This window comes from Patiria miniata, unplaced genomic scaffold (assembly GCF_015706575.1).
Source record: "Patiria miniata isolate m_02_andy unplaced genomic scaffold, ASM1570657v1 HiC_scaffold_3, whole genome shotgun sequence".
In the NCBI taxonomy this organism is placed as follows: Eukaryota; Metazoa; Echinodermata; class Asteroidea; order Valvatida; family Asterinidae; genus Patiria; species Patiria miniata.
The window spans coordinates 44,324,956-44,556,018 of NW_024037069.1; the positions used below are offsets into that span (position 1 = coordinate 44,324,956).

Consider the following 231,063-nt stretch of genomic DNA (forward strand, 5'->3'; position numbering starts at 1 on the left):
GTTACTATTCAAAACAAGGTTGAAAAAAGGAACGTCTGGGGACGAGGTTGCTCCATGACATGCTTAGCAGTGATGAGTAAAATTTGGAGGAAAGGTTGACTGGACGGTACGTGGACATAATGACTTCATTTGGTCGAACTACGATGACAAAAAGAGGGCGCTTTACTCTATTGCCAATTTCTGGTAACAAATACCCCGGTATTTTTGGGGCATGTTTGGTGCATTTTCTTTTCATTTAAAAATGCTTTCAAATTTGGTACACACTTTTTCGGGTCAATTTCAACAGTCCAATTAAACAACCTTTGGTATCCAGTATGCCCAGTAGAGGGCGCTAAACCTACTTTGGGGGCAAAGTTATCATTTTCGTCTTTTTGTCCCAATATTTGAACTGTTCTTAAACAAACACAGCACTAATCAAATAATGTTGGTGATTTTTAAATTCTTTGTTTGTTTTAATGCAAGAACTGCCAAAAGAGTACTCGAAAAAATATTGTGCAGAAAGATGAAAATAATGGCAATGGTTCCATAAACTATAGTTGGGCCGGTCCAATTATAGTTTGGGCTGTCCCAACTGGGACAGAATAGTTGAGATCTCAACTATAGTTGGAATGAAACGTAGCAGGGGGTCTCATGTTCATTGTAATTGCACATGACTGGAGAGCCATTGACCATGCATGATAATGGGACGTTTATTGAGAGAAATTATTTCCGCTGCTCATTTATCCTGACTGTTTACAACAGTTGACCTATTTCCTGACTGGAGTCCGCGGGTAGTTTTTTTTTTTCCTTTCTATTTTGTCTTTTCAGAAAATACAGGGAATATAGGGAATATACATCATTTGCTTTTGCTGTAATTTTCAGAAATGGATGGAATTGGGGGGTTGGAAATATAAAGCAAATATAGTTACACTGACTTTTTGGAGGTTTTGGGTTCGAGAATGCTATAAAAACCAAGAAAAACGATCATTTTCCTGTAGTCTGGTTCCCTGACTCCATATAAGAAGAAACAAAGCAGTTTACATACATTGGGGAATTGTAAGGTCAGGGAACCAGTCTAGCTGGCTCGTACCCGTTCATAGGTGTGTAATCGATTGCAAACAAGTGCAATGGTCAATTGGGTCCAGTATTTGAAAAAAAAGCCAGTTGTTTCCAACGCTGATCGGCCGATCAGCGTTGGAAATTGATACAAAAATACCACTTTTCTTGAAAATGACAGTATACCAGGTGCCATAATTTTACAAGATGCTTTAGACTGTCATTTACCAAAATCCTATTCAGGTATTTCGCAAAAACTTGGTAGTTTTATTTTTCGATGTTTGCAAATGTTGTATATTCCCTTTAACCCTCCGACGCAGAAAGCACATTTACTAACACGCTTACAGTAAGGGGTCCCTCCGGGGACCCAGATATTTAGCGCCTTGGTTTGAGGCTACACAACACAGTATCTATATGTATACAATCTCGACATGTCTGTAGACTATAAATAAGGAGGTCATTGACAGGAAACAGATGTTGTATACATAGTCTGTGGTCAAGTCGTGCACTTGGCTACCCGCAAGTAACTTTGTTTTGTGCACGTGTATATGGGCAGCCCAGGTTGTCAGGCTCAGATATGCCTGACCCGGGGTCACACACTAAAGGTGACTGCATATATCCGTAGTGGGTGTCTCTGGCTAGGATTAGATGGAAGATCACCAGAATTGGTTGGAAAATTATTAGAGTTACCGACAGCGAAGAGAAGTCGACGGGGAAAGACAGCAACGACGGCCACCCAAGCAACCAGCCCAGGTACGAGCACACCGATTGACGCCTCGGCACAATCGACTCATCAGCCACTGGCAGATGGATCACAGCAACCAAGCCAGCCAAGCGCCAGCGTTGGACAGCAATACCAGCAGCAGGCACCAACCCTTCAGCAGCCACTACAAATACAGCCCGGAGGTCTTACCGCACCGGGGGTCGTGTACTCATCGGCTCCGCAAACAGCTCAGCAGCAGGAGTACGGTCAGGCATCGGGAGTGGCTATATGCCACAGAGACCGGGTGAGCTCCAAACGTCTTCTGTAAACCCCGTCCCTATAACTACCCCGGCCCCACTAAGTTCTCCGGCCGCATCCTTCCCTTCCCACGTTCCGAGTCCAACCGCCCTATTAAGCGCAATACCTGCCGTAACAGAGCCCCTAAAGTCTCAAGCGGCGGCTGTGCTGGGGACTTCTCCCTATCACCCCAAGGTGAAATACTTGGGGCATCTGTACCACAAAAAGTCAAGGAAAAAATCTGGAAGGGAGAATACGTAAACCTCAGTACACTAGTACAAAAAAACCAGGGGTAACAGAGTCCGGCCCAGCGTTAGGCGAGCTTACACTAGTCCAAGTTGGCCAACAATTAAAGATTAAATCAGCCACACCGACAAAAAAAAACAAAATTTACTCTTTAGAAGTATGGACCAATGTGTTTTTCGTGTATGCAACTATTTACCTGCAAACTAACGCAGGGTGCGCACAAGAAATACTGAAGTACTGCCATTCTATTCGCTCAGCAGCGGCGCGATACTCCGGATATGGGTGGCGAGAGTACGATATTGAATTCAGATCGAAGCATGTAGGGCAGAGCAAGCCATGGGCAGATATCGATGGGGAACTATGGTTAATCCATGTAGTAGGGGGCGGCCATTGCGATCTACGGGCAGTAGCTCAACGGAGCAACCGTTCCAGGGAAGAAAACGCTAGGACGGGCCGTTTCATCCCGCTTAACCGCGCACAGGTTCCTTTCGCGCAAACAATACCATGCAGCCAGGCGGAAACCAGCCCGGTGCCGGTATCTGCTATGAAGCCAACTTTGGCACCGGGAAATGCACCAGGCCCAACTGCTGGTTCAGTCACAAATGCATTGCATGTGGAGCAACTGACCATGGGAAAGTCACATGTCTAAAACCTGACTCCACTACCGGTAGTCGCGAGTAGTTATGGAGGTGGGGGTACTAGACTGGGCGGAGGAAAAGGTAGGGCAGCTTCCGCTATATCCATATGTGTGGCATATTGTTTACTCACGTAACTGGGATGACCCCCCCCCCCCCCCCAAACACTTCCTCGTAAAAAAAAAAAAAAAAAAAACCCAACAAAACGAAACAAAACGAAACAAAACAAAAACCAAAAAACGATGCAAGAAGACTTTCGGCGCCAAGGGAAGTCACGAGATATCAGACGGCGGGATATCCCTTAGTGAAATACAAACAACGGGCAGGTGGCGCAGCGACGCTTTTAGTTATACATCCGCAAATAAAGCATGCTACAAAGAAAGCAAAACTGGCTAAAAAAAATCTTGTGTTTTCCTTCCAGCTAATTGCAGAGGAAATGTGTGGGTGGTCGGCGACAGTCTCGTTCGGAGAGCAAATGAGAGAGCCAGCTCCACAGGAAAGCAGAATTTGGGACTGTCTCAATCAGTAGTGACATGGATGGGAAAAGGCGGAGCAACTCTCCAGGACTTTCTGAGCAAACTCCAACGACGAACGCGTCGTAGTTTGCCCCCAGATACGATTATAACTCACCTAGGGTCGAACGACTTGGGTAAATGGCCTGCCAAAGAATGCCGCCAAGCGATCGAAACAGCTCAGATCCTCAAAAGAGGATATATATCTCACTTGGCCGGCAATATTACCCAGGTTGTTTTTATAATGGATATGAGCGTTGTACGTCACAAGTAAAAATAGAGAATATTCGCAAATCGTTGAATAGGTGCGCCCAAAGAAAAGTACTGCGGCTTGATGAAACCTACATGTACACTGCAAAAATATTGGGTAAATAAATACCCACCGATGGGCGAATAGTGCACGTTCAACTGTGGGACAAAATTGTCTATACATATTGCGTTGTTTATATTTTACCTAACGAATCATTTCCCCAATATTTTTACTGTGTATATGAATATGAGCATTTGTCGGGGAAGATGGGGGTGGGGGAATGCAACCACGCCATGACATGTGGAGTACTGTGGCCTCGTGGTTAAGGGCACTGATTCGTGGTCTGCGGGTAAAGATGCAGGTTGTGGGTTCGAGTCCTGGCGGGGTCATGGTGCGTGTGCCCTTGGGCAAGGCACTTTGTCACTCATTGCTTCTCTTCACCCAGGAGTAAATGGGTACCTGTGAAGGCAGAGATGGTTATTGTGATTGCATTAGCTTCCTTGCGCCTAACAGGCTGCATCGAGCTGTATACTCCCCAGGGAGCTGAAATGGTATTTGGAATGTTTCATGTGCCCAATTAGCAGGGGTAATAATGATGTAAGGCCTTGAGCACTAGTCATGGTGGATACGTGCGCTTTATAAATATCCACTATTATTATTATTAGTATTATTATTGACATCACCGGGTATCAAATTACAAGTGTTCAATGATAACAGTTGACAAATACTTTCAACCATAACTCTTGCTATGCATGCAATGAAGTACCGTGTTCATTTTTTGTGGTGTGGTTGATATCGCCTTGGTAGAATGCTTGATCCTGAGCAAGAAGCCGTTTGATCTTTACTTCCGATTTTCTCGAACGTGCAATGTGAAATAAATATACCGTAATAACTTAAGGTAGCATTTTACTACCATTATACTGATTGAGTAAAATGTTTAATACAGGGCGAGTCAAAAAAAGCAGAACCCAAACCCCCAAAATTATATTACATATTTAAAAAAAAAAAATATGTAGCACGACAAATAATAATGACTGGAAGTCAATTTCATAAGCTACTTTTAGATGAAAAAAATACTGAAATTGCTAACCGTAAAACCTGTTTCGTCAAAACAAAACAAAATATTGTGTATTCTGACTGTTTGGGACAACGAAGAAAATGACACAGACTAGTTGTTTCAACAACTATCAACAACTGTAGTACACAGTCTCTTTAGTAACAGCCCTAGGTAGGCAAACAATTATATGCTTTATAAAATCCTTTTTTTTAAGTCGTGCCTTCAAAAGGACTTTATTGAATATTTTTAACGTTTACACTGAGGTTTTATGTGACGACGATTCTTGAAATCGTTTTGGACGAAACAGGTTTTAGGGTGATTGTGTTTAAAATGGTGATATATTTTGAACGGGTTAAGCAGTTTCAGTAAGTTATTCATCCAAAAGTACCTTATGAAATTATTTTTAAATATGAAATAAGATTTTGGGGGTTTGGGTTCCGCTTTTTTTTTACTCACTTTTTTTTTACTCACCCTGTAAGAATTGCCAATCACAAAAATGACATGATAACGTTATAGTCTAAAAAAGCGTCCTCTAGCAGGATACTTTAAATATGTTTCTATTTTTACTGAAAAACCATTGGATGAAATATTACAATATGGGCACTATCGAATTTCTCAGAAAACCTCACATTATTTGGCGAGGATTACGTCATCAGGCCTCAGGCTATTGGCCGTTACGGTGACAAAACCATCAAAATTATCAAAATTCACGCCTTACCAAAAAGTAATCCTACAAAATTAAGATTTTATAATAATAATGCTTTGTATTTTTTTTATGCAAGAACTGTCAAAAAAAGTTCTCCAGAAAAGATAAAAATAATGGTGGTGATATTTCCGGGATTCCCAACATGCATTGTTGTTGTTCTTATATTAATTTTAGTCTGAAATGGACAGTTCAAAAGTTTGGGTCAACATAATTTGGTTTTGACTTATATGCATCATTCCATGTTTTATATTAAAATAGTTCTGTTTTCTCGATTTCTCATGTTTTTAGAAAAGTTAAGTCCAAAACGCCATAGCGTACACGCATGTGCGGATGTCGTTAGGAATAAAAATTCGCGGTCGGTTCACATTGTTCTTCCATCCTTATTTCTATATGCAATTTTCGAAACCATCCCATCAAAATTCTTTTGACCCACAAAGTTACCGTAAGAGGGCGGTATACCCAATTTTTAGGACAAATCATCATGTTCGTGATTTTGTCCCCATTTTTTTTTTATTCCACAAGAACTATAAAAGAGTACCCCCAAATAAAAGAATCATGAATATTAGATGCAGCCACATTGGACTCCTATAGCATGCATTGTAAGTGGTCATGCGACCGTAAATTGTAGTCTAGAGTAAATACTTGATGGTTTTGATCAAAACAATACCAAAGAGGCCAAATCTTATGATTACTTGTGTTCGCTTAGTCGTTCCCATGGTAACCAATGACATCTTACAAATTCGTTTTTCGTATCAAGAGTTAGCAAGCGTCACCAAATTTCATGCCGATGGGAAAATCGTTCTTGAGCTATTTCGAAACTTATATAGGGGATGGAAACATGTGAGCCCTGGTCGTGATAGGGTTAAACTTGATTCCTGACTTTGTGTCGGGTTTGATGTTCAATCAAAGTTTCAGGTTCATGGTATGAATTGTTTTGAAGAAAAGAGGCTCAGAATTATGCAACTGCCGAAATTGACAACAACCACCCTACCGCACAACGAAAGTCGCATCAGGCAAAAAAAGAAGTCCCCATTACGGCCTTCTTGTTATTACATTACCGGTCGGTTTTTGTTTATTACGGGTAGAAAGTACATTGCGGGTCAATTGTTATTACATTACCGGTCGGCATTACATTTCGGGTCGATTATTACTTTACGGGTCGTAACATAAAAGACCAAAAAATAAAAGCTCAAGCCAAGCCTTAAAGACTTTCGCTCAGCCTTGTCCCAACTAAGGTAGTACTTAGAATTCTTCGCGCGATCAATAACCTCACAATTTTGGGAGATTTGAACATCGTCACATTAAACAGACCTCTATTTGAATAGACCTCTAATTTGTTTTTACACTATCGAGCGCCATTATACAATTTTGGGCGGCCAGCAATTTGCATTAACTTCAATGAAAAGGAAGGTGGCTATCAGTGTCCATGTCCAACAAGTGAGGACGCTAGCTAAGACTCGCTGCCTGTGCTAATTTCCTAGAGGTAAACATATAAAACAAGCTACGTCCTTGAAATGAATTGGCCTTTTTTAAATAAGGAACTTACAGCAATTCAGCCAGTTCTGGACCTCTTCGATGTCCCCACTATGAAGGAAGGTGTCACGGTATTCCACCTTGAATGGTCTGATTGGTGTATGACTTGACATCCCACCCAACCACACCTTGGTGCAGAGGCATGGGTCTCGTACAGGAATCACCCATCGGTACTTGAAATCTGAGTCTGCATCCGGCTCCTGCATGATTGTGCAATCCATCCCTGAAAAAGAAGGCAAACGGTTTAGCATGTTGAAGCATCTGTTCTCTTTTGCTCCTGCGATCTCTATTTCTTACGCGTAGAAGTGCGGAAGCTAGTAGGGCCACAAATATTTAAAACAATTCAAAATTGGTATGTTATACAGCGCGCGGTGAGTTAGCCTACTCCCGATGCCCCCGACACGATGAGAATTTCATCGCGGCGAGTTAGTATCTCTCGAGACAGTAACTCATCGCGGCGACATACCAATTTGGAAAAAAGAAACCATTGCTTGTGGCCTAGGCCCTCTACGTTTCTGTAAAATTCTTGCTCATTTGAGAAAGTTTTGGACGTCAAATATCGTCCGGTTTGAATAACGCCCATATATTAGTTGTATATGCCCGTCCCCCCCCCCCAATCAACATCAATTTTGCAGCAGCCGGGTGACCAAAACAGAAATCTTGCTACCTTCTAGCCCTAAGTGGTCCGTTAGTAAATTTGTTGTCACCCATCGCCCCGTCCCCCATCCACTGATCTCCGTGTAAAATACCTGCATAGCTCTTTGGCCATTCTGCGTAGCGACTATACAAATGAAGCTACGCACTGGTTCCCGTAGTCTGAGTATCACCCGTTATCCACGGAGCCAATTCCTGTATAACGTCTGATATGTCCAGAGACTCTAGACATGCAGATAAATGCAAGCCGCGCGCCAGCCAATCGGAGTCGACTTTATTAAACCGTGACGTCATTTCATTCCTAAATCACGACTAAATGGTTTGATTGGTAAATTCGAATGCAGTGTTTTGTAATACAACATGATAAACAGGACTCGTTTATACTACGCTGCATCGGAAGTCCTGTTTATTACGTCACGATTTAATATGTTTTGTTTGCTGCCCCCAACGACGACTTTTACACAAATTGCACGTTCGGGTCGAAACAGGACCTGAAAAACAGCTCTCAAAAAGTACCCTTTGTACTCATTTCATGACAGACACAATAGTCGTTTTTATTTCATCACACCTTAGGCTACATGTACCCCAAAAATGATGGAAATGTCTTCGAGCATTCCACAACCTCTTTAAACTCGGACTGTGCAATCGGACTGTGCAGTAGATCTATTGTGCAGTAGATGTTTTGTTCAAAATATTCATCTGTAATATTGACAGCGACAGAAACATTCATTGAAGCAGAGCTATTATCAGCCTGTTTTTTTTCTCGCCCACTCACCACTGCCTTCTATAAACAAGATGGTAATAATCGACAATTACTTTGACTGACGATGTCAAGGTATTAGATATATGCACTCTCCTCTGCAGCACATCCTCTAGATGTTCATCTAATTACTCTACACCGATAATTACTGCGGCATGCAGGTCATTATAATTTTCATGTCAAGACGGAATAAGTATGACTGTGGTACCTCCTTTAATTGGTGTTTAATGTGGTTGCTTTAAATCAAGTCAAAGGACAGGTACCAAGTTCCTGGGCATTTAATTTGATGAAAATCTATCTTGGAACAAACATATAGAAATCCTTTCAGGTTAGATTTCAAAGACCATTGGCGTGATAAATCGATTGAAGTTCATCTTACCAAGTACTATTCTTTTAACACCTGATAATTCATGTGTTCTTTCATATTTAAATTACGATATTCGTATATGGGGTGGCCCAACTTCAAATTGTAATCAAATGTTTTTATTACAGAAGAAAGCTGCCAGAATAATTACAAAATCCTCTTTCTTTAAACATAGAAATTCAATGACCTGTGTTACTTTGACTTCGTTAAATCTATGTTTAATTTAAACATGAATTACTTCCAGTCAATTTCAATAATATGTTTACTTTGTCTTCATCAGTACATTCACATGAAAATCGTAGGGCATCAAAGGGTAATTTCTGCATCAACTACAATCGTACCTCTGTATCAAAAGTAAACTGACATTAAATGGTATACTCAAGAGGCTTGCGTTTCTTTGTTAATCTGACTTTGGTTGGGGTATGGATGCTATTTTTGACAAGAAACTTTACAATTATTTTATTTCATTTGGAAACGGAAATCAGATATGAGGGTTTATAAGTTTCTTAAAAAAAGAAGTGCAAACAAAATGCTAAAGCAATTAATTTCGGTTGAATGGCGAGTTTATGGTGTTTTTTATAAAGTTTTGTCTATGTTCATTTTTAAATATTTGTTTCTTATTCTAACCTTAACCAAAATAAATTACTTTCATAAGAATGAAAATCGTTTATCTTTAATCCGCAAAATACAATAGAAGTAAATTACCATTGTTTTTTCCGTATGTTTTGCATGATTATTTAAGGATGGATTCTCTTCGTAGTAGGGGAGAGTGGGTAATTTTAGGCAAGCAGACTTGACATTAGCTTATTTACCCCTGACTTCACCTATCTATATTACAAAAAAAAACGTTGTGCCGGGCAAGGATGGCCAATGTTAAATAAATAACAACGTACACGCCAGGCTCCCATTAACGAAAGGACGATAAATTAGACATGATATTATATATATTATATAATGGCTATTAGTACAGACGAATGAGCCATTTGTGGATCTGCTATATTTTTTGACGACCTTGAACCAATCTTGCTTCATTGCAAAATTGTTGCCGAAATAATAATTACCGGCAATGGGGTAATAGGGAGAATTTCCCATAGACTTGTGCACAAAAAAATTCCGATTTAAATGTGCCCTAACCCAATAGTCACTTGTCCTTTTTCCACGAATTTCGGTATTTTTACTAATTAGACCACGAGCAACAAATATAACCTAATTTCAACAGCAAAATATTTTGCCTCTAAAGGGGGGCTGCGCCAATAGGGAGACACCTAGGTGTCTCCCTAATAGTACATTTGTAGGAATATATTTTATCATATGCACAAACAATTGTGAATACATAAAATGGGGATTTCTCTTTGGAAATACCCCACATTTTATTCCTCACTTCCAAAAATTATAATTTGGTTTCCCTTAAAAATTCACTTATAGAAATTTCTTGGCCTATAACGTTACTGATATAATTTCGCTTGACCAATTGTGGGCGTACAAGCCTTCTCTCACTTCATTCTGAAGATATTTTGGTGAAAATTAAGTAGTTGTGTTTGTTCGGGAAAATGGGGATGACTTCCTCCTTCCCAATTAGCTGAGTCTCCAGCTAATTGCGGAGACTCGGCCCCTTGTGTCCCCTGAGAAAGAGCTATCAAACGTGAGTGGCCACTTCGGGATGACGCCTCAGCAAATGCCACATTCGCACATGAACCTGCAGTTTTGGTACTCATGATATGTTTCAGGTTTCTCAGAGGGTGGTTTAGAGTTATTTTATTGTAGTACTTGAACAATGAATGCACATAACATTGACTCGTGTCTTTCCAAGCGATACAAAAGCAACGCCGTCTGTCTCCTCCCATTAACTCATGTCTGTTTACTGTTAAATTAAAAAGAAATTCCGTACATAATTTCTCTGGTTTAGAAGAATTTCATTAAACTACCAAAAGTCCTCTTTTTTGCCATCCAATTAGAAAAAAGTTTTGTAGATCTATAAGGTGACGACTTTACACATCAAGTGAAAATGTATCCGTCCACGCTCCCGTGAGTCAACATAGCAAACAACATTAAATTATGAAAAAAGAACATATACAAATCACTGATGACTCTACAAATTTGAATACATTTCAATGTTACCTTTAACTTCTTCAGCGAGGCAGGCAAGGCTTAAGAGTACGGCAGTAAACGCCAACGTCGCCATGTCAGAGGAGTCTCCTGTTATCTACACTGGCAGTACTCAGGATGTTAACCGCTATAGTCCAATCAATCTGATTGCTTCTGTCTGGAGGTAAAACACGCATCGACCAAAAGTCGCTGGGGTTTGTTTCCATGCCAACTGGTTGTCAATAAACCGACAATGCGGTGTCGTTTTGCTAATGCAATGAGGTTTTTTTGGCCCTGTGATGTCTAATGGACAATAACAAAAGGAACACATTTTCAAAACTAGTCTGGTTACCAGACCAAAAGATTCTGACTGTTTCTGACAAAATCTAGGTCAGGTAGCTGCCAAGGCCAAAATCGACTCTGTGTGTTTCCGAAAAATGTCTGAAGTTTACCGAACGCATTTTAATTACACTCTCGGATAGTTCGGGTTTTACTGAGAATAAGGCCAAAAAAAAAAATAAGTCGGTCTCTGGTCAGCGCGCGCGTCGATTTTAATCATGCGCGTCGATCTTTTTTTTCTCCAAAATGTTCCGCGGTAGCTCCAACAGCGCCCTCTATTTCCGCACCTCCTCAATTTTTTTTACCAAAGAGCACCAAGGAATGGGAAATTGCACCAAGGCAAATGATCGAAAGCACCAAGGCAAATTATGGAGGACACCAATGTACATGAGGACACCAAAAAAGCAAAATAGACCCACCTTGTCTGTTCAATCCAAGCTTGAAAAAAAAAAAAGCAAAAAAAAAAAAAAAAACCCGCGTGGCCGCGTCAATTCCGGAACTTTGGTCTGACCAGAGACCGAATATTTTTTTTTTTGGCCTAAAATAGGTTTTTTATTTACCAATACAAATACCAGCAATACGTGTAAAAAATGGGGGAAGAAGGCTTAGTTCATATGTTTATTAATCGCATTTAAAAAATTTCAAAGCCAGGTGTATTACCCAATATCCAAATAAACGTCTATTTAGAATTATGACTGATGCCTAGGGGTGTTCCAAAAATCAGCTCCGTCTCCATTTAAGCTTCGCCTGCTTTTTGGATCCCTTACTTTGAAGATTCCGGCTCATTATAAGTCAATGTTTTCCTACAGAAATATCAAACCGTATGATATGAAGCCAGTGACTTTTGTTCATTTCGTCGGAACATTAGAGGCCTAAATATTTCCGAGGTCAGGGATTAAGTCGAAACGGAACCGAAGTTTGAAAAGGGCCATCATGTTAATGTTTGGCCGTGGCGGCTACCTGACCTAACGTTTTGTCAACAAGGTCAGAATCTTTGGTCAAAACGACTTTAAAAGAATAAAGTAAATGGTAGTAGTCAAAATCTTTGCTTAGATTAATCCATTTATTACGACTCAGTGCAAATAGTACGCCAGTTATTGAGGCACTAAACCTTTTGACATTTTGCATTGCATCCTGGCTATGATGACAAACAATCAATGCAGTTTATGCACAGTAAGTGAATGTAAACTTTTTGTCAGAAGTCGTTGCTGTTGCTTCTTCTATTGGATCTCAATTTCTTTTTATGCCAACTTGGTTTATGCTTTTATTATTTAATTTCATGTCTTTACTATGCTTTCAGTTTTTCCTCCATTTTCCGATATTATGTGAAATATACAATAATACTGTTACCGCACTAATCGCTGATAGTGAATTTTTATAATTGGCTTTTCCGCACAGTTACAGTCGCTGGGGTTTGTTTCCATGCCAACTGGTTGTCAATAAACCGACAATGCGGTGTCGTTTTGCTAATGCAATGAGGGTTTTTTGGCCCCGTGATGTCTAATGGACAATAACAAAAGGAACACATTTTCAAAACTAGTCTGGTTACCAGACCAAAAGATTCTGACTGTTTCTGACAAAATCTAGGTCAGGTAGCTGCCAAGGCCCAAAATCGACTCTGTGCGTTTCCGAAAAATGTCTGAAGTTTACCGAACGCATTTTAATTACACTCTCGGATAGTTCGGGTATTACTGAGAATAAAATAGGTTTTTATTTACCAATACAATACCAGCAATACGTGTAAAAAATGGGGGAAGAAGGCTTAGTTCATATGTTTATTAATCGCATTTAAAAAATTTCAAAGCCAGATGTATTACCCAATATCCAAATAAAAGTCTATTTAGAATTATGACTGATGCCTAGGGGTGTTCCAAAAATCAGCTTCGTCTCCATTTAAGCTTCGCCTGATTTTTAGATCCCTTACATAAGTCAATGTTTTCCTACAGAAATATCAAACTATGAAGCCAGTGATTTTTGTTCATTTCGTCGAAACATAATAGAGGCCTTAATATTTCCGAGGTCAGGGATAAAGTCGAAACGGAACCGAAGTTTGAAAAGGGCCATCATGTTAATGTTTGGCCGTGGAGGCTACCTGACCTAACGTTTTGTCAACAAGGTCAGAATCTTTGGTCAAAACGACTTTAAAAGAATAAAGTAAATGGTAGTAGTCAAAATCTTTGCTTTTGCTTAAGCCAACTTGGTTTATGCTTTTATTATTTAATTTAATTTCTTTACTATGCTTTCAGTTTTTCCTCCTTTTCCCGATATTATGTGAAATATACAATAATACTGTTACCACACTAATCGCTGATAGTGAATATTTATAATTGGCTTTTCCGCACAGTTACAGAAAAAGCCTTTTTTTTGTAAAAGATTTTTTCTTCTTTAATTGGCTTTTCCGCATAGCTGAGGAAAAGCCTTTGTTTTGTCCTGATTTTGTTCTTTCTTGTTCCTCTCCTTTTTGTTCCATCCAAAATTCCAAAGATGTTTATATGATTCCGGGATGTGTTACAGACGAAAATTGAGGTGACGTCATCATATGATTTTATATTGATTTTTGACACTTTGAAGTTCATTGCCGTACCTCACTAACGCAACATAGTTAATTCAAAATTCTATCTGCAATAGATTTCGTTAGGTCATAGCTGTATATATATATTTAGACATATAAGGGTAGGTTTGGGGTGCAATTATGTTGTTACGCCAAATTAAAAAATGCTGTTCAATGAAGAAAGTCATTTCTTTTGAAGCAACAATTACTCAAAATCTAAGTAGGGTTCATAAAAACCTCATTCGTTGAAAATATAAAAAGCTAGCTCAGTGGCTACTATACATTTTGAGAAAACAGAAAAAATTTGCAATCTTTTTTTGGTCTCGTAAATGGAAAACATTGCTACCGCACGTAAAGGACACACTTTTTAAAACCACCTTCATACCATGGAAAGGGTTTGAAGACACAAGACTAAAACCAATAAAAAGGGTTTGCAAGGTCTGTAAAACAAATATAATCAATGCATCTACCACACATGTACTTGATTAAAGGCATATAGGATCTTGTGGATTATCAGAACATTTTGTTTGTTTCCGATAATCAGTGGATATTATGATTTCGAGATAACAGTGGGGAAAAATGCACAACCTTTTGATTACAAAACACGATTTCGGAAATAGCACTCTTTATTCCAAACTTTTATTCCTACATTTGTTGAGTTCTTCTAGCTCACAGAAAGCCAGACGGAATAATTTCACAGGGTGTTTGAGCACCGGTATGTTACTGTAAGGTCACTTTCGGGATAAATGCTAATAGGCCTATGCCTTTACTATTATAGTTGACCCCCCCCCCCCTTCTATCTCGTTTTCACTGTTTGCCTGTTTGTTCTTCAGCTTTCGGATAAACTCTAGTAACAATTGAGATTATGTAAGAGTAATGGGATCCCTTTGTCGTAATCAAAGTGCGGAGTCAGGCGATGAACGTTTGAGTTTTTGTGTTAGCAACTTGCTCTTTCACGGAGAATGCGTATACGGTAAGCCTCAGTGCCAAACTTATTTTTCAATTTCAATATTTCATTTGTAGTTTTCAACCTGCTTGAAGACTGACACTGCTGCATCCGTTTTTCCACTATGATCCGTCAAGGTATATCATCTATCGGTATCAGTGTTGCCACTGAACATTAAATCTATTTAGAATTTGTTTCGAACTTTAGTTACACAATTAGCAAGTACGATAAGTCAGGAGGATGGACACCAACTGAAGAAACTGACATTATTATGTACATAACCGTGTTTTTCGTCCATCTATTTCGTCTTCTTTCCAGTCTTGCGTGGATGCCCATTACCATCGACGCTGTTCAGATTCATGGTGAATGGGCAAATCTTCCTATTATTATTTCCTTTGGTAACTGAAATTCCTATATCTGCAGATCCCCTCAAATCGACCAAGTTGACGTTTGCATGCCGAGATCATTATGGATATGTACATCACCTTTGAAGAGTGTAGGTTGATTATTAATCTTCCCCGGCGAATCAAGGCCTTGTCGAAATTTAAGGCATATAGGATCATTGGTTTCCAACGTATTTTGTTCGTTTCCAATAATAACACCACTCAAAATCCAAAGACGACCCAACAATCTTGAACAATTTGTCAATTAATGATTTCAGATATTGAATTGCTAGCTGGACCTAAACCAGGTCTGGGCCCAATTTAAAAGATCCGATAAGTATAAAAGTATTCTAGGCATGGTAAACACTTACTCAGCACTGACATGTCAGTGAACCCTGCCAGGAACATGGTGTTTGTGCCCCGTTGGGCAAGACATACTTAACTGCCATTGCCTCTCTCCACCCAGGAGTATGAATGGGTACCTGTGAGGGCAGAGAACCGAATGTGGGCTGACGGATTTCGACTGCCGCGTGGTCTCGTGACCTGATGAACGTGATTATAAAGGTTGCGCAGGCCAGTAAATCGGTCCGAAATTGCCTACGCCGGCCAAATCACGATTTGCATGCCCACAAATTCTTCAAAATTTGAGCATATTGTGGGCCATGAGCTTGAGGGTTTATAAAAAAAAGATGGATGGAAGCTGTGCACAGGACTGTGAGCTTGTGTTTGTGTGAAATTTGGATGACATTGGGACCATAAAAACTCTCTATTTTGCAATTGGAATGTAGGCACTGTTTTTCAAAATGGCGATGGGCTTCTGGACAGTTTTAAGGGGTAATCATCTTTGGGTGGACATTTCTTCTTAAAGTTATCAGATTTCCCAAAAGAAAATCCAAAAAAGAAAGAACGATGATGTAATAAGCTTTAATTTGATGTGTGTCTCGAATACCTTAAAGAGTTGTGAGTGCTTTCCCGAATTTTTGAAGTGGGAGCATTTATCATTGGGGTCTATGGCAGTTTATTTACCTGTCTTTAACCATTTTGTAAAGCGCTTCCATTACAATAAATTATTTTATTAATTTTTAGTACCTGCACGCAAAGTGCATGGCTTGAGATAAATTCTTGGTTCTAAGCGGATTTCATTACATGATTTTGCTAAACACAATTTTCTGCCAAGCCGTTCAATGAAAATGCTGTTTCCTTCGACAGACCAGCAGATGTGGGCCAAGTCAGTGCCCCCACCAGACGCCCCGACGATGTACAGCGAGTATCTACCCCCAGGGATGGACCGAGTTGTAGCTGAGCTCAGGGACTTTGAGGTTAGAGAAGATGATGTGTGGGTGGTGACCTATCCAAAGGCAGGTAGGGGGCAAAATAGGATTAATATACAAATAGTGTGAGGTGTTGGGTGGATAGTTGATATAGTTCTGTGTGGTATTGGAAGTTGACGAACTAGTTTTCGAGGTGAGGAAAGTATTTTGCCAACTTCTAATTTCTCGCTTCTATCGATTATCTACTACCCTCAATTACCTTATTATTATATAAGTTTTAGTTTATCATTGTGTTTGCACGTTCAGAAGCCATGGGAAACGTAACGTAATATAAACCAGCCCGTAAAGTGAAATTCGTCCTATCGTGTGTGTATGCTACCTGTGCAATAGTTCCACGAATGTTGTTAAAACGCATGTGTAGACGTTGTTGGGGCATGCGTTTTATAGTTGGTACATATATTAAATATTGACTAGCATTTGATTGTGAAAGGACTTCTTTAACTGTCGTTTACAAATGTATGAGGCGTAGAAACATCCGATGCTTGATTGCGGCTGCATAAGACTTATATATTATTATTCGTTTCCATTTGACACTAAAGTTTTTAGAAAACTTGACTTATTACCTTCATATTAAGACCACTGAAATAGTTACACCGTGTCAGTCCTTTGTACTACGATGACCCCGTAATGAGCTAACTACGGCCAACTGTGTACACCAGATGTATGAAAAATAGGCCTAGTCATTCTGAAACAGTGGCAGACTTTTTAGACGTTGATGGTAGCAAATGGACCGGTCCCTTTCAATTGTTACTTCATGTTTAAGCTAAAGTGCGCATGCTCAATATGACGCAAACAATGGATAAGGACCGATGTGTTTACTGCTACCAACGTCTCAAAAGTCTCCCATTAAATAAAATTTTGTGGGATTTGAGACCAGCTTGCCAGGCTTGCCTTGTTTCCCCTTTCTTTGATATTGCTTATATATGTATATAGGTACAACCTGGGCACAGGAAATCATGTCTTGCGTGATGCATGATGGGGATTTGGAGGCCGTCAACAAGAGGCACACTTCTTTCCGTGTCTCCTTTCTTGAGCTGAGTTTGTCTGAGTTGGTACGTAAGGTCAAAAACGTAAGTAGTGGATGGGATCAAGTAAAAAGTAAAGTACAGTTTAGTAAAAAGTTTAAACAAAAATGTAGAGGTATATCTTCTGAACGACTCCCGCGTTTGACAGTAAAGGTCACATGAGACTTCTTAATCATTTTATTCTCTGCAGGTTCCTGAGACCCACCGACTTGCTGCAAAGATCCCATCAACTCGAGTTCTCAAGTCCCATCTCCCGGGCCCCTTACTGCCTCCTCAGATATGGCAGAAGAAACCTAAGATTGTCTACGTCCTGCGAAACCCCAAAGATGTGGTAGTGTCCTACTTCCACTTCCGGAAGTTGGTTGTGCCGACTAAGGCAATGCAGGCTGAAACGTTTGACGAGTTTCTTCAGAAAATGTTCACGGGCAAAGGTAAATTGGCTGTCTAGTTTTCAAATCCAATTAAGCATAAAACAGATAACCAACGGAGAGCAACAGACAGGAAAGCTTTCCTTTTAAAAATCTTTAGAAATATCCAAAGAAAGCACCCGGACAAAAGGAATTTCTGATACAAGAAAAGGTGGCAAAAGAAAGATCTCTACCTTTTCAGATAGTACTTATTGTTTTACCCCTCACAGGCGTGTCCTTTGGACTTTGGTGGAAACATTACCTGTACTTCTGGGAGAAGAGACACGAGGAGAACATTCTTATACTTCGATTCGAAGACATGAAACGGGTAAGTAAACAATCCGTGCCAGGTTGGGAAAAAGAGGATGAAAACAATTGAAGACTCGTGAAATGGCAAATCTGCTAACTCCAACAACGCAAGACTCTTGCAAGGGCGGATCCAGGGGGGGGGGGGGGCCAAAGGGGGCCATGCCCCCCCCCAAAAAAACGAAATCATTTTTTTTTTTTTTATGTGACATCGCAATAACGGCAGGCAATGAGTACACCACCATCTTTTCGTCAAAAAAAAACATTGGTTAAAGTGGTCAGAAATTGCCTCAGATCGCACCACAGAGCATCTAGAATCCAAAAAAATTTCGGGGCCCTTAAGCGGGCCCCGAACCCCACGCCGTAATTTTTTGGACCCACTTTTTGACATCGCAATAAAGGCAGGCAATGAGTACACCACCATCTTTTCCTCAAAAAAAAAACATTGGTTAAAGTGGTCAGAAATTGCCTCAGATCGCACCACAGAGCATCTAGAATCCAAAAAATTTTCGGGGCCCTTAAGCGGGCCCCGAACCCCACGCCGTAATTTTTTGGACCCACTTTTTGACATCGCAATAAAGGCAGGCAATGAGTACACCACCATCTTTTCCTCAAAAAAAAAACATTGGTTAAAGTGGTCAGAAATTGCCTCAGATCGCACCACAGAGCATCTAGAATCCAAAATTTTTTCGGGCCCTTAAGCGGGCCCCGAACCCCACGCCGTAATTTTTTTGACCCACTTTTGGGGGGGACCAAAATTTTTTTGGCCCCCCCCCCAAAATTGTGTTCTGGATCCGCCCTTGGACTCTTGTTGGAAGTTTCTAGTAGGAAGCGACAGAAATGACAAAAGGGTTACTTTGAAATTGATAACCGCAACAATCAATACACAAAGGATACTTTATGACGGTGACAAGAATACAATTACGACGATGAATCAACGACAATATTCAAACTTCCGGGGGCACAGGGGATGTAATTATATTTTTTAAGGGGCTAATAAAGGCAAATAAGGAAGTGCCTTTTTCATTTCAAGATTTCAAATGGAGAACCGGGGGTAGGGAGGACGAACATCGGGGGGGGGGGGGGGACACCAGATATACCGAGTAAACCGTTTCCCCTGGTATAAAAAAAATATTTTTATTCTCAATCAGGATCTCCGGGGTAACGTGGAGAAGATCAGCCGTTTTCTGGGCAAGGATTTTCCCGCAGAGACGCTGAATGCAATCACGGAACACTGCACCTTCGCTAACATGAAGACAAACCTCATGGCCAACAACAACGCCGTGTTTGAGAAGCGGGAAATACCAGAAGGAATGTCATTCATGAGAAAGGGTAAGTTCGGATCGTTTAACGTTGATTTTCCATTTTCGAAAAAACAAATGAGGAAAAAATTATCTGATGTAGACACAGCTGCTTTGAAACCGTTCTATAGCCTCAACCAAAATGTGGGAATATCTGCAGAATTTCAGCATTTCATTATTACATTCTCAATTCGTTTTTTTATTTTCCATCTTTTTTTTTTTAACTACAGACGATTTTTTTTTTAAACTTGTCTCATTATTTGCAGGTAAAGTGGGGGACTGGAAATCTCATTTCACCGTGGCCCAGAACGAGGCCATGGACGCCGAGATCAAAGAGAGGCTCAAAGGTTCAGGATTGACGTTTGAGTATGATTAGCCAATCAGGACATCAGTTATAATCGATTAGTTTGTATTCAGATTATCGGTTTCTGATTCTTGAGATCTTGGAATTACAGCATGCGTACTATATTTGGTAGTTTTTATTTTTTTTTAGCAGTGTGAAGTTTTGATTAAAGGAACGAGGCTCCACTTATTTACATAAGTTACAATACTTAAACAATTATTAGTTACAGTGTTCACAATAAGTGTTTAAAGGAAGAAAATATATGTTAATGATTGTTCTTTATGTAGCAGAACCCATGAAATTATTCGAGCTTCGGCCGAAATTGAAAATATGGTCGCCTTTCCTTTCGTTTTTGGCCTAAATGAAAAAAAGTCAAGAAAAACAGAGGGGATTCAAGTTAATGACATGTGATCGATGACATGTGATTAATGACATGTTAATGAGATGGGTTCTAAACATATTGGACCAGAGTGACGCTTGCTCCCTTCACTCTGATTCGATCCCGTAATGGGAAGTGACGGATTTACATCGTGTACTTGGTGATTTTATTTCCAACGTGTACTACGTGTTTTCATCGTGAAATAGTACCTCCATTCCTCCTCAACAAACCCCCTTTCCATTTTGCTTATTTTCATATTCAGTACTGCAATTAGGCATGATTTTTTTGATGGTCAAAATTATGACAAGACAACTCTGAGCAAATATTACGTGTTTGTCGATCTCTGAACACCTAAATCAAACTCTTATTTAAAGGCATGGCCAGGCACCTGTGTATTCCGAAATCCAACATGCAAATGGTCCAGTGCCAGGGTGAGAGAGCAGCTGGTGGACACGTACTGCTTAACCCATTTGGGAACGAGGAGGGCATTGCTAGCTGTTTGATAGACAAACCGGGAACCAGACTATCCATGTGCCAGTACGGGCCTATTGTCCTTTCCGTAATCTCCCCTGGACGTTGACCGGGAAGATAAAAGCAAATGAATGTATCTGCTGTGAACTTTAGGTCAGGTTCAAAGTTCCCGAACGAATGATGACAAGAATTTTCCAACGGGTTGTTTTTATTTGTAACAAAAACGACTGGTTCCATAGAATTCTGTCAGATTGGCTGAATCCACTATTACTTGCGGGAACTGCCAGGTTTAAGATTCAGCAGGTGAGTGTAATCGTCGCTTACATCTAATCATCTACAAGTCCTCGGTGACTTTTGCTTATTGACAGATTCAACATTCCTCCCTCTGATACGCACACTAATGCCACTGGTAGAATTTAAGAATCGTCTAAAAGTGCGCTCCTGTGAATGCCTCGTCTCGGAGGCACAATTGTTTACAAAATAACCGTTGCTTTGTCAAGTTGTCTCCGTAAACCGACTTCAATATTATATATTATCTGTGTATGCCATTCCAAACGTTTAGGGTACGAAGTGTGTATGTATTTGTTCCTGTTACCTTATTTTTTTTCATCTGTTGGGTAGGTAGTTTGCTCTTCATAATCAATCTTGGGGATTACTGCATTAAAATCTGCATTAGAATTTTAAGACCATTAATGTAAGAAAAAGTGTACCCCAATTTGATAAAAAAATGAACCATGTAGTGACATTGTTATACCTACCAGCCTTGCATTATATTGGCTTTTATCATCACTCCCTTTTTTCAGGTGTGCTCATTCGCCACCTGCATCTGTATCGTCCGAGCAACTGTGCGATATTAGACAGTGCAGGATGGTTCGCCATGGCCACGCCCACCACGCCCGGCATCATCACGGTGGTCACCACCACCACCATCCCCATCACGGTGGTATAACTCACCACCATGGCCCCGTCGCTCATCATCACCACCACGCAGCTCACCATCATCACCGAAATGTTCACCACCACCACCCTACAGTGGTGTCCACTGCCGTGCCTGTGGGGGCGGTCACCAGGGGTCCCAGTTCAGCGGCTGGAGGAGGCTACATCACGTTTGCTACTTTCTTGATTTGTTGTGGCACCGGATGTATAATGGCTGGAGTCGTTTTAGTTGTCTTGTTCGACTTCCCGTCTAATGAGTATGCTATTATCGGAATATGCCTCATCTCAGTGGGCGTAATAATGATATTTGCATTCGCAATAGTGTGCAAGAAGGGAAAATCAGCGCAACGAGAAGCTGGCATGGCGCTCCAGCAGAGTGGAGCAGTGAACACGATGATTTACGGTGTTCAGCCACAACATCCAGGAGCATTCGGTCAGCCTGGAGCGCCACCAATAGTGCAGCCGGCATCTGTGACACCGATAGTCTACGGACCACATGGAGAAGTCAGCTACTACCCTGCTACTAAAACGGGAATACCTTCTCAGCCGTACGGAAACACAGAGCCCAGGACTACACAGTAAGTAGTATTACTGATATGTTAAATTGACATCACTCCCTAGTTAAAGAAGTCCTCAGTAATCAAGTGTACATTATAACCTAAGGTAAAACTAGACGAATAATGAAGGCCAAATACTTTCAATTAGTCCTAACTTCTGTACTGGTCTGTCAGTCTGGTTTCTCTAGTTTTGCAAGGATGCATTAACATATATAATACATGTGATGCTTAGCGGCTAGTATGACCAATAGTTGTTAAAAGGGAATTTTTTGAAAAATTTCTACATTTGAGATTTCTGACAATGTATGGTCATCTTTCTTGTAGTGATTCCGAGGACTTTGTCGTGATGTCTGATGGCCATCAAGTAGAACCGACTGCACCTGTCGATTCCCCACCAAGTTATGATGACGTCATCAGCAAAGACACGCCCACCGAGGACTAGACACATGAACAATGGATACTGATCCTCATAGTACCCAAACCTGCAGCTAAGTTTAATTATGATATGTTGATTTTGACTTCAAAGTTCATGCACGCAGAGTTGAATTAGTTCAGGATAGCCAGGTAAGTTTGAACTATTAGACGAGTGATTACAGACGTCTCTTTACCAAGTTTTAGGGAAGAGGGTGAGGGGGGGGGGGAAATATTTCGGAAATACCACGAGGGGTAAAACTGTAACCTTATCCTTTTCTGGAGCCGCAGCTTTTAAACCTGGAGCGGGCTTGTCGTAAGGTGGCAGCATTCGCGGTGGCTTTGTTTGAGACTGCAACCCGCCTTTCTGACAAGATGAATCTACAACTTAGAATCATTCACCCGATTTTGTTTCTCGGCTAAAAATTGCCTATTTTAATATCCTCCAGCTCCTCTTGAGATCACCATACTAATCGTGAAAAAGTTTGAATAAAGAAAAAGAAGAGCACAAGTTGTCTTCTTAAACGTAAACAGCGCCACCTACTGTCAAATGGCCTGGTGTCTCCTGCTAGTTTTCATATTCCCAATGTCGGAAAAGTTGGAGGATTTGTTCTATTTCGTTCATTTGTCATCGACTCAAATGTACACTCTCATTGTCACACCACCATATTCCTCTATTCTGTTGTATCTGATGCTGACTACAGTTTGGTTCTAAATGCAATATATAATACAAGTCGAGCGGATTCAGTCCTCAGTCGGAAGTGGCAACTAGCGTACTAACAGAGTTTTGGTATTTTCATGGGAAGTGCTAAGCACAAATATTTGCTTAGCACCAAAAAAGTCTGGCTTATAAAAGCAGGTTACCAGCCAAAATGTGATTTTCATGCTAAGCAAACAACAGCTGAGTACTAATCACGAGCAATATACATTACGTGGAGTTTTGGCTGGTAACTTGCTTTTATTAGCCAGACGTTTTTGTGCTAAGCACATTTTTTTGCTGAGCAGCGCCTTGAAATTGGCCCCAAGTCACAGATCAAAATTACCAAAAATTCGTTTGAGGCAACATGTATAAATGACGACATTAAGATGGCCGCCCGTATGTCCCATTTGTGTATCCGTATTCCATGTTCATTTGTCATTGTGACGTATTTTCCCTTAATTAACAGTCTTACTAGCTGATGTGCATGCTTAGATTGGCCTCTAGAGAGTCGTCTGCTCTGAACAAGAAATATACAGGATCCCTTTGAGGATTTTTGGTCAGTGACGTCATCAAACTGGCGGCCACTTTGATGTATAGAGGCGTCGCATTCCGTTTCCCCCACTTTCTTATGCAGTCTTGTCAAACTTTAAACAATTAAAACTTCAAAATAATTATTAATTATATCCACGCTGATTGGGGGGGGGGGGGGGTCAATGGTATATGTACAAAATATTCAAATTCTAATACCCCATAATCATTCAATAAAGAGTGTGTACTTGTTAGGCAACGTTTTTGTGATAAGTCAAAGAAATACAATTATTACACCTTTGTATGATGTGCGTTTAGGTGGGATGTAAGAGGTCACATTTCAACTGAAACAAAAAAAGAAAAATAAACGCAATTTTAAATGTAATTTTCAATGAAAGTATTGTAAAAAAAGTTGTTTTGTTAATAACAAAATCCGAAAATGTAATTTGAGAGAAAGTATTACATAAATATATAATAATAAGAAATAATAATAATGATTTTAAAATACACGTAATACGATGAGCACATCCGGGCTTTACTTCGATAGACTAGAATGGTGTGATTATTGAGGGATAACTGCTTTAGCTTAAATTAAGCCAAAATATTGCCAATATAGATTGTATTATATGTAACTCGGAAAGACGGTTGATAAAGATTGTATTATATGTTATTGGGGAGAGTAGATATATATTATTTGGGGCAAAATAAGATTAATATACAAATATTGTATGGTGAGTTGGGTGGATAGTTGATATATAGTGGAGCTGCTAAGCGAATAATCGTGCACTTTGTGGTAAAAGCATGAAATTTGGCATGTGGGGTCAAAATGGGCTAAAAATCATTTTAAGATCGGGACCCATCCTGGATCTTGCCCATTTTGGGGGCGGAGCTTGATTTTTCAAAAAAGGGGGTGCAAACAATACAAACTCATGAAAACTGTATTTAACATCAAATTTCCTTGGTTTTTTACGCTTTGAAATAAACTTAAACATGAAATAAGACATTCTAGCATTCTAACACCTGTTAATTTTCCACCCATTTTGTGGGCGTGGTCTAATTGGTAAAAGAGGCGGTATATATTAGCAGTTTGGTTCTAATATGGAAAACATCATTCAGTTTGGTGGTAAAATTCTGAAAATTGGCATGTCCAATTGAAATGGGCGAACATAATGTTTAGAGGTGAACGCATCTTGGATCTTGCCCATTTGGGGGGGCGGAGCTTGATTTTTCAAAAAGGGGAGTGCAAAAAAAGAAAACTCAGAAAACTGTATTTTACATTCACTTTGTTTCTCATGCTTTGAAACAAAGTGGATGTAAATTCTAACATTCTAACGTGTTATTTTCACCCTTTTGCGGGCGTGGCCTAAATGTGTAAAGAGGCGGTACATTGGAGCAGCTTGATTCAAACGAGGGAAAATCATCATTTTTGCTGGTAAAAACACAACTTTTCCATCGGTTAACTATGTTTACCATACACTGTAAAGATAAGTTTAAACGGTTGCAAGACTAATTGTTGCCCTTTAGGGGTGGAGCTACATTTTAAAGTAGGCGGCTATAAAAAAAAATCATATCTAAATTGTTATGATTGTCTACAAGTAACTTACACAGGGTGAGTCAAAAAAAGGAAACCCAAATGGCAGGACAAATTTTTTTAATGAAGTTCTGCATGTAGCACTATCAAAATCATATGAACTTCAAATTTGGTTTGTGTATTTTTCTTGGTAAAATCCTAAGAAGCCTATTGCATTTGGGGCCGAAAGGTCAAGGGTCAAGGTCACAGTGGCTGAAACAATAGAAATTTTGTCAGCGCGATAACTTGAGAAATACTTTACATATGAACTTCAAATTTGGTTTGTGGATTGTCCTTGGCAATCCTAAGAAGCCTATTGCATTTTGGGCTAAAAGGTCAAGGGTCAAGGTCACAGTGGCTTAAACAACAGAAATGTTGTCATCGTGATAACTTGAGATATAATTTACATATGAACTTCAAATTTGGTTTGTAGATTGTCCTTGCAATCCAAAGAAGCCTATTGCATTTGAGGCCAAAAAGTCAAGGGTCAAGGTCACAGTGGCTAAAACAAAAGAAATTTTGTCAGCGCGATAACTTGAGAAATACTTTACATGTGAACTTCAAATTTGGTTTGTGGATCGTTCTTGGTCAAGGGTCAAGGTCACAGTGGCTAAAACAATAGAAATCTTGTATTTATTCTGAGATCATAGGGATTAGGAATTAATTCATATAAAACCTACACGAACGTGTTTGCTTAATTTTCATTCATACAGATGCTAGTAAATGCTTCAAAATTGGAAGTAAAAGCAAATGCCATGTTTTATTCATACGAACATGGTATCATTTGTACTTTATGAACTTTGTTAATATTAATTTTTCGCGATTAACATATAATAAATGCTGTAGCTTTTGCGCAGAATTATTTGCTTTATAATTTCAAGGTTGCCCCAACCCAGCCTTGTGAATGACAAGTGCATATTTGAAATCTGAAGCATTTACTCCTTTATATTCATACGAAACGTACAGATGGGAGTAATGCAAATGCCAGTTTGTATTCATACGAACTACCGTATGGTATAATTTTTACTTTTTCGCGATTAAAGGGAATATACAACATTTGCAAACATCGAAAAATAAAACTACCAAGTTTTTGCGAATTACCTTAATAGGATGTTGGTGAATGACAGTCTAAAGCATCCTGTAAAATTATGGCACCTGGTATACTGTCATTTTCAAGAAAAGTGGTATTTTTGTATCAATTTCCAACGCTGATCGGCCGATCAGCGTTGGAAACAACTGGCTTTTTTTTCAAATACTGGCCCCAATTGACCATTGCACTTGTTTGCAATCGATTACAAACCTATGAACGGGTACGAGCCAGCTAGACTGGTTCCCTGACCTTACAATTCCCCAATGTATGTAAACTGCTCTGTTTCTTCTTATATGGAGTCAGGGAACCAGACTACAGGAAAATGATCGTTTTTCTTGGTTTTTATAGCATTTTCGATCCCAAAACCTCCAAAAAGTCAGTGTAACTATATTTGCTTTATATTTCCAACCCCCTAATTCCATCCATTTCTGAAAATTACAGCAAAAGCAAATGATGTATATTCCCTTTAACATTAATAAATGCAGTAATTTTTGCGCAGAATTATGTGCTTTTATATTTTCAAGGTAGCCCCAACCCAACCTTGAAATATGACTAGTAAATATTTAAAATTTGTAGCATTTACTCCTTTTTATTCATAAGAAACGCAGTAAACGCTTATAGTGTAGCAAAAGCTTAAAGGTAAAAGTAATTATTTTCAGAATTTAGCAAACGGTTTTTAGTAAAAGTGTTTGCTTAATTTTCATTCATACAGATGCGAGTAAATGCTTCGAAAGTGGTAGAAAAAGCAAATGCCACGCTTTATTCATACAAACATATGGTATCATTTGTACTTTATGAACTTTAATAAATGCAGTAGTTTTTGCGCAGAAGTATTTTACTTTATAATTTCAAGGTTGCCCCAAACCAGCCTTGTAAATGACAAGTGCATATTTAAAATCTGAAGCATTTACTCCTTTATATTCATACGAAACGAAGTAAACGATAAATAAAAAATTTTCTGGTAATGAAACCAAGGATCCTCAAAAGTGCATGCCCCAGGCACTGTAGCTCGCAAACCCCGAAAAAAAAACGTAGAGAGAAGACAATGAGAAGAAATTACAGTTTTAGAGGTGGGAGGAAAACCCCAGAAGAATAGTCTGGGGAAAACCCACGGAATCAGGTAGGTACTGAAAACCCAATCCACATGTAGACCATGGGTGCCGATGCACAGCGCATTGTGCACGTAAACGGCATTGCGTTCGTCGCGTTTGATGCGCTTTTTTGTATCTGTCCTCCAGCACGTGACCCTCCCCGGTGCCGCTTTCCGTTTCGGTTACGATAGTTTTATTTTCTGCAAACTTATAAACATGTAAAGCTTTACATTTTGCAGGCCATTTACTCAAGAGCAAATGGTTTTTAGTAAAAGTGTTTGCTTAATTTTCATTCATACAGATGCGAGTAAATGCTTCGAAAGTGGTAGAAAAAGCAAATGCCATGCTTTATTCATACAAACATATGGTATCATTTGTACTTTATGAACTTTAATAAATGCAGTAGTTTTTGCGCAGAATTATTTTGCTTTATAATTTCAAGGTTGCCCCAACCCAGCCTTGTAAATGGCAAGTGCATATTTAAAATCTGAAGCATTTACTCCTTTTTATTCATACGAAACGAAGAAAACGATTATTAGGCCAAAAAAGGCTCTGGTTTCTGGTATGCGCGCGCGTCGCCATAGCCATGCGCGTCGGCAATGTAAGATGATGTCTTTCAATGTAAGATAATGTCTCAAACCACCAAACTCACTGGTTTGACTGGAATCCTGCTGCTGCACAATTTTAACGTGTTATTTCTCATAAAGTTATTTCTCATGTCTAAGTTTATTTCAAGCATGAAGAACAAAGGAAAATGGATGCTAAATACAGTTTTTCTGAGTTTTTTTATTTTTTGCACTCCCCTTTTTGAAAAATCAAGCTCCGCCCCCAAAATTGTGCAAGATCCAAGATGTGTTCACCTCTTAAAATTATTTTCAGCCCATTTTAACTGGCCAATTTTCAGGATTTTACTACCAAACCAAATAATGTTTTCAATATTAGAACCAAACTGCTAATATATACCGCCTCTTTTGTACATTTAGGCCACGCCCACAAAATGGGTGGAAATTAACTGGTGTTCGAATGCTAGAATGTTGTATTTTATGTTTAAGTTTATTTCAAATCATAGAAAAACAAGGAAAATGGATGTTAAATACGATTTTTATGAGTTTGTATTGTTTGCACCCCCTTTAAAAAAAAAAATCAAGCTCCGCCCCCAAAATGGGCAAGATCCAGGATGGGTCCCGATCTCAAAATGAATTCTAGCCCATTTGGACCCAACCTGCCAAATTTCATGCTTTTACCACAAAGTGCACGATTTGGGCCAAAAATGGACCTAAGCAGCTCCACTAATAGTCTAGTTCCGTGTGGTATTGGAAGTTGGCAAACTAGTTTTTGAGGCGAGGAAAGTATTCTGCCAAATTCCAATTACTCGCTTCGATCGATTATCTACAACCCTCAATTACCTTATTATTATTATATGAGTTTTAGTTTATCATTGTATTCTTCAGTTGCCAATTTTTGTTTGCTCTTTCAGAAGCCATGGGAAACGTAATGCAATATAAACCAGCCTGTAAAGTGAAATTCGTCCTATCGTGTGTGTATGCTACCTGTGCAATAGTTCCACGAATGTTGCTTAAAACGCATGCGCAGACGTTAAATATATTAAATATCGACTAGCATTTGATTGTGAAAGGACTTCTTTAACCGTCGTTTACAAATGTATGAGGCATAGAAACATCCGATGCTTGATTGCGGCTGCATAAGACCTATACATTATAATTCGTTTCCATTTGACACTAAAGTTTTCAGAAAACTTGACTTATTACCTTCATGTTAAGACCGCTGATGTACAATAGTTACATCGTGTCAGTCCTTTGTACTAGGATGACCCCGTAATGAGCTACAATCCCGGCCAAAATGGTTGGGACACTTGGAAATAACCGGTCAATGTTGTTCTCTCCAGCTAATATGGAGCACACACCGCGCAATGAGAGACAACATTGACAGGGGGCCGGGGGGGGGGGGGGGTTGGAGGCCCAGCGACATTTAGCCAGGATTGTAGCTACGGCCAACTGTGTACACCAGATGTATGAAAAATCTCCAGTGAATAGGCCTTGTTATTCTGAAACAATGGCAGACTTTTTAGACGATTGTTCTTTATGTAGCAGAAACCATGAAATTATCCGAGCTTCGGCCGAAATTGAAAATATGGTCGCCTTTCCTTTCGTTTTTGGCCTAAATGAAAAAAAAAACAGTCAAGAAAAACATAGGGGATTCAAGTTAATGACATGTGATCGATGACATGTGATTAATGACATGTTAATGAGATGGGTTCTAAACATATTGGACCAGAGTGACGCTTGCTCCCTTCATTCTGATTCGACCCCGTAATGGGAAGTGACGGATTTACATCTTGTACTTGGTGATTGTATTTCCAACGTGTACTACGTGTTTTCATCGTGAATAACTACCTCTATTCCTACTCAAGAAAGCCCCTTTCCATTTTGCTTATTTTCATATTTACTGCAATTAGGCATGATTTTTTTGATGGTCAAAATTATGACAAGACAACTCTAAACAAAAACTGTTTGTAGATCTCTGGAGACCTAAAACAAACTCTTATTTAAAGGCATGGCCAGGCACCAGTGTATTCAGTGCCAGGGTGAGAGAGCAGCTGGTGGACGCGTACTCCTTAACCCATTTGGGAACGAGGAGGGCATTGCTAGCTGTTTGATAAACAACGATGAGCCAACGTCACATGCATTGATATGTTGGACTTTGACCTGGGCGATTATCTGCTAATGAGACAAACCGGGAACCAGACTATCTATGTGCCAGTATGGGCCTATTGCCTTTTCCATAATCTCCCCTGGACGTTGACCGGGCAGATATTAAAAGCAAATGAAGTTATCTGCTGTGAACTTTAGGTCAAGTTCAAAGTTCCCGAACGAATGATGACAAGAATTTTCCAACGGGTTGTTTTTATTTGTAACAAAAAAACGACTGGTTCCATACAATTCTGTCTGATTGGCTGAATCCACTATTGCTTGCGGGAACTGCCAGGTTTAAGATTTAGCAGGTGAGTGTAATCGTCACTTACATCTAATCATCTACAAGTCCTCGGTGACTATTGCTTATTGACAGATTCAACATTCCCCCCTCTGATACGCACACTGATGCCACTGGTAGAATTTAAGAATCGTCTAAAAGTGCGCTCCTGTGAATGCCTCGTCTCGGAGGCACAATTGTTTACAAAATAACCGTTGCTTTGTCAAGTTGTCTCCGTAAACCGACTTCAATAATATATATTATCTGTGTACGAAGGTACGAAGTGTGTATGTACTTGTTCCTGTTACCTAATTTTTTGTTCATCCGTTGGGTAGGTAGTTTGCTCTTCATAATCAATCTTGGGGATTACTGCATTAAAATCTGCATTAGAATTTTAAGACCATTATTAAATGTCAGAAAAAGTGGACCCCAATTTTAAAAAAAATGAACCATGTAGTGACATTGTTACCTACCAGCCTTGCATTATATTGGCTTTAATCATCACTCCCTTTTGTACAGGTGTGTTCATTCGCCACCTGCGTCTGTATCGTCCGAGCCACTGTGCGATATTAGACAGTGCCCATTACGATCCGATCTGAGTCGTCGAGGACATAAAGGATGGTTCGCCATGGCCACGCCCACCACGCCCGGCATCATCACGGTGGTCATCATCATCACCATCACGGTGGTATAACTCACCACCATGGCCTCGCCGCTCATCATCACCACCACGCAGCTCACCATCATCACCGAAATGTTCACCACCACCACCCTACAGTGGTGTCCACTGCCGTGCCTGTGGGGGCGGTCGCCGGGGGTCCCAGTTCAGCGGCTGGAGGAGGCTACATCATGTGTGCTATCTTCTTGGTGTGTTTTGGCTTTATATTTATAATGGTAGGAGCCATGTTTGTTGCCATTTTCGATTTCTCGTCTGTCTTTGCTATTTCGGGAATATGCCTCATCCCAGTGGGCGTAATAATGATAATTGCATTCGCAATACTGTGCAAGAAGGGAAAATCAGCGCAACGAGAAGCTGCCATGGCGCTCCAGCAAACTGGAGCAGTGACCACGATGATTTACGGTGTTCAGCCACAACATCCAGTAGCATTCGGTCAGCCAGGAGCGCCACCAATAGTGCAGCCGGCACCTGTGACACCGATAGTCTACGGACCACATGGAGAAGTCAGCTACTACCCTGCTACTCAAACAGGAATACCTACTCAGCCGTACGGAAACACAGAGCCCAGGACTACACAGTAAGTAGTATTACTGATATGTTTAAATTGACATCATTCCCTAGTTAAAGAAGTCCTCAGTAATCAAGTGTACATTATAACCTAATGTAAAACTAGACGACTAATGAAGGCCAAATACTTTCCATTAGTCCTAACTTCTGTACTGGTTTGTCAGTCTGGTTTCTCTAGTTTTGCAAGGATGCATTAACATATATAATACATGTGATGCTTAGCGGCTAGTATTAGCTAATAGTTGTTAAAAGGCAATTTTTTGAAAAGTATCCACATTTGAGATTTCTGACAATGTATGGTCTTCTTTCTTGTAGTGATTCCGAGGACTTTGTCGTGATGTCTGATGGCCATCAAGTAGAACCGACTGCACCTGTCGATTCCCCACCAAGTTATGATGACGTCATCAGCAAAGACACGCCCACCGATGACTAGACACATGAACAATGGACACTGATCCTCGTAGTACCCAAACCTGCAGCTAAGTTAAATTATGATATGTTGACTTTGACTTCAAAGTTCATGCACACAGAGTTGAATTAGTCCAGGATAGCCAGGTAATTTTGGACTATCAGACGAGTGATTACAGACGTCTCTTTACCAAGTTTTAGGGAAGAGGGGTGAGAGGGGGGCAATATTTCGGAAATACCATGAGGGGTAATACTGTAACCTTATCCTTTTCTAGAACCGCAGCTTTTAAACCTGGAGCGGGCTTGTCATAAGGTGGCAGTATTCGCGGTGGCTTTGTTTGAGACTGCAACCCGCCTTTCTGACAAGAGGAATGTACAACGTAGGATCATTCACCCGATTTTGTTTCTCGGCTAAAAATTGCCTATTGTAATATCCTGGGGCTCCTCTCGGGATCACCATACTAATCGTGAAAAAGTTTGAATAAAGAAAAAGAAGAGCACAAGTTGTCCTCTTAAACGTAAACAGCGCCACCTATTGTCAAATGGCCTGCTGTCTCCTGCTAGTTTTCAAATGCCCAAATGTCGGAAAAGTTGGAGGATTTTGTTCTATTTCGTCCATTTGTCATCGACTCAAATGTACACTCTCATTATCACACCCCCATATTCCTCTATTCTGTTGTATCTGATGCCGACTACAGTTTGGTTCTAAATGCAATGTATAATACAAGGTGAGCGGATTCAGTCCTCAGTCGGAAGTGGCAACTCGCGTTCTAACAACGTTTTGGTATTTTCATGGGAAGTGCTAAGCACAAAATTTACTATGCACCAAAAAAGTCTGGCTTATAAAAGCAGGTTACCAGCCAAAATGTGATTTTCATGCTAAGCAAACAACAGCTGAGTACTAATCACGAGCAATATACATTACGTGGAGTTTTGGCTGGTAACTTGCTTTTATTAGCCAGACGTTTTTGTGCTAAGCACATTTTTTTGCTGAGCAGCGTCTTGAAATTGGCCCCAAGTCACAGATCAAAATTACCAAAAATTCGTTTGAGGCAACATGTATAAATGACGACATTAAGATGGCCGCCCGTATGTCCCATTTGTGTATTTGTATTCAACGTTCACTTGTCACTGTGACGTATTTTCCCCCAATAAACAGTCTTACTAGCTGATGTGCATACTTAGATTGGCCTCTAGAGAGTCGTCTGCTTTGAACAAGAAATGTACAGGATCCCATTGAGGAATTTTGGTCAGTGACGTCATCAAACTGGCGGCCACTTTGATGTATAGAGGCATCGCATTCCGTTCCCCCCATTTTCGTTATGCAGTCTTGTCAAATTTTAAACAAACTTCAAATTCATTATTAATTATATCCACGCTGATGGGGGGGGGGGGGGGGTTCAATGGTATATGTACAAAATATTCACATTCTAATTAATACCCCATAATCATTCAATAAAGAGTGTGCACTTGTTAGGCAACGTTTTTGTGATAAGTCAAAGAAATACAATTATTACACCTTATTATTACACCTTGGTGGGATGTAAGAGGTCACATTTCAATTGAAACAAAGAAAGAAAAATAAACACAAATTTAAATTTAATTTTAAATGAAATTATTGTAAAAAAATTGTCTTGTTTATAAAAAAATCCGAAAATGTAATTTGAGAGAAAGTTTTACATAAATATATAATAATAATAAATAATGATAATGATTCTCAAATACACGTAATACGGTGAGCACATCCGGGCTTTACTTCGATAGACTAGAATGGCGTGATTATTGAGGGATAACTGCTTTAGCTTAAATTAAGCCAAAATATTGCCAGTATAGATTGTATTATATGTAATTCGGAAAGATATTGTTAATAAAGATTGTATTATATGTTATTGGGGAGAGTAGATATATATTATTTGGAATCCTGTAGGATTATTTCTTCTCAAACTCAATTATTTGGTCGTCCTTTTAAAATAAAATAAATTAACGGAAGTTGAGATTATCGAATATCACTGACGATGTTAACAACGCTTTTAGACAATAATGCAGAATAAAATAAAGAAATCTTTACAACCATCAGTAAAATAGAACTCTAAACATATTTTGATATTTTTCAAACTGTACAGAATGATATCAGGTACAATAAATAAGACTTAATATGTAAATATTTCACAGCTATCTGTGCTGACTTTTCCCTCTTAAAATGTGGCGTTTTGATATCAGATGTCTCACCGGGTACTGACTGATCTGACACTTTGTTGATCTTGTATTTTGACTTTTCAAATTGTTTAGATCTCTTGGGGACAAGGAAATCTACAAATTACGTTTCATGAAAAGTACGTCGTCGAACATATTTCTCAAATTATCAGCGTCTCACTGACCTGACTGATTCGCGTGCGGTGTTTGTCTGAGTTAATTACATGCAATACATGTGCACCAGTGGGGCGAGTAGCACAAGAACAGCAACGCGATCGAATTATTTTCTAAGAGTAGTGTGAAGGTTTCATCAAAGTAACGTGGTTTATCTAAGCTCCACTCATTAATGTTAAAATTTACAAAATAAGTTACAATGTTCACATTAAGTGTTTAAAGGAAGACGAATTATCGGAAATAGTACAAATATTTTTTTATTTCCAGAAAACCACGAAAAATATGGCCGCCTTTCCTTTCGTTTTGGCCGAATTAAATGAAAAGAAAAGTCAAGAAAAACAGATTAATGGCATGAGATTGTCTCAACCTGAACTCACAGAGATGACGCTTGCTCCCTTCATTCTGATTCGAGGTAAGGATTTATATCATGTACTTGGTGATTTTATTTCCAGCGTGTACTACGTGTTTTAACGTTCATCGTGAATTACTACCTCCATTCCTCGATCCTCAAGAACAACACCCTATCCTTTTCCGTTTTCTTATTTTAATAAAGCCTTTTGGATGGTCAACACGATAACACGACAACTCTGAATATACAAATCACGCGTTTATCGATCTGTGGACAGCTAACATTTTTTTTTAAAGAGAAGGCCAGGCACAAGGGTATTCCGTACCCAATTCTAATGTGCATCATTTTTGAACATGCAAATGAAGCAGTGCCATGGTGAGAAAGCAGCTGGCGGACGCGTACTGCTTAACCCATTTGGGAACGAGGAGGGCATTTCTTTCTGGTTGATAAATATCGATGAGTTAACGTCACATTTGCATGCGGTGGACCTTTATATGGATAACTCTTTGCTAATACGGTACGATCCGGGAACTAGACTGACTATATACCAGTACGGGCCTGTTGCATTTTCCATAATCTCTCTCGGACGTTGACCGGGCAGAAAAAAAAACAAATGAAGGCGGTTGCTGCGAACTTCAGATCAAGTTCAAAGTTCCCGTACGAATGATGACAACAATTTTCCAACGGGTTGCTTTTGTACGAACGACTGGCCCAATATTTGTAAAAATTATTCGCCTAAATACTGTCTGATTGGCAGAGTCCACTTCGGGAACTGCTAGGATTCAGCAGGTGAGTACAATCATCGCTTATATTTAATAATCTACAAGGACTTGGTGACTTTTGATTATTGAATTGATTCAACATTCGGCCATCTACAATATTCCAACACTATTAAATTCAACTGGTAGAATTAAGCATCGTCTAAAAGTGCACTCCTGTACTTTCATCGTCTCGGAGGCACATCGTGTACAAAATAATCGTTGCTTTGTCAAGTTGTCTCCGTAAACCGACTTCAATAATTTATATTATCTGTGTATGTCATTACAAACGCTTAGGGTACTAAAGTGTGAATGTATTTGTCCCTGTTAACTTGGCACCTTGTAATTTGCATTCAAATATATTTTTCATCCGTTTGGTAGGCTCGGTATTTTGCTATTCATTATCACTCTTGAGGATGACTGTATTAAAATCTGCATAGAATTGATAGACTATTAATGTCAGATGTAGCAGGGAGGGGAAAAAAAGTGGACCCCGATTTTATAAAATGATAGTGACATTGTTATTTACCAGCCTTGCATTACAGTGGCTGTAATTATCACTCCATTTATGTGCAGGTGTTTTCATTCGCCACCTGCATCTAAATCTATACAGCGCACATAACGATCAGGTCTGAGTCGACGATAGCATAGAGGATGGTTCGCCATGACCACGCCCACCACGCCCGGCATCATCATGGTGGTCACCACCACCACCATCACCCTCACGGTGGTATAACTCACCACCATGGCCCCGCTGCTCACCATTGCAACCACGCAGCTCACCATCATCACCGAAATATTCACCACCACCAACCTACAGTGGTGTCCACTGCCGTGCCTGTGGGGGCTGTCGCCAGGGATCCCAGTCCAGAAGCAGCGACTGGATCCGGACGAGGTTACATTGTGTGTGCTGTCATCTTGATTTGCTTTGGCATCGCATTTATATTTGTAGGAGCCTCTTTGGTTTCATTTTTACACGTATCTTCTACTTTTCTTATCTTGGGAATAAGCTTCATCCCAGTGGGCGTAAAAATGATCATTGTCTTCGCAATATTATGCAAGAAGGGACGATCTGCCCAACGACGAGCGTTCCAGCAGACTGGAGGAGTTACCACAACGATGTACGGTGCTCAGCCGCAACATCCAGGAGCACTTAGTCAGCCTGGGGCGCCACCAATAGTGCAGCCGGCACCTGTGACACCGATAGTCTACGGACCATCGGGAGAAGTCAGCTACTACCCTGGTACTCAAAGGTATTACTGTTATGTTTACTTTACATCATTTCCTAGTTAAAGAACTCCTCTGCGATCAACTGTACATTAGACCTATTCCTATAAATGTAAAACCAGACGACTACTTTCCATTAGTCCTAACTGCTGTACTGGTCTGACAATCTGTCTTCTCTATGTTTTGCAAAGGTTGGATGTACATACATAATACATGTATACCTTATGCGTAGCAGCCATCTTAAAGGGAATTTTGTGGTTATTTTAATTCAGCAACAATGAATTTAAAAAAGGTTCGTAAATGCAGATCCCAACAAAGCCATTGTCCTTTAAGATGGCTGCTACTCTAAGGTGTTTTTAGTAGGAGACGAAAAGACACGATGTGACTTTATTGTAACGCCGAATTCAAAACAATGGCATTCTTTAAATTTTAAAGTGTACCTACAACCGTCATGGTGAAAAAAGTTACAAGATCATGCGATAAAGAATAACCTCTGTTAACGAAAAGCCGTGATTTACTAGCCATAACTGTTCAAACTAAAGTACCTTGGCAACACTAATTCCCCGTCTCTGATTGTCTATAACATTGCCAAAGTAGACTTGAGCCAAAACAATTGGCGCAGCACATTTGAGATTTCTGACAATGTGTGGTTATCTTACTTATAGTGACTCCGAGGACGTTGTCGTGATGTCTGATAACCATCGAGTACAATCGACTGCATCTGTCGATTCCCCACCAAAATATGATGACGTCATCGGCAAAAACACGCCCACCGATGACTAGACAGGTGAACAATGGTCACTGATCCTCGTACCCAAACGTGCAGCTAAATGCAGACACAGAGTTGAGGGTCCAATTTAGTCCAGGATAGCCAAGTGATTTTGAATAAGGCGAATAATCACAGGCCATTTACCAAGTTTTATGGGGGTATCAACAACATTTCGGAAATACTTCGAGAGGTACTAGTGTACTGTAACTCAATCCTTTTCTGGGGCGGCAGCTTTTAAACCTGGAGCAGGCTTGACGTTGGGTGGCAGTATTCCCGGTGGCTTTGCTTGAGACTACAACACGCTTTTCTGACAAGAGGAAAGTGAAACGTAGGATCATCCACCCGTTATTGTTTTTAAGCTAAAAGTTGCCTATTGTAATATCCTTATGCTCCTCTCGAGTAATCCATGCTAACTGTGAAAAAAGTTCGATTTAAAAAACAACGAAGAGGTGTTTCTGGCCTCCTGTATAAACTCCCACGTGGAGTATTTAGGAGAAGAACCAACCAAGAACCAACCAAGAACTTCAGCCACATATAGCAGACAATTCAAACAGCGCCACCTATTGTCAAATGACCTGGTGTTTCATGCTAGTTTTCAATTTTCCAATGTCGGAAAAGTTGCTGAATTTGATATGTGACCTGGTCGGGGTCTGTACTCCCCCCCAAAAAAAAAAAACTAGCTGGTAGTACGCTGGTTGCCACTTCCAAAAATTGCCTATTGTAATATCCTTATGCTCCTCTCGAGTAAGCCATGCTAACTGTGAAAAAAGTTCGATTTAAAAAACAACGAAAAGGTGTTTCTGGCCTCCTGTATAAACTCCCACGTGGAGTATTTAGGAGAAGAACCAACCAAGAACCAACCAAGAACTTCAGCCACATATAGCAGACAATTCAAACAGCGCCACCTATTGTCAAATGACCTGGTGTTTCATGCTAGTTTTCAATTTCCCAATGTCGGAAAAGTTGCTAATTTTGATCTTTGACCTGGTCGGGGTCCATACTCCCCCCCCAAAAAAAAAAACTAGCTGGTAGTACGCTGGTTGCCACTTCCGATTGAGGACTCAATTCGCTCGCCTAATATTGCATTTAGAACCAAACTGTAGACTGCATCAGCCTACAGCCAGTCATTCAAATGGACGGGGCCAGAGCAACGTAGGACGGTGGCAATAAGAGTGTACTTTTCAGTCGATGACAAGTGGATGATATAGAATAAATCAATTTTTCCTGAGCCCACAAATAAACACAATTTTAAAGTAAATTTTTCAAAGGAAATATTGTACACCAAAGTTGTCTCGAATAGAACAAAATCCCAAATTGTGAGATGAGAGAAAAAGTTGTATGTATAATAATAATAAATAACAATAATAATGATTCTTAAATACATGCAGTACCGTGAGTATTAACCCTGTTAGTATAGTTTTTCACCGAACATATCTGGGTTTTATTTCGTTTGACTAGATTGACGTGATTATTGATGAGGGGTTACTGTTTTAACTTTTAATAAAGCTGATATATTATTGATATAGATTGTATTCTATGTAATTCGGGAAGATATTGTCGATATAGTTGTATTGTATGTAATTCGGGAGAGTAGGTATGTAACATTTGGATTCCTGTAGGAAGTATTACTTCTCAAACTCAATTACTTGGTCGTCCTTTTACAATAAAATAAATTAACGGCAGTTGGGGTTATCTAATATCAAACGATGACAACAACGCTTTTAGAAAACAGTAGTGCAGAATAAATGAAGTAAACTTGACAACCATCAGGAAAATCAAACTCTTAACATATTTTGTCATATTTGGAAATGTACAGAATGATATCAGGTACAATAAAACAGACTTAATATGTAAATATTTCACAGATATCTGTACTGACTTTCTCCTCTTAGATTTGACCTTTCTAATTCAAATGTCTCACTAGGTAATGACTGATCTGACCCTTCGTCCATCCTGTGATTTGACTCTTCAAATGTATCAGACCTCTTAGGGACAACAATGCAATCTTCAAATTACATTTTGACAAAAGTACGTCGTGGAGCATATTTATCAAACGCAGGGTGTCCGCTCATGAGTCCGATGCCTCATAGGTCCGACGCCTCAAAAGTACGAAATTTCGGACTTTTGAGTTATCGGACCTATGAGGCGTCGGACTTATGATACGGCCCCAAACGAATCTCAGCACCTCAATGACCTGACTGATTTTGCGTGCTTTGTTTTCATGCGTTAATTACATGTACAGTGAAACGCCGCTATAACGAACATCGCAGGATCCACAGAAATTGTTCGTAACAACGATTGTTCGGTATAGCGATTTGTACAGACATGTACCAGCTTGTGGTTTTTCACACATTAGTGGCGCCCTCTTTTGACCACTGTTCTAGTGAAGTGGCATTTACGAACCGCGCGCTGATTCGCCAGACTTGCTCATCCATCTTTTCAATCCCGAAACAAAACTTCACCCTGTATGCCCTGGTAGTTACCGAAAGACGACTTTTAGCATAAGCGCCATTGCTGAAATGATCTTACTTTTGTTTTTTTAAATTGAGTTACAATGACCCTATGACTCATCGTAACTTACGAGGTGTTGCCATGGAATTTACGATGCGTTCAACCCTTCGTAAATTTCTTGAGATCGTTTTTAAAAGTCATCTTAAGTTACGATGGGTTATCCATTAATATATAACATAAGATACGATCGATCGTAGCGTTTCGTGAAACCGACCCTGGTCTTCCAAAAATGGCCGCCGAAACACGACCGTTGTATGCTTACAAACAACGCGCGCTATATCAAGATTTGACGTGCTTATTGTTCACGTACACAATATTATGATGTTCTAAAACCAAGTTTCCGCCGTGATTATAATTTCCAAACGTCGCAAAAAGAGAACTGTGGCATTCAAAAAGTAAACCACAACGTTTGAAACACTGTGAACTGAAGGGACAAAAGGTGAACAAGGTAAACCACGAGGAATACGAAAGTGAATCACAATGTTTGAGAACAAACGTAAGACAGCATGTTGTCCTTTATAGAACACCGACCGGTCTTGGCTTCAAATGACTTCCTACTGCGGTTCGCTGGAAGGTCAGCGTACCTTTAGCTGCGCTTACTGCTTACGATCTCTGAAACTAGACGAAGGTTCTGCATCAATTCGCGTGCTTAGCAGCGCTATGCAATTGGGCACAGAAGTTGTCTCATTAAAGATATAGTCCATCATTTGTAATTTGTGCATTTTGTTCGTTTGAAGCAACAAAAGTGTTCAAAATCTAATGAAGGATACTAAACAACTAACCTGATTAAGTTTCAGCTAAGCTTCAGCTGTATATTCCGAGAAAAACAGCATTCCAGGATCTTAATTTCAAATCAAAACTTAATGAATCATGTTTTGAATTGTTTTGAATTGCAGCTTTACGCGACGTCAAGCACTGATCTGACGAATTATAGCAACCGCGCGCGCGTGTGCGTCGTGCCAATACTTGCGCCTGCGACACGAACTTCGTATATCGCGGTCTGAAGGTACCTTAACCCTAAAGGGGCCGGGGGAGGGGCGGAATCCGCCCCCCCCTCAACATTTTCCGCGATAGCTTCTAAAAAATTTTTTTTCGCGAACCGAGCTGTTATGACTTTTTAGCCTCGAGCTTTGCGCATCTTTTGATACCAAAAACATAAAAATCGGACCACGGGTTGGCACGTAGCGAAAAATTTTCCGGCGCTACGCGCCGTAAAAACTGAATTTTCGCATATACGTCGTGTACACCGAGCAGAATTGCCATTCATACATATGAATAATTAATTAGCCATAATTCCAAAACCCTTTGACCTACAGTCATGAAATTTCTTGGGCATGTTTAGGAAGAGTTGCTCTATGCATGTGTTGAGTTTCAAAATTTTTCGTCACTCGATGGCCGAGATCTTAGGGGGGGGGGCGGAATCCGCCCCCCCCCCCCGGCTGAGAGATGGTCAAAATAACCCGGCCCCTTTAGGGTTAACTTGGGAAGTTCTACACAAACTATACCTTGTTCGGAAGCTTGTGATAAGGCCAACAAGCTGGCAAAAGGACAGGTCTCAACATTCAGTAGTTGCGGAGACAATTTAAGATATAGCGCATCAATCCCAGTAGTACCCCTATGTGCAGTCAGTCTAACAGCAATGCCCGCAAGCGCCCGCGATACGAACTTCGTACATCGCGGTCTGAAGGTACCTTAACCTTTGAAAGTTCTACACAAACTATACATTGTTCGGAAGCTTGTGATGAGGCGAACAAGCTGGCAAAAGGACAGTTCTTGAAACCCAGTAGTTGCGGAGAAAAGTCAAGATATAGCGCATCAATGCCCGTAGTACCCCTATGTGCAGTCAGTCTAACAACAATGCCTGAAAAGAGTTTAACCTCATCAATAACGCCTCGTGTCCGTTACAACTCGAAAGGCTAGTGGTTCTTGGAACACAAAATTATTGAGGTATGGGCTTACTTTTTGTGGAAGGAATAATGCAGTTTTGCTGGCATCTTTCTTGTAGTTTTCAAACGATGAATTGGGATTGCAAGAAATATTGATGAAAACCTGGAAAGTTTGATTGAACTTTTTAAAGATGTCTAAATAGAATCAGGCTGATATAATGTGAGGAAGCCCTGCTTCCTAAGTGAGTGAATTGCGTTATATGCAGTAAGCCTTTTGACCATTTTTTTTCATGATGTGCAAACTGTTGAGTAGTGCAAAAACATTGTGTCCGGAAATAGGTTTGAAACTCAGACGTAATCATCGTCCACGATGTTCATATTCAGACTACCTTAGTGTCTCTTGAAAAATATTACACAAACGCGTTCCGACTCTCGCCCTAGCCTGGACGGCACTTAATAGACCCCGATTGCTTATTGTTATAAGCAAAAGAGTATCGATGCCTTCCATGTTTCGATTCTGCACAATACTATCTTGCAATAATTTAACAATCGATTATATTTGACCGATTTTTAAGCAAAGAGACAAGTTGTTTTTCACATGACTATATTGAGGGCGGAATTCCTTTCTGTGACTAAGATAATGATCCCTATAACTATCATAAGTTGGAAAATATAGTATTGTTTATAGAACTTTTTCAAAAAAGTTATGTCTTCATTAAGGTATTTTACACTTTTTAATACTTAGGCCTAATTGGGTTTTTTTGAGGGGCGTTACTGACTTTTGCTTTCGAGGTTGGGTCTGTGAATTTGACCCTTTTTTTTTAATAAATAATGATTTATTTTATTAAGTGTACATGTATATATATTTGCAAAAATTGTTTCTTAATACTAAAACTAATTGTAGTAATTATCAATCATCACTCATCAAAAGTATATATTTAATCGGTGATTCATGAAATAAAGTGTAATTAATACTGTTCATAATTATGATTTTAAAAGAATGCAAACAACTTGATTTGATAAGGCAAAGTTAAACTTTTTGAGCAATCTGTTTTAATGTCATCATTTGCGTCGTGAATTTACATATTTGTACAACCTTTTTTTATCAATAACAATTGCAAATTTCACAAATTGTACACGATTTAAGACATGGAAAATAAATATACAATGTACATATTTTATAGACGATTTCCTAGTACTGTGCTTCATAATGAACAAGTGCAAAAGATATGCTATACTAAAATCAAAACTATACAAAAATGGTATCCCTTTTATTATGGGGTGTGAAGTGTGAGATTTGCGAGTGGTATTAACGGAGGAAAGATAATACTCTAAAATTACTAAAAACAAATCACTGAAGATTACAGGGTCCTCGATTACAGCAAGCCGTCCTCGGTTGAATACCCTGTACAGTGAGAAGCTGCATTAAGTCCTCGATAAATACCACGAACATACAGTCGGACTTTGCGATTTTGTTTCGAGGACAAGGAATTATTTCGTTCTGTTCATACTCCCAGAGACTTATAAGTGTACAAGCAATGACTATTCTCAAAAAAAATCTCCGTTTGAGGACAACTTTGAATCTGTTGTTGTCTTGCAGCTGTCCTCGGACTGTATGTAGTACACGTGTACATTGTAAAAAATGTTGGGTAAAACACTGTTGGGAAATATATTTTTACCCAATATTGGTTTGAAATTACCTCATTTGGGTAAAAGTTGTCCAACTATTGAAAAGAATTTGCCCAAGAGTTTATCCTGTTGATATGTTAACCAACGTTGGTCTACATATCAACCCATATTTCCCAACGTTTTTTACAGATACAAAGTCGTATGTGTTGGAGGGGCCGTGTCCATAGGCAGAGAACTTATCAAGATGTATTTGTATACCTTAATTCTTCAGATAGTGTTCAGCAAATTAACCTACCAAGTAATTTTGGCATATACGAGTTGTGTTGTATTTAGACTAACATATTTGCATCTGTACACGCGATTTTATGTACACAGCAATGAAATTCATTTCTTACAAACTTTCTCCTCTTTTTCATAAAAAACCCAAGATGTACAAAATATGAGCCTCATATTTAGACCAGATAAAGACAAAATTCACCCGACTTAACCACAACAAATCCAAAACTAAACTAAAGTTCGAAATTAATCATGTGTTTTTGAAAATCTCTTTCAGATACTTCCAGATTGGAAGTTAGTTTGAGTTTGAGGATTGTAAAGCCAAGGTACTATTAACTAAAACATTGAGTTCTGTACAAATGATGTGCTGTTAGTTTTCTGCACTGTGTACGATTTTGAAGGAAAAAATATTCTCGGAAATATTGTCTGCCAATACATCCAACTTCGTTATAGTTACTCTTGGTCATTTTATGATAGAAAAAAAGTCTTCTTGAGTTGATAAACATGATAAAATCTTAAATACACTGAGCAATAAATATTACAGAAAACATTTGTATGGAGCTGCTTTGCTGTCAATTTTGCTTACTACTTTTTTTTAGCAAGTAAAAAATATAAACTGGAAACTATTCAATTTTTACAGAGCATAATTTCACCGAGATATTAAAATCCATGTGCTTCGCGCTGCAGGCTTTACATATCTTTACAAGGCAATGTGCATTGTTAAAAGTTGAACAGACCAAGTGCATCAGATGTCACATCTGAGGAGAGGTCATTGTTTCTCGTTGACACGCATGAATATGGACGCGCTGTGATTTAAATGACAAAGGCTTTACCCAGTGAGGGCGCACCGTGCAAGAGGTCTATGATATCCACTCGTCGCATTTGAGTTGCTCACAATCTGACATCCACTTGTACTTCAAAGACTGCCCATTAAAACCTATACGTGTGGCTCTGTGGTTTGGGACGATCAAGTGCAGAGATGGAAGTGGAGTAGATAGGCTCTGCTCGAAGCGGTGTTGCCTCATCTTGCAGCGGAGATGTGTTATAATAGCCATCATCTTCAGCAATACCAGCGTAAGCATCACTGTTGTTGTTGACATTGTACGGTCGCTGTCCCAGCAGCACCACGCCGTTACTCTTCCCTGTCTTGTCCTCCTTGTTCCCGTTGACCTCAGCGTGTCCGTTCTGGTAGCCCGGGCCGTATGGAATGGTGTCCAGCTCCCGTTCCATCTCCGGCGTCACGGTCAGGAACACCCCGGAGTCGCTGGAAGCCGGCGAGGAGAGTTTTGTAGGCGAGGATCGCTTGGTGATTTCTAAAGAGTCTGGATTGCCAGTTTTGGATTTGCTGCTGCTACGGCTGAAGAACAACTTGGACTTGTTAGGCTTCTGCTGCGCCTGCGCGTTGACCTCTTCGTTGGAGATCTGACGTAAGGCATTGACAGTCTGTTTACGCGCAGGATTGGCTCTGATTGGTCGATCCAAGTTCTCCTTGGCTGCTTTCTGAAAACAAAATTATCATATATGCGGTCATCAACTACAATGAGAAAAATCAGTCCCAGATATATACTGCTCATCTCGTCTTTTTAGTGGTTTAAACAATATGAATTTTAACACCACACGAAGAAGTTTCTGAGATATGTTATAAAATGTCATCTCACCTCAAGGGCGGATCCAGAACACAATTTGGGGGGGGGGGGCCAACAAAAATTTGGGTCCCCCAAAAAAGTGGGCCAAAAAAATTACGGCGTCGGGTTCGGGGCCCGCTTAAGGGCCCCGAAAAATTTTTGGATTCTAGATGCTCTGTGGTGCGATCTGAGGCAATTTCTGACCACTTTAACCAATGTTTTTTTGAGGAAAAGATGGTTGTGTACTCATTGCCTGCCTTTATTGCGATGTCACATAAAAAAAAAAAAAAATTGGTTTCGTTTTTTTTGGGGGGGGGGGGGCCATGGCCCCCTTTGGCCCCCCCCCCTGGATCCGCCCCTGTCTCACCTTATACTCGAAGGCGAAGTTGATGAAAATCTTGAAGAAATCACTGGGTTCCATTTCTTTGTGTTTAACGCCGAATAATGCACACATGTGTTTATACGTGTCCTCGGTGATCTTAAACCGCTCGGAAAGCTCATAGACCTTGTCAGAAGATGCTTTGTAGAACTCCTGATGGGTGAAAAGCGTTTCAAAAATCAAAGCAGTTATTTGAGTGTTATTATAAACACATAATGTACAATAACTATGAATATCCTTGCTCAAAACATGAAGGGTCAAGAATAAAAAAAGAGCAGTTTTCAATCACAAAAAACACGCATCATATGATGGATACGTGATCAAATTTTGATGGATGCTTCAAATAGGCTGAATAATTCAGTTCGGTATTTCAAATGTTCATGTGCACTACAAGATTTGACAATTTTCCTTAGGGGATATTCACGAAAAATCATAGTTTTGTAAGCACAAAAATCTAAACAAGTATGGACAGCTGATACGTGTTTTCGTTAGCCCAACCTTTGTGTGTCCCCTTAGACCTGTGTGCACTTATCTGCTGCGTTTCTCCGAAGTAAAAATCGTCCAATCTTGTTATGCACATGCGCAGTTGGAATATCGACTTGGCTTTATTATATCATTCAACTGTCAACCAACTGAATTTTCTGAAAGCGTTCCCCTTGGCACAAAAGAAGTGGCATGCCATATGATTGCACTTAGTGAGAGCCTGTCCAATCAAATTGCACTGCACGTAGCAACCAATGATATAGAAGCTCTACGCCTGTTGCCCGTCCTCATTCAATGAGATCAGGTCTCAGTCTATGTTTAAAAGAACCATTCGCCAATAGGCGGGTTTTATTTAACTTTGTCTCTGGCTCGGTCTGCGGTTTACAGCTCCATTGCCAAGGACAATACCAAAACCCAGAGATGAGGCCGCGGTTTGATGAACGACCTATAATGATTGCATTCTTACATCAATGATAGCGTTGTTTTGCTGACGATCTCTCTCCGACTTGGCCAGTTCTAGACCCTTCCGTAGCCCGTGGATATCCATGGTCAGAGACTCCAATGATGCTTAATGAGAAAATAGAAATCGGTGGATACGTTACCACTGATCAAGACATGTACTTGATAACTTCTGTGATCAACTAATTTAAAAAAACACCGTATAAAACAACTAACAAAATTATCCTGTAAATTTATGGGGATCAAGAGAATGTGCTGCATTATAGGCTTTTTCTTCAAATAATGTTATCCGAAATATTATTCAACTTTATCTGTTGAATGACTTTTGATTGAGTCAGATTATTGGGGATGGTGGATTAAACGTCGCAGTCGTTTCAAACAAGAAAGAAATAAATCATCGAAACTGTATCCAAAAAAAAAATCATCTAACACTCTTATCACAAGAGTGAAATTTACTCTAACTGGCTGAAACTAGAGATGAGACACTTAGAGTTAAGTTTATTTCACCGAATGTATTGAACTTTCATTCAAGAAATTGTTGCTTTCCAATTTCATAATCTAACATTTTTTCACTCTAAATCGTCTGATCTCTACTTAATGCAACAGGCTGAAATTCAATTTTTGGAAGTGAAGGGGTTATATCCATTTAGGAGTGACTTACAGGTTTTGACCCGATCAAGCTGGAGGTCATCATACCAATTATGGACCTCAGGGTAACATCGCCGGACGGTCTCGGCAAGGTAATTCAAAAAATTGTGAGATCTGTCTGCGGCTTTGACAAAGGTCATCTAAAGGCAGGAAAAACACAATATCACCAATTGATTAGCATGAGCAGGATATTCTTAAGACGATGTTTAGTTATTTAACACTGCGAAGATACATTAGATTTTTTTCTTTTCAAAGTTTATATATAAGAATACTGATTTATAGAGCGCCGAATTGCCAAAGGATGCAAGGCGCTTTAATGAAAAGGAAAGAGAAGACAAAGAATTAGAGGACAACAAGCTACGATTTGGGGGGAAGATGGATCTTGAGATACTTTTTGAAGGATAAAACACTAGGAAGAGGGGAAAACTTGTAACAGGCCTTCAACATTGATCAAAAGATCCGAATCACAATAAGTATCATATAGTTGTAACAAAAAGTTGCTTTAAGTTCCTTCAAGTTCCTTCTTTGGTAGTTTTCAAGAAAAAAATTAAGGCTCATGATGAGTTTTTAACTACAGCACAAAATATTGCACTATTCAGCTCTCTCTATATTATCAGAGTCCTAATGCAACTGTTAACCTTTGGATAATGAAGGCAATGAGTATAGGCCGAAGTCCACAATCAATTAATCCTACGCATTTAACAAAAGGAGGACATTGGAAGCTAGATGTTAAATGATTTCAAGGAATTCAATTAAAGTGTAAAGAATGAATGGTAGCGGCCATTAACGACAATCAACTTACGTTATCCAACGTCTCCAATCTAAATCCGCTTGCTGTGCCTCGTCTACTGCTATTCATGTAGTTACCAAACGCCAAAATGATCTTTGGGAAAAAAAATAAACTCGTTCAGATTGGTGTAAGGTTTCAAAAGCAAGACTTACCGGTATGAATGCAACTTAACGACATAATTGCAAAAATAACCGTATTTTAAAGCACAATTGTATTCCTTTTACATGTACATGGGGCGGAGACGAGCCATGTATATCGACACGCTGCGACGGGACGTTGGTCTCAGTGACACAGGGGAGTTGAGGGCCATAATGCTGGAGAGGGATGAGTGGAGGGCCGCGATCAAGTCCCGAGTTGGTGTAGGCTAGGCTGCACCCTCGCATCGCATCGCATTACATGTACATTAAGGTGTTGATGCACCTATAAGGGAGACTTCGGTTAGCTCACAACCGACGATGAATGTTGCCTTTTTGCAACTTTTGCGTTTTGCAGAATGGTTCTTTGAACAAAATCCCTCTTACCTCGAACAACTTTTTCAGTTTCTTGCTTTTCATGATGCTCTCCGATGCTCTGACGATTTCTATCATGTCCTAAATTCAAAACAGGGTCATGAAACAAAGCAAACAATTAACCTTCAATTGATGATGTACGAAATAAACAGTTTATGAGGACAGATCTTGTAATGAAATGAACGTGATGACTTCAGTAAAACAAACATGGTTGTGCTTCAACAATGTTGTCTATATGCCCACATCCTCGATATACAGATTGCATGCAATAATGGTACGCAATGCTCCTCTATATAAAATCTTACCGGTTGCAGTGAGACAATGAGTTCCTTGTATATCCCCATGAAGGCCATCAGACGCAGCTTGGACTCATACCGATCAACTCGAGCCATCTACGGCGACAAAAACACACAAATTACGATAATTTTGGTCACCTTGATCATCACAAAACGAAAAAGTATCAATTTCGTAACAATATCTTGAAAATGGGCTAAAACGGTCGGACGTAATCTACTAAGGAGTCTCAACAAAGAATTTCATTATATTCTCTAAAATTGCAGTATAAAGTCCATCACGTGTTCTTTCATTAGAAAATAAGAAAGTCCAGTCACAAGTCAACAGGGGCCCGGTGAACAACAAGAACAGTATGCGTTTGTTAGGGTTTATTTGAATAGCTTGGGACTTGTAAGGACTTGTGATGGACTTGACTACCACAATGGTATAAAGTGTGCTTTTCAAGGAAATATTTATTTTTTGTACCTGAAACATGAACTGTTCGGCCTCTCCCATTCCCTCGTAATCATCTGCGTGCTTGGCAAGAGACTTCAACTACAAGACAAGGAGTTAGTGCAGAATAAATCTTAAAGCTGTTTATTTCAATCGTCCAAGAAAGATAACTTGTATTCAATCCATACCACAATTTGCTTAATTCAAATAACGAACAATTTCTGAGCCCACCCTTCCCCTGGATAAGGAACAATGTGACGGCATTTTTTTTAAAAAGATTCAGTTCGGCAGTGTAGTCCGGCAATGACTCATCATGAGTCAAAATCAACTTTATTTTGCCCGATTCTCTAAAATCTCACAAACAATTTAGAGACCTACCTCTTCCTTTGTTGGCAGAAATCTCAGAAGCAGCTCAGCGAATTCGCCGGCTACCAGGCTGGTGTCGCACATATCTATGGCATCTTTGATTTCCTTCGTTGGTAACCCGATTCTTCTCTTTGTGATCACTGAATGAGAAATTGAAATAATGACCCTTGAAACAGTCGTTGAGTTAAAGTGATAGAAAACATGAAACAGCTGTCGATTACATGACTAAATATCAATTTTATCATGTGATTAGTCATAAAACACGTACTAATTTATACATTATTACATTTATCTTCTTCTTACCTAAATTTCTGGCTCTGTTTGTTTCAATAACGGTGATCTTCTCAGCTAGTCTCTCTTGCAGCCGTCTTACTCTCTCCATGGCAAGCGTGTTGTACTTGGCCTCCCGTAGGCGGAAGTTGCGCTCAAAATCGGTAAAGTCTAGCTCTGTTAGTACTCGTTCGTCGTCTATGTTCTGTTGATGATTATACAAACAATTACTGTTCAGAATCAAACAATAACAGTGGAAGTAAAACACTGGTCTTTACGCCCTATTTCTCCATTAACAACTTTGTTGGAGCGTCGAATACATAGTGTTCTACTGTACTTTTGAACTACTTTTTTTATCAGATTCCTTAATTTTTATTCAGTGTCTTCTTTCACGACTTGGCCTCTTTAACGGAGTATCAATTTGCAACTTCAGATATAAATGAATTGATTCTCCGATTGTGATAATTACAAAATCACGATCGCTTTTTGATTGTAGTGACTAGTTTACAGACTAGTTTTCATCACATACTTTTTTTTTACCAAAGATTCGTCAAGGTCTCCATTGAAAATTTATGTACACATTTGAGAAAAAATACTGAGCTTTACAATCGAAATGCCGATTTTGTTTCCATAAGTCAGAATAAAACCTCAAGCCTTATAATCTGTTAATGCGTATTGGAATTATACCAAATTTTTAAGTTGACCTTATTGTTCCATTATGAATCAGAACATTATTGTATTCCGTCAAACATACTTTGAATATTGTGTTGCTGACTGGATGAAGCGTCACCCAATTCAACATGGGCAGTGGTGCAGTGGAAATGATTCTTCTTTTTCTTCTGGAGTCTGAAAGATAAACGAAAAAAATGATAATCGTAACTTCTAGACTTTACAATTTTGTCTCAAAGCAGATACCCCTGTTCCATAAATTTCATGTCTAAAGTGAGACATTTTTCCTGTACCTTTTATCTCTGAACTGTGTAAATAGCCGCTCAAGTATCATTAAGTTGACCTCAAATTTATCGAATGACCCAAATGCAAACAACAAACTTGGGCAAGTTCCAGTTTTCTGTAGTCCCATTGTGTTATGTATGTACCATAAACTGGGACAATGCAACAATGAATTATCTTTTTTAAATCCTTTTTTGATGATCGTTGGATAACCTGTCTACAAAACAAACCTCTTCCACGCGCTTAATGTATAAGGAGAGCGCTTCTATTCAAGTGTATACGAATAAGTCTCAAAATACTGTTTGTCTCCAATTTTAATAACAATTTTGTTCACACTGAAAAACGGTGCGAAGGCTCAACATTAGAAAACGGTGGACAATTCAATTAATTTTAACTTTTGTAATGATACCCCGTTACTTAGATTCACTAATATGACTTTCACAAAGATTCCCACCTGTTTGTCCGAACATTGGAGGAGCAGGCGGTGGGGTGGGTAGGCCGGGTGCGGGTGGAGCAGGTGCGGCAGGGATGGACGAGGATTTGTCGGCGAGCGGTAGATGGAGAGCTGGATCCTTTGGAGTCTTTGATGAAACGGCAGAGGTTTGACCACCGCCTGCAAAACAACCATTCAAGAAATGATGCTGAGTCAGTATTCATATCATGTGTCTCTTGAATTAGAAAATTAAGTGTAGCGTTTGAGGAAAAAAACTGACTGGAACAGGATTCGGAACAGCGTTCACGCGGTGCTCTACCAACTGAGCTATCCGGTCCACTGTTTACGGTTGTACATTTTGTCATTCTCCTCAGGGGATGGAGCGACACTAGTCAGAAGACACATACACAAGATAAATTAAAAATTTCGAAGCTGAAGATGATCATCTTGAGATCATCCTCCAACGAACTTTTAGCTCCATTGGAATTTAGGTCCTGTCTTTGCCTGTTAAAGAAAGCTATCTCTATGCCCACTCCTTCACTAAAATAAACACTATTAAGATCAGTCCTTGGGATTTACTAAAATGTCTGTATTCCTGATACAAATGTCGTTATTCTTTTATATGTCTAATTTAATTTGATTGCTGATATTTTATTGTTAATGATATATATGTCTTTTGTTTTGTTTTAATCAAAACTCTTTTACTGTTTAATTATTTCTTATTTAAAATGAAGCAGGGCCCTTATGGAAAGCAGTTTTTTAACTGATAAGGCCACCCTGTATAAATAAGACAGCAAATAAATTTAAAACAACGATACTCGGATAATTGGAATAGTAGCACAAAAACTGGATACAATTTTAAATTGCGCGTATTATTCTACGCAAATTCAAACAAATACGAGAGACTCAAAGATTATAGTAGTTGACACCAAGGGCGGATCCAGGGGGGGCCAAAGGGGGCCATGCCCCCCCCCCCCAAAACGAAACCAATTTTTTTTTTTTTATTGTGACATCGCAATAAAGGCAGGCAATGAGTACACCACCATCTTTTCCTCAAAAAAACATTGGTTAAAGTGGTCAGAAATTGCCTCAGATCGCACCACAGAGCATCTAGAATCCAAAAAAATTTCGGGGCCCTTAAGCGGGCCCCGAACCCCACGCCGTAATTGTTTGACCCACCTTTTTGGGGGACCAAAATTTTTTGGGGCCCCTCCCAAAATTGTGTTCTGGATCCGCCCTTGGTTGACACTATATCGGTTCTATATCCGTCGGTTCAATATAATCGGCCTTGTGGTGACTTGTTCTGTCATAGCTAAGTACCAGTAATCAAAATTCACCTGTTGTCGTCTTGACTTTGGTCTCTGTGGTCCCTCCCGTTCTCTTCGCTGCAGGAGACCGGAGCCCTCCGTTCAGTTCAGTCGTTGATGACACCGGCGTCACGCTCCCCGTACTAGGAGCCTCGGAGGAATCTTGGCTGCTTAGGGACGGTTCCGACTGCTCCAAGTCTAAGGGCTTCATGAGGAGCTGGTAAGATTTGAGTTGAGTCTCTAGGTCTTGCCCTGTCTGTTGTCGGTAGACTTTCTGTTGATGGAGTCAAAGTAGGCATTCAAATTTATCATTAGTTTGGCGGTTAAGTCATTGTCAAATGATTTAGTACTTCCTCAGAACAATAACCCCGGAATGTTGAAATGAAACCATTTGAACTTCCGCTATTCAACCGAATCACATCAGCTTTGTTCCTGCCACCTTTCAAAATCTAACAATTATTCAAAAGGAAAAATTCTTCAAAAAAAAAAAATTCAACTGCTAGAACAAAGAGTTTTTCTAAATCTCTAATTACAAACAAACATTTAGTTCAAATAATTAGGGTTGACGCTTTCGCCAATTTTAACCTGCATGAAGCGGTTGCTTTTGTATCGATTTAATAGAAACAGATCATAAATGTTTCAAAGTTTTGCAACAAACTTGAATGGCGGAACCACTAAAAGATATAAATAAGAAAACAGTCTTGCAAAAATTTAACAAACATCTGAGTTTTACAACTTAAAAAAATATCGTCTCCGATTCTAGGTTATGTTGATGTCTTCATCTCACCCTAATGTGTTCCAGCGTGTCTTGAAGTTCCACTACTCTCTCACGATATTCCTGTGACTTCCCGTCCACCTGAAATTTAAAAAATGACATATGAATAAACAAAGATTCGATACAGACCTATGTACAAGACTAGACGAATAAAAATGTATCTAGCTTTTGCATTCTGAACCAATTTGTACATTAACTGCAGATACAATCAAATGTTCTACCGCAGGATATCAATTGATGCTCTTACCTCTTGTAATTTTTGTTGCAGTTCAGTCTTGCTGCCTGCGAATTCCTGAAAAAAGTTCCATCAAATGAAGAATGAAAAGAAACATTTTCATTGCTTAATGAGTAGTAGTAATTGAATATGTATCGAAAAACATCATTCCTTCAAAAATTATTCGAAAAAATTAACAAAAATATTTAAAACGCTAAAAAGTATATTATGATTGGCATACCCTGATCTTTTCCTGCTGCAGGTCGACCTATAAAAGAAAAAAATAGGAAAAGTATTAATATGTTATACTGAGCTTTAGTATCTGGTAGTCTGTAGTTGCACGGATGCAATCCAGCAAGATAAAATTCACGAAATGGTGTTTTGGAGAATTCACTGGAGTACATTTCTAAAGCTACTCACATTTGTAATAATGTCCATGCAGTAACAAGGGCATTTTCATATTAAAGGAAGTGTTGTAGTGCTTTTAATTGAGAGGTATTGAGCAACAATGATCAAAGCCAAGTTAATTAAGTCATTCATGTAGTTAAAAATGATAACGTCGGTCAACATTTGACAGAGACTTGACTGACTTGGTAACAGCTTCACCTACCTCCTGTCTGAGCAGGTCATTTCGCTCTTGTATTTCCGCCAGGTTGTCTTGGAGACCCTGTATGCTAATGAAGTGATCATGCCACTGATCCAGCTCAGCTTTGATTGTTGGAGGGAGGTTGCCATGGAATGACTTAAAAAGAAAAAAAATAATAATAAAATATTAAAACATTACCAAAAACTATTTGCAGAGTATTTCGAAAGGTCGGGTGGTCACCAAAACTATGTTATCGACAGAAAACATCAATTAATGCTTTGAGATACGAATAATAATATTATTGCGCAGAAATCGTTTACAAAAAATCGACTTTTAATATTCCCTTAAAAATGGTCAGAGAAACGATATCACGACTCATATAAGTTCTTTGCTAATACACGTATCAAATATTTTGCTTCAGTTAGGCTATACTCGGCGCGAAAGCGAACACGATTTTGTGACGTAATGGGGAGTATTCGCGCTGCGAATTCGTGAGAGTTCAACATATTTCAACTCGGGCGAATTTCGCAGCGAATGTTTCATGACGTCAAATTCGCATTCGCATGAAGTATGAAACGGCCTTTATACATGCAACCAGGTTTTGGAGTATTTCTGATGCATTATTTTGGCAACTCGTGGAGTTGTTACCTTTTCCAGTTCGATGGCATCGAACTCAGCTAGTTCCAACTCATACTGCAGGTAAACTCGCCGGTTGAGATTTCGGGTGGTGTTCAGTAGCGTGTTGATGAACTTCAGACATACCACCTGGAAAGAGAACAGCCAGTTGTTAAACTCTCTGACATTCGTGTGCCAAATAAACCACTCTCTGAGTCAACAAAAGTATAGCACACATCAAAGACGGCAGCATAGACGAAAAACATTGTCACATTTATGTGTACCAAATGGTACATCGTACCTATTAGTTTAAGCTGTGCGTTCCAGATATGTTGCAAGATTAAGGCAACGGGTGAAGCATTACGTATTTAAGTCAGACTCCGGTGTCATAAAAGACAACTCAGATTGATTTAGGTATCCATAGTCCTTTGACTTACCACAAGATCCGTGCGTGACCTCTCCACAGCCAACATCTGTGACAATGCGTGGAATCGAACCTTCTCCTTTATCTTGACTCGCAGGAAGTTGAAGACGTTGAGTACTCTGTCGTGGCCGTCTCTCGCCTCGCAGGCATAAGTTAAAATCTAATGAGAACAGGGAGACATAACGGGGAAAAGATGCTTACAAAACTGACGAACGGTCATTTAACTTGGATGCAAATTTGCTTTCACACTTTGTGACGTCATTGTGAGGTCATGGGTTTATTGAAAGTAAAATGATGAAATTCATTCGAATGAAGACAGCGTACTATATAATAAAGCTTCCCATAATTTGCTGTCATTTCTGGTTTCTAAGTGGTTAAATTTTACTGTCAAATATTGAGCTTTTTGTACCATGTGTTAGAGTGAAGCTTTTGTGGTGACGAATGGAAGTGACCAGCTCAATACGATTGCAGTTAATGTTGTGGTCTTATCAAAATGAATTTTAAACATGTACAAAGTTGATTAAAATTTAAAAATTTTCTTCTTATGGTGAGCATATATAATTGTGGGGCACTGATTATACATTTTTAAATCCGTGATTTATAATTTTTGAATTTTTAATTAATTTTTGAGATTTTAATATTTTGTTATGAATCTTTTATTGGGGTTAAAAAAAATCTGGTAAGAGGTTGAGAGCCGTTTATAGTAGATTAAATACCTTGAAGGCATTGATCCTCGATGCTAACGATCTGCTGATGATACAGAACGATATTGTCTCTAAAATGTCTGCACCCGTGGTGATAACTTGTCTTCCTCTCTGTATAAAGAGAAATAGAAAAAGAAATTTGCCATTAACAGTTTAAATCCAATATTAGATTGCAACATTCGAACATCAACCTGATGATAAGAATCATAATGTCACTAATAAAAAAATTGCCGAAGCTATAAGGAAGAGGCAAAATGTGTTACAAAGTCAATACGTTACCTCATTGGATGCTAGGCATTTCAGACAGAAGAGTGCATCAGACTCATCAACCTGTCAATGCAAAGAAAACAATCAATTTATCAACAAAAAGGGTTCCCTTTGTATCTTCACGATCTATCGTTGACAACTTAAAAAAATAGCAATACAAAGTATTCCAGCGATTCAATAGATTATGCTTGTAGGTCTTTAATTAAAATATGCTGGGTTTCTTTTCACAACTATAGGCACATCTCCTTTGCTGGTTTGCGATTGTTCAAAATCGTTTCAGCTGGCCACCATTGATAAAGGGTGAGTAACAAGAAACCCAAATGGCAAGACTAATTCTTAAATGAAGTTCTTCATGTAGTACATTCAAAATCTATATGAAATCCCAATAATTAGCTTTCTTTTACTACAGGAATCACTCAAATCACTCATGTACCTTTCAAGCTGAAGAAAGAACATACACTTTTTTGTGATGACAGAACTTCAAAAAAAGTGTTTGTGTGAAATCCCGTAACTTGAACAGTTAAAGTGAGTTGAATGATTCTTGTGTTACATAGAGCCTATTAATTGGGCTTTCATATCGTAGATTTCGAAAGTGCTACATGCAAAACTTCATAAAAAAAATGGTCCTGCTAATTGGGTTTCCTTTTTTTTTTTACTCACCCTGTATTTAAAAAAGGTGAAATATTGACAGCAATTCCCATTTTTTAAACAATATCCGCCATGTTGTTTCAACTGAGTAGATGCAAGACTTTCGTGTGATTCTCGGTATCATAATTTTCTTTGGCACTTTTATGACTGACGAACCTGCTCTCTCTTGACAGTATCGAAGTACTTCTGTTTCTTCTGAAGTGTTGCCTGTTTCTCAGCCGACGTGGTGTTGGCTATTCGTTGTTTCTCAATCAGCAGGTTCTGCGTGTCGCGCACGAAGCGGCAGAGTACCTCAGGACCATTCAGTTGATCCGAAACGAACTCTTTTATGAATCTAAATTGGGATTAGAAGGGGGACTCATTACGTCTTTCAGTGAACAAATAAACGAAATGGCTCATGACTGTCTTTGTAGAAGGGCACAATTGTCATTCTAAATACAGATACAAAGCCACAATTACTTGAATTTTGCAATGACAAAGGGCAAAGGAAACCCTGTTAAATTTGTATACTGAGAATTTTTTCAGCCACATTATTCGAAACCTCATAATAAATAATTTGATTTATTTGTAAATAACAAATGAAAAATATAGGTAAAGATTAACGAAACTGAAGAGAGATATTCTTAAGTGGGAAACGTTAAACAAGATATTACATTCTTTGTATTGAAACTGATGCTACGCTTAATGCTTCGGTCCCCAAAATTCAAGGCAACTTCCACACACACACAAAGTTTGTCAAGTTCTATCCGCTGATTACAAACAACACTGCGCCTATACCAGGAAATATTTTCAAAGAAATCGCATAGGATTTGGACAGAATGGTTTGTGCCTCAATGGAAAACGCTGTCGTGACAGTAGTTGATAGCCAGAGCAGTAGCCAGCGAACAGGAATGTTATTGTATTGATATATAAATATCTACATGGACAAAGTATTCTTTGAATAAAGCACTCTGGTGGCACGCTTCAGAGTCAGCCGAATGTGATCAACAAACACACAAGCCTGTTCACCCCTACTGACTTTAGGTTTGCGAGACAACAAAAGTTACTGCAATATCATTCAGCAATAACACATTTTATCACGTACGTTTTGTGTCACCTTTGCTCGCGTTATTATGGTCTAGGCGATTGTGTAGCTACAGGCCCCTCTTTCGTTTTAGTTCTTAGAGTAAGTTTATCATTCCAAAAGTTCTCTGCAACCTTACACAGACTTCTTTCAATTCAAATGAACAACGTTTGTTGTATGGAACTAGAAAAGCATCTTAAATAAAATGCGATTTCTTACGCATTATTCAGTTGATGCCCTGCCAGTCAATGTTGTTTTGTGTATTCCCGGTGCATCGCCATATTATATTGTAAGGTTTTGTCATCTTCATCGTGGTTTCCATCGTGGTTTCCGACATTCTTGATGGCTTTAAACATCGTTAACTTGTTGGGCGAGTCCAACATCCTTAAGAGGATTTTCGTTCTTAAGGGACGGTGACCGGAATTACTCAATGACCTATAGGCCTATACAATGTACCTATCTTTACTAATGGTATCATGACACCACGACAATTTGTATTGTATACTATTGTATATAATAGCAATAAACCAAATCAAACAAATCACTATCATTACCAGAATGGTTCCCATCTTCTCGTTACAATCATACACATAAACACAATCCCCAGATCATCTCAAACCCGACTTGTTTAATGTTTGGTTACGGTGTTCGTCTCATGTGTCGTGGTAAGTGGGTTCGAACCCTTACGGGGAACACGGTGTTTGTGTTCTTGGGCAAGACACTTTACTACAATTGCCTCTCTCCACCCATGAGTACAAATGGATACCTGTAAAGGTAGAGACCAGAATCCGCTGATCTCAAACTGCTGCAAAATGACCTCATGATCAGGGGTAATATTGTGAAGGGCTTTGAGACCTTTGGTATACAGCACTTTTATAAGCACCACATTATTATTAAATATTTTTTATAAACATTCAGTTTTGTACAATGGCTTGCGAGAAAAGTTCCTTTCTCGGTTGGGACTCGAACCCACAATATCTTGCTTACTAGAGCAGTGGTCTTACCACTCGACCATCGAACTGGATGAACTGTATCTGATATAGGATGAAATATCTCCCCACGCATATCCCATTCTACGTAGTTCCAACATCCTCGTCACTAAACTCACAATCATCACAACAATCACAATCAACATCACCACCTATCACTCCGTCAGATGATGACTAATTTGCTTTACTCACTCTGCATTATACGTCTGCAGATCCTCCTTAAGATCCTCCAGTATTGTCCTCGTAGGCAGCAGATCCTTGATCAGTTTCTTGGGAACCTTCTTGAGACTGTGGACGTTGGGGTTCATGTGAGCTCGAAGCTGGTCGATGTAGTATTTAGGATCATGGAGGGAGGGCATGGAGGGCTGGAACATTAAGGGGGAAACGAAAATGTTGATTTGGGAAATGCAAACTCATTGCAAACCAAATTGCTTGAGTTTTAAAATCAAGTACTTTGAATCTTTTCAACTTCGGGGTTGCCAGACAAAATAACCAACGATTACCGAAATACCGACATAACAATTAAAGGAAAGTAACGTTATTTGAAGGCTTGTAAGCATTTCAAAGAAAACGATTTCATTAAGTTTTGGAATCAGTCTTAATTGCGCTCATTTCTTCCATTTCTTAATTCATTTCCGTCATTAATTTCAATTCCGTTTTGAATTACTTTAAGCACGTAGAAACATTGGTAAAAACATGGAAAAGCACCCAGCAATTTAACGAAAACATTCTTTCTCAAGGTGAAGATGGGGCTGGTACCAAATACCCTGTAAAATTAAGCCGCCTGAAATGCTATCTTTCGGAAGAAAACAATAATTAAAGATGGTTTTAAAAAAGTGTGCCCGAGGGCAATTTGTTTAAAAATGTTTTAACAACGGAATCCAGAAACGAGAACAAAACAAAGTGTGCAATAATTTCTCTGTTTTTTTTCTCCAAAATGTTTAGTAGCCACTGAGCTAAAGCTTGCACATTCGCCCCCGACTTTAGATTTTGAGCAATTTTGTTGCTTCAAAAGGAGAAAAACACATAAAGCAAATGAGTCTTGGTTCCTTTAAATTATCTACAAGACACCCAAGAACGACTTCGCATAATTTGTTTTCCTACATGGTATTTATCGATGATGGATATTATTCAGGAGAAGAGCTCATTTTGTGTACACACTCGCTGAGTTATTTTTGCGTCAGTACTTTCGATGAACCATATGTACATGTACACATCATGCAAGTGGCCCATATGTATCTAGTCTGAAATGAATTGACGGATGATTGCACTTTTTAGTGATAACCACTCTGCTTAACACGCACTAAAGCTTCTTCCCAAGGACAATCTAGTTGAGGCTTGTCCTAAACTTTACCAAGTCGTTCCTCATTAAATGTAACAATGCATGCAGTTGATCCTCGGGCCTTGAACTGAAACAAGGCTATTTTCTGTATCGTCGTATATATTTTGTACTTCATGCAGCAAACATCCACGTGATAGTTTCGTGTCACCGTAAAACGGGCAGAATTTATGATATTAGTAATAAAAAAAACGACATACACATATATTTCCAAGTTATTGTATAGGTGTATAAACAGATATTTGCATTTCTTCCATCAGATCGCTGGGAATCATTTTATCACAATTTTATATTAATATTTTACCCAAAACATTGCAATGACCTTTGAAACAAACGATACAGGACACATTAAAACACACACAAAAATTCATATGTTTTGGTATCAGAGGATGCACACGTATATTTTAGGGACTTTTAAATGCGTCATTTATTTTAGTATTATCTCAACCTACCCTTACTTGTTAGCAGATCCCACATAAATCACTTACACTCAAGTTAGCTAGTGTAATAGCGCACAACATGGAATCTGGTTTTTTTTTTCAGGTTCTCTTTTAAACTGGAAAGAGAAAGGTTGAGCCAGTTTTGGTGACCTGCATTTGGTCTCAGATACTACATCATGCTTATTGGGTGCATTCATCATTTATTTACTTTTTTATCGTTTCCATCTACGTCAAAATGCGACACTTGAATTGCTTTTTTTAAGCGCAAAAACACAAAAATTAATTACCTTTCAAAATTGTGCATGTTTTAGCCTAAGTAGTAGTTGAATATACAGTTACGCATCTCACTGAATACCGCAATAATCTTGTACCAGGAAGTGTAATCACAGACTGGGTTTGTATCAACGAAAGTCGACTGTCATATGAATCTTGCGTATTGAATCGATATGGAGAGCCTGATGTATATATGTTATTATGGTTGGGTTCAATATGCAGTTGGAATCGAAAAGATTACGTTAAATATTTTGGTACAACAATTTCTTGGGAATTAACGGTAAATATATATTTACTCAATATCTGTTACTTATATTCCTGCTATAATTTACAGAAATAACGATTGAACCATTTAATGTGACGTCCATGACGTCACCAAGTTACGTAAAAATATATCTAATTGAAAGCGTTCTCAATTGTAAAGGCAAATGACGCTTTGTTTCGTCTTTTCCAGATTTTGTAACGTGTATTTAAAACTTGAAAAGAACAGTCGGTTCCACATTAACTTAAGTAAGTGCATTACCTAAACCTGCACACGATTCATACTTTTACTTGTGCCTCATCGACAGCATTTATCTACGAAATAGTTTCCCTGGCAACGTTAACCCTCTCAAACAGTTACTGATCAAAATGCAGGGATCATGTACCATGATGTGTGAAAATTAATGATATGTGAATCTAGCTGCACTCATTCTTATAGCCTACATAAATGTACACTCCTTCCACCTATGGTCACAGAACCTCAATGTACAAAATTGTACACTCTCATTCACTACACAGTACATTCTTTGAATGTACATGTACATCGGCAGTATATAACATCAGTTTAACCATTTCGCTGAGATTGAATGTGGAACTTACCTGTTCACAAATCATCCTCCACTTGTCGTCCGGATCCATAGATTCCATTCTCTGTACCTGCTCCGCCTCTAACGGCATGGCGTTCTAAGACGAAAGATAAACATTAAACATTCAGGGGACTGTCAATCCACGGATTACATCTGTATCACGGTTTGTAACATCACACTCGTATTCGCAGAAATCTAATCACATGTCCACAATCCGGGTTTGTCATGTGATATTACTCTTAACTCTTGTTCGATATCCGTACCAGCATAAGTTATTCCACACAGTGAAACTCCTTGACAAGCTAACGACCTCGCGATAAATGTCAAAAATATCATAAAACTCAAAACGGGCATTAAGAATCACCTCGAGTCTGTATTTTTCTCGACAACACAACCATATCCTCGTAGTTCACAACACCGCCATTCATTCGTGAATTGGTATAGTTATGCTAATCGGCCACCAGGGTCGTCTGGCCTTTGTGTTTTTCCAGCCGTCCGTGTCACGACGAACTTGAACAATGGGCCGTAACTCGGAATCGGTACAGCTGGCGGCCGGTCGTCCATTGGGCAAATTGTACATGTGGGTGTGGAACCGCCTGTATTTGTACACGCACCAGAATGCATAAAGCGTGGAGGTGTTTCCTTTCATCGATTGTTGTCAATAAAACCCAGGGAAAAAATGTGTTCGTTGGTGCAAAAAGTGGTGGAAAAACACTGAAAGTTTGGCAAAATCCTTGAAAAGGCAACAAGGGATTGTGATGAAAAGACTCCCACGGCTTCGCATTGTTGGCTTTCTATGCCTGTGTCAAAAACACGTGGGTTAAAAAAACTCGGACGGTGATACGTGTGTGTATTGTTATTGGTAGATTTATGATTAATAATATGCTTTATGTACGAGTACAAGCAGGAGTTCAAGCAGGTGAACACGCATGCGCACTCGAGCTGGTATCGCAATCTGGGGATGACGTTTGAGCAGTTACGCCTTTAACAAGGTTTTCAGAGGTCAGTTCAAGAATGAAATTAGGTTTGAGGACAGTGATTGGAACAGTGATGGAATTGAATATTGTATGCAATTCAATTATTCCACTTGTTAACAAGTCAACGAAATCCATGCATTTTCCCAACATCACAAGTGACGTCATCTCAGTTCTTTGATACGAGAATCCCCATCACGAGGCTCTTTTCTCTCCACCTTTCCCACTTAAAGATGAAGAATAATATGTATCTTTAAGTTTCAAATTGTTAAATGAAAAAAGGACCAACTTTAAACACGATTATCTCGAATGTGATATACTAAATTCGCCTCTTCGTGAAAACGGTGATGAATATATCCCCCGCACACCCAAAAGACACAATAATAATAATAATTTTAAAAAATAGCTAAAAGAAGTTTAAACATTAAAAACAAATTAATTATAAACAAATATATCAATCATTCATATCAAGCCCTAACATTGTTTTCCTTTTTCTGGTGAAACGCGTTCTACCTCTTATGCAACTGATCGTACCCGTGCTCCTGTGAAGTTTCTTTTATCTTTGAAGGATTTACTTATTGATTTATTATGTACAAATGCCAGGACTAAAAGTCCAAAGACATTGCCTCCATTCAATGCATGTACAGTGGGAATTACATGGGAATATATCACGGGCTAAATTTGGAACGTCTTATTTATAGTTTGATTAAAAGTCCCCTTCTTCTAGCGTAAGCCCCGCCCGTTTTTCAACCCCCGTTATATGTGAATGTCTATACAAACCAATCTGAAAAGAGACAAATCAAACTTACCAGGAGAATTCGAAACTTTCTCTCAATGATACGCTTGGATGGTTTCAGTTCTGTAAACAACAAAATTGAAAGCAAAACCTTTTTGTAATTATGCAAATATTTATCTTTATTCACAGAAGACTTGGTATTTTCTTTGGTTCATTAATTTCTTCAAATAATTCAACGAAAAATCAACATTTCTGTTATATTTAAGGTTATAATTTTAAGTGAAGCTACACGCACGTAACTATGTGTGTAATACAGCGCAGATGAAGGGGAAAATACAGAACACAACTATTATTTGTCACTGAAATTGTGGACGGTTAGAAACTTAAAAAGAATGCTTGAAGGAAAACAGAAGACGCCTAGACATACAAGATCAGCTTGCATTTGATGTGATCTAATTGTTATTTGTATACTAAGGTATTTGCACTCCTTGCACTCAAATAAAGATATAAAAACAAAACTTCCATCACATCCAGAAGTGGATGTGATTTTTCAAACTCTGTACTAAAGTGGCACTCCGCTCTTCAAAGCACAACAAATTACAGCGGGTTAATATTAACCAATCGCTTTCTATACAACCTCGACGTTCTCTTGATAAACCGATGATTTGTGGACTGAATTTGACAACAAACGCAGAGTTTTGAGCAACATAATATTAGAAGCTGTACGCAGACCAGCCGGACCCTATATTAGCATGACTTTGAAAATGCAAGAAAGGCATTTAAACTCGAGGGCTGTTAAATATGCATAAACAAAAAAAGTCAAGTTACAAACCTAAGCGAGTTTCAAGTTGAGCACCAGTATTTATATTCCTGGACACGATTTCAATTACCCTTTTATTCAAAACAGTTGCAAGCGCAACACAGGTATTCATGCAAAAGTGCGAGCTATGGTTTCCAAGGAATACGAAGGTGAAATCCAATAATCACCACTGAAGATGGAATGTCATTCTCTAGTGGTTTCCGCAGGCAAATTTGCCGAAATTACCCAAATACGATTTGAAAGGCTTCCAACATAATCGAATGATTAGGGTATCGTTTTAACCACTACACTTGCAAGCTGTCATCAGAAAATTAGATTTTATAACTTCAGCAAGCTACAATTTAGTTGGACATTTTAATGGCATATTGGAACCCACCGTCCGTTATGCAGTATAACACAATAAAATCCTTTCATTTCAAGAATCACAGAGAACAGAATGTGTTTTTTATTCTTTTTTGGTTGGGGACATTTATCATACTCTGTAGCTTACAGTATTTCACCTGCGGTAGTTTTCGTAAATAGTACTTGTTGAACACAAAAAATGGAAGAATGGAGCGCATCGAATGAGACTGCTAAATACACAGTTTCGTCTGTAGCAAAGAGTTACATGTACACACATGTATAATACTTAGCAAATCGGATTAGTAGCTGCAGTAGGTGTGACGTTAAGCAAGGATTAGCGAACTCACTATTTCCAACAGTGTGACGTGAACATAAAAGCTCAGAAAGGGAACCAACTGTACCTGCCCACCTCCCCCCCCCCGATAGTTTCACACCAGCCATCTCCCATTCACAAAGCCCTCTTACTTACTATTTTGCCTTGTGCTGGATGACCCTACGAATCTATCTCCCCGACTCATCTCATCTGACCAATACTGTCCCCCTCCTGGATCGGGTGCCATGACGTCATCATATTCTCCTTCAACCCCATACGATCTGCCACTACTGGATCCATCTTCTCGTTCTTGTCTTGTGGACGGATTCCTGTCATGGTCGTAGGTTCCAACGTTACTGTAGGTTGACTCAGAGCTTGGACTTGGTACGGAATCGTAGCTATGACTTGCCGACATTGCTGCCGTCTCTCCCTGCGTCTGTGCCCCTCCGGTCGGTACAGATCCCCGCTCCACGCTCAAACTCAAACCGGACGATGAGCCTCCCAGCTTGGTCTTCGACAATTTGCCCGATTTCTTCACTTTTGCCATACTGGATATGACATACCACAAAATTCAGTTTGACAATAATTCCACACACTAGACTTCCCTTACTTCACTTTCTAAACGAAACCTGCGCTGGTTCTTTATTTAATGCAAAAGCAACTTCGATACACTGACAACACTATCCAATATGTCGGTCTGTATTTCCGGCTTCTTACTTATACGTCATCCGCTTGCAACGCTGCCGCTAGGGTTAATCCGCGCTCTGCGAGTCACCTCGAGTAGAAATAAGCTCCCACAACAAGGAAGCAAATGACATCAGAACATTTGAAAGGATAAATCTCTCCTACCGAATTTCTTTTCAAATAAATTTACGACGTCATGTTGTACCGCCCTCTTACTTCTCAGAAATCCAGCCGCTGAAATGTACTTCGTGTGATACGCACCAACAGCGAGTACATGGATGGTTATGAACCGAGCAGACAGCAATGCTTCTTGGCGTATACACGATGGCTTGAGATAAGATGCTAATAAACATCCCCGCGGAGACAACTACTCAAAGAGACTGCTCCTTGATGTCCGATGATGCATCAATCAGGCAGGGAGCAGAAGACGATTTTTTTTCAGGGGACGAGATCACATCTTAAAGTGTCGTAATTTGCCGTGACTCCGACGAGCAATATCCCCTAAAGTTGATGCTATGCGCTGGATCTGGCTCCCGGTTCGCATGGGGCAGTTGGACCGCACATATGCTTAAACGATAGATATAACAATGAGGCGTAGGACAAATAATTCTCACATACATCAACAAAATATAAATTACTCTCGTAGTTGCTGCCAATTGTTGTTTACTGAAACCAATGATGTACAAGTCGAGGATTATGTCTGTGGTTATCCGTGATGAGATTCACCTTGACAAACACCGAAATTATATCCCGAACAGATGAATTAGAATCTCAGAAAAACACGAAGTCGATCGCAGAATCCCATAGGTACGGTAGGTAGTGCAACTAGCTCCAGAAAACATAAGCAACTAACGATGAATCGCTCTGTTGTACGTGCGGAGTGTGTACCGAAACAGCAGCTCTAAAACACCAACGGAGCGCTGCATCAAAGGCGTGCCGTCAGAGTGGCCAAAGTCCACCGTATTATCTGATAGCATTCTCTGGTTGTCAGACAGGTAGTTTGTAGTAACTGGGACCGTTGCATGGCAGTAGGGTTTACCCAAGGAAGGGTGTGGTTATGGCTGGTACATTTACTCGTCAAGTGCTCCTGGTTTTATTGGCGCCGTCGATCATTGCGAGCCTAGGCAACAGGTGTTATCTTACCGATTGACTGACCCATTTTTCGGGCCTATCAGGACAAACTATCATCCCACTGGAATATTCCTATAATACCATCGTTGCCTGGACGGAAGTTGTTTGAAGCAGTCTTCCCAACTTTTGAAGTGTCATTTCTTCCATTGCACAAGTTTAGGCACGTGCACTTTTAATCCAAAGAAGTGACCAAATCTTTAACAGGAATTGAACTAATCACCTAGTACCTGTGACCGTCATGTCTGTCGATTACCGATATGCAATGCAGCCACCCTATAGCATTCTGTCTCATTTATATTCCTTCCAAAGTGTATAGTGAGTATCGATACCTAAAAACCACCTATACTGCAATGGATGAAAAGATGTAGCAAAAGTAGTTCAGTTTGCTGAAAGTCGGCATCACGTGACCACAAAGCAAATTTTGTAAACAAAATGTACTCCGGCCTTGTCCATGGATGCATAATACGAATTTACTGCGTACGAGGTTAAAAATGATGTAGACAATACACAAAACCATGGATGTACCCGGTTATTTTTTTACTCCCAAAGTCAGCCTGCCGTAGCGTAAACAAAAACAACATTTGGCTCAATATTTATCTTAACGAGGCCAAATTAACATCAGTGAGTCCCCGCATCATTTAAATATCAAAGTACGGACGTTGCTCAGCCAGATAGCATTATCTTTTAGTTAAACACAGACATGGTCTGCAGTTTTCATAACTAGGTCAGCATGAGTCATATCAGTGCGGTTTAGCGGTTAGTTTATCGTTCACATCATTCGCAATAAGTCTATTATTTTGCCAAATACTATATGGACCATGCGTTTAAAACCCTAACCTCTGGGCCCTCTTGGCTACTAACCATCCGCAATCCTGCAAAATCCTCCAATTGCTACCATGTAAATATTGAATTCAACCTCAATCCTCCAAAATCATCCATTATTTCTTAAATTCTTGAGTAGAGGAGTGACCATTGTCACAATTCTTCAAAATCAATGTTAAATCAACTCAAATCCCCAGCAATCAATATTAATGGGTTGAGGCACTACCGACGACATTCAGTTGCAGTGCGGATGATATCGAGCATAATGCAGGGCTCAATTATACATGACGGAACATAAACAATACATGGTACAGCCTATACGAACTCGAATGCATCCTCTAAATCACCCGACATTTTTTGTGCCATTCAGCCTCAAAACTCCTCCTCCCAAATCCTCCAAAACCTCCAGGAGGACTTTGGAGGATTGAAGAGGGTTGGGGTTGAGGAAGTTTTCAAACTCCAAATATTGTCAAGCTTGTTTTAATTCAGTATCAATAAAATACAAAAGAGAGTTTGGTGGGTTGACCGATGACTTTTGGAAGAGATTCTCACCCGAAGAAGATCACCTTAAAACGAATGATATTACTGGAAACGTAGCATTTCTGAAAAACAGGGCCCTCCACAATAAGGCTAAATAGCGCCACTTTCGGACCCAATAGACCTAAGACATAATGACGTCACGCATTGTTTACATGTGCGCTTTCCTCTGGGACCCAGGTGGAGACGCCAGCCGATCGTCCCACTTGGCTCCCATAGGACAGCGCACAGGTAAACAAAGCGTGACGTCATTATGTCTCAGGTCTACTACATACGAAATGCTCAGATTTGGGAAGCCCCGAGGTCCTGGCCAGAGATGCAGTGCCATATGTCTTCAATCCCCCAATTCCTTGGCTAAAATAAAATAACTTGAATGTATAACAGTAATTATTCATGATTTGTGGCCTATTTACTTGATACCTGCAGGTTATCCCCAATCGATGCGCAAATCGTCCCACAATACAATGCGGCATATCGATACTTTCAATGTTAACTTCCGCGTTCTATCAGTGAAATAGTCTATAACCGCTCATTTTATGGTTGCCCTTTGCCCCATAATAATATGCAAATTAACACCACCCAATGTATTATTACAAACTCAGACAAACGTAAGATAACACATCAGTAGATAATGGGCTGCCATTGTGCGACAAGTGCATTATCTCAATTTATCCCATCAGTATGGTAAATCGGGGTATTAGTTATTAAAACAACAGTCATGTAAAACTTGAAAACACAGAACTAAACTGTTTCCGTTGTTGATAATTCGTCAAGAACAGGAAGGTATTAATGCTGTTCACCACACACGCAGTGGTTTTGTTTTTGCACTGTTAAATTTATAAAACCAAAAATTTCTGTTTCGTATAATTTATTTTCTACTTTATTGATATAACATAATTAGGAAATTGATATCAATAATCAGAAATGTTCAAGCAAAATGAAATGTTTTCTTTTTTATATTGGTTTTAGTACCACCTGCCAAATGTATCAGCTCAGACAAGCAATATCGTCTGTCAGCTACAATAGAAGGCTGCAATATCTGCCCCAAGTCTTTTCCGATGTCTTAGACATATGAAAGCTTTTCGAAAAAAGACGTCTGCAATCAGGCACGTTTCCTAAACATCTCAAAGACATCTTAGGACGGCAATGTATCGATTTTACTTCATCTTATCCACGCCAACGGACACTTTCTTCCGCTCCGTCAGTTTACCAAAGACCTTGGCATTTGCTTTTGAATTCAGTCTTCATGCGAGGTTAAGGAAAGACAGAACGAGCCCGAGGGAAAGAAATTAAACAAACAAGCCGTCAATAAGACCAGGACATTCTCGCAGGCACAGAGATGAAACATCAATTGTACACTGCAAGAAAAGACTGCCTTTTTTAAAGCCAATATCTTAAGTTTAATTTAATAAAACTTCTTCTTTTATTTCTGAAGATCGAATTTGCAAAGACGATGCAATACGGTATTACCTTGGTTTATCACAACGCCATGAGAAATGTTAGGTATTTTGGTCTCAGAGGAATAGACGTGAAAATTTGAAAAGTGAGGGGGGGGGGGGGTTGACACCACATTACACTAGGGAGCGCTCTTCAGGATGTGGATGTATATCAATATGTATACTCGCGCTTACATGAAAACGGCGCATGTTAGCGCCTTGGTACTTTGTTTATCCACTTATCAGTGCTATTGAATACATTGTTATTGTTGGGACGTTCGAAAAATACCTCGAAATCCACATTTGTTTCTCATCACGAAAAAGTATGGGGTGGGATGATGCAACAGCCCACCCCCACCCCCTGGTCGACAAGTTATACAACCCCCATCCCCCGGGATTTACGCCCTGCTATTCCTTGTACCTATCTGACTGACTGACTGGCTGACTGACTGTCACTTGTGAATTAGACCTTGGCCCTATATTTGACTCCGATCGATAACTACCTACACACCCAGACAGCAAACCGGTAATCGTCATGGTTAAAAAACAATTGACGTTGAAGTTTTACACTGCTGGATCAGCCAAAATAATTTCCCAGCAACAACCCATCAAAACCCTGACCCTGACACTATAGTATCGGTTGATCGACCAAGTAGTTTCATGCATAATTTATGCATGAACAAAGCTGAAAAGCCTTCAAATCTCTCAGTATGGACTAAACAAAACAGTCAACGTTAGGGGCAACATGCAAAAAGAACAAAGTAATCCTTTTGTTAAGTTTAAAAATAGCAAAATTTGATTACCTAGCCGTACTGCGATCACTTTATTGAATTATATGAATCTTGGTCCCGTGATGAATTGTTTGCAGAATGTTTGATTTAGTGCAGTCGAGTCGACATGCTAAAAATTGCTTTCTATGGAACACGCACAGACTGTCGGACCTTTGACGGGCACGCTTGATATAATCATAAATTATTCAAATTTGTTTCATCTCCTTGTGCCGCATACGTTTATTATCGTTGGTCTCCGAATTGAAAGCAGATGTGCAACATTAAAAAAATAACATGTTCCACCCACCTTAGCCGTTACACAGTAAATTATAAAGGTGAATTTACTGTTGGGAAGAGTGTTCACACTATAAGCGAAGTGTAATACATGTACATGTATATGCATATACACAGGAGAAATTACGAATAAAACCACATTAAGATTTCTTTCAAAAGCCTGTAAGTGCAGCACACTACCCGTAAGCTATTCTTATACTATTGATTTATCACATTCTCTGTAAGCACTGTAAGCAGACATTTATGCTGTCTTAATGTTGCAATTTGAATTGCATAGGCCCTAGAGAGAATTGTAATATCTAACTCAGTAATTAAATTTTACATGGTCACTTGATAGTTATAATCATATTACGATATACGAATACAACATGCCATAATGGAGTTATGAACGCTGCACGAGCACGTAAGCATATAGGCCCTACTTGACATTTTCCCTGCTTCAACACTGAATAATTGACAACACATCCCGGGTTCTTGTACGTACCCTTGAGGCAATCTTCACCTTTCCCGTGCATTTGAAATCCTCCTCACACTTCAGTCTATATATTCCCATTAGTATCTCAAAATGGAGATTTCCAGCTGTAAAAATTACATCCCATATACACCGGACGACAATACATCATATTGACTTGTTCTGTACGATATGAATTGACTCGCATATAGCACACACTGACACAGGTGTTTTACTTTAATTTGCGCATGCGCTTTATTCAGAAAAAAAAAAATATATGTAACGTCAACAAGGCACCGATTTGCAAGTTAATTGATTTTTTTCTGCTGGCAGTTGATGAAAAAATTCTATGTGGCAACTCCGCGTAGACTAGTAAACAGGCGCGATGTAGATCGAGATCTTGAACATTTCAAATGCACTGGTTCACATACGGGACTGGGCGTCGCCAGGATTTTTTCCAGGGGGGGCCAAAGCTAATTTTTCCCAAAAATTCCTTAACATTTTCCTTATATTCTCAATTTATCATTTTTTTCAGAGCGTGAGCAGGGGAGCATTTGCCCTACCCCCCCCCCCATCAAATTAACAGCAATATGGCTTTTTTTTCAGGGGGGACAAGTGCCCCCTCCCCCCCCCCCCGCGACGCCAATGCCTACGGAGTGGGTGGGTTGTGGTCTAAACCGCCGCCACCTGGGGCCGGAAATAGGACAACCATGCAGAAACATATAGCACGTACTTGCTAACTACCCCCCCCCCTCTATCCCCCACCCCCCCCCACCCCCCACCCCCACCCCACCCCCACCCCAACCCCACCCCAAACCGGCTAACACCTTCGCTTGAGTCAAACCTGGTTCAAAACTATGGATCTGCCCCTGAAATTACTTCACCTTCAAAAAAGTTCACTTGCCAGGTGCTGCACCGTTTGACATTACAGACGGTTCCTTATGTTGCTACAACATTGGCAGGTATAACTCTAGAAAAGCACATTAATAATTAGGCGACTGCAATTCAAGCTTACTTGAAAACTTCGAGTACGTCAAATTTGCCGCTAAACGAAGCAAATAACAGTCACAAGATGAAATATAATGTTATTGGATTTTCTAATTTACTAGTAAGGAACAATGATGTAATATAAAGATACCCTTAAAATAGACTCATTTGTGGTGGTTGGTTTCAATTTACATATTAAAATTTAAATCAATTAAACCGAGAACACATTGTCTTCATCCAACACTACGAAGACTAATGTTACCCCAAAACCCTCATTTTATTTGTGTCTCATGATTTCACAATGTGTGTTGTCGAATAAAATTAATACAACCAATTTCACGAAGAAAAGGTTTTAAAAAAGAAATCAAAATAGCCAATGACGATTTTCAGCATGCGCCTATAATAACAATCATCACCAATGCGCTGCCAGCGTTATTAGACTGGCGCCTTGGTCACTAACCACTTTTTAACACACACGGAGAAGCCAGGTCCCAGTCCCAGATGCAGAGCTCAAAACAGCAGTCCATCTGCCTGAGGTGATGGTTGGTTTGACGCACGAAGCGCATACATGAATAACCAGGCACTCATAATACATTTTATTTCTATGAAACCTGTACGTTTGTGCATGCAAATTTGATATCCTGAAAACTTGCCAAGCCTTTATGTTTACGAGGTATATTTCCCAAAGGTTCTAGATCTGAACACAGTATCCCAAGAATAGGGCTTGTTAATAATGGAAACTGTACTTCTCAAGAAACCTAAATCGAAGTTGGAGTTTTGAGGCTCTCTCAAACAGAAAGAAAATGAGATATTGATTTATTGTTGCTGCGGACTACAAGATGTAATTGATATAAAAAGCGCGCGGTGGCACTAATTTCAATAAAATCAAATTAGCCTAATTGTCCTAATGCATAGCACATATAAACAATACATGATCAAATTGTTTATATTGTGTGTAAATTATGGTACACTTTACCTTGTAATTTATTTGGATAATATATTATGTTTGTTGAAAGTGTGAAATTTTCTTTGCTACCCAATGAAAGAAGGCATGGAAAATCACAATGGGATTTCTTTATGCGGCAACACGTTGGTCCTCTGCTTGACACGCAGACAGATACACGTACGTTTTGATGACACAACATTTCGTGGAAAAAGTTGAATGTATATGCTCTACCTAATTAAAATGTAATTATATACCGTTAATGCAACAGAAATATCGCAATGCAATCGTGAGTCGTGCGTTCTCACGGGCGAAAAAACTGACCGAAATTATACGAAATACAAATCACTAATATGACATCGTTTGCATGTGCTCTGCATGTGTCTCACTAATTATCACACAATGTTCATGTACAAAGGCTGAAATGGACCCCAGCATGGAAATAACGAACAGCTGCGTCCGTGCATTGATGAAATCCGGGACAAAGAATCTATTTATATCATTGATCATGATAATTGGCTGCTTGATGTCATTTTGGTTTAAACAATTCCTGGCAATACAAACTGCCCTCTACCGGCCAATTTGAGAAATTCCGCCCAAAATGATGGGCTGGCAGCTAGGTCGTTGATTTAATCCAAGAGTTAATGTGCTTTGAGAATTTACACATACGGAAGGCTTCTTGGCAACATTTTGTTTTACTGAATTTCAAAATCAAAATTTATAAACAGTAAGTTCTTTTTGCTTTTAGTTCTTGAACAGACACAAATGGACCACAAATGGTGGCCTTATGAACATTTCCCGTCGTTTTGACATATTTGGGCTCGAAAGATAACATATTCAAACACACGTTTTCAACATCAAAGTTGGGCGAATTCAATCAAGAAAATAATCTTCAGATCTAATCTTTACTTCGACAACATCAATCACGTTTTAATTTCCCCCTTGTCACATTCTCGTATGAAAAGGAAATCAGCTCTTCAATCACGCGTGGCAACCTATTCTAATCTTTCACTCATCACACTGAGCTCTAATTCATCTTGACTGCTCAGACAAATTAGACATGCCAGATACGTATACACTAGGCCTATCGCAGTAAGCTGTTTTAATAGGGAAACGCTCCTGCTACTTTGAGGATATGTCCATAAGGCCGGGCAAAACAATGTGTGTTTATACGGTTCCATGAATTATGTGGAAAAATTATTTTTTTTATAACTTTTCGGTGTTTGTCTATCTGTCTTTTTTTCTACTTACTTTACGGTACCTTTAATGGTGTATTGATTAATCATGATTAACCTGTTAAATTTTTCAATTAACCAATGACTCAAGAAACTTATGGTACTTACAGATTTTTCTTATTTTCAACATTGTTGACGCATGGGGCAATAGAGGTTTGAGGTTGGGCATTTGACCCAATAAAATCCAGGTAGGTCAAGTACGCAAACATAACACGTACATCCATACAAGACTTGTGTATTAGCCTGCAATTGGGGACCCCCTATTGTCCCTCTTTTGTTTGTACTCTTAACTTTTTAGGAAGACCTCCCAAACGCTTTGTACACATCGTCAAATTGGGGCCTTTGGGAATAGGGGACCAGTATTGTCCTCTATAGTGTGAAACACCGTGAGTGTGCACTTCGCATTGATGCAGCGAACTGAGCGAAGAGAATCGATAATACACGTCTTAACTAAACTTAACTAGTCAAACAATAAGGAATTTACGCCCAGTGATACAGAGTAACATAATGCACGTGTCAATATGATGTGTAGTCCAACAAAAGTTGGACTCTCAATACTGTGTACTATGGGAGTTCCAAAACTTAAGTGCAGTATAAGAAAGAGACTGACACATGAAAAAACAACCAGTCAAAAACACATTACTATACTGCATCAATCCACTGCGTCAAAACAAACATCTGGCACCTCGTCTCTATTTCTACACATTCTCCCCACAGTCACGATGTCATGCCACCAGACTACTTAAGGGTCAATCTTTTCAAAAAGTTAGACATTTACCAGTTCTAGTCTTAATTGGGCTTCATATTGAAATAACCTGGCTTCATTCTCAGATGCAGAATGATAAAGAAAAGCCTTTAATAAAAATTGGACTGAGACCTCAAACTTGGCTGGTGAAATACTGAGGACCTTGTCTTTGCCTAATTTCGTCAGCTATAAAGTCTCATACAGAGTATTGAGAGTACCACATTTTCGGACTACTATAAAGTGTGAGTAAAATTGGTCTGACTTCGTTTGCATGTTTTTCTGCACTTAAGCCTTAAGGCGGCTGTATAAAATGTAACATTATAATTTTGAACGTAGCCTCCCCTTAAAACATAGGCGTAGCAAGGGGGGGGGGGGTATTTACCCCCCCCCCCCCCCAATATTTTGTAAAGACTGCCCTTTTCCTTTTTCCATTCAAATACCCTTTTTTTAACGGGCTTAACCCCCCTCCCCCAATAATTTGTAAAGAGTGCCCTTTTTTTACGAAGTGCCCTTTTTCTGAACAAGTGCCATTTCCCCAAAACGAAGTGGTGCCCTTTTTTGTGGCATCTGCAGTTTTGGGTGCCTTTTCAGAATTTCGCACATGTATCGCTCTGAAAAGCACCATATATTGCCCCTTTGTGTGCATTATTGTCGGTTTTGAACAGCGCCCCATCGACAGATGGTACCAGCCCCCCCCCCTCGACCCCACCCCTCACCCCGCTTTTTGATTTGACGTAGGCCAAGTGTCCGGAGAAAAAAAACCTGGAATTCACAACGGATGTGCAAGTGCCCTTTTCAAAAAAAAAATACCCCCCATAAAAATGACCGTGCTACGCCCCTGTAAAACAATACATGTACGTACATTGTCCCTACTGTATACATGTATCCAAATGCAGGATAATTACATGAGGATTCAGTTACTGTTCTCACCTTGATATGGACAGCTGACACGGGGGCATCCTCCACACAAGAAACGTTCATATATCTCGTGTTCGCTGATCCACCGTATGGACAGATAGCAATATCATATACAGGCAGGCAGACTCCTTGTGTATGATCTCCGAGCAAAATATGTCACAAAATGGCACCTTTACAGTGGCAGTTCCTATAAGAACACACTGCTAACTGAAGTCTTCGCGATCGACCGAAAATACTAATGCAGATTTGACATCTTTACATTCGCAGAACTGATGTTCCTTGCTCTATGATTGAACGTGCAGCCTTTTAACAGATCTTGTCGACGTGACTCACAACTGAAGGCAAACAGCGTAACAATCAGGGGACACGACCTCTCACAATGAGAATAGAATACGAGGCGGGGGTTTCCTGACTAACACAAAAGAACGTTTAAGTCCTTCGACAAATATACCGATTATCATTGAGTTAGGCCCCGTGTCGTCGCGCGTGAAGAAATAGGATTATGTAATGATCCCGAGTTGACAAAACCGTACTGGCCTTGGTAATAAAGAAATCATGGGGCGTGATAATAATTCGGTTTTCCAACCATCCATTACCAAACCAAGACCTAAAAATGTTAAGAAACGTTTATATTTAAATGCTTTATGCGTTGCAGGTAACTTGGAGGCTGTTCTTTGTTTTGATGTGTAACAATGGATTCGCAATAGGATCGATCGTGCCTATCCAAGCATGAACTATACGTTACAAAACCATTGCCCTCTGACTCCACCTAAACGTATAGGGTTTATATCTTCCAATGCAAATATGAAGCTTGTTTGTAGACTGTCCTCTTATATCATCTGTGAGATGTAGGCCATAATTGTAAAATAAAATTAGGTTTATGAAATTATTTTTGCAGATTTATATTTTTAAAGAGTTTACCACTTAATTTATTTATAGACATGCATTTCAAGCATTTCATCAAATTTAAAATGAAGTACCTTTATAAGGTATTATTGATATACAACGCAGACATGTTGATAATTTATTATGATCCCTCTTTTTTCAGAGGTGACGACCTTTTCAAAGTTTCAACGTCGCACTGTAAACATATTTTAAGACCCCCCCCCCCCCTCATTTGCATTTAAGTGTGGTTTTGGTGGAAGGAAATGGAAGTAATATTTTTTGTAGTAAACTTCACGACTGGAAAAAAAAGACGAGACGACACGATTTTTCGTTCTGGCATGATTTATTTGTCATTCATTGTCAATTCTAATTTTTCATTAACAGCATAAACCAGCTTGATGTCAGAGTATCGTTTCATTCTGTGCTAGGTATCAGCGTTTTACAGCTCCATGATGTCATAAAAGAATGTAATAAATATCCCGGCAGGACCGATATCTAGGCAACAGTAAATTTCTGATAGTAATGACAAACACCTTAATTCTATGATAAAACAAAAGCACATATGCTGCATTGGAAGAAGCATGTGTACACGTACATTCAAACAGACCTGAATCAAAGTTAAGTTGAGGTTTCAAAGTTGTGTTGAATAAAAATAACAGTATTTTCATGATTTGTCTTCACACTGCCTACCTACATATATACATGAGGCAACAGGTTGCGAAATAAAATAACTGATGTTACTACAATTCAAACTGTAAAATCAAGGTACTTGCGCTCATCAATAATACATAATTGATCTTTGGTTTTCCAAGTTAAAAGAGTAAAAAGAATTAGGAAATATTTCAAGTTAATGAAATAGAAGGAAGAAAAATTAGTGCATGTCATGTTTGGGCTGGAATTAAGACCAGAACTCCGGACAAGAGAAACGTGACGTCATTGTGGATGTCAAATTCAACCTCGTATTGGAGCTCGAACGCTAAGTTAACGAGGTTGTTGGGACACCTACAAAAACTAACACTTGAACACACGGAGTGCTGGTCTTAACCCTTGCCCCTATACGATGTGCGAAAAATCATACGAAAATCGAACGATTCAGGACTGTTGTGATTGAGTGAAAAATATTTGTTTGTGTTTAATTTTATGGATTCTTTCGATTTGATGTTTAGAATTCTGTTATCATTTTCTTGCTCACCCATGGACGTGAAAAAGGAACTTAGAATCAAAGTAAACTTTTTGTTTGCAAACGCTTTTAAGATCAAGTTAAATGCCTCTTTGTTTTCAACAATCTTTGATGCAAATAAAATTATGCATAATAACACAAGTACTCGTAAAGCAAATCTTAAATTGATTATTTGCTTTCAAGCTTTTTAGGCCACTTCTTTTTAGACCATTATTTGTTTTTTTATTAAAGCCATCTTTGTTACCTGTTAATGGAATAATAAGTTGTCAAAAATCGCACAGAAAAAGTAAACGTTGGTAGTATTTTTGCTGATCGGTTCAATGAGCAGATTGTTTTCAATTTTGTTTTTCAATGTTACCAAAGGATGTTACAACTGAACCGAATGACCAAACTGAGAATTGCAGAACAACAATCACTGTCTGGTGACTACTTGTACTCAAGTGGCCTCAGTGATTTCTCAATGTCATGCTTCTGGAAACTAGACAAAATGGCTCCACCATGATAAAGTTCTCTGGTCTGTAAGGGCCAAGTCAAACAAAGCAATTCTCATCGGCAATTAAGAGGTAACTAAATGCACAGTAAGACAAAGCAAACTCTGGGAGGAGTGGAGAACATTAACTGACTAACAATTTATGGAGATACCTCAGACTATTAAAGGGAATGCAATGATTACTGTCTTGCGTGGAACAATTTGCCGTGAATTGCGTCGCGTGACATGGCCCTAAACGGCCGCATTCGAATCGGTTGTTTTAGACTACGACACTACGGTTTGCATGCTCCCAGCTTTCCACTAATCATAATACTGCTTTGTAATCGTAGTCAAAAACATCCGATTTGAATGCGGCCGATCTCTTTCTGTGCGATTCTGGATTTCATAAACTAACAAAGATGGCGACGAAGATTAGAAGGAGAGGGTGAAGAAGTAGGAATAGGAGACGGGCTGGAAGGCTGCTGCTCAACCTTCATCATCTCCGCGATGAGATGGCAACGAAGATTAGGAGGAGGAGAGGAGGAGAGAGGAGGAATAGGAGTCGAGCTGGAAGGCTTCTCCTCAGCCTGCATCATCTCCGCGATGAGATGGCAACGGAGATTAGGAGAAGGAGAGGTTGAGGAAGGAGGAATGGGAGTCGGGCTGGAAGGCTGCTGCTGCTCAGCCTGCATCATCTCCGTGATGAGATCGCCTAGTTTCCCCGAGACGGCCTCAAGTGTTGGGCGAGCATCGGGACTTCGTCTCATGCAGGACTCGCCTAGCAGACGGAGACCGTGGAGGGAGTTTGCACCACCGGCTACAGAATGCACGAAGAGATGGCCAAGGCTGTAGATGTCAGTCTTCTCATTGTAAGCGTCTCTGCTTTCCAGAATCTCGGGCGCACACTGGAAATGAATGTTTGATGAGAGAGTAAAATTACTTTAGCCTACGCAGACTGTAATAATTCATTGTTCTCCGTCACTTCATGTTTATTTGGTTAAGCTGGACTTTGTCATCCTTACAAAATTATCAATTTTTGTTTTATAATTGAGTAAAGAACATTTTAATCTCATCATTTTTAAACGTTGGGCAAGGGGAGAGAAAGCACAAAAGATGCAAAAGGGAACACAGATCAAAAACAAAAATATGGATTAAAATTGAAAGATAACGGCACATACATGGTTTTAATTGTCTAGGTTTTGTTCGTACATGTTTGCTATATTTATAGACCCTCCTCTGTTCCTCGTCATCCAGGATCGCGACTGGGCCTGGATTTGATATCTGCGAGGCGAGTCCCAGGTCGATGATCTTGCCACACCAAGCCACCTCAGAGCCTGGTGGATTGGGACACACCATGGCATTATTCCAGTGTAGGTCGTTATGAAGCCAGCCAGCAGCGTGTAAAGCCTTGAGTCCCTCCGTGACATCACGGCAGACGTGCAGCCACTCTAACGCGTATAAGAGATCGTAGTCGTTCCGCGCCTTGCTGAAGTTGAAAGCCATGTTACTGTCCACACCGCCCACAAGCTCTTGGGCGTAAGAACAGTAATCGATGACTCCTACAAATCTGGGGAAGTAGGGGCAGTTCATCACCGCATGCATGGCTGCCACCTCGTACTGTAAGTCAGAGAAGTTTTTAACCAGCACCTTGACAGCAAGGGGAGTGTTGTCTTCTATATTACGCATCAGTAGGACTCCACCACAAGAACCCGACCCAAGTGCCACTTCCTTTCCGTTGTCAGACATAATGAACTCCAACTCGCTGGGATCGATTGAGGGATAGGCTGTGAGTTCTGGTAGTCCTTCCTGAGGATCCTGCGTTGCTTGGGAGTTCTCAGAAGAAGCATTGGCTGTGCCGGGTGTGGAGTCAGATATTGCCGCATCTTTCCAAGCGGAACTCGTCGAGATTTTCGGTCGTGGCGAATGGTGATTTTCTCCCGATGATGCTTTATTGGCAATGGATGAAGAAGATTCTGCATCTCTCTCAGAAGCGGCCTCTTGAGGACTTGAGGTGTCCTTCTTAGCCTGTGATGCTTTACTTAATGAATCATTGGAAGGTGACTTCTTCGAGATGTAAGGTTGGTTGTCACATGAGGATGCCCTGTTGGCAACATCCCTTGGTTTACTTTCTGCAGATATCATCTCAGAGAGCTTTGAAATGGAAGACTCTGGACGTCCAGCTGGCGTTGCCTCTTGTTGATCCGAGTCGCTTATTTTAGTTCTTTCTCCGGGTTTCTCCAAAGCTGTGGCGGAATGTTTCTTTGAAGTTATGGATGAAGAAGATTCCGAATATATTGGAGATACGAACGTCACGAAGGCATCTTCTATAGTCTGCAGTTCTTTGTCCTGTCTGTTATTTAAAGTTTTCCTGGCAGAATTTACTGGAGAGGCTAATTGCAAACTCAAACTCTCAACGCTCGACTCTTCATCCTCCGTCGATAAGGAGGTCATTTGGTTCAATTGGCGCATTATGTCTTTTGCTTTCGCGGCGTTGGCTTGAATTTCCTGGAGAAAAACACACACAAAAATGAAGATGTTTCAAAATTGAGATAATGCCAAAGCTTATTTCGACCATTATTGAAATAAACTCAGACTCCGGCATTTCTTAAATTCGTAGATATTGTAAAATTTCGTAATGTCTCACGAGAGCCTCCTCTCTTGTGTAAGGTGTCTTGGAGTTGGAAGCAAGTTGCATTTGTCGCATCTTATCCCTGCGAGCAACACAACTCAGCACAACATCCACCCAACGATCCAAGTCATCTGGAGATGAGCTTTGCAGAGCAATTGCCGGGTTCATCTTGAGCTGCATAAAAAAATCCTAAAACTATAACGGATGCTTTCTAACATGCACGAGTATAATAAGCTGTACCTTAAAGACAATGTATGATTTATATGGTATCAATTAAGCATTATAAAAGATTCAATCGGTCAAACTTATCTCTGAAGATGTTTAAAATTATGGTGATGTACAATTTGTATCATACTCACAGCGAGTCGCTGTTCATGCAGAGGTGGGAATCTTTTATACTTTTGTATGTTTTTGCCTGACACTGGCTCTTCGTCATCCGGGTCAACATCCACCGTAGATGGCGCTCCATTTGCTTCTGCACTTGATGTTGACTCTGACTGCTGTGGATTAACAGTGATACTTTCAATATTCCTAAATATTCGTCAGGATAATAATTATTACAAGTATACTTGGCATTGAAACAAGCGATAAAAAAATAATAAATATCGTGAAATACCTTCTTTTAAATTCTGAACTTCATGTAGACGTATTGTAAGTTGTTTTTTTTTGAAAATTCATGAACATCATATGTTTTCTAACTAACAATTCTTACATCGTTCATAGATGACACTAAGGAGCTTTTTCCATCATCATTGTCAATATTCGTCCCTGCTCCTAGTTTCCTTGACGAAGAGGAATATTTGGACGTGGAGGAGACAGAGAGATGAGATGGAGACACAGACTTTGAGATCAATTCCAAACCACCACCTTGGTCTCCACCTTGTCTCCCCTCCTTGTGAGGTGGTGATGATATCACAGATAAGGTTTCCATGGGGATGGAGGTAGTGACGTCGGTTTCATTGGGAGGGCAAGGTTCCAAGATGGACCTTTCATTCTCAGATGCCATATCTCCATCTTGTACGATTGCCGATTCTAGCTTGTCTTGTGAGATTGTAGAACTTTGGAGTAAGATGGAGAGACCACTTCTTGATGTTGGAGATGCAGATCCTTGTTCTGATGGTGATCCTTCATCATCGCATGTTTCGTCTACACTTCTCTCCAAGGCCTCCGTCTTCTCGGAGATTGCAGATGGACTGGTTACGGCAGAGAAAGGGACTTCGATTGAAGTAGATGGTTTCTCACCATCGCGGATTCTGTTTTTATCCATCAACATTTGGTCATGATCCTGTGATGACGTTGCAGAAGAGGTTGGTGTTATTGGTGAAGATGGTGTTTCATTTCTTGAAGGGGATTTCGGTCCTGGTCTTGAATTAGATCCTTCAGAATCTAATGCTCCGTTGCCATCTTCAGCGACTTCAGCCTGTAGCCTCTGCGATGAACAAATGATGGAATTGGTGGGAGATTCACCATCTGTTGCGGAGGAGCAGTGAGATACAGGCTTCAAGATGGATTCTATATCATTTTGTACTTCATCATTGTCTTCTTGATCCTGAACCTGAAGATATGAAGGGCGAGTCGTGAAATCACAGGACGCATCATTCCCATTGGTAAGTGGAGACTGCAAGGCAGGCTGCGACACCAAGATGGACCTTTCATTCTCAGATGCCATGTCTCCATCTTGTACGATTGCCGACTCTAATTTCTCTTGTGAGATTGTAAAACTTTGACCTAAGATGGAGAAACCACTTCTTGATGTTGAAGATGCAGATGCTTGTTTTGATGGTGATCCTTCATCATCGCATATTTCGTCTACACTTCTCTCCAAGGCCTCCATCTTCTCGGAGAGTGCAGATGGACTGGGTACGGCTACAAATGGGACTTCGATTGAAGTAGATGGTTTCCTATCATCACTGTCTCTGTTTTCATTCGTCAACATTTGGTCATGATCCTGTGATGACGTTGCAGAAGAGGTTGGTGTTATTGGTGAAGATGGTGCATCATTTACTGAAGGGGATGTCGGTCCTGGTCTCAAATTAGAACCTTCAAGATATAATGCTTTGTCGTCATCTTCAACGACTTCAGCCTGTAGCCTCTGCGATGAACAAATGAGGGAGTTGGTGGGAAATTCATCATCTGTTGCGGCGGAGCAGAGAGATACAGGCTTCAAGATGGATTCTATATCATTTTGTACTTCATCATCGTCTTCTTGTTCCTGAACCTGAAGATCTGAAGAGCACGTCGTGAAATCACAGGACGCATCCTTCCCGTTGGTAGGTGAACACTGCAAGACAGGCTGCGACACTGAGTTGTCATCGGGTGTCACGTTTTCATCTTCTCTGTCTTGCAGTGGGGATGACTGCGACGCTGAGCTGATTTCAGAAGGTTTGCCATTTCCTCTTGAGATCGACGTCAGAGGATCTGGATTAGGGATTGCTACTTCCTTGTCTGATGTTATCTTATCCTCCATCGTTGTTCCTTGCCAGTCAGATGGATATGAAGGCAAGACGCACACCGAGGAATTGCGAAAGGAAGCATCCCTAGGAGTTAAAGCTGGGAGTGACCTGTCATTGTCATTGACGATGATGCTCGTAACCTTCTCCTGCTGCTGTGATGAGATGGGATTATCATTACTCGGAGCAGGGGGTGAGCTTGACTGGAGATGACCCCGGTCACATTGAGGTGCTTCTGGGATCGAGAGGGGCTGGTTGATGTAGACTGGTCTTGTTGCCATGGCAGCACTGCCGTGCCGACGATGCATCTTTCCAGTTGATGCTGGTGAGAATAATACAATACTCTGTTAGCAGAACAAACTGAATGTGTAACAAGGAACACTTGTCTTTGTTAAAATGTGATTATTTTTTTTTGGAATTATTCAGGGTGATGTATGCTCACAAGGGGTTTTTATTTGGAAGTCAGAAGTCCAAGGAAATGAATTTACAAATTATGCAGCTGTCCTAGATGAATTAAGGAATGATTGTGTCGGCAATGAAGGTTGTCAGATAGATATAATTACCATTTCCTCCAAATCCCTTCGCTTCTCGATTCTTTATCAGAGCACTGGTGTAGTGGCTCTGGGCACCTGGATCACTGTGGTCTTTTTTCAGTGATCTAGGTCGATTGACATGACCTAGGTCACTGTGGTCTTCTTTCAGTGACCTAGGTCGGCCCACTTGACCTTCCGATTGCCCTTGTGGTGTAATGAAAGGCTGAACGGTGGTCTTGGTCCCGCGACTCGGAGGAGCAAAGAGAGATAGAAGTCTCGTTTTCCACGGTCGCTTGGGCCTACGGAAAGAAACGTATATAGGTGGCGGCCATTTTGTATAATGGATGCATCAAGGTAATTCTTCGATTGCACTATTCTGTGCTCTTTCTGTTGGTTGTTAATATCGAAAAGACATATATAACCACGACCATTCTACTTGTTTGTATCTGTTTTCCCGTTTCGTTTATCCCTTGATTGAGCTTCAAGTCTAATAAGAAACTACTTCCAGGAAAAAGAAAGATGCTAACGAGACTGGTTATCGAACAAGCAACCACCTCACTAACTGAATGACTGGTCTAATTTCATCCCACCGACATATTCTAGACAGTCAGCCCACCTGACTAACAGAAAAAAATTCCAGGAAACACACAGGAGGGGGAGAGTTAATCAAGGGCACAGTGCCTCAGATAGATCGTAATTCCTCCTGGACAACACCCATATCTAATCTTGTGGAGATAAAATGGGTTGCGGGGACCTATGTTCACTTTTGTTTAAAAACGACCGACATTTTTGACGAAAGTGTGCCAATTCTATGCCAACGAACTGGAAGTATACAAATATAGTAGGCGATAACAGTCTCCGTTCGGGGCTGTAATCCATGCTTTGGATAGGCCTACTTCTTTCTCTGCTATAGAACATTCCCTCACATAGCGATGATGGCACTCACCTTGATTTTGGTGGGACAAGTGCCTGTCCTACGACGACAGATGGCGGCCTGCCAATGTCGTCTTCTGGGGGACTCAAACTCGTCCTGTCGCTGCTGATGTTCGCCAGCTTACGGGACTGCCCGGCTCCGTCCAAGTTGCCTGATCTCTGGGTGGTGTTAGAGATTTGCGATGAGGCAATGAACAAGGAGGAGTGGGCCGAGTCAACTGGGGCGCTGGGGCGGGGCGGGCGTGCTTCTGATGCCAACGAGGGACCGTCGATGTTCAGAGGTCGAACCTTGTTGCGTTCAAAAAGACTCCGAAGGGGGAAACGCCTCCTGTTGAGGGGAAATGAAAATGGAATTGTTTGCTGCAAAACTGCGTGTCCAACACATTCTCGTGGTGGATTTCAGGTATTTTGTGATTTAAATATATATCTTAGAGATTCTTCTGCGTCCCTGGTTGCAGATAGGCTATTCTGTTATAATGAGAAAACGTCTGGTATTTGTCTTTTACTTTAATGGAAACATTTTTTTAATGGGTAGAAAGTATTGAAGTACAAGTGTAAAATTTCACTCCAATATCTATTTGTTCAAGATAAATGGACAACTGTATGCTTTGTGGAAGTCAGGAATTGACATATAACAGGCCTAATAATGGTGCAGTATTATGAGTCTTTGAGAAAATGTTTCGCATTTTCAGGTTGACTTCATTTTGCATTTTCAGCTGACATGATTTTTGGGTGAATTATTTCTTATAATGATTCTATTTCTAACTTTTAGGTTTCATTAATTAATTTTAATTGGATTTGAAATTTTTTGCAAAGTGCTCTGGGTTTTTTTTCTTTATCTTTGTTTTAATTGCAGGAGAAAGGACGGTGGGGAGTGGTGTCATTTTATTTTTATTTGTTTATTCTCTTTTTAGCTGCCCTTTTTTAAATTAGCCTGCTGATTTGAAAAAAAAACTCACCTAGTTCGGGGGCCTTGTAAAGGTGGCTTGAGATTCCGCTCATCCTTAGCGGAATCAATCTGGCGAGGGACATATCCACTTGGGGACACCCGCTGGAAGCCAGTCATGGGCTGACCGGCATTCCGTGATCTTGGGTGGGTGTCAGCTCCCCGTGGATGCCCGCTCCCGTCACGAGCCGAGTGCGGACACCGTCCGCCTCGGACGGTGGCAGAACCGTAGGGACCGTAGGTGCCGTAGTGCTGCCCGCCGTCTGCCGTCGAGGGATCCGAGTCACACGCCTTTCTGAATGATCAATAAAACAATATTATACATAACAGGACCGGGTCTATATAGCTTTCAGTAAACGGAGGATTGATATGAAGGTAGAGGGATGGAGTGTACACGTGCTAGGGCGTCTCGACGGCGGATTCGGGGGGGGGGGGGTTAACGGTCCCCCCCCCCCCCAAAAAAAGAAAATTACGAACCCATTTTTTTTTTCTGAAAGTGACGTCGCAAAAAAAGCAGCCACTGGGTAAACAACCATCTTTTGCGAAAAGAAATTGGTTAAAAGTGGTCAGAAATTTCCTCAGATCGCAAAACAGGGCATCTTAAATCCAAGAAAAAAATATGCGGGCCCTTAAAGGGGTCCCGAACTCCACGCCGTAATTTTTGTAATTAAAATTATGCAGGAACAACATTGTTTTGTTTGCCCCCCTCCAAACACAAATGTACTCTGGATCCGCCCTTGGACGTCCTGACATCCGGGGCTTGGTCCTGGGATTTTTTTCTTCTATCTACGATGCTTTCTCCTGCGTTCTAAGGCAATTTGAGAATATATTTACGAACTTTAGCATTCCATGTATTATTCTGGGCCCAGTTTCATAACATAATACACTCAGCGGCTGAAGAGGCTTGCGAATCCCCCTAGATCCGCTACTGAATAATGTCGCAATCACCTTGTGTTACTTTGAAGACATATTTTCACTGCAATGCATTCCAGTTATTTTGTTTCATACATCTTTGTTTTTGGAGCGATTTGGAATAAAATTAAATTTTCACTGCAATGCATAAAACTTATTTTTTTTCATTAACTTTGTTTGAGCTTATTGGAATTTAATTGAAGCAGACAGACAGGTTTTTTATGAGTTCGACTTTGTTTACGTTAAAAGCGACATCTTATATTAATGATGGGTTTGCATTCCACATTCCCGGATTTTCAGGAGAACAGTGTTGGTCTGGTTCCTGTTGGCTGCCATCAGATGAAAATATTGTCCTCAATCATTTGGGGGGAAATGGGCGAATGCATGAAGCATTCTTGCAAACGCACATGCTGACAAAACTCTGCTCTATATCTCATTCAAAGTTCGATCAGCGCCTTGATGGGTGTTAAATAATCTTACTGAATTTATTGTGCTATACAAAAGTTAATAGAAAACACAAAACACCTCAAATGAAAGAAATTATAGGCCCCTTGAGGACTAAACGTATCGTATTATTTTACAATAGGCTATACTTAAAAAAAATGTATCAATTAAAGACAATGAGATTGTGAAACTGACGAACTTTCCGGGATCTTTTCTAAGCAAATTAAGCTCGAACGCCTAAACAAGGGTCGCGCTCAATAGGCCTACGCATTATGCCTTCATTGTTGAAGGATGTGCGGACATGGCGTATGACGCATTACTCTATTTACACGCTCTAAACGTCTGCCAAAAACTTAAGAAAGTACAAATTTTATATTTTTAAATAAAATTTACTTACTTGTAACTTTCTGAAAAGGCCGCTGCGTACGCACTTGAGTAGTTGTACATCCTGAATCGCTATATTCTCCGAAAACACTGTTCACTGATCGAAACACAAACACAAACTAACATAATGTTACCAAGGCGCGACAGAAGTCGCCGATAAAGTTCCAAGTTTGCGCGCGCGTCATTGTGACGTCACACTGAAAACCGGGATTTGGATCAGTGATTTGGATCTGAATGCCACGTGAAGCGGGTAGTGCGCGTGTCCGGTTTAATTTTTTTGGCAAAGTGCCAGCAAGTCGTGATGTTGGAAATTTTGCTCCCGATCCTCGATGTCCTTGCAGCGCGATTTTATTTCATGCTTCGCCTTTATTTTGATTGAGCAATTAAACCCTACCGTAATAATAAAGCTTAGCAATTCTACTGCCCCCCCCAAAAAAAAAATAGTCATTACGTTTCCGAGATCAGATGGCAGAAGAATATCTGGCCCTGCTAATTAGCTGTTTCACGACCAAAATTAACCTCTCTAAAAGAGTGTTCACGTTGTGTTGTGATACCATGATAATCCGGGTATCCCGAGTATAGGCCTACCTTTAATTTGATAGGCTATCTCAACTGAAGATAGAGTGCTATCTATCTCCACGTGTAATCCCCCGACCGCCCGTGACTCAGTCCTCGGAGAACACCCCCAGAATAGGGTGAAAACGCTTTTGTAGCTCTACGGCCTAAAGAAAGTCATTGAGTTTGTTTTCATAGATATTTTCAAGTTGTCTTTTAATAGCGAAGATATATTGGCTAGCTATATTAGAATGATGTCAAAAACGTACTCGTAACAAACGTGGTCAGAAAAGGTAATTTCTTCCAGCTTCCACTTATCGATCTGTTTATTATGATGATTACCCCCCCCCCCTACATTTGAGAACGCCTCGTAATAAGTCAGAAACTGTGCACTCTTTGCGGATGATACACTCCTCTATCAGCCAATTCTCTCACCCCAAGATGAACTCGCCCTCCAGTTGGACCTGACTGCACTTGAACAATGGAGTAATCTCAATGGTATGCAGCTGAATATCAAGAAAACCAAGGTCATGCACATATCCAGATCCCGGAAACCAGCAGTTCTTCCAAGTTACATTCTTCACGGACAATCGCTCAATGTTACACCTACATTCAAATATCTTGGGGTAATCATCAACGATTCACTGAACTGGAACGATCACGTCGATGCCACTGTCTCAAAGGCCAATAAGACATTAGGCTTTATCTGGCATATTGCGGGTGGTGCTTCGACCAAGGCCTTGACATCCCTCTATCGTTCACTTGTTTTGCCCGTACTGGAATACGGGTTGCCAGCTTGGTCCCCATACACAGCATCCAATGCAGCCAAACTTGAGAGAGTGCAGAGAAGGGCAAGTAGAATGTGCCTCAAACAGCCCAAAGGTGCAATGTCATATGAGGACAGATTGCATGCTTTGAATTGGATGACTCTAGATACACGTAGACAGAAGCACATAGTTTCCTTCACAGTTAAAGTCCTGTTTAACTTAGTTGACTGCCAATCAGTGAAGGCCAACACAGTAGTGAACACTCGTCACCAGGATTGTCTCACATTTAGTCACCACTATGCTAGAACTCAAACCCTGAAAAACACACCTAGTCATGTCTTCCCCCGAATCTGGAGTAGTTTGCCATCGCATGTAAGGGACTCTCTATTAATTGATTCATTCACACTGTTTAACACCCGATTATCCGCCCATTATTATGAGTGTTAAAACCTTGAGCTGGAAATAGGCCCCCCCCCCCAAGTGTTTAACTCTTTTGATCTACTTTAATCTTTTTAAAGTAATTTCATGTGTATATTTTTCCACTGTAAACTGCCATCATTCTTTTATTTCATTGTTATTTTATTTTATTTTATTTTATTTTATATTATTTTCCTCTTTTGTGGTTAAGTTTGTTTATTTATTCATTTATTTATGTCTGAAATAATGTTGGTTTTCAGGCCTATTTTTCCGGTTGCTTATCATTTATTATTACTTGTATTTATTTTGTTATTGATACTTTTGTTGTTGCTTTTCTTGTTCATTGGATGGATATTTTTTTGACGTAGTTTTTCTCGCATGTCAACTGTATTTTTTACTTTTCTCTATCAGGTTTTTATTGCTTATTATTATTATTTATTTTTATTTCATTTTAAATTATTTTGTTTACTGTATCAATCTTTCGTTCTGTGTTTTTATGTTGTTGTGTGGTTGTTGTTGTCTTGTCTTGTCTTGTTTGTTTGTTTGTTTTTTGTTTTGTTTTGTCTTGTCTTGTTTTGTTTCGTTTTGTCTTGTCTTGTCTTGTCTCTTTGACTTGTCTCTTGTCTTGACTTGTTTTGTTACATTTTGTTTAGTCTTATCCTGTCTTGTTTTGTTTCTTAGTTTGTTGGGGTGTTTGTTAGTTTTGTTTTGGCTTGTTTGTCTGTTTTTCCCCAGTCTTGTATAATCTGCAGTTGTTAGGTTTTTATGCCAGCTATTCTTGCCTTGAGAAAACTGTAATCTTTTAAATCTATTTATCTTTTTAAGTATTATTTTTAAGGCGGTCTTATTTTTCATTGAATTTTATACCTAATTTTTAATATATTTTGTATGTTACATGTACCATTCAAGTTAGGATTGACAGGCTTTCGAGTCACAGTGTTTTATTATACTTTTGTCAATCCTGGCCAGCTTGGATTGGATTGTTTTTGTTTAGTTTTGTATACTTTTGTGAATTGCTTGTTGTACCTTGTAATTTGGCCGAATAAATAATAATAATAATAATAAAGTGTGCCAAATTGCTATCTAACTTTGGGCCAATGCGGAAAAAATAATGCGCACCTGTTTGTGTCATATCGCCCTCAAGTGGGAAAGTTCTGAAAAGTTTCCCCGTGTCGCTGGTGCCGCTTCAATCGTTGTGTAAACCGATTTATAACTTTGCGGCGGCGGATACCAATACCAATCAGAACTTGCCGTGCAAAGTTTTGGTGAAGTTCGTTTTAAGAAGATGTCACCGACAGAAATAATTTACGTTTTCGTGTTGTTATCCTCGGTTGGTTTCGGACAAGTGATCAAATATGTCAAGAGTCCGATCCAGAAGCAGTTGATCTCAACCTGTGTGGGTGTTGTGATGGTGGTCGGGCTGTGTGGTTGGCAGACGTACCATTCAGTTTTATCGGTAGCTGTGACGGTAGCCATCATACGAGGAATTGGTGCCAACAGGTGGGCGCGGCCATGTCAGATACTGAGATAGGGTAGAAAGCCCCGAAAGAATGTTGTATGCTGACGATACTTCTGTGGTTGTGCACAAAGTCTGTGGAGAGTTGAGTGCATTCTCAAGTTATTTTCTAACGTCGTTACAACAAAATTAAAAATGTTTCTCACAGAGTCCCCCAAATTATGTCTTTTCAACATGTTTGCACAGTGCCAATAAAAATGACTGACCTTCGTATCACGTACATGACGTACTCAGCTTGCAACATTCTTTCTCGCTAATTAATTTGTGAAATGTTATTAATTGTTACATTGAAACGGTTAACATTCAATCAAAAATAAAAAGGACAACACTATCAATTGCAAAAACACCACTGCGAATCTAGACTACATGTATATATAGTCGTGTTCCCTAACGTGGTAATCCTTACTTTTAGGACACCTCTATTTTTTACGAGTTCTGTTCAAAACTGACTTTTGCAGATGTCTGTCCAGTACCAAAGTGACTTTTGCAGGCTAAAGCAGTCTTTAGAAGTCAAGAAGGTGTCATTGCCAATTGTTCAGATGTGCCAAGAAGTATCAGAATGTCAATTTTGAGTGTCATTTAGTCAACTGTTTTGGTGAGTCTTTCCCTTCCTATATAGGAACGGGGTCCTAAAAGTAAGGATTACCCCTAACGTGGCGGGCACACTTCGAAGCTTACCCAACTTTCCTCGTGTAGTGTTGCCAAACCTCTTTGTTGACAAACCTCAAATTCATGCAGTAAAATACTGGTACTTTTACCTTATTAATGCTTGCTATTTAACCTCCGTGAACAATTTCGGTTTCATAAAATTTAAGCCGAAATTAAAAAACGGTGGCGTCCGGAAATTGGGCACAAATTGGCGGAGTGTTCCCTAACGTGGCGCACTTAAATAAATCTCGGAAAATTCCAAATTAACATTTAAGAATTTCTGTAAACTTGATTAATTCTGATAAATCATCATTATTTCTACTTACATACCCAGCCAGATGTTTGTCAGAAAATTATTTTCTTATTTTTCGGGGCATTTTCAAAGGTTCCACTTTGCACTTGAAAATAAAATCGGAAAATCACGCCAAAATAATTTTTTCTTTTAACTTTGTAGCGGGTAAATAAACTCGCAATTTATGAACGGGAGTGTTTAGAACTTGATGAAATTTCACTTTCTGTGAAATTTCAGTTAAAACTTTTGCTCTAGCTAGGCGCTACAGGCGAAAAATCAAAGTGCGCCACGTTAGGGGCCGCGCCACGTTAGGGTACATCAACAATAGGCCTAATCACATTTTGCTCATCCAACCAGAGTGTTTTGTTAGCTGGTTTACGTTGGACTTGGAACAGTCCTATAGGCCTACTTTATGTTCTTAATCAAATCCTACTTTTTATCGAAGCAAATTACATTTATTATTAACATGTAGTGATCCATGGATTCAGAGGTGTTTTTTTCATGGAAATAAGGTCAGAGAACCATTTCATTGGTAGTCTGGTTCCTACTCCTAGCCCCATAAATGTGGCCAATTTACTGGATACCTCCGTATCTGGTTCCAAGAGCCAAAGATCCTAATGTTGAATATTGTCAGGGAACCTGATGGTCGACTGCCGTAACGATAGCCTCGGTGTAATTCTTTGTATTTATTGTTTTTGTCAACAGGAAGTGTCACCTATGGAGCTTTGCGTTCAACTTTACCTACCTTCTCCTCTTCAGGCTTGGTTATCTGATTGGTTTGTCAGTGCCAACAGGTTTCTCTAATGTTGTACAGTTGCTTCTGACTCTACGGGTACGTCAATGCCCAAACATGGTACAATCGAGTCTATCACAACTTCACAAGTGCATCGTCAGTAATCAAAAGTCTCACGGCCACAAGTTAATCACAAGTCCATTCACAAATCCAGTCACAAGTTAAAGGGGAAGGGGAAAACAGTGACATTTTGTCGCAGTTCATTTGAAGAGTACTGTACGGTGATTTGGCTTAGTTTAGATAAGTTATGATTGACTTGTGATGGAATAATGAGGACTTTTTGTGGAGTTGAGTTAGCATTTATTTCAACAGTGATTTTCATACCATCTTAATGTTTAACTTGACGAATAGTTGGTTTGAATTTAGGATTTAAATTAAGAGAGGAGAGGTAACAAAAATAAAAGCTACTTTGGTTCCAGGTTTTGATTTACAACTATTTCTTTTTGGGTTTATTAAAAATGTTAAAAACAGTTTCCGAAAAAAATTTGTGAGAATTTTAGAAAAGTATCTGTGAATCTTGGAATCCAATAAAGAGACTTTTCAGGCAATGTGGACTGGAGTTTGCATCAATAAAATGTTGGTAGGCTGGACCTTTTAGCCATGTTAGTCTTCCCCATCCTGAGAGAAAGCTAAAGGTCATACAATGGCACAACATTGAGAACATTAATTTGACATTTATCAATTAACTTTTCAACAACATTTGGTGCAATGAGAATTTATCTTATCGTTTCCAGCTTGTGGGTATCTCGTTTGAGATCAAGGATTCCTACACAGCCAAAGCAAGAGCTAGAGATGCAAGTATCAACCATAATCAGCAGAATGGAAAACCTCGCTACGAAGCTATCATTCAGGAACCGAGTATCGCTGATATCTGTCACTATAGCTACTGCTATATTGGACTGTTTTCAGGTACTTCACTCTTCAGTGTAAGGGGGGTGTGTGGCCTAGTGGTTAGGGTTTGTGACTCATGATCAGAGGATCAGGGGTTCGAATCCAGCTGCTGGTCATATGTTGTGTCCATGGGCAAGCCACTTCACCCCCACTTGCCTCTCTCCACCCAGGAGTGTAAATGGGTACTGACATTAGCTGGGGAGTAACCTGCGATGGACTGGCATCCCATCCAGGGGGAATAGAAATATTCTCAGTTGTTTCATGCCAAGGAAACCAGAGATAAATGCCAGCCTGATGGGCTTTATTCATTGCTCGTTACAGACTTTACGACTTTTCACCCTTCAGTGATTATAAGGGCCCGAAAACACAAGAACTGAAATACCCATACAGAGGCTGAAAATTTGGGTCACACCTCACATGCTACATTTATTGACCATATCCCGTATTTGTTCAAAACCTAAATGAACTTTCTCTGTCAAAGTTAGGGGGTATTTAAGCACTGAGTCTATTTTGTGTAACATCAAAATTGATAAAAATGTTTTTAAGAGTCTGTTATACTTTTTGACATTCCGTTTTAGTTAATTATATTGAAAAATGCACTTTTTAGACAATTATAATTTGCTGTGCTTTACTGGACAACTGAGGGCCCGCCCTGTTGCTGTGATGTCATTTCAGGAAGACACTGTTCAGTTTTGGGGTTTTCTGTTCCAATTGTGATCCCAAAAATGTGCTCATTGAAAACATTTGTGAGAAAAGTTTGCTTATTGGCTTACTGCCAAAATTTACAACAGTAAATTATCAAAATTTCTGGAAATCACACATTTGCATTATCGTAAAAACCAAAAAGGCACCAAAATATCCTTAAAAATGGCAAAATGAAAATTGAAAATAAGGTCAAATGGGACATATTTTCAAGGATTGCACAAAAAAAATCACATTGTATGGGCCCTTTAGGGTCTATTAATGCCGCAAAACTATAAGTTTTTCACTGTATGAATGTTTTTGTGGTTTTCCTGTGTTGGATTTTGACAGGTCCATACTACACCTACAAGACATACAGTGACATGCTTCACTGTAAGAACTCCCATTCTATTCCCACCACGTGGCCCATTATTGAGAAACTCAAGATGCTGGTTCCTCTCGGTGCTGCTTACGTGGCTCTGTCTTTCTTCAAGTGCTCATCCGCGCCGTTCTTTCTGTCCGAGGAGTTCTATTCACACGGGTATTTTCAAAGGTAAAAAAAAAGACTGTGAGTATTTCTGCCGGCAACATCTTGAAACATTACTTTTTCCTACGTGGAAAGTGCCTTGTTCAGAGTCTTGACCCGTTCCTGATTGCTATGCTGTCGAGTCCACCACAAGTTATCCGTTCTCAAGTCACAAGCTATTGAAATCAACTGTGATATAAACGTGGTGCGCAAGTACCCCCTCAACAGTTACAACGAGAGAGTTGGGGAAGACCAATGCTACAGAAACTTAAACGCATATGAGCAATTCCAGCATTCTACAAGGAAGGTGTAATGTCTGTGACGGAGCCAATTAACCATGATATCTAATTAGTGATCTAGACAAGTGATCCGAAACTCCTAGTCTGTGATCTCCTTCACAATTACTAGGTGATGAATACATCCAATGTGGGAAAACAAAATACATGTAATGTCTTTGATTGAGCTCATAAAAGCTCTGTCGTGGACATGTAGCATTGGAATTACCCACATATCTTCGTGCGAAGACACAATCAGTTTCAGAACAAAATTGTTAGTGCGTACTTTGTGCCGTACACATGCGAACCAGTACACTAATGCGGTGTGCCTCTCCAAGTGGAGTTCTTAAATTGGTAAAAAAAAATGACACTTACATTACTGTGTCAAAAAAAAGATATTTACATTACTGTGGTAACAAAAATACATTTTTTTTACTGTGTCATTACTGTGTCATTGTTAATCCTGCTACTTGCGACTAAACATGCAGTGGACTCACCTATACTGAAACATCGTCTTACAAAGTAGGAAGATTGGGGGTAATACCATGTGGAAAGTAATCGCTCCTCAGGACGGGCAGAGCACACTGCCCAAAACGTCAAGTTCTACACTCAACCAACCGGTTCTTTTCAGAACCATACTTCTTCCAAGAATAGACTACTTTCCACATGGTGTTACCCGCAATCTTTCTACTTTATCTCATCAGCCATGCAAAGCTTCAAGTCATATCCTCTAACAATTCATCCGTTTCACTTAGAATTTTGTTTCCATTTTTGCTCCCTCCAACCCCCATCCCTCCAGGATCTATTTTACAGTAGTGCTAGTGACTGCCTATCGCCTGCGCATGTACGCTGCATGGCTGTTAGCAGAGTGCGTTTGTATCTCGGCAACATTAGGAGCTTATCCTGTGTCGACCAAGCCTAAGGTTGGCCTGGGACCTAGTGTGGAACCTGCGGAAGACAGCAAGTAAGAACAGCAACATTTTACCGATAATTCTTTCTTTAGATAAATTCAATATTGGGCTTTGCCCTTCACCAACAGTATACTCAGTGTTGTCCTGGGTGATTATGAGAAAAAAAATCACTCGGGTTGGACTCAAACCCATGACCTCCTGCGTACTAGCGCAGACGTCTTACCACTCGACCACCGAGTTTCGCCGGGGTCGGGTGGCTGGTTTGAATCTGAAATATTGAATTTACATCATCCCAAGGCAAGTTCCGTCTTGCAGTGAAATTCTGTGTTAATTTGATCTTGTCTCAGTGAACATGCTTATATTCAAAGCTCGAAAACAAAGTTCAAATCTGAATATATTGCAGTCTTTATGTTTTGAATTTTATGTTCAGATGTTAGATTATAAACAGATTTTACTGGACCTTTCCACAGATCGAGCTCTGAGCCAGTCGAATACAACTACACGACCATTCAGAATATTGACTGGTACCATTGCGAGAGCACGACTGATTTCCGTAGTGCCATGCGCTACTGGAACATGACAGTCCAATGGTGGTTGAAGAACTACGTGTATATTCGATTTCCATACAGATCCTGGAGGTAAGCATGATGATCAAATTTTCAATGTGGATTGGCCACTGCAGATAACTATTGTGCAAATTAACCCGACCTGAAACCAAAACTGACTTGACCGGAAACCGAATTCGGGTCGTGCGGGTCAGGTCGGGTCGGTTTGTCCATCATTTCAGTCGGGTCGGTTTCGGTTTTGCGTTTGCAATTTTCAGGTTGGGTCGGTTCGGTTAAGCCATCTTGTGAAAAACCCGAAATAAACCGAAAACAACTGAAACGGTTTGGAAATTCATTGGGTGTGGTACTATTGCAGAGTTGCTGTGCCCGGTACGACTGACGTCAGCCGACCGCCCAAATGTGCATGTAGTTTGCGGTCTACCATGCAGTCTATAATGTGGAGGCCCATCAGTGCTAAAAGTTAAGGCACAAAAAGCGGTTACAGTTGCCCAAGCCAGATATTTGTGGTTTTTCGGGTCTGGTCGGTTTGGGGTCGATTCGGGTCAGTTTTTGCTTGAATTTTTGTCGGGTCGGGTTGGGTTGGATTAGGAGCGTATGTTTCGGGTTGCTTTGGCCTGATCAACCCGACCCGATGCACAACGCTACTGCAGATGCAGCCTAGATGGCAAATTCAACAATCCGTATTTTGTAGTGAACCTTCTTTTTACATTATGTGAAAATACAAAAAGTAAATATTGTAATTTAGTTTGAACAGTTATCAATTTTAGTCTTGGAACTAAAAGCAAGAATTGATAGTGTTGTATCTTAAAGGGTACAACTCCAAAGATAATATGAGAGGATCATATTTTAAACCTTCCTTCTGTCATTTATCCCCCAGTACCTTCGTCACATTCCTGGTCAGCGGTTACTGGCACGGCATCCACCCAGGCTATTTCCTGTGCTTCCTGACCACGCCCATGATCCTCATCGCGGAGGACAGCATGCGTGTCTTCCGACGTGGCGACGCCATCTTCTGGTATGACAAGGTGGGATGGGTCATGAAGTGTTACACATTCCAATATGTCCACATGGGATTCCAATTGTTAGGGTTCTGGGCTACCATGCGCCACTGGGCATCCACGTACTTCCTGGGGCATGCTCTGACTGGATTCTTTCTAGTAGTGTCCATCATTTTCAGGCCACGGAGAACCGAGAAGAAAGTCGAGTGAGAAATGAACTTTTTTTTTTTTTCAAAAAACATATTCTGCTCTCTCACTTTTAACCATAGAGCTATATTAAATTACTAGAGTGCTAGCTCCTCTTCCCCCGACATTCTCAATTCTTGTGTTTGTGGTACAAAATAAAATCAAACTAAATGGATTTCGGATAATGCACTCTGCGACCCGACAAACCCCTTGTCTTAGCGATAAGTGTTACCCAGTACTGGGTTCTTTAACGTGCATTACCCGACACACGGGACCCACGGCTTTACGTCCCATCCGAAGGACGAAGCAATAATGGTAAAGTGCCTTGCTCAAGAGCACAAGCACCATGTTCCCCGTCAGGATTCGAACCCCACGACACACAAGTCGAACACTGTAACCATTGGACCACAGCACTCCACAGTAAATGCTGCATTGACCCCCCCTTTTCAAGACCAATGTTTAGTCATGAAAGGGAATTATCAACTCGTGCTCTGGCAAACCTTTCCACAAATCAGGAAGACTAACATTTACATTTTTCAGGGATTAAATTGGCATGTCCTTAATTTTGCTGCGAAGTGTTTTTTTGGCTGAAGATTTAGCTTTTTGTATAAATTTTGTACCGAATGTGAGGCTTACACTATTACAGTATTGTACTTATTAAATTCACAGTAATCCAAATTTATGATACCAATTTAAGATAAGTGACTGTTCAACTGTAGTGGACTCCATCAATTTGCAGGTGGAATTTTGTACGATATGCAAGTTTTAACACGATTTTGCCAGTGTACTTAAGACACATACCATTGCTTAAGTATGACTCCAAACTTCTGTAAAGAAGGTAGATCTCGATCTATTATTGATCTTCATGGGCTCTCCAACAAATTTTGATTTTTTTTTGTCCTAATGAATTTTGAATTTGTATATTTTATTTTAATGAAAAAAACGGGTGTATTATTTCCTTTAACTTCAACGTGGCATTTTTTGGATTGCGTTTTCAACTCTTCGGTGAATATTTTTGTACTTAGTTTAGTAGAAAGTAGCAATAACAATAAAATCTATTTAGGGTGAAACTTGAAAGTAGTTTTTGTAGTAAGAAAAATATCAGTACTGGTGGTGATCCTTACTGAGTGACCTGACTTATTGCATATGTTTTTAGCATTTCCAAATTGTGTGTGTCAACTCATATAGCAACATTGATATTTGTTTTTGATTGAGTGCAGCTGCTGCAGCATCAACAGTTAGAATGAAATAATATATTTTAATTATTTTTTTTTCTTTCTTAATTCTCTACCTCTTTTTTCTTTTATGTAGTATTGAATATATATTGCTTTATAAGAAACAAACTTTTTCCTTCTTTTTTTGCTGTGTGTATTTTTTTACTTTGACGATCCTTAGAGAGAGATTCTATTTTTTCATCGCAAAACTTTTCTTTAATAAAGTTTCTGACGAAAACACATATTTTATGTTGTCTTTTTTTCCCAAGATATGTTTTGTTTGCCATGTGCGTCGATCGGCGCCTGAAAATATTTTTATTTATTTTTTGGTGACCATAGCTAGCCCTCTTGTGCTAAATTGCAATGCCGCCCTCTATCGACAAGTTTAACAAAACACCGGTACACAAAACGCCGGTACACAAAACGTCCGTGAATCCTGGTCCCAAAAACATCTCTGATTTCCCACTTAAAACGATGTCGCCGACAGAGTACATCTACCTGTGCATGTTACTGATATCTCTGGGACTAGGACACGTCGTGAAACATTCCAGAAATGCTCTACAGAAGCAATTGTTGAGCACATTTGTCGGTGTGTCGATGGTGATTGGTTTATGTGGATGGCAGGCCTACCATTCATTGTTCACTACAGTGGTGGCGAGTGTTATTGTGTCGTTCATTGACCCCAGGTAAAGTCAGCTCTTTATCTTGGCCTACATGTAGTTGATTTGCTGTATATCCTATGAATGGACCAGGAAGTGTTGTAGTAAAAAATTCATTTGAAATCACTCCTTGTGTCTTTTAGAAAGCAGGGTTTTTGTTTGTTTGGTTTTTACTGAAAATGGACAACACTAATTAACACTTACATTATGTATAAACAGCACTTTTTTTTCTCCTGATTGGTAGGGTTTTATGTGTTAATTGCAAGTATTCTGTGTTTGTGCATGTTAAATTTGTCCCTTTTTAATACATGTTCCTCCCACATTGCCATTTTTATAGCTTTGTTCCCCTCCAGATGGCGGAATTTTCCCTTTTTACCTTGCCAGGCCCTTTCAGGGTTTCTCCCCTGTTCCTACGCCTGAGTTCTAGCTAAAACAATCAAAGTAAGAAAATATGGGCCTAGGGCCCTACATGTATATTACCAAACAAAAAAATGTTAAAAAACATGTTAAAGCTTCCATAAAAATAGCCATAGAGTGACATAAATAAAAGGAATGTAATAGGCCTACTCTACTGTTTGGCATTTTACGTGAAGGCTATACATGTATGTACTAAAAATCAGTTGAAAAAAAGTTCCCCTTCTCTGTTTTGTCAGTCATTTAACAAGATTAACAAGATTTTTCAACATTGCATCATAATTTTTTTCTATTTGATCTGTCGTTGTTTAGTGTTTAGTTTTTAAAACTAAAACATATTTCATGCCTGGCCCAAATAAATAAACAATTGCTGAATATTTTCCACTATAGGCCAACTACTAGTACTAGATTTCTAACTTTGAAAAAAAATTGCACATTTTATTGATGTTATTTTTTATCATAACTTTATTTTTTTCTTTCGATTGTTCAGGTGAAAGACAAAATTTACATTTGATTTACACTCTAAATTCCCAAATCAATTTCTGAATGTTTTTTTTAATTCATACATGTTGTAGGAAGTGTCACATTTGGAGTTTTGCCTTCTGTTTTTCCTACCTGACATTTTTCCGAGCCGGACATTTCTTTGGTCTGGCAGCTCCAACAGCCTTTTCCAATGTAGTGCAACTCCTCCTAACACTGAAGGTAAGCTGTGCAAGTCTAAGTAGTTTGAGTGTGCATTTTTGTTTCAAGAAAGTTAGTTTTCATATGAATGCTTAACAGTCAAACATTTCTTTGACTTTCCCTGACAGGCTTACATGCATATTGTATACAGACCAGTAAAAAACAGTCAGATCACATTCTTGTAAACACTGTGAGTAGTCAAATTCCAACAACAGACAAAAGAGGTAAACATATAAATCACCTTGAATTTTGTGAAGAAAAAATTCATTAACTGAAGGTAAGTGGATTTTTTTTTTGATTTCTCATTCAAAAGTTAATGCCTTTCTTACAGGGTATATTGCTAAGAAAATAGCAATTGAAGAAAGAATGAATTTTTCGAGGTGAAATTCGAAAATTACACGGGGAACGCATCACTAAAAAAAAATTCTAAATCAAAGAGGAATTTGAGACTGTTGAATAGTCTGTCTTTAAAAATGTTGGCAATGTGCTACTCTAGTTTTTTGCTTCAAAGTTTATTACTTTAATTAATGAAGTGCTTTTTGTTTTTAATTTGAGTTATGATGACTTTTCTGATCTCCTCAGCTAGTTGGTGTTGCTTTTGAGGTGCATGATTCCCACGAGATTGAGACCAAACAAAAAAATGCTACATCCGACCAACAAATCCAAGGTTCTGCCAAGTCCAGATACGTGGCCGTTATACAAAAGCCTGGAGTACTGGATGTCTTTCAGTATGCATTCTGCTTCATTGGAATCATTACGGGTACGTTGTATTTCTTTAGGGGTGTGCCCGACCGCAAAATGAAAAAGTTGGTTTTTTTTCAATGTAAGATGATGTCTCAAAACCGCCAAACTCACTGGTTTGACTGGATTCCTGCTGCTGCACAATTTTAACATGTTTTTAGGTGGGGTTACGATTGAGTATAAGCTTTATGTGGCCTCTCTAGACTCCCATATACTTTGCACTAAATTTAGTCTGGTACCATTTACAGTCATCAGCCGATAATTTATTTGAAGAAAAAAAAAAGTAAAAAAAAATTTAAAAAAAAGCGCGTTGCCGCACCACTAATGGGGCAAGCTCCATACCAGAAACCGGAGACTTTTTTTTGGCCTTAATCAATTTTTTTTTTCCTACGCCACCTGCAGGTCCGTACTACAAGTACAAGACCTACTATGACATGATACACTGTGAGAACTCTCAGGATATCCCGAGTATAGAGCCGATGGTGGACCGGCTAAAGACACTGGTACCCGTCGGTTTACTGTTCCTCATCATGTCACATTATCTGTCCATCGATTACGCCAAATCCGATGAGTTTTACACACATGGGTATTGGTACAGGTAAGACAAGTTATCTTTGGTTACGGTGTTTGAAGTTGAGTTGAGTTCCAGGAAATAATGGCAAATATTTAGATCTAGAATCCATAAAGCTTGTGAAGTTTCCTGAACAACTCTCAGAAACACTCACCATACGGTGCTTTAAACGTTGGTCAACCCATTAGCCCTCAAAGCGCCCACAACCGCCCTGCCATTTACTCCTGAAACTGCCCCAAATTCTGAAATTGCCTCAGTACTCTTATTGATTCAAAGATTTAGTTTTGCCTTAGGTTGCTTACTTTGTGGCATGGATCATATTCCAGTAACATCAAACGTCTTCTGTAAGTCATGTTGTCTCCAGCACTGGAGGAGAAGCTGTATAGTTTGTGAAAGTCACACCTTTTCTTTATTTCTCTTGTTTGTAGGACTCTGTACATGATACCCATGTTCATGTTGTTCCGGCTGCGCATGTACTCGGCCTGGATTCTGTCTGAGTGCGTCTGCATGTCAGCAACGTTAGGAGCTTATCCTGTCTCTCTCAAACCGAAGGTGGGGCTGGGACCAAGTGTCAACCCAGATGAGATAAACAGGTGAGGAGAAAATACAATGGGTTAAGTCACTCAAAAGAACTGCAAAGACATTTGCTTGTCAATTATTTCCCCTGTTCATCAGGCTATGAGACCATTTTTGTGCAGCAGCTCAAGATCAGCACAATCTGGTCGCTACCCTCACAGGTACCCATTTATACTCCTGGGTGGAGAGAAGCAAGTGTAGTAAAGTGTCTTGCCCAAGAACACCAGCGTCATGCTCCCAGTCAGGGTTCGAACCCATACCGTGGCACATGAGTAGAACAGCTAACCATTGGACCACGATGCTCCACAGTTTGCCTTGTTTTGGCATTATACTCTTGGGTGTATGGGCTTGAAATTGATCAGGCCAAAAAAAAATACTTCTGCTTCCGATTACATGCCTTTCAAAAATAGGGTCGGTCAGTCAGAATTTTTGTGCCAATTTTTTTTATGCTGATTGAATGGGGTATTCAATTATATGTGAAGTTTTAGCCTGAACTATTTTCATTGCACTACGAAAGCTATACAAAAAAATGGCCACAAATAGTGAATAAAACCTACCTTAATTACTGTCAATATTTTTACGTTCAATAATTCTTAAAAAATAATGGCAATTTTACAATGTCGAATTCAACAAAATGACGGTGCACCGCGCGGCCTGCCATGCATATGCCATGCTGGCGCTAGCGCATAGCCAACAAGAATTTTTTTATTTATTCAATCATTAATTTTTTTTGGGGGGGGGGAATTGCCGAAAACATTTTTAGGGTTGCGGCCTAAAAATAGGGTCGGTCAGGTAACTGGAAGCAAAAGTATTTTTTTGGGGCCTCAGTATAGCCTTGGTGGTTGAGTGCTTCAGCCATGTGTACTTGTAAGTCGGCAGTTGTCAGTTCGACTCCCACTTTAGCAAGCCTGAGGTCAAAGCTAACACAATTTGTCATAACTTAAGTTTTGTAGATCTATACATTTTATTCATATCTAAACCAAGAAGTGCGTTTTCTTTCATTTCAAACTTAACCACTTGCTGATATTACTAAGTGAATAATTCTATTTTACTTAAGAACAGACAAAATTAGTTACAAAGTTAGCAACCTCCAACAGAGTTTGCAACCTCTGAAATGAAGCCTTGGTGCTCTACCAATCGAGTTGACCTGCCATATTCCCTTCAATTTGTTCTTGTTCTGTTAAGCATCATTGGCAAAATTAGAACTGATCCCTATTAATTTGACTTATTCCTTCCCCCTCCCCCTAAGTTCTGACAAGCAAGTGGAGTATAACTACGAGACCATTCATAACATAGACTGGTACCAATGTGACTTCACCCCTACCTTCCGCGACGGCATGCGCAACTGGAACATGTCTGTACAGTGGTGGCTCAAAAACTACGTTTTCTTTCGTTTTCCTGTTAAAGCATGGAGGTAAGATTAAAACAAATTGATCTCCTAATTTCAGGAATGTTGAGATTTTTCACTAGGAATAATTGAAGCATATACTACAATTGACCTTCATTTATTTAATAATTTGTTGGCCTTGCGCTAAACATTTTTGTATTAGTATTGAATGACTTCTTGTTATTACTATTCTAGCACTTCGGTCACGATGCTGGTCAGCTCCTACTGGCACGGCATCCATCCCGGATACTTCCTCAGTTTCCTGACGGTGCCCATCGTCCTGGTCGCCGAGGATGCGATGATGCGTGCTTTCCGCACCGACGCCAACGCTCACTGGTACGATAAACTCAACTGGTTCTTCCGCATGCGAGCGTTTGAGTATCTGGCCATGGGGTTCCTACTGCTAGGGTTCTGGTCAACAATGCGATACTGGGCGTCAACATTGTTCATCGTCCACGTGGTAACATTTGTGTTCATAGCTATAGGGTATGCTTTTAAACCAAAGAAACAGAACGTTAAAAGGGAATAAGGTTTGGTTGAAATATCCAAGTGTGAGCACATGTGACTTGTTCATGTATTTTAAAATAACAGTAGGTATAATTTTTGCTCCAAAATTAAATGAAAAAGTGATACGGTTTCAGGAGTGACAAGTGTGTCGTTGCTGAGGCCTGTAAGAAGTGATGGTGATGAGGTTGTGATGAATGATTTTGATCAGAATAACAACCCTGAATGAATTTTAAAATTCAGAATGCTTGGTTGCCGATACAGATATGAAAAGCCCACCTAGGCTTCTGAGATATATTTCCTCTTTAAAAAAAATTGATAGAAAATGAAGTAGAGAAATTATGATATCACCACATGGTTGCCTGTATACATATAAGTAGCTAATAAACAGTATTAGTTATCCCACGGGTGTGAGTGGAACATCGAATAATGTAGTGCGTCTTGGTCCCATATGCCACGCGACAGAAGGCCAAGTGGCTTATGGGAGACTGATGCACTAAATTTTCCATGTTTCCTGAGTGCGCGTGGGACAACAAATTTATCTTCAAGTAAACTTGAACATAGTTTGAACGCACATGCTGGACACAAACTTTTCAGCGGTAATCCGATTACGTGTGCGTCCAGCGAAGCGCGTGCATCTGACGAGCGCGATACGCGAGGTGCTATATGGACTGTGGTGTATGGGATAATATACCACGGATTGTTGCCATGGATCGACCAATCAGAATCGAGGATTCAAGTTTGCTTGAAGATAAGTGGTTTTTTTCTGGTGCTTTAAACAAGTACACATTTAGGTGCTCTGTAGTATACATGTACATGTATATACTTGTTGCAGGTTTCTGGAAAGGGTATAGAAGTGTCTCAATGAGAATTGTGTTGGTCTGTTAGATCAGTGCACAAATTGGAATCACAGCTGAAAAAAAAAAATGTTGGACAAAGCATAAATGCATTTACAGTTAAAAATAATAACTTGTTCTGTATGGCCATGTTATTAGCGTCATTCATGTCAGTGTGCTACTTTGTTTTAAGAGACTGCTCTACCAGAAGCTGATGCAATGAAATGTTATCATACTCAGAAAAGCTAATTTATTTTTAATGATTTTAAACTGTAACTAGAAATTAGTATGGCACTTTGCAATTTTTAGATCTCAAGTTTTCAAAAAAAACACAGGTTGCCCTGGTTACTTTAACAATTTTATTATTCCAATTCCATGGAAAGACTTTTGTTTCAGGATCAGACGTTGTTTGGTTCTTGGTAATTCCACCAATAGATTTTATATTTAGAGGTGTAAATTGAAAATGTAGCATTAACCTTTTGGTCACTGTAGCACCCAAAACTGCCTGAGCACCATGTTTTTATTGAATCTTCAGTGAATAAACACAATGTAATACAATGTAATACAATGTAATACAATGTAGTACAGGTTGTAATGAGTTAAAGTATCTATCAATGGAATTTGAACAATACAAGTGTTAACATAACCAGGAAAACCTATATGATCGCGTAAGACAAGTAACCATGTTCTCTGTTGTTTGTGAGCACCTTGCCGATTTTACCTAACTGCCTACCTCTGTGCTGCCAGTAATTCATTAGGGGAAAAAAAGAATCCGTCATTCCAATCGTACCTTGACAACTGAAAAGTTCAACTTTCATCTATAAATTGTTTGCTATTGTATTTATTGAAATTGTATTGCCCACACATCTGGGACATTCTATAAATGTAGGATCCAAAGTGTGACATTTTTGACATAACTGTTACCACATGGTACTTCGTAATTGACCATTCAAGTATCATTAAGAATGACTTCAAAGGATGTATTTGTTGGGTAGGTAGTTTGCTACTCATAATCACTCTTATATGACCACTGCATTAAGGAGTGCATCAGAATTATAGAATCATAGATGGTCAGATGTAACAGGGACAGGAAAATGTATAGAATGACCCATTAATAATGTATTTCCCTTCATTCATATTCAAAGGTGGAAAGATTGCATCATATTGAATGCAGCTTACATGTACATGTATGTAATATTGAATCTGTATGATTGATAGAACGTGGAGCGGTGCTACCACAACCAAGTATTCTTGCATTGGAAAGACGTGGAATTGTTTACAATGTGTTCAGAATTTTATTCTCTAATTGCAATAGCCTATTATTCTATTCTTTTGTGTGCTAGAAATTACTCTTGCCTTAATTGCTCAAATGTTATCAAATTTTCGTAATAAAAGGACATTTTAAGCAACATGATGCCATAACTCTATAATCAAGCCAAATTTTAGCATTCTAAAATCGAAGCAGACTGTAATAAAAGTAATTCAAATTAGTGCATATTTAATTATTTCATGTTTTATCTTAACTATTTATGATGGCAAAATTTTATCTGATGTAGATAAATTCCAGGTCAATCCTGAAAATATGCTTTTTGAAATAGGCTGCAAAAAAATCAGGCACGCAACTTTTCCTTGGATCCACTGATTTCCTCGATTTTTACTTCTCATTAATGCCATTACAAATTGAAAAACACTGTCAAAGTCTTGTGTGGTTTGGAGTTTCCTGGTGTTTTTTCTAAATTACCAGTTGCTTGCCTGACAAACTAGTTGTTTTATGCTACTTGTGTGCCATTTTTTTTCATAATGTCAACCCAAAGTTTCTTTTAAATTGAGAATGGATTCTTTTGATTACAGATTGCTGCACTGTTAGAATAAATTGTGATACACGTAGATGTCTTAAAAATGAAACACCGAGTTTCTGTTTTGTCATTCGGGAAGTGTCCAGCATCATCATGACCAGTAATATCACTCCAGTTTTTTGGTTGTAAATTTGAACCTGGATGCATATTAAAAGGGATATTCACCCATGACAGAAGGGTGAGATTTGAAAAGTGTTCAGCGTAACATTCAGGATCACATTTTGCAATTTCCCTGCGGAATTTAAACTTTTAAACCTGGAATCGCATTGGATTCCTAGTAAATCAAAAATAACTGTTGACTTTTTCCCCCACATTAAAGGTAATATGCATTTGAAAACATCAAAACACAAAACTACCAAATTATTGGCATCTTGTGAAATCATCCTGTGTGCTGTCATTTCCAAGAAAAGTTAAATTTGTGTATCAATTTAAAAAAAAATCCTAAGTTTTTCAATGCTGCCCCCAGTTTACCAAACTTATTACAATAGTCCATATTTTGGACGGTGCAAGCCAGTCAATCTGATTCCTTGACAATTCCCCAAAGTCTATAAATTGCTGTGTTTTGTCTGAAGAAGGGTCAGGCAACCAACTACCAGAACAACATTTTTCTTGGATTTTCCAGCATCTATGAACACAAATCTTTAAACAGATCAGTGTAACAAAATTTGCTGTAAAATACCCCCAAAAAGTGGCAAATCAAAAAGTGGCAAATCCATCCATTTCTGAAAATTACAGCAAAAGCAACTGATGTATTACCTTTGAAATATGTTGTGCCATTTTACAAATCCGGGTTTTACTCCAGCTTTTGACTTTGTCCTTTGCCAAGGAACCACTTGCAGGGCAAATACTCAAACTAATGTTCTCTTTTTTATAACAGGATTTGGGAAGCCAAAATTGAGCCAAAGTTTCAGAAATGGTAACATGGTTGTTAGCCATGTGTAGTGCGAGTATCTACGGAGAAATAATTAACAATGAACATCACTCAACATGTCATATAAATCTTTCTGTTTATTTACGCCATTCATTAAAGATGAATTTGCACCGCCCTGATATGTTTATTTACAAATTAAAATTAACAATTATACCCAAAATCGTTGATTTAAAGCATCAGTATTAAAATAACTTTTAAACAATTCATTGGGATCACTGTACTACAGTACAAAGTACTGATGAAGGAGTGATCTTTTTGTACATAATTTCGTTGAAAGGAATTTTCTTTACTTCATCAAAAGTTTGCATTCCTCTAGCACACTTTCTATCAAATCTGCAAGGTCTACAAAATTCCAATGAGCAAAAATTAGGCTTCTAGCTAGCATCAATAGCTTTTCAAAATGTGAAATGTAGAAATGTATACCATAATCAGACAAATACGTGTTAGGCCAAAAAAAAAAATAAGTCGGTCTCTGGTCAGCGCGCGCGTCGATTTTAATCATGCGCGTCGATCTTTTTTTTTCCCAAAATGTTCCGCGGTAGCTCCAACAGCGCCCTCTATTTCTGCACCTCCTCAATTTTTTTTTACCAAAGAGCACCAAGGAATGGGAAATTGCACCAAGGCAAATAATCGAGGGCACCAAGGCAAATTATGGAGGACACCAATGTACATGAGGACACCAAAAAAGCCAAATAGTACCCCACCTTGTCTGTACAATCCAAGCTTGACTTTGGTCTGACCAGAGACCGAATATTTTTTTTTTTTTTGGCCTTATTGCAATTTTCAAATTCTTCCCTCTCCTTAACATTCACACTTTGGACAATGTTATCTATTGAGTGAAAAAGCTTTCAGCAGAAGGGACATTGAGGCATTCTGGAAAAATGAGACGGAACTGGGCACCGGCCATTGTTAAAAAAAAAAGCAAAAAAAAACCCAACGAATACAGGTAATTGGTTTTTTTCCCTCAGATTTATTGATATTTGTATTCTTTGTTCACATAAAGAATTAGTATGGAAATCCTGGAATAAAAGTGTTTCTAAGGAAAAACAATTGCACCTTTCATTTTCACAAGACTACAAAACCCAAAACTTTAAAGGCCTTTTTCTCTATATTTTCAAAAAAAAATTACATGTCATTAAATGCGAATTTTAACAACAGCCATAACTTGTCAACGGAATGTCCGATTGAAGTGCAACAAACGGTATTGTAAGGAAATCTTCACGTCTTTCCTGATACATGTACATATACCCGCAAACCATCATTTCGACCTCTGCCTAGCTGTCTCATTTTGCTAGAACGCCTCACATTTAAGTAATGTTTATTGGTCTCAAAGGGTCACCATAGTGGCTTCTTTGTGCCCTCATTGACTGACTCACTGACCGACTGTCACTTCTGAGCTGGGCAGTGCTATTGTATAGGATTACTCCGTAATGTCTATGACAGGCTAAATCCGGCCCATTGTGTAGACCAGATGCATGAACTACAACTGAATAGCCATTCAGAATCAATTGAATAGAATGTTGTGTTCTCTGTGAACAGCTTATTTTACTAAGTGGCATTGTCTTACTAAGCTTACAATTGCTTAAAGGGAATGTACATCATTGGCTGTTGCTGACATTTTTAGAAATGAACTATTTGAGGGGTTAGTATGATAGATCAAATATTGCTACATTGACATGTTTGAAGTTTTGTGTTTGAAAATGCTGGAAAAACCAAGAAAAACAAAAATGTTCAAGTAGTCTGGTTCCCTGACTCCACTAAAGATGAAATGGATCAATTTACAGATGCCGGAAAATTGTAAGGTAAGGGAACCAGTCTAGCTGGCCTGCACCCGTTCATGAACATGTAACCAATGGCAAACAAAATTTGGACTGAAAAAAAGAGGTAAATTTGGAGCAGAAGTTGAAAAATAGTTCAGTTTTTCCAACAGTGGTCGGCCGACCACCATTGGAAATGTATACAAAATACCATTTTCTTGAAAATGACTTCACACCAGGTGCCATAATTTTACAGGATGCTTTAGACTGTCATTTACCAACATCCTAGTAAGGTATTTCGTAAAAACTTTGTAGTTTTATTTTTTGATGTTTGCAAATGTTGTATATTCCCTTTAAACACAAACTAAATTTCTAGAAGAGGCTGATAAAAATTTCAACCTAAAAACGAACACGTCTTTTGTAATTATCTGCAACTAGCTACACAATTTTACAATCTGGCACGTGCAAGGATTGAAACCAAAAAATGTAAGCGCTTAATCACTGCAAACTAAACTCGAGAAAACAGGACACAAAATGATTGCTAGCACTCGTAAACATTAATTAATGAAAACAAAATATGCACCATGACACTGTTGGTGTATTCAAAAATCATAAAGTGGCTCAATCAAAATCACATTCATTTACAGTACTCCATATAAAATCCATATATATACTATTTTCTAAGTCCTTTTTGGGGGGCATAATTCTGCATTTTTAGTATCTCCCACACCCCCCCAAAAAAATTAAAATTGCCATCATGCTCTGCATTGTTACACATATATCTGTCAAACGTAAACTTTCTGTTGGAACTGAAGTATCGCTATTGGTTTGGTTGTGATAAGTATGGGCGATTACATGAAGGTTTGCGTAAGGTGGCTGGAAAAAATTCCATCACAGTGCTCTAAAGCCTACAACTATTGTTATTTTTGTCTCTTCCGCACTGTAATTTGGTCTGCCCCCGTCCCCCCCCCCCCCCCCCCGCACCTTCCAAAAAAAAAATACCTATTCACGAATCACTGATGTTCCAATGATGTCATGAGTTTCATAATTGTGACCCACTCCACAAAAAGGAAATCAAGTCACGCTGTGCATTATCGTTACTCAACGTTGAGAGGTTGAACATTTCGTCAAAATTACATTTTCATTTTTTGTCATGAATGACATCTTTAATACCTAAAGTTTCAGGTTTCATTCACAGAAATGTTGATTTCGATGAATAAAGTGGGGGAAAAAACAACAATTTTTAGTGCATCGTGCCCAAATCTACAACAGAGCCAGCTATTTCAAAGCCTGTTTTCTCAGTTGTGTAATTCAAACTCCAAGGAAGTAATTAATATGCAAATACGTCGTATCTCCAGAATGGGAGGGGCTATGGAGCTCTATTATATACCAAATAAAAGCTTACGTTGTGGGCTTTCGAACCATGTATGAAACTCAATTTCATAATACCCTTTTTTGTTGAGCGGGTCACAATTATGTAAGTATTCCCTTCATACTCGGAAAAAAATTTTGTCAATGAATCCATCTATAAAATTTAAATAAAACTGCATCTCACTTAAAACAATAGGTCATAACATGTTAATATACAATGTGTAAAAAAAGAATTTGAAAACTTAATTTCTTCCCAATTTTTTTTTTTCAAAGAAAATTTGGTGTTATCCTCAATTCTGCAAACAGAATAAGAACTGATGAATTTTAACAAATTTGGGAAAATGTAAAAATTTGAATAATGGTGGGTCGTCTTCACATGTGTTGCAACATAGCAGGGACCACATGACACACTGCTGGGTCACTGGAAGAAGATGGTGTAGAAATTCCCACACGGTGAGTAGTACAGCGAGATGTAGAAGGCAAAGTCGCAAAAGATGCTGGGAATGAGAGGCCACATGACCACCGAGACGAGAATGAATAACATAGTGTTGGCTGGCTTCTTGATCGTTGGAATCAGTACTCTGAAGAAACGATACAAAGCAATGGATCGTAATGAAGATGTTCCTGACCAAATACAGTAATGGCCCAACTATAGTTGGCACAGCCCCAACTAAAGCTTGGACAGTCCTAACTATAGTCTGGCCAGTCCCAAAAAATAGTTGGGGCAATCCAAACTATAGCTGGGACAATGCTGAAGTTGGGGTGTAATAAAACTAACAAATCCAAAACTTTTGTCAAATTTCGAAAGTTTCTTGTACCGTTTTACATCTTAGAAAAAACACAGCAATGAGATTTCAGACTTAGAAATTGGTGATGTTTTACCATTCCTTTTGAAGGATTTAGTATAAAATTCCAGTCATAGAGATCAATAGTCTAACCAAGAATCTTTATAAAAAGTGGAATCATATCTGGAATACTCTCAAGTAAAAATTGAAGTCTAATAAGTTCCTCAAAGCTAAAGTTCAATTATGCAGTGTCCTCAGTCTTAATATTCACGTTCCATGTTCATTGCTCACATTTCTAAGTTTCCATGTTTCAAGATTCAAACTTTTTTGGTCAAGTTGCAAGTTTTGTTTAATATCAAAGCTCAAAAACCAAAATTTGCTTTGGTCAAGCCTTGTTTGTAATGCACGGTCCCAGTTTTTTTGCCGAGTCGCAAGTTTATTGAGTCAAATCCCAAGTATTTGTTGAAAATTAGTAAACTCTTACTTCAATCCATGTTTCAAGACCTTCCTGACCGTCTTAGCTTCAATCATCGTCAGGAATACACAGTTGGCGAGGATGAAGATCACCGGCATAAAATTGACGTCGATCCACGCCCAGGACAGCTCAGCCATCAAATAGTACGGCAAGAAGATAAACTTGGGGATGAACTCCGCCCACTGATCCCATTCAATGGTGTCATTCTGTGGGAGAAAACAATCCCAAAGACTGTTTGATGACGTATGTGTGGCTGTTATACACTCAATTTTTTTAAAAATCAAACCGGCTTTTTACTACTCGACATGCCGTGAAACCCTCTTTTAAAAGACGACCGGAATATTGTTAGCTTATATTTGGGTTTTTGCCCGAGCTGGTACAAGAGTTTCAGCCCTCTCTCTTACATCAAGATTTACTCCTCTTGGGGGAGTTTATTACTGGATGTATGGCCATCACCAGCAGGAAGCAACTAGTATCACTTGATAAGATGGAATTTTTGCGTCGGGGTGATGCAAATCAATTAAGGCAAAAACCTAATTTGATTTAGTATTGCTTGACTGACTAACTAGTTAGGATTGCCTAGAAATCCTTTTTGAGTGGCCTAAGCGCACACAGATTTTCAATAAATACAATATCCCGTATAATTTTTGTTTACGTTCAGTAGTGAAACCATCTTTTGTTTTTTGATCGTGAAAATCCTGTATTGAGGGTCTGTGCATATATCCATATACGTGCAGTGTTTATGCATGGTGTATGTGTGTTCTCAGAGAAAATGAACTGGCCACCTGTGGTATGGTCAATTGCCTGAAGAGATTAACCAGATAATGTTACAGTGGGCTGTGTAAAAGATAAATCCTGAAATACTGGTACGAAAAAGACCTGGCTTTTAAAAGGCAAAATCACCTCATTAAAGAGGTGACAATGGTTTCATGGAGCTTTTGCAAACATTCCAAAGTTGTATGAAACACTCAACATCTTTAATATTTGTGATGTACCAAGCTGGATTTGAGAGAACATGTCCTGATACATGTCCTGACATATACATACTATGCATGTATATCTACAGATTGATGTGAATTGTACAAGGGGCCAAACACTGTATAAAACATAAATGTATTATAGAGAATTCAATAAAAAAAAAAACACTTTTTACAGTTCACTCCAACTCCACAAAAACCAAAACAGAAACGGCCGTTATCTGAAGGTTTATGATCGCTAATGTGGACTTACATAATTCTTTGGTAACTGCATTCCCTCCACGATATCTTCCGATTGACTTCCCGGACAGGTGATGTGTATGAATGGCAAGAAGATATCCTCGTAGTAAAAGATGTACATGGAGGAGATGGTGATGCGGGGAAACTCCTTGACGACAAAGAGGAGGAACGTGGCTAACCCTCTATGTAAGGACTGGCAAAAAAGAAGAGACGTGAATATGCAGAAGAGATGTGAATATGCATGATCATAAATAACCACTGATGAAGGCGTGGACTCTAGTACCCTTTCCCCAATGGTTACAAACAGAGAGTTGGGGGAGACCACTGGATGGGACATTTGAGTGGATTGGCTACGACGCCCGGCGCTTGCGTAGAGCGACCATGGGTTTGTACACATTCAGAATCAAATTTGTCATGCGTACTTCGCGACACTTCGAAACATTTGCGCACTTCGCGACATTTGCGCACTTTGCGACATTTGCGCACTTGGTGACATATGCGCACTTCGCGACATATGGCTGTGAAATCAGTATTCCCACGCAGTGTGGTCCCTCCCATGTAGACATAATAATAATGAACATATAGTCTTCACGAGCGGTGAACCTTACTTTTTTCAGTGTGGGGAAATTTCTAATTTTCTAGTCAGCATTTGTGGGTGGGGTGGGGTTGGGGAGGGGGGGGGGGGTTTGTTGGGGCGAAGGTCTACCCCTAGGTATGAGACCACTGTGAAGGTTACCTTATATTCCCAAAGGTCTCTTGGTGGTTTGGCGCCCCGTTCCTTGACCCTCTCCAAGGCTGCTAGTATCGCTCGCCTGTGTAAGACGTTCTTGATGTTAAACGGTTCATCTTCCAGTTGAGATTCCTCCGTTAATCCCATCAGTAAATTACCATCTGACAGAAGAAAAGAGTTGACTTGTAAAGAGGTGACCTATTAATCCATTTCTTGTTCACAAACTGTGATGACGCAAGGCGATTCAGCCAGCGTTGGAAAGTGGGTGTAATATACCCTCGTTCTGTGAAATCAGAATTCAGTATAATTGATTCTGAGACGCACAACAAAACTTCTGATTTTCTTACGTGAAGGGTTTGATATGTGCTGTGTGAAAGGTTGTCTGTACAGAAGAGACGACGAATCTTGAAAAGGAGTGCAGTGGAGCATAACAGATGGCCCACCTGCTCGTCAGGGTAACACTGTCAAGAATTTGAAAGGGCAGAGCATACTGGACACAGGATTAATTTGAAGGATTTTACACTGTGTCCTACATTGTCGAAGCAAAATTTGAAGTGTTACAAACTATTCAAGGCTTGTAGATCTAATCCTGTCTCAGTCATCATCTTGGGGGTGGCGGTACGGCAGTCTCTTCGTAGCAGGTCTCAGGCTTCTTGAGTAGGACACACGTTGCTGTCTTGTTTCTAGGGAGACCACGTCCAGCTAGCCGTGGGTGACATCAAGTTACTAGCTATTCAAGAGAACTGTTACAAAAGCATTCCTTTGTCATTGTTCACCCCTTACTTGTGATGGACTTGTGATGGACTTGTGAAAGGACTTGTGAAGGACTACACCACTGCTAGAGATGGGGGAAGGGTGCCTCACAAAATGGAGTTTAGGATGGCGCTCCTGCCTTGAAGTACACGTAATCTGGACCTGTGTGTAATTTCCTGAAATGAAACCAATGATTCCTGCAAAGGATGCTTACATGACACGGTAGCTAGGAGGTCTGAATGTATCTGTACTGTCGACCTGAGGAGAGAAAGATAATGAAGAAATGATGTTTTAGTATGAGGTGTAAGATAGGTCCAGAAGTATATTTGAGGAGGAAAAGGCTGGATCAAGCTGAAAGGAGATTTGAACCTTGGATGTGGATATACATGTAGTAAGTTCAGGGAGATGATGAAGATGATGATGATGATGAAAACGTTATGCGTTGCAGGTATCGCAGAGGGTTTGAATGCACAAGTTTCATCATGCCTATTCACACAATACAAAACTATTGCCCTCTGCCTCCCCCTTAACGCACAAAGTCTATGTGCAAAGCAAAGCGAGGAATGCACCAATATTCCAACTGGCCAAGCATGTCCCCTGCAGTATAAAGTATGCAAAACTATTGACTAATCCTTCAAACTCAACGTTTGGTTTTGCAGTATTGGAAAAGATTCAGGACCAATTCTTCATTGCAAAAGTTCCTCCCAAGAGATACAATGAGAGCGTTAGGAAGGACTCTTCCATTCATTATCCCATTTATACAACATCTGAATAAATCCCCGTCATCTGATTGGTGGATCGTTGATCACATTCATCCCAACGCATAACGCGCGCAGCGCACAGCGCATAGTGCAATGGAAGTTCTATTGCACGGTGAATAGAACTTCCATTGCACTGGTTTCAGTACTGTGACACGAATCTATTTCACTAAATGCGGACGTTTCGCCGTTTGTTCTCCTAACAGAAGATGAAATACATGTAGCAGAACTTGTAGGTGATGCTGACGCTGCTAACACAAAGAAGCAAATAAAATACGCTGCCAAACGATTAGACGAATTTGCAAAACATACAGGAACATCTTTTGAAGCACTGTACTGATTCACAACTGAAAAACGTCTTGTCCCGATTTTACTCAGGACTGAGAAGAGAAAACGCGGCACACTATATCAGACGACGAGGATTTATTCAGGTGTTGAGGATTTATTCATAATGAATGTTTCACATTCGTGCAATGGTAAGAATAATTTCCTTCAATGACAGATGAAATGTTCCATTCCACTCGGCTTCGCCTCGTGAAATGGAACATCTCATGAAAAGAGACATCCAGAGACATCCTGAAGCAGTGCGGAGGATTTCAAGTATAATATAGGCTTAAATTTATGCACGGCCGAGCATAAAAAACACAAGATCCGGCCTAAGACCTTGATACAGTGCATCCTCTGTAATCAGCCACACAATTCTGCAGATAGCCTCAATCCTGCAAAATTTTCCATTTGGCAAAGAGGATTTTGAAGGATTTGGGAAGGTTAGGGTTAAGCATAAGCACAGCCAGGTACAGCTTAAGACCTTGACACAATGCATCCTCCAAAAATCAACCGTAACTTAACAAGCATAGAGCCTCAATGCTCCAACATCCTCTAAAAGTGCCTGGTTGATTTTGGAGGACTGAGGAGGGTTAGTGTTAAACCTTTCATTTTCATTTGCCCACTTTGCTACTCACTGATACTATGTTCCAGGAACTGTTGACTGTACTGGTTCCCAGCCCAGCTTCCGAGCTCTTGTAGCCAATCCGACACCTCTTCAGATTTCCATGTACTCAGAGGCTTATAGACCAACATGTTGCTGTCCCCGCTACCCCAGTTGAGTAGCAACTGGACCACCTGTGGTGCAAAGTCAATCAACGCTTAAAAGCAATTTATACAAAGGCACAATTCCCATTTTGTCACTTTGGTTGAGTTTTGGTCAGCGTCACCAGTCACTTTTTAAATTGTATTCATGAAAACCAAAGACAGTCCAAAACTCTTATCTTTTAATACCCTGGAAGAGCAATACTATGCACTTCATTTTTCCAGTGGGCACAACACTATTCTTCCTTATCAGAATTTTGTTTTTAAATTTAAAGTAAAAATGGTATTGTTTAATAAAGAATATATGTGACATCAGGTGCATGGGTCTGTGTGTCATACATTTTACTCTGTGCTTCCAACACACCACTCAATTCCTTGAGATGACACAATGATTTTATCCAGCATACTCACAAACATAACTCCCGGCAGTTAGTACGCCCATCATCGTTACTACTCCCATCACAAACCCAATGATCTGATCCAGTCTACTTGCCCCCCCCCCCCCCCTGCTCTCACACCCCCCCCCCTCACACACACACCCATGTGTATTTGCCTGCAATCGGAGACCCCCTATTGTCCCTCTTTTGTTTGTACTATAACTTTTTAGGAAGACCTCCCATATGTTTTTTACACGATCGTGAATTGGGGACCTTCGGGAATTGGGGACCCTATTGTCCTCTATTGTTCAACGTCCCGTATTGAATGCAGAAACAAACTCATACCGTTCCTCCCCCTACAAACACATGCAGTCGTGTTATCCTCTACTTATGAGGACCTCCCATTGTTCCCTTCTTTTGATCCTATTGTTCCTACTTCAACTTGCTCTCAACATCTCCCTTAAAGCCCGAGTCCATCATTTGCAGCTATCAAAAAAAGTAACCGGCGTAATTATTGTTGAAAAACATACTGGTTGAAAGATAGTATGGGGACTAAACTCCCTGTGAAATTATCCTTTCTGGCAAGCTCTCATTTTGAAGAAATCAACGAAAGAAGGCATTTCCAACGGTGCTTCTTAAGAAGCACCGTAGGAAAATTTAAATTAGTTGTTCGTTTTGTTATTCGGCGCAGCGCGCACAAGCATTGGAACGACGCACAGGCGCGCGCGGTTGCTATAATTCATTGGATCAGTGCGCAACATCGCGTAAAGCTGCAATTCAAAACAATTCGAAACATGATTTAGCAACTTTTGATTTTAAATTGAGATCCTACAATGCTGTTTTTCTCGGAATATGAAGCTGAAGCTGAGCTGAAACTTCATCAAGTAAGTTGTTCAGTATCCTTCATTAGATTTTGTACACTTTTGTTGCTTCAAACGAACAAAATGCACTAATTACAAATGATGGACTATAGCTTTAAGGTTTGTACAGGAAAACCTCCCGAGGACTTGGCTCAGGTCCTCGAAGTTATTGTTATCACAAATCCCCCATTGCCCCAAGTCCTCAGTCGTAAAGGATAACAAGACCAAAGCCTTACACATCCATATACTTGCGGGGAAAACCTTTGTTTCCCTTTTGTTCTCCTTTGTTACTATTGAACTATTGAACTCCATATCGTTTACCTTACAGGGCAGACAGATTCCTAAAGACTGACTTTTGTGGGGTCTAGTGTCCCTCCGCTCCTGTTACTCTCAGGGTTTTGTACCCCACAAGGAACCATGTGTAACATGTACACCACAACCCAAACACCCCACACACACCCATCTTTGTAAACACCGGCAATCGTGAACCCCCTATCGTCCCTAATCCTCATTCCTTTGTTTGTACTCTCACTTTTTAGCAACAGCTCTCATTGGGTTTGTACACGAATTTCAATCTTGGACTATCGGTCAATCATGGACGTATTGTTTGTGCCCTAACCCTTTTGTCCTAGGTCCACGATTGCTGGTGTTTATATACTCACACCAAACAGACCCTTGTGATGAGACATTGATTTGTCGCAAGCATATACTCACAAACACAACTCCTAACGTTGTTAGTACTCCCCAGACAAACCCTCGCGGCGCCCTATTACCAGCAGCCATTCCTTTCGTCTGTGTCTTCTCGAGTTCTTGCCCAAACTGTTCAAACTCCTCCAAGATGCTAGCGCTGGTCGGTGTTTGTAACGTAGCAGCTCGTGCCTCTAACTGGGGGGTGCAAAGTTTCTCCATCGTGTTCCTGAAATTGTGAAATTGAACAGCAGAGAGATGTTAGGAATGTCTTGAAACACTGAATATACTGGTGCTACAATTAAATGTAGAAAATATTGCCTAATAAACAAATTCATAATAATAACCCTAACTCCATACTTAGTTTTAAAATCCATCACTGACTCTGCTTTACATAATGCTTCAGGACGAAATTCCTTGAAATCCACCACTGGTGCTGGTGGATTTTGATTGACTTGGTACACATGACTAACCTGCCAAAATCCCCCCAAATGAGAGGATGGATTTGGATGGAGTTGGTAAGGTTAGGGTTAAGGAAAAACCAACCAAGAACCAGTCAAAAGTGGGTAACAGCAGGTACAAGTACATGTATGACTAAATAAGTCTAGCTGGCAACTTTTTAAAATCACTACTACATGTATGTCTGTGCTTGATGAAATTTGCTTCAGCAGTTTTCATGAATTGGTATTATGCGTTTTCGAATGATTTAATGTTCAATTTAGGAACTTGGATTTGATTCCACTGTAAAATATTCAAATATATTTGATCACTGCCTCTGAGATATAGAATCTTTTGATAAATATTGTTTAAATACATCCTTTTTAAGTAGCCAACTAGCTGCAAATTAGGGCTAATATTCATTCATCACAGAGGATCAAAAACCATGCATGTGAAGTGGCTGTCCACAGAAATGAGGCATTTGACAAACAATAGTGCACCGAAGTATTCTGGCGTATTCTGGTTCACGCGCATAGCTTAAGTATATAATATGTTGAGATTAAAGCGCTAAACCAGTGCGTGAACAAGAACAAAGACACTTCAGTACTCTATCAATCCACTCAACTTACATGCATGAATAAAATAACATCACAGATGTGTTTCATTATCTACATGAAACGACACACATTTTTTTTATGTTCTATGCGGTAAAATGTTATGTGGATATTTGAAGGGTGATCAAATATTCAGATATTCGGTATGTTCCGCTCAGCCCTATCATGTATAAAGACTGTTATCCTTTTATATTTACAATTTGAAAAGTTTTCCAAGGTGAAAAAATCAAAATAGTTCTGTAAAGTGAAGACGTAAAATTATTTGTGATGCCTCATGGCAAATTAATGATACAAGACAACCACATCTTGACCTCTAGATTTTGACCAATCAGCGGGCACTTTCTATATCGGGTCTTCGGTCATTCATCGTTGTCGCGTGGATAAAAAAGCATATAGACACAGCAACAAAATAATTACAAAGGCTGCGGTCACGCGTTCTTTATTATGTTACACAACAAGCGCCCAGCTGTTGTATTACAAAACACTGCATTCAAATTGACCAATCAAACCATTTAGTCCTGATTTGGGAATGAAATGACGTCACGATTTAGTAACTTAGTCGACTCCGATTGGCTGAGGCGTGAGATCGCATCAATCTGCATGCTTTGACATATCAGACGTTATACAGGAGATTTGGCTCCGTGAATAACGGGTGATATTCAGACTAGGCAAAACCAGGGTATTCCCGGAACCAGGTAAATAATTTCAATTGAACCACACTTTCTACACACAGCTAATAAAATAATTATTGACATTATACAAACCTGAGGATGATGTTCACATGTGGGAATCCTGTCCACGGATGTCTACATTCAGGGCACGTTGTTCGTTTCTGCGTCTTCCACCATCTTGCCAGACACAGCCGGCAGAAGCTGTGCCCACAGTTCAGAGTAGTCGGCTGGACCATGATCTCATAGCAACACCCGCAGGTGAAAGTCGATTCCGACATAGGCGACAGGTGTTCGGAAGACATTGTCAAGTCCTCTGATTGGCTGACGTGGTTGCCATAGTTACCAGGCCTAAGATTCAGTTCACCTTCAGGATTATCCACGTCCATTGGAGATACTACTATCTTATGACACAAATAAAAATCAACATGTTAATGGTGTAGCTACTTTAATTGTCCACCAGGCCTCATGGGACAAATTTGGGAAGGGGATTTCTTGGAGATTTTTTTTTTAGGGGGGGGGGGGGGAGGGGGGGGAAGGGGGGGAAGGGGGGAGGGGGGCGGAGCGGGGAAGGGGGGAAAGAGGGGAGCAGAACCTCAGGCCCCAAGCGGGGAAGAAAAGCCTTCTGCCCCTGTATCCAAATTATAAATACACATTTTAATTACAATTTCCAAGTAATTTTCAACACAATTTCGGTCTTGAATGTGAAATTATAAGACTTTTTTTGTCTAGGAATATCAAACTTAATTTTCCTGTGGCAACTACGTAGAGTACCCATACATGTAACTGTAAGTTGCATTGTACAGTACTCTGGTACTAGGCCTAAATAAGTGTGTTTTCAACATTACGAACACATTCTCGTAAAAGTAGGTCCGGTACTTCTGTCTTCTTATTCTTTATGATGAGGCTTGCGGTTTTTGCCGAAGTCAATTGAGCGTGATATACAATGTAGGATGGGTTGCCCTATTATCGCGGTACTTATCACGTTTCTCGTTCGGAATAGAGATTGCCCACTAACCTTCCTGAATTGTCCTGTCTTGTGTGTAGTATAACTCTTCCTTTTTAAATTAATATAAAAAAATCCGACGGTGGTGTGGTTTATTCCGTGTACGATGCCTGTGAAAATAGACATGCGCGGCGTGTGCGAACGGAGGTGGACTCCCTATTATCGCGGTATGTGGGAAGTGGTTTTTATAATGATCCCAACTTTTTTGTTCATAGTTAATGTTTGACCAAAACATCCCCTGAATAAAGTCTGATATTTTCCCTGTAACCTTCAAGTTGATTAAAGACTATATTTCTGCAGGATGATTTCTTAAGACCCTGCCCTTCCCCCGAAAGGAGAACACAAATCCCTGAGGCAAGTCTACTGATCGGCGATTGAGGGCGCCATTCACTTTACACGGTGTGCCGTTTTATTTTCGCTAACGCGCGGTGCTTATTTTGATCCCGTAAAAGTTGTTACGATTTCGCGCTGCAAATATCGTCGTTCGACTTCATTTTACATTTGCAGCTGAAGAATGGGAACCAGGCAATGGAACTTTCATGAACAGAGCGCAATTAAAGATTTATGTTAAAATATAAGCGGTACCTTTTAGCAGACATGGTGAGGGAAAATTTTGCAAGTTTTGGAAAACGTTAATATTTATTAAAATCGTTAAAAGTCCCGAAAGACACAACATTTTTTAATCGTCCTTTTTAAACACCTCGGTAGAAAATCCTTGATGACTGGTGAACCGGATAAAAATCGCCACTTAAAGGAGTTTTGACACTGTAAAAAGAGAAATTTCCCATGCCGCGATAATAGGGATGCCGCGATAATAGGGAGTCCGACTATATACTATAGGCCGTCTGATATTGATAAGGTTTGTGCACAAAACCCCCGGCACTTGGGGTTATAATAGCCCAAAGCTAGACAGTATCACAAGAGTCCTGTTTGCAGGGTGGCGGGTACGAGCGATCAGCGAAGTCTAACGTCATGCCGGCCGCGCCACTTGCCAGTCATGCCAGTACAACTACTTTTGTACGGTGACGTCGGTGTTGCGGAGTGGACAATGACACCGTCATACCAGTGTCAGTCGACGGGGCGACGGCTTTCTCACAGAAAAAAACCCAAACAGTTGAGATATAAAATTATCTGGCGATACTTTACAACACCTTTTAACTGTATAGATTTAGACTTACTTCGTAACAAGGTGCTTCAACTTTGACTTTCATCCGTCATAATGTCCGTAATATTGGACAAGTTAGCTCCTGCGACGTCAATCGTGATCGATCATGGGACGGACATCGCTGGTTACTCTGTCTGCAATCCTTCTGCATTTCATTTTGCGGGTACCATTGTCCATTCATTCGGGATGTGGATAAAATCCCACTCACGAACGGTTGAAATTCTGAAACAGTCGTGAATTTAGCACCGCCTCTTCACCCAAACTCCGCCCACCCCCTCGTTTCCCCGAGATGAGCCGCGCATTATTAGCTGATGAAGGAAGCAAAGCTGAAGCAAAATTTCATCAATTTTGTAAAATTCTTGAAAATTAAAACAAGAAGTTCACAAATTAAGTGGAGTGGAAACTTTTACCACTCCACTTTATTCTCCGAGTTATTTTTCGAGTTGCATCCCTGAAAATAGATTATTTTCGTAAATTGCTGTGTTTTAGTATAGCAATACGAACAGACATCGACCGGAAAAAAATCGGCCAGTGTTTAGTTATCGAATTTTAACTTTACAATTTCGAATTGATGGCTGCCAGACAATAATTCCCGTTCTCGAGGCTAGGGGTAGCATGGTTCCCGCCCACTGATCTCTATTTAAAGACTGGATAGCGGATATGCATACAACATTCACACAGTAGACTTTGCATATTGACCAATTCGCCCCCGGTCTCACGAAGATGGCCGCGTATAATACGAACGTTCTACGCGTAAATACGCGCGCGTTGTATCAACAGTTGACGCGCATTTTGGTCACGTACACAGAGTATGATGTTCTAAAAGGAACACATTTCCGTAGTGATTATTATTTCAAAAACGCCGAAAAAGTGATTTGCGGCATTATAAAAGTAACCACTACGTTAGAAAAATTGTAGTAAACCTTGGTCAGTTGGTCAGTGGTGGTGGCCAAAATATAAGTCAAGTGAGCCGCGACGTTACAAAAGAAATCAAGCTGTCTATAAAGACGGCAACTTGTCCTTCTAAGATCACCAGCCGGTCTCACCAATATGGCGTCAAATTCGTACATTGTGCGGCTCTTTATTAGCTATCCAGTCTTTATATAGAGATCAGTGTTCCCGCCCCACAATCAGTATCGATAGTGTACGGACCGTACCGTGTAGCATGAATTTAGGTTTTATGAAATACGGACTCATTGGTGGTATTGCGCATGCTTATGCATAGATAATTAGGAGAGGGACTGGTCACGTGAAAGGGTTTAACCAATAAAAGGGAAAAAGAGTCCGATTTTCATACGAGTCTGATTTTCATATGACACCGGGACTGAGCCAGTCTGCTCGCAAAAGCGGTTTTGTTTGAACCCCCCCCCCCCAATTAAAACACACAAGTTGAAAATGTATACTAAGGCCAAACAAAAGTCTCCAGTTTCTGGTATGCGCGTGCGTCGCCGTATCCATGCGCGTCGGCAAAATGAAAACTTTTTTTTTTCAATGCAAGATGATGTCTCAAAACTGCCAAACTGGTTTGACTGGAATCCTGCTGGTGAACATTTTTAACGTGTTTTTTTAGATGGGGTTACGATCGAGTATAAGCTTTATGTGGCCTCTCTGGACTCCCATATATTTTACACTAAATTTAGTCGGGCACCATTTGTAATCATCGGCCGACATTTGAAGAAAAAAAAGTACCCCCCCCCCAAAAAAAAAAGCCGCGTCGCCGGCGCCGCACCACTTTTGGGGCAAGCTCCATACCAGAAACTGGAGACTTTTTTTGGTCTAACAGAGAAAACATCGAATTTGGTGAAGAGCATTTGTTGAAGGACAACTTTAATCTTGATTCTATTGTGTTGAAAAGATAAATTACATGTATCATAGTGTAACAAAACTGAAGAGTTGGACAAAATTACAAGCAGCCGGAAAAGTGTTACAAAAAGCAACTAAAACGGGTAAAAACTTGAAAGTAATATCAATATTTCAATCAGAGGCATAGCTCATGCATGATAGCGGGGGATCGGGTCATCGGGAGGGTGGGGTAGACAGGTAACGGGGCGCCCAGTGCTCAGGGCCAGCCGCGCGCGCCCTGCCGCAGCGGCGCCGGCTGTATGCACGGGAGAACGGGGAGGGGATTTGGGCCCGCCCGCGCGCGCCACTACATGTCGACAGGTATACATGTATGAATAAAGGGCGTGGCCAGGATTTTTTTTCATCTGGGGCCCTGGCGGGCACCAGCATTTTCGGGAGCACCAAAGGCGGATCAATAAATATGCAGGTGCCCGACTGGCCATTCCAGCCGGCTGCTGAGTATGTATGCTACATATCACTCGAAAAACGTGGGGGTGGTGGAGGCCGGTGGGGGGGGGGGGGGGATTTGTGTCATGCCTCCCCTGAAGTTCGCTTTCCCAATTGCCCACCTCTACCTCTAGAACTATAGAAGTACCCCTCCTCGGGCGTGCAGTGGCGTAAATCTGTGATGGCGAGTGGGGGATGGGGGTGACCAAAATCTCACTAATTGCCCGTCCGTGGAAATTCGAAAAGCGGGGGCCGGGGGGGGGGGGGATAACATTACTACTGGGGCGCTGTTCATGATACAGATGTACATTATGTATACTCCCGTTTGCACTTACATCAAAATGGCGTATTTTAAGCCTTTGTACTTTTTTCCTCCATTTTTCAGTGCTAGATACATTTTGGTTGTTGCGAAGTTAAAAAAAATACCTCGAAATCTGTATTTTTTGGTTTTTCATCACGAAAAGTTGGGGGATGATTCAATAGCCCATCCCCCCTGGTCAAAAAGAGAGCGGGTATATACCCCCCCCCCCCCCCCCCCCCCCCCCCACGGATTTACACCCCTGCGAGTGTGTAATGCATGGTGCGAAGTTGCGATTGAGTAAAACTAAATTTGAAAATGTAAACCAGTTTTCACAGGAAAATAAATTAATCACACACAATGCACATCAACTCCCGCAGCTATTCTTAATTGGGTGGTATGTAGCAATTTGCGCTCTAGCTCTGTTCACGATCGGGTATCATTCGCAATCAGTACAACTACAATCATTACATGTGTCAGCGGCGGCGGGGAAGTCCGCACTTCAAAATTAATGTGCAATCAAAAACCGATGGTGGATTGGCTCTAGCACTCGCAAGTATTGGTGATATTCGCTATAATTATGGAAGTTACAAAGAAGAGTACGTCGAGTTACTTCTTATTATCAACACTTTTTGTAAAGCTTTATTGTTCTCCAGAGTGTGAAGGAAAGTGATATGTAGACACCTCGCGTGCCACTTGACTGCGGCCTGTGGCAGTGCTATAGCTGCTGCAGTGCAGTGGTGGACTGATGAGGATTGAGGTGCAGTGACGTGACTGTGATTGCATTCTTTGCTCTACATGCTCTATGGATGTAGTAATGTTACTGAATACAAAATAGTGACGTGTCTTGACATGCTTGAACATGTTGAAGTTGTATCCTCGATCGATGTACATGATGTACAGCTTTTAATTATGGAAAAGAGGGTTGCATTCTTGCAACCTTAATTACGCCACTTTTTTCTTCATATTATATCATCTCAAAATAGGGTCATTCAATTGCAAAAATGATGATAAGACATCAATCTGGGGCTGAGAAACATTTCCAATTATGTTAAGAAATACTAAGTAAAGAAGAGTCCGAGAACTAAAGTCTTGCAGTGATTTCATCTATTGACACAAATAAGGCTGACATAGTACACTGGTTCTCAGAGTGCACTCACAGCAAAATAGTGTTAGGAAGTACATTTCCGGTCACGGCTAAATATCCACCTCCTTTAGGCCTACTACCATGTTCATGTTAAAATTGGTTTAAAATTACATATTACTGTCATTAGCCTATGACTGAGGATCTTTCTGTGCATCGCCATGCATGCACTGCAACAAGTCATCACCCCTCTGACAAAGCAGTAGCTGATTTTTTCTTACTGACAAATGTCTTTCTCTATTCTGTCTTTCCTGTTCTTTTTCTGCAGACTTCAAGGAAGTCTTGAAGACGCTGCCTAAGATTCTCCAGAGTGCATCGTTCATTGCTATCGACGGGGAATTTACTGGCTTGCATCACAACGTCAAACCGTCTTCATATGACACACCTGAGGAGAGATATGATAAGCTCAGACAGGTCTGACCATTGAAAAATAATCATGAATCCTAGCCATGCTAGCCCCATAATGATAGTTTAATAATGATACCTCAGAATGGTGTAATCCGTTGCCTTTGGACTGTGAGTTATTCTGCTGAGGGTTATTAGGTTCACAGAAGGCAGGAAAAACAGACTTGTCACGACCTAAAGCAATTTTCATTTCTACAAATAACGGATTCCTATTCCAATTTTAAGTTTAAAAAAAATCCAATTTGTCGCAACCCATTTGATTTCAGAGCAGAGGTATGCCGCTGAAGCGTGCCCTTTTTACATTTCTTTTTTCCTTAACCAGGACCTTTAGATTTTTTTGGTTTTTTTTTCTCAAAATTTCTCAGCAGGTTTTCAAGGTTTTTAAACTTAATCGAATAATTTTGGCCTTTTTTGCTTCCAGGGTTCCATGGATTTCTTGCTGGTACAGTTTGGCATGTGTGTCTTCAAGTATGAGAGAGAGAATTCGAGGTAATGCTGCATGTTTTTGCTTACCAATAAATTGTTATTTCTGCTTGTTGATTCTTGACATATCTGTTTGAATTCATTTGTCTCTTGCAATTGTTATTTGAAAGTAGAATATTTTAAAATCTCCACTTACAAAAATGAATTATTTTGTCACAGATTTGGTGACAAATGCTCTTAACAGTATGTAATATTATTGGAATGTTGCCATGCTTATTTATTTCTTCATTTTTTCAGGTATCTTGTGCATCCGTTTAACTTCTATGTGTTTCCAAGGCCCATGACAAACTCCAGGAAACCAGACCACAGATTCCTGTGCCAGGTATATGTAACCAATGTTGTGTGTTTTAATCAATGTTTCTGATCCACCGTAAATTTTTAATGAGCTTTTAATGTACTATTATGACTTTTCATGCGATTAATTTTGTAAAGCGCATTGAGATTTTCTTTTGATGTTATGTGCTATATAAGAATGCATTATTATTATTATTATTATCATTAGGATTTTAAAATTTTTCACAAGTTGTATTAGGAAGGCTCACTCTATTTCAGCGTTTATTGGTTAAATCTTTTGTTACACTGTTTTCAGAAATTATGTTTAACGTCTTACCTGTGACATTATCAGTTTTAGGCAACCAACTTCAAAACTGGTTTAAATATTTTTTATTCAAATTCAATGTTTAGTACTTCTCTGAAAATCCTTGTTCTCCTCTACAGAAATAAAGTGGCAAAAACCTGAATGCTTCAAAATGATACAAAATTCAAACCCATTGTTTTTTTTTTATTTAACCCGTTGTTATTTGTTGGTGATTTCCCCAGAGTTCTAGCATAGATTTCCTGGCCTCGTTTGGTTTTGACTTCAACAAAGTCTTCAGAGATGGTAAGTGCTGTCAAAAAGAAAGGAAGAAACCATCAGTTTTTAGAATTGGGACTAAGAACCACAGTTTCCATCAGAAAGGTTGGCATTTTAAATGTAGGGTAGATCATTTGTCATTTGTGAATTTTTTTTCATTTGAAGCAACAAAAGTGCTTAAAATGGAAAGACAGGTGCTTAACAACTAACCTGATGAAGTTTTAGCTCAGTGAATGCTGAATATTCCGAGAAAACAATATTCTAGAATTTTGGTTTCAATTCAAAACTTGCTGAGTCGTATTTCAAAAGTTGCACATTCACAGATTCGCTGCATTACAGACCAGCTACTGACAAAAATCTCCAAAAATGCGTCACTTGATGCATCTTTGGAAATGGCCTTGTTTTATTGTTTTCTTTAAAATGAGACCATGCCAAAAAGACTAATTTCGCAAGAAGTTTAGTGCCATTACTATATTTAAACCAAGTCATTTTTTGAACAATAATTTCACCAGTTACTTTACTTTTTGGGTAGCTGCAAATGATGTGCTCTACCTTTGACAGCTGAGTCCACACAATTGCAGTCTACATTTTAAACCTAGTGATGACACATTGTTGTGGATGTCTTGCCAGGAATACCGTACCTGACGAGCATAGAGAAGGACGCCCTCAAGGAGCATATCAAGGAGAAGCACGCCTTCTTTCAGCAGGAGTCGTCAGCATCGCAGCCGAGCCCCGGCTTCCTATCGCCGGCTGCCAAGAAACCCGTCGAAATTCCACCAGAACAGAAAGAGTTTGTCGAAGGAGTGTGGTAAGACACAAGGAATGAATGTAGTCATTGGATATGTGCTTGGACGATAGAGGGCGGTGTTTGATTTCCGCACAATAGTCATGCAAGGTCGGATTGGTGACAGGCATCTACTACCATGTGTGGCAGACTTGAACCCTGTTCATGAATCACATGTAGTGCACACTAATCCGATATTGAAAACGCAGTTGCATTTTGTCGGCCACTACTGGGACACATGCCTGAACACCCATTGCAGGTGCATTCTGTAACGCTCTGAAAATATCACTAGAGGCAAGTGCGTTAATTGTACGAAATACCAATGCAAGCTTTGGAACGTCCCAGTAATGGTGGAAAACCTCCCAAGTTATCATAAAAAATAACAGCAACTCGGATTGGCTTACATCACCCCATTTGAATTATGAATACACACATCCACCACTGATGACCTTTGACATTTGAACTTTGACATTTGAACCCAATTCCAAATACTCTCTTTTTGTCATCTTCAGTAAGCAAGTTGATGAGTTTGTGAAGAATGACAAGGAACAGACACTCAACCTGGACCCTTGCACTGGGTAGGAAGAATTTACATATTCATGAATAGCTATGAATATTCATAAACACCAATAAATTGCTACAACAACCGTTTGTTAGTGATTGTTTTGCTAAATTGTTTAGAGAAAGCAAGTTAGATGCTACAACATATAGCGGATTCCCGCAATCTTGGTGCGGTTTTTTTGGGGGGAGGGCCTTTTTCTTACATGATTTTCAGGTATATTTGCAAGTTAAGCAGATGTATTTCAAACTCACTCGTGCATTAATTGCTCCATGAAACTGGTTTTTCAAATCATGTAAAAATAATTGAATCACGAACTTCAGTCTCAAAAATCCAAAAGGTGACACCTGGGAACTTTGCAGAAAGGTGCAGACGGAGGTTTTCTAACTTTTCGAATTCAGCTGAACCTAACTTTCACATTTTATCCTTCTCTATCTGTGTTAGTTATCACCATTTGTTGTTGTTTGTCTCCAACTAGATTCCAGAGGAAGTTGACATTCCAGACAGTCAAAGCCAGGTGAGATTACTTGAAAAGATTTCAGGAGTTATCTGAAAATAAGCATCTAATTCCAAACATCTAAATTCAAATTGTTATAAACAGCACGGTGTAAAACCTGTTTGAAGTGTCAAAAAAGGAATCAGAAAAAAAAAAAACGTTTCAGCGCTAACTCTGCAAAGATGATCTCTTTCAGACATGAATCTGGGCTGATGCTGACAACAAAGGCCGGTGAAAAGGTACAAAACTTTAAATTATCAAATTGATAACTATTTCTTCTTAAAAAAATTGGAGTGGTATCAAGCAGTAGCAGCAGAACAAAAGCATTTTGGGAAGCAGACGGCAAGTGATTATTTACCTGGATAAGTGTGGCTATCTATGATGATAAATTCATGCTAGCACCAAATTGGGCACTGTGTCTAGTAGTGCTATGGGTTGGCTATGGTAGTCGTCATCTTGAAAAGCGTGTGATAAATCTGAAACTGCTATCAACATTGTACTGGTTTCTTCAAACATAGAATACGCATGCGCGGTTGTGACTAGTATCTACTGAGTTAAACATCCTTCACTAGCTTTTGAGTGCTGCTAGTTATCAGAAAATCACATAATAAAGAGTTACTGTAGAAAAAAAATTGAGGAAGGTTTAAAGTGGCTATACATTATGAAACATCTCAGGGTGAACGCTACATCGAGGTTACCAAGGCAACAGAGGAAGATAAAAAGTTGATGATGCAGAAGAGGCTTCAGGCAGAACTGGTGAGTTGGAACCAAAATAATCAAATATACTTTTATGAAGTTTTTAAATAAACCAGGAATTTTTAACATTTTGTTTGATGCTTTCCCCAGAGCTTTGGTATTCTCTCAGAAAATACAAATTCTGTTAAATTAATATATCACTTACTATCCTTGACCTCTCCTCACCTTTGACCTAGGATGAGGTGGATGATGCAGCAGGCTTCTCACAGGTCATTGACCTTATCTCCAGCACCGGCAAGCCAGTCATAGCTCACAATATGATGCTGGACGTCATGCACGTCTTGCAACAGTTCAGCTGTCCTTTGCCAGAGGTAAGAATTGAACGCGGAATTACAATACAAACAGGAATTGGCATTTCTAGAGGTTTCTTCCAAATTATGTAGTCTAAGCTACCCGGGTGAAAATCATCACAAGGTCTCCAATGTGAACGTACCCAAGGCATACCAGTTACACTTATACCGGTTTGCACATGGGACGGCAGTGTAACCGGGTAGAGCCTCTAAACCCTGGTCCCTACCAGGACTGAAGTTTACCCCTGTTGAACGCCAGACTGACGCCCTTTTCAGTTCTTTTTTGTGTGAGAAAGGGTTGACAAAATCTCGAGGTCTGACCTAGGTACAACGTGGAGATTTCAGTTAGTGTGAAAGGGCATATTAGATTGGATTCCCAAGGGAAGACTTCATAATGACCCTGAAGCGAGAAAATTAAAAATTCCTTCAACTACGCATAATTAAAAAGGGTTAGAAATTAGCGCTAGCCAGCTAGCCAAATGCTTTTTTGCTTTTTAAGTTCTCATCACATCTTCTCGTTCTCTTCATTTTCATTAGGATCTCAGTGAGTTTAAAGAGTTGGTGGGTTGCGTCTTTCCCAAACTGATTGACACAAAGGTCATGGCAGGAACGCAGCCCTTTAAGGTAGGTCTCTCTCCTTATTTAGTCATTATCGCTTATTTTTGATTTGTGTGTGGATTACGTGCAAAAACAGTAGGGGGCGACGTAGGACCTCACACAGAGAAAGTTGCAACCAGAGACATCTGGATAAAATGTAGGCCTGAAATTTGTCTGAATTTTCTGACCATAAATTTGAACGCAATTTGTGGGCATCAGACGCGGAAGAGGACTGCTGCATGACATGCGTTATTCACAATCACATGGTCATTCACATAACATGACGGTTATAGGACGCAGTGTATTGTGGTCAGAAACACACACTGTAAAAGCATTGGTTCGTCAGGTCTAGTTTTTTTTAAGAAGTCCTTGGTTGCAACGTGAGGGGTACCAGCTGTGGATGCCATGTTTGGTCCAAGAATGGAAAAATCCCAATTAAGCCATATGTCACAGTCTCTTCTGTCTTGGATACCTATTTTATTTTATTTCATTTATTTTTTTTGGGGGGGGGCAAGATTGTATTTTTTTCCAAAAGGGGAAGGGGATTAAGTATATAGTATCGTGCGCTATTTCCACATTGTAATATTAAACTAAAAGGTATATGTAGCTGATGGCTTGCGAGGGAGATACGCAACGTTTTTATTTATTTCCTGAAATTTTAAGACAAAAAGGTGTCTTTAATCCTCCGATTAAAAAAAAAAAAAAAAAATTATTTATTTAAATTTAAATTTTTTTTGGGGGGGGGGGGGGGGAGGGGGCGGCGGCATAGCCCCCGTTGGCCTCCCTGGATCTACCAATGTGGATTACTATCCCAATTTAGATCTAATGATTATCTGTCAAGTAGAAAACAGAATAAGAAGACTTGCCCTTTTTTAATAGAATTCTACTTGGATGCAAAGTCGGTAGTTTTGTATTATCATTTTTTTTTATTAATTTACTCAAATTCTGAATTTTTTTCAATTCTCACTTGGTCTGATTCTGAATCGGTCCAATTCTGAGTTGGACCAGGTCACAGAGGACTAATCCAAGATTTTTGATTTGCTTGCTATCGTTTAGGAGCGTATTCCCATGACGGGTTTGACAGAGCTGGAGAAAACACTGAAGTGCGACCCATTCACAAAACCAACCTTCGGTAAGAACTGTTTTGATTCCTTCCTTGGAAGCGTTGTTGGATAGTTTGGACAGATTTGTTTTTAGTAAAGGTAGAGTAGATCGTTTTTCATTCGTGCATTTGTTTCGTTTGCAGCAACAAAAGTGCTCAAAATCTAACTTGTGATTGACTGCTGAACTTGTGATGGACTGTTGCTCTGAATTCATAGTTGTAACTCTTGTCTTTGTTTCATTGCAGTGACGGCCCCCGGTTACCCCACGTACTGTTCAAGCAACGACCAATCACACGAGGCCGGCTATGATGCATTCATCACTGGTTCTTGCTTCGCTACCATGGCTAACTATCTAGGCACCTTCTTGGATCCCCCTAGGGGGCGTGTCTCGCCTACCTGCAACCTCATCGAGCCTTTCCACAACAAGTGAGTGCTGTCCATGTTAATTCCTGAACGAATTGAATCCCTGAAAGAATTGCCTTAGTAGATCCTTGCAGATCTTGCAGATCCTATTTTTTTTCATAGAAAATGATCTTCTCACTTTCCCATATATTGTGTCGTAAAATTCAATTAATTTTTTAAGTGTTACAGATCCTGCAGATGCTAAAATATGGGAATAAATATGTGCTTGGCCGATTTCAAACACGTACGTGTAAACCAGCTAGTGGAACGTGGACAATGGCCCGAGCCACGACCAGTGTCCTAGCCGGTTATAAACGTACTTGTTTAATACCCGCCAAGCACATATTTATTCCCATCCATAAATACCTTTTTGGCAAAAAGTCAAAACAAGTCAAAAATTCACAATTTTCCAATGATTTTTGGTTCAACATTCTTGACCCTATGTTTTGTGAGACACCCCTCTGGCCATGTCTATGGTACGTGCCTCGCGCGTGTAGTGCTCAAAATGTCCTTTTATGGAGATTGGTGCGCAGCACGTACTTGTGCGATGTGGCGCAGAATGCAGCGGTGCAGGAATAAAGTGTTTAAAACCAGCCGGTGTTTTATCAGTTTGTGGTATGTGCCTCGCACGTGTAGTGCTCAAAATGTCCTTTTATGGAGATTGGTGCGCAGCACGTACTTGTGCGATGTGGCGCAGAATGCAGCGGTGCAGGAGTAAAGTGTTAAAAACCAGCCGGTGTTTTATCAGTGGTGTAAAACCACCCACGTGACTGGCTCTCGTCCAAACAGGAATGGGTAAACTGTCTTAGGTATTTATGAATGTCATGAATGTTGAATAAAACTAGCTATATGCATTATCATAATACATACAGCTAGTTTAAGTCAACATTGATAATTATTGACGTTTTGTTTTAGATTTAAAAATTCAATCTGTTTTTTTTTTTTCTTTTTTTCTCTTGCAGAATGTGTCTGTTCCGAGTCCAAGATCTGCCTTACTTGAACCTGAGTGGACCAGATTGTAAGAATCAATATACATCTCTCAACATTGCTTTTATTTTCTGTATAAAACGCAAGGGGAACAAAAAGTGGATGTGAATCAATTATACATAAGTCATCAATGGGCTATTTTTCCTGTATTGAACTAGTCCAGAAGCAATTTTGATATACAAGGTGTATATCAAAGTTGTGCAAGCAGATATCCTTTGCATTGCTTTGCATGAACGGATTTCCATGGCATTTTTACTGAATGTACACAGGAGTATAATTAATATGCTCCATCGAGATGAAATATTCATGTTAAGTAGTTTTTGAGAAATTAAAGGATATCTGCTTCAGAGATGAAACTTTTTTTGATTTTAGTCGTAATCAGATGTTATTCTACTTTTCCACTGAAATTTCAGATTTTTTAACAATCCCCAGTCCCACAAAAATGATTATTTAATGATTTTTTCACAAACTGTTTTTTTTCCCATTATTAGTTCAAAAAAAAGTCCACGAAAAATCAATGAAAATGGCATGTAAACATTTTCACAAGTGCAGTAGTTTAATCTCTTTTACCAGTCGTGAATGGAGTGATTCTATGGTAAAAAAACACACCTAGGCCAACGCTGATCAGATCCTTGTTTGGCTTGAGAAATGTTAAATACTGACCTATGACATGGACAAAATTCACTGGGTCCCACATTGATGCGCTGCACTGCACTGCGCGACGCTGTGTCAGCTCGGACCCAAGGTCCAATGTCAGACTTTTTTGCCCAGGCCAGTTTCATCTCTGGCCAAGTTCGGGCAAGGACCATTAGTCGACTAGTGGTTGATTTGTGACGTACCTTACGCCTGCGCACTAATAGCAACATGCAAACGTCTCTAGTCAAACGCTGGTCAAAATGTCATTGTAAAACTTCTGGATCCTGGCTCTCTGCTAGCGTTATGAATGCGCGAGGCTATTGGTTACCAGCGAAGCAACCAACCCCAGTAGGCTGGTTCCAAATAGTCGACTAGCGTAGTCAACCACCGTCGACTAGACAGAATTCGGGCAAACGTTAGTTAACCATTGGTCAACTATAGTCCTTGCGCGAACTTGGCCTCTGCTTCTTGCAGAGACACACCCTGTACATATATCTTGTCTTTGGAACTGTAATTTCATTGGTCTACAATGGCCACGTGTCCATTCTATAAAAAATAACTGTGAGTTTTTCTTTAATTTAATACCACAGTGATTCCACCCAGAGACCACGTGTTTCATCTGACTTTCCCAGCCGAGTGGAGATCACATGACATCCAGCACCTCTTCAGTACCTTTGGACAGGTGTTTGTCAACTGGATCGACCAATCATCAGCCTTTGTGTGTCTGACCAATAGGGAAGAAGCGTCTGAGGGTAAGTATCGACCAATCAGATGATTGCTTAGTTGAGTTTGTATTTGAGAAGGATTCTGCAGCGTTTAAACGTCAGGCCATTTCTCTTCAATACTATTTGTTTATTTCACGTTATTATTGTCGGTAACTGGTTATTTTCAAAGAAACCACAAGGAAACTGACTAGGTACAATCCATTGACAATATGGGAGACTGAATCTCATTTAACACATCGGTGCCCACTTTTGTCCTGTTTTTTTTTCTCTTTTATTCTGCCCAAAAACTCGTTGAGAGAAAGAGATGAGTTCTCTACAGCATCGATTCAGAAACAGGCGTTTTCAATTCTGGTGATCTTGTTTCATTATTTACAAAAAAAGTAACATATTTAGGGGAGTTTTTGGAAAGGAGGCAAGGCCCCAAACAGCTTAATTGGTCTAAATTGGGGATGGGGGTAAAATTGGCATTGGCTCCCTCAGGCTCCCTCAGGGCCCCCGCCCCCCCTCCAGGCTCCCTCAGGCTCCCCCCCCCCCCCCCCCGGCTCCCTCAGGGCCCCCCCAAGGCTCCCTCAGGCCCCCCCCCCCCGGCTCCCTCAGGCCCCCCCCCCCCCCCCGGCTCCCTCAGGCCCCCCCCCCCCCCCGGCTCCCTCAGGGCCCCCCCCCCAGGCCCCCCCCCCCCCCCCCCCCCCCTCCCTCAGGGCCCCCCAACCCAGTTCCCTCAGTCCCCTGGCTGTTTGGATGAACCGGCTATATGCACATCCAATATTTAGCTATTTAAATTGTATCATACATTGGTTGCCACTCGACAACCCTTCAATCACAGTCATAGACAAATTCTTAGGAATTGTCTGGAGTCACTTATGTTTTGTTTTTTTTAACAACTTCCTGCTTTGATATCACGTGCCTTGTTATGCAAGGACTTGCTCATTCCTAATCTATTTTTGTAAAAGCTTTGCCCAATGCCTTCGAATGAATCATTGAAAAAAATAAGCTAGTTGACTGGACAAAGTCAGTTATTTAAAAGTGGTAGAGTTGACTGCAGTACGAGCAGGAAGATATCAGGGGTTCAAGTCCCACCAAAGTGACAGAGATGAGAGTAGTGAGGAGTTTTGCTCATTACCAGGCTTTTTCAGGATTTTTCCCATTTTCAGAAGTTTGAAAGAATCCCATTTTTCCTGATTTCAGGATAAAAAAGCTCCCTTTTGAAATCTAGAATTCCTGAGGGTTTACCTTAAAGGTGGTTTTATGGTATTTTTATCTATAAAAATTTAGATAGAACAGAAGATATGGGTATTTAACAGGGTGCCTTTAGTTAAATGCAAACATATATCATAGACCCTACATTACTTTGGGGGCCCTCGCGATAGGGGACCCTCAAAAACTCTGTGGATTTTTTTTTTTGATTTTCCAATCTGTCCATTGAAATATATGTAAATATGGGATGGTTTTATTTTCACATGTCTCACAAGCTGACAGATAACACAGAATATCCTGTCGTGATAATTGAATTTTGTGGCCCACTTTTTTTTTCATGTCCCTGTTACATCTGACATCTCTGATTTTATAATTCTGATGCACTCCTTAATGCAGTCGTCCTCCGAGAGTGGTCATGAATAGCAAACTACCTACCCAACAAATAAAAAATCATTTGAAGTCATTATTAATGATCCTCGAATGTTAAATGACAGAGTATCAAGGTAACAGGGACAGCAAAAATTTCACACTTTGCACCTTACATTTATAGAATAACCCATGTGCAGATGACAATGTGCTACATGTGTAGCTTTTATAATCACTTCGCGCCGGGATTATGTTGACATTGACCGGACCCATGGCGCGGGATTGTTTTTGACGAACCTTGATGTCAGACGGGTTCAGGCCATCATCTGCGGGTAGCACACCCTGATATTTCCAGCCTCGCTCGCTGAGAGCGGGTCGCAGAAAGACATTTCCTGCCTCGCCCGTTGCGTGTTTAACCGTCATCCGTTCCAAATACTGCAAAACCTTTGCGTGAACACACGTCATCCGACGTGAACTGGTTAAGTCAAAAGTAAATATATGTGATCCTTTTTCAATTAGTTTAGTTTAATATAATATTGGAATACATTCAGATAATGAAAAGAGTAATCAATGTCGTTCCATCTTGATATAAAAAGGATTATAAAATATATATTTGTTTAATTTATATATTACCTTCTCTCAAAGTCAAACAATTTTATTATACAGTATATTTGAACACACACACACACATTTAGGCTATTACACAAGTTGTCTAAATTGAACTTGAACGTACATGTATATATAAAAAAAATAAAAACAGTAATCAGAACTGATGCAGTACTGGTTGGCAAAAGGTTTAAAAAAGGAGATATAATAAAGGCTTTCCAGTACTTTTCCTACTTTTCCCAGTTTTTTCCCCTAGCTCCTACATGTATACTACTGTTCCTACTTTTTTTCTTGAAATTCCTACTTTTTCCTACTTTTTTGTCCCACAACTCTGAAAATGAAATCTCATTAAAATAGTTTGCATAACAGTGTTTCACACTGTCATATGTAAATCACACAATGAAGGGCTTGGGCGCAGGAGTACTGCAACTGTACTTCCAAGAGCTTAGTTGAGGATGGAGCACAAGTGTTGTGAGTACAGAACATGCCAAATGAGGCTTATGATGCTGTGGACATGGGTGAGCATCAATGAAAACTGCTCCTGAAAGCCAGCCAAAATCCTACTTTTATCCTGATTTGGTCCTCTAAAGTCCTTTGTCCAGTTTTGATCCTACTGTTCGTCTACTTTTTCACCTGGTTCTACTTGAAAGCCTGTATAATATTCAAATACTTTGAAGGAAATTTAATAAAAACGCTGCAACCTAAAGCTTTCTTTGCATTGTTGTCTGCATACAATGCATGATCATACATGTACATGTAGGGAGGGAATGCAGGGGACTTTTTTTAGCGTAAAATCCCTACTCGGCGGCTGAAGTAGTACTTCCGGGAATTCTATTTTTAGCTCCTGATTTAGATAATGCTGGGTGCCCAAGTCCACAGATTTGTATGATTCAAACATTTGGGTTCTTTTATTGACTTGGGACCTGGGCGTATTGTGTAAACACTTTGAATCAATAATGTTGGTGTCTGGGGGAAGTGTTTACGTCCGTTATTGTCACGCAAACCTTGGAATTTACTGTGATACTTTACGAGACTGTAAACCTGTCGCTTCATGTCACGATTTATAAACCCCAAACCAACATTGCACAGGATAATTGTAATCATAAAAAAGTCTTTAAAGAGGATGACCTTTTGATAATAATAATAATAAAATAATAATACAGCATTTAGGCCTATAAAGTGCAATATGAATCACAGATTCCTTAAAGCGCTTAACAATCAGAGATGCCACTTTTCAGGTTTTAACCTGAATTCGGGTGGTTTTGTTGTTTGTTTTTTTTCAAAAAAATTGGCAAATTAAAAGTGCTGGATTTGGTCTGGAACATCCAGAAAGCACATTTTTGAAAGGGGGTAAGGGTAGTTTCAAGTTGTTTAGTAGTGTTTCAGGCTTTTTATTGATATATTGGTGGTATCTCTGAACAATAGAATGAGAAACAATAGAAATACATGTAATCCCATTTTAAAAACCCCACTTGATATGTGCCCCACATTGACATTCTAGCTGACACCAAACGTTTTCACATTTTCCATAAAAAAAAATGCGTTGGCTATTTTCTAAGCTTTGTCACAATCGCCCCAAACTTTCCAACTGCTGGTGTTATACATGTATGTGTCCCGTAGCCTGGTAATTAGGCCTGTAACTGTTTCCTCAATAGGATTGTAATATTCAAATATGTAAATAAACTGAATATTCAAATATTTGGTCATCAGCCAAATATCCTAATAGCTTTTTTTATTCTTTTTTTTTCTGATTCAGTTACATGTATACGAAAAATATGAGGGGTCTCAAGGAGAGGATGGAAAACATCCAAAATGTTCTTTAATTGTACAAGTTGGGTGGTTTTATTGTTTGTCCAATGCCACACTTTTGTTGAAAGCCACTTTCGCTCATGGTTTGAGGGCTTCCATGAGGAGTATTAGCTCAAATTTCATCTTTATAATTTGTCGAAAAAATATCAGCCTTGATCAGCTACCTCATTAATTTTTTTCTCATAACCCTGTTTGTCAATTTCCAACAATCGCAGGCACACGCAAATCCCAATACCCAATCGTTAAATTTGATTGGTGCATTTCGAGTATTCGATAAGTCCAACTTAGAATAATCAAATTCTAAATTATTTGCAAATGAAGAGCCCTATTCCACAACTTTATATATCTTCCAGCTAATGGTAAGAAACATACTCCCCTTGCCCAGGCTATTCTTTGTTGCCTTTTTGTACACCTTGACCTTTGATCTTTGCAGTTTACTCCAGCTCCAGCTACGATAACTTGCTTAAACATTCGCTCAGTAATCTGTAAATGTAAAACAGAGGTTCATCGCAGTGGATATTTCACTTTTGAGAAAACAGTTAAAAACCATGCACAACCTTTTGAAGATGAAACACGACTTCGTCAATAGAACTGTTTATTCCAAGCATCAATTGGCTGATCATTTGAAATCACCTACATTTCTTGATTTCTTCTAAGTGACAGCAAGTCAGATGGAATAATGTCACAGGGTGCTTAGTACAAATATGATTATTAATCCAAGTAAGCTTTTTGATAATAATTTGGTAGGTTAATACTTTTGGACGAATGAAAATGATCCTTCATGTTTATGTCTTTAATTAGATTTCACTACTTATTAATTCAAGGGAATCACATGTGTAATTTAACATCAACGACAACAGATGCGTGCTAAAAATAGTCTCAGTGATCCGACTTCTTGATTGGGTTTTCCCGCTGGGTAGCCCCGCATGCGAACACTTCATGATGGAAACGTTTTGGCAGAGACCCAAATCTCGCCGCCCACTTCCGAGAAATGGAAAGGATAAGTCGAGCATTAGTCAGCCTGTTTGTACCAAGATATCGTGCATTATTATCGGGTCTTGTTACAAAAGGTAGATTAGTTTTTCTTTGACTGGGAATCAGGGGGACTTCCAACTTAGGCTAACCCTTTTATGATGGCCACACTTTTCTCAGTGCCGGCTCTTTGCTTTTCCTTAAAGTAACGTAGGAACATACAAATGTAAATTTGAATTACCCGGAATCGTACAACTGATTTAATGACAGAAACCTTGCTCAAAGTGAAGATAGGACTGCAGGGGCGGATCAAGGAATTTTTGCGGGCGGGGGGGGGGGGGGTCATCAGCAAAAAAGTCTGAAATATACGCAGGTTTTCTTCTCCAGACACTTGGCCTCCGAAAATCAAAGGGGGGGGGGGGGGGCGGGGGGTCTCGCACCCATACTTTAATAAGGGCGCAGTTCAAATTCGACGATTATTAACACTGTATTACAGAATAGTGTACATATACTCCCTAACAAGCTGGCTCTGTCCGTATTTTGTGCACAGGCGGACATTATTACCGTTATTATTATTTCTTGGGTTGTCGGGGGGGGGGGGGGGGAGGGGCTGGTACCAAATACCCTGTGAAATTATTCCGCCTGAAATGATATCATTCGAAAGAAAAACAAAATTGAGGGTCGTCTAAGAAAACGTGCACACTTTTTTACATGTGTTAGCAAAGGAATCCAGTTATGAGACAAAAATTGTGCATGCATATGTTTTCTGTTTCTAATACAATGTAATGTACAGTAGCCTCTGAACTGTAAGAATTATGCACATTTTTAAGATTGTGAGAAATTTTGTTGATTCAAATGAAAAAAATGCGAAAAAAGTAAATGATCATATGAACCCTTATGGAAGACAATTGTTAAAGGCTCAAGTAGTAAGCACGCACTCCGGGCTCCTTTGACCAATAGTGTTACCAAGGAACACTCGCGTCTTGTCTTTATGAACATGGAATGAGTGCGAACGTGGAGCTACCTCAAATATGGCTTCTCATTTTGTTCACTGGATTAGTCTATATTGGTACATTTATAATATCTTTTAAAAGCTGACTCCTTAAGTTGTACATGTATGATAAAATTAAAAACCTTCCACTAAAGCTATCATGTGTTGCTGAAAGTAGATCCAAGATCTGTAATACATGCACACAATCTTCAGTAAATTGACATTAAACTAAATGTGGTTCGAATCGAGAGTAAATCAAAGTATGTAGTTTGGCTTTGATGAATAAAGACTCTGACATCTTTGATGCATTTTTAATTTTTTTATTGCATTGTTACAGTTATGAAGACAATTGAACGGGCACCAGAGTACACTCTGAAGACATACAAAGAATACCGGAGGGCATTAAACAATGCAACACCGGAGCAGCCCATGGACGTGGCGCAACCCAGCACACTGGGCGACCACGCTATCAGCAAGACCACGGCAACAAAATCACCATTCCGTGTTCCCCGGAGCTTGAAGCGACCTCATGATGCGTCCGAGGTCAGAGGTGAAGATGCCGAGGTCGCAGAACTGACTGCTGTTGGAGGAAAGAAACGCAAACCAATGGATCCCAAGTAAGTAGGAATACGTGGTCCCAATTTCAGGCACTGATGAAAAGAAGAAAATAACCTCTAAGCAAAATACTAAGCAAAAATCAACTGATGAGAACCACTCACAACTGAGCAATATACAGTGTACTTGGCCAGGCAAGCTGTTTTAGCTTAGCTAACGGGTTTCCCGAGGCCTGGAAAAAAAATGGAAAAGTCATTCAATTTTATTTTCAATTTCCAGCCCTGAAAAAGTCATGGAAATTTGTAAAAATTACAAAAGTCATAGAATGATCATGGAATATTGTGCGAGGACCACTTTATTGTAATATTTAAACATTGTATATTCAAAATTTAGCATCGGAAATCAGATTTTTAAATTTCAGTAATACAAGAAAGAAACAAATTTCGGTAATTAATTCCAGCATTTTGGTTCCGAAAGACATTAAATTACTTTGTTTTGTAGTTTTTCTGTTTCTGTTAAGCACTTTTCACAGAACTAGTTTTACAGTTTTAATCTGCATTTTGATGAACTAAGTCCTGGATTTTCATAATTTGGTCGAGGAAAATTAATGGAATTTTGTTCTCCTAAAGTTGCAGGAACCCTGAGCCAATATTTCCTCTGCTTAGCATATCTCTTTGCATACAAGCATGCAACTTTACCTCGGATCAGCTGATTTCGTTTTTCACTTCACACCTATGCCATTAAAAATTGAAAAGCACTGTATACAGTCTTGACAAGCTTAGGAAGTCCTAATGTTTTGGCTACTTTCCTGCTGTATGCCTGGCTTAGCAGCGCCAAGAAAGTTACTTGTGTTTGCAATGTAAAGGAGCTGCTGAAAATGACTTTTTTTTTCCTAACCGAATGTTCGTCCGTTTCAAAGTAAGCAGCAGTCACAAAGCAAAGAGCACATTAAATTCAGGGGAAGACTTTTTTAGACAGTCATGTAGTCATGACAGTCTTCTACATGCATAAGCATTTATATGTCTCATCCATAAACAAAAATTGAGATACATATAAGTGTAATATTTCCGCTACTTTAATTACAACGTCATTAAAAAAATATTAGTCCCTGATTCCAATCGCCTGCTCCAAAATTTATTTCCCCCCACTAAAAAGTCAATGAAAAGTCAGTAAAAAGTATATTTGTTGATTTTCTTTTTGTAGCGCTCCAGTTTTTGTTTCACGAAGAAGCGTTTCTCCCGTTGACAGCACTTCACCAGATAACCAACAGCCACCCCACACAGATGTTCCTGACAAGGACCCTCAGGATAACCTGCAGACAGATGCACCTAAAGATGAGGCAGACAGCAGCACTACAAGTGAAATAAAAGGTAAAAAGGGTATAGACTCCTTGCACAAGTACCCCCTCAAGAGTACCAAAAGGGAGAGTTGGGGAGCCCACTGGGAGGGACAGTGGAATACATTGCTGATAACACCTTAAGCTGAACAATAGACACTATGGGTTTGTGAAGATTTGGAATAAACTTAATCCTGTGTAATTCATGCAGTACATGCATGAACACGCAGTCGTGTTTTACTATACTCCCGAGGACAATGCTTTGTGTTTTCCTTTGTCTCTGTAATATAACCCTCTCCCATAGAATAAGCACACAAACCTAGCATAGAGGACCGTTTTGAACAAAAGACCCAGTTCCCGAGGAATTTTCCATTTGGTATATAGCACAGCTCTAGCCCCTCCCGTTCTGGAGATATGACGTATTCGCACATTATTTACTTCCTTGGAGTTCAAATTGCACAACTGAGAAAACAGGCTTTGAAATAGCTGGCTTTGTTGTAGAACATTAGAATGATGCACACAAAATGGTTGTTTTTCCACTTTGTTCATCAAAATCAACATTTCTGTGAAAGAAACCTGAAACTGTACGCATTAAAGACGTCATTCATGACATAAAATTTAAGTTACATTTTGACGAAATTTTCACCCTCTCAACATTGAGCGGGCCATTACACAATAATGCTCAGCGCGACTTAATACCCTTTTTTGTAGAGCCGGTCACATATTTTAAGCATTGTATTACAGTGGGCATCACTTGACAGAAGGCAATGAAGTTTCAATGTTACATTTTTGGAAGCACAAGTTTTTGTTTCCCTGTGGATATCATGGCTATTATTTGGGGAAAAACTCTGAATGCTTTTGGCTGGACTATTCCCAGTTAATACCCTTCAAAAAATGAGGTCTTAATGGGTTAAATGTTGATCATGTACATGCTGTTGATGGATAAGAAATGAAATAATGCTCGCCAGAATATTTCTAAACGTTTCAATGTTATTTTTGCATCAAGAGAGAACTGTTAGATCAATGCTTAACAGAAATGAACTTCTGCTTACATGTATCAATTCAATTAAATCAAAAGGAAAATTCCCTTTGTTTGTGTTTCACTTTTGCAGGAAGTGCCAAAGAGGGTGATGAGAGCAAGAAGTTATTTGAAGAACCAGACACCTGGTAGATGACGAGGCAGACTGGATGCAACCAGATTGAACTAGAAGGAACCAGATTGAACCAGATAACAACCAGACACCTGGTAGTTGATGAGGCAGGCTGGATGCAACCAGACTTAACTAGAAGGAACCAGATTGAACCAGATCCCAGACTTATACAAGTTTATTAAAATAAACAGACGCGTCTCAGTCAGACTGATTCAGCACTGAACTAAGGATGGGACTTTACGTTTAATTTTGTAAAAATGTGTAGCAAATCTGTTAAGCAATGTTTAAACGTTTAGCCACTTCACAAAGGCTGCCGCCATCGAGCATGTTAGTGTACATGAATATACAGGTAGGTGCACAACAAATGAAGGGCATCATCGACCCCGATCTACACGAAAACATTTCCATAATGGGCTCTCCTTTTGCTTTGGAAATAAAATAGGTTAAATGGCATCCTTTATTGTTTTGTGAAATGCATGTATTACTTCAAAGGCAGATAGCGTAAACGTGTGTCACTTTTTATAATGTGGGTTTCATTTCAATGTTTTTGGAAAATTTGTAAACAGATTTAGAATTAATATCGTTAAAACATTTAAAAGTGTAAACGTCACATCCTTACACAGAACCTGACAGAGCGAGTCCAAAAAAGCGGAACCCAAAGCCAAACAAATATATTTCATATTTAAAAAGATATATAGCACCAAAAATAATAACGACTGGAAAGCCAATTTCATAAACTACTTTTAGATGGAAAACAAAATTCAATTGCTCAATCCGTTCAAATTATATCGTCATTTAAACGAAGAGACCCTAAAATCAGTTTTGTCCAAAAAAGCAATTTATTATGTGTTCTGAGTTCTGACTGTTTGGAACAACAAACAAAATGACACAGAATACTTGTTTAAACAGTTGTAGTATACAATATCTTTATTAACAACCCTGCTTTGCCTAACGATATATTTATAAAATCCACCTTTGTTTTTAAGACGGGCCTTCAAAAGGACTTTGTTGAATATTTTCAACTTTTAAACTGAGGTTTCATCGCTGGTGATGTTTCAAGACAATTGTAACAACAATTCTTGAAATCTAATTTTTGGACAAAACAGAGGGTCGTTTCATTTAAATGGTGATATAATTTGAACGAATTTAGCAATTGAAGTAATTTTTTATCTAAAAGTAGTTTATTAAATTGGCTGACCAGGCATAATTATTTTTGGTGCTAGATAATTTTTTTAATATGAAATATATTTCTTTGTGTTTGGGTTCCGCTTTTTTGACTCACCCTGTAGTTTGAACCAGAACTAAAATAAGCCTGTTTGGAACAGTTTAAAACTGTTTCAATCTGATTGAAACAGCAGTGAATTATAGACCGAACCAGATGGCACCATATTGTACATAACAAGGCTTGCATTGAATCAAGTATAACAAGAATGTGTCAGTTTCAATGGAATTGAAACAGCACCGAACCAGATAGAACCAGATTGAACAAGAACAGGCTGGATAAAATCCGAATAGAGTTGTTCCAATCAGATTGGAGCAGCACTTTTATTAAGAGTAAAGCTGTAGCCAGTTTGAACAGTCCTACCAGATAACACTGGCTTGAACCGGACTGAGCCAGTTTGAACTAGAAGCATCAGCTGTGTGACTTCCCTTTTGTATAAATCTTTTGCACCAGACAAGATAGAATGGATGGAGTAAAATTCTTTACTTTTGGTATTTTCCTAGGTTTGCAGCATTGCTAATATTGCTACAGGGTTTGTCAAAAAAAGCGGAACCCAAACCCCAAATAATATATTTCATATTACAAAAATATGTATCACCAAAAATAATAATAACTGGAAAGCCAATTTCAAAAGCTACTTTTAGATGAAAAAAAATGAATGGAATTTCTCGATCCGTTGAAAGAATATCGCCATTTAAACGCAATGACCCTAAAACCTGTTTCATCCCCCCCCCCCAAAAAAAAGCAATTTATTGTGTGTTTTTACTGTTTGGAACAACAAAGAAAATGACAGAATACTTGTTGCATCAACTGTCGACAACTGTAGTACACAATGTCTTTATTAACAACTCTGGTTAGGCAAACAATATAGTTAATAAAATCCACTTTTTTTAAAAGACGGGCCTTCAAAAGGACTTTGTTGAATATTTTTAACTTTTAGACCGAGGTTTTATCGCTGGTGATTTTTTAGACCAATGTGGCCGGCGATGATTCTTGAAATCGCACTTTTGGACGAGACAGGTTTAAAGTTCATTGTGTTTAATGGTGATATTCTTTGAATGGATTGAGCAATTCAATTCGGAAATTGGTTTTTCAGTCACTATTATTTTTGGTGCTACATTTTTTTCAAATATGAAAAATAATTTGGGGGGTTTGGGGTTTTTTTGGACTCACCCTGTAGCTTTGTGACTTCGTGTGTGATCCCTGGCTACATAGAATTGTATGGGCTTATGGCTTTTGACTAGCGCCCTTTCAACAAAACCACAAACATAGGGGTGGATGGCTCAGTTGGTAGAGCACCGGAACGGCAATCCGGAGGTCGCAGGTTCAAACCCATCTCCAGTCAGTTCGTTTATGTACACTTAGATAGATTTGTAAGTTTAGCATCAGGGTCTTACCCCCTATTTACAAGATTGTGGTGGCTAACTTGTACACATTTCACATAGTTGCTCAATCAAAATGTTTGGCTTTTTCGTCACACATTTATTTGTGAACCATTGGAGAAGCAATTTTAATACGATTTTGCACACCCCTAGGGAGTTAGGGCGTCACGCATTGCCTCTTGTTGGCTGCATTATGCGCATGCTCAACTTGTGGTCATCATTAATATGCAAACTGTATGCAATAACGCCAGCGCGCTGAAAGTTTGAGCTTCAAGATGGTTCTCCTTTGCGGGAATTTTGCTACAAAACTCAGTGATCACTTTGTCCTGAAAATCATATTCCTGTCAAGTTTTTACTAATACACATAATCTTCTCAGTGTACATGTACATCACAACCACTCAAGTCAGATGATGATCTTTCTACTGTGTTTCTGTAAACCACCCACTGTAAACTGGGAACTTTCAACCGAAGTGCATTTATCTCTGCTTCTGAAACTCGGTTAATAAATCAATCAAATCGGAATGAGAGATATTGTCTTAGATAACAGTCTTTCATCCAAGGGATAATATTATGTACTTAAGAGGAGAGATTTGATTCAGATGCATAATTCTCTTTCCGTGAATTTTGGCTTCGGTCAAAGCTTTTACATTTCGGCTAAAAGGTTGACAGTCCTCTTTATAGCAATCTCCCGTCAAGCAACGGATTCCCTTGACTCTGAAATAGATGCATTCAGTTGCTTCAAAATGTTGGATTTTACGAAATGAGCTGCTTAACGACGACGCTGCCCACACAAAATCAAAGATCTTCTAAAAAGGACGTTCGCCTTGATATGGTCAGTATTTCAGAGCGCCTCCATGCGACGATAGTATCCCCTTTTCGCCTCCGATCCTGCGCTCACGTTTAATTATACGGGTTGTATAGTTCCATGGATTTTCTAATGAAATTCCCTACCCTGAAATGAACCCACTGATTGGGGAAACACTTGCTCAATGTGAAGACAAGACAAGCGCTATACAGGGTGAGTCAAAAAAAGCGAAACCCAAATGTCGGGACTATTGTTTTAGTGAAGTTTTGCAAGTAGCACTTTGAAATCTAGGATACTTTGAAAGCCCAATTCATGTACTTTTCAAGTTACGGAATTTTAATCACAACCACCGTTTTAAAGTTCTGTCCACGGATCACAAAAAAGTGTGCGTTCTTTCAGCAAAACCCTACGTGATTTGTTTTCGTTTTGCTGAAAGAACACTTACCTTCTTGTGATCCGAGGACAGAACTTTAAAATGGTGGTTGTGTTTAAAATTCCGTCACTTGAAAAGTACATGAGTGATTTTAATGATTGCAGTACTAAACGAAAACCTATGAATTAGGCTTTTGTATTCTAGACTTTGAAAGGGCTACATGCAGGACGTCACTAAAACAATGGTCCCGACATTTGGGTTTCGCTTTTATTGACTCACCCTGTATAGGCATACCCTGTGAAATTACTCCGAGTAAATTGGTACACATATGGTATTTATCCTCATACATAATGAGGCTGCACTTTCAAGGAAGGATGGTATCTTTGGGAAAAAAATGAGATATGAAGGTGATTTTATACTTTTTTTTCTTCAAATAATTTGACGAAATTCGTTAAACACTGAGAAGATTAACCATCAACTGGAACCTCTTCGTCACGTACACTATCCCCTGAATGAGAATCATGTTAAAGTGCTGATTTAGGGATTATGCATGAGAGGGTGCAACTTCAGAAATGAAACGGCAAATTTCGAATCAGAAACGCTAGAAACGGAATTCCCCTGAAGTATTGCCGGACCAAAAATGTTAAAGTGTGCATAGATAGTTCCTCTGTATTCTCAAATTGTATAGTATGTACTGCACTGGGCTTAAACTCCATCATATAGCTGTTATCCGCCACGGGTTAAGATATTGAATAATTTTATTGCTTCAAAAAATGCTAAGCAAATTCTTCTTATGCATGCCTTTTAAGAAAGTGACGTGTAAAGGCCCTCATTTCTGTAGCAAGCCTATACGATCGACTATGCTGTGCGTATAGTGCCAAAAAGTGTAGCCCCGCCCTCCTCAATACTAACTATAATCGTAGTGCTTTATTTGGTCAATGTGGGCGGGGCATACATATTATTGATTCCTGATTGGTTCGTGCATTTTATTCGCTGTGTATTATTTATTGAAGGGAAAAATTGGGCTAACTTTTAAAATACACAATATAACGGTGTAATGTGTTTTGTGTTCATAACTTGGTCACTTTGTAATCCGATCCATAAATAAACTTTAAGAGCCCCTCATTTTATAATATAATGTAAGTGAAAGTAAAAGGCCACTTGACACTCTTTGAAATAGACCTTATATGTTGCAGGTATCTCGGTGGTGTTCTTTGTTTTAGTTAACAGTAAATGCACAAACAGGTTTACTCACACCACTCCAAGCCATACAAAACGATTGCTATCTAACTCCGCCTCTAAAGAATAAGGCCTACAACGGTTTCAGAAACAAAGCAAATGCTTTAAACTTTAATTACAGGAGTCATAAATGAAAGTCAAGTATGTGGAAATTGCAGTAAAAGAACAGTTTACACGTGATTTAAATGTATTTAGTGGATAATTGGGGTGCATACCGCTTAATAATAGCTAACGATGAAATTTATAATATATAAATTCTAACCATGCAGACCGTACGTTCAATGGAACACTTACTATGTATTATTTTCTACCAACTTTCCAACAAGTAATTGACCGTTGTTAAAACTAATATATACCTCGCCATCTAAAAACCTTTGATTATTTCATTTTTTCTCTGTATTTTACAGTTGATGTGTTTTTCAGAAACAAATTCACAACACAAATTCGTAGGAGCGTTCTTTCCAGCTTGTACCGTGTTGTATGTTTGTGTGCGCATTTGGGATTTCACAGGGCATTACGACAGAGAATCCCCGAGTTCGCAATGTCCCCATAAAAGCCCACCTCCGCATACAGGTAGGTAGACGGACAATGGGACTAGCTGGTCAACAGGCGAGTAGAGTGCAGCACCTGCTGTCTGCTTATATTATACACCGAAATAAGGGTGTTGTCAAGTTGACGAGAGCATAATCAATTTCATGTCGCGATTGGAAAATAAATTCTCGGAAAGTTGAAGGTAATGGACACTATTTGCAAACATTCAAAAAAGAAATTGTCAAAATATCATGAAACATCCTACTTGATTGTAAGTTAATGATAATATATAATAAATGCCGCCTAGTACGATGTCAGTCTCGAGGAAAGAGGAGTTTATATACCATCAATTTTTTTTCGCGATCGATGGTTAGGACCAAACCATCACGCCCTCAACGGAAGCCTTGCTTCGTGTCGAGAAAAATGAAGATGCACTTTCACAGTTTTCTCAAAAAGTATATCTAGTGAGTTAAAATTGGGCAAGTTAGTTTTTTTTTAACAACCTGCCTCAGTATGTACATCATTAATTCCAAATGAATACCTATTATTTTTTTGGGGGGGAAGGGTGTATTATTGACCAGTTTTCGAGGGAACAGTCAAGTTACGGTTCAATTTGGGAGTACTAGAATAGCCGGCACAACGCGTTCCCATCTGTGAAAGTGTGCAGCGAGCATTAAAAATGCCCAAATTGGTCTACAAGCCTTCTTACCTCATCGTCAGTTTTCCTGATTTTCGAAGGTTTTGTACTGCTTCATTTAATTGATGATAATTCACCATTTTTCTGTTGAGTGATCCACCGAATTTCAGCAGTGAAGCAATTAACTCTGGTGTTTCTGGCATGTGTTTCGTCTTATAAACTCGATGATAAGCATGGATTCCAGTTGTCTTCCTGATGGAGTTTGGTCATAGCCTGAGAACGGGATTGTGCTGGCCAGTATGATGATATGGACCTACATACTGAGCCCCAGGACAACCTCGTTCCCAAACCAGAATAGAGTATCCGCCAAGAATGGCCAATGGCAGCTCGGCTTCAAAAGAATCTGACCAATAGAATCTCACCGCGTGTTCGTTATTCACAAAGTGATCAGAAAGGACCAATCGGATATCAACACCCGACTGACCATAGGCAGTTAATCAACTCCTTCGCCATCAGTATATGGAGAACTATGCAACCATCATCAAATTCTAAAAATAGAGAAATTCTGGGAAGTTAAATCTCCACAGGAAAAGGGCAAATGTAGCAAGTGAACCGAAGACGGATATCCTGGGTCGAAGTCATGAGAAAATTGATGATTTATATCCCGTGCCATTACCAGCGATGGAAAGTTCGTTTGCAAAAAAGGATTCATAGTTGTTTTTAATGCTTTCACTGTTGTTGACAATGATCGAAAAACTCTCTACCACAATTTAAGCTCGTTCATAGAAATATTAACAAACGCCACCATTTTGGGAGGTCATTTTGAATTATGCGAACATAGGACAATCTTGTTTTATTGCAGGAAAAGCTGTTCGCTTAAGAAATGCAGATTTAAATGGTCAGGAGACACCCCCCCCCAAAAAGTTGAAGCACTCGACGAACTTTTTAAGAATATTTTGAAAATTAAAAAGAAATGACACTGATAAGCACCACCATGCGGAATACTCAGCACTGGCAATATCCATTGATGTTACTCTTTCTTCATGTTAAAGCCGATTTACTTTTTTTGCACTTTGACCCGGTCAAATGAACAATCATCAACGATTATAAAGAATAAGTTGATTCGGAAGTCAAGCGAATAATAAAAGCTATTTGATTACGGTACTTCATCAACATGAAATATGAGACGGTTCCCTTACCTGATGTGTCAACTAACCTGTGGCATTCGTGTTCAATGTCCTTCCATATTGAACTGTAGTTAAATTTCTTCATCGAGTATTTACAAAGGAAAACCCATATGGGCCTACCTAAGCGCTGACAATTCATGGTTTCTGTTCAGAAGGCTATTTCTGAGCACTTTTTTGTACTAAAACGATTCTCCGGTAGTCATTTTTTGTACCAATTAATTTCTGGTGCAACATAAAAAGTCGTATCTAAGTAAAATCTTATCGTTTTACTGTAGCCTATCCAATACTGCAGCTATGCAAATATTATGATGCGGGTACGATTATTATGTGCAAAAGCAGAAAATGTAAATAAATGCTCTTTATTATTAAAATGGCATCAAAATAGAAAATAGTGACGATCGACTTGGTGTTTTTTTTTCGGAATCTATGCCACCGGGACAACATGTTACAAATTATGAGTACAGCGAAAATAGGTACGAAGTGCCAAACGTACTTTAACAGCACTAACAACACGATATGTTTAATAATCTTTTATAGTTACGTATTTCAATAATGTCAATTTAAAAAGAGAGAAAAACACGGAGCCCCTTGAAATCTTATATAGCTTTTGTCATAAATACAAGCCTGAGATTAAGCAACCTCCTTTATCGAAAATACTTGGCATTTATTCCAAAATAATGATTCCAGAGAGCAGGTATCTTCGAACCAGTTATGCTTCACATAAAAAACCGAAAGTTGATATAGGGCTTTCCAAGCAAAATACTTGAAAATCATAATCACCCCTCCACAATAACCATCATCTATATCAATATCACCAGCATCGCCACGATACCATCAACACCCTCTCCAAACATCACCGTTAATTTGCATTCATCACTAAATTCTAACTGATCGCCATCTCTTGTACTTCCAAAGAGTGAAACTTCAACCCATCACCAACTGGAAAAAAATGGACCCGACGATCTACAGTGACAGCTTGCATGCTAGATTGGATGAGTTTCTGAAGGAAAATGACATTCACTGAACGTCTACAGAAAGAGTGTCTTCTCACTCTGCTTGGAAACACCACAATGTTGCACCTATTGCAAAAAAACTGACCTGGTCGAAGACACGAACGTTGTATTTGCTTTGTTCACATTTTCATTGACCATTTAAAATTGTTGTCGACTTTGGTGCAGTGGGTCCGTTCCTTGAGTGACGTGTTCCTGTTAATATTGATGTGCTTTTTGTGCTCAGTTATGTCAGCAGAGGCTGAAAAACAGCAGATGAATCAACGTAAATTTCACACATGTTGCATCATCACCGTTTTGCTAAGATCCATGCATTCCCACCAAGAAGAAATCCAATGATACATCATGTTGTCTTCTATTGCCTCCATGATAGGCGTGGTCGGATACACCCAGAGCTGGGCGGAAGTTGCAAAAATAAGTACGATTTGGGTACACAGAGATGATGTTATATATTTAAGAGGCCCTTTTTTGAGAGTTTGTACCATTTTTTCGTTATCCATCAGCCAAAGATCACGACGCGTGTCTGTCGTGGTAGTTGCAATTTCACACTATAGGGTCCAGTATATCCGTGAAAGCAGACATCCACAAAATGGCCCAGTTTACAATCATCGTTATACAAGGAGATCTAAAAATATCTCCAAAGTGATCCTAACTCCCAAAAACTATTTTGCCACTGTTCTTGGAGTTAATCTAAAATACCATGAACGTTAACTCTCGCGGCGATGTCACCTCCATTGACCATGCATTCCCGATTCTACTAACCCCACCAATGTCATTGCATTTTCCCGACGAACGTTCAGCGTTTATATTATGAGGAATAATTATCGTAGTCGGTTTATTTTTCGGTTTAAGCTTGTTCCGCATGACACGCCCCATTGACCTTTGACACCAGCTATTTATCGCCTCTGAGCATGCACAAAGTGAAAGAGATTTCTTCCTGACCTTTAGTCAGCTGTAATAAATGTTTGAACTTCTGTTTCCATGTCACAATGTAACTATGCCTTAAAATTGACATGATATAGTAGAATAGAGTGCATCAGGTGAAAAATGTGATCTGAAGTTGAACATCTTTTCTTAGGGGGTGGGTTGGGAGGGGAATTCTGGCAAAGGGAGAGGGGCTATAACTGCAGATGGTATATACAAAGCCAATTCACAAACCTATAGTACGATGAATATGTGTAGTCTTTTTTTAGTGATTTTATGCTGAAAGAAACCACTTGTATGTGCAATCCTGCATGTTGCAAGCTTTCGTGCAATCGCGTATTTTTTTGACACCCCCCCCAAAAAAAAAGGAATCTCAAGGAAAGTGTCCTCCTTATTAGGCTGGACTTCATTATACAGGGTATGGTTTGTTCCATTTCATGATAATTCGGTCATTTTTATTCTTCGTTTGTTACCACCCACTTAATGAACTTTTTGGGGGATAGTGGGTTATTTTTGTGGGTTTTTTTTTAACAAACATTGGGCACATTGTTAAATTTAAATCGTTGTCGAAACACTTGCCCATAATAACGCAATCGTGGCCACCATAGTTTACGAGAAACATCTAGTTGTATGTAAGAACTCACCGACTGTGGCGTACTCCCAATCTCCAATTTATAGTAACTGTGGATACACGGCCAAAAAACATGTCGGCAAAATAATATTTCCCGTTCTGATTTCGTGGCTGTTTCTCGTTAAAGTTATTAATATACGAAACCTGATGCGAAGCATTGCAACACATCACTTACCGCATATCGCCTTTCCTAAACACCCTTTTCAGCATAAAGCACGTGGTGCCTTGCCGTACTAAAATCGCACCTACAAATATTTTATTTCACGGAACCAGGATTTTTTCTGATTGTCGAGGACACACTTTCCACGTATAAACATTCGTTGAACTACAGCACCGAGAGTTTTTCCAGGGCGGAAGTCAGTTTTTTAGGAACTAATATCTTTGTCAGGCCATAATTGCTAGCCAGTTCAACCGAATTTTATGTAAGTAAATGGCCTTTAGTGAACTACTGAGCCAGATGAATGAACCAGGTGCAACATTAACATACTCGACAATCAAATGACTACCATTCCTAACAAACTGTAAGGCGAAGTTTCACTGATATCGAATTTTGGCGTTGACATATTCGATTTCCTGAGTTTTACATTGTGTAGGCTCGGCCAAAGAGTACTTATAGTTAAGAACAACTTACACGCCAAAAGCATGCTGGAGCACGTGTGCTTAATTGTGTTAATACCAATACGAACATTCTGTTCCGCCCTCTTCTGTCGCTAAGTCGTGCGCACATTTCCCGCCAAAGTTTTCCCGCCCTTTGCTGCTTATCCAATCATGTCTCTATCGCCTGCTCCATTCCTTCTCCTTCTTGTATCTAGTCTGGATCTATCTTTCTTCAAGTCATTTCCGTGTCGGGACATGCGCCCATACTCAGTACAAACCCAGATCACTAAACCGTACGCAATGTTCACGCCATCCAGATTCTCAGAATGCTCAGGTTTTTCCTAGGGATACAATTGTAACTCGAAACCCCCAACCTGCAGGTCCAGTCATTGTTTGGCTTTATAGGACACCGTAGCTGTTTGCCCGATCACGGACATGATTTACATGTTTGTTTGTTTTTTATTCCCACGGCTGCAGCTAGCTGCAGAGAGACTACATGTATTCCTTTGAGTTTATGAATGACGTCGTCTGGTTCCGGCCTCACTACGTGATGCCGCGAGGCAAGCGCGGAATGGTACGACTTCCCGGATGCCAAGCTTATTACATCGTTCACTCTCTGAACTTCGGAAGGGGGGGGGGGGGGGGGGGGGGGTTCAGATCGAAATTGAAAGTGACGTTATCAGGAAACTATGCGGCACACGTGGATACGGTGAATACACCTTATTATTGGTACGGTTGTGTTCCACTCTAATTTCACAATGCAAGTTTATGCTCATATTTCTGAGCCTTCGGTATAATAGTTGGTTGTTTATGTGCTGTAATTAAAGTGGACTCCAACATTGTGAGCTCGGGGGAAAATGAGATCTTTCTTCATTGAAGCCGACCGAGGGACAGACGATCTGGGAGTAACGCACGGAAAAAGAAAATAGGGACCAAAATGGTAGGCCTACTCGTATATACGAGATAGACCATACGTATGCGGCTCGGAAAAGATGCTTGTTAAATCACAATTTTCTACGGTTATTTCATCTGGCACACTATTGGCAATGTGCATTTCACATCAAGATGTTACGATGTGCATGTATGTCATTTTGGTGAAATTACCACAAAAATGGTGAATACCAGCTATAGTTTTCAGAGCCGCATACGTATCCCGTATATACCCACACCAAATAAAGGTCTATATAATTTATGCTCAGCTCAATGCACTAATTTGCCTTTACAGTCGGTCGTGCTCTCATTCGACGCATTGGTTATAATGAATTTGAGGATTGGAAATCCTCAACTTAATACATTTAGTATAAGCGATGGGTCGAAGGAACCATTTAGCCCCATCCCCAAAAGGTGACACGTTAAACGGAATTTAATCATAAGCGACAGAATTCATGAGGATTCCAACAATACTTCGGGACATTCCTACATTTCCCCACCGGCGTCGGGCACAAGAACATGAATATAAACTTTCGTACCTCGTGAATAAAATGAGGGGGGGGGGGTTCAAGGAAGATTTTTTAAAAGGGAGTAAGATGGGTACAACGACCCTTAATCCTGGTAACCGCAACTGCATGATTTAACGGCCATCTTGAAAGCATCTGAAATACTCATAAGCACTGAATTCATTCACGAAATTTGTGTCCCATGTGTTTAAGAGCCGAATTTTATGCAGGGAGGTAACAAGATCATGCAGCTATAACTAGGTATAGTCATAAGCTCAGCGCCAACTCTAAACAGTTAAGTTCAACAAACTTCCATTTTCAACTTGGGATTTAAGAAAACAGGAATAATTGACTGGACTTCAACATGTGCTTGATCGCCTTGTAAAGTCATCTTTGGTCGTCCATTGAAACCTCGTTTGAGGTTTTACAACGACAGTTGCTAAAAATGCAGCTATAGTGTAGGGTTCTAATGCCGATCAACTGTGGAGATGACTCGGCGGAATATTCAGAACTTTGTCATCAATTAGTGTTTTCGAAGTCTGCCGAGATAGCTGTGTACATCGTCAAGCAAAATGCAAAATATAAAAGGCCATAACACAAAACTTAATTTGTTTCAAACAAATTTCTTTTTCTCTCTCTCAAAATCTATCGTAAGCGTACAGGAAGATTATACTTCACCTGCTTTATCTGTTAATTAAAAACGAATGCAAGCTGCTTTAAACGATACCCTGCTTGAGCGAAAGATGCTCAACTTTTAACTTGAAATGAACAGGTGTACATGTTAGCCAAAAACATCAATTTAAGACCAGTCTGCAGCCGAAAAATTAGGTTCTGGAGTAAAGTTGTCTCCGTAATAATGTCTGCCTACCTTTCGTTGGGTTTGGTTCCTTCAAAATAACTCGATGTTTCCAAAACAAAACTACACAGCATCAGTATCAGATCTGCCGTCGCGCCGGCCACGTCTGGTGCTCCCGTAATTACCTATAGAACTGATCTCGAACTTTTACCGACCATGCCTTAAACACCCAGGTCACAAATGTGGAAAACCCCGTCCTGTACCACGGTCAATGCAGCTGTCGGAAATAACATTCTGCGAACTTGAACATTGCTCATCACATGGTGGGGAAAACCAGTCTTTGTTATCAGCGGGTAGCGTCCATCAATTGTGTGCACAGTGGAACTATAATAGACCATGCAGCTAAAAACGACCTTGATATGGCCGGAAGACACCCTGACAAAGGAAAATCTCCCAAACTTGGATTAAAATTTACTTCAAATTACGGGAAAACCCAAAAGTATGGCCGCAGCTTTGCACCAAACTTTTTCAACCAAACTTGGTAAAGGCATACTAAGATCATTAGCGCTTGTACAGGTTTGTAAAGCAAAACCAGCAACCCATTGTGTTTATTTTCTCTTAAAACAATTATATCTTACCGACGAGCAATTAAAACAAAATTGGAACTTTTCTTAGTAGGTCTACCCTTTTTAATATGTATTTGTTTTGAAATGTTTGAAGATAGCATTGAAGCTCAATTTTAGCTGAAATGCCAGCCCGTATGTAGCCAGTCCTGTGTGAGGGTGGGTCTTTTTTACTTTAAAATGTATCTTCCGTGCAGGACATGTGCATGCTCACAACAGAGGTCAAGCGATTGTAACCATCAAATGACACATTCAAACTTAATTGAGAAGTTCTGTTAGATCTCACGATATCCAAGCGTAAGAATAATTGAATTTGATTATATATTTATTTCGAAGGATATTAGAACGTGGTTCAAAGGGACCCATCGTGTCGCATTTCGGGTGAGTAAGAATAATTGAATTTGATTATAGGCCTATATTTATTTCGAAGGATATTATAACGTGGTTCAAAGGCCCCATGTCGCATTTCAGGTGAGCGTGGTCCCCCCCCCCCCCCCCCCCCCCGCGGCTACGGCCAGAGTGTTCACATGGAAATTTCAAAAAAAAAAAAACTCCTTCTTGGCTAGTATAACCCCCTTCGCGATCCAAACAGAAACACCCCCCCCCCCCCCTACAGGTTTGAAATTGCAGTTTTGTATTTGGTTGATCCGTATATAGAATTGAACGTGGAAATATTTCAATTATGTGACAATATATGTCACATCTGAATGTGAAGCAGAAAACAAAAACTAACTACAGCAATTTCCTCCCATTATAGGAAAACGGATCTATTCCAGTCAAAACAAAAAATGACATTCTGGGGGGGGGGGGGAAACACACCATCCTGAACACTGCAGTCAAGCTGAGGATGCTAACTGATTTTAAATATCCGTCATTTTCCTCAGTGTCCAAATTTCACTATATTTCTTTTATTTTTACCTGCTCAGTTATATACATGGAAAGTGAGCCTATCATTACGATATCCAAAACTAAACCTCCAGTTTTCTTTGGTACTCGAGGAACGGGCGTCGAATTTACAAGTTCGATATAGCCATATTCCAATCCCATCGTTGCGGTGAAACTAACTATACAGTCCGATAAAACTTGCCACTGTTGTGCCAACTAACGACAAGTAACCGTAAACGTGCGAATCGACCAACAGTATTTGTTGAAGAGAAAGCTTCTTGTTTCTCTACTCATTAGTTTCACAATTCCACCTGTTTTCCATTTAATTAATTAACTAGCTGTATCATATTGATAAACACTGTTCGTATCATTAGCCTTGACTCATTGTAAAGTTTTCTGGAAAAGCACGCGCGAGGTCCCCGGGCCCAAGCGCACCGGCGCGGTACGGTCACAGCGCGGTGAGTTGACCCGGTAAACTGGTGCAATGTTTCCCGTCTGCCAGGCAAGATATATGATCCGATACAGTCTTTCTTGAAAACTGACAAGCTTTAGGTAAAAATGAAGGAATAATTTTTTTGATGGATGAAATCATACAGTTTTTAAGTGTATTAAACGAAATATCGATGAAATTCTTTCATATTGATAACTGTTCTTTGAAAATCGTCGAGGTGAATGAAGTTGATTGATTCATTCTTTATTCGTTAGAATTAATTGGGACTGCAGAATTCCGAACCAGCCCTCGGGAAATTGATATGTAAAACTGTATTCGCCTAAAATATAATGCTGAATTCATGAATGAGACTTCAATATTGCGGGTTTGGTTTCTGAAATAACAGGAGTAACCACAGAAACATTCGATGTCCGTGCAAAAATCAGTTCTGTGTCCCAACTCCCAAGTATAGACAGCGGTATTAGTGTAAGATTGTAAAGTGGAACTGGGCCCACTATATACAGGGTGAGTCAGAAGAAAAAAGGAAACCCATATGGCAGGACCATTTTCTTAATAAAGTTCTGCATGTAGCACTTCCAAAAACTAGGATATGAAAGCCCAATTAATAAGCTTTCTTTTAGTACAAGAATCATTCCAATCACTCATGTACTTTTCACAAAAACAATTCACATTGAGATGTGTGTGAATTGTTTTCGTTTTGCTGAAAGACACTTACCCTTTTTGTGACAGAACTTTAAAACGGTGGTTGTGTTTAAAATTCCGTAACTTAAGTACATGGGTGATTTGCAAGATTCTGGTAATAAAAGGAAGCTTATCAATTGGGCTTTCATATCCTAGATTTTGATAGTGCTACATGCAGAACTTCATTTACTCACCCGTATTGGTCGCGCATGCACAAACGAAGCTTGTAACACTGTCATTATATTTGGTGTACCCGGAAACAAATATCTAATAAACAATTTTGTTTTCAAAAAGTAGGCCTACTTTGATGCTTGTTAAGGACCTTGCATGGAGTTTATAAAACTCCATTATGTCCTTTATAAAGAGTTAGGACCATGTTTGTGAGAAATCATCACGAAACAGAATACACTAGGTGAGAAAACACTTCGCAAAGGTTTGTACGAACTCTGATTTTTTTGTCAACTACAGCATTTCTTGTGCCAAAATTTGACTTTGCTGCTGTTATTCTGTATTAACATTTTCAAAGATGATGGAATTATTACTTCGATTTGATACAAAGATAATTTAACTATAACTTGTTAATAATGTTGCCGTACAGTCACAGAATAATCACATCCGCGTTTGCATACAAAATGGCATGTCGTCGACCAGTTTATTTCCATATGACGGCTGACTTTTGTCCTACAGTGGTATTTCAAAGTGACCGACCCATTTCACATCAGTTGAACGATTGATTGGTTTCCAAAAATGCCCAAGATATTAAATTATTCATGGTCAAGACAAATGGATTTGCCTTGCTGATGAAGAATTAAAGAATCGCTTAACCTTTTAACGAAAAAAATCCCATTATTCGGTTTTCTCTTTATAATGTCGCATTTTTTTTGTAAATTGACTTATTTTTTCAGACATCGTTTCCACAATAGGTTCACAGTTGTATGCAGCCCATGGACATCACTAAACTTTAAAACATAAATTGTGTACAGTGTTGCAGTGCTGCAAATTTACCATTTGTATGCATATTGGTTTGCAAGTTTAATGCCTTAAATAGCACAAAAAACAAGAAAGCCTTTTTGTATTTGCGAATAACGCAAATCATGTCTAGAAAGCACTCAGACAGAGAAAACCACCGCCAAGGCTAAACAATTCCTCACCATATTGTCAGTAGGCCTACACCCAAAAGAAATAGTCGCATAAATGGTGAAGAATGCTTAAAACAAAAATCCAGGATCCAGACCCAGATCCGGATCACTTCCAAAATCTAATCAATTTGTATACTCGTACCAAGAAACACCCCTAAAAAAACTTGTTTTCATCCGTTTTCATAAAACATAACCTCCTTGGCGGAGGTAGTATCATTGGTCGTATATCCGTAGGTAGATGTTTGAGTTCCCGCTTTGATTATTGAGAAAAACAATTTGCGTAACACGACGGGAATGTGTTACGACGGGAATTATCCTCCAACGGGGAATTGTCGAGCCAACTGAATCTATCAGTGGATGTCTAATCAACATGACGTGCATACATGCAAGTAAAAATATCTGCGTTTGTCAAACAAAACATACCTTTGGCGAATAAAATTAAGCAAGACCAAGTGCGTTTTTTCTTTAAAAGAAATTTGAAAAAATGCATCAGTTTCTCTCGATCTCACTAACTAAGGCCAAAAAAAAAGTCTCCGGTTTCTGGTATGCGCGCGCGTCGCCGTAGCCATGCGCGTCGGCAAAATGAATTTTTTTTTTTTTTCAATGAAAGATGATGTCTCAAAACCGCCAAACTCACTGATTTGACTGGAATCCTGCTGCTGCACAATTTTAACGTGTTTTTAGATGGGGTTATGATCGAGAATAAGCTTTATGTGGCCTCTCTGGTCTCCCATAATATTTGCACTAAGTTTAAACGGGCACCATTTGCAGTCATCAGCCGACATTTGAAGCAAAAAAAAACCAGCTAAAAACAACAGATGTTGAAAAAGAGAATGTCCTCATTGTCTCTTGTAACAGGAATGACATGTTACTTTAGAGAGAATTCGCAAACAGTGAGTTAATGTCAGGGAATTAATAACCCAACCAGGCAGCAGATTACTAACCAAAGCCACATCGGATGAAATATTCAAACCGCAGTCACCGCATGCAGGAGACGAATCAACCAATACAACAACCACATCAGTTGTTTGTCAAGACGTAAAACCATCGATAAGTACTGGGCCCAAAACTGTTTATACGTTACCCAATATTATCAAAGGAAAGCTGGACAAAATACTGAGATTTCAGTCACTTGTCCCTGCTAAAACAACAGGATACGTCATTATTATGCAATCATTATTTTATTACTTGCATCCTGTCTAGATGATTCCTCGTAGGCCTAATAGTCAGATAATGCAGAAAAGTTCACAATTATGCAAAGGGAAGCGAACACAATAAAAAATACAAGGTTGAGGAGAATATAGTTAAAAGCAAACCAGCGATTCCATTTTTTTAACATACAAAAATTACATTCGAAATCGATTGAATATATTTCATTCTAAAAAATAAAAGCTAACAAAAACGTTTTAGAAGTCCCTTTGTGAAAAGAAGCTAATTTGTATTAACCAACGTGTCTTTGTCTCAAAATCATATCCAATGACGATTTATTCTTAAACCAATATCGTATGGTAGCATCATGGAGGATTAGTACTTTTAAAGTGGGCAAAAATTGTTGAGGAGTATGATTTTCCTGGGCGCGGCACGAATATATTACTCAGTTTTACGAACTGAGAAGAGAAGAGAAGAGAAGAGAAGAGAACAGATTCATATGGCATACATTTTCAGTCCTGCAAACATGACGAAGAAGATCGACAAAGAACGACGATGAATGCATTGGACAAAAACAATAGATGGCAAAAAACATGAACAAGTTTCAGAAGTCATTTATGTTATGTGGGAGTGAAATGAAACAGGAAGTGTCCGGTATTGTATACCGTACATTACTTTGTGAATATTATGACGGCCATTTTTGTCAATTGTTATTATCATCACTGTAATGGTTGCGAACCGGTAGCCAAAATTGGCCTGCCAATTCACGAAGTAATCAGAGGGTATTGTGGTCCCTGCACTCTAGGCTGTGTAGAAATGAAGAACCCCATCTCTAAAACAGTATTTGTGTATTTCTGAAAAAAATTGGGATGAAATTCGACCGAAAGGAGAGTTCATTTTTCAAAATGGCGATGGGCTTCAGGACTGCTTTAAGGGGTGATCATCTTTGGAGGGAACAATCACCTTAAAGTCATTGGTTAACACGCCCCCCCCCCCCCCCCCTTAAGAATTGAACGGAATAAAAGGAAAGAGGGTAAATGAAGCTTTAATTCGATGTATGTCTCGATCATCTGTGAGAGTTGAGTATTTTCCCCGATTTTTTTTATTATTTGGTGGCAATTTATTTACCGATCTGTACTATCGGTGAGAACATTCCCGATTGAACACTGTTAGCACAATGCCGCATGGTCATTTGTTCTAGCTAAAAAACAATCGGCACCATCGGCGGTGTTCAAGCTGAGGTATTTTAAATTATGCAAGATAATGATGATAATTATGCGAACTGGAACGCTACCGATCTAACTAGGAACCGTGACGGGTCATTGCGGAAACTATGACATGTTTCACTTGACATGTTTAACTTGTCGAACGACAGAGTAAATACACGTTTTCCATTCTCTTTTTCTTATCACCAAATGTCCTAGAAAACGAACTCTAATTTACAATTTATTCCTGCCATGGTGCCACTTACAGACTTTCATTCTTTGTTAAACAAGAATATTAAACTTGTGAAAAAGGTTGTTAGAAAAAATGTTTATTGTATGTCTAAAAGCAAGTGTATAGTATAGCTATATTGTATGAGAAAATTATACCCAGTTGTTTACCTTGGATTAGGCCTAGATTTAATTAAGTAAAATTTAGTCTTAAATTGCCAAAAGGCGCAGGAGAAAAGCTAATCACAGATGCGACATCATTACCGGAAAACATATAAACTCTGTCAGTTTTATATAGCAACGTTGAAGAAAATATGTCAAAGCTCAGTTAACTTTATCGTCGTTTGTATATCTGAGATTTTAAAGATTGTTCTGTTTAAGTCCACCATAGGCCTATCACTATATCTCTCAAAGTTGCCTACATTCATGAGATACACTCAAATACATAGGACTGGGACCAACGAACTGTCAACGCAGCTTACCGGTATTCCGGCAATCAGTCATCATAACATTGACACAAAATAGTTCCTTAGCAATAATAGGTTACCAACCAAAGTGTTATGCAATGTATATTGCCTGTTGACTGGTAATCGGTAGATGTTAAATTCGTTAAGCAGTATTTTCTGCTTATAGAAGCTGCATTAATGAGGTCCCGGACTGCCGAGCTACACATATATTGAGGAGCTACACAAAACACTATCGTCATTCTGAAATCATTCTTCAGGGTGAGTCAAAAAGAACATTACCAAAGTAGGAAAAACAATATTCAAAAAAATATGTAACTCGCTCCATTTCATAAAAAAAAATAATACAGGGATAAAATACATATGTTATTGACTACACATTTCACTTAATTCGCCAACTATCTATCTTAATAAATAGATCACAACATTCCGCTGTCTACCGCTGATAATTTACCGTCCTACGAACTGATGAACACCCGTTAAATACAACGAAAATGGACGTTTTCCCACCTCACGAATGAACGAAAACTGGCAAAGGAAAACAGACAAAAATGGCCATCAATAGTTCAAATTGTATTTCATTTGTATTTGAATGCCTGTGTAATTTGTAATTCTCACTTAGCTTAACAGCTTCAAACGACATTATGGACGGCTAAAAAAAAAATAGTTTCTTTCATTAGTAAAACATGCATAACTTGTGATAGCATGTAATGGATCGATTCCAGTATTTTTTTCCAGATGAGTGGGAGAAATGCCCTTTTCAGACATACTTCTTTGGCGTATCAAATTTGATTGCTTTTTCAGAAAAAAAATATCATTAGTCCAAGTCACTTTCTTTTTGACTCAACCTGTAGAATTGACTAGAAAACAGTGCGACTTTTACCCAACCGATCCTGTAGTCAGCTGACTATCGGCGTTTAAAATTGCATCTTTATAAAAAAAAAAAAACACTCATTCCAACACTCAAACTTACATTGGCCAAAAAAACACAAAATCCTACAGCGGGCAAAAGAGAAAATCGTCACCACTTCCTAGCTCAAAAACGAACAAATCCGAAACGGGTCCTGTAATGTTATTAATATTAGTGTAAATTTCACTGAAGTCATAGGCCTAATGCGAGTTTTTAACCAGCAACAGAGTGACACGCGACCACGCACAATGCGTGGCCATGTTTTTCGCAGAATTCCTCCCTAATGGTTACAATGCATCTATAGGGAATGCTCAGGCGTATTCGTGATCAGGTCAGGCAACATGTGCAGTGTTCGTCTAAATGAGATTATCCATCATTCATTAGCACCATGCATGGCGAATTACGTGTGCCAACAATATTATAATCATGGAGATTACATTTTCCCCAGAATTTAATAAGGAAATAACGTTGAGAATGAAATACACGTTATTTCAATTATCCGATGCTACCCAATGCCAACTTATTCTATGCAATGCGTGTCATTTTAACCGGTTTTTTTTTTCTTTTTTTTGGTTTACTTCTGAATTTTTTTAAAGAAATTAAATCTGGCAAACCGGGAGTTTCACAGACCATCTAATCCTACGTTGATTTGTAATCTTTTTGTATTCAAATAATTTGTAGATTGTACACATTTTGCCAGGGAAACGATTCCACTATATATAAAAGATATTTAGGGAGATAGGAAGTCGATATCACACAAAAATGAAAAATTAACAATCTAATCGGTAACAATCTAAAATTTAAAAGGCCGGGTGTTTTGCTCGAAGAATGCTTGCTAAAAATAATAAATAATGAACTTCCTTTAAGACTGAAAGAAACACTTTTTCAAAATTTCATATCTTTGATCGCACAATTCCATTTTTTTTTCACTCTGGACCGTTACATTATGCTCAGGAAAACCGATTTTTTGCTCACTGTGTTCAGGTCCAAATAAACTTTTACAAAAGTCGTGTTAAATGTGAACAAAATGCAACTGAATGCATTTCCAGAAAAAAAGCTTACCATCAGGATGGAAAACCGGCTCAATATGACAACTATTTTGTTGCGTTTATTGGCTGATTGGTGCATATCATTTATAAATTCTGAATGAATTTTACAGAATACAACTGTAACGTTAAAGGGCGTTAATTGGTCTTCATCGATGTATCGCGTGCATCTTCACAAGCTGCAGAACATAAAGACTCCCAAATTGGTTTTTATATTGTATGATCTGACTTTTCGACTACTGAATTTCTCGAAGTTGTATTTCTCATGATTATTTAGGCATTGCACATATTTTAGAGACCACTAGTCCTAACAACTCCAAGGTGATATAATTAAGGGAACTATTTCTACATTAAAAGTGTATACGCCAACGTGTGAAATAAGCACCAACGTACTGTGCAATAATATGAACCGATAATGATAACAAAATCCAAAATATTAATTCCAAACGAATAATAAAGATTAAAACCTGAGGTTTTGGTTGAAACGCATGTAGTTTGAGAGCGAGCATCAACGTCCATAAAAAGCCGGGAAAGCACGCAGCGTGAACTGGAAGGGCCGGTCGTGGGGCTGATTCGCTGACTGCCCGGTACAAAGAGCCCGAGGCACGCGGTAAGCCGGGGAAAAAAACAAACTCATTGGAGTACATGCATGGACGGAAAATGGCAAGTATAACATACGACAAAGGTCTACAAATGACTGGTTTTGAGAGAAGCTCTTTGAAATTGCTCCTTTTGGTTTAAGCTTCCAACAGATTTTAAAGCTACTTTTTTCATTTAAACTTCCTTTTGATCTAGAAGAAGTTATTTCAATCTTCTTTATCTCAGCCTGAAAATAGTTTCCACTTTAATGATTAACTCTGAAAATAGTTTCAACTTAAAAAGTTTGGCGAATATAATAAATGCCAATGATGTACACTAAACAACAAACAGAAAAAATGAACATAATTTATACGCTGCCTCTATATATAAAAGAATAGAGGCAGCGTAACAGGTTTCCAGAGGAAGACAATTTCAAGAGAATTTTAACATCATTTAGTTCTTTTTCGACGAAAGAAAAGAAGTAAAATACGATGATGGACTAGTGTTATCCCAATGAACTATTTGATTTAGGAGACGTGAACTGAATAGCCTGAAATTCTCTGAAAAATTGTCCACACGAAGAGACATTATTGTTTACGAGAAGCAAAAACATGTTGCCAATAACGATAAAAACAGATCCCTCACAATTCAGTTTGTACTGTGGTGAGAAATTGAGTGGTAAAAGTGAGCATGTTAAAAGTGATTTTCTTTCGTCCCGTTGCTCGCTTTTATAGCGATTTTTAAACTCATGTCGAGGAAATCGGTTTCCAGGAAAGACTTGTGCCGTGGCGTGCTGAGAAAAAATGCAACTTCTTCTAGAGGGTTTAAAAAAAAGCCGACGGAGTATAAATCTCTAAAATGCAGTTGCATGTATCATGTACATGCATGGTTGAGGGCAATATTATACTGTGGCGCGTGGCCTTTATTTCCCATGATAATTAGGCCACATTTTATCACGGCTGGCCCGTTATCCACTGCTCCCTATAGCAGCCAAGTATAAAATAAGTTATATGTCTGATATTGGAAGGCAGTTACTTCGTCCTGTAGGCCGATGCACGTTTTGTTGGTAAAATTGATACCGGAGATTTTAGGACCGTTTTACAGATCGACCCATGTAAACCACTGTACTATGAAAGGGTAACAACGGACTAGACAAAATCGACCAATATTAAATTTTAAAAAGTAGACCGTTTACAAATCCTGTATAAAAATAAAATATTAGTTATCACTTATCTCTCCATACATTTTGGACAACATTGACCAATATGACCTATCCAACGCATTGTTATTGCAGTTCCATACTAAACTAAACATACTGAGTTTATTCTGCGGTCTAACTCGGCAAATTTCAGTACTTTTATTTCCGAAACTGAATTAATGAGTGATTTTTCTTTGACTTCATGATAAATAAATAGGTTTATGGTTTACAAATGGTATTTTCCCTGATCTTTATTCTCGTTTACATGTGAATATTTTAACCAACAGCTGTATTTTGTTTTAATATTCTAAAAATGTCCTTCTTTGAAATGAAAACCAAGGGCAGACCTAGAAATATGTCACGACAACCCCAGATGTTTTAGGATGTTTACGTACGTTTCTCCTTTATTGGAGTCAACGTCGGGTGAAGGTTTCAAAAGCCTAGGTAAAATTGTGTCGTATTTCGTGTCTTTTTCCAGTGGAGAATGACTAAATTGAATACAATTTTAAAGTCCACGCTGAATTGTTCTTTCACATCTTATTATTTCATAAAATCTTAACTTGCATTATTCTTTTTTGTTAGATTGCGGTCCTCGTCGCGACGTGCTCTGTACAACAAATTCGATTTTTTTTTCTATGAGTAAATTGTCGACTTGTATGTTTCATTCCAACCAAAACAAATCCCTTTTCATTTTTTTTTGCACGACTGCAACAACTCTCGGAAAAAGGGGTTTGTTTTGGGCACAAACTGATCCGCTTTGTGAGCAGACTGGCTCCCGGTCCGTACATTATCGATACTGATTGTGGGGCGGCAACCAGCCTACCCCGCGAGAACTGAATAATTGTCTGGCAGCCAAAATGATTCGAAATTGTAAAATAATAATTCAAAATCTTAACATGGGCTGATTTGTTTCGGTGGATGTCTCATTCAAAAGTGACTAACGTTTGTATTGCTAGAAACATAGTACTTAAGAAAAAGGAATCATAACGATGTTTATCACATTACTATGACTCGCTGGGTATTCATTGGCGAACTCGTCTTTTCCAATGTTGGCGTCAAAAGGGAATTGTTTTCCCGTCGTAAACGGACATAAACCAGCTCTATATAGTCTAAAGACTGTTTCATTTGATTGTGAAATTGGCAAGATAAGTCAGCATTGCGAAATACTCTGTAGGGCCTAGACACGTGACTCATGTGAGCTTCCATTCCTATGATTTAACCTTCAAATAAATGTCCATTCTTCCAAACATGTGGACATGCCCCACCCTAACGCCATGATGCTGCATGGTTTTCGCGTGTGCGTGGTTGTTTAGTAATTAAACCCAACGGAACTCATGCAAAATCATGCATGCTTCAAATTAGTATAGATGATCATTAGTGTCAATTGTTGATCAGCATGTTTGTCAATAAACCACATTTCGTTCTGTCTAAAAAAGACCAAACGAATTCAGGAATGTTGTCGTACCGATCTGTGTATACCACGTGCAAAGCGTGGGCCACCGAGGCACGCCTTCACGGGCACCGCGTCGAAACGCGCCCAGCGACCCCGGCTAAACCGCAGCATTTCACGCTACTAAAAATAACTCACGTTGAGTTTTCCAATATCAGGAGATTTTCCATTTTGTTTTCCGTCATGGGTAAATTCTACAAGGTGTTCATTGCAATTTTGTTTAAAATGTAATTCCTGACCATTTGCTTTAGAAGCCTAGCAGCGGGAGCAGATGAGTTCTCCGGTTCAAATAGGCAATATTGCACCGTTGATGAAATTGATTATTCACTTGTTTACCTTTTATGAAACAATATTGAAAGGTCACACAGAGTCATGGTACATGGTCTGCATGGTTTTATTGGTCTTACCTTCAATGGCAATGGAGCTCCGCATCCGGTTGTGACCAGCAATCGCCAACGATTTGCCGACAACTAACAGCCCTTGCTCATCGCCAAGGCAATACGGAACCAACTGACGAAACGAAAGCAAACATGACGCGTTTTCTCCAGGAGTTTCGCACCGGAAAGCGGCAGCAATTTCTCCGTTCGATGGCTGCTTTCGCCGCAGCCATACTAATCAAGCCCAAACTTCTGACGACTGCAGAAAGACGTTTTTTAAGAGTGGCAACCCGTAGCCGGAAATATGGAGTAACAATTGTGATATTCATATTCTCTCGCTTTTGAAAAAATACTTCTGTGGAATGAATTGCCTCTAGCCGTTCTTGATTGTGAGTGATTACGTAGGCGTTGACCTCCCAGGTCACCTGAACGCGGCGGGAAACGAAAGGGGATTCCCCTGCTGAGTAATTCGTGACGTAGGAGCGCTCAGACCAATCAGCGAGCCGGTTGCATTTTGGGCGGGATTTCCACGTACACTGTACGTCGTCTGCGATTGGTCATTTGTACTCTATGCAAATTATCTACCTGGGGAAGCGATGAAGTAAAAAAAGACAATCCCTGGTTTTGGCGGTAAAAGAGATAGCTGGATATCCGGTCAATGGATTATGGTATTATGCTCCTGCGTATGCCAAGACGATTTACGTGTTAATATGCCAGATTCCTTGATCCGTAGGCAAACAAAATGGGGAAAACCACACCAATAAAAAATACATTAACATTTCTGATATCTTCAAAGACAAAAAAAATCATCAAAAAATTATATACCAATAGGCCTAGTAACTATTAAAAAACACACACATACACAAATGACAGTAAACAACAACAATATATAAGATAATAATAGTAAATGATATGTTTCTTTTTATTGTTTTGTTGGAAAATGTTGTAGCGTGTACAGTTTATTAGGCCTAAGAATGACATGAGGAATTGCCGTCCGTATAGCGAAGGATAAGCGACTTCCAAATTCATGTGTATTCCTATCCAATGCTGAGAACAAATTTCAGCCTTTTTTGTTCTTTCAAGTATGTAGTACAAACTTCAATCTGTTTTTATATTTTCCTGTTAAGTGTCACATTTGATGTTGATTTCCCCCCCCCCCCCTTGTAACAATTACTGACCGACTCCTATAAATAGAAGTAGGGAGACGAGAGGGCGTAGTTTTGATATGTAGGGTTCATTGACCCCCATTGTAATGCTACCAATAGATGGCGCCCTGTCCTTTTGATAGTCGGCTTATGGTTGCAGACCAGTAAAATATACTGCCATAAACGTAAACCCCAATGAAAAAATGCCCCACTTTAGAATTGAATTCAGGACAAAATACTCACAACTCTCCAAGGTATTCGAGACATACATGAAATTGAAGCTGATTCATCATCTTTTCCTGGGGTAATTCAATGACTGCTTGGGAGAAATTTCCATCCATAGATGATCACCCCTCAAAATAGTCCTGAAGCCCATTGTGAATTCCCATCATGATTTTGAAAAGTTTGAAAAATGAAACCTACGTATACGCTCCTGCAATGAACAAGACCTCCGTAAAATCAAGTAGTGGGAGGGGGCGGGGGACGGGGGGGGGGGGGCTGAACAACATCTTCCCAAGGGGGCCCTGTTCACTTTCCACAGACGTTAAAATAAAGGGATTTGGTGGTCAATGCGCATGGAAAAAGGGTGCCAAATTTCCAGTTGGGGGTGGGGTCGACTGGGGGGGGGGCGAATTTCGAATGGGGCGTGCACCCCAAGGCCCCCCCCCCCTCCCCCCCGTAGGCTAGCCGCTAGCAAAAGAGCACTTTATAAGGGCCCGATTTCATCAAAACTTCATACAAATACAAGCTCACAATCCTGTGCACGGCTTCCCCTTTTTTTTGATAAACCCTCAAATTCATGGCCCACAAAATGCTTTAACAGCAGAGAATGTCGTGATTTGGCCCGCGTTAGTAATTCTGGGGCATATCCACTGGTACGTACGTCTGCACTAGCAGGGTTCATTGACCTGCGCTGCAATGTTAAACCAATAGATGGCGCTCTGTCATTATAATAGTTGGTTTAATTTGATTCATAACTTCTGCAACACGAAAATTAGATCTAGACGGACATTATTGTATCACACTTTTGGAGGTACATACACGCATTTATAAAATTATTTCAATGTTGGTGTTCATTATTACAATATGAACAACAGGGGCGCAACTAGGGCTAGGCTGCTGGGGGGGGGGGGCAACTTGGGTGCATTTTTCAGGGGGGGGGGTACTGAGGGCAACGTTTTGTTTGTGCGCAATTCAAGATTTCAAATGGGGGGATCTGGGGCACGGTCCTCCGCTGCAGGGAAGGAGGAACTCCCCCCCCCCCCCCCGTAGTCACGCCAATGCTGCAGTTATTAAAGAGAATAAGGAACACAATACATATCAAAATGTTACGATATACACACGGATCCTAAATAACAATCAAGAAATATCTCGACAGGAATATCTCGCCCCTCACCTCACATCTCAACTAACAAAGATTGAAATTGTTTGCTGAATTAAAAATCGAAATGAGCCATAATAGATTGTTTCAGATTTTAATGTTTTATTGTAACACATTGGAAACTGCATACATCATGTACAGTGAAAGACGCCTTGATCTTGCGTGCTTTAAAAAAGTTTTTAAAATACACACTAAAACGTGACATGTGCTACATTATTAGGCCTATGAACAACGTCCTACACATTACCCCCTCCAAAAATAATATGCATAATTAATGGAAAAGGTCTCATAAGACAAATATTTTGGCCTCGTTTACAATAATCATTATCATTACGTATAATGATTAATATTCATGAGCTTGTATCAGGGGCGTAAATCGGGGGGGGGGGGGAGGTTATATGCCCCCTTTTTGACAAGGCCCCACTTTTTCGTGAGGAGAAACCAAAAATGCGGATTTCGAGGTATTTTGCGAAATTCCCAACAACCAAAATGTATGCAATAACACTGAAAAAAGGGGGGGGGGGGTACAAAAGCATAAAATGCGCCGTTTTGCTGAAAGCGCGATTATACATAAAGATGCACATCTGTATCCTGAACATTGCCCCCAGTTTAATGCGGTGTCCAGCCCCCCCCCCTCCCCCACACACTTTTCGGATTTGTCCGGCCGGGCTATTTTTGGTCATCCACAATTCCTCCCCCCTCCCCCCAAACACACACACACACACCCAAGTTTACGTTACATACCAAGTGTGGACTTTCCATTGCTTTCGTGTAGTTAAGAAAAACCAGTGAAAAAACTCATTTTTCTCAAACTGTGAAAACTCTTTCAACCCAATTTTTTTTCTATGATTCCCTTTAGTGTTTCTCTTCATTCTGTTACAGATAAACCTAACCCCAAAATGCCTCTAAACCTGTTTTCCAGAAATTGGGAAACACTGTGTGGACTTGCCCAAGTCCGCACAGTGTCTCCTCTACCTGGTTTATGTGGACATCTTTTGTTCGGAAGTCCACACAGGGAATGTAATGCCTGTACACCCACACACCCCCACACACACTCGACGGCACAGTCTTACTCCACTGGCTTATATTGCTTGTTGTGTAGTACGTCACTGATCTCTAAATCTACAAATCTTTGTGTGGCTAAAATTATTTCTAAATGCTTGGAAAGAAAATGGTCATGACTTGTGCTTATTTGTATACTTATTTTTTTGTTTTCGTAAAGTATAGTTTTTCAAGTTTTTATCGTTGCAAAGGAACCCTCCGACCGTACGGATTGGAGACAGACGCTGAGGGTGCTCTACTCTTTTTAAGCTGCCGAAAGACCAGCTTTTTCTTCATCTGTGCCGTCTCCTTATGGATTTCTAAGATCTGCATCCTGCGCGCGTGCTCCTCCTCCATCATCTGCATGCGACGCTTGAATTCCCAGCGGGCGTGGAGCTGTTGCTGCTTTTCCAACTTGGAGCGAGAGTTTGATTCCATCGTAGTAAGGCGTGTAGCGGTGGTATCAGTGACGGGAACATCCCGCCCCCAGTCGGAGTAAGATCCCAACATCTCGTCATCATCGGAGTCATCAAGAAAGTCTGATTCATCCTCATCATTATCCACGTCGTGTGTTGGTCTTGGGTCAGCCGACTCTCCCACGATCTCTGGAAACTCTCTTGCCCAGCTGCCGAAAGGAGAGAGAGAGAAAAAATGACACTTTTTCATCCGGCATATGCTCGAGATGTGAAGTTCTAAGGATCTGTTTCACTTTATGCTGTCTGAGAATAACATGGACAAGCATACTTAAGTTGCATTCGAACCAACGACCTTCCACCTAAAAGTGCAGACGTCTTTTACCCCTCGACCACCAAGCTAGCTGAAAACCTAATTCCAGCTGTCTCATGTGAATACTAATGCAGTAATTGGTAACGAATAAAACTCTGGTAACTTTGACACGATTTTCACCAAAAAAGTAAAGATAGGTTACTCATTCTTTTCTTCTCCCTTTTAACATGATGCAGGAAACGTATTCAATTATTTGAATTCAAATTCCAATTTTGAGACATTTAATAATTAGACTTGTCTTCGTACAATCCTCTTTTTCTTCGCTCGTGATTTTAAACGTAGTTGTAGGCTGTCGAAAGTGGCGAAATGACGATGCAACATTCTGTGTCGGTATCACACTTCTTGAAACTGATGTGAAGTTTCTTGTGACGCGAGGTGAATGATGAAATAGAGCACAGAAGTAACGACATCAGTGGAGAATCCACGATTATATTTTTTTGAAGAATTGTAGGGGTGAGCCGTCCGTCGAGGATTGTTAGGATAGCAGTGCATTCATGCAAGATTTATAAATAAAATCGATTAATGTACAAAGAAGAAAAGAACAATATAAAGACTTCTCAATATTGTTTGATGTTTCCTTTTTTGCCCAGTACAGGTAAAAACCAATCTTAAACTTAAGACTGAAATGTGCTGGTCTGCCACCCAACCACTGCCACTCACCTGGGCAATGTAGAGTTACTGGACGAGGCGTGTCCGTTAATAGAATCCACTCTGATAACCTGCTGGCTCATGGACTGACACGGTGGTGAGTGGACATCACTGAGCTGGATGGATGGCAAAGTAACCATAGTAACGCCAGACTCATCCTCATCCAACAATTCCACACTCTCCTGTTTCACCTGTGGCGTTTCCATGGCATCGGGGATGTCATCCTCCTTAAGCTTCGTCTCATGGGCTGTGTCTACGATGCCTTGCTCTGGGTGGAAGTCGGGCTGTGGGTCTGGCGAAGAGAGTTGACTTTGAGGATGCAAGTCAGCATCTTGGAGATCACGTTGGAGATCATCGTCAGCTGTTCGCAGATAGCTCCTCACGGTCCTCACTCTATGTCCGTGATTAGTCCGCTCAATAGCAGCCATCATCCCGTTGATATACTGCGCCAACTCGTTCGGCTTCCTAGTGCTATACCGCACCTTCCCGTTCACCTCCACTCGCGTCTCTAGATAAACATCCAACTCGTGCCTAGCCCAGTACTTCATGCGTCTCCATTGTTCTCGTATCCGCTGTATGCTCCGACTAACCCTACCGGCTCGGCTGCCTATCTTAGCGGTGAATTCAGCGTGAATCTCCCGCCAAGCCTGCTTCCGTCGCTGCACGGCGTCCGTGTCGGCTGCCTTGTCCTCAATCACAGCTAAACGTTGCTGCACCAAACGGACGAGGACAAATTTCTCCGTCTGTTCCCAGTTCTGCGACCGTTCTCTCTTGGTGTGTTGGCCGTTCAGTGTCCTCATCATCTCGATGTCATGCGGTTGGCGTCCGTTAGTGTACAACCAACCATCAATGTTGTCTTTGCCAGACGAAAGATTCAGAGTTGTACCACTTGCGGCCATTTTTCTCCTCTATCTTGCAGTGCACTTAAGAGCGCTACTACATGTACATTCATGGACAGTACAGCCATACACGCATAATTTGCAGCACTACAGTGTGCCGTACGTATGCCTAATGCTCTAAATCATCGCTAACCACGACTACGTACTCCGCCATGGTGAGTCATCCGTGTATAGTTAGTCACGGTGGATATACATGTAGACGCGATTCAAGTCGTGGCTGCCTGCTACTTGCCCAAACAATAATATTATGGGAAGTGACTTGCGTTTAATAATGTTTCCATCAGAGTCACTGGCATACACGCGTTGTCACGGTTCTTCAGCGACGACTAGCTAAGTGATGATATGTATTGACATAACATTTTTATCATCCTTGTGGCTAGTTTTTTTTTTCGTCGTACAGGAAGTTTTAGTGTCAGTATAGGCCTTAACTGTTTTTTTAGGTTGACGTATTATTTTATATTCTGGTCACTTTGGGGTTTTCCGACTAACAATATCTTATGTTCCCGTCTTGCTTTGTTTCAGTGAATGTCATGTCGATTTTTGCCGTAGTAAGTTGACGATCCTTACGTACTGAAATTCAAATCTCCCCCTTATTAATATCTGCCCCTTATTAATAATACAATTCTATATTTTAACAACTATCAATCGGTCAATTTGTTGTGCAGCCAATTCTGTTTCAATCTTTCAAATTTCTTGAAGCCATCCACTTTTTTCGATATCCAAATACTCCTGAAAATGAGACTAGTTAATCTAAACGTCATATGTGAGTGAACAACCGCCCGCGATCCTCTGCCTTACACTGAGCGACACAATGGGCAGAATGAAGACCCTAAACGGATCTTCAAGTAGGCAAGTGATTACATAAGACATCCTTAAAGATGATCATCCACCTGCTGTTTTCGAGTTTCACATCAAAAAATAGATTAGGTTTTTTTTCTTCAATTGCTATTTTTCTCAGCATTATAAAAGCTATTCACTTTTGAATGAGATGTTAAAAAATAATTTTAAAAAAATCACCGACGTTATTGAATTATCACAACTTTTTCGTTAAAATAAAACTTATCTTCAAATTGAACATTTGTTAGGAGGGAAAAATGTTTTTGAAGAGAAAAGTGTGGGCCTTTGCATCTTGAAGGACATATCAGAATTGTGACATGCGTCATTCAACTGTTAACTTTCTATTCAGTGTAGAATCTCATCCCCTGAAAATAATCCAGCATGAAGAAAGGATTTGAAAATGATCAAAATGCGAACAAAAGTAGCCTAAATCCTGCATGTATTTTGTTATTATTGATAGGCATATACAGCTGCCGTAATATAAAAACCGACTAAAACCCCCAAATGGTAAGCCGACTTTAAGCTCTTATACGTAGGAACCTTTGCTTTATGTGCATGTTTTTCGCAAAATCTTAAATATGGTGTATAACAAATTAGTTGATGGAGTTTCGGCACAATAGCTAAAGTACAGTACATTTTGAAGAAAAAAAAACAGGTACATTTTTTAGGGTCTCGTACTGCATGGTTTCCGTTGCTAATTGACGATGTAAGTTTAGGCGAAATAATTTCACAAGGTATTATGATATCTGTTTTATCTTCACTTGAAGTTTGAGAAAGGCTTCTGTCAGTAGGTAATTGTCTGAGTACATGCAATTTCAAATGATCGTTCGTGGTTTTAAGAGGCTGTCTCGATAACATTGAGCAAATTTAACGCGGAACAGCGCAGTTAGTGCACCAAGCCAACCTCCAATTTAGGAATTGTCAGGTGGCTTATGGTCGGAATCGTGACCGACTGGTCCAAAGCACCAAACTTGGCAAATAGATTCTCATATCCGTAGAGAAGATATGTAGAAGGGTGACACCTGAAATTCTTTTAGGAAGGGTGCTTAATTGGCACATAATTATAAATAGTCGCCTTGTGATATCAACTGTCCTCATAATTATCCTGTTACTTGTGTGTTTAAGAAATTAAGGGTATGTAAGTAGAATTCCCAAAATAGACTATATACAAATAAAAATACCAAAAATATGGGAATAATTCAATTAAACGGCAGCTATTTATGATTATGCAAATTAGGCACTCTTCCGAAAATGATTCCTGGTGTCACCCCCTCTAAATATTTTCTCTAGGGATATAAGAATCTATCTGCCAAGTCATTGGTGCTTTTGACCAGTCTGTTACGATCTTGTCAAATATTGGATTTAAGCCACTTAACTAGAAAGGAGAAAGAAATTAAATTTAAAAAGGAAAAGGTCTAATTCAATAATTAATGTTATTATTTAGTGGTTTTTCTTTCATTATACATGTTTGCATAATGAACAGCGCCGAATGATGACCGGTCCCCAACCCAATTTTATAAACAAACTTTGAAATTATACTCTTACATAGGCCTATGTCAGAGACCTATAGCGTGACCAAAAAAAACCACCCAATTAACACAGATTTAATCGGGTTGGATTTGAACCCACTTCCTCCTGGTACATTCTATTTTGTCTCCACTTGTGCAGGGTGAGTCAAAAAGAAAGAGACCGAGTTAGAAAAGAAATATTTTAAAATGTGACTCGCTCCATTTAAATGTATTAAAAAATGGGTTAAAGTTCTACAAGTTATTGACTATAGTACGTGTACAATTTATTTCATGTAATTTGCACACTAATTACAAGTTATCTCTAGTTTAAAAGAATTACCACAAAATTCAGCTGTCCACCACTGATCGTTGGCCGATTCGCATTGATGAACTATGCATGGATTTTTTTCCTACATCCATGAATGAATGAAAACTCGCAAAGGAAAACAGACAAAATCACCATCATCATTTAAAAAAAAACTTGATTTGTTCCTTACTAACAAAACACAAATTATGACAGTAAAAAAGTCTTAACTCAAATTATTACAATCTCATTTAATATTTGAATGTCTGTGTGTTGTCTCCAGTTCTCACTAAACTTCATGAACATCTTCAAAGTATAAAAGGGCATATATGCAATGTAATTTGTTTGTTGTAATCCTTGAAAATGCACCTTTGTGTCTCCTTTTATTCCTATTTCCAATTTTCGATTGGCCATTTTCAAGGGTATTTTGGTGCCTTTGAGATTTTATGCTATTGGAATTTTCCATATTCGTCAGCAAAACTGTGATGTCATTTCAGGCAGAAACATCAATGTTACAACTAGTTTCAGCACCAAAAGTTGCCAGAATTTTTGATATTTCACTCTTTAGTGATTCGTTGTTGTGCCAGAACATGGCAGCCACCAATGAGCAAACTTTTCTCACAAACGTTGTCAATGAACACATTGTTGGATTCACAATTTGAACAGAAACACCTAAAATAATATCAATATCTTCCTGAAATGACAGCACAAAGTAACACCTAAAATAAACGGTGTCTTCCTGAAATGACATCACCAAGTAACACCTAAAATAAACAGTGTCTTTCTGAAATGACATCACCAAGTAACACCTAAAATAAACAGTGTCTTTCTGAAATGACATCACCAAGTGACACCTAAAATAAACAGTGTCTTCCTGAAATGGCATCACAAAGTAACACCTAAAATAAACGGTATCTTTCTGAAATGACATCACAAAGTAACACCTAAAATAAACAGTGTCTTTCTGAAATGACATCACAAAGTAACAGCGCCCTTAGTTGTCCAGGAAAAGCATGGAAAAGTTTAAATGTTTAAAGAAGTGCACTTTTCAATACAACCCCCCCCCCCCCCCCCCAAAAGGATGTCAAATAGTATTCATACATTTTAAGATTTAAATCGGCCCATATGAAGATTTAACTCGGCCCATGTTTAAAAAAAAAATGGGCTTTATGAATTAAAAAAAAAAACACGTTGAATTATTTGAAAACTTCGTTTCCCACAAAAAGGGGGGGGGGGGGGTGGTTTCGTTTTTCATAGGTTCACAGACGTACAAGATAGGGAAAATGATGTAGTATTTTCGTTATAATAAAAAGTTGAAAAATCATTGGAAAAAAGAAAGTGGAATCCATTGAAGATCGCGGACAGTATATTGTTTGAGCTTGAAAACGTGAATTTTAGCAGGAGTTTGCGTCATGTTATGATTAAATCGACACAGAGGATACAGGCCTCACTCCGTATGATGCCATACCCGGTCCCCCCCCCCCCCCGGGCCCCCGAAAGTTTCTCTTCGCTCTCCGATGCTCTCGAAAATCTTCTCCTTCACGAACAAGTCTTATGAAATTTGTTTTTTCATAATTGTTGGGTAATCCACACACACTTAGGCATATATAACACGATCCACTCCATCAGACAAAAATGGTGAACGACGAAGGTTTGATGTCCAGAACACGCCGCTAGCATCCATGTTCCATATCGGACACAGTAGTTATTCATCCACGGCGCGCTAACGCCATGTGCATGTGCTGTACGTGGTGCATTGGGGTCTGTGTGTACATTATCTTTGCACGGTCGCCATTGCTTGTTGAAGCAGGACGTCACACACGAGGTATTATGGGATGTTATTAGCTAGACGGCCTAGCCTCACACACACACCGTATACCTGAATACTGACTAAAGCCACAGCTGCTGCTAGCTGCGTGTAAGGTCATTATAACTGTTGGCTGTGCTGGTCATAATGGTGCGCTGCATTGTGAAATAATACGGCGAAAAAACTGCAGTAACACACGCACGGCCATCGCCTACAACCCACTCAAATATTAGCAGTTGTTTACAATGGATAGCCGATAACTGAATTGTCGCCATGCTTTCTCTCTTTTCCTGACCGTGTGTTTATGGTTTTTATTAAGTGACCGAGGAGTCCAACTCCCGAAGGTGTACTACACCGAGCCACGCTGTAGGCCAGGCCATGCTTTCCCGGCGAATGTTTTGATGAAACTCGGTCCCGCACCATGGAGCTTAAAGATCTGGGAGAACAGGTTTATGCCGCCGAGGAACTCCGTGATCGCAGAATTCGTAAGGTGAGTGGTCATGTTGAATTCCCCCGTCAATCCCTGGACGAAAACTGCACTCCAGACTCATTTTTCCAATTTAATTTCCACGTTTTGCAGGGCAAGGCTGAATACTTGGTGAAATGGAAAGGCTGGGCGAATAAGTGAGTATCGAAAATCCCGCTTCATGCACTCGAGTTTTTACTATAATTTGCTGTCGAATTTAACCCGTGATTTTGCCACTATCATGTTGACTGATTGTCGTATTGATGATGTTCGTTTATTTCTGATTGTAGATACAATACTTGGGAACCTGAGGACAATATTCTGGACAGGAGGTTGGTTGAGTTTTTCAACCGGAGGTAAGCATAAAATACACCTCGCAAGCAAACATGGCGATGTTAAACATTCGTTATGCAGCTGTTTTCACACAGCTTGTCTTTATTACTAATACCACAAGTTGCAACCATTTAAATATCCGGCTTTTCTGTTCTCCGCTCACTTTTCCAGCAGGCACAACAGCGATCCAGGAACCTCAAGTAGCGGCAAAACACCGGCAAAACGTGGAAGGAAAAAGGTAGGTCCAATACGCCATTTTGAAGTCAGAATTATGGGCGTGAAATTGCTTGCGCAATTTCTGTGGAGTTTTTCTGTTTACGGCTGAACGGCGGGAGGTTTCGGAAAGCGGGTTTTTTGGTAGCTTGGAGTAATGTCTTAGCTTTTTGTCTACCAACAGTCATCAGTGGGTGCCGAGGCTCACGGGAAATCAGAACTTGAATCGGAGCAGGGTCCCCGACAACCCAAGCAGGCAAGACGCGATGTTCCGAGCGATATCACCAAGCCCCCAGCGGGGAAGAAAGACCTACCGGTACCCACAGAAACCGACGAAAACTCCAACACCAAAATCACAGAAGTGGAGAAATTACCTGGCCTTTTGGAATCCAAGCTGAAAGATAAGAAAGTTTTAAGCAAAGTGGACAAGACCAACGCCACCCGGAGGAAGAGCAGCGAATCGTCAGAGATTGTCCAACGTAAGACAGGCAAGAAGAGTCCCACAGTGACACTGGTTCGAGATGGTCTTCTGACCTTACCCATCCCAACCACAGCAACATCACCCAAGAGTGCTATTAAGGTGAAATCGCCTGTCACAGCCTCGCCACCAGTCAAGAAGAAAAGGAAGCTGGTCAAACCCGTAGAAACGCCCAAGAAGGAACCCCAAATTGTCGATACAGAAACTCCAATCCGTAAAGATAAACCCTCTCCCGGGCCCGATCTTGCCAAGGTTTCCCCGACCCTGAAGCCGTTCCCTGAGGACCAGCCTGAAGTGGTGCTGTGCCCTCTAGAGCTGGAGAAGTCCAGGATCAAGAACCACAAACAAAAGTCCATGAAGCAGTCGCCATGGAAACCGCGCCATCTTCCCGCCTCCGAGGTGTTGGTGACGGATGTGACGTCACAGGACGTCACTGTGACGGTTCGGGAGTGCACATCCATGAAGGGTTTCTTCAAGAATTGTAACAGAGACAGTAATGGGGAGAGTGAGAGAGAGGACACGCCCCCTCCGAAGGAACTCAAGGAAGACAAAACGGAAAGTTTGAGTGAAGCAACCGAACCGATCCAAGTTGAATCGAAGCTTCCGCAAGAAGATGTAATGTAAAATATACCATATTATTGATGAGAAAAAAATATATTGTTTGTGGCGCAAAATGAAATGTCTAAAAAAAAAAAAAGCTGTCAAAAATAAATGATTCTCTGAATTTAATCATCATAAGAGGGATTAACATCAAATTGAAGGAATCACAAACACCTGATTTTCAAATAATATGAATTAATATTCATATACATATAGTATAAGATGTAAAGTGATTTTGAGCATTAATGTTGTCAGTGACATATCAAAAGTGGCAGTCTACAAATCAGGTCTCATACTGCTAAAAACTAAAAATGTTTCTATTAAATTGTAGAACATTAAATATAGGTCGAATTATTAATATGTTTCTCAGAAAGGTGTTTAAGAGCTCTATGTAATATTAAATGCGTATGTAGCCTCTAAGCTTATGATAAAACACAATCAAAACGTTGGAAGAATTGCAGTGCAAAAAATGCCAAAGCTTTGCTCGGAAAGACTAACTAAATGAAAACTCCAAAGTGCTTGGGGAATTTCCTTTTTTTGTCCAAATTTGCTTGATAATGTCATAGCTCATTATACTACATTAATATCAACTTTGATGACACAACAAGTATCCACAAAGTGTGGAGAAAAACTAATTTAAAGAATAAAGCTCAGCACAAGCACCCCCCACCCCTTCGAGCGCTCGAAAAACTGGGTTTTTTAAAGTTCTTTTTTACTAATACACTGTACATACGTATGGTAGGTATTTCTTTTTGTCTATACGTAAGTGCAAATTTATCGTAATGATTATGTTTCTAAATTCATGACACATGAAACATGGAAATGAATGCGATTTACGGAGAAATCGTTGAGTACGAAATAAATATATAAGGCCAGTACAAATAGCAATGGAAATTGTAAACGAGCTATATATTCAACTAAAAATATTTGATCATTTTTATCTGTTTCGGAAATCTAAAACACGAAACATGGCGGATTAGATTAAACTGTCGAAGAACTTAACCACGGCATGTACACGATGAGTCATTATCTTTTCTGGAATATCATTGTTAGATTTTTTTGGGATATCAAAACAAAGTAAACTTATTGTTGTTGCAATTGTGTAATTGCTTCAACAAATGTCCAGATATTTCGATATTTCGGAACTTTTGTGAAAGTTAAGCTGTTGTTGATGTATGAAGTATTTATCCATTTCTTATAAAGTATATGAAATCACGTTATATAGATGTTCGTTTTGTTTTACTTTTATATTGCATGAAGACGGTGAAAGATGAACCTTGATGGTATTTCGGTCGGGTTTTTTTTTTCAATTGGGTTGAAAGGTGGTCCAGCTCAACTTCCCAAGTTCGAATGTAGACCAGGGTTGGAACTAGCTGATGTTGCATTTTAATCGTTTACGTTTTGTACAAGTATGCTGTAAAAACGGTGCTTACAGTGTTTAAACACTTTTTGTACCCACTTTTTTCGCATGTTTAGGATTTTTGCACAGTATGAAAGCCTGATAGCGCCATCAGTAATAACTTATTTTAAAAAAAAAGGAAAATGTTATATTTTAAAATGTGTTTTTCTGCTACAGGTGATACTTTGCCTGTCAATTAACTTCAATCCGATAAGTCATTTTATTTACTTTTTATGGTACAATTGGGCTTTCGCACGATGCCTAAACATGTCACAGATTCAAATATACGGATGCAATTAAGACATGTGTTTGAACTTGGAGTGTTTAGAACACAGTATACAGAAAAAAAAGTTGGAATGCGAGTTCTGGCAAAACTAATATACGAAAAGTACTGAGCAACAACGTTTCCCGAAAGGGACCTTTTCATACAAATAATTCGCATATTCTCAAATTGATATTCCAAGGGAAACTCGGGAATTTTTTTAAAAAGTTATTAAACATTGAAATCAGTCATTAAGTTCGCTCACATAAATACGATTGTCCGTATAACGTTAAGGAACGTGCAGTTGGGATGTGAGGTGTAGTTGTTTGTATTACTACACTCAATAAGAAGTCCATGATCAGATTGACCAGAATCCGGGTTCTATAGGGCCTGACACTTCTCCGGGTCAAATTGACACTTCTTTGACTCATTTTCCGGGTCATTTTGACCTGGATAGACGTGCCATTTTTACCCTGAAGAGTTTCATTTTGACCCGGAAAAGTGTCATTTTGACCTGGAAATGTGTCATTGTGACACGTACAAGTGTCATTTTGACTTAGGAGAGTGTCATTTGATCCGGAAAATGTCAGTTTGACCCGGACAAGTGTCATTTTGACACGGAAAAGTGGCAGGCCAAATAGAACCCGGATTCCAGGTCCATTCTGGAGTGCACGCTGGTTATATTTTCACTAGTAGGACAGTGTGATGTAACGAATGGTTGTTGGAATTGATCCAAACCCATGTATGATTTTGAACTTGTCCATTGTTATATTCAAACTTCAATATTTTCCCCCATTTTGTTTTGGACGTTTTCAACCCTCTGAAAACACGCTTTTACATTGGGCCGCTTTTTCGCCCATTATAAATCACACAAGACACGCGGGAATTAATGTGGGGCACAATTAATTCGAAAAATGTACAGTAAATATTCAACATAGCTCAAAGTGATTCTCTTTCGTATTGCTATAGAAAAATAGCAACTATTTAAAAAAAATTCTACAGGGTGGTCCAAAAAACGTTTACACTTTTGCAGACGCAGATTTCCTGGAATTGGGGAGACATGTTAAAATGTTTTCAAGATATTCCTAAACTACAGCAGCTTCCTGGTATTATGGTGAAAACGGCGCTGAGAATAAAGCCTATATGGTGATGGCTTAAAGAAAGATGGTCAAACACCAGTTTGTCCACATGCAAGTCTGTGAGATAATCAACACAATAACACTGCAAGCACAAAGAACTGCAATAATGACTGCCATATACGTGAACAAACTAGTTGTTGACCATTGTTAAAATGGGCGCTATTTTTAACGCCGATTTCACCATACGACGAAGATCCTGTAGTTTAGGAATATCTTAAAACAAGTTCAACATGTCTCATCAATTTTAAGAAATCTGCCTCTGAAAAAAGTGTAGCCACGCTGTATTTTCTCGGTGTAAAACTTTAATATCACGGGGAGAGCAACTGGAATATTATATACGGGGAGTAACATGAAGGATGTGTAGGATTTTCTCAATTTGATTTCTTGATTTGATTTCGTCCTGATTAAACAGCAATCCATAACGTATCAAACAATAGGCCTACTTTAACTTTTCTTTGAGAAGTTGCGGTTTATATTTTGCAGCAACTCCAAATTTTACTACGTTTCAAAGTATTATGCTTAGTTTTTTATTCGTTTTTACTTATTTATTGGTAATGACATCAAAATGATTGGTATAATTATGAGGAAGTGTGTTCCTGGGCGAACGAAAAAACGGTGATTTTCTTTATTTTGACTAATTGCATCTTAATCAGCCAAATGTGATAGGGATTATTGGCAAAATTGAATTGTTATGTCTGTGTTGTATGATTGTAATATGGTGTTTCCCATGTAAAAGTGCAGTTATAAGGACCTAAAATATACGTTTGGAACTTGTATTTCAGTATACTTCGTACAACAATTTTTTTAAAATGTACAACATTTTGATACAAGTTTCCATTTTTAACTGGTAATTTTCATCCATGCCTCATTGGGTTGTTAGCCACATCTGCTCTAGCGTGACACTTAGCCTTATCATGCATAACATGACGGCATATAACAAAATAATAATATTGTCCAGTTCAGTGATTAAAACGGTGTTCTTAATTAATATTCTTAATTACTCTCAACTTGCCAATATAAAGTTATTGGAAATAGTTTGATATCAGTGAAGAAAAGTGTAATTTGATTTGATTTAAGTGTGTGGTGGAAAGGGTGTTTGAATAGGGGCGGAGCCTACCATACGTCTCGCCTCCTTTATCAATGTTGTAGTAGAATGTTTCCGCAATTTATGTTCGAAACGTCATGTTACAACAAATGCATTGAATTTTATGAAAGCGATCAGACCGGATGAAGGGAACATTATGTGAGGTATTTTGGCAAAATGAGACGGAACTGACACAGGCTGTAGTGGAGAAAAATGCAAGAAATGTATAGGGGTGATTTTTTTTTTCGATTTTCAGATTTATTCATATTGTTGTCTTTGATATGTCTGCTACCTATATATTAAAAATGTAATATAAAAATCGTGGTATAAAATTGTTTCTATATGGGAAAAACAATTGGCATCTTTCACGAATACAAATATTTTGACGAAAAAAAAACTCGTAACATTAATAGCCTTTTTCTCAGTATTTTTTTTATTGCCGTTGATATATGCAAATTTTAAACTGCCATAACTTGTCAAGGAAGTGCAACAAACAGTATTGTAAGGAGAATTTTACTCTTGTTTCTTAATACCTATACAAACCCTTATTTCGACATGTGCCAATTTCTGTCTCATTTTGCCAGCATGCCTCGCATAAGCTTCTATAGTGTTGGCATGTAAATGATGATTGAGGAAACGATTACAGATGGACATATTGAAGATGTAGAGAGGAATCGCATTTGGCCTATAATGCGTGATGGAGCGATTGTCTCCGAAATACCTTGAATTTCTCGCCCCAAGCTTTAGCCTTTAATTATAAATGTATACGGTTAAGAATAAATTTCAGCCATGTGCGCTAAATGCATATAGTAAGATAATTGAATTATATCCGTAAAAAAAATAAGAAATGCGTAAAGCCCGGTTCATACTCGGCGCGAAAGCGAAAGCGAACGCGAATTTGTGACGTCGTGGCAAGTATTCGCGCTGCGAATTCGTAAAAGTTGAACATATTTCAACTCGGGCGAATTTCGCAGCGAATGTTTTATGACGTCAAATTCGCTTCGCATTCGCATGAAGTATGAACCGGGCTTTATACTTACTGTCTAAAGTTTGTTGCGAACTTTAAATTTTGTAATTGTAGTTCGTGTGTTGTAAACATGTACTGCATTATAGTGCTGTAATTTGTGGTTGCAATAATTCTCTAAAAAGGTTGTAAGTTATCCGACGGGAATACGGGAGTGAAAGGAAGAGTGACTTTGCGTCTCCCGTCATAAAAATTGGGCAAGAAATGGATGGAAACCTGGTAAAATAGAACTTGAAAATTAAAATTGTAATATTTCAGACATCTTCGTCTACAGCTTCAAAGATGACATCTTTAAGTATAGTTTCAACAAAAATGTTCATAAAGGGTATACCATTATACTACATGTATGTTGTAAATCTAAACATATGGAGGAAAACAGTTTTGTAAAGTCTGCGATGAGTTCCGATGGGTCACAGATAACACGCGATTGTCGGTTTGTAAAATGTTGTGACAATTGACAAGTCAATGTATACATCTTGGGAGTGTATTATGATTGAATGGAAATATGCAAATTGGATGACGACTGAAAGACGAGAAAAAAAATAATTCGTATATTTTTGAAGTTCTGTGAAACCGAATGAAAATAATGTACAGAAACAGGGAAAGTTATCTACAATAAAAGCAACATACGCCTATTGAATTATTACGTATATTAAGATGGAAATGTTATACAATTTACTGCTGTTAATTCGAATTAATAAAAGGCGATAATTAGCCGAATGTGCGATTAAATGATAAAGGTATACACAGATGATTTTGTGCGTGCGAATTCTGGCTTAGGCCTACGTAAAGTACGCTTCAAACGTTACATAAGCATGGACCCAAATTTGAATTAGACACGGCAGAAAGAAAGTCGACGTTTGAAGCAACAGCTGGCTTTAGCCGAAGGTTCGACATGTCTTGCCGCAAACGGCCAATTTATAACGTTTCAAAATTCCATTGACATGTTCCAAATCGGAATCGCAGTGGTACGCCTGCCGGCTGTATAGGTTTCGGCGTAAAAACAAAATGGCGGCGTCCATGGACATGTTTCGAACATTGCCCTGGAAACCCGGAACGCCATTTTGAATCCCTTCTCCGATTTTGTATTAAGCATCACATCCAGCCAACCTGTACATTCTTGACTATAAACGCCGACAGGATCGGGATGTTGTGACATTTGCCAGCAGGATTAATGAACAAACAATGTTCAAGTCACCTCCAATAAAATTGACTGTTAAAGGAGAGAGCGCCTCCTTGTCGCATAAATAATTTGTCGCAGTATCATAATCTTCTGTCTTGGTCCGCCATCTTGAACGACCGAATTAAGTTCAACCGAAAATCGACGTTTGAAGCAACTGCCGAACTTCTGCCCTTGTTTTTGTCGACTGTAATGAATTTAGACACGGCAGAAGTTCGACGTTTGAAGCGGGCCTTTGTCTATCGAGTTGCCTTGAGATCTCCAAGCTAGCTGGAGACTGTTATAAGTAGCATCTCAAGGACACGAAAAAGTCTGCAAGCAACTATATGCACCAATAAAACGACCACAATAGAAAGGCCAAGTTGCAACATGTGTCAATTTGTAATTTGTGTCCAGAAATTGATTTGAGCCAGGATTACTGTCTAAACTTTACGAAATTTCTATACATCTGGAACGCCCTCTGTTGATCTCAGATAAACACCATCTGTCTAAGTAAGATTTGAGGCTTTGCATGATGGAGATACTAAATAATGAAAGGTTTGCGGAAATACCATGTGCAAATGATTTCTCAACTAAGAGAATGGTATAAACTCGACGTTCCGGTCAGTATGCTCTGACCGTCTTCAGGAGAATGCCTAAACTCTAAGAAGGAAAACACTTATGTAGCAGAAGCGAAAGCGATGAAGTGTGAAGTTGCATCCTGTGTGGATGCCAAGTAGCTGGGATCCTAGAGCAAGCTTACTGCCCACTGAAGTGGAACAGTAGGGTGGCAGTCTCAATAGAGGGAGGACCTAGGGTATAGGAGACCCATCAGTCTAAGGTGAAGGTTAAGGACCTAGGGTATAGGAGACCCATCAGTCTAAGGTGATGGTTAATGACCTAGGGTATAGGAGACCCATCAGTCTAAGGTGATGGTTAATGACCTAGGGTATAGGAGACCCATCAGTCTAAGGTGAAGGTTAAGGACCTAGGGTATAGGAGACCCATCAGTCTAAGGTGGAGGTTAAGGACCTAGGGTATAGGAGACCCATCAGTCTAAGGTGAAGGTTAAGGACCTAGGGTATAGGAGACCCATCAGTCTAAGGTGGAGGTTAAGGACCTAGGGTATAGGAGACCCATCAGTCTAAGGTGAAGGTTAAGGACCTAGGGTATAGGAGACCCATCAGTCTAAGGTGAAGGTTAAGGACCTAGGGTATAGGAGACCCATCAGTCTAAGGTGAAGGTTAAGGACATAGGGTATAGGAGACCCATCAGTCTAAGGTGAAGGTTAAGGACCTAGGGTATAGGAGACCCATCAGTCTAAGATGAATGTTAATGACCTAGGGTATAGGAGACCCATCAGTCTAAGGTGAAGGTTAAGGACCTAGGGTATAGGAGACCCATCAGTCTAAGATGAAGGTTAAGGACCTAGGGTATAGGAGACCCATCAGTCTAAGGTGAAGGTTAAGGACCTAGGGTATAGGAGACCCATCAGTCTAAGATGAAGGTTAAGGACCTAGGGTATAGGAGACCCATCAGTCTGAAGGAGTGGGAGCCAGATGTCGTTGAGGTGAAACCCGATGTCTTGCGGAACTGTGTTGTGCTTGCTTGCAATATGAGACTAGAATTAGCAAAACTCGCTAAATTCTTAATCTAAATCTTTTGAAGGAATCTTCCCTTGGTCTGTTGCACTAATTAAAAATCCAATTGTTTACAATAGTATTTAAGGTGAACTAGTGGAACGGGAATATTATTAACGGACCCCTGATATATATCTATAGGGGCTTAGTTCACACTATCCAAAAACGGTCCAATATCCAACACGGGGATTGAACCCCTTTTACACTATAAGATACATGTAGCAAAAATCCAACACGGACTCAACACAGGCAGGTCCAGCGCTCTATACTCGGTTAAAATCCAACCGTGCTCGGAATGGACCAGGGTGAGAGGCTCTTACCCGGGTAGAAAATCCAAAATCTACCGCCGGCTGACACCGGTGTGATTTTGAAGGGTACACTGTAAAAGGTTGGGCAAAATGAGTTGATAATTCGACCAATGCTGGTCGAATTATCGACTGCCTACACTCTTGGGCAAATTCTTCCCCAATAGTTTGACAGTTTTTACCCAATTCAACCCAATGTAAAGGTCATTTCATACCAATGCTGGGTAAATTATATTGCCCAACAGTGTTTTATCCAACCTTTTTACAGTATACACGCCTTGCCTCCCGGCGTTTGCGTCGATACCCTGTTCCGCTATTTAAACATGTTGATTTCAACACGGGTATTATAGGTGAGACGATGATGTGAAAAGGCCTTAATTGGTTCCGGGTAGGGAAAGTTAGATGTAAATCGGCCTAATTTATAGAGTATGTCCCCCCCCCCCCCCCAAAAAAAGTGTTCGTCTATATATTTCCGAAATAACTACAAAAACTCTAAATAATTTTGAGATTTTGTTATTGTGCAGATACCCCTTGGCCTAAACCCCTATGATTTTCATTAAATTTCCATCACGCCTCACTTCACAATGGTCAATTGATCACCGTGAACATTTTTGGACACATGCATGTGACCAAGTTCCTTGCCTTAATCAATTTCAGTGCTGTGTTCTGTAAGCTGTGTACAATCCTTCATTGGAATCCCTAGAATGAACAAGCTCATAATATTACCGTTACACACAAATGTTGATGTTCGCGGGCAAAATCTATGAACATCATTTTCTCCCGTTTTGAAGAACGTATCTCCATGCCACTTTTGGAGTTTGTTTCCCTTATAATGATCCAACAATATAAATCGTTTCGATATGTTCAGTATTTCTCATTAACATTTGGAAAATAGGCTTGAGTACGTCCATTTTTCAAAGCTGTAACAAATGGTGTTTGCAATTTCTGTCAATCTTTTCAAGCCTCACGAATATTAATAAGGTTCCTATGTAACACAAGCATTTGCATCAACAGATTAAGCTGGAATTCGGAATATACTTAGATGATATTAGTGTCCAACTACTCGTGAAATTATAATTGTAAGGATTCCTAGAAATTGAGATAAATTTATTGATTTGGGTACCTTTTCGAATGTTTATTCCACGATTTTTAGGTCAGCTTTACCAGTGACATTGACGTTTCTGCATCAATAACGGCGATTATTTTTTCACGGGCATGAAGTTTAGAATTTGTTCTACTATTATAATTTAACATTAACATTAAGATCATACTGAGCATATTTTTGTTTCAAAAACAGAACGTTCAAAAAGCGATGTTTTTTGGGGGTGTAGTTCACTGCTCTGTCTGCATGTGGCGGCAAGTATACGTAAGCGGATTAACTTTGCTTGTCAGCGCACGATGCAAAGCCTTCGCAACCGTAAGGTTGACTACGTTTTGGAGTGTTTTCATAGAGATAATGTTGTAATAATACTATTCAAAGTCTCAAAGAAACACATTTGCCCAAAAAACAAAAATAAATTATTTTTTCCTGTGCCAACTGTGACTTCAGAGGACAGTGAAATCCAAAGGACCTCCATATGCTGGATGACAGCATAATCAGAGTTTTTAGGCCTTTTACCAAAAAAAAACACCCTGACACACAGACATCATTATAGACATCAGACAGACAGCGTTTTTAATACACTAAGATATGCCCCTATCGGTCATCGTGGCAATAATACGTCGGGTGCCCGGGGGTCATATATGAGCGTTCTGACGCAAAAATCATTTTCAAGAAACTTGCATTGAAAGGTTCCAATGTTTCCCCGCGCGCATTTTGAATCAAATGTTTAAATTTCATTAAAATGGATGCAGTTTCCTTCATATGCCCTTTTGCTGGGAACATTTTGGTGATTACGCGCTATTGCATAAGGGCATATGCACATATGCCCTTCTGCCGGGCACACGACGAATGCACAAAATAATTGCAGGATGATATCGTGCATTTTTCTCCCCATTTAGTTAATAGTTAGCAATGATGTGTGTTTTCTTGGATTTTTTTGTCCGATCAGCATGAGCAAGCACTCATCGTGACTAGCCAGTTCGGTGTTCATTTTATTGAGATTATTATGATGAGTTTTGTTTCGCGGAGCAACAGGCATGCAAATCACAGGATATTAACCAATTATTAGTTCAAAGAAAATTCTGAATTTCAAAATTCGGAAAACAGTTGACTGTATTAGGGCCATAATACAAATTCTGCTCTCGGGAAATATATTCATCTTTTGCATGCGTCAACAATACGCGGATTTATGGGGTGGGCGTTTGCAGGATTCGTTCAGGTTTTTGCGTATTGTAGTTTTCAGAATTTAGCTGACAAAGTTAGCTAGTATTTAATTTGAACATTTCCCGAGATACCACTTTAACCTTTTAAAGGATGTTTCCAGAGTGCACGAAATTCTATTTAATTGAATCAGAATGGCTTTTCGCTTGAAGTCTTGTCATGCCTCGCCCCCCCCCCCCCCATGGGCCGGGTTTAGCCTATCCTTTATGGCGTATCTATCGATAGGGGCGCTGTTCAAAACCGACGATTATGCACACTAACGGACAATGTATGGTGCTTTTTAGGACGATACATGCATGCGCGGGAAATTAAAACAAAAAAAGGCACCCGGAACGGCCGACGGCACAAAAAAGGCACGACTTCTTTTTAAAAAAGGGCACTTGTTCTGAAAAAAAAGGGCACTTTAAAAAAAAAAAAAAAAAAAAATATTGGGGGAGGGAGATAAGCGCTGGTGAAAAGAGGGTATTTGAATGGAAAAGGGCAGTCTTTACAAAATAATGGGGGGATAAATCCCCCCCCCCCCCCGCTGGCTACACCTATGTAACGGACCCCTGATAATAGGGCCTAATAAGTTCACTTTCCAAAAATCCAACATAACGTCTTGTGATAAATGTTCCTTCATCACTTCATCATTGGGGGGGGGGTGGATATCAAATTTGAAAGTTACGCTGTTTTGAATAAAAATCACTGAAAGTTGAAATCGAACTTAATATTTCAGCACAAGAATGTCGGTTTATTTTAAATTATAAATTGCAACGCAAGCCAATGCGAAATATAAATAACATCAACAGATTATCGCTATGCACATGGCAGAAAACAACTGAAATTTTTCATTAAACTGAATTGTATACACATTATTTTACCAATCATACCTTTGCCGAGTCCAAATGAAGACTGATCATATCGCAAAGTTACTCAATGCTAACACGGAAATTCTATATCAAGCAAATATGTCTCTGTTTTGGGATGAACATGAGGGCAGATCGGGGGGGGGGTAACTATCCCCCTACCGCCTGAACAATGTTAATTATATCATATAGTGGGGAAAACCTTATTTCCAAATCCCTCCCCCCCAACTATTCTTGAAAAAAAAAAAACTTCGAATTTATGATCACAGCGCCCCGACCCCTTTGGATAATCCTATATCAGCCACCAGTAGATATCTGAACCTGATAAGGGCCTACATTGTATATGTAATTGTTCCATTTAGCTGCTGGTGCCTTTGGTTTTTTTTATGCAAATGCAAATTCCATATTCATGAGTAAAACCGTGATGTCATTCAAGGCAGAAACTTCAGTTTCACATCTGCTTCAGTATGAATAGTGACCAGAATTTTGAGAGGTTTGCTGTGATTATTTTTCTGCTTTCAGTGATTCATTTTTGTTGCATTATATAGCAGTTAGACAATGAGAAAACGTTATGCAGGCATGTTTTCAATAAGCAGAATTTTGGGTTTGCAATCTGAAGGGAAAAACCCTAATCTGAAAAGTGTGTTCCTGTAGTGACATCACAACAACTACAAATATGCTCCAGTGAAACATTCATTTCATTGTCCCTTAAAATATGCTAATCGTGTTTTGCTTGTTTTGAATTTTTTTGGGCTTCAGGGTTTGGGGTTGTTTGTTTGTTTGTTTGTTTTCTGTACGAAGTTAAAGGGAATGGACCACACTTGCTTTTGCTGCAATTTCAGAAATGAATGGATTTAGAGGATCAGTATGTTATAGCAAATATTGTTGAAATGACTTAAATTTGACTTAATTAATAACAATATGCAAAGATACATACTAAATTATGGGAACTTCTTATGCCATTTTCTGTCCAAATGAATAATGTAACTTGAGTTTATAATCATAGATATTGCACTATGCTGAAATGTGATAATCCCTCCATACTGTGTTCGCAAGCATTACTATATGAGATTCCAGTATTTCTTAAATTTTGAGTGTACTTATATTTTGTGAATATAAATGTAAGTGCATAAATAATTACTTATTATAGGTTATAAAAACTCACAAGGAAACAAGACTTCACCAAATTTGGGAAAAATGGTAAATAAGGGAACATCTTAAAAGTTGGAATGCTTGGAATGTTCCACCGGGAAACAATGCCTGCTCCAATTGGGAACATGTCTTATTCTTACTGGAAACACTTGGGATGGACTCAAATACAACTCTACAGAATAGATTCTTTGCACGGCAGCCATCTCTGGGGTACATGCTTTTGCTCCACATGGATATATACCTGAGTAAAATACCTCAAATATGGCTGCTGAATGGAAAAGGTCTGTTGTTAAACGTCAAATATCTTGGAGCTCAGGTGGTGTTGTTGTCAAGCACACTTGGACAATTGCACAATGTCCTCCGTGTCTCTTAGTTGTGGAAACCAGTTTGAAACATTTCCTGTGGTAGCAACGTTGCACGACTCGTACCAACCACTTCGTCGAGTTCAGGGCTGGCTCTCTGTTCTTCCTGAGCACGTTGTAGAGCACGAATAGATGGTAGCGGGTAGTGTTGCTGTAAGAGGAACTCATAGCCGTTAGACCCACACATTTGCCATAACCTGCGTGCCTTGTTGATAGTCTCTTTGCTCCATCGGATGCCCCGAATACCTCTATCTTGATGACTCAAGGCCTCTATCTGATCTTTTCCAAACATCTTGACCATGTTACTCTCCAGTATGCTCTTCTTTTTGACGAGTATTCGCTTTTCCCTCCTCAGTTGGTGTATCGTGGCTCGGTACTTCTTCATTCTCTCTCTCATCTTAGTGAGCTTATCTGACGTACTGTCTGCTGTCAAGGAGTTTGTGATTGCCATGTCATCTTCGTCATCTTCAGTGTCGCTATCATCAGCATGGAGTTGCTCATTTGCATTGAGATTGGCTATACAAGAAACAATGGATAGAAACAACAACAATAGATTGATGCTTTGTAATTTGTTTCGAACTCTTTCCAAAAAGGGGCACTTTTTTTTACATTTTGTTTTTCAACACAGTAAAGTCGTACTGAGCAAGTCTTTGCAATTTGAACATTGAGACAAGATTAATTAAAATCATATATACTTGTAAAAAAACTCGCCCAAATTTTTCGCATGGTTTAAATGAGGGCCTTTCATTTTAGATAGGCGAGTGGATTATGGCCGAAAAAGTGTTTTAAATGTGGAAACTAGTGGATGTGGAAACTATCAAACTATCAGCTAATTTTGGTTTGAGTTTTATAGTATGCTCCCCGACTACATGTAGGTCACAGATCAAAATTACCCAGAATCTCTGTGGGCCTTCATGTCAGAGTTGTAACGAGTCACTGATTTTTGTGACTCGAGTCGAGTCGAGTCATTTTAAAGAAGTGACTCGAGTCGAGTCGAGTCATTAGGTCAACAAGGTCGAGTCGAGTCGAGTCGAGTCACAGAGTGTGGTCGAGTCGAGTCGAGTCGAGTCGAGTCGAGTCAAGTATTTAGCTCGAGTCAATTCGAGTCACAAATATTTGAACACTTAATTACAATAAAAAGCAACAAACACAAGAGAGAAAGAATACAAGGCACCAGTCTATTACGGAAATCCAAAGACATAAAGTATGCTGTATGGTACCCAACCAACAGTTTCCATTGCTAGCTCACGTCACAGATAAGAAGATGTGAAACTTCGGTCTTATAACTGGTTTGGCCTCGGGTCTAGATGATCGCTGACAACGTTAAAACCTAATTGCATTATACAAAACTGTTTCTGATTATTTAAAGGTGGACCCGTCCGTATCCATTTTTGTGTGTGAAATCGGGACATGAATTTAGCCAGCGTTCCACCAAGAACTTCAAAATCGCCCGAAACCAATGATGAAACCACGGATTGAGAAATGCGTTTTAAGTCCGGTTCCGGGTTTAGCATTACATGCTATAGAACCACAAGGTGGGAGTCCGCGACACGGTGTATGTTTGTTGTTTCATTATGGAGGAAGGAAACAGACTGCCGCTGTATATAAACCTACATTATTCGCGAACATTAACGTGACGTGAACAAAAACTGGCAACGCGAACGGCGCAGCGTAAGTCATTGCAAATATTTTCGCAAGTAAGTTTTGCTTTTTATTTTGGGACTCGAGTCTTATTAGCCTTCCTCGAGTCGAGTCGAGTCATTCTGATGAGGGACTCGAGTCGAGTCGAGTCATTTGCTCGCAGTGACTCGAGTCGAGTCGAGTCATTTACCCGTCGGGACTCGAGTCGAGTCGAGTCGCCAAAAAATGTGACTCGAGTCGGACTCGAGTCGAGTCATTGACTCGAGTCATTACAACTCTGCTTCATGTTCAAATGACGCCATCAAAAGGTTCTACTGGCCCTTCAATTCAAAACATACATTAATTGGAACTGGATCCTTGCTGGCTACAGGCTCAATATTTAACCCGCTCCCTGTAAGTTTTTCGGAGAACAATAAAGTCCTACAGGCCTTCATTAGCTGTTCTGCCAATTTCATTTGGTTGGGTTGCAATTATTGTGGTCATTTTGACGACGTCATTTGAACAGAGATTCTGGGTAAGTTTAATCTGTGATGACCTAGTAAGGATAAAAAAATACCAAAATCTGCTGGAAGTACGCCAGTTACAACTTCACCCAAACTGTTTGGCTCAATCCACTCGCCTAATAATGAATTTCTAAAATATGCCAATCCCCCACCTCTTTAACTGATCAAAATGTCTGGGCCACTCTTTTCAGAATATTGTTATCAATTTTGCCAACTGAATTTAATAATTGTAAATTGATAGGTAAGGAAGCATGTTGGTATGGGGGTAAATGGGGTGGGGTTAGTGGGCTGGGGTTGAGTTGGGTGGGGTTAGTGGGCTGGGGTTGAGTGGGGTTGAGTTGAGTGGAGTGGGGTTAGTGGGCTGGGATTGAGTGGGGTGGGGTTGAGTGGGCTGGGATTGAGTGGGGTGGGATTGAGTGGGGTGGGGTTTAGTTGGGTGGGGTTGAGTGGGGTTGAGTTGAGTGGAGTGGGGTTAGTGGGCTGGGATTGAGTGGGGTGGGGTTGAGTGGGGTGGGGTTCAGAGGGGTGGGGTTCAGTTGGGTGGGGTTGAGTTGGGTGGGGTTGAGTTGAGTGGAGTGGGGTTAGTGGGCTGGGATTGAGTGGGCTGGGATTGAGTGGGGTGGGGTTGAGTAGGGTGGGGTTGAGTGGGCTGGGATTGAGTGGGCTGGGATTGAGTGGGCTGGGATTGAGTGGGGGGATTGAGTGGGGTGGGGTTGAGTGGTATGTGGTGAACGGGCTGGGGTTGAGTGAGGTAGGGTTGAGTGGTGTAGGGTTGAGTGGGGTGGGGTTAGTGGGCTGGGGTTGAGTAGGGTGGGGTTGAGTGGGCTGGGGTTGAGTTGTATGGGGTGGGTGGCGTGAGTGGTGTGGGGTGGGTGAGAGTTGGATTGGGGTGAGTGGGGGGATGGGGGGGGAGTTATGCATTATCAACATTACACACTTACAGTTTTTGGAAACCGAGCCTGGAAAGACAACAGGCATGGGTTGAGGCATGGGTTGAGGCATGGGTTGAGGCATGGCACTGGCAGTGCAGGCATGGTCCTGAGCTGCAGTGTTTGGTGGGACAAGTTCTGGCACTGGTGATGGGACGGGTAGGATTGGTCTAAATCTAATAGGCTTGGCTTGCTGAGCTCTGTCAACAAAGATGGCTGGTACTGCTTGCCGAGCTCGGTCACCAAAGAGGGTCGGTATTGCCATGGGCTTCAACTTCCTCTTCTTACCGTCCATTCGTAATGGCTGCAATGCTTCCTCTTCAAAATGTGCCTACAGAAAAAATAGTAACGATAATAACAATTGTAATAAATAGTTTCATGACTGTAAGCCCTAACTCTTTGCATAATCATAAAAAAAGGAACAATTCTTAGACTTTGCTCTATTTCTAAGTCAGTTTTTAGGACAGTACTCAAACAGATCAGATCTCAGATCAGATGGTCCGGTCCAACTCCAAGACAAAGTCTGAGCAGCTCAAGAAAGATCAACAATTATTTTGGCACTGTATCAAGATTTTTAGGTTGTTTTCCTAACAAAAAAAAATGCCTGCATAACGTTAGGTGTTTGGCTAGAATACTACTCCATTGACTTTGGGATGGAGGAATCGTCGGACAAGGCAACAGCAAATTTAGGGGAGTGGTTGTAGACAATTGGCTGAAAAAAAAATACAACACAATCTTGGCCAATGAAATGTAGGACCTCATTTCCAGTGTTGGAGGCAAGTCCTAAAATCCAAGTATCAAGTACTCCAAGCAGACATTTAGAGTTGAGTACAGGCTGAGTCTGAGGAGGCCTACTCAGACTCAGGCTACTGTAGCAGAGCTAAAGCTGATCAGCCTACATGTCAAGACCATTTTGTTTCCAGAGTAGGGCCTACTGAAAATCTAGTTCAGGCCAAGTACTTACTTGTACTCAAGCTACTACTAAGCCCTAGCTAGGTCTACTAGAGTGCGAGATGGCCACACTGTCACTGATACTGCTTACTTCTGAAAAGTGACAGAAATATCAATTGACCATGTTGATGGTAGTGCCATAGTATTTAGCACACGACACTTTGACCGATTCCAGTTTGGCCGGCCACTGCTACAGAGCCAAAGAGCAAGTTGTCTCTGACCTCATCTGCTGGAGATTGCCTTGCCCCCAACAGAGGGAGGAGACCCCTCAACTAAGTTGATACTGTATGCCATGATGTGAGCCAGCACGTCGATGACATCACCACGGCCATGGCAGACAAGAGAGTCTGGAAGAGTTTGGTTGCATCCATCTCGGCTGCGGCCGCCCAATGATGATGATTGACCGATTTCACATTTTGCATGTAATGTCTAATGGTCTACAGAGTGCAGTACAACTCTTGTGACCTAAATAGCGTGGTTATCCCCCAGACTGGCCTTGGGACACTGCGTCTTGAAATACGCCCAATTGGGCTACAAAACACATTTTGAACAAAATGATGTTAATCGGAAAGTACATTTAAATGTAGGATATAAACATCCAAACAACTATCCTTTAAAATCTTTTGTATATTCTTGTGTTATTGTGCAAGAACAACTTTCAGGGTCCACTTTTGCAACCCCAAAAAGTTTTGGGCTGTTCGTGCTAAGTTAAGATTCCAGCCATTTATAGGGTTCACCTTTTGGGGACGTGTAAGAAATCACATTTTGTGCTTTGGTGATTGGTTACTTCTGTTCATGAGCATGTATACTAGACAAACACAACATGTATCGTACATTGTACAAAACGACGGGAAACACATATCATACCTCGTCATTTCCGATGTAAACAATCAGGATTTTTTCGTCTTTTCTCGGGAATGGCAATACTAAAGGAGTAAGTCATTTTGTAAGTTTAGTAAGACATTAGGCCTAGGTTGGTTTCCTTAGTTTCAACCAGATGTTTGAAATAGAATAAGTAAACAATCCAAAACATGAAATTTTCGGGGATTTCTGGACGCTAAAGCTGATCAGTACTTGTGTTTTCACAAAAAAAAGAAAACCAAGCCCGGGCCTACCTCACAAATTTTTGAGTGTGGCGGGGCAGACCACGGTTGGCCATTCGCATCCAATTGAGTTTGGTTGACTTTTCGAAGTATTTCTTCCCACACTTTCCGTCTGTGTGGGACTTTAGGGATTGTGTGCAGTCTGAAACCCCGCTCTTGATGATTAAGGCAGCCCTTCACACTGCAAACAGTCATGTTCAACTCCCTGACCTAGGCCTTACGGCCTGCTGAAACCTGAAGAGCACAGCGAAAATTTACATCAACCGCGCGAACCTTGCCCTTGGGAACAACATGGCGCCCGTAACAATCACCAGCTGCTGCTGCGTTGTTCTAGCGCCCTCAAGGAATGACAGTTAAAAAGGTAACTACGCGCCCATAGAACTCTACACAAAATCCGACAGAAAACCCATTGAGCAAGGAAGCAATGTGTTTTTCACTGGAAATTAAAGAATACGACCTCATTAAACCAGAAAAATGCAGTGTTATCAGATTCACCAATAAGAGAACCATCATCCACTCTTCATACAAGCTCTCTGGTCACATTCTGGAATCAGTTCAAAGCCACAAGTACCTTGGCGTCCACCTCTCATCGGACATGAAATGGAATACTCATATCAATGCAGTCACAGCTAAAGCAAACAGCATGCTTGGTTTTCTTAGATGCAACTTAGGTTCAGCCCCACCCAAGGTCAAACTCCAAGCCTAGTCCGTCCCGCATCTCGATTACTGTGCATCAGTGTGGGATCCCTTTACAGCCACCAATAAACAGAAGATCGAGATGGTTCAACGAAGAGCTGCCCGCTTTATCACTAACACATATAGCTGGGACAATTCTGCATCTGTTACTGCTCTTCTTGAAAAACTGGAATTACCCACCCTGGAAAATAGGAGATACGTACAGCGCCTCACAAACTTCCATAAAATCTTCAATGGACAGATCGACGTTAAAGTTCCACCTGAAATAACCATTAGGCAGCCAGAAATAATAACGAGACGCCCAAAACCCAACTACCTTCAGATCCCCTTCACCAATATCAAAGGACTCCAACACTCATTCTTCTATCAGACCAGCAAGGATCGGAACGACCTCCCTCAGCACATTACTGGCATAGGAGACACCAATCAATTTAGTGATATCCTTAGATCCCTCAGCACTCGTCAATAGCATGTCCACCCCTTCCAAGCTGAGTGATGTTCCTGTAGGAGCTTATCATCTATATTAATCAAGATCAAGATCAAGACCCCCCCCCCAACCACCCCTTAAATGGTTGTCAAACTGTGGGCCATGATGTAGCCCGCCTCTGCCCACCACAACTTGGTTGAGGGTTTCTGTGAACGACCCAGTTGCAGCCGGCCACAAGTCACAAACTTGATCGCCAGAAATATGGGATCACAAAATAATAATGAGCCGCCGTATATTTTGTGATTCCACGGGTAGGATTTAATTAAACTGGCGTACGGTGAGTCTGTCTTAATCTTAATCTTGAAGGAATAGATTTACGAATATAGTTTCATTGCCGTAAACCCGTTTCCGTATATCCGATTCGAACCAGCCAACTTGTCCCGCAAGCTCGGTGGTCGAGTGGTAAGACGTATGCGCTAGAAAGCAGCTCGAGGGTTCGAGTCCCACCCAAATTTTTTTCTCACTTTCACTCGGGAGGCCGGGGGTGTAACACGCTGAGTATACAGTGTTTATATACGTCGGTGAAGGAAGGGTAAAACCTTATATTGAATTTACATCAACCCGACCAGACGCAAAAAAAAATCCATCTTATGAATTCCATCTTCTGCCGACCTGCGTTAATAACCAAAAGTCACCACTGCACCATGGCACAAAACACCTGGAATATGTGATTTGTACACACATTAATGTTTTTTGGCAAGTTAACCTTTGCCGAGCCCAAATGAACACTGACCATATCGCAAAAGTTACTCAATGCCAACACGGATGTTCTATCCTAAGATTTTTTTCCAGTTGTGGGATAAACATAAGATCGGGGGGGGGGGGTGTGGTTTGGGTGGCCGGGATGTAGGAGGGGGAGGGGTAATCGTCCTCCCCCTAACCTACCCACCCACCCCGCCCGAACAATGTTAATTACATTATAAAGTGAGGCAAACCTAATTATCACAAGTTTCCTGAATACGTCGTCACTTAATATATATTACAAATCTTGATGTATTATTTCAGGTCTTTAATGTCTTGCCTGCATCACTTCATCCACCTCCCTCCTCCTATCCAACTCTTCTTGAAAATCTTCCGACTTCAAGGATAACGTGTAGCATTGGGGATCCAGGATTTTCCGGGGGGGGGGGGGTGGAGTTGGCCCTATGGCTGTGATAATGAAGTCGGAAGATTTTTAAGAAGAGTTGGATAGGAGGAGGGAGGTGGATGAGGTGATGCAGGCAAGACATTAAAGACCTGAAATAATACATCAAGATTTGTAATATTAAGTGACAACGTATTCAGGAAACTATTGATATAGGTTTGCCTCACTTTATAATATAAATAATCCTTGAAATGTACCTAGGCTTTGTGTTCCATTTCACTTTATAGCTGCCTTTTGTTTTTTGTTTTTTGCCAATGCACATTTCCATATTCGAGCAGAAACTTCAGTTTCACATCTTCTCCAGCATAGAAAGTCACCAGAATTTGAGGGGTTTGCTGTAGACATTAATTTTTCTGCTTTCAGTGGTTCATTTTTGTTGCATTATGACGACAGTAACTAAGACAACAAGAACTTACACTTTATGTACCCATGTTTTCAATAAGCAGAATTTTGGGTTTACAATTTCAAGAGAAAAACCCTAATAATCGGAAGAGTGTGTTTCTGAAGCGATATCACAGTAACAGCGCCATCCGTTGTCAGGAAAAACATGAAACATTTAAACTGTTTAAAAAAGTTTCCTTTGCAAATGTTTTTCACCAAAAAAGGGATGTGTCATAGTTTTGATTCACTTCAGAGGAACGGATATGCTCCTGTGTAAAATTCACTTGATTGTCCCTTTACATACACTAACCTGTTTTTGTGCTACAGTTCAGATCAACAAAGATTCTTTCCATACAGTATAACATGAGCCTTAAAATTGAACCGAGATGTGACAGAAACGCAAAAATTTGACTCAATTAACAATACGCGCAGACACCAAATTATGCGAACTGACAATGCCATATTGTGTCCTAATTAATAATGTAAGGCTTACAGTCATTGCTAATGCACCATGTAGAGTTGTGAAATCCCCTCCACATTGTATCCACCGGTAGTACCATCCAATGAGATTCCAGTTTTCTCTAAAATGTTGAGTTTACTTACTTCATGAAAATTAAATTTAACATTATTTAAAAGTTTATAACAACTCAATAGTATAGTAGACAAGACTTCACAAAAAATATGAACACAATGGAAAGTAATGAGTATATCACAAAGTAGACAACGCTGTTTTGCTTTCACAAAGTGTCGATATACAACTGTTAGCATGTGGCCTCTATGCTGTGAGAAAACGTTTGCCCATCTGATTCCAACCACCACTAGACTATCAAGTGAATTTTGAGAACTACATTTTTTTTAAGGACTCAAAGACAGTACAACTCTGCAGAATAGATTCTTTGCACAGCAGCCATCTTTGAGGTGAGCACTTTTGTTCCATATTGATATGCCTGCGTTGACCTCTTATAAAAATATCTCAATATGGCCGCTGAATGGAAAGGGTCTGTCAAATGTTATATAATATAGCACCTAAGATGCTGTTGTTGATGTAATGCACACTGAACAATTCTACAATGTCTTCCAGTCTTTTAGTTGTGGAAACCACTCCCAAACATTTCCTGAGGTAGCAACGTTGCACGACTCGTACCAACCACTTCGTCGAGTTCAGGGCTGGCTCTTTGTTCTTCCTGAGCACGTTGTAGAGCACGGACAGATGGCAGCGGGTAGTGTTGCTGTAAGAGGAACTCATAGCCGTTAGACCCACACATTTGCCATAATCGGCGTGCCATGTTCATAGTCTCCTTGCTCCATTGGATGCCTCGCATGCCTCCTCGACTCAAGGCCTCTATCTGATCGCTTCTGAACATCTTGAGCATGCTGCTCTCTAGTCTGTTCTTCTTCTTGAGTATTGTTCCCTTTTCCCTCCTCAGTTGGTGTATCTTGGCTTGGTATGTCTTGATCCTTTCTCTCATCTTAGTGAGGTTGTCTGAAGTACTGTCAGCTGTCAAGGAGTCTGATGTTGCCATGTCTTCTTGAGTGTCGCTATCATCAGCATGGAGTTGCTCATCTGCATTGAGATTGGCTATACAAGAAACAATGACAATAGATTGATGCTTTAAGACTTCTTTTAAGAAAGGGGCACCCTTTTAGATGAGTTGGGTGGCCGGGTGGTGAGTGGGGTGGGGGAGTGGCAAGTGGGCCCAGAAATTGGGAGTTGGGGAGCTTCTGCATTTAATATCAACATGACACACTTACAGTCTTTAGAATCTGAGCCTGGAAAGACAACAGGCATCCGTTGAGGCGTGGCACTGGCTGAGTAGGCGTGGTCATGAGGTACAGTGTTTGCTGGGAGGAGTTCTGGCATTGGTACAGGGATGGGTAGGATTGGTCTAAATCCACTCAGCGTGACTTGCTGAGCTTTTTCACCGAAGATAAGCGGTACTGCGTTGTACTTCAACTTTCTCTTACCGTCGACTCGGTGTGGCTCAAAATGGTGCCCTTCAAAGTGTACCTTTACATAAAAAAATAACAACAATTGTAATAGTAATTAGTTTAATGACTGTGAACTCCAACTCTTTGCATAACTATCAATAAAAGGAACACCTTTTTGCTCTAATTCTTATTCACTTTTTGGCACATTACTCAATCAAGTTTTAAGTTAGTCTCAAGTTCAGATGGTCCCGTCCAACTCCAGGACAAAGTCTGAGCAGCTGAAGAAAAATCAACGATTATTCTTGCATTGCATCAAGATTTGTACATTATTTTCCGGAAGAAATCTGCTGATCTGGGTGGAAAGAATGTTGCATCCTCACGCTAATTTTTGTTATCATTGTCTCAACACTCTCTCCAACTGGGCGAGTACTGTTCGAAGGAGTTTTGCATTTTTGTGAACGCCTGAGATGAAGGACAAGAGCCCAGAGACAGGGACCACCCCCCCCCCTACAAAAAAACAAACACCCTTGATTATCCTTCCTATCAAGGCTCCAGGCCTACCTCACAAATTTGTGCGTGTGGAGAAGCAAACCACGGTTTACAATTCGCATCCAAGTGGCTTTGGTTGACTTTTTCTTCCCACAATTTTCGTCTGTGTGGGTTTCTGGGAAATCTGTGCATCTTGAAACCTTTCTCTGGACGATTCGAGCAACCCTTGGCACAGCAACCAGTCATTTTCAATTTTATTGTGATCAGTTAAATCTTGGAGAATACAGCGACAATTTGCCTAAAAATTAAAACGAGATCATCCAAGCTGCACGCACTGCGCGAACTTTGGGAACAACATGGCGCCCATCAACCACGTGACCTAAATCACCTGGTACCCGTCATGTCGTAACCAATGGTGCACAAGATACGCGTGCCCGATTACCAATCCTATGAAAAAGTTCTAGCGCCCTCAAGAAATGTTTGTTAAAACGGTACCTTGCCGCCGTGCCTTCACGTACGTCCGTACTGTACTGTTTGGGCGCGATTCGGCTAAAGCAAAGTGAAGTTCAATTTAAAAAAAAAATGTGACATTGGCAATATGTCGTTTACTAATTCCTATAAATACACGAAGTTAACTGGTTCTTCCGTGTGTGTTCCAACGGCGTATCAGAGAAACTGATTCATCAACGATGATTTTTGCACGGAAATTACACACTTGGTGTTCCCCTAAAATCACAGCGATTGATTAAAAAAAAAGGCTCATGCGAAATTTCAATCGGTTTTACGGAGGGGCCCTTTCTAGACATTATGTACTCGGTAGCATATATAATGAAATGCCGTACTTGGTAGCATATATAATGAAATGCCGTACTCGGTAGCATATATAATGAAATGCCTTACTCGGTAGCATATATAATGAAATGCCGTACTCGGTAGCATATATAATGAAATGCCAAAGACGCGCGCCGCGATTTTGCACATGTGGTACGTACAATCGCCAGATAAGTTCTTCGGAACAGCTATTGTCGATTAATTTTAAAACAACACGTGGGAGAAAACGCTTTTTTTACTTGTTCAAATGCGGAAATAAAATTGAGCTATATCAACACCAATGATTGAGCCACGATTACTATATGGTTGACCGCCTTCACGGCAAGAACACTTGTCTCCGATAAACACCCAATCACACATACTGGAATTTAATTTGTATTCTTGTTGAGACATTCTTTGTTCTCAATTTTCGAGTTTGAAAGTATATAGTTTTAAAATGGTCCTATTGGAACAAGATTTAATTTCCTGAGCAGAAATTCGGACTTAATATCCCTTACATAAAAAAAGTCACTTTGCGACGGATCAAAACACCTTGGAAATTCCTACTTTTTGAGTAAAATTTATACATCTACTTCGTGATAACCTTGCGAATACGTATAGAAATTGCCGTGTGAAGACGAATACAATCTTTTGTTACCTATTATTCCCATGTCTCCAGAGGGTACTGTGTATCAGATCACAACTGTAAGAAATAAGTCCACAAAGACCGAACACACAAACGGATCACGAAAAACACAAAGCTACTGCATGCATGCAGCAGAAGTCTTTGTCAAAACGAAATTTTGATTATGGGCCAACAACAGGTTATAGCTGTGACCCCCAAGGAATGATAAATAAAAACAAGTCTGGATATACATAAAATCATTTGCCTTGAGTGCCTTATTTCGCTTTAAATTTCGCACGTAAAAATCTGTGCCAGCGCCCGCGGGAACATTTTCTTAAACCACGAATGATATCATTTCAGGCGAAATAATTCCACTGGTTGTTTGATACCAGTCCTATCTTCACTTTGAGCGAGGATTTTCTCGTTAAATCGGTAGGTATACGTACTTTTCCGGATAATTGCAAATGTTCCTGCGCGCCCATGATCCTCCAAACTAAAACAATTGTTCCGGTCGGTGTCACATGAAATTTGGACTCTTTAGAAATCACATCTCTTTAACCTTTTTTGGACTCGAACTTTCATACGCGTGATTCATCGTCACTGGTCTCATTCTGTGCACCGATGCATGCTCAAATACAACTAATGAGTCAGTATTTTATCGAGTCAGTATACGACTTTTTATACTTCGGTCTGAAAGGCTTTACCTTATGGTCCAAACTTGCGTTGCAGGTGACTAAGGTTACTAAGGTTTTTTTAAAGGGGCCATGTAATAATAATAAAGTCCTAATAAATTTACCTCTGTGTCCCATTAACCTTATTTTCAATTGTCATTTTGCCATTTTAAGGGCATTTTGGAGCCCTTTTGGTTGATATGCTGATGCAAGTTTGCTTATTTATGAGCAAAAGTGTGATGTCATTTCAGCCAGCACCAAATTTTGCCAGAATTCTGGATATTTTGCTTCCGTAAATTTTCTATTCTTTGGTGATTCATTGTTGTGTCAGTACAACATAATGAGCAAATCCGTTACCTTGTAAACCCCTCCCTTTGTTAAGCGTCCATCTACAGGACAGGCTTAGTTTTCTTATGGTTTTCTACAGGGTGAGTAAAAAATAACGAAACTCAAATGTCGGGACCATTGCTTCAGTGAAGTTCTGCATGTAGCCTTTCAAAATCTAGGATATAAGCCCAATTCATAAGCTTTCTTTATACAAGAATCATTCAAATCACTCATAAGTTTCAAGCTACCGGATTTAAGCACAACCACCGTTTGAAAGTTCTGGACACGGATCACAAGAAGAAAAGTGTTTTTTTCGACAAAACGAAACTAAATCACATATATAGGCTTGGAACGTGTGTGAATTGTTTTTGTTTTGCCGAAAGAACGCACACCTTTTTTTGTGATCCGTGGACTGAACTTTAAAACGGTGGTTGTGTTTAAAAATCCGTAACTTGAAATGTACGTGAGTGATTTGAATGATTCTTGTACTCGACGAAAGCATATGAATTGGGCTTTCATATGCTATACATGCACAAATTGGGTTACATGCACAACTTCACTTAAATAATAGTCCCGACATTTGGGTTTCGCTTTTTTTTTTACTCGCCCTGTACATCTCTCTATACATGTACATGTAATAGCAAGCCAAGCACGCTGGAATACTGTACAGCCACACAGGCTCCTTGGATGACGAAAGTATTGTGCTAGCTATTGTTGAGATAATCCGCCACAGGGCAGTTGCATTGCACAATAGATTGGAATATATGCTTCGACCATTAAAAGGGGCCTTCGTAAGGCGTAAGTGAACGGTGAAAACTATACTAGGTTTGCACATAGCATCATATCCCTATTTTCATGTTGACACCAGGCATGGCTAAAACAAGGGCCTCTATCGTAAACTTTAGTGCCAAATTTCTATGACACTAAATCCAACAATATTTGATGCCATAATTCAATTTTGAGGAAAGCATCTTTTCATTTTGTAGTAGGGCTATATGTCTTTGAAAATGCAAAACCAAACTTAAACAGTGAAAGTAAAACCAAGAGGAGGCAAGACTGTTTTGACAGCGGGTCATATCTTAGAAGCATCTTAGAGTTGAACCTCATTGTTTTACGATGCACAATGGTATTGAAGATGTAGTTTCCTCCCCCCCCCCCTCAAAAAAATATTAATTTCTTTAAAATGCAATTTTTCTAGCAGGTGGACTCTCTTGAATGACTAAAAGCTTCCTTTTTCACCTTTCTTTAAAGGCAGGATGCATAACATAGTCTCATTTTGTTCAACCTTGCATTTGAAGACCTTGCATTGTGTTAATCTGGTTCCAAGGTCTACCCTCCACAGAAAACAATACTTTTTATTTCCTGAAATTGTAGAGTAAGTTTTTAAAGCTTGCTTTAAACTTACATTGCTGTTGTATCCCAAGTTTATAGTTGGGTTTGGGTTAATGGGCGTCGGTCTACCCTCAAAGAAATGAAGAGAACAAACCTGTACAAAAACAAAATGCAAACGATTGGTCTGATAAATTAGCTTTCTGTACACTAGGCCAAGTAAAACAAAACACCATGTTCCCCGCCCACTTCCATTTTGGAGGCTGCCTCCCTTTAAATAAAAAAAGACAAAAAAATTATAAATTTTAAGCAGTGACATTATTTTGGCCTCTTTGTCTGTTGCAACTAGCCCATATAAAGATGTTAGGAACTACATGTATGTCATTTCCTAAGTCCAAGTGGCAGCCATTTCAAGAAAAAAGCTGGCGACCATCTTGAAAAATACTCAGGCCGGGCAATTGGAAAATGGGTCGGGTGGCCATTTTGGTTTTATGCTGACGGTAATCGTATTTCTAGGTTTGTGAGCAATTTTTTATAGGTTCTGCGCATGCGTATATCCCCCAACTAAAGAATTCTGTGCTTACAGGGTAGCACGGAATTTTCCTTCTAGCACTGTCAGCACAGAATGGTGAAAGTTGGCACGGAATTTAAAAAAAAAATCTTTACCTACCCTATTTTCAAAGGCCATGTAATCAGAAGCAAAAGTATTCTTTGGGGGGGGGGGGGCCTTATCAAAAGTTTGCCTTTTTTTCACTCCTGTATCACAACTAATCAAGAAGAATCATGAAACTCAACAAACACTATCAATCATTTCTGGATAGACTTTAAACAAAACAAAATTGAGTTAAACATATAAAAAAAATTGATGAGATATTTGTGCTGTATAGTGTTGGCCTGAGAACTTTATCAGAGTCCCCCACTATTGACTGTTAAACTGATTCCTGAGTGACAGCTATGATATATGAGAGGACCAGGAACCAGTCTAAGTGTAGACCCAAATTAATAACATAGACTTCCCCAAGTCCCAGCCGGAATTGTCGAATTTCCAATGTCATGAGCATCACAACAGGTTTATGCACGCAGTGTTCATGTACAATGTTCAAATCCAAAAAAAAGAAACTCACCGTACTATATTTGGAAGGTTTAAAGTCCAACCTGTTAATATTTTTCACCCATTGCTGACGTTTCGCTACGGCTTCGGCGCTCGATCCACCGGGAAAACGGTGCATTTGATACGGCTGCAAGCACACACAATACTCGTGTGTTTCCGGTGCGTGTAACTCGCACGTCGCCAGTTTCCATTTTCGAAGTCTCTTGCTGGTGTTTTTGCACCCAATCACGGCACAGTTTTTCCCCGAGCCTTCTCGCTTCTTCTTCGTCGTCGTTGCACTAGCCATGATACAGTTGTTAGTGTTATTATGAATAAAGTCGATGAGGTGAATACCTAACTAGAATCGACTGTAACTTGAATACGAACAACGTATGCAGGGTAGATGCACAAAGGCCCCTTATAATGGCGGACGCAACAGCGCCATCAAGAGACGATTGGAAATTTTCGCTTCGATCACAAACTTGTAACATAGAGGCTTTTAGTTTTACTAGTTTTAGTAGCCTGATAAAAATTATGACAACCATTGCTTTTAAAGGAAAAAAATAAGGTACAAGACTATTTCGGGCTTCCATTTATATCTTTATTGCATGGACTCGAGAATGTAGCTGGCGATATTGAAAAGCAACAGGAATGTCATGGGAAGAGAGCAAGGTGGTGAACTGAGGGTTCGTTAAAATTATGACATTAATTAAGAAAGTATAATATTTTTCCGGTCAATAATATTTTAAAACATAGCAGCCTATAAGGAAAGATGATTGTTTGAGGTTGTTGAGAAGTCACTTATGAGTGATAGAAAGATAGAGGCCAGTTTAAAACTGAAGACAAAAGAGGATCGGGTCCTAAACACTATTACCGGAAAAAGTTGCCGCAAAGCTACAAAAATATCATAAAATATACCCACCCAGCTCAGCTCATTTGCGCATTATAAACCGAACTCGGTTAATTTTAAAAACATTAAAAAAACATATATTTCTGTATTTCAATGAAAATGCTTTCTTATCCGTTGCGCATCCGGGGAGCCGGAGGAGCAAAGGGGGCCATGCCCCCGCCCCCCCCCCCCAAAAAAAGAACCCAATTATTTTTTTAAGTGACGTCGCCAAAAAGGGCACCTTTGCTTTCACCACCATCTTTTGCTGATTTTTTGAAATGATTAAAGTGGTCAGAAATTGACTCAGAACGCACCAGAGCGTATAGAATCCAACAATTTTCCGGGGCCCTTGAAGCGGGCCCCGACCCGCACACCGTAAATTTTGAATCAACTTTTTTGGGGACCCCCCAAAAATGGTGTCCTGGATCCGCCCTTGTTTCGTATGTGAGTGAATCTGCCATAAAATAAAACGAATTTAAAGAAGCTTCTTTTATAAAGTCTAAAGAATTGTTTAATTATCAATGTCGATCTTAAAAAAGGTAAAACTATCGTCACGTTGCATGCCATTAAAACGAGAAGTTATAGTCAGGCAGCTACGGGATTGAAGAAGTTGGGTGAAGGTTTTTGCAAACTTCAAATAACCTGTTAACAAATCAAATTTAAAAGTACGTTATTTCCTAAAATTATAGAGACTTGATCGGCACTAACATGAAAAAAAATCTTAAATAGGTCGCTCCTGGAAATAACTCTTTTTCAAAATTAATAAGCTCTATGCCTATATCTTGTTTTTCTTGGAAGTGCAGTATATCATCACTTAAACCGTGGAAATTATGTCAGTCCTCCAAGAAAACACCCCATTTAAAGCTAACCCTTCGCACATTAAGAGCTATAATAAATACTTCTTGTTGATATCCCAACGATTTCTCAGAAATCGAGTGAGTTTGACCGTGAATCACGTAGAGCGTGTTACCGGCCCGGCGGTGCATGGTACGGCTGAGCTATGGCCTTGAGAGACGCCGCTGAGCTGGGTTGATTTCATGGGAATAAGCCAATTAGTATAGGAATTGGACTGGAAACCATTTTAACGGCCTGTGGATTTTACATGGTCTGCATCACATTTACGGGAAATCAGCTTTTCTTGTTTCTTGTACTATTATACTAATTAGCTGAATATTTTACTTTATTCCTATATTCAAGCATAATGTCTAGCTACACGCTTTAGAGTACGATGAGTAATGGCACATAATTTGAAACTCTGTAACGACCCAAACTGGGGCTATGCACACCGTAAAAGAATTAAAAAAAAACAATCCTAAGTTCGGGCAACTTTTGATGCTGAAGAAAATGAACTGTGTCTGGTTTGTTTTCTTGCATCATCATCAAAATATAGAAATTCGCATTTAAAGGGAATGTACATCATTGGCTTTCACTGGAATTTTCAGAAATGAACTGGTTGAGGGGTTAGTATAATAGATCAAAATATTGTTACACTGACATGTTTGAAGTTTTGTGTCCGAAAATGCTCGAAAAAAAACAAGAAAAACAAAAATGTTCAAGTAGTCTGGTTCCCTGACTCCACTAAAGATGAAATAGATCAATTTATAGATGTCGGGAAATTGTAAGGTAAGGGAACCAGTCTAGCTGGCCTGCACCCATTCATGAACATGTAACCAATAGCAAACACAATTTGAACTGAAATGGTAAATATGGAGCAGTAGTTGAACAATAGTTAGGTTTTTCCAACGGTGGTCGGTCGACCACCGTTGGAAATGTATACAAAAATACCATTTTCTTGAAAATGACTTCACACCAGTTGCCGTAATTTTACAGAATGCTTGTGACTGTCATTAACCAACAACCTAGTAAGGTATTTCGTAAAAACTTGGTAGTTTTATTTTTCGATGTTTGCAAATGTTGTATATTCCCTTTAACCAAAATACACCAATATAGGCCTACACTTTAAAACTGGCGATGTGAAGATTGAAATTAGGCCCCTATTACACAGAATCCAATTTTCTCAAAATAGTATGCCCTTATGTATATGGATGTCCAACCTGTCCTATACTTAAGTGCGCATGCAGTGCAGGTTTAACAAGATAGGCCGTCTTGAATGAAAACACACCCTTGACCGGCGTTTTTGTTTGCATTATCCTCAGAAACTGACGCATCAGTGCACGAGGCGAGGTTAAACGGTACGCCAGACATTGGACCGCTCATGTCTCCCTTTTATACTGTCAATAAAATTTCGCAGGGGACACATCCCCTTCCCCCATTTGCAGCAGTCTACACCAGGTTTGTAAACTCCGAAACAATCCAGCGTTGTTGAATACATGTATATACGTATCGACTGCATGTTTCGGGAGACATCTTCATCCAATCTCAATAATTCATCGATTGTGTCTGATTCATCGTGCAATAGTGTGACGTCATTCATTATTATCCGCTCATTCAGCCATTTAGGATTGCACAACTATGAGAAACTGACCGAAAATGACAGAGGCGGGAGGGGGTATTCTTGGAGCTTTTCTAAAGATGCTCTTTCCGGTTAGATATAGAGTTATTCACTGTTGAATCAGACATCAAACGAAAACAAGTCAACCGACGTTTGGTTAGTGAAGCATTTCTTCACAAAAATCGAATTATTGGCTGCCAGACAATATTTCGGCACTCACCGGGCGCGTTGAATTGTGCACAAAATGAAATTCCTTGTTCAGATAGTTGCACACGCCCCAACTTAAAATGAAGTATAGTTCGTTCGTTATAACAAAACATACACATTTTTCATTTTTTAAGAGCACACGGTATGCATCCTTATAATGCCATCCCTAACAAATTTTTAAACACATGGGCCTAAAATGCACACAGTTCTTATAAAACGGTTGTAACAATAAAAGAAAGTCTATTCCTTTTAAAAACATGTCAAACACTATGTGACATTATAACCATCGTTTTTATCTTCATCATCAGCAACGCTTAATCACATCTGTCCTCTATAGATCCTCTCCCCCAAATTACTGGCCCGTGACCACAAATTCCTATCATTGTCATAATGGGAGCAGCTTCCCACGAGATCATCTTTTCAACAGATCACAGAATTATGGACGATTTCCAGGAATTTGACCTGATTAGTACGCAGTTATATCGATCTGACACAATCGCCATGACCTGAAACTAATGTCTTTTCAGTATTACTGAGCTGGTTTTCAGTCTGGGATACATCCTGTAGTGCTTTCTTATGATCTGATGAAACTCGCTGCTGCGAAAGCAGTTTTTTTTTTCATATTTTCTTTTAATACCTAATATATTCATATTTATTAATAGGCCCTACATTAATCAAATAACAGGCTATAACTCGGCATTGTGTAGGATTTTTTTTTAATTGAAAAGGCTCTCTCATGGTTGCGTAATTACACACGATCTACTGTGAGATCCTCTATAGCACCACCTCGGAAATTATCGGTAGTAATTCTGAGAAGTCAAGCCGGTTTTTATTTCCCAGGTCAATGTCATTCTCAACACGACCCAGCTGGTTCGAGGTCTCGCGACCGAGCAAGAGTCACGTTTACGTCGTCTGTATATAATTGGCGGGAGTTGTCAAGGAGACCATGGTAACGTAATTAACCAAGATGCATATGTACATGGCTGTGAAAATGCTGATCGTGTTATAAAGTGTTTGCCATCACACCATTGCTATTATTAGTGCCTAAGACTGGTGGTTCTATTATAATAAATTGTTTGTTCTGAAAATTTGAGGGGATTTTAGTAGTGATTTTCATTTTTAATTTCTGTTTTCTAATTTTTGTTCACGTAAATAATTTTCAGGAAAGATACTTTAAAGTAAATACAAGGAAGTGATTCATTTAGTAGCGAGAGACGTGAAGTTCCCTTTAGTTTGGATCGTGTTTTTTTCATAGCTGAATACCTACATCATTCTTCTCATATCGTAAAAATCAAGAAATGCAGACTTGATATCAGGCGTTCGTAATATTTATTAGTTCATTGGATTAGGGATCGAGGGACAGCTAGATTCCAACCTAACAGTTCATTTCTGTGTCATGATTGTAAGATCCTTCTTAATAATGTTTGCATTACTTAATAATGTTAGCACATAATGTCATTTGACTAATGGTGCATGAATTCACCCGTGTTGTATGTCCTCAGTGAATCAGTCGTCTCGGCACTTAATGCGTCATCAAACGCATTAGGCCGCGGGAAGTCGGAGGAATATTATACCGTACGGGGTTTATTTTCAAACTCGTGGTGAAATCTCAACGTACTGCAATCTATAAACCATCAAGCGGTCCCATCTAAAGATAGCTACATGACGTCATTAGATTACGTCATTTTCGAGCCTAAGGTTGTGTTTGTGTACTGGTTTGTCCTGTTTTCGTTCAACTTGGGACAATTAATAGTATATACTACCGTGGCCTTAAGAATAAATAAAAAGACAATGCTCACTTTCATGACTAATCGAAGCACGAAAAAATCTTGGGAAATTCAATGCATTAACAATAGAAAGAAACAATTTACGCTAATCTTCACAGACTTAAAGTTCTTATTATACCTTGGCGAGGAAATCACTATAACTACAGGTCCACGTATCCCCATCCCATTTTGATAGGAGCTCGTTGCAACGAAATTTTTGAGGGATTATAGAATTAAAACCCACGGACTAGCAGAAAATTACAGGAATGTATCGGCCCATTTGATGCTTCCGTGAGTCACGTGTAATTATTCACTTTAAATTCAAAACGCGTGGTTAAGACGTTATGAAAGCAGGGCACCGGCATGTAAATGATTGAGCAGATTTCCTGGCTATAAGCATTTAACTGTTTACACCGCGACTTCACTTTATAACCGATGGATTTGGTTATCTTTTTTGATGGGACTTAGCATGCAGGCCTTTGCCATTTTCTGTCGGTCGGTGTATAAAGCGGGGGCTCAGAAGAGGAGGTTAGACCCCTACCCCACCCCCTCCTTGTAGACCCTCCTCTTGGTGCTCCCGTACTAACCACCACGTGTAGATCTTAATCGTTTGCCGTATAGGAACCTTTCATTTTATTTTATTTTATTGGCTGTCTTTGTGGTAATGAAACCAAGGATTCCTCAAAAGTGCCCTTGGCACTATAGCCCGAAAGCCTGACGAAACCTCTAGAGGAGACAATGAGAGGAAATTACAGAAGTTGGGAGGAAAACCCCAGAAGAATATTCTGGGGAAAACCGACAGAATCAGCTAGGGACTGAAAACTCAGTCCACATATTGGCCCAGGCGGGATTCGAACCCGGGTGGAAGGCGGGGAAAGTACCGCTACGCCAACCTGAATTCCCCTCGTTCTACACATCACCTGAATGTATAGTTTCTTGTTCCCGTATGTTATTCCTGCTGTTGATGCCGATGCTAGTTTTATCCGGCATTGTGTAAACCGCCAGGATGTAAACACCTGTTTTGTTTCTAAAGTGTTTTTAAAAATCAATATTGAACATATTCATCTTTGTATTTGTTGTCGCCACTATCAGAATCAGTGATAGACCGTGTGCGTTATATGGCGGAGTTAGAGTGCAATTGTTTTTGTATCGCTCGGATAGGCGCGAGTAAACCCTTTTCGCATTCATTGTAGAATATCAAAGAACACCGTCTAAGACACCTGCAACCCATGAGATCTATATGGAGTCGATAATGAATCATGTGAATTGTGAATCATAATTATTATTTTCATTATGAATCATAGTTATTATTTTCATACAAGATGATCACATAGGAGGACAATAACATGCCTTTAACAACTGCAACCTTGATGCACAATATTGGATTTGTATCAATTTTACCACAGAAAGTTATTCCGTCAATAATTTATAATGTCCCGAATTGCTCATTTGATTGCTCAGTAAGCCTAATTATCAACAAGGATCCATTTTCACCTCAGATTCCCCTTGACACTGTCGGTCAAGTTTCAAAGGCTTATCGGATCACAATAACAGTAACCCGTGGATTGCTCTCACGGGAGTCATACGATCGCCACGTGCTCATTCCAAGAAATCCGCGCCAATTATTTCCCGCGTTTCTTGTTGCCTCTGGAGGCGGTCTCTCTTTTTTTGTATCATGTCAACAAAACAGTTCAGCCACTTCCCACGCTGCAGGAAAAGCCAATGAAAACCGAGAAATGAAGTTCGGCAGCAAATCAAAGGATGTTATTATATTCTTTTGTGTAGCATTCATGATTCACAATATTTTTTACGAAACTGTAATGAACATGTCTTTCTCACTCGTTTTATCAACAAATAAATAACTTGGTTAACGACAACATCGAAATAAGTTACGGGACAGTTATGGGAACAAAGAAACGCCAAGCATGGAGACAAAGAATCGCCAAGCTCATATGATCACCTTCAGTAAATGTTTGAAATTAGATAAGAAAAAAACCAAAGGTAGGGGTGCGTTTTCTAAAAACAAATGTTATCAATTTGTCTGAAAACAAATTGAAATTTGCAGTCTGTTGCCGAATTTAGGAGGGCTGATCAAATCATTTTACATATAGTCTTAATGGAAAAGGCATAGTATGGTTTCGCAATGTCATAAGTGCCATGTATGCGTTTTCTAGTCCTTTTCAGTGAGCTAGATAATATTTCTAGAAGCATCAAGATCACGTGTAGGCCTCCTGTCACGTGTGGAAAGTGACTCATTGGTCACCGTGTCACTTCTTTATTGAAACATTTCCAGTTTATCTAAGTTCACTACGCGTGACTCACCATGGAGTCACTATGCACCATGTATCAATGGGCGTCAGATATTCTGCGTCGTTTACCATGAACATTGATTCTTTGCTTGCTTTCGTCTGCATCTGGCGAAGCCATGCATGCAGTGAATTTATTAGGATGTTACGAAGGCACATTTCTATTTGACTTTCAGATTTTACTTCTTTCAAATTTCAAAAAGACTGCTTAAAAAAAGTTGCATTTGTTCCTTGGATTGGCTTATGGGTTGGGAGGGATACCTCGATTCCTTATAGCCAAATCTTGGTTTTCCATTAAAGAAAATTGCTAGCGCCGAGTACTTTAGTTTTACGTTCCAGTAGGCCTAAATATGTGGGTTTTGTACCCGTGACATAATTATGGGTTTTGTGCCCTGTATGTCACCTGGTTTCTGGTTTCCCTTTCCATCTAGCTTTTAGCCAATGTCTCTCGAAGTTTACTGTTTAGTGTGGGGGAGGATGCTACTGTTTACGGGGGTAGCATGTATAGCTCATGAGCTGTTTTCTGATATGTGCAATTTTGGTTTTGTTTTTTAGTACGAATCTATTGTTTGGTACTATTTTTGTATATCATTATGTCATTTAGACAAATTATAATAATACCATTCGCTTAATTTTTGATAACAAATCGTCTGTTGTTTGGTGTGCCCTGTATGTCACCTGGATTATGTTTCTGCCATTCTGTAAAGGTTTTAGATGGGGGGGGGGGGGGGGGGGGGGGGGGGGGGTTAGCATGGTGTTCATGGGCTGTTTTTTTTTCATTTCGTTTTTTGCATTTGTTTTGTTTTCTTTATTGTGCAATTTTATTTTTGGTTCTTATCTGTGTATATCGCCATTTTGTAATGAGTGTATTTTTATATTTTTAACTGAATATTATTTTATTGCTGAATATTTATCATGTGTGTCACATGATGAATAAAATTGAATTGAATTGAATTGAATTGAAGTGTTCTCGTTTTAATGATGGGTTTTCCTTTAGTGCTACCTTCTGTTTCATACTGTCCGGACACCACGCATGAACCGACGCCCTGATTTTTTTTTGCATGACTTTTTATAAGAAAGTGAAAGTCTGAGCACTGCCGCAATACCAGTCTCGGCTATAGAGTCAGAAAACAGCCACTGCGCGCGTTGTCCTTGTGACCTTTGACATGCGGTCATGTCATTCAAAATAATATTACGCGTGCATGCATAGCAACCAATGAAATCGTCTGAGGTGTCGAGGGATTGCTGTCCTCATGAGGTCAGTTCACCAGTCTAATGAAAGTACCATTTTAATTGCCAGGGGCTAGGTCAAACAAAATAAGGAAAAACTAGTTTGAGTACCGCCAAACAATAATGAAGAAATCCTGGATGGTGTGGGAGTATGAGACGTCTCGCTGGGCTTTGTCTGGACGCTCTGTCCAAGCTTATTACTCTACAGTTAAAGACTTTAAGAGCCTGAGAACAGACCTACAAGATGTAAACAGGAAGACCTACTCCCTGAGACGTTAGCAAGCCGCATCTCTGAGGTACCTATGACGCACTTCGCTGTGTCTAAGACGAGCATATACTTGTGACGAGTGTCTTATTCTGAACAGTAATGATACGCCCTTAAGCCATGCGAGGCGTTTTGACGGTGAACTGATCACGAGTTTGATTTTACCGATGAAGACTTGAATCGGTAGAAGGGGAAGACAATTGCCTCTTGGCGATACGGCAAGGGCAAAATCTTAAAAGGTGTCAGACTATTATTGTGAAAATGGGTAATCTATTCCCATGTTGTTTGCGAATACAAGAAAATTATGTTGTTGCTATCGAGGTATTTGGGTCAAGAAGCAAGGCAAACATGTGGCTATATGCAAATCGGACGATGTCTTGAGATCAAGGAGATCTAAAAACAAAATGTGTTTTGCATCTGCTTTTACTTCACATTTTGAAGGTGTTTTTGTCGGGACGTGTTTACTTGTTCTGCGACAGCAACGTCACTCACCATGAACAATTCCTTGGGATTCATGGTTGGTGTCCTAAGGAATGTTGGTCTACCTTTTTCTCTTCTTTTGGGTCCTTTTTCCCTTCTCTGCGTTTTTGTTCTGTTTAGGTGGTCCTTTTTCGAGGAATGTAAATGTTGTCTCCACCGCTTGCACCACGCCCCGAAAACTCCTTTGGCATTTTTCTGTCATTAATTAATTAATTAAATAAATAAGTAATTAACTAATTAATTAATTAATAATTTTTTTGGACACAATGTAATGTATGAAATCATCATAAAATGTACGGACGATAAGTTTTGAATTGAATTAACATTGCGCGAAATGATTCATGAAATATGAAGGACGAGCCTTCTTCACAGAATAATGGGCGTCGCCAGGATTTTTTTTTTAGAGGCGGGGGCAAAGCACATTTCCCCCCGAAATCCCTGTAGTTTTCCAGCATATTCTCGATTCATCATTATTCGACGGTGGGCAGGGCCATTTGCCCCCACCCATTAAATTAACAGCAATATGACTTTGCGCCTCTTTTTCTTTCCGTTTGTCCTTGTTTTTTTTTTCTCTCTTTTTTGGGCTATTCCTGGGGGGAGGGGGCCCACCCCCGGGACGCCCATGCACAGAATGGTATAGTAGCACAAACTACGTATGGCAATTTAACTCGCGTCCACGTGTAATAGTGTTGATTAAGCAACCAAAAGTGGCAGGGAGCAGTTCCAGCATATCTGGACCGTTAAGCACGTCTATCACGTACGCAAGTTGATCACACTCTGGTCTGAGTCACTGACCCCACGTCCGCACTGTACGCCAGGCGGGACTTTTGGGACAAACACTCGCCTTACTTGAGACGGGTCGACTAGATCAATTGCGCAAATGTGGCAACTCTTGAAGGTTAAAGTCGTCTCCCGTGCATTATTTTCCCTCGAGTGTCAACCCTGAAATAATCGATTTTGTTTTTAATTGGTATTTTTCAAACAATACCACATTTATCCACTTTTGAATGAACCACAAACACCCCGCCCACATTTAGAAATGGATAAATTGGAATGTTTAATTTACATCTTTTCAATTTATATTTCAATTGCGGTCCGCCAATATTTCAGGCGTAATGTTTAGTGCGTTGTGGGCGCAAAAGCAGCACAAACTAAAGCATATTTTCAGTGGGTTGAAAAATCCAAAATTAAAAACGTTTTCCGGTCAAATAAAACATACAAATTGAAAACACGTTAGGAAAATAAAAACCGGTTGTGTTGTAGAGAACGCGTAGGGTACAGCAACTTTAAAATATGGCGGTCGGAAAACAACCTAGAGACACAGAAATGATACGGGAATTGTGGTTTATTCATTGGTTGTTTCGAAACTCGTCTTGCGGCGAGTTCTCATCGGCTATTTCTAAATATAAGATATTACATCTCTCTTTCTATGTCTTGCAACCTCGGGTTGTTATTACCTTCTTTCAAGTTTCCAAAAATGTCTAACGCCCCCATCTTTTCGCGGTTTGCAGCAGGTACGATCTTGTGCCGGGTACCATCGGTGGTTTCACGGGCTAAAATAGCTGTCGAATATCCGTTGATTACCATTCTTAAAATAGGCATAATGAGAGAAAGTAAAAACATACTTTTGTGGATTTATGACAAGTCTAAAAAGGGAGACAAAAGCGACAAAAATGATTAACTGTGGATCACCTCATGTGATCATGCTCCCCCCCCCCCAAAAAAAAGACTGGATTCGGAAAACATTTCAGTGCTTTTGTAAAACATTACGCAACTGTAAAACACAGTGATCCAAATCGTGGGTACGTACGCTGCGTATTCCCAATTGAGAATAAAGGACAATTTAAAAATCTACGATGCAATTCGAGACTAAATTTTACTGTAGCATTCAATTTATTATTTTTGGCCCCATTTTACTAGTATCGTAAGGTTAGTCAGCGGCCTCCCACCAATCCGCCACTGCGCAGTATCTGCATCTATCTCACTGATAGACAGTTAATTGTTAATTAGACGTGCTTAAAGGGTCCATGCGATGAATTTTTCTTAGGAACATAATTTTGTGCAAGTTTCTACTCCTTTTAAAGGTGTGAAAACTCATTGACATCCCTTTTTGGTTAATTTGATTGAAAAGTGGACTTCTTTAGACATTTAAATTGTCCCTGCTTTTTCGGACAACCGAGGGCGCTGTTACTGTGATTTCATATCAGGAAGACACTGTTCAGTTTATGTGTTTTCTGTTAAAATTGTGAACCCAACAATTTGCTAATTGAAAACATTTGTGAGAAAAGTGTGCTCAGTGGCTTCCTCCCATGTACTGACACAACAACGAATCGCCAAAGAAAATAAAATCTACAACAGCAAAGTATCCAAAATTCTGGCAACTTTTGGTGCAGAAATAGTCATCATTGTAAAAAGTTCAAGTCAGACTATGTAAAAAAAAAAATTCAAAAATGTGTTTTTGTTAACACAACCACTGTGATTTTAACCTCCAATGTTAGCATGATCTTTCACACATGATGACATGACGATTAAAGCCAACTACGAAATGCAATAAACGGCTCTCCGTTGCGCGCATCGTTTCCCCAAACAAGCAACTGCAAAAATAGCAGTACTGACATCAAAACAACACGACATGACCCACGAGCCCATTGGAGTCAAATTCAGAGCTTCCGATGACGACAATCAACGATCAAAATCTATGAAATACCGGCGTGTATTTATCGCGCTATCAATGAACCAATGACGTGTATTATACAGGTCAAGGCTGGTAAAAGTGCCGGGAGTGTTGGATACTGACACGTGCTTGCATGCGTAAACACCGGCTCTGTGGAAATACGCGGGAATTATTTTGCTTGCTAGATATAGCTTCATACTAGAAAGCACTGGAATCGAAGCTGCATAAATGAATTAGTGTTGACAATGCCACCTGCAGTTAATAAACCCTGTCAAAACGGGTTACGTTATACTCTTTAAGGAGATAAAATTGTACAGTGAAAATAAATGGCTATTTCATTTTATTATGGCGTTCATTGGAAGGTGGTGGTGTAAAATTCTTTTTTCAATTTACTATTGCAAAAAAAGGTGTTTTATCTCTTAAAGGAAGATAAACAAACTTATTTTGTTTTGAGAAAACACCCACTCCGATTTTAAGGACTAAAACATTTGCAATTGCAATTTTACTTTATTTTCATAAGGTGTTACATTGACGACTTTCCAGTAAAATTTCATCCGAGGGAAACTATGTATAAAGAAATGTACAATTGGAGCAAGTGGTATATGATTAATATTTTGTGTCAATTTTTCAATTAATCTTGTGAGGATGTGCATCATGCAATCACGGCGATGCTGTGAAGTTCACTAGCTTTTCACTCAAAACTCTGACAGTTGCGCACATCAGTAAATCATGTTGTGCTTTTGGCTGTATATCTAATCAGATTTGCTCCCTTTTTTGTTACATTTTACTTCAGAAGTTGATGGCCGACTTCCCGTCACGGAAACCAACCCAAAGTGAAGTTTATGAAGTACTTCTTGGAGGGACAGATAACTCAAATGAATAGTGATTGATTGTAGGCGGAAAAACGGAACTCATTTATTGAGAAGACTTATTGTCCAACTTCCTGTGGAGCAAGCCTTGGTTTGAGTGTTGCCCAGAGCAAGAGAGGCAGTGAAGCAGGCTGGTCATGTTATGGTGCGAGATTTTGGTTGAATCTTATAAGGTAAACGCAAACAACGGTGCGGACTGACGAGGGAGCGGTTTAACTTCCTTACATAACCTTTAGGTTTACCATAAATAACAAAGCTTCAACATGGATCCGCCTTTATTCTTTCTTGCGACATCTTCGTTCATGTTACCAAATTGCCAATCCCTGGGCTAAAAGCCTTGGATTAAAGCTTTAATGGGGGGGGGTACATGTTTTATTGGCGCTTTATAAGATCATTATAGTTAAACTGGATTTTTTCTTTTCGTGGAGAAGTACAAAATTCCTGAGTCAGCATCCGCAAAACATAACAAAAAGACAAGTGCTGCACTTACAAGGTCTGTCTTTTCATGGAATTTGCTTCCGTCATGACGTGTCAAAGTGCCTTCCAAAAAAAAGTCTGAAACGCGTGCTTCTGAAACGTTCGAAATGACGTCACCGACTGATCTGCTGACGTCTGCCTCGAAACACAGTTTCTGTATTCCATTCTCTGCATGCCTTTGTACATGCATGTGTAAGTTGACGCAATCTTATGAAATTGTATTTTTCAAATGAACCACATATATAGGGCAATTGTATTTTAATATTTTGTTTTGATTTACTGCTATAAAAAGTATATCATATCAAAACTTACTCAATTATTGCGATGGATCAAGGTAACTTAAACTTAACAAAGTTTAAAGTCGTGCCTTCAGCTGAGCACATGGCACATTATCTATGGGTCTTTCTATAAATCTAGGGCCCAAAGTGTGACATTTTTCCTGTCCCTCTTACCTTGGTACTTTGTAACCATTCATGACTTCAAATAATTATTAATTGTTGTGTAGGTAGTTTGCTATTCTCTAAAGACGAATGCATTAATGGGTGTATCAGAGTTATAGATGTAGATGTAAGTACTGGGACAGCAAAAAAGTGGACCCTAAAATTATAGATTGACCATTAGGTAGGCCTAAAGGGTTCTATTATAATCGCGACAGGCGTTTGTCCGAATGACTCTTCAGTCTGTTTTTTTTTCTCAGCATATATAGAAAAACAACCGGCTTAGGCATCATGAATCGCACCGAGGAGGTCAAACGAACAAGTACATGTCAATGACTAAATTGCCACGATCTGTGAAACCGCTTCTCCTGTTTCATCCAGTTAGAATGCCAACAATGTTTCGACCATCGGCCGGCCTGAAACTCGATACTGGATGCGGATATGAGCTGATAAACCGTTAAGCTCGGGCCATGCCGATATTGATATTTTCCTCGGAATGCAGGATCTGTTTGAAGAACTAAATATTATCGTACATGAGCGAGGAAGGCTGCACAAATTGATTCGGATACGGTCGGTTGCAAAAGCCTTCACGAGGAGATAGATTCCATTCCGGAAACTTGACGCGTGAACATAATGATGATACTTTTTTCAAAGAAAAAAGCATGCATGCCATAAGGCAAGCTGGTACCGCAAGACTGGTATTTTATTCCTATTTTAATATCCACAATTTTTTTTTTAACGCAGATGTTCTGAGAACTATGATTGGCGAGTACCAAATAACAGAAAATGGGAAATGAACATTCATCATGCATTAAATCTAAAGGAATTCTAAGACACCAAACATATAATTACGAAATTAAAGTATATAGGCCTATCGTCGCGCCATGTTTTTATCTGTGTCTACTCCAAAATTTGAATAAAGGAATTTCAAAAAGTAGGCATGTGCTCTTTACATTAATTAAGCTGATTGCAGTTTCGAAGAGTGTTTTATTTTCTGTTTTTTCCCCAAAATATATGACGTTTTGAATGTTTAAATTTGTCTGTAATGTTTAAAGTGAGCTTAAAAGCAAATGCAAACAATCATCCGAAAAGGAACTGTCTGTACGATTTTTTGCAGGACATTTTCTTTTTGGGGGGGTTCATATTGTTTGGTTTCAGACAGTCATCAAAAAGTAATTCACGGTTTTCGTAAAGGATCATAAGCAACAATATTTCTTTTCCTTTTTTCAGAGTAAAGAAGATGGAAATATAGAAGATTTAAAGATGATTTTGAAAAATCACTGGTCAATCAGGAAATTTAATATGGAAAGAAAATGTCGTGAAAAAAACATGCCCTTATCCAAGTCCATGATAGAAACGTTGGTTTATTTGAAGTCCATTACAAAACAGCGCACTTACGAAACTATAAAGCACAAGCAACGGTACAAAAATGACTCACTGTGTACCTGTGATATAATACAGTTAGTTTCAAAAGGTACAATGGTCGTTTTGTCCCGTATACTTTGGGTTGCGTCCAGACTATTCACAAATTTGGCAAAAGGAAAATTCCCAGCAGGGTTCGTAGTTCGAGGGTGTTTTGAAATTGTGCTGACTTCGTTTGTATATTTAACAATGTTGCGAAAAACTAACGAGGCATACCGAGAACGAACGTGATGGAAATATTAGTCATCGTGACGTGGATTGGGTGACAGCATGTGCTATTTGCACGCAATTTCATGTGAGACAGCCACTGTTTTATTTTTTTTAAAAGGGAGTGGCAGAGAGTCGATTTTAAACTGTATTTTGAATTGGAAATTTACACCCAGTTATATTGAAAACGATCAAAATGTTTCATTATAACCAAAATGCTGTGGAATACGGGACGATAAAATCACATCTCACCACAACCTGCAAAACTGTATCTGGACGGTTTAAATTATCGAATCCAAAGAGGTTTAGGACGCGAGTTTATTTTACATGCGGGACAGATGGTAAAGAAAGAGGGACACTTAATCCCGGAATAAAAGGACTTAAGACGTGAATCTCCCTATGTACATGTATGGGGCGACCTAAGATGATAATTAATTTGGGCGTGACAATAATGAGAGGGCATCTGGCTTATAGGATTGAAGGCAGGTGGTCCTTTCGGAACGTATTTTCCCTGGACAAATGTACAGACCTACCCTAACTTGTATTGTCATTGTTGCCTCCTTTTTAAATATCAGATGATTGCGACGTCGTTTATGAATTGATGGAAAAAAAACAACTTACTTTTGTTTGCAAGGGACGCTATCAGACATCCCTGCATCGTTCTGGGGGAAAATGCAGCACTTGTCCTGCTTAAACTATGGAGGTGAAAAGAAGACCATAAGAAGAACGCTTGAAAAAAAGTCAATCTTAAACTTCTGTCAAAGCTTGTTTTATTTGTCCTTTGCACGGTTCCTTATAGTCCCTCCACATTCGTCACATTGCCTTTTTGCCCGGTTGAGATTACATCATCTTCTGCCACGTATGATTGAACACCGTCGAAAAACGCCCCGAGCCTCGAAAAACGCCCCTCCCCCGAGCGTAAAAAATCCCAGGCGATGACGCCCCCAACACGCTCTTGGGTCTAATGCCCCAAAGGAAGATCGCCGCCGCCCCCCCCCCCCCTTCCCCGCCCTCTGAAAAATGTCTAGATCCGTCGGTTCATATTTATTATATACACATGTAGGTCCGTGACATGCGAATTGAAATTTATCTTCCAATTTATATCGGTGGACCATTTGATGGTATTATTTACAGGTCTTGTTTTCCAAGAAAACCTTTTTGCCATGGTTTGAGTGCGATTTATTATAGCCATAGAGCAAGGAACAGATCTATGTTATAGCCCACCATGATGAGCGGTCTTCCAATAATTCGGAGAAACCAGCAAAATGGTTTGATTAAAAATAAAGCCCCAGCCTCTACAGTCTACAGTTTCATTGGGGGAAACCGTCTCTGATTATTGTTGAACGGTGAAGATAAAATACAAGCTAACTTTGTTAATTTGAGAACATAATGAATACGTTTTAAGCAAATATATATACTGCAATACATTGCCTTAATTCCTGCGCATGATTTGTTTGGGTAGCGACAGTTGCCTTTTTCGGCTCCGACCACAACTTTCCCACAAGCTGTGTCTCCCTCATTGATTATCCCGGATTTGTTCCATTTTTAATCTTTGGTCATATGCGGAATTTAAGCCCAGCCACTGGCCTTCGCGCTCTCAATTTCATGGGGGCAGCCCCGACTTTCCCCCCAACAAACAAAAGCCAGCGAGCGACTCACTGACACATCGCGCCGGGCCTCTTCACGTCCGGATGCGGCAAAAAACAGCTGTTAAAACATCCACCAAAATACGGGCTCTCTACGCTGAGACAATGGGCACTGCGGCCTTTAAAGCCGAAATGACAATTTAAATGGACTTAGGCAGTAGATTATGCGAGTCCTCTATGCACTGTTATTGTCATAGTCCTGATTATGATGGATTTTTTGCAAAGAATCGGAGCGTTTGTTGTCTGTTTGACATGAGCGTGCGTCACGTTGGTCATCAGGCCAAGCAGGGCTTAATTGGGTCCAAACCTGGACGTACGGCACCACTTTATTTAATGACCGCAGACGAACGGATGAAGAGAGGTTTCCATTCAACAAAAGCGGTCTTGCGTGTACACGTGTCCACTTGGACGAGATGATTGGGAATTATAGTCTGAAAACTAGTGGGCGGCGGGGAAATATTGAAAACCATCAATAGCAGTTTATTCTGGGAAAAGTCCGTCGCTGCGTTTTAGTGACACAGATGGTGTAATTTTGGATATTTCGTAATTGAGATTTGCGGTCACAAGAACTTCCTCAAATTCATTTTAAAAAAACTTTAAGCTGTTATCAAACAAGCCTAAAATTAAATTCGGTGCTCATATTTCTAAGGAATTAAAGTTACAATATTTTCTACAGTTACCGCGTAATTTTGGCCAGCGACCTGAACTCATAGGGTGTTTCAATGTTGATAACCGTCATCGTTAATATCAATTTAAAGACAACACCCATGCCTTTTTAAAAGTGTCTTTTTTAGAAAAACATTCGGGTGGGTAGGAATTTATCAGATGATCTGTGGAAACAATAATTATATTAGTAATAATTTATATATTCGTATGTTGCAAATTCCATGAATCGTTCGATACATAACAATCAAAACATCCCGACCCTACCAAATTCAGGTTTGTTTTTAGTTTTTTTTTTTAAACAAGTCACAAAATAATTACGGTGCTGAATGGGATGAGCTAATAACCCTGCGGCTGTTTGCTCAATCATGGTTTATTTCCATAAGCAAATGCAGAGGTATTAGAATATCGGCCTATGCCCTTCATATTTTGACATCAAATAGCTACTTGGGAGTTTCTCCGTATTCGCAATATCAGAACCAGTCCAAGTCGGACAGTTTCGTGTGAAAGAAAGCGTGTCTTTTCACGAAGCAGTGCTTAATGCATTTACGGTCGCGTAAGTTAAGTGACCTCATGGGTTCCTTACTCCGAAATCGACACACTTGTACCATAATTGTTCCCACTGTTTAAGAGCGCAGCACATTTGTGACCTACTGTGGCAAAATGAGGAATGTCCCCAAAACCATGTTTTGAGTATATAATCAACGCCTGAAGTTGAATACACTAGAAAAATCTTGTCAAAATCAATATGGGTTTTTTCTTATTTTTGAGTAGCCAAGGTATCCAAGATTAACACTATGCATTTTTGCTGGGAAAAATATACTTCCAAAAGTTGGAAACTGAAGAAAGTTTTCAACTGCGGTTGGCGGTGCAATGCGTATTTCTTTTTTCAAAGTCGTTTTCTCGAAATGAGGTTGGCGAAGTTCGGCGGGACACCGTTGAAGTTCCTGTGGCATATCTTTGGCATAAATTAAGCTACATAAATTAATTTGGTTTCAATGGAAAGCCAATTATTTGTGCTTTAACATGATGTAGGTAACTTGAAAAGTCAAAGGTGGGGGTTATTTCTCATTATGATATGGCAGGTCACATTTCATTAGAGTGCTAGTGCATAACAATTTTAGCAGGAGCCTTCAAAAATTACGGCGAGCATGTAGCATTTTATAGTCCAAGTAGAATTGATTGATTACTTCAAGCTATTTCCAATTATTTCAAGATATATTCAACTATATTTTCATCATGTCTCTATAAAGTTTTGAGAATTACAATGCCATTGCATGATTGTTTCACGATATGTTGAAAACGACGTAAAGATATCTTGACATTGATTTCATCGAAATGGATTTTGAGATATTTCAAAATGTTTGAAAGCTATCTCGAAATCATTTTAAAATATAGGCCTATATCAAAAAGATTTCAAGATATATCTCGATACTATTTCAAGATATTTGTTTAAATATTAGATAATTAGATAATTCAAACTATCCGAGTTAGAGAAATCTCTTAATTGTTTATAGATATATAGGCCTATCACTATAATACATTTTAAGGTATCTGTTATTGCTTTTGGAGTAATTTTAGAGATATATTTTAGAAGTGAATAAAAGTCACTTATACGCGCCAAAAATGAACTCAATCATAAAAACGCAACTATCGTTGGCGATTGACTCAAATACAATTTTCGGTTTATTGAGCTAAAATGACATTTTTAACAGGTATTTAATTTCAACATTGTTTTAAAATTAAATATAGACTTACAAACAAACAAATAATTAGGCTAAGTTGAAGGAATTAAATTTGGTAAGTTAATGGAGATCGACATTAGATATTACAAGTTGAAAGATCGAGTCACACTTACGCCTTGCACTTTTAGTAGCTTTGCTATTTTAAAAAGTTATGACTCACAAAATGCACTAGAGAAATGTAGTTTGTAATCAGCGTTACCGTTTAGAAAAATATCCTTTGTATTTTATTTATTTATTTGATAATTTCACAAGCAAAATACAAGACAATTAAAAATACAAGACAATTATAACAGTTTTAAAATTCAATTACATAACAATTGCAAGACACGACAAAGAATATCCAAAGGACAAACTACAAGATACAAGAAACTATCAAACAAAAACATTACAAAATATTAAACATTACACATTAAACCATGGAGCTATAAACATCCTTGCAAATGTTAGGAAATTAGCCAAAAATTTGGGACCAACTTTTAAGGCTTCCGTCGCTATAGACGAAAAAGGCGTAGCACCTGTTACCATGGGGAAATGTCATTGCGAAAAGAACAAATGCTTGGATAACTGTTTCTACGTTGTCCTTAAAATTGGCTTTATTGATTGCAATGGTTCGTTTCGACCCTGAAGGCATGGTTTATGCCTTTCATTCATATGTGACTAACGAACCCCACCAGGAATTTGAATAAACTCATCACATTCGGCACTGGGTGGGGTGGGCGTATCTTTGACATCTGTAGGCGGACACCTGTGAAATACATCAAGGGATACAAGGCGTAGGAGGCTATGATAATCTCTTTTAGGCGTAAAGGCTAAATTATGAGTAACACGGCATTAAAAGCGTGAATTCGATATGACCTGGGCGGTACACCATACCGACGATTATGTAGGCGTGTATAATGCAGTATCCATTGTGATCACGCAAAGTGATTATGTACATGTACACGCTAGTTGGCATCAGTGCACAATGAAACGGCCCCTATAGGGAGTTCCCAGGTTACGGGTATTACACATCCCAATCACTTCATTGTTATGTTTACTTTTC

General features: G+C 39.6%; 15 protein-coding genes and 1 long non-coding RNA gene across 27 annotated transcripts in view; 8 read left to right on the top strand and 8 right to left on the bottom strand.

Annotated features, from left to right (window-relative positions):
* The window catches only part of LOC119738655, a 21,434-nt gene extending 10,282 nt beyond the window's left edge, over nt 1-11,152 (bottom strand). Inside the window, exons 1-2 of the mRNA XM_038213568.1 lie at nt 10,871-11,152; nt 6,988-7,197 (exon numbers count right to left, since the gene is read on the bottom strand). Of these exons, the coding sequence (XP_038069496.1) occupies nt 6,988-7,197; nt 10,871-10,934 (274 nt within the window). The 5' untranslated portion in view covers nt 10,935-11,152. The remainder of the gene's footprint in view (nt 1-6,987; nt 7,198-10,870) is intronic.
* A 3,458-nt stretch (nt 11,153-14,610) lies between these two features.
* On the top strand, nt 14,611-16,328 carry LOC119736894. The gene is made up of 3 exons (XR_005272318.1): nt 14,611-14,700; nt 15,097-15,169; nt 16,266-16,328. It is a non-coding gene; the product is annotated as an uncharacterized LOC119736894 (long non-coding RNA).
* Nucleotides 16,329-16,332: 4 nt separating this feature from the next.
* On the top strand, nt 16,333-20,647 carry LOC119736893 (sulfotransferase 1A1-like). Its single transcript, XM_038210916.1, has 6 exons — nt 16,333-16,418; nt 17,321-17,457; nt 17,603-17,843; nt 18,050-18,147; nt 19,277-19,457; nt 19,693-20,647. Exons 1-6 carry the CDS (start codon nt 16,340-16,342, stop codon nt 19,800-19,802), a joined length of 846 nt encoding a protein of 281 aa, XP_038066844.1. The 5' UTR covers nt 16,333-16,339; the 3' UTR covers nt 19,803-20,647.
* Nucleotides 20,648-21,840: 1,193 nt separating this feature from the next.
* LOC119737098 lies at nt 21,841-23,922 on the top strand. Its single transcript, XM_038211191.1, has 2 exons — nt 21,841-22,133; nt 22,437-23,922. Exons 1-2 carry the CDS (start codon nt 21,856-21,858, stop codon nt 22,552-22,554), a joined length of 396 nt encoding a protein of 131 aa, XP_038067119.1. The 5' UTR covers nt 21,841-21,855; the 3' UTR covers nt 22,555-23,922.
* A 6,179-nt stretch (nt 23,923-30,101) lies between these two features.
* LOC119736885 (TM2 domain-containing protein DDB_G0278163-like) lies at nt 30,102-32,948 on the top strand. 2 transcript variants are annotated; one of them, XM_038210900.1, is made up of 3 exons: nt 30,102-30,524; nt 31,013-31,749; nt 32,055-32,948. In XM_038210900.1, exons 2-3 carry the CDS (start codon nt 31,112-31,114, stop codon nt 32,170-32,172), a joined length of 756 nt encoding a protein of 251 aa, XP_038066828.1. In that variant the 5' UTR covers nt 30,102-30,524; nt 31,013-31,111; the 3' UTR covers nt 32,173-32,948. The 2 variants fall into 2 exon arrangements, with proteins under 2 accessions (XP_038066828.1, XP_038066829.1); XM_038210901.1 differs by lacking the exon at nt 30,102-30,524 and having other exon boundaries at nt 30,535-31,749.
* A 10,096-nt stretch (nt 32,949-43,044) lies between these two features.
* On the bottom strand, nt 43,045-76,521 carry LOC119737361 (formin-like protein 3). 5 transcript variants are annotated; one of them, XM_038211664.1, is made up of 26 exons: nt 76,201-76,521; nt 63,834-63,883; nt 62,064-62,147; nt 59,343-59,515; nt 57,255-57,432; nt 56,463-56,513; nt 56,196-56,294; nt 55,493-55,639; nt 55,089-55,205; nt 54,465-54,596; nt 54,096-54,122; nt 53,888-53,932; nt 53,653-53,721; nt 52,896-53,139; nt 51,580-51,738; nt 50,929-51,020; nt 50,208-50,379; nt 49,917-50,044; nt 49,572-49,640; nt 49,118-49,204; nt 48,825-48,893; nt 48,316-48,396; nt 47,527-47,653; nt 46,873-46,973; nt 45,912-46,076; nt 43,045-45,419 (listed from the first exon to the last, which is right to left on the bottom strand). In XM_038211664.1, exons 3-26 carry the CDS (start codon nt 62,139-62,141, stop codon nt 44,850-44,852), a joined length of 3,180 nt encoding a protein of 1,059 aa, XP_038067592.1. In that variant the 5' UTR covers nt 62,142-62,147; nt 63,834-63,883; nt 76,201-76,521; the 3' UTR covers nt 43,045-44,849. The 5 variants fall into 5 exon arrangements, with proteins under 5 accessions (XP_038067592.1, XP_038067589.1, XP_038067588.1 ...); XM_038211661.1 differs by lacking the exon at nt 76,201-76,521 and adding an exon at nt 71,394-71,532; XM_038211660.1 differs by lacking the exon at nt 76,201-76,521 and adding an exon at nt 65,392-65,782.
* Nucleotides 76,522-79,059: 2,538 nt separating this feature from the next.
* LOC119736895 (dual serine/threonine and tyrosine protein kinase-like) lies at nt 79,060-81,119 on the bottom strand. Its single transcript, XM_038210917.1, has 2 exons — nt 79,932-81,119; nt 79,060-79,627 (listed from the first exon to the last, which is right to left on the bottom strand). The coding sequence occupies exons 1-2, from the start codon at nt 80,862-80,864 to the stop codon at nt 79,133-79,135; spliced, it is 1,428 nt and encodes a 475-aa protein (XP_038066845.1). The 5' UTR covers nt 80,865-81,119; the 3' UTR covers nt 79,060-79,132.
* Nucleotides 80,933-83,818, bottom strand: LOC119736851 (flocculation protein FLO11-like). The gene is made up of 5 exons (XM_038210861.1): nt 82,064-83,818; nt 81,711-81,851; nt 81,367-81,525; nt 81,105-81,227; nt 80,933-80,965 (listed from the first exon to the last, which is right to left on the bottom strand). The coding sequence occupies exons 1-5, from the start codon at nt 83,816-83,818 to the stop codon at nt 80,933-80,935; spliced, it is 2,211 nt and encodes a 736-aa protein (XP_038066789.1).
* A 7,078-nt stretch (nt 83,819-90,896) lies between these two features.
* LOC119738305 (lysophospholipid acyltransferase 7-like) lies at nt 90,897-98,002 on the top strand. Its single transcript, XM_038213149.1, has 7 exons — nt 90,897-91,192; nt 92,854-92,980; nt 93,676-93,850; nt 94,865-95,066; nt 96,114-96,278; nt 96,696-96,863; nt 97,669-98,002. The coding sequence occupies exons 1-7, from the start codon at nt 90,978-90,980 to the stop codon at nt 97,997-97,999; spliced, it is 1,383 nt and encodes a 460-aa protein (XP_038069077.1). The 5' UTR covers nt 90,897-90,977; the 3' UTR covers nt 98,000-98,002.
* Nucleotides 98,003-99,597: 1,595 nt separating this feature from the next.
* Nucleotides 99,598-107,463, top strand: LOC119737966 (lysophospholipid acyltransferase 7-like). The gene is made up of 7 exons (XM_038212641.1): nt 99,598-99,875; nt 100,838-100,964; nt 101,526-101,703; nt 102,087-102,282; nt 102,684-102,848; nt 104,081-104,245; nt 104,414-107,463. Exons 1-7 carry the CDS (start codon nt 99,664-99,666, stop codon nt 104,745-104,747), a joined length of 1,377 nt encoding a protein of 458 aa, XP_038068569.1. The 5' UTR covers nt 99,598-99,663; the 3' UTR covers nt 104,748-107,463.
* Nucleotides 107,464-111,088: 3,625 nt separating this feature from the next.
* Nucleotides 111,089-123,259, bottom strand: LOC119737851 (bifunctional apoptosis regulator-like). Of its 3 annotated transcripts, none has more exons than XM_038212478.1 (8): nt 123,109-123,259; nt 121,021-121,328; nt 119,232-119,433; nt 117,154-117,313; nt 114,687-114,841; nt 113,964-114,143; nt 112,743-112,939; nt 111,089-112,054 (listed from the first exon to the last, which is right to left on the bottom strand). In XM_038212478.1, the coding sequence occupies exons 1-8, from the start codon at nt 123,139-123,141 to the stop codon at nt 111,892-111,894; spliced, it is 1,398 nt and encodes a 465-aa protein (XP_038068406.1). In that variant the 5' UTR covers nt 123,142-123,259; the 3' UTR covers nt 111,089-111,891. The 3 variants fall into 3 exon arrangements, with proteins under 3 accessions (XP_038068406.1, XP_038068408.1, XP_038068407.1); XM_038212480.1 differs by having other exon boundaries at nt 121,021-121,324; nt 123,109-123,242; XM_038212479.1 differs by lacking the exon at nt 123,109-123,259 and adding an exon at nt 121,777-121,858 and having other exon boundaries at nt 121,021-121,324.
* A 2,881-nt stretch (nt 123,260-126,140) lies between these two features.
* On the top strand, nt 126,141-145,275 carry LOC119738103 (poly(A)-specific ribonuclease PARN-like). The gene is made up of 19 exons (XM_038212842.1): nt 126,141-126,281; nt 127,095-127,240; nt 127,653-127,720; nt 127,952-128,036; nt 128,534-128,594; nt 129,198-129,375; nt 129,864-129,929; nt 130,389-130,427; nt 130,603-130,645; nt 131,082-131,162; nt 131,339-131,473; nt 131,990-132,076; nt 133,106-133,181; nt 133,398-133,578; nt 134,517-134,572; nt 135,768-135,929; nt 142,178-142,457; nt 143,599-143,765; nt 144,844-145,275. Exons 1-19 carry the CDS (start codon nt 126,263-126,265, stop codon nt 144,900-144,902), a joined length of 1,989 nt encoding a protein of 662 aa, XP_038068770.1. The 5' UTR covers nt 126,141-126,262; the 3' UTR covers nt 144,903-145,275.
* Nucleotides 145,276-173,465: 28,190 nt separating this feature from the next.
* On the bottom strand, nt 173,466-175,967 carry LOC119737447. Its single transcript, XM_038211807.1, has 2 exons — nt 175,052-175,967; nt 173,466-174,230 (listed from the first exon to the last, which is right to left on the bottom strand). The coding sequence occupies exons 1-2, from the start codon at nt 175,936-175,938 to the stop codon at nt 173,804-173,806; spliced, it is 1,314 nt and encodes a 437-aa protein (XP_038067735.1). The 5' UTR covers nt 175,939-175,967; the 3' UTR covers nt 173,466-173,803.
* A 47-nt stretch (nt 175,968-176,014) lies between these two features.
* LOC119737448 (chromobox protein homolog 7-like) lies at nt 176,015-188,127 on the top strand. Of its 4 annotated transcripts, none has more exons than XM_038211810.1 (6): nt 176,015-176,093; nt 180,714-180,884; nt 180,975-181,018; nt 181,151-181,216; nt 181,365-181,431; nt 181,591-187,209. In XM_038211810.1, the coding sequence occupies exons 2-6, from the start codon at nt 180,816-180,818 to the stop codon at nt 182,506-182,508; spliced, it is 1,164 nt and encodes a 387-aa protein (XP_038067738.1). In that variant the 5' UTR covers nt 176,015-176,093; nt 180,714-180,815; the 3' UTR covers nt 182,509-187,209. The 4 variants fall into 4 exon arrangements, with proteins under 4 accessions (XP_038067738.1, XP_038067736.1, XP_038067739.1 ...); XM_038211808.1 differs by lacking the exon at nt 176,015-176,093 and adding an exon at nt 180,333-180,412 and having other exon boundaries at nt 181,591-188,127; XM_038211809.1 differs by lacking the exon at nt 176,015-176,093 and adding an exon at nt 180,444-180,505 and having other exon boundaries at nt 181,591-188,127.
* A 6,219-nt stretch (nt 188,128-194,346) lies between these two features.
* LOC119737684 lies at nt 194,347-200,613 on the bottom strand. Its single transcript, XM_038212221.1, has 3 exons — nt 200,321-200,613; nt 198,267-198,585; nt 194,347-195,697 (listed from the first exon to the last, which is right to left on the bottom strand). The coding sequence occupies exons 1-3, from the start codon at nt 200,501-200,503 to the stop codon at nt 195,189-195,191; spliced, it is 1,011 nt and encodes a 336-aa protein (XP_038068149.1). The 5' UTR covers nt 200,504-200,613; the 3' UTR covers nt 194,347-195,188.
* A 2,611-nt stretch (nt 200,614-203,224) lies between these two features.
* On the bottom strand, nt 203,225-210,722 carry LOC119737683. Of its 2 annotated transcripts, XM_038212219.1 has the most exons (4): nt 210,321-210,722; nt 209,273-209,353; nt 204,769-205,024; nt 203,225-204,595 (listed from the first exon to the last, which is right to left on the bottom strand). In XM_038212219.1, exons 1-4 carry the CDS (start codon nt 210,591-210,593, stop codon nt 204,102-204,104), a joined length of 1,104 nt encoding a protein of 367 aa, XP_038068147.1. In that variant the 5' UTR covers nt 210,594-210,722; the 3' UTR covers nt 203,225-204,101. The 2 variants fall into 2 exon arrangements, with proteins under 2 accessions (XP_038068147.1, XP_038068148.1); XM_038212220.1 differs by lacking the exons at nt 209,273-209,353; nt 210,321-210,722 and adding an exon at nt 205,507-205,820.
* Between the last annotated feature and the right edge of the window lie 20,341 nt (nt 210,723-231,063).

Excerpts from the sequence above, each read along its gene's own strand:
- LOC119736893 (XM_038210916.1), top strand. The coding sequence starts at position 16,340 with ATGGACCGAGTTGTAGCTGAGCTCAGGGACTTTGAGGTTAGAGAAGAT. Across the intron at positions 17,458-17,602 it reads TGGTACGTAAGGTCAAAAAC|GTTCCTGAGACCCACCGACT; the intron begins GTAAGTAGTGGA and ends TATTCTCTGCAG. Across the intron at positions 19,458-19,692 it reads AATGTCATTCATGAGAAAGG|GTAAAGTGGGGGACTGGAAA; the intron begins GTAAGTTCGGAT and ends CATTATTTGCAG.
- LOC119737098 (XM_038211191.1), top strand. The coding sequence starts at position 21,856 with ATGATATTTGCATTCGCAATAGTGTGCAAGAAGGGAAAATCAGCGCAA. Across the intron at positions 22,134-22,436 it reads ACAGAGCCCAGGACTACACA|TGATTCCGAGGACTTTGTCG; the intron begins GTAAGTAGTATT and ends TCTTTCTTGTAG.
- LOC119736885 (XM_038210900.1), top strand. The coding sequence starts at position 31,112 with ATGGTTCGCCATGGCCACGCCCACCACGCCCGGCATCATCACGGTGGT. Across the intron at positions 31,750-32,054 it reads ACAGAGCCCAGGACTACACA|TGATTCCGAGGACTTTGTCG; the intron begins GTAAGTAGTATT and ends TCTTTCTTGTAG.
- LOC119737361 (XM_038211660.1), bottom strand. The coding sequence starts at position 65,782 with ATGGCAAAAGTGAAGAAATCGGGCAAATTGTCGAAGACCAAGCTGGGA. Across the intron at positions 54,597-55,088 it reads ATGCCATCGAACTGGAAAAG|TCATTCCATGGCAACCTCCC; the intron begins GTAACAACTCCA and ends TTTCTTTTTAAG. Across the intron at positions 47,654-48,315 it reads GATTGGAGACGTTGGATAAC|ATGACCTTTGTCAAAGCCGC; the intron begins GTAAGTTGATTG and ends TCCTGCCTTTAG.
- LOC119736895 (XM_038210917.1), bottom strand. The coding sequence starts at position 80,864 with ATGATATCTGCAGAAAGTAAACCAAGGGATGTTGCCAACAGGGCATCC. Across the intron at positions 79,628-79,931 it reads TCTATAAATATAGCAAACAT|TGTGCGCCCGAGATTCTGGA; the intron begins GTACGAACAAAA and ends ATTCATTTCCAG.
- LOC119736851 (XM_038210861.1), bottom strand. The coding sequence starts at position 83,818 with ATGGAGGATAAGATAACATCAGACAAGGAAGTAGCAATCCCTAATCCA. Across the intron at positions 81,852-82,063 it reads TAGTGTCATCTATGAACGAT|CAGTCAGAGTCAACATCAAG; the intron begins GTAAGAATTGTT and ends GTTAATCCACAG. Across the intron at positions 80,966-81,104 it reads GTTTGCAATTAGCCTCTCCA|CTTTGGAGAAACCCGGAGAA; the intron begins GTAAATTCTGCC and ends ATTCCGCCACAG.
- LOC119738305 (XM_038213149.1), top strand. The coding sequence starts at position 90,978 with ATGTCACCGACAGAAATAATTTACGTTTTCGTGTTGTTATCCTCGGTT. Across the intron at positions 92,981-93,675 it reads AGTTGCTTCTGACTCTACGG|CTTGTGGGTATCTCGTTTGA; the intron begins GTACGTCAATGC and ends TATCGTTTCCAG. Across the intron at positions 96,279-96,695 it reads GAACCTGCGGAAGACAGCAA|ATCGAGCTCTGAGCCAGTCG; the intron begins GTAAGAACAGCA and ends ACCTTTCCACAG.
- LOC119737966 (XM_038212641.1), top strand. The coding sequence starts at position 99,664 with ATGTCGCCGACAGAGTACATCTACCTGTGCATGTTACTGATATCTCTG. Across the intron at positions 100,965-101,525 it reads AACTCCTCCTAACACTGAAG|CTAGTTGGTGTTGCTTTTGA; the intron begins GTAAGCTGTGCA and ends TGATCTCCTCAG. Across the intron at positions 101,704-102,086 it reads CTTCATTGGAATCATTACGG|GTCCGTACTACAAGTACAAG; the intron begins GTACGTTGTATT and ends CGCCACCTGCAG.
- LOC119737851 (XM_038212478.1), bottom strand. The coding sequence starts at position 123,141 with ATGAAAGTCAAAGTTGAAGCACCTTGTTACGAA. Across the intron at positions 114,842-117,153 it reads GTTCCTGGAACATAGTATCA|ATGGTAATTTACTGATGGGA; the intron begins GTGAGTAGCAAA and ends TTCTTCTGTCAG. Across the intron at positions 112,055-112,742 it reads GTCTTGAAACATGGATTGAA|AGTACTGATTCCAACGATCA; the intron begins GTAAGAGTTTAC and ends TCGTTTCTTCAG.
- LOC119738103 (XM_038212842.1), top strand. Across the intron at positions 128,595-129,197 it reads CAACAAAGTCTTCAGAGATG|GAATACCGTACCTGACGAGC; the intron begins GTAAGTGCTGTC and ends ATGTCTTGCCAG. Across the intron at positions 130,428-130,602 it reads TTCCAGACAGTCAAAGCCAG|ACATGAATCTGGGCTGATGC; the intron begins GTGAGATTACTT and ends GATCTCTTTCAG.
- LOC119737447 (XM_038211807.1), bottom strand. The coding sequence starts at position 175,938 with ATGGCCGCAAGTGGTACAACTCTGAATCTTTCGTCTGGCAAAGACAAC. Across the intron at positions 174,231-175,051 it reads AGTAACTCTACATTGCCCAG|CTGGGCAAGAGAGTTTCCAG; the intron begins GTGAGTGGCAGT and ends TCCTTTCGGCAG.
- LOC119737448 (XM_038211810.1), top strand. The coding sequence starts at position 180,816 with ATGGAGCTTAAAGATCTGGGAGAACAGGTTTATGCCGCCGAGGAACTC. Across the intron at positions 180,885-180,974 it reads GTGATCGCAGAATTCGTAAG|GGCAAGGCTGAATACTTGGT; the intron begins GTGAGTGGTCAT and ends CACGTTTTGCAG. Across the intron at positions 181,432-181,590 it reads CAAAACGTGGAAGGAAAAAG|TCATCAGTGGGTGCCGAGGC; the intron begins GTAGGTCCAATA and ends GTCTACCAACAG.
- LOC119737684 (XM_038212221.1), bottom strand. The coding sequence starts at position 200,503 with ATGACTGTTTGCAGTGTGAAGGGCTGCCTTAATCATCAAGAGCGGGGT. Across the intron at positions 198,586-200,320 it reads CACACTCAAAAATTTGTGAG|GCACATTTTGAAGAGGAAGC; the intron begins GTAGGCCCGGGC and ends TTTTTTCTGTAG. Across the intron at positions 195,698-198,266 it reads AGGCTCGGTTTCCAAAAACT|CCAATCTCAATGCAAATGAG; the intron begins GTAAGTGTGTAA and ends TTTCTTGTATAG.
- LOC119737683 (XM_038212219.1), bottom strand. The coding sequence starts at position 210,593 with ATGGCTAGTGCAACGACGACGAAGAAGAAGCGAGAAGGCTCGGGGAAA. Across the intron at positions 205,025-209,272 it reads ACTTGGGATACAACAGCAAT|GTACACTTTGAAGGGCACCA; the intron begins GTAAGTTTAAAG and ends TTTTATGTAAAG. Across the intron at positions 204,596-204,768 it reads AGGCTCAGATTCTAAAGACT|CCAATCTCAATGCAGATGAG; the intron begins GTAAGTGTGTCA and ends TTTCTTGTATAG.